The sequence below is a fragment of the Paroedura picta genome, chromosome 1 (genome assembly GCF_049243985.1).
Source record: "Paroedura picta isolate Pp20150507F chromosome 1, Ppicta_v3.0, whole genome shotgun sequence".
Lineage (NCBI taxonomy): Eukaryota > Metazoa > Chordata > Lepidosauria > Squamata > Gekkonidae > Paroedura > Paroedura picta.
Window position 1 is genome coordinate 20,720,567 of NC_135369.1, and position 256,869 is coordinate 20,977,435.

Below are 256,869 nucleotides of genomic sequence, written 5' to 3' on the forward strand. Positions count from 1 at the left end.
TGTGCCACCTTCACCTGTAGCCCACCTGCCACTGCCTCATGCTTTCAGCTGCTGGCAGCCAGCGGCCTCTCCCTGCCTCCACCCCTGTAGCTCCTCCTGGCCTCTTCCTGCTGGCTCACGACTGGCATTTGAAGGCCAGCATGGCTGGTCCCGTTCCTGCCGCCCATTGGCAGCAGCATGCCACTTCTGGCTGGGCGAGAGAGATATCTGGCGAGGCAGAGAGAAACACTCTGCCAACACCTGAGCCCTGCAGGACTGCCTGACTGGCCATGGTTTCTGAGTAGGATTGAGCCGATTTGCACTGTCCCATTCCCGCATTTGTTCCAGAATCAGTCTCTGCACCGTGTTCCCCTAAACATATCATGCTAATGAATAAGAGTGATAAATTCTCAAATATTAGTGTTAAAAGCTATCATTCAAAGAATACTCCAAAACTGCAAAACAAAAAGCAGACAGATCGTCCTTTCATTAAGATCCTTGATGAATCTCTAAAATACTGAGAACAGAATTTTCAATGAGAATTGACAGACATTTCATATGTTATCGACTTCTTGTGTTTGCATGATGTGCAAGATATTGGATTTCTTATATACTTGTTACATATTTTTATTCCTATTATAAAGAGTTTTGCATTTCTGGTTTCTCTTCAGATCGTATAAATCTTTTGCATTTTTGGTAGCAAAATATGGAGATTTTTCTCCAGTAGTAAACACGGGCCCAAGGATAAATTAGTTCAGTGTTCCTTCTATTCTATTGCTTAATTCCACGTTGATTAGGAGAATGTCTAAAATTCATTCTGGATATGGAGTGTATGCAGTTTGATTCAGTTTTCCATGAATGGGGGGGAGGAGGGATCTGAAAATTGTGGCAGACTGAGCATGGACCTCATTCTGTAAAAACATGGAAATAAAAAGTAGAGCAATGGGCAATTCCTAATGTGTTGGTTCTACTGCAGCTACAAGACCAAGTCATTCAGAATTCCAAAATCAAGGGAGAAATAAGATTGGAAGCATTCCTTTTCTGCACCTATTACCAAATACCTGCCCACAGGAAGGAAAAAAGGAGGTCCATTCCCACCCCAATCCCATCTTTCTATTGGGAAATAAATCTCAGAAGCTCCCATAGGAGCCTGACTGGGTATTGTAGCCTCTGTTGAAGGGCATGTTACCATCTGTAGGCGTGCAGCATGGCAGGCTGTCAAAGACACATGACTAATGTTTAAAAACCTCCATGCACTTTGGAGTCATAGGCTGAGGGCATCTACTCTGGATTGTCTCATTTGGATTCCCACAAAGATGAATTATTCAGTTACCCTGGTGCCTTATGACGAAAATCGGTTTGTCCTCCTCTTTATCAGAATACTAATTTCGGGTAGAACGCATCTTCAGGACCTGGGAATGGGTGGTATTCTAAACGGATGTGTTGTGGAAAAAAATCTCCAAGCCTTCAAGCAACGGCCAAGTTGCATCGATTTGTTTACCAAGATGTTAAACATGCAGTTCTTTGGGCCCAGGGAAAATGCCAACAGTCAGCGTTGGAACCGTGTTGACATTTTGTCTGAATTCTCTGCGAATAAAGACAGGCCTGTTTGCAGAGAACGGTGCTGTTTGCTGAGCAGAACAATGAGAAATTGTATTTGTTCTTGGGGGCAGGAGGGATGGATAAATCAGAGAAATGTACACTCTGTTTACCAGACCTTGCATACAGTGGGGAAAGATGAGTGTGAGAGAGAGAAAGGGAAAACGGATAGAAAGGAAACCAAGGTGGCAGCTCCCCGCTGAAGGATGAGCATTTCAATGGCTTTCAGAGCTTAGAACATCAACATTGGCCATCATCTAAGTCCTTCAAGATTTCCAAGGCTGATGACATCACCCTGCAATCTTCTCCACGAGGCACGAGTATTGACATAGCCATCAACAATGCAGATGGCCAGAAGGTTGCTCTCTCAGTGAATCTAGACTTGCAGCGGTGGTAGAGGTGACCCCTCTTTTTGACCTATGCAGCAAGGATCACTTCCTACAAGACAGAGGAATGAAGAGCCACGGAGACCCATTCCTAGAACTGTTTTGGATCCTGAGATGAGATGTGACAGGTTTGGTATCGTCCGACATCGACGTTTGTCTTCCTGTCAAGGTTGCTAGAAGAGTTCATCCTCTATGTAGATAAGGTATGGCAATATACTCCTCATTTGTCAGGCTTTGACCCTACCTGTATTTGTCTTGTGGTATGTCATTAATATCAGACTGCTTTGTGGGTTCTAATAAGAGAATCCCCATTTGGAAGAGATACAGATTATCCAAGCCAAGTAAGGCCATGCAGAATTTATTCCAGGTTTTCCAAAGAACTTGGGAGAACTCAAGGAGTAGAATAATGGGATGGTAGTAGATAAGAAGGTATGATTAGGGGGGCAGATGGGTAGTACAAGCTGGGTACAGTACATTTTGCTGGAAAACCACATCAATGCCTATTTGTTTTCTTGCATATCCCTGCCACCACCTCTCTCCACCCTTCTCCCCCAGCTTATAAGCTTCTTGGAGGCCAATGCCTGACTACTTTGGAGAAAACATTCTGGATTTTATGGATTCCTCCTCTGAGCCAGTAGTGTTCTCATTATAAAGGATAGATTCATGCTGGGCAGGTCTATCAGCATCTATTAGCCATGCAAGCTAAGAATGGCTCCTCCATGTTCAGAGGCAGTCTGCCTCAGAATAGCAGATAATGGGGGCAGACAACAGAAGCTGTGGCCTTCTTGCGGGCTCTGTGGAGCCCCAGAGCTCGCAGGGGCCACCCCCTGGCGCCACCTGGGCTTGCGGAGGGGGCCTGGCCCCCCACTCCCTCCCCGGGCCATCCAAATCCCTCCCCCGCGCCAGCTTACCTTCTGGCCCCGGTGTTCAGCGAGCACATGCTACGCCGGGGCAGCCCAGCGTGCATACACGGGGAACGGCGGGGCATCCAGGTCTGCCATAACGGGATGGCCGCTGTACGCAGTAGCTGCCGCCGTGCATAAGAGGCCACAGAGACACTACCATGTATAGAAGCCCATAACTGGACTCTGAGCAGGTTGGTACACACAGAAGGGGCTGACTATGGAGTCAGTAGGGCCTCTCAACAAACCTAGGAAGCCAGGCCCGGCCAGGTCTCCATCTTGCTTTGGCTTCATGAGATTTCTTGCTCTTTCCTAGAAAACCCAGGCCAGATTTCCATCTGGTTTGAGCTGGACCTTATCTTCCATTTCCTGCTTGCCCAACTGACTGAGCAAAATGTGCACATTATCACAATCATCCCCCTCCTCCAGCCAAAGACCATTAGACTATCTACAGGAAAGGAATATCCCTTCCAAGTACTAACTGCAACTTCTTTTGTCTCTTTTTGTCCAGGGCAATTTCTGCCTAGCAGCATCTCTTATCCCCAAATGTCTCCCATTGGACTTCCAAAGTCCTTCCTGATTAAACAAGGCAGGGCCATTTAACAACGCATTACACCCAGCCCAGGTATTGTTCTCTTGATGAGATTACTCCACACCTCCCACTCTAGTGACCTCACAGTTCAAACTCACTTATCAGGTACTCATAATATCAGATACCAGACATCAATCACGGACCTCCTAGTGGGCAGTCCCTGGGGCTGGCCCGGGAATTTCAAACATTATATCAAGCCTTGCGTACAGCCCAACTGTGTGTGTTTGTGTGTTGTGCTGATCCCTCCACACCCGGCATCCTGTCCACCTCTTGATGTCATCAATCTTGTTGTTTGGCTACTTGGATCCAAGAAAGGTGCAGTATCTTGAACTTGTAGAACTTAGTGTATGTATGCTTTTACTTGTGTGTGTGTTTTGAATGTACCCTGATATTTCACCAAATAAGTCCCCTGAGTGTAAGCTTAATTATCCTCTCATTTGAGAAGGGTTTCTTCCAGGGAACGGACCCCGTAAAAATTGGTAGTAAAGACTCTACATTACTTAGCCTCTTGCTATTCCCCAGCAATTTGGGTAACAACGGCAGGGCAAGCAGCTTGGCCGGGGGGGGGGGGTGCCATCCACACAATAGCCTTGCAGGGAGATTGATATTGAGATTGAGCGTTCGTCTGTTTGGACGCTTGAACTGAGGCAGAAGTGAACTGAGAAACCCCGGGGGGGGGGGGAACAATTTATAACCAGTCATGAACAATGGATCTTCACACTATTGGTGAGTTTCAATTTAATTTCTGTGAAAGAACCCTTGCCTAATTTTATGGTTGGGGGTCACCACAACACAAGGAACTGTATTAAAGGGTCACGGCATTAGGAAGGCTGAGAACCAGTGCTTCAGGCTTTGTTGTACAACCTGGAGGTTTTGAAAGTGAGAAACAAGGAAGGCCGGTGGAAGGGAAGCAGGAATTTCCAGGATCTATGCACTTTAGCATTGAGAGGAGCAAAGCATCTCTGCTCATCTCTTGGCTTGAAAACCCCATGAGGGTTTGCAATGAGCCAATGGCAACTTGACGGCACTGTATTATTATACCTTTATACAACATCGTCATATTTAACATGAATTTAACAAATGTAACATGTAAAACGTATGCTCAGGTGAAATATGGGCTAGAATTCTGGGGAAGGGTCAAGTATTTTGGCATGTCTGTGTGCATGTGTGCTTGGTAGGATTCTTGCAGATTGCCATGGCTTTAAAGAGATGCCCTTCTTATCCTAGGCCGGTCCGTCCTCTAGCATCAAAGCATGCACCATCTGCTGGTCTTGGCCTTCTTTTGTCTTGCCTCTCTTCCTGGGAGTTCAGCAATTTACCAAAGGCCAACACACCCAGGTATGGAGAGCTCCTAATGTGCTGTACAATCTGATCCAAATAGTAAAAAGCACTGGGATGTGCCTCACATCTGCCAACAGGGGTTCCAGGGGAAAGGCCTGCTACAAACTGCTGGTCTCTGATGATTGTGGCCTGATGAGGGAAGGGATACCTTACTTGAAGATCTCGTCTAAAAGCAATGCTCCTGGCCTTCTTTTTAAAAGGAGAATTTGGAAATGGGCCCAAACATGTGATTCTTGTAATGTATGCATACCCTGCATGCTGCTGCAACCCATCTGGGCAAAGCAGATGTGCTGATTAAAACAAACTAAAGATTAATTACTTGGCTCTTCTGGCCATCTCTAGCCTTATGCAGGGGGTTGGACTAGATGACCCTGGAGGTCCCTTCCAACTCTATGGATTCTAGGATTAAACTTTACAGAGCCCCAAACAATGATGAAAACTGGGAGAGAGGACCACCACCACCAAATGTGCATCCTTTATGAATTCTTCTGTGGATGGGGAAAGGGTGGAGGGGAGACTAGCTAGTATAATAATAATAATAATAATAATAATAATAATAATAATAATAATAATAATAATAAGAATGAATGAATGAATGAATGAATGAATGAATGAATGAATTAGACCAGTCTGTCATGGAGTGCAAGCCAGGAAGGATCTGCCCAGTTGCATCTGGCAAAATCCTAGCAAAGCATCTGTCCCAAGGTGCCAGTAAAAACGTAACAATCATGCAGCACCGAATATCCAACCTAAGGAATGCTTGCCGTTTCAAATTTCCCTTCTCTCCAAGAAAGACTGTGTGATTGGCCAAGACAACTTGCCTAATCAGTCCCACTCTCAGAGCTATCATTGGCTGGAAGAAATGCTGTTTACTGGGGAATGCTCTCACATACTGTGGTTCTAGGGGGGACCGAACGACCCGCTTTAATTTTCACCTCAGCCACATTTTGCAGGAAGCATAACACAATAAAACCTTTGTGTGACTTACATTTTTGCACTCCGCAAATGTTCTTTTGGGACAGCACATTTTGCGTCTGGTTGCCTTTTTAAATAAAGCACTGAAATGCTTTAACCTTGGTGAATTTTAAGGGGGGCAGCATTAACCGTGCCCTTCTAAGCAGAATCATGCCTAAGTCTATGGACTTAGAAGGGGACAATTCTTTTTAGGAGGGCATCATAAACATTATCACATTTAATATTTTTACAAAATATTCTCTGCATGCTAAAAAAAATGCCCAACAAGCCGAAATTCTTAATAAGTTTGAGGCAAGGAGGAAATAAATTAGTTTTTCCATGAAATTTTGTAATTAATTACATTTCTTTTTTATATACCCTTTCCCCCAATAAGCCCTGGCCTGGATAGCCCAGGAAAGCCTGATCTTGCCCAATTTTGGAAGAAAACAGGGCCGACCCTGGCTAGTATTTGGATAGGAGACCTGCAAAAATTTGGGTGGTAGTTCCTCCAAGGAGCACTAGGGGTCATGATGCGGGCATCTCTTGCCTGGCTACCAGACAGTCCTTGGCTCTCCTAGCTGCACCATGCACGTCATACAATAAGGGCCTTTTCGCACAGGGATCTTTGTTGCAAATTGTTTGCGGAATGAAAAATCGCCATTTAAAATAGTGGAATTCGTCGTTATGCATACCTGCCTTTGTAGTGGAATCAGTTGCGTTTTTTAGCGTTTCCCACAGGCTTCCGGTCTCGGCAGAAATCGCTAGAAAGGAAGCGCTATTGCCAAGCTCGTCCCGCCCCTGGCCGTCAAGCAGCCAATGGGCAGCCGTTAGCATGCTCCCAAACAGCCCCTTTCCCTTTAAGAAAGGTTTAAAAAAAAAAAAAACGACCCATAGCAACGAATCTAGGTAGATTCGTTGCTACGGAGAGACCCATCCAGCTGCCTAATGTGAGCTGTCGTTTGATTGTATGATCGTTTGCACGCTGCCTCGAGTGATAAAAAAAAAAATCCCCCCCCCCCCTCTCACGGTCCCGATTTTCGGCTGAATTTATTTGTAAAAAATAAAGGGACTTTATTTCAGCAAACGGGCTTTTCAGTGGTTTGTGCTTAGTGACTAAAGGTGAAGGACTGAAGCCAGGGAAGCCTCTAAACAGAAAGAGGCTCGCCGGTGCGTTTATCCCCGCTCGCTCGGAGAAAAAAAAATGGCGATCGCTTCGCCGGAAGTTTGGAGGAGAGAGCCAGGGGGAGGGACTTTGAAGAACCAGCAACAATGGTAACGCACAGGTCTTTAGCGCTACTGTTGCAGATTGGTTGCAGGAGTGTATCGCTATCCGGAGGGTGAATCCACTTTTCTGGATTCCCCTGAAAGCGCCACAACGAAGCGCTTTTTGCTGATTGGTTTCAGGATTGTTGCAGATTGTCTACGACGTCGTGGGTTATGGCAAATTAGTAGCGTTTCCAAATAGCAACCATTCTGCTACTTTGAAGCCGTGCGAAATGGCCCTAAGTAAAATAAATCCCCCAACAGAGACACAAAGTAGCTTACATCATTATCCTCCATTTTATCCTGCCAACGGTGCTGTGAGATAGGCCAGACTGAGAGCATCTGACTGGTCCAAGGTCACCCAGCAAGCTTCCACGACAAATTGGGGATTTGAACCTGGGATTCCCAGATCCTATGCCTGGGAATTCTGCACTGCCCAGTTCATTTCAGTTCTAACGATTCCCTTTTTCATGGCCCTTCTGGCTTCTCTTCTCAGCAACCCCGCCACCTCTCCAACACTTGCTGGACCCGCTGAACAAGATTGTGCACACCCAGAGAGGGGCTACCGCCACCTTGCCCTGTGTTCTGAGGGCACCACTCCCCCCAAATTATAAGGTGAGGTGGAGCAAGGTGGAGCCAGCAGAATACATGGAGGTCGTCATCCTGATCACCAACGGGGCCCACCATAAGACCTACGGCCCGCTGGGCAGCCGGGTTCGCCTGAGGCGCAGCCACCGCTACGATGCCTCCCTGACCATCTCCAATGTGGCGCTGGAGGACGAAGGCCGCTACCGCTGCCAGCTGATCAACGGCCTGGAAGATGAGAGTTTGTCTCTGGTGCTGCAGTTAGATGGTAAGGTCTGGCCTAGCCTGTTGCTGTAGGGATAACTGCCACGTTTCTCCTGGGGAGAGACCATTGCTGGACCATTGCTAGAAAGCTTCATAGAATCATAGAATCATAGAAACATAGAATCCTAGAGTTGGCAGGGATAGAATCATAGAATCATAGAGTTGGAAGGGGCCATACAGGCCATGTAGTCCAACCCCCTGCTCTACGCAGGATCATTAACATTCCACTGAAATCTGCCCTCCTGTATTTTAAGCCATATGGTCATATGGAGTGGCAGAGGGCAAGCTTTTGCCCACTTCTGTGTGACGGCAGTCTAAAGTAGATACCGACCTGTCCTCCTCAGATTTCTCCAAACCCAGCATACAAATTCCTTCCACCTTTCCTCCCAGGACTGTTTTTCAGCCCCCTCACTATCTCTGTGGGACTCCTATGAACCTGTTTCAGTTAAATTTCAGGGTTATTGAGGAAGGCAAGGCATCTCAGTAATGATCGTCCATATGATTGTTCAGCTTGTGTTCAGTTTTGGGCACCACAGTTGAAGAGGGATGTAGACAAACTGGAGCATGTCCAGAGGAGGGCAACAAAGATGGTGAGGGGTTTGGAGACCAAGACGTATGAGGAAAAGTTGGGGGAACTTGGTCTGTTTAGTCTGGAGAGGAGAGGACTAAGAAGGGGGTCTGATAACCATCTTCAAGTTTTTAAAAGGGTGCCATATAGATGATGGAACAGAGTTGTTCTCTCTTGCCCCGGAGGGACAGACCAGAACCAATGGAATGGAATTAATGCAAAAGAAATCCCATCTAAACATCCGGAAGAAGTTCCTGACAGTTAGAGCGGTTTCTCAGTGGAACAGGCTTCCTCGGGAGGTGGTGGGTTCTCCAACTTTGGAGATTTTTGAACAGAGGCTGGATATCCATCTGAAGGAGAGGCTGATTCTGTGAAGGTTCAAGGGGGTGGCAGGTTACAGTGGATGAGCGATTGGGTTGTGAGTGGCCTGCATAGTGTAGGGGGTTGGACTAGATGACCCAGGAGGTCCCTTCCACTCTATGATTCTATGAGGTGGTTGGCAGAGATGCCCCAATCCCCATTTCCTTCCTGCAGCACATCGCTTCCCGCAGAAGGTTCAAATCCTCTCCCTTCCCTACAGGTGTTGTCTTTCCGTACCAGACCAGCCATGGGCGCTACCAATTCAACTATTTTGAGGCCAAGCAAGCATGTCATGGGCAGGACTCCAGGCTGGCCACGTATGGGCAGCTTTACAAAGGTAACAAACCCACTGATTCCCTCTCTGTGGCCCTGACCCTCACACTCACTTCAGTGGCCAGGAATTGGACTTAAATGATAACCTCAAAGTTTGGCTCGTTAGTTCAAAATTATCAAGATGTGATCTTATAAAGTCTGAATATTTTAGTTCTGTCTTTAAATGATAGGATTTTAATTTTGTGCATTTAAATTTTAATGTGCTTTCATCATGTTTGTTTTTTAAAAATATATTGTTTTGGACAGATACGTTTTATTTCCTTACACCTTCATTACCCTTACAACTCTGCATTGTTGACCGTCTAAGATCCGAGGAGATGTGACAAACATTTTTTTAAAGTAGAATTTCATCTCAAGTTTGCTTCTTTTCTGCCCCCAATGGCTCCAGCTTTCTGTGAGATGTCTACCCACGTACTGGACTATGGCCAGGGAGATCCATGTTCAAATCCCCATTCTTCCGCTGTCACCCAGCAGAATTTACCTCACAAAATTGTTGTGAAGGTAAAATGGAGGAAGAACCCTGATCTCCTTGGAGATAGGGACCAATAAAACACGAGGGAACTCCAGAAAGCACAAGAAACAGAGCAGCAGAGGAGGGTGGGGTGAATTAGGGACTATCCTGAATACCAAGTTTAGCTCCATGGGGTGTTCAAACATCTCTGGTCACAGAACACTTTCACTGTGACCTCTTTCTCTCCTAGCATGGACTGAAGGGCTGGACTGGTGCAATGCAGGCTGGGTCATCGAAGGGACTGTACATTACCCCATAATTAACTCCCGTGAGCCCTGTGGGGGGCGTCTCCTTCTCCCTGGTGTCCGAAGCTACGGGTCCAAGGACAAATCAAAGGATCGGTTTGATGCCTTCTGCTTCTCTTCCGCGGTGAAAGGTATGTGGACAGGCAAGAGTTGAATGCTGTTTAAGATTATATACCAAGTCACTGGCTAGTCCTCACTCTTAAGAACGAACTGTTTCCAACCCTGTTTCCTAGGCTGTTACATATTCTCAAATGACTAAGGGCTTCGTTTTCTTTGTTGTCCCTGGTATTTATATATTTTGTTAAAGTATTGGCATGTGTTTGCAAGATTGACATCTTCCAGGGTTCATCATCCACCAAGTCTCTAGAGCAGGGGTAGTCAAACTGCGGCCCTCCAGATGTCCATGGACCACAATTCCCAGAAGCCCCTGCCAGCGAATGCTGGCAGGGGCTTCTGGGAATTGTAGTCCATGGACATCTGGAGGGCCGCAGTTTGACTACCCCTGCTCTAGAGATTAAATTTCTAGCTCAGGAAGGGATGAGCCTTTTCTATAGCACACATTGGTGTTAAGAGAGTTGCTGAAGAACCAAGCTGTCATGTAGCACACAGCCTGTAGGATAATTACGTTTTCTGCTATCTCTTAATCCAAAATCAAGAAGGCCTTTGGTTTAAATCAGAGTAGGACAGAGCCTTTGAGCAGTAAATCTGTAAATATAAACCTGTAAATGGCTTAGAGGGAACAACTTGAAACTAAATCCTGGAAAGACAAAGGTGACGCTGGTTAGGAAGGCAGAGGTGATGAAGGACATCGGGCTCCCCACTTTCATTGGATTTCAGCTTGTTGATTCAGTGAAAAGCTTTGAGATTATGCTGGAACGAGTATTACTACCGGAGAAGAAAGTGAACAGAGCCGGGGAAATTGCTTTCTTCTAACTCTCTCTGGCCTAGAAGATGCCCCCCTACTTTGACACATCTAGCCCGGCCACCCAGCCATCATGGTAACATTGAGATTGCTCTGGCACCCTCTATGTACGTCTCCTTTCAGAGTCAACGTGGGGGTTCCAGTTGTGCAAAATACTGCAGCTCAGTTACGGAGCAGGGAAAAGACAGCAATGCATGGAAAAGAGGAGGGCCCAGTACAGAATAGGTTGACTCCATAAAGCTTTTGCTGGCAGGGGCTCATGGGAATTGTAGTCCATGAATATCTGGAGGACACAGGTTGACTACCCCCTGATCTAGAGAACCAGGTTTGATTTCCCACTCCCCCACACGCATCCAGCTGAGTGATCTTGGGCCAGTCACAGTTCTCACCGAGCTATTCTCAGAGCAGTACTCTTAGAGCTCTCTCAGCCCCACCTACCTCATGAGAGTCTGTTGTGGGCAGAAGAAAGGAAAAGTGTTTGTAAGCTGCTTAGGGGCTTCTTTGGGAAGTGAAAAGCGGGGTATAAAAACATCTCCTCTTCTTCTTTCAACCGACACCCTTCCGCCCCTGGCTGCAGGCCTAACTGGCTCTTTTCTCTTCCCAGGCCATGTTTACTTCATCCGGGGCCACCTGAACTTCAAGGAGGCGGCACAGGCTTGCCAGAAGGATGGTGCCACTGTTGCCAAGGTTGGGCAGCTGTATGCAGCATGGAAGTTCTCCCAGCTGGACCGCTGTGACGGAGGCTGGCTAGCTGATGGCAGCGTGCGCTACCCAATTATCACTCCCCGCACTGGCTGTGGGGGTCTCCCTGACCCTGGGGTCCGCAGTTTTGGCTTCCCCAGCAAGTTGCGGAAGAAGTACGGCGTCTACTGCTTCTCAGCGAAGTAGAGAGGAGGAGACAGAGGCTCAGAAGTGGCCTCCTAACTCAAGGGGACAACTAGGCCCGGATTTGCTCCTTGGGCCTCCCCCACAAAATGGGTCCTCTGTACATAATAGCTTTTTCCCAGGAAGGTGTTGGATGTCCATTGTTTAACAGGGATGGCTAGCAGTTCACCAGTGTCCCTTGCTAGCTCAGACTCTTCCTTTCTCTCTGCTGGGAAGCTAAAGAAGGAACTCGTGTTACAGGCATGTCTGAATCAGCCCAATTTCACAGCTGTTTCACATATTTCAGAAATGGCTCATTCAAGTTGCTCCTGATCTGACTTCTTGTCCCATTAATGCAACACTTTTGCCTTCTCAGGAGAAAAATTAGTACCTTCCCAGGCAGGTACTAACTTCACCGCCCTGCCCTCTGATGCTGCAAAGGAGCTCCTTGCACAAACTTTCCAAACTGCTTTCCAGGCTGTCGATTCTTCCGTCCTTCCTTCTACATAACTACCAGGTGGCTTTGGAGGTCTAAACCAGCTCTCTTATTATAGATTCTTCTCGCTGATCCTCCCCCAAGCATTTAATTTATTTACTTGATTTTCGCTGAAGCCTAAAGTGAATTATATAATGTAAAAACCTACTTTGGTGTCTCTTAAAAAGGATCACCCACTTACATTTCACCGGACAGATGAGCAAGAGCACAGGGAGAAAGCACATGTATGAGCATTGATGCTCCAGTGCAGGGGTAGTCAACCTGTGGTCCTCCAGATGTTCATGGACTACAATTCCCATGAGCCCCTGCCAGCATTTGCTGGCAGGGGCTCATGGGAATTGTAGTCCATGAACATCTGGAGGACCACAGGTTGGCTACCCCTGCTCCAGTGAACTGGTTGGGGGAAGGGAGAGGGAACAGAATGTTGGCCATTATCATGGAAGAGCATTGCTGGAGAAGACATTAGTCAGGTTTAACTCCGTCCCATGTTCGCATCAAGCAGCGATGAAGACTGCGGAGACCTGGACCCCTTTAAGGTGGGCAGGATCAGGAATGAGAACTGGGGCCAGAGAAAAAAATGGCAAGGAATGCAAAGTCTGGGGTGGTTGTGGGAATGAAAGACAACTGGTGGGTTGTCTTTTCCAGTCACTTTGGAACAGTGTACATGTGCACATCCCCCTATCTGCGTGTGAAGTGGTGTTAATCACAACTATGGTGACCCGGCACTGTTTTCAAGGTTAAGTGATTAAGCAAAGGTGGTTGGTATTGCCTTCCTCTGCAGACTCATCCTTCATGGTCTCCCATCTGATTGGACTATACCACTCCATGTCCCCCTTCCTGTCTACAGACCACTTACTCTATGTGTACATGTCAAGTGCCAAAGATTAATAAAATTCACTCACTGATTGATTTTGTAAAATGTTAAACCAAACACCTTTCAATGGAGAACGGAAGTCATGTCCTCTGAATGGCAATTTATACTGTGAACTTTTATAAGTTTCTAAAGGCAGGGGTAGTCAAACTGCGGCCCTCCAGATGTCCATGGACTACCATTCCCAGGAGCCCCTGCCAGCATTCGCTGGCAGGGGCTCCTGGGAATGGTAGTCCATGGACATCTGGAGGGCCGCAGTTTGACTACCCCTGGGCTAAGGGCCTGAAATTGAGATGGATTGACTTGGTAAAGGAAGCCTCACCCTCCAGTTTGTAAGACCTGAGAAAGGCTGTCAAGGATGGGATGTGTTGGAGGTCATTCATTCATAGGACTGCCAAGGGTTGGAAGCATCTGAGTGGCACACAACATGCATCTCTACAACCCAGCCCTAAGAATCTCACAGAGGAAAAACAAGGACAAGGTTCCTAACCACAAAACAAGAGTGGGTTGGGGATGGGTGATCAGTTAGCAGCCTGGATAGCAAAAAATGAAGCCTCCATGTGCCCAAGCAGTATATCTCAACACTGCCAGATGTTGGAGACACAGGAGGGCTACTGTTTCAGGTTCTATTTGGGGGCTTTCTGGATATATCTAATCTAACTGGTTTCTGCTGAGAAAAGGAAGAAGAAAAAGAAGAGTTGGTTCTTATATGCTGCTTTTCTCTACCCGAAGGAATCTCAAAGCGGATTACATTCGCCTTCCCTTTCCTCTCCCCACAACAGACACCCTGTGAGGTGGGTGAGGCTGAGAGAGCCCTGATATTACTGCTCGGCCAGAACAGCTTTATCAGTGCTGTGACTTACTCAAGGTCACCCAGCTGGCCGCATGTGGAAGAATATGGAATCATACCCGGCTTGCCAGATTAGAAGTCTAGGCTCCTAACCTTTACACCAAGCTGGCTCTAAGGACACTAAAGTCAGTGGAACTCTTGTTTGATCCATTATAATGAAAAGTTAGAAGTGTGGGATTTAGTGGCTGAAAGGTATATTCACAAACCATGAGGTCCATGCACATCTAGTTTGAACCAGTTTCCAGAGATCAGAATCCCTGAAGTCCATGAAGAGCAGGTAAGAACCAGCTTCAGTAACCCAGCAATGAGAAACCAGATTGTCTATTCTACTTATGTGGGGGGGGGGGGGGGGACTAAGAAAGCAACGCAATTATTCCAGAGCAATTGTAGACCGAAATGTCCACAAATGGGAAAAGGGCATCTAACAAGTCACTGTAGCCCAATGCTCCCAAACTAGTCCATGTTGGTATACTGATACATTCATATCTGTGTGTTGGTGAGCAAGAACGTATGTATGCATGTTATGTAGCATAGTGGCCATTCACTAGGCCCTGCCCTCCAATTTCTCCTGGGGGGGCTGGCCAGCTGGAGACTGACAATCTTATGCTCAGCAGATGACTGGACAGCAAGAGCACCATTGTGAGTCCATCAGCTCACTGCTCCAAAAAATCTGCTAATAATCTAGCCCCTGAAGTTGGGTGTAGTCTGTTCATCCCTTGCTCCCCAGATGCGATAGCCGGCTGGGGAGGATTGGCCTGCTGCAAGAGCAATGATTTCATCCATCAAAAGGTCATTTGGCCCACCATGACAGTAAATGTGCTCAGCTGGGGGAAGAACTCACAGCAAGTGGGGTGAATCACGGCAAAGGTTGCAGCACATGATCTGCTTGCAAAAAATCTTGCCTTCATTTCCTGCCTTCTCTTGTTAAAGACTCTCTGAGGGAAAGTACTAGGACTCTTGGCTGTATCTTGCCCGTCACAAAACCTTATGGGGGACTTGCATGTGCAAACATCATGCAGCATGAAAACTGCAGTAAGGAGGGGAATCAGGGGGAGACTGTGTGTGTTGGGGGAGAACTGGCTGGATCCAACCCTTTCTCTGCTCAAGAACCTAGAAAAGACACTGCTGGTCAGAGTAGATATCACTGAGCTATTTGGGCCGGTGGTCTGTCTTGGTACATTTGTTCTTGGGGACAGACTATGGCAGGGAATTGGTTTTGTCATATAGAACAGGAGTAGTCAACCTGTGGTCCTCCAGATGTTCATGGACTACAATTCCCATGAGCCCCTGCCAGCAAACGCTGGCAGGGGCTCATGGGAATTGTAGTCCATGAACATCTGGAGGACCACAGGTCCAAAACTCAGCCCCTGTCAGTGACAGGTAGCAGGTGATGTAAGAAACCTTTCAGCATGTGACCAGTGGCCAATCAGAGGTGACAATAACGAACACAAATAGTCTGACTGCAGCAAGCCACTTCCAGTGTTCAAATGTCTTTGGTGTGCGTGAATAACAAAATCCCAGCTGCATTTTCGAGGCTAAAGAATGCTCTGTGCTCAAAGTACAAAGTTATATTTTATCTTGCCGCTGAGGAGGAGTTGTTTTTCTTAAAAGGAAATATTTAGTTATTAGAATTTCTTTATATATACACATAATAAAAAAGAGCAAGGATGTAAGGCACCATTGTCATTTCCTGCTGGCTTGTCCGTACTCCTGATTCAGACTGCAAACTGGGGTTGACGGACCGTCTCAGGTAGCTCTTCACTCCTGGAATTGGCTTATCCCTTTAGAGAGGAAAAAAGGGGTAGGGGGAGACACACACCGACAGATGTGACATTATAATCAAAGTTACTAGCATGAGAAGAAAAGATGGGAGGAAAAAGCCTCAGAATGGGCTATACCTTATGCATCAAACGCTATGGGTTCGGTCTAATTTGGACTGATTTGCATACAGAAAACTATCAGGCTCAGTTGTGGGACCTCTAGCTGAACAGAGAACAGCACCGGGAGAAACCCTTCTCTGCCTCGGAGAGCTCCTGCCTGTTTGAGCAGAATAGCCCTAGACTACATCGGTCCGTGGCCTCACTCAGCATAAAACAACAAAATGTTGCTAGGGGGAGTCCCACATTAAAGGAGCATGAACGCAGAAATTCGACACATCTGTTCATGTTCATTCCCTGCCTCCCCTCCCTTCCTCTGGGGTCTTCCCCAGTATCAATTTTACTCCCGTGGGAGTAGGGACCTGTATATTCTTTTTGTTGGAGGCTGCAGTACCAATGTTTGCCATCAGCAGTGGGGGTGCTGCAGAACCATAGAGATCACAATGGCCTTCATCTGTAAGGAACCTAGGTTTTGCTTCCTAATCGAAGGCCTTTAGCGCCTTATGACAAAATGTTTCTGCAATATCAGTGAAAGAGACCAAAGGAGGTCGAGATTTCCCCATGAACGTGGAAAGACTCACTTGGGACACAGGTGAACTGCGGCTGTTCCCACTGGCCATCCTCTTGACACCTGATGACAGGTGAGTGGTGTTGGGTGAACCCTTCTTGGCACCAGTACCGGATGACAGAATTGATTTCGTAACGTTGCTTTGGTTTGCCGAATATTTGGGCATTCGCCACCTCAGGGGGTGAGCTGCAAGACACTGGGGAGAAGGCATTTAACACTGGTTTGTTTTAAAAAAAAATCTTATTTATCATGTTATAATCCCTTCCCAGTAGTTTAAGGGGAAATCAGCACAATGTTAAAGCCAAGAGTGTGTAAGTACGTCTTAAAAATAAACTACCGATGTAAAAAGACCAAAACTCTGAAATCCCAATTAGAGTTGCTTTTGACAAAATTGCAAGCCAGTTCAGGAAGGGTTAACAGATAATGAGGAACTTATTCCCAACTTAATTATTTTACTTCATTTGTAGCCCATATTTCTCCTCAACAGGAAACCTTTGGGCAGTGAATTCCACAAGGTAATATGCACTACTTAAAGCAGGGGGAGTCAACCTGTGGTTCTCCAGATGTCCATGGACTACAATTCCCATGAGCCCCTGCCAGCTGGCAGGGGTTCATGGGAATTGTAGTCCATGAACATCTGGAGGACCACAGGTTGTCTACCCCTGACTTAAAGGACTTAAGGGGAAACCCCTTTCTTATTGTGAGGCCTGTAAAATCGTTGAATTTCCACAGGCATTTATACCTTCTCACATGCTAATTCAGGACATGCTAATTCTTGAAACTGGAGATGCATCTGCATATTTCAGATACAAAGCACTCTCACATATAAGAGGGATGCACAGGGGAAGGGACATGGCTCAGTGGCAGAGTATCCGCTCAGCATGCAGAAGGTCCCAAGTTCAATCCCCAACATCTCCAGTTAGAAGGACCAGGTGGTAGGTGAGGTGAAGGACGTCTGCCTGGGACCCTGGAGAGCTGCTGCCAGTCTGAATAAGCAATACTGACCTTGACGGACCAAAGATCTGATTCAGTATAAAACAGCTTCATGTGCATGTGATCACATGTGCAAGTGCTATTATCTTGGCTTAATTGCAGTTCATGGTTCCATCCTCACTCAAGGGCAGGGCCAATTTATCCATATAGCACGTACTACAGGCCCTGCACTTCCAGGGGCTCTGGACGGTGCCTTCCCCCATAAGAAAGAGGGCAGTAGCCTCTCTCCTCCCCCTTTTCCTTCTTTAAGGACAGTTGATCTGAAACCACTTTCCACTGTGGGGGACCTCACAGGGTGTCTGTTGTGGGGAGAGGAAAGAGAAGGTGAATGTAAGCCACTCTGAGACTCCTTTGGGTAGAGAAAAACAGCATATAAGAACCAACTCTTCTTCAACCTCACAAGATGCCTCTGATGGGGAGAGGAAAGGGAAGGCGATTGTAAGCCACTCTGAGATTCCTTCAGGTAGAGAAAAGTGGCATGTAAGAACCAAATCTGATTCTTTTTCTTTAAAAGGGGGTGGGGTGAGGGGTTAAAATACACTCAAGAACCTTCATGAAACTTTTTAAAATCGTTCTTTCTCACTTTTTCTTAAATGTTTAAACTCTTTTACGATTACTTTACTCTCTTGTACCTTTGTCAATAGGTTTTCATTGATTCAATGAGTTGCTTTTTGTCTTATTTCTTTAATTTAATCATTTTAGGGGGGTTAACCCCCCAAAAACCCCACCTTGTGCATGACCATGAAGCGGACCAAGGTCCTATGAACAATCTGGCAACAATCTGTGTTTCTGGGCCACTCGTAGCTTGCAGGATTCTGGACATGAACTACAGGTGGGCTGGATAAGCTTTTGCTCTTAGCCCATGATGGCCATCCTTAACCAAGCCCCCAATGGTGCTTAAGCGCCTACCTAGTCCCATTTTGCAGGTGTAGGACAGGTGATAGTTGCAAGGGACATCGCTCCACTTCCCCTCGTCATGCCACACAATCACCACGCAGTTCTCTCCGGAGAGGAAATAGCTGTCGGGCTGTCCGGGATGCCAGTTCTCATAAAGCTGCCAAAGAGAGTGGGGAAAAGGTTGTGTTAATCAAGAGTCTCAGAACTTTCTGTGACCCTGACCTGTGCTGGAGGAAGAAGATGGGGACACAGACTTCCTGATGCAGGTGGCTGTATTAGGCCGTTTTGCCCTTTGGGCAAATCTGTAAACAGGAGTTTCATTCTACTTATTGCTTCATTGCGTTGGCTTCCCTACCCTGTTTGCATCCCTTAAACTCTCCACTGACCCTTGGCCCTCCATGCTATTCTGCTCCAGGAGGTTCTGTGTTTAAATGAAGTGTCTTGGATTTAGGCTTAGATTGGTTTCCAGTCCTTAGTGTGCAAGAGGACCGCTTGCAAATAGCACCTACCACAGGGCTGCCATCTGACCACTGGAAATCCCCTTCAATTGTTCGGTCATTCAGGCCGATCCACTGGTATTCTTTGTACTGATCTGGAATGAAAAATGGGCAATGGTTCAATGAAGAATACAGAAGTTTAAGGAAGCCTAGCAATACATAAACCTGGCAGTTTTCTGGGCTTGGGATGGCTAAAGGAACCCAAATTCTTATCCCCTACCAATCCTAAAGTCAGCTGTTCCACCAACTTTTTCTTCAGCAGTTTCATGCAAACGTGTTTTGCTATGACCTTTCTGGAAAGAATGCAGTCCAAGCTTGACTGCATGCTGACTAGATGAGGAGGTATACATTTTTTTAAAGTCTTCACCTACACTAACACCATTTTCCTTCAGCCTCTCCGACGACATTTTCCCACTGGAAATTAAACAAACAAACCCCAAACCCTGGGAATTTGCAATTGTGCTGTTACACAGTAATATTATAATGATCTATGGTTACAATTTACTGGTGTCTCTAATTTACCAGCTTTCATTTTATAGGAAGGGCACACCTCTAGCCCCCTTTTTATCGCAGATATATAAGAGGAAAGATGCAGGCAGTTTTTGTCCACATCGCCTGAATGAAATGGGAAGCTGCAAGACAGCCGGAGTGGCCGGGGGATTCACTGTTCCACAAATCACAAGGGCAAATGGCTCTGCATTCTCAGCAGGAAGGAAAGCAACACAGATCATCACTGAGTGAGTGCAGTACTGTGTGCAGTTCTGGAGGCCTCACTTCAAGGAGGACGTAGATAAAATTGAAAGGGTACAGAGGAGAGCGACAAAGATGATCTGGGGCCAAGGGACCAAGCCCTATGAAGATAGGTTGAGGGACTTGGGAATATTCAGCCTGGAGAAAAGGAGGTTCAGAGGGGACATGATAGCCCTCTTTAAGTATTTGAAAGGTTGTCACTTGGAGGAGGGCAGGATGCTGTTTCTGTTGGCTGCAGAGGAGAGGACACGCAGTAATGGGTTTAAACTTCAAGTACAACGATATAGGCTAGATATCAGGAAAAAATTTTTCACAGTCAGAGTAGTTCAGCAGTGGAATAGGCTGCCTAAGGAGGTGGTGAGCTTCCCCTCATTGGCAGTCTTCAAGCAAAGGTTGGATACACACTTTTCTTGGATGCTTTAGGGTGCTTAGGGCTGATCCTGCGTTGAGCAGGGGGTTGGACTAGATGGCCTGTATGGCCCCTTCCAACTCTAGGATTCTATGATTCTATGAGTGCAACCTAAGAAATGCTAGCAATTGTGAAATAATAATAATAATATTCAGACAAAGTCTGCAGATGACAAAAGGTTATTTTTGGGATAGAAAATGACAAAGCCCCTTTCCTTAAAACAAAAATCTCCGAAGTATGAAATGAATCTCTTCCTTCCTTGCTGCCTTTCGTTCTTATCTCCTAATTTCCTGCTCAGCATGGTTGCTCTGAGAAGTCAGCATAACAAAAGAACAACCAGATACCCCCAAATTGCAAAAAACAGGCATCACCACTTGTATCTGTTTTTCTATCAAAGTTCCTAAGCAGCTGCAATTTCATCCCTCCACTGCAAAGCCCTCCAATGACCCATTGAAGGTTGAACTAAACCAGCACATGTGTGCAATTAATTTACTTCCCTAAGAAAGTCCAAAGACCTGCAGCATTCACCCTGCTATACCTTACAGCAGGGGTAGTCAAACTGCGGCCCTCCAGATGTCCATGGACTACAATTCCCAGAAGCCCCTGCCTTACAGGGATTCTAGATGGCAGCATGCTCCAGTACATGAACATGACTAGTACTGCTTTGGACACAGCATGTGGAACAATATTCTGTTCCATATGGCTATCAAGATTAATAATAAGTTACTCAACAATCCAACGGAATCATTCCAATAAAGATTTAACATTCCTCCCTTAACGGTTGTACATCTCCTTCACCATTCAAGGTCAAGCCAAGTTGTACGACTCAATATAATAAAGAGGTAAGGAATGACATTGTTATACACTGTTCAGGGATGCATGCAATTTGGCTTTATTACTCTGTGGAGTGTCACGTTCTCCCACCCCTAACCCACCCCCAGGTCTTGCATATTCACAGTAAGGCTGCAAAACATCTTAGACCAGATGCAAATCAGATATGCATCAGAGCACGCACCAACATGCAGGTCATGCTCCCTTGCTTTCAGTGGGATGCACATGTAAACATGCACCAGGATGCCCAACCAAATGCAAATGCTGTCCACCGCTCTCCATGAGAGCTGCATTTAGATATCAAGTACAACGATATAGGCTAGATATCAGGAAAATATTTTTCACAGTCAGAGTAGTTCAGCAGTGGAATAGGCTGCCTAAGGAGGTGGTGAGCTCCCCCCCACTGGCAGTCTTCAAGCAAAGGTTGGATACACACTTTTCTTGGATGCTTTAGGATGCTTAGGGCTAATCCTGCATTGAGCAGGGGGTTGGACTAGATGGCCTCTATGGACCCTTCCAACTCTATGATTCTATGATTCTATGATTCTAAGTCTAACTCACATGCCAGGATGCACAACGGCTTCCTGCCGTTGATAAATCATTCTTTAAGTGAATCAGACTCAATGTAGTCTGCATGAGTCATCTCCATCGGCAAAACTGAAAACCCAACCTGCTGGATTATTGCATTCCCAACACACCCCAGACTGGAGACGGGGGCCTCACATACCATTGAGGAAGCTCTGCTCTTCAGGTGTCATGATATTCGCCAGGTGTCCTCCGTGGCTCCTGCACTGGGTTTCGGCATCTTCCCAGCTCCGCCGAGTGGAGAAGTGCTTGTAGCAAAAGCCTTGGAAGCTGTCCCAGCCAGGCTTGCACTTCTCCAGGTCTGGAAAGAGAAGGAAGAGGACGTAGAAAGGATTCTTCGGCTTTTGTTTTTGTAGAGCAGGGTCTTTTTGATCCTAGAAGTGCACCCCCAGTTTGCAAATTAAAAGGTGTTACCCATTTATGTAGGTCTCAGCTGATTAAATGCATGTGCACTTAGCAATGGCATTCAGTGCCATTCTCTCAGGAGGCTGAGGTTGGTTACTTATTCCTTACCCCTTCCTATAACTTGTTATTTGTGAATTCAACCAACAATGTTGAAAAGAGCTCTTGGAATACCATAAATCAGGGATGACCAAACTGTGACTGTTTACGCACTGGGGACTTCACTACCCCAGCTCTCATGCAGGAGTACAAATTGGGGGTGGATGAGGTGCACCAGGCTAAATGGTCCCCCATGTGGGTGCAGGAAGAGGTGGGACAACCTGCCATGACTAAAACTCCAGCCTGCAGCCTGGCATGAAACCTCCAGTGCAGTGGTCTCCAACCCCCGGTCTGCGGACCGGTGCCGGTCCATAGATCAGTCGGTACCGGGACACGGCTCCTCCTCATCCTGCTCCCCAGGGGCTGGGGCTCCCTCTCGGGGTATCTGGAGAGCCACAGCTTAACCTCCCCTGCCATGAATCATGCACCCTCACATTCAAGGGACTTCCCCCTTTGGAGGATATGCACTGTTTCCTGGTCCAAAAACTGGTTCTTGGCCTTCTGAACCTTTTCAATATTGTTGGTGGAATTCATGAATAAGGAATCAATAACCAACTTCAGCCTCTTCATTCTCTCCCCTATTTTCGATATTTGTATATGTGCATTGATAAAACACTGTAAAAATGCAATCTTGATGTTTTCTGATGTATGATTAGTACCTGTGGGTACATCGACGCAACCATATGTGTTTCATCAGTGCACATGTTTGCATGAGCACTGTACAGGGGAAGAAAGAGACAAATGACCCGATAAAAACTGTGGCAAGTCAGCCAGATCCCTCGGGTGAGTCCTGCTAATTGCAATATTTTCCTCCAACAGCAAGAAAAGCACCACCAATGGCAGAATGGGTCTGCAGAATCCGGCCCAGCAAAATGAGCTGGAAGAAGCAGCTTTCCTAAATTAAGCTAGAAATACATGGAAAGATACCTGTGAAGGAAGGATCTTTCTAAACTTTTCCACTGAAAATTCCGCACCTTGATTTTAAAATCCATCCAAACTAGGTGTCAGCTCTACTCACCGATCTGACAAGCATCCCCTCCATATCCTGGTAGGCAGAGACATACAATGTAGTTTTCCTCTTCCATGCAGGTGCCTCCATTCATACAAGGGTTTGGGATACAGTCGCCTGAAAGCAGACACGGGCAATGAAGTCCAGCCTTATGGTTGGAGCAAGCAGCGCTTGGGAAATGCCAAGACCATTTTGAAAAGCCACAACTATGGGTTGAGAAACCCCTTTAAACCCACAACCTCCTCCATTTAGACCAGTGGTTCTCAACCTTCCTAATGCTGCGGCCCTTTAATGCGACCCTCCTGTTGTGGTGACCCCCAACCCTAAAATTATGCAAGTGTTCTTTCACAGAAATTAAACCAAAACTGACCAATGGCATGAAGATCCATTGTTCGTGATTGTATATAAATGGGTCATAAATTGTATATAAATTGGCAGGCGCCTTCAGGAGGAGCGGCAACAGTGGCGCCCCCCCCTAAAGCTACTTGCCTTGCTGTGTCCCCTGTGAAAGGGTCATTCGACCCCCCAAAGGGGTCCCAACCCCCAGATTGAGAACCACTGATTTAGAGGCAGAGGTTCTAGCTGCCTTGCTCAGGGTATGTAAGGGCTCCTTCAAAGAGCCTGGTTGCAAAAAACTAAATAAAAAGCCAACCAAAATGGGCCATAGCTTGGTGTACCTTCCCTATAGCAAAAGACTGAAGGGTTTGGGGCTTTTCAGTTTCCAGAATAAAAAGGACAATCCAAGAGGGCCATGATATCTTTATTATAAGAGGATGCATGCTGTGGAGACAGACTCCACACCATGTGTCTAAGCCAGGGGTAGTCAAACTGCAGCCCTCCAGATGTTCATGGACTACAATTCCCAGGAGCCCCTGCCAGCGAATGCTGGCAAGGGCTCCTGGGAATTGTAGTCCATGGACATCTGGAGGGCCACAGTTTGACTATCTCTGGTCTAAGCGGTTAGACAGACTCCATCCCACTCCTTTTTTCATAGAATTCATGGAAATTCATAGAATTTATGGAAACTGATGGACAGAACAGCAAAAATTAAAGCACAGAGTGTTCATTGCATGGAATTCATTGCCATAAGATTGGTGTATGAGGGCTAGACAAAGAGTTCAGCATGGGATGCTCTACTGCAGGGGTGCAGATGTCCTCTCCAGGGTACCCATGCAAAGACACTTACGGGAGGCCACCCCAAGCCTTTGAAGTCCTGCAGGGGCTCATGGGAATTTTAATCCATGGACATTGGAGAGCCACCGTTTGGCCACCCCAACCAAGGGTGACAAGGGAAGAGGTGGACAAAGACCATTTGCCATTGCCTGCCACTGTGTAGCAAACCCGGAAATCCTCAGAGGTCTCCCATTCAGGTACCAACCTTGTCCAATTAACTCTCAAGATTTCAGGAGACTGGCTAGCCTGTATCTTTGGCCCAACCATATGAGAGAGAATTCATCACGTGTGCTTTTCACATCACCTTTAAACTTAATCCGCACCCACTACACGGGCAGCTACCAGTGTGATGAAAAGCCACCATATACTAGGCGGAAGTCACACAGGGAGTTCTGCCTAACAAAAGAGCAGGCGGGGGAGAGGGGTGCACCAGGGGGATACCAAATCCAGCAGCAAGGGGCTCTCTAGATTAGCTGTCTAGAAAACAGTTTGATGTGTACATACAGAAACTGCTGTTGAAGACTCAGGGCTGAAACCTGTTGAGCTGAAGAGATGAACAGATTCTGTATATGTTTTTTCACTTCAACAGACAACCCAGGTTGCTAAATGTTAGCCGTACATGGTGCAGCCCAGAGCTCACAGGTAGTGGAGGAACCATTTTTCTTCATGCTGTTCATCCAACTCAAAATTGCTCTTCCAAACTTTTTTTTTTCCATGCAAGGGAAAATGCGATAACACCTGTCCACAGGTTTCCCTGCTCAAGGTGTAACATCAGCCGGGGAGTAATTGTATGTGGCTAGACAGCAGAAAGGAGGTGGGGAAATCGTCCCTATGCGATGTCAGAGCAGTTCCCCAGTGGAACAGGCTTCCTCGGGAGGTGGTGGGTTCTCCTTCTTTGGAAGTCTTTGAGCAGAGGCTAGAGAGTCACCTGACAGAAATGCCGATTCTGTGAATTTAGGTACATTGTAAGTGGGTGGGCAAAAGGGCATCATCTGGGCATGGAATTGAGGCCACTGTGGTAGGCAGGTAGTTGTGAATTTCCTGCATTCTGCAGGGGGCTGGACTAGATGATCCTGGAGAACCCTTCCAATTGTTTGATTCTATGTTTATGATGCTGATTCCAGCCACAAACCATATTTTTAATTGAAGAAATTGATTTGGGGGTAGAACCACACAGTAGGACACCATGGGCTTTCCCACCTTCTCATTTTCCTTCCTTGTAAGTTCCTGTTTCTTGGGGGAGGGGAGGAGCTGGTTCTGCATGTTTTTAGCTCCCTCTAGTGGTCAATTCAACATTACACTGGTTTATATCTGGCATACCTCCTTCCAGATTTAAACTGATTTTTCTGCTGGATATAAGCCACTGTAATACTGAATCAACCACTAGAGAGAGAGAAAAAACACATGTAGAACAGACTCCCCCTCCCTGAACAAACAGGAGCTTACAAGTGAGAAAAATGATGAGAAAAGCTCCAAATTTAGTTTCATGCTAATTTCAAAACAGAGATGAACGATCCCTGGTTTTCTTTTTTATATCTATTTATCTGTATTTGCTGTCAATAGATTCTGTATTGTGATCTTCATGTGAATCTTACAGTCTCATAATCAGTGTAGATTCAATTTGCACAAGGAAGAAGTGAGAATTTTTTTAAAGTGGGTCTGAAACAGGAGGAGTGAGAAGGGATGGCAACAGTATGATCACAGAATGTGCTTGTAAGTTAGGCTTTTCGTTAGTTTAGTTAGCCTTTCTCAACTTTTTTAGCATTGAGAAACCCCGGAAACATTCTTCAGGCTTCGAGAAACCCCAGAAGTGGCACGATGGTGCAGAACCTGGTTGGGAAGCAGAGCTGTGGACATGCCCACCTGAGGCTCCTCCCCTTCCCACTCTCTCCGGGCCCATCATTGACCATTTTGGGAGGGGGAAGGGGTAGGTCGACATAAACATATATGGTCATATCAGCCGATAAATATCATTTTTTTAAATATCAAAAATTAGTTAACTCCCACCCATTTGGGAAACCCTTCCAGTGCCATCAAGAAGCCCCCGGGTTTCACAAAACCCTAGTTGAGAACGCCTGCATTCCTATGTAGGACAAGAAAGGTACGAATTGGGTATGAATTGCCAGTGCACTCACACACATGAAGCTGCCTTCGGTTGAATCAAACCTTTGGTCCATCAAGGGTAGTACTGTCTATTTACACTGGCAGTGGCTCTCTGAAGTCTCAAGGGATCTTTCAATTAACCTACTACCCGGCCTTCAACTGGAGATGTTGGGGATTGTGCCTGGGACTTTCCACATGCCAAGTAGCTGCTTCACCATTGAGCCCCAGCCCCTCCCTGCTTTTGAGGTCTGAGTTCAACAGGGGCATTTGAGGTCTGAGTTCAACAGTGCTACATTAATAAAATGTATTTCACGTGAAATTGAAGCTTACGGGCAAAAATGCAATTACCATTTTGGGATGTGTTTGAGTTCTGCCATCCAATGCAGAATAGGCTGCTTCTGGAACTCTCCTCTGAATTTTTCTCCCCGTTTAAGATCTCTCTATTTTCCATTTGCATGGATTTCAAGTTTTGTGCACCCAGAGCTTGCTGCTCCTTGCACTCCCTTCAGTTCATTTGTGCCCCCTGTCCCATATTACCACTGCTTAGGCCTGATAAAACATTGCGCAAAAAAAAAGCATCTTGATGCAACTGTACATGTTTATATATTGAACATGATTTTGTACCAACACATACAGGAATGCAGGTGAACATCAGTAAGACAAGGTACAAAAATAATTTTGTTGCATTTATGTGTACAGTTGCATCAAGACTTAAAAAAAATGTTTGGGCAACATTTGCTTATCTGTAAGGCCACATAGGAAAAAGATTCAAACGATCTCACAAAACTGAAAGCTGCAGTAAATTTTATATGCTATCATGCTAGAATTAACCTTACAGTTCCCCTAGTCTAGCCATAGTATGGAGGCCCACAAGTCCAAATTGACTTGGTATGGTGGACCAAGCACTAGACCAAGGTTGGGTTTTTTTAAAGTGCTTAGGTCAACCTTTTCCAACCGTTTGAGTAACCCCTGAAATATTCTTCAGGCTTTGAGTAACCCCAAAAGTGATGCCAGCTGTCCATGCCTCCCGGAAGTCATGTTTACAGTGTTCATGACATCATCACTAATAAAATAAAATGCTTCTTAAATAAGAAGTTAGTTTCGTTTTTGTGTGTGCAGTACCTTGCCTGAGCAAAACAAGGGTGCATCCATCTCAGCTGACAGAAAGCCCACCATGCAAAGCAGCAATTCTCCTCAGGGAAAATGATCTATGTGGGGATCACTTGGGAGGGCCCCTGGCAGAATATCTGAATCTAGTGATGATCAGGTCACGTTTTACTTGATCAACATGTACATGCAGTGAAGGAAAAGAATACCAAATAATGTATGACATGGAAGATACTGTTTCCAGGGTCAGAGCTTAGTTTCCAGAATACAAAAAGGGTGAAGGGAAAGGGCAGAGGTGGCTCACGACCCACCTCTGAAGAGGTGAAGGGCATGAAGGAGGGCTGGCCCACAACCCACTTGTAGAGGTTTCATGGCCCAATTTTGGGTCTTGACCAACAGGTTGGAAATACTGCCAATACTCATAATACTAGGTTATCAATCTATCAATCAATGCTTAACTTGTGCCTTGGCACATCAGCAGAAATGTAAACTTTCTGTGACTGAAGCTTATTCACCTAGTCCTATTCTGCACATAAAAGATAATGCACTTTCAACGCACTTTAGAAGTAGATTTTCCTGTTCCGCACAGGAAAATCCAGCTGCCAAAGCACATTGAAAGTGCATTATGCCATGCGTGCGGAATGGGCCCTAAATGCACTGCACCTCTGCTGTTGTCCTTGGATCTTATTTTGCAAAACAATTCCCCCACTGATTCTGCCCGTGCACTAGTAACAAGCCCCCCTCCCAAAGAGCTGCCGAATGGCTATTTCAGATGTTCAACGGGTAGTTATGTTAGTCTGAAGTAGCACAACAAAAGCAGAGTCCAATGGCACCTTTAAGACCAACCAAGAATGCTTGCACTCGAAAGCTCACACCTTGAATAAATCTTGGTTGGTCTTAAAGATGCCATGGGACTCTATTTTTATTTCAGATGTTGTTCACTTCTGCATGTTATTCACTAATGGCTTTTAGACCTTTTAAGCCATCCAAGTCTTTATCCCTTTCTCTTAGTGTGAGGCATGCCTGATGGCTTGTGGAGCAAACTGTTACCCTATGAAGAGGAGGGTTACTGTGGTGTCGTTGTAATGGTACCCAGAAAACTAGCATGTCAGAGAAATGGGTGGATGCACCACTGGCAAGAAGGCGGCCCCCAAAGATCTGTGCAGAGCTGGACATGAATTGTGATCGTAGGTAGCATTAGAGATATCTGTTTGTTACGGGAGGGGAGGACAGACTAGAACACGAGGGAAAGCGAAGACAACTGGAGACACACACAGAGTGGGAAGCACACATCCAGCCCAGTGGTTTTCTTCTAGAAATCTTTTAATTCTTTCTTTTTATTTAGTCTCCTCATTACAGTGATTTGTGAGCAGCGCTGTTCTCGCCAACAGGTTCGTTGGTTTTTGTTTTTTTTCTTCATGAAAACGGTTGTTAAAACACTTCACAGAAGTAGGAGAGGTAAAAAAAAGAACATGCACTCTCTCGGAACTAATTTTTGTTTGTCTGTCTGTTTGTCTGACAAAACGTGTGCTTCTCCGGTTCCTTTGCCTTCCCCGATCCAGGTGACGAGGAAGGAGGAAAAAGAGAGAAAGAGAAAGACATGTACAAACAAGAAAGCACGGCTCGGGAAGGACGGCGTTAGTGGTGGGAAAGGGTTTTAGTGAGAGAGTTCAGCCAGAATGGCTGCCATGACAGCCAAGGCAGTACAGCCAAAGGGGTTACCTGAAATGTTCGCACCTGCTCCCAGGCTGGCGCTTTCGGTGGGCAGGATGGGCAGAGGGTGAGCCGTGGTCAAGGACGGCTCAGTCAAGGGACCGCCCATAAATGACGAGCCTGAAATGTCTTCGGAGATGTCCTGGGTGAGTGAGGTGGCCACCTCCTCGTGCCCATTATGTTCTTCCCTTCCTCTAGTAGGGAAAGAGTTCTCCGTGACCTCAGTGACTGCTTCAGGGGTTTCCGTTTCCTCGTCCGATTCATCCACTGTCTTAGTGCTTACGTCATACATCTCTGTGGTCTCATCGGTCTCGTGCTCCTCCCAAGGAAGATGGAAGTCAATTGGGTGTCCCAGGTCAAAGCTGGACGTTGGCTCCTCAGGACTGGAAGGAGCAATAGTGGGTGAAAGCCACACTGACCCAGAATGCTCCTCGCTGTCTTCTTGCAGACTGGGGGGCACAGTACTGGGGGGTACGGGTAACGATGCCGCACCCGTTAGTGTCATCTCCACTGGTATGGCTGTTCCCAGAGGCACAGCACCTGAAAATTCGGCATCGCCTGATTCACCTGGATGATCAGGGGAGTGGGTGTTTGCTAGTCCAGAAATCAGCCCATGTTGAGGGGTCAGAGGGGACTGTGCATCCTTTGGGGTGGCGGTGGTCTCAGGGACGTCATGCAGCCCTGAATCTTCAGACCGATGGGGAAACCCAGATTCTTCCAGATCGCTGTAACTGACATTGCGATCCACTTGCTCCAGAGGGAGTTCCTTTTCTTTAGCCACAGCCTCGGAAGTGGAAGATGACGGAGCTTTGTGCACCCCGTCAGAAGATCCCGCCCCACTACTTGCATCATGAGCATCTAAATTATCGGACGATCCGGTTTCTGTGGTGCTTTCCCTTCCGTGTTGCTGAGATGGGACCGGATCTGCGGGACTGTGGAAGCTATGGGACTTCTTCTGGTCCTTAGAGTTGCTGAGCTCTGGAGAGGTTTTGGGCCAAGCCTGAGGCTGTTGTCCAATAACGGCATCTTCTGCGTCTTCCTCAGCCTTCCCAGGAGTGGCTTCTGAAGAAGCAGGTGCATTTTGTTCTGTGTCAGGTTCTTCTTCCACCTGCAGGCCTGGATCCAGCAACTGATCATCTTCAGCACTTAAGGTTTCTTCTGAGTCAGGCTGAGGGGCTTCACCTGCAAAATTTTAAAAGAACAAGTGTGAAGAGCTGGCTCTTTTCCCCTTACAAGAGGCAAATCTCTTCCCCCCACCTTTATCTAGAAAGGACAACCTGCAGAACAAGCACTTGCTGATCTAACCACAGAGGACGTCTGTGCATGACCCATTTCATTTAAAACGTTGGAATGGAACCCGCAGTAAATTACTGTTAATGGAAGGATTGCAATTTTCACCACTCTCCCTGTTGCAGATATCCAATTCATCTTCATGCTGTTCTGGGTGAGGGGGGGTGTTCCCTGTAGCCCATGAACAGCATTCCAGGGTGCAATTCGGGATGAAGCAGGAGGCAATGAAATCCTGGCCCGCTGAAGGAACCCATCTCATCAGCAAGAGATCTTCTCCTGGATCTAAGGCATTGACACAAGGCAGACCCCCACCCTCCGTCAAAACCAGAAAAATATACATGACCATGGGGGGAGGGGGCAAGTCAAACAGCAAAAATTAAAATTCTGAATTCATCTCTTAGATGGCCAAACTGGATGCAATGCAGGACAAACTTAATTAGTCTCCCAAAGGGGTTTCTTTTATTATTTTTCAGCACCAATGAAGGATTATCTAAAGCAGATTAGTGTGTGTGTTTGTGTAGTGTGTGTGTGTGTGTGTGTGTGTGTGTGTGTGTGTGTGTGTGTGTTAGGGGGGTGCTTAGACTTTTTCCATGGGCCATTTGCATGCCAAAAACTGTCCACCTCTCAGCTGGATTTTTTCTTTGCAAGAAAGAAAAAATATGTGGTTCTGATAACCCAAACCACTGTTACCTGCCCAAGCCAGCAAGCTAACTGCATCTGTATTAGTGGGAAAAAAATGGTCGAAAACCTGGAGGGAAATATTGACAAGTAGACCGTTTCTGCATGGAGGGGTAAAAGGTGCATGGCCTCCTGCTTGCAAATGCGGGATGGTAAACCTCGCATTTGCATCCCTCCTCACGGGAGACCCCTCCTGCATTTTCCCTCTGTCCCATTGCGGCCTTTTTCCTCCCGACGAGGCTGCAAGGGAAAACAAGCCAAACGTCTCCCCACCCCACCCCCGCTCCTTGGCTTGTCAATCACAGCAAGCCACCAATCACAGCACAGCAATTCTCTTATGGACTAAGCTTTCTTGCCCCTTGAGCCCCGAAATCTTTTTTAACGGCACTTTTGTGTTGCTACACAGTAATGCCATAACACGGATGCATTTTTAATTTAAAAAGTAACACTTCCGCGTTGCTATGGAGAAATGCCAGAACAATACAGCATTCTCTCTCCCCCTTTTGGGGATTCGTGTTCTTTTGGACTTTATGCCCGAGCAGATTTCTGAGAAACTGGACATGGTAACTGAAACCCAAAAAGTCATTTTTTTGTAAACAGTTGGCTTAAAAACAAAGAGCTCAGACCTCTGCATGATTGGGAGAAGACTGCTTGACCCTCCCCGCTTGTCAACTCATTTCCCACCTCCAGAAAACACAAACAGGACTGTGTTTTGCCTGCCTGATCTCAAAAAGGCCATGGATACTTTGCAGATTTTATTTTACCTTTGACAATGTACCTTTGCAGTAATGCTGCAGTGCAGACTGCATCATTAAAAATAATTACTCAGAGCAGGAAATGGAGAGGGGAGGGCAGGTGTGAGGGCAGGACACTGCTACAGAGACTATCGTGGCTTTCCCCTACCATACAGGCTTGCCCCTGGTTGCTCACTGATGCGATGTGAGATAAAAAGTGGCAAATCCACTTTTTGCAATTTCCCTCATCTCAAGGCAAATTTGGGCAAAACACAAGCCAGCCCCTGGACAGCCTCGAGATGCAGTTGACATCATGTGGAGTGGGCTTCTAAACCCGCCAGTAATCAGGGGTTGTCCAGGGGTAGATTCTTCATGCGGAAATGATTGGACTTTTCAACAATTCATAAATCCTATATCAAGTTTATTTCAGATCTTGGAGGATGTTTCCAGGTGATAAAATGAATAAATGAAAATGATAGTCTGCAATTTCACATTGACTAAATGCTATTGGTATGTCCACTGACAGCCACCATCAAATGCTAAGGCATTCTTGAAATGTCAGGGCCAAATATCTGTGAGTCCGGAGCTCCAGGATTAAGATAGCCAGCAGTTTTTGTTGGCTTGTTTGCACTAATTGCTAATCACCCATTAAAGGTCAGGTATATGGCTCTGATATAAATGATTTTTTCCCTTTAAAAAGCCTCTTTCCTCTTGTGATGTTTCCTTAGGTTTATAACAAACCTGGAGGGAAAATGCAGTCTTGATGGCCATTTAATGTATGGGGTGGGTGGGGGTGGGGGGAAGCCTTTTAAACAGATTTCAAAATGACCCATAACATAATTTCCTCTTCATACACACATTTGGGCAATCTCTGAGGGCTAAACCAGATAAGATGTCAGGAAATGTGTGTGAACACAAAAGCTCACACCTCGAACCAAATGTTCTTAGACTCAAAATTGTTCACAGTTCTGGCCAATTAATTTTTTTAAGTCGGGTACTGGGTGGGGGGACAGATGTTAACCTCAAAAGGAGTTAGTGGGCGAGAGAAACTGATCCATCTCTTCCTGCACGCACCATCAGCCCAGGTCCCCACCCCCCCAATCCAATTTTCTTCCAGTAATGAAGCTGGAATGAGGAGAGAAAGGATGATGGATCACTAGCATTTCAGGCAAGGGAAGGAAGATAGTTTAGTTCCTTTCTGCTAAGCACTCCTTGGGATGTTAAAACTGGATCCTCCCGCTTTGTATGTGTGTGAATAAATTAGCATGGCTGACATCATCATCTCCACATTGGTGCAGCTGAGGTAAATAATCTTAGGTTCTCTAGTGTTATAAGGTAGGTGAATCTAAGAGAGTCACAGCGTTCCAGCTGTTTTACAGAGCAGACTATAGTCTCAGCTTCCAGGCTTCCAATCCCTGACTTGAGGGAGCACATCATAAGCTCTCTGGTACACTAAGGATATCCAGTCAATCCGTGCTCCGGGGCCAGATTGACAGGTTAGCGTGTAACTATAACTGCATTATACTTGATTATTTCTATTATATTTAATTCTTATAATTTGTATGATGTAAACCTCCCTGAGCCCTTGGGAAGGGTGGTACAAAGATTTAATTCATAAACATGGTGTAAAGCAGGGGAAGTCAACCTGTGGGCCTCCAGATGTCCATGGACTACAATTCTCATGAACTCCTGCCAGTGTTTTCTGGCAGGGGCTCATGGGAATTGTAGTCCATGAACATCTGGAGGACCACAGGTTGACTACCCCTGGTGTAAGGGACAGAGCCTTTTCAGTAGCAGCATCCATTCTGGGGGACAGACCCTTCCTAAGGGATGCTCGACTATGCACTTTGGAAGGACTATAAAGGTCTGTTTTTCATTGAGGCGGTCACTGTCTCAGGGCTGTACCACTTCACTGCACTGGTAAGCTTAGGGCTGCCCGTTGTAAGGGCTAGAAATTACATGAATGAATGAATGAATGAATGAATGAATGAATGAATGAATTAATTAATTAATTAATTAATTAATTAATAATAGTAAGTGGTACAGGACAGTGCGGGATGTTACTCCAATAGCATAATGTTACTTCTGGCAGGGACCCAAAAGTGACAGAATTTCTTCCGGAGATGCTCTAGGATTCTGAAACTCTATGGCTTTAGCAGGATTTCAGTGGGATCGACACACTGAAAACACTTCCTGGCTCCCCTCAAAAGTGACACTATGCAGTTGGACTGATGACAACCCCCCCATATCCCCCCAGACATCCTACCAAGCTTTTTTTCAGCTAGACTTGGAACCCATTTCTAGTGTTGCTGACAGCCTGCAGAGAATTTTCCTGACCCTTTAACACAGGCTTAATTATGATGCTATTTACTAGGTGATGTTATTTGGCTCCATGACACAAAAAGTTTCATCTGCCCATTTATACACATTAAAACTCTGTTACAGGAACAGGGCGTTTTATCCCCAAGTTGTACCCAGCCCTACCCTGACATGCTAGATTTCTAGGAGCGATGATTTTTAATTGTTTGGGCACATGCAGTCATGAGAGCCCTCACCTGCACTCCTGAAGAGAACAGATCTGTAATTTAGGTTTGTATCCCACTTTATTAGGGGTATTTTTTAAAACCAAAAGGCAAGGGAGAAATATTTTAATTAATAAATACCACTTCCATGGCAACTAGGCCAAGTCTTCCAGTGTACAGCCACTGACCTGATTTCATATTTTTATCACAGGAGTAGGAGTTGTTTTGCCCTACTTCTTAAAATTTATGCTTTATTCACCACTTGGTGTGTTATGCTTTTTTGAGGGCTTGAGCAAACTATGTGGCAGAATAGCCATTTAAATATAAATTGACTTCTGTGTAATTACTTTTACTGCAGAGCAAATTTGAAAAAGGTGATCACTTGGTCTTTGGCTTAAAAATGAAAAACAGACATCTAAATCACCACAGTCTGTACAGGAGGATGGCACAGTTAGAAAAGGGAAAATGTTATGTGTGAAGGCCTGGCCCAGCATCAGCACAAGACTGGAGGAAGTACATGGGGGTGGTCCTCAGCAACAGCATGACATCACTTCCAGGGTCAAGTCTCACATAATCACTAGTTTTACCACAAAGTTTCCAGTGATTTTTAAAAAGCCATGTCATCATTAGAGTTGGCTGTGTATAGCTAGTTTTCCAGGGGTAGTCAACCTGTGGTCCTCCAGATGTCCACGGACTACAATTCCCATGAGCCCCTGCCAGCAATTGGCCCTCAGCCCCCCCCACCCCCGCCACTAATCTGCCTAACACACTGGGTCCCAGTAAGAGTTGAGCTGAGGCTCCTTGCAGTTCTATCATATTATTATTGTTATCATGTTGGGGTTATTGTTGTTGTACTGTTATTACTGTAACCACATGAGTTACCTCATGTTGTCTGTACCTGTTTCTTGTTCCCTGTAAACCGCCCTGAGCCTTCGGGGGAGGGCGGTATATAAATAATAAAATAAAATAATAAAATAAATAAAATAAAATAATAAACAAGGATTTGTATGCCTGGAACAAATCACAGTTTGTGACTCTTATTCACAAAAGCAGTAACAAGTATAGCTCAGCTATTTGGATGTAATGGTTCGCTGTGTAATTGTATTCTTTATTCATTCGAAGCCTTTCTCATGCCACCTCTGCACCTATCAGGGTCCCTCTGATTATAACTCATGGGGGTGGGGGAGGACAGTGTACAGTTCAGAGGACGCCCCCTGGCTCATTCACATTGCAGCAAACCTTGACTGAACCATTAAGGATCAAAGCAGACCAAAAGCTGGAAGATCTGTCACCACATCTTTCCAGTGATCCTAAAAAGTAGATTTCAGGATTTTGCTATCTGATTTGGCCCAGGGCAGGGGTAGCAGAGGGGGTTTAATCCTTCTTCCCATGCACTGCTGCCCATTCCAATGAGATGGGGAGAGAAAATAAAGAGACAGAGATGAATGACCATTCCCCTCCCCCACCCCCGTCCTCTCTTCATACCGATCAGCTGAGAGGTTTCATAGAATAGAAACATGTGAGGCGAAGGAATCAACTCTCCTTCTGCCATGACTCCAATCCAAATAGGGGCTGCACACACCAGAAGTTGACTCTTGAAAGCCACTGGTCTTGGACTTTCTTGCGACAGGAACACAATTATTCGGTTTGCTCACCCGTCAAGAGACTGAGCTGGCTTAGTGAACGACATTTTTCGATCATCCAAGGGAACCAACCCTCTCCAGTTATTAAGGCAGGTTTGGGAAAGCACTCCTCGTTTAACTGCACCCCCCCATCGAGATACAACCCTTAGGTGCTCCAGGGAGGAGACGTTCTCCACCTACCATTCCTGTGTCTCTCTGCGCAACTTCCGTCTCTCTCTCTTCCCCCTTCCCGGTCTCTCTGGCCTGGTCTTACATCACAGCTAGCGGGACCTGCCCCGGGCCCTGGTGGGGCCTCGGGGGTGAGCACAGCCTCTTCAGGGGCACCGCTCGGCTGTTGAGCCTCAAGGATGTCCTGCACAACGGGCATGGAGAAAATGGCGCCTCTGGATTCCTTGGCCACCTCATGCTCCGCTTTGGGCAGCCGCAGCTCTTCCATCTTTTCTGTCACGGCCACAATCACCTTGCTGCCCTCTGCCTCGGAGACTGGCGACTCAGAGAAAGGGTTTGTGTCTTCTGTGGGCAGAAAAAAAGTAGGATGTTACTGTCTCTGGGGTCCTCAGAAAGAGCGTGGGACAGCTGTCTGTGGCCAGAACCTCACTCTGGGAGAAATTAGTTGTGACGGGTGCCTTATTCGTGTCTTTCTACTCCATTCTCCTCTAAATGAGGTCTGGTTTTAATAACAAAACGGGTGAAGGGAACTGAATGCACCCTCTCCCATGGCTAGACTACTTCCCCCTGTCCATGGTCCTGCTCATTTCCAGGACTGGAGCTGGACATCTGAAATGCAGAACTTGAGGAAGCAAGGTAGAGAGGCACCCAAGGTTCTTCTCCCTTGTTTCCATGTAAGATCAGACCCACACCCTGCTTGCTTTACACATAACGAGGGCAGAGAATAAACTAGGGATGCTTCTAAAATCCTCCTCTTCCAAATGCATCCCCAGATTTGGAGATCTGAATTTCAGGGTCTTGCTTCTACACTGGAACGGATGTGTTGGGATCCTACATTGTTCCATGCTTTATTTTCGGATGTTGCACTGGAGATTGTGTGCATCGATTACAATGCTTCTTGGATTTCCGTCAGCTGGTCTGTGCACTCCCTTCTCCCTGCATTCCTGATGCTCATGTATTCATTGATAAAACACCATAAAACAGCCCCCAAAAATCTTCCTTCTTGATGGGATATAGTTCTGTCAAGGTTATTTTTGTGGAGTGTTTTACCATTGAACTGGAGCACAGATACAATCAGTTCAGCAGTGGAATAGGCTGCCTAAGGAGGTGGTGAGCTCCCCCTCGCTGGCAGTCTTCAAGCAAAGGTTGGATACATACTTTTCTTGGATGCTTTAGGATGCTTTGGGCTGACCCTGCGTTGAGCAGGGGGTTGGACTAGATGGCCTATATGGCCCCTTCCAACTCTATGATTCTGTGATTCTGTGATACATCACCTCCCACATTTCTATATTGCCACTGCACATGTGATTGTATGAACAAATGCAACAAGGTGCGGTGGGGCGTTTTACTGTTACATATTGTTTAAATGCTGCCCAATCAGAATTTTCTTGGAAGTGTAGACAAGATCACATAAAGATTGCTCTTTTGCAGTATTTCATAATGGGGGGGGGGGAGATGCAAATGAAGAGAAGCAACAGAAACTAGCAGCAAACTACACACAATCTGATTCTGGGATTCATTTTAGAAATTCTCCTAATTAAATGGGAATGAATGAGAAATGCAATTCAGAAAAATTTCAGGACAATAAAGAATGGAATGGTGGATATCACAATGGAGATATTTTAAATAAACATCTGTCTTCCTCTAAGCAGCAATACATCTGATGCCATTCTATCTTGTTGATTAGCTGGTCCTGAATCTTAGAAATCTCATATAATAAAATACAGGACATAAAGCATCCTACTAAAGTATATCCCAAAGATATGTGAAGGTAAGAGACAGATTAAATGTGAGGCCTCCAGGTGACTGCTGCCTGGCTTAGAATTTCACAGCCTCCGTGGATTTCATGGAAAGAAGAGACAGCCCTTGCACCATCTCACCCTGGATGAACATTTGCACATAGTTTTGTGCCTGTTACAGATGTGTGTCTATCATCTGGTGACTCAGGGAACGAGCTGTCAGCCAAATATCAGAAGCTAGCTTGGTAAGTGTGCAGGGCAGGATCTTATTTGAAGTCAGCACCAAACCTGTACAATACCTTTCCTAAAAAAAAAAAAACATGCTTGGCTCAGGTCACTTTAAGAAGTTAAACACATTCTTTTTTTCCTCCAACAGAGTATTAATTGTTTTTTAACTTCTCACCAGCATTTACATGCTACTTTTATGATCAGTATGTTTTCATAATCCAGGGCCATTCCGCACAAAGAAAAAGCAGCGAAATTCTTACCTTCCGCAGACGCTTTTTTGGTAGTTTTAAACAACGCCGTCAGCCTCCCGCCTCCTCCCAGTGCTGATCTCGCTACATCTTCCGATTTGCAGCGAGATTAGTGTAATCCCAGAAAGTGGATTCCCCTTGGAAAATCCCATCAGCTGCTGCCAGCAGCCAGTCAAGGGAGAGTCAGGAGGCGAGGGCAGTAGTCATCATGTGAGATGTCCTGCCCTCGCTTCCACCCCCTTCATCTCTGGGAGCAGTGTTTCCTGATTTTAAAAAAATGGCAAAGCCACAGGAGCAAGGAATAGGCATTTGCAAGGCTGCAAGATAGTTTAAAAACATGTCCCAACCAACGCATATGTGAATAAACGGATTCTCGTTTCATTGCATAATTAATATATTTTTTAAAAGAATTAGTGGTGAGCCACGGAGGTTTAAAGTGCCATGTTGCAAGGTGTTTGGTTGTCGGGAGTGATTTATGGATGCAAGCTGGGGGAGGCGCTGGAAGCTCATAGCATGTTCTTCACTCCTTGGAAGGAGGTGAGGAACGCTGCAAACACTATGATCGCAGAAAGAAAAGCAGGGAGGGCTATCTGGTGTAAAATGAAGGTAGGATGCTACAAAATGTCACGCTGGCCCATGCAGCGCCGATCATGTTACTTTTCCCTTTGTGCGGAATGGCACCCAGACTGAGAAAAGCTACACAAGAGTTAAAATTTTGCTCTTCTGTGCAACCAGGGCCACCCACACCCTTTTGCATGTGAGACTTCAAAAAGAAATGGGAAGAAATCAATTGTTTTGCCCAAACCTCTCTAACAAGATTCTTGTGAGGATAAAGTGGAGGAGAGGAACATAAGGCAAGCTGCTTTGGTCCCTATTGAGGAGGAAGGCGGGGGTTTAATGAAACAAATAAACAAACAACAGAGACTTCTATAGCACCGTCTCTCCCCCCAAGTGTTCTGCATGTAAATGGCTAGCATCTTGCAATATGGTAATTTGAACAACCCTTTTGAAGTTTAGATCTTTTTATCTACTCTTAAAGGACACTTTCCTTAACAGATTATGACTTCCATGAAGTTATCTTTCATGCTCTTTAAGTTCCCAGCAATGCTCACATTATGTACATGTACAGTCAAGTTGCACCCAATTTACAGGGAGCCTAGCACCGGGCTTTCAAGGCAAGTGAAAAGCAGAGGCTATGGGACACGGCCTTCCTCTGCAGAGCCTTCCTTGGTAGTCCACCGGTCAAGTACTGACCCTGCTTAAATGTCAATCACCCCAGGACCTGGGAGAGTTGGAGCTCAGGGAGGGGAGGAACTTCACGGGTCTAATACCACTGAGTCAAGCTTGCAAGGCCACCATTTTCTCAAGGGAATCTGGTTTCTGCAATCTAGTGATCAACTGTAATTCTGGGGAGATTGCCAGGCCCGGCTCACAGGCCGGCGATTCTAGTTGACAAGAGCAGGAAACGGCTCCCGAGTCCCCCCACTGAACGTTTAACCATCCCAGATGGCGGATAAACTCACCTCTAAAACAATACACATCGTGTCTGCTGTGGGGATCGGGGAATCCAGTCTGATTGCGGAAGAGGAAGATAGTTTTGACCCCGGGCATGTTCCCCCCACACTTCTCTCGTGGGGTCACTATTGGATAGCGCACGCTCCCGTCAGCCAGCCAGCCAGGGTTACAGTGGTCCAGCCCCTCGTTCCACGCAGCGTACAGCTGGCCTGTGGTTGCCATCTCTGCTCCCTGAGATTGACACTCAGCTTTGGCCTCTTCGAAAGTGAATTTCTCTTGAGAGCTCGCCACAAACAGCTCCCCTGCAAGCAGAGGTGTGCCCACCCGTCATTTCCGAAAACAAAGCAAAGGAAGCCAAAGTCCAATTTCTCCCTCCCCAAGAACCCGGCCCTCGTGAATCCTCCGGAAGAAGCGTTGCCCACTCCTAGGTCCCAAAAAGCTTCCTGCCAATGAGCATGCCCGATTTGTTTTCCCAGCGATATAATTACCATACAGTTCTTCGGCGTAGCAATAGACATCGTACATATCTTCTGGGTCTACGACACCGTAGTTACGGACACCAGGGAACCCATCCATGTCCCCATAGCAAGCTTCACGAGGGGTGTGAATAGGGTACCTAGGGATAAGGACAGAGCTTGGGTTTGGTTGGCTTATCATGCACATCTGGCCAGTTTGGTGTAGAGAGCCAGTTTGGTGTAGTGGTTAGGAGTGCGGACTTCTAATCTGGGATGTCAGGTTCCATTCTGCACTCCCCCACAGGCAGCCAACTGGGTGACATTGGGCTCTTCACGGCACTGGGAAAACTGTTCTGACCGAGCAGTGATATCAGCGCTCTCTCAGCCTCACCCACCCCACAGGGTGTCTGTTGTGGGGAGAGGAAAGGGAAGGCTAATTTAAGCTGCTTTGAGACTCCTTTGGGTAGAGAAAAGCGGCATATAAGAACCAATTCTTCTTCTTCTTCTTCTTCTTCTTCTTCTTCTTCTTCTTCTTCTTCTTCTTCTTCTTCTTCTTCTTCTTCTTCTTCTTCTTCTTCTTCTTCTTCTTCTTCTTCTTCTTCTTCTTCTTCTTCTTCTTCTTCTTCTTCTTCTTCTTCTTCTTCTTCTTCTTCTTCTTCTTCTTCTTCTTCTTCTTCTTCTTCTTCTTCTTCTTCTTCTTCTACTACTACTACTACTACTACTACTACTACTACACAACAACAACCCAAGGCTAGTTATGACTGCAATCCAAAGGCATTATTACAACGAAGTTTGAGATTAGGAGATACAAATAATTCAGTTTCAAAACTCCTCCTTGAGCCCATTAGGCATGAATAGGGATGCCAGCTTGAGATTGAGGAACAACTGGAGATTTTTGGGGTGGAGCCTGAGGATGGAGGGGATTGGGGAGGGACTTCAGAAGAAGAAGAAAAGTTGGTTCTTATATGCTGCTTTTCTCCTCTTGAAGGAGTCTCAAAGTGGCTTACAATTGCCTTCCCTTTCCTCTCCCCACAACAGACACCCTGTGAGGTGGGTGGGGCTGAGAGAGCCCTGATATCACTGCTCGGTCAGAACAGCTTTATCAGGGCTGTGGCTAGCCCAAGGTCACCCAGCTGCTTGCACGTGGGGGAGTGGGGAATCAAACCCGGCACTCTCCTACCCACTACACCAAGCTGGCTCTCTTCAGTGGGATATAATGCCATGGAGTCCACCTTCTGTAGCAGCCATTTTTGCCAGGCAAAGTGATCTCTATTGCTTGGCAATCAGTTGCAATTCCTGGAGAGCTCCAGCCACCATTCAGAGCAGGGGTTCTCAACCTTCCTAACGCTGCGACCCTTTAATACAGTTCCTCATGTTGTGTTGACCCCCAACAATAAAATTATGTAAGTGTTCTTTCACAGAATTCTGGCGGTTTTTGGTGTGTGTGTGCATGTGTAGGATCATCTGGGCATGAAGTTGGGGTCACTGTGGGTAGGCAGGTAGTTGCAAGTGTCCTACATTGTGCAGGGGGTTGGACTTCAGCGGTAGTCAAACTGCGGCCCTCCAGATGTCCATGGACTACAATTCCCAGGAGCCCCTGCCATCGAATGCTGGCAGGGGCTCCTGGGAATTGTAGTCCATGGACATCTGGAGGGCCGCAGTTTGACTACCCCTGGACTAGATGATCCTGGAGGTCCCTTCCAACTCTATGGTTCTATGTTTCTGTTATAGAATGTAAAATACAATCAAGAATAACTCATGGAAGTAAGACCAGATGCATTTCGACCCTAAGGGTCTTTCTCAGTGGTCAAATAATTAAAAATGCACTTATGCAATAAGATAACATCAGGGCTTGCTGGGTGGTAAAACATCAAGGAAGTGATGCTCCAACTAATATGCGTTGTATGAATGTTGTCTAATATGGAGCCCACCCTCTGAAATAGTATTCAAAAGACCCCCATGCTCAGTATTGCCTGGCCCTCATGCAAAAGTGCCTCCTCAAGAGTCAGGCAGGAAAAAGTGTTGTACTTTGGCCTACTCAGCCACAGAGGCTCTCAGTGGATCAGGCCCTTAACTACGCTCGATCCATCCACTCACTATTGACATTGCTGACACCTCTGTAAAAGGAAATATCCTGTTTGCATAACTCGTCCATCTAGAATTTCTCTCCATGCCAAATGGATCTTCTTTCCTCATCTTGCTTGGTTAGGTGGGCTCCTATTAAGAATTAGCAGTGTTTCTTGACGGTTTCCTCTATGCTTTAACTGTGTGTGTGTCTGTTTTCACCCAAGGCAGCCTGGGACAGGCTGTATCTAAGCGGAGGAACTGACCTACTTTTTTTTAATTCACGGAAGAAAATTATAGGAAGATGCAGTTTGTTTGTGTGTAGTAGACCAGTGGTCCCCAACCCCCAGTCCGGGGACCGGGACCGGTCCATGGATTAGTCGGTACTGGGCTGCAGTTCCTTCTCATCCTCCTCCCCGGCTGCTGCCTCAGGGGCTGCCCTGCCACTCTGCCGCTGGCTCACCTTTGGTGCTCTCTGGCGGCCGCCATGGCTGGGGCTCCCCCTTGGCATGCCACTGCACAGCTGCTGCTGGCAGCGCCCCCCAGCGGGTGGCTGGAAGTCAGGGGTGCTGGCGGGAAGGCAAGTGGAGCAGGGGCTCAGGCGGCAACAGCGATGTCCCTTGGCAAAAGACTACCCCCCCCCTTGGGGCTCAGTAAAATTGTCAAGCGTTGACCGGTTCCCGGTGATAAAAAGGTTGGGGACCACTGTAGTAGACTTTGAACAGGAACATTTCCTAAGAAGAAAGGCTGAAGGAGTCTCCTCTCTCTGCACAGTTCCTCAAAGGCAGCCTGCTGCTTTAAGTTCTTTTACAAAAATGCCATCCGTCTCACCTACCTGACAGTCTGGTCAGCTATCCAGCCTGCATCGCACTGCTCATAACCACTGAGGTAAGCAGCGTACAGCTGTTCCGGGGTTGCAATCTCAGCATCTATCCTGGCACAAGCCTCCTGGGCCTTGGCAAAGGTGTACATGTAGCGGGAAGAGCCCTCTCGGTACAGAAATACAACTCCTAGAAGTCAAGAGAAGATTATTAATAAAGATGAGTTTTGACAGCGGGCCAGGGGAAGGCCCTTTTGTTCAATGCACACGTGGTAGTCAGTTTTGATTCATGGCAAGCAAAGTGCAATATATTAGTTCTCAGACTTGGGGAAGAAGAATCTGAAGCAAGCTACAGTTTCCCCACCCTATAAAAAACCCTGCCTCCTGCATATCATTGGCCATTCCCACATGATTCCCTGTACACAAGGATCACATTTTAGGGTTGACAACGAGCATGAGATGGGGGAGGTAGAAACGGATTTCCAGCACAACCCAGAAATGACAGTGTTGTGTCAGGGCGATGCTCTAGCTCTTGACCCCAAAACTCAATGGTTTGCAGAGTGTTGCCTTCAGTAGGGTGCTGTCATCGCCTGGAGATCTTTTGCCATAAGTAGAGAAATGGTAAGCCTACAGGAGATGGTAGGAATGCCAATTCCTGGAGATTTGGAGGTGAAGTCTGGGGAGGACAGGAGTTCTCCTTCCAGAGCAGCTGTCTGCTCCAATGGAACAAAGATCAGCTGTAACTCCAGGCCCCTCTTGAGGGTTAATAACCCTACTTAATAGAGTCATATGTGAGTTGCAGATCCTCCTCAATTCCTCCATCTGCAGTGCATTACTTGTCTCAGGACCATGTTATGTGTAGAGGTCTTCAGCCTTTCTCCCTGTGCCTTTGTCCCAATCTAAAATAGTCCAGGGGGTCCTATTTGTACTTTTGCAAGACCCCCCATGGGTCTCTCAGGGAACATATGGTTTTCTCCATACAGCAACCCCCCTCAGAACTGTTTCAGGCTAGGATAATGGAAAGCACCTTTCTCTATGTGCAATGTGGTCCTGATCCAAATTGGGTACCATGACAGCAGGTATTGAGAAGAACTGACTTCTGTAATGTGATGGCATTAACACACACTAGACCAGTGGTTCTCAACCTTCCTAATGCTGCAACCCTTTAATACAGTTCCTCATGTTGTGGTGACCCCCAACCATAACATTATGCAAGTGTTCATTCACAGAAATTAAACCGAAACTGACCAATGGTGTGAAGATCTGTTGTTCATGATTGTATATAAATTGTTTTTCCCAGGGTTCCTCAGTTCAGTTCTGCCTCTTGTCCCACCACGCCAATCTCGCTCTTTTCTGCTGCTCCAGAAAGATGAACGCTCGATCTACCCCACAAGGAGGTTATGTGGATAGCGCCCCCCCGGCCCTTCTGCGACTCCCCTGAAAGGGTCGTTCGGCCCTCAAAAGGGTCCTGACCCCCAGATTGAGAACCACGGCACCAGACCCATGTACTCCGACATGTGCTAATCGGCCTGTTATTGTCATGTGTTAGATGTTATAGAGGAAATGTGAGTTTGCCAACCTGTATGGCCCTTCACCAGTCATGGTAGATATCTGTGTGTGAGGATTTCCTCCCTTGCAAGTGGTGCTTTCTGCAAGGTGTCTCGGAAACAGGAAGTCAGTCCTTTCTTGTAACCTACCTTCACTCTAACAGCAGAAATAGACTTTTTTCCTGCTTTCCCCTTCTCCAGCCCCTCTTTCGATACCCTCAAAGGCATTGCTGGTAGAAGGAGTCACCTCACAGACAAAATTTATGCAGTCTGGAGGTTGTTTCAGAGGGTTGCGGTAAGGAGGTAAATGAAATCACCCCTCCTCCCCTTCAGTCAGTGTCATGGTGGGATGGAACTGCCTAAGTGGGGGGAGCAGCCTCGGGCATGGTGTTTGAAAGGGGGAATTTGTAAATGCATAAAGGTAAAGGTAAAGGTATCCCCTGTGCAAGCACCGGGTCATGTCTGACCCTTGGGGTGACACCCTCCAGCGTTTTCATGGCAGACTCAATATGGGGGGTTTGCCAGTGCCTTCCCCAGTCATTACCGTTTACCTCCCAGCAAGCTGGGTACTCATTTTACCGACCTCGGGAGGATGGAAGGCTGAGTCAACCTTGAGCCGGCTGCTGGGATCGAACTCCCAACCTCATGGGCAGACAGCTTCAGACTGCATGTCGCTGCCTTACCACTCTGTGCCACAAGAGGCTCTTTTTTTGTGAATGCATAGGGAGGAAGCTAATGGCCCCTTCCTTCCATGGATCTTCCCCAGTAAATACTCCTGGATAAGGAACGTACGTCTACAGAGAAATCACCTAGGTCCGGCTTTACAGTTCACATCTTGATAGGGGACCTGTTGTGTATGTAGACCTTTGTGTATGTAGACCTGGTCTTTGACTAACATTCCCCAGTACCTTTGAGCCAATGGCCTATTGATATTAAAACACTAATATAAGGAAAGGCTGTAGGATTTTTCCACTATTGTTACAACAAACTTATATTGGAGGACTCAACCACTGATGAAGTAATTGAAAATGAAAATTAACTAGAAACTGTTATAGTTGATTCTTCATGTATATAAAAGCAATTGTATTGGAATTGAATATATATATTATTACAAGAATATTGCCTTGGAAAGGTTCCTTGTTTTTCTGTTGATATTCTATTGTGAACATTCCTTTTTTCGTGTTGTACACCTGCCAAGGACCTGAGCTTCAGGACCCAGGCAGGATCATAATCCTGCAATTGGCATTGGTCAACACGTGGCTGGATTCCAATTGCTGGATCCAATCAGTTCAAAATGAAACTGTCCAATAGCACACACTAGTGGGAATCTCCTATTGCTCTCTGCTGTGTATACATTGGTGTTTCGGGGGCGTTAGCTAGTTCAGTTTTGGTTCTCTTGTACCTATGAGTTGGGGTCAATAAAGATCTGAAATGAACTCACGGTGTCCTTCCTTCTTGAACCCATGGGTTTAACCGGGCCTTCATTCTGTCCCTCTCATCCAGACTTCAGAGAGTGAACAATGTTACCTTTCACCTTCACCTCCAGAAGGTCATGGCCATCCTCAATCCCATGTTGCACATCACAGCGGTAGACCCCGGAATCGTTCGATCGCAGTTCACTCAAGAGCAAGGTGCCGTCTGTCGGTGAATCCGGATAGAAGGGAAGGGAGACTCGGTCGCGGTAGGCTTCGTTTACCTTCACTTTCAGGCCCCGAGCTACCAGGATCTCAGCTTCTCGGCCTTCTGTGATGAAGGTCCATTTCACACGAGGTGCCCCTTGGACAGCCCGGCGTCCTGCAGTTCCAGAAGTGGGCAGAGGGCGCAGATAGGTAATGTGGCAGGGGATGGTGAGACTGCCGGAGAGCACAGCTCGTACTGGTGGATGTCTAGGGATGGACACTTGCAATGCTTTAAGGTCATCTGTAGGGGAGAAGCAAAGACATACATTTGCTACAAGGCATGACTTGCTTAGGTTTCTACCCTCACTTGATGGCTGCTCAACATTTCTTTAAGTGGAACAACCCTTAACAGCTCTAGCACCTGAAAGACAAGGACAGATGAGCATTCCACCCTTCGAATACCAACAAGCTGGTTGTCCCTGGCCCAAGGGAAGTCCGCCTAGCTTCGACCAGGGCCAAGGCCCTTACAGTCCTGGCCCTTACCTGGTGGAATGAGCTCCTGGAAGATCTCAGGGCCTTTGCGGAGCTGGCTCAGTTCCACAGGTCCTGAAAGACAAGGCTCTTCCACCAGGCGGTTGGTTGAGGCCTGGTCATGGAAGCAAAAGTCACCTTGGGCCGCTCTGCTAAGCCAAGCCACCCCTCTGCTGGTCGGTTGAGAGTGGGTACCTATTCATTTTTAATTCTGTAGACCAGTTGTCCCTAACCCCCGGTCCAGGGACCGGTAACGGTTCGTAGATCAGTCGGTACCGGGCCACGGCTCCTCCTTGTCCTCCTCCCTGGCTGCTGCCCTTGGGGGCTGCCCTGCCGTGACTGGGGCTCCCCCTTGGCGTGGCACTGTGCAGCTGCTGCTGGCAGCACCCCCCAGCGGGCGGGCAGGAAAGCAAGTGGAGCAGGGGCTCAGGCAGTAGTGACATCCCTCGGCAAAAGACTACCCCCCCCCCTTGGGCCTCAGCAAAATTGCAAAGTGTTGACCGGTCCCCGGTGATAAAAAGGTTGGGGACCACTGCTGTAGACGATGCTGTTATCAAGGCTGTTTTTAAATTTTGTTGTATGGTTTTAACGTCGGTATATTATGCGAATTGTTGTGAGCTGCCACAGGCTGGCGATGCCGGGAGTGGTGGGATAAAATTCAAAAGTACAAACAAGGAAGCGAGCAAATAAATAATATAAAGGAAATAGTGACACCAATGATGACACAGAATGCTTTTAAATGTCGCCTTTAAATGTTGTTCTGTTAGCACAGAAACACTGAGGTCTGGTGGTGCAAGTCGAGAGATTCTGAAGTAAGATAAATCAAAGCAAGAGGTTGTATCTGAGGAAGTGTGCCTGCACACCAAAGCTCACACCTTGAATAAAACTTTGTTGGTCTGACAGGTGCCCTTGGACACAAACCTTGTTCTGAAGTAAGAGGTATCAGCTACAAATTCTGAAAAAGAGCTTAGCCATGCTAAAAAAGAAAGTCTTATGGAGAAGGTCTATGATGAGTGCATGGCCACCAAAGCCTTCCCATAAGGCTGCCAGCCTCCAAGTGGGACCTGGAGATCTCCCAGAATCACGGTTCATCTTCTGCCTACAGTTCCCCTTGGAAAACAGCTGCTTTGGAGGGTGAACTGTATGGGCCATTTTGACCTGTTGAGCTCCCTCCCCTCCCCTAACCCTGCTCTCCCCATTCTCCACCCCCCTCCCCCCATTCTTCAGCAATTTCTCAGCACAGAAGGTTGAAGCCGGTCTTAGTGATCTCAATGGACTTATAAGGGGACTTTCCTTTAATTGCTTTTTTAAAATGAAAGGCAAACATCCAGAGAGGGGACCTGAGAGGGTCAGGAGCTATAATACTATCACAGCTTTATAATGCTGCTTTTTTTGCTCCCCTGCATTCCCTCTCATATTATGATGTGAATTAGACTAAGACATGTGAGAGAATTACAGCTGATCTCCAGACTACAGAGATGTTCTCCCCCAAAATGGCTGCTTTAGAGGGTGGAGCCTATAGCATTATCGACTCCTGAGTTCCTCTCTTATCCATACTCCTTTCTCTCCAGGCTCCGTCCCAAATCTCTAGGGATTTCTCAACTCTGAGTTGTCACCCTAGGTACCGCACCCAAGAACAGAATAACCCAATGGCCTGCTGGTTGCACGGACCAATCCCTAGAGTAGGGTTACCTGTGCTTTCTCTGGAGAAGGGGAACGTGCTCACAGAAACCACCTGGGCAAACGCAGAGAATATCAACAGGATGTAAGCCATTCTGATTTCTGCAAGAGAGAGGACAAAAGGAACTCAATCAGAGAGAGAAAGAAACTGCAAAGTTCCAAGCAACACAATTCCAAAATGCTGCCAGGTGCCCTGAAAGAAAGCAGAGACTAGATCCAGAAAGATAAAAGACCTAGCCTATTTGCAAAACTCCTGGCAATAAATAAATAAATAAGATTTCATTCTATTTACAATGCGCTGGAGAAAACAGGGGAAAGACTATGGCCCATTCCGCACAAGGATCAATGTGGCAAATTGCTTGCAGAAAGAAATAACGGGATTTTAAATAGTGGAATTCGGCGTAACGCATACCTGCCTTTGTAGTGAAATCCAGTAGCGTTTCAATCGTTTCCCACAGGTTTCCGGTCTCGCCAGAAATCGCTAGAAAGGAAGCTATTTTTTCCGTGCTTTGTCCCGCCCCTGGCCGTCAATCAAATGAGCAGCCAATGGGCGGTTGTTACCATGCTCTGGAAAAGCCCCTTTCCCTTTAAGAACAGTTAAAAAAAAAGAAAAAGAAAAAAGAAAAACACATGTTGCAATGAATATGCCTTGATTCCTTGATTCCTTGCTTCCTCCTAACGTAGAGACCCATCTAGCTGGCAGCTCGCATGTGAGTTGCTGATTCATCGTCGCCACGCTCCCCCGAGTGAAAAAAAAATCCCGCCCCGTGCACGGGCACGATTTTCGGCCGAAAATAAAGGGAACTTGCAAACGGGGCTGTGTTGTGCTTGGTGACGAGGGGAGCTTTAAAGCAGCTCTGTGGAGGGACTGCAGCTGGAGACGCCTCGCTGGGTGAATGAAGGCTCGCCGGCTTGTTGCTCTCCGCTCGCTCCGAGAAAAAAAAATGCCGGAAGTTCAGAGGAGAGAGCCAGGGGGAGGGACTTTGCTGAAACCGCAACAATGGGAACTCACAGAACTTTTTCAAAACTGTTGCAGATTGTTTGGAAGAGTGTAGAGCTTTCCAGAGGGTGAATTCACTTTTGGGGATTTCCCTGGAAGCGCTACAACAAAGCGCTTTTCGCGGGTCTGTTTCAGGAGTGTGGCAGATTGTGTGCAGCATCATGCGCAACTGCAAATTAGTAGCATTTACAATTTGCCACACTCCTGCTACATTTAACTTGTACGGAATGGGCCTATGTCTTTGTCATGTGGATATAGCCTAACTTACTCTCGTTTCCGAGGTAGAACAAATGTATTAGGAATCCTCAATTTTTCTGTTCTTTCCTTCTGAATTTGGTATGGAGCACTCTGAATATTACTGTAGGCTTAATTACTGCAACTCGCTTTACATTGGCCTTCCTTTGAGCCTGCTACAGAAGTTACAGCTGGTCCAGAATGCAGCTGCTTGGATTCTCACATAAATACCATAGAGATCCCACATAAGACCAGTCTTGCAGCAGCTGCACTGGCTCCCAATTGAGCTCTGGATACGGTTCAAGATTCTGGTGATAACCTTTAATTCCATACGAGGTCCAGGCCCCGCTTATCTGAGGGACTGCCTTTCTGAATATGTTCTCCAAAGAGCACTATGGTCAGCCAACACCAAGAGGCTGAGGGTCCTTGGCCCCAAGGAAGTATTGTTGGCCTCAACCGGAGTCAGGGCCTTTTCAGCCTTGGCTCCCATCCGGTGGAATGAGCTCCGCTGAGCCTGCAAGATGGAGCCTGCAAGATGGAGCCCTACAACTGAGACCAGTGGAAAGTACACCGAAAACAGCTGATTGGGTCTCCCTCTCCCCCCCAACATCTCCTCATATTATTGTACCATCAACTGACCAAAATCTAATATCTATTCATGCTGATATGTTATGTTTTTACATGTCGATGCTAAGCTTTTAATATTAATATATTTTACTGCTTTATCTCTGTAACCAGTGTTTCATATCCATGTTGCACACCACCTTGGGATATCTAGTCTTAGAGAGGTGGTGTAAAAGCCTGGGTGGGTACGTAAGCAACAATAGTTTACAGCAGTAATCTATTCCTTCAATTCATTTAAACCACCTCATTTATACCACTTCAATTCATTTATACCACCAATGGTGCATGCACAGATTAAAACACTATTAAATGTTGATGGTATGAGCAGCTCTATTAAGATCATTTTCCTGCAGTGTTTTACCAAAATTACAACTGCATACGTGTGCATTAGTACAAATATCATCCGCAAATATCATCATGAGCCGCCTCCTATGGCACCCACCATAACTCTGCCCAACCTACTGGGCTATCAGTATGAGTTAACTTAATATTTCCAACATTTTTTCTACTGTTGCTTGTTTTCACTTCATTCATTATTGTTAGTCTAAGTTATCTGTATGGTTTCTGTTCTATTTTATGTGAACCGCCCTAAGCCTTCAGGGAGGGCAGTATATAAATATAATAAATAAATAAAGGATTAAGAATGAACTGAGATGTCCGGCAAGCTATGCATGCTCCAAATCCAGAATTTCACTTTATTCCAGAACTAGAAAGATAGCCCGCTGTAAGAGGGATACAGTGGGAGCTAGGAACTCACCCAGCAGCGACGGCTGTCTCCGGCGGCTCCGTGCGCCGGGGGCGGCTGTCCGCGGCGGCGGAGGCAGGGAGGCGGCGGCAGCGGCGGCAGGGAGGGCCGCGGCGGCGGCGGAGGCAGCGGCAGCGGCGGCAGGGAGGGCCGTGGCGGCGGCGGCAGGGAGGCCCCGGCAGCAGGGAGGGCCGCGGCGGTGGTGGAGGCAGGGAGGCGCCGGCAGCCGCGCTCTGTGCGGCTACCGGGAGCTCCCTCAGGTAGCATCCTGATGCGGTGAGAGGCGCTTTGCGCCTCTCGCCGCATCAGGCTGGGAGCAACTGCGAGCCGCGCTGCGCGCGGCTCGCAGTTGCTGGGGCTGGGAATCAGAGGGACCAATCGGCAGGCGCGAAGTGCCTGCCGATTGGTCCCTCTGATTGTCTGTCCAGAGGAAGGGTCCAATCCTCATCACGGACAGATCCTGCCTCATTACCCCTTAGCGAATTATTTAGTCCGCGGCGCCCGCGGCGCCACGGGCGGTGTTTAGATGAAGAATGCAGCAAGATTATAGAAGAATGATTAGAATAGATAAAATCCATTCATCTCTCATAGGAAGGAACAGCCTGTCATCTAAGCCTTCATCTGCATTCCAAAGTCTATAACTGTACTTATTCAGTGGTCAGGACAGTACACTTCTTATGCTCAGGAGAACCCTTTTCTTCATTTTCCTTCTCATGTACCCAAAGATTAAGCGATGGAGAAATAATGGACTTGAAGGTCCATATGGAAATTTCAGCCATCTTGGCTCCAGAAGATGTCAGTAACATCAGCTTAATTGTTTATTTAAAACATTTTAACGTTGCTTTTCCATCCAAATAATTGGTAAGGTGCTGCCTTTCCAGGTCCAGCTGCTGTTTACACAGGAATGTGCAAACTTTCTTGAGTAAAGTTTTTTGTGGTTGGTTTTAGGGGACACTGGATTTTTAGATGCATTTTTGTGTTCTTATAGTAAACCGCCCTGAGCAGGCTGGGCCGAGAGTGGCGGTATATGTCCAATTAATAAATAATAAAATAAATAAAATCCAGACATTGACAAATTGCAAAAGGTTCCTAGTTAATTGATTCTGCTTCAGAAATAATGCCAGGTAATTTGGAACAGAATCTGGATGAACATTTAGAAGCATCCCTTCTCAAGGTTACCTTTACCACTAGATAACTGCCTGGTTTGCTTTTGGAATTCCTACACCTCTACCTATTCATTCCTCAGTGTTCCAAACTGCACCAAGCCCAAGGGGAGTCTGATTCTACTCTGCCCCGCTCCCCACAGCTTCCCCTCTATCTCTGGCCAGGCTCTCCCTTCTAAATCCCTGGAGTTGGCAGTCCTATAGCCCTCTGCCCATCGACCTTTCCCAGTCCTGCTGCTGCCTGGCGATGTTTGCAATTGATTCTTGAATCATAGAGTCAGAAGGGACCTCCAGGGTCATCTAGTCCAACCCCCTGCACAACACAGGAAGCTCACAACTACCTGCCCACCCACAGTGTCCCCAGTTCCATGCTCAGGTGATGCCTACCCCTCAACCCATAGAAAACCGGAATTCCTGGCTAGTTTGGCCTGGAGGAAATTTGCCTCTGGACCCCAAAGTGGCAATCGGCATTTCCCTGGGCCTGCAAGAAAGGGCCACAGGAGCCAAGCACCAACATATCTTTTCCCACGCACCTACTACTCCCTGTGGCCCTTGCCCACATCTCCTTTGCTCCGAATTTATCCCCTTTTGTTTGCTTTGTTTTGGTTTCACCCGTGGTCCTTGATAAGAGAAACCAACATTCTTGGCCTCGTAGCCAAGTTTCCTATTGGTGCAAGGCAGTAAGCTGCCAATGGGCCACTGAAGCCTTGCTTGCAAATCAAGAGCTGTCAAAGAAAATGTCAGCCAGTAAAAGACATTTCCCTGGCACACTTTGTCCCCTCCTTGCTCCTCTGTCTGGACAAGCTTCTTCTCAAGGGCAGAGCGTGTTCTGTTTTGGTGACCTTTCTTCCATGACTGTCTGGAGAGTTTCTGCATGATGGAACTGGTTTTCCTTGCTTCATTTAACAGTATTTCCTAGATACTTTTCAAAGGCTTGGCTCAGAACATTCAGAACCTTTGGCATTTGCAAAAAAAAAAAAAACAACCTTGTTTTATTCCAGAGTCCTGACATGTGTTATCAAGCAGGCAGGCACACACAGACCTGATCTGAAATGCACTTAGATTTTTTATTTCTCGTGTTGATTCTCAAGTTCTGAAGTTATGCATAGCTAGAGTTATCACTGGGTTTTGCCTCAAACTTTTGAGGAGGATATATAAGTTCCTAAATGTCCCCCATTCAAGAGAGATAGCCAAGATAGTTTGCTGCCGCAGACAGAGAAAAGCATGCTGTAGCATCTTAAAGACCTTCTAAATTATTGTCATTTAACTCTTTGTTAACTCTGGCCTGCTAATGCTTATGCCACCACTAACCAAGTAGCTATTAAAAGAATTCCAGGATTGGCCAAATTGTAGCTCTCCAGATGTCCATGGACTACAATTACTATTAGCCCCTGCCAGCATGCTGTTTACTTGGAGAACCAAAAGTCAAACTACACATTATATCGGCAACTGACTGACTGATTTATAGTGTGTGTTCTCACTGAGACTCCTGACAAAGGAGATCTGTAGTCAAAGAATCATAGAATTGCAGAGTTGGAAGGCACCTCCTGGGTCATCTAGTCCAACCCCCTGCACAACGCAGGACACTCACTACCCTATCACTCCTCCACTGTAACCTGTCACCCCCTTGAGCCTTCACAGAATCAGCCCCTCTGAGGTCCCTTAGCAGTCGACTTAGGTCACAGCTACTGAAGAATCAAAACTCCCTCCCTCATTGCGGATAGGGCTGCCAACTGGCCAATTTCCCACAAACATGACCATCCCCCCCCTCCCCACACACACACACTTTTGGCCAGTTGTGAGGTGAGTTTCTCCACCACCCACATAATGAAACAAATAGGAGTGAGGCCAATTTTTAACTGTTTAGGGCCTTTTAAAGGGATCACTTGGGCATGAAATTGGGGTCACCGTGGGTGGGCAAGTAGCTGTGAGGTCCTGCATTGTGCAGGGGGTTGGACTAGATGACCCTGTAGGTCTCTTCCAGCTCTATGATTCTATGAATTTCATGTGCTGTGCTGCTCCCTTACGGCCTTTCCAGCACTAGGCTTCTTGCCAGTTTTAACTTCCATAGTCAGCCCTGTCTTTTCTGGTTGTCATAAGCAGCTTCTCTGAAAACACTGTGGTGGCCTTTGACTGCTTTTCCTGCTCTTCTTTCCCTCCTGATGGTTCCTCAGCCAGAGAAAGGGAGCATGCTGAACACCCTGGATGAATTAGTATTTTCTGCTGCTTCTGCCCACTGACTCTCAACTTGGTCCCTGACTTCACTGAGTTTCACGTCTTCAATCCACTGGTCCCACAGAGAGGGTTAGGAAGACCAGGTCTGCCATGGTCCTGGCATGGATGCCCTTCATTGCCACTAGGGTGGCCAGCAAGGGCTGAAAACCAAAGGAGATTCACTGCAGAGGGCTTGTTTGGGATATAACTATTTCATTGGCAACATGAAATAATTTCCAGCATGAACTGGAAGTGCTGTCAGTGATGGCATGACCTGGGATAACCTGGAAGTGATGTCACATCTCTCTAGTAATTTCCAGAAGCTCTATGGTATAAATCAAAAGGAAAACCTCGAAGGAACTACAGTAACCTCTAGGAATTGCCCCCAAATCTATCCCATACATCCGGGCATTTCATAGAGAGGTGTGATGTCACTTTCACGTTTTCCCAGGAGTGACATCACCCCCCCTCCCCCGACTCCCTACAACAGCGTCACTTTCAGGTTCACAGGTGATTTGATGTTACACATTGGTATGACACTGAAGATCTTGTCCTATCCCCTGAATTCTCGCACTTGGGTGCCAGTTACTGGGTCCCTGATTGCTTCCCTTCCTTTGCCAGATTTTGTACCTTCCAAGAATTAGTAACCATTCCTGGGGAAGCTACTGTATTTGGCTTTATCATGGAGTTTCCAGCAGTTCCTTGAGAGGCATGACATCACTTCCTCCAATGCAGGAAAAATAGGCAGGAAATACAGGGCGGAGGAAATAGCTCCCCTCATATTCGCCTGCCTTTTTAGGAAACAGTTAAAATCAACCATTCCTGTCTCGCTGCTAAGGCCCTGACCCCATTTGCCCCACAATTACTGTTTAAGATCAAAGTATACATTGGGGAAGAGGATCCCATGAAGGACCGCCAAATATAACACATACTTTGGCCCTGAAACTTCAAGTCAGATGCGGAGAGTTGGCAGCCCAACACACAAGCTCAGCAACTTAAGTTCAAAAACGGAAATTCCGAGGGAGATCCCTAATAAAAAAGTGGCCAGCTTTGTACTCTGTGGTCCCACGGAGCTTTTTAATCTTGTCTTTTTCATCTGCAGAAAATGGCTCCATTCGGGCGGCGGCTACCACCGCCGTGGCTGAAGCCTGGTGTCTGAGTGATAAACCTGCTTTCCCTAGATTAGTCACAGAGCTGAGTCTTTAAGATTCCATTCAGGCTCTGAGTCTCTCACTCTTTCCCCTGTGAATGCCGGAGCCTGCCCAAAGAACCTTTTATTTCCTCCCTTGTTTCTGAATACCCCTGGCACAAAAGAGAGTGCCCCCACTCTCAGCACCCTTTTCTCCTCCAGAGAATAAATCTTAGCAGGTTCTGAGGCAGTTAACACTGGCCTGGCCATACTTCCCTGCACTGGCTCATTGCTAGGTATCTTTCTGGTATTGTTTGTCTCCTCTGGTTAAAATTCACCACAAACGGAGTTGGACACGGCCGAAAGACCACCTGGGTACAGGGTTTATTTCGGGGTAACGGCCACTTTGATTTAATTTAGTTCGCGTTTTAATTTTCTCCCGCAAATCAAGACCCAAGGAGGTCTACAACAGAGTCATACTAAATATTTATGGCACACCAACGAGAAGTACTAAAACCTGACTCGCTCTCAATTTCAAGGCCGATAGTCTTCCAACCTGAATGTTTGATTGTGTCCTTGTTCACTGGTGAGTTTCAGCTTAACTGGGAAGTTTTCTCAATAAGGTTGGTATGACGTGAGTAAGCCTTTATAATTGGCAAGACAAAGGGGGGGAAAATTACCACCTGTGTGGTGTCACTTTTGGGGAAACCTGGAAGTGCCTCACAAGGAACTGCTGGAAACTCTATGGTAAAACCAAACAATTGCCAGCAATTCCTAGAGCAGCAGTTCTCAGCCTTGGGGGCGTGACCCAAATGGGGTCACTTGGCCCCTTACCCGGGGTCGCCAGGTTGTCCAGTGCCACAGCTGCGGCGGCAGCTGGGGGCAGTGGGTGGCAGTGGGCGGCAGCGTGTGGAGGCGGGTGGTGGCAGCGGCGGGTAGAGGCCGGCGGAGGTGGCGAAGCCATGGCAATGGCCGCCTCCACACGCCTCAATTGTTGTGCGCATGTGCACGCTGCCACACCAGCCGCTGCCGAGAGACCACTGTCCTAAAGAGATCCAATGTCACTTCCAGGGAAAACTTGGAAATTTTTAAACAGAGGCTAGATAGCCATCGGCCGGAGAGGCTGATTCTGTGAAGGCAAAGGGGTGCTAGTTTACAGTAGATGAGCAATTGGGATGTGAGTGTCCTGCATAGTGCAGGGGGTTGGACTAGATGACCCAGGAGGTCCCTTCCAACTCTATGATTCTATGATGTCAGTCCTATTTAGTAATCAGTCCTGTTTAGCTTTTACCATAGAGTTTCCAGCCAATCCTAGAGAGAGATGTGAAAGTCAGTTATGAGTGTCTCCGAAAGTGATGCCACGTAGTCACGGATGGTCACACCCACATCCTTACCCCACCTGGCCTATCACTGGTGGTTGGGGTAGGCCAAACAACCCTTCCCAGTAGTATGACTGGGAATAAGTTGCCCGCTACAAGCTGAGTTCATTTAATCAAAGTGATTTTCAAGTCAAGCCTATTTCTTTTACAAGTTAATTGACCCAAATTTTCTGAATACACTGTTTTGATTTCAAAATTCCAGAGGTTTTCTTGCCACAGCTTACCACTGCTTTCCTGGCCATACCCATGGAGTTAGATAGATGCATTTTAAGTGGCTACCAATTTTTGCAGCAGTTGCATCAAAATGAGGAATAATATAGGTGTGACATGTAACACTAGGTACAAAAAAATGGCACTAAACAAATCAGGACCACCAGCGGTTAAAAATGGACAAACTAAAAGGTTCAAACCAATAATATACAAGACCAAAAAGAAGCAAAAGGTCCTTATTTGTATAAAGGTAAAGGAATCCCGTGTGCAAGCACGAGTCATGTCTGACCCTCGGGGTGACACCCTCCAGCGTTTTCATGGCAGACTCAATACGGGGTGGTTTGCCAGTGCCTTCCCCAGTCATTACCTTATTTGTATATCCCTAAATTAATTGTCATTCTGTTATGCCAGGGGTGGCCAAACTGTGGCTCTCCAGATGTCTACAGACTACAATTCCCATGAGCCCTTGCCAGCATGAATAAGCAACAGCTCAATGGCATGCCTTACCTTACTTTATATGGGCTTTAGCACTGCAGCACAGACACAAAAAAATTTATGCAATCAAACATGCATTAATAGATTTATAGAGTAGGAAGGGATCTCCTGGGTCATCTAGTCCAGCCTCCTGCAGAATGCAGGAAACTCAAAACTACATGCCCATGGACAGTGACTCCAAGTTCATGACCAGATGATGCTTCCCATATCAATACTGCTTTTAAAAATGTTTTACCAAAGCACAGCTACGATGGTAAGAAGAAGAAGAGTTGGTTCTCATATCCCGCTTTTCTCTACCCAAAGGAGAGAAGTGGCTTACAGTCGCCTTCCCTTTCCTCTCTCCACAACGGACACCCTGTGAGGTGGGTGAGGCTGAGAGAGCCCTGATATTACTGCTCAACCAGGACAGTTTTATCAGTGCTGTCACGAGCCCAAGGTCACCCAGCTGGTTGCATGTGGGGGAGCGGAGAATCAAACTCGGCTTGCCAGATTAGAAGTCTGCGCTCCTAACCACTACACCAAGCTGGCTCTCAGAGGGACTCAAACAAATCACAGAGCTGAAGGAACTGCAACCAACTATGTGTTACATTGCTTTTAAAAACTGCTGCGGTCCGCGTGCACCCGCTGTCACTCCACCCCCAATCCACCAGAATGCCTCCCACACCCCACCCACCCATCCCCTAGCGTCCACTTTATTTTAACTAAAGTGGGCTTAAAAGCCAGTGATGATTATAAATCAAATACTGTATACACAACATTTTATGCGAAATACGGACATTGGCAAAACTTAAATGACCCCCAATGCTTTGATTCTACTTCATAAGCAATGCCAAGTAATTTGGAACAGAATTTGGATAAGAATTTAGAAGCATCCCTCTCAAGGTCATCACCCTTACCACTAGATACCTGTCTGGTTTGCTTCTTGTATTCCTACGTTATTCAGTCCCCACCGTTCTGAACTGGACCAAGCCCAAGGAAGGGTGTCTGATTCTAGTCTTCCCTCAAGGACCAGGTTATTCCCTTTGGGATTGTGTCTGTGTGTGTATGGGGGGAGGGAAAGTGAGTGGCAGGAAGAATTCCTATTTATTCACTATTCAGAACAGCTCCCTTGGCCAGCTCAGCTCACAAAGCTGCCCCGTCAGCATGCAGGGATGGGAGACAGTCTATGTCAAGCCATTCACAGAAGCCGTTCCCCAGGATTTTCGCGGCTGCAGAGTGAATCAGCAGCATTGCGTCCAAGCTCTGGCCTCAGTCCAAAGAGCATCAGATGAAGGGATGGTGGAAAGCATTCTTCCCGAGAGACCACCATTGCCTTCTCTTTCAGCTGCAAGGATATGCTCAAGAGTGTGCTCCTGCGGCCCAAAGCCAGTTTGACCTCTGCACATAGGTTCAGGATGCACAGGTCCCTCCTGTACCAATTCATGCAATATTGCATGTGACCTTGCCAGGGCAGTTCAGCAACAGGAGCTGCAAATCCCAGGGGTCGCATTCAGCAATAGACCAAAGTGAGAAGCATCTGCATGAAAAAGCACAGGATCATTTCTTAGGCTGTTTTCATGCACCCACTGGATAATGCACTTTAGAAACAGATTTTCCTGCTTGGCACAAGAAAATCCAGCTGCAAAAGCAGAATGAGTCGCATATCAAATAGTTTGCTTTCAACGCACATCAAATAGTTCACTTCCAATGGTTTGCAAGTGGATTTTCCTTTTTCATACAGGATAATCCATTTTAAAAAGATTGCTAAAGTGCATTGAGAACGTACGGAAAGTGCATTATCCAACGTTGCTAGGTTTCTTCTACCACAGAAGCTGAGGCTCCATATAAAGGATTCCAGGAAGGTCTTACATCTAGGCCCTCAAAAATTTTAGCTGGTTGAGGGAGACAAGAAACACTGCAAGGAATTGTGGTGATTGAAGGTGGTAGGAAAGAGGAAAGATTCTCTCTCTCGCCTCAGATAAGTAGGGTCCTGTTATGGATGAAAACTTGGTTTAACAACCGGAAGCCAAGAGTAGGAATAAAAGGATAGTCCTTTCCCACGACAACTGGTATGAATCACAGAATCACAGAATCATAGAGTTGGAAGGGGCCATACAGGCCATCTAGTCCAACTCCCTGCTCAACACAGGATCAGCCCAAAGCATCCTAGAATCATAGAATGATGCCTGTTTTTTGCAATTTGGGGGTATCTGGTTGTTCTTTTGTTATGCTGACTTCTCAGAACAACCATCCTGAGCAGGAAATTAGGAGATAAGAACGAAAGGCAGCAAGGAAGGAAGAGTTTCATTTCATACTTCAGAGATTTTTGTTTTAAGGAAAGGGGCTTTGTCATTTTCTATCCCAAAAATAACCTTTTGTCATCTGCAGACTTTGTCTGAATATTATTATTATTATTTCACAATTGCTAGCATTTCTTAGGTTGCACTCATAGAATCATAGAGTTGGAAGGGGCCCTACAGGCCATCTAGTCCAACCTTCTGCTCAATGCAGGATCAGCCCTAAGCATCCTAAAGCATCCAAGAAAAGTGTGTATCCAACCTTTGCTTGAAGACTGCCAGTGAGGGGGAGCTCACCACCTCCTTAGGCAGCCTATTCCACTGCTGAACTACTCTGACTGTGAAAAATTTTTTCCTAATATCTAGCCTATATCATTGTACTTGAAGTTTAAACCCATTACTGCGTGCCCTCTCCTCTGCAGCCAACAGAAACAGCATCCTGCCCTCCTCCAAGTGACAACCTTTCAAATACTTAAAGAGGGCTATCATGTCCCCTCTCAACCTCCTTTTCTCCAGGCTGAACATTCCCAATTCCCTCAACCTATCTTCATAGGGCTTTACAATCCACAAGTACCCCAATGTTTCATTCACACACAGTGTTACCTAGAAGCGTATCCCCCATCCAGTAGGCATGCTTTTCATTTTTCTGACCCAGATGCAGAACTTTACACTTATCTTTATTAAATTGCATCTTGTTCTCATTTGCCCATTTTTCCATTGTGTTCAGATTTTGTTGAACTCTGTCTCTATCTTCTGGAGTATTTGCCAGTCCTCCCAATTTGGTGTTGTCTGAAAACTTGATGAGTAGTCAATTGCTGGCAGGGGCTCCTGGGAATTGTAGTCCATGGACATCTGGAGGGCCGCAGTTTGACTACTCCTGCAATATACTGAAGACCCTTATACTGTAAATAAGCAGCTCACCTGGCTGCCTGCCCAAGCAGCCTGCTCTACCTTTGGGTGCCAAAAGATCTCATGTTCAGTTCCTGAAATCTCCATTGAAAAATGTTCTTGGGTAGCAGGTGCTGGGAAAGACTGTGAGCCCCTGGACAGCTGCTGTCAATCACAGTGGACAACAGAGGGCAAGATGGAACCAGTACAAGTTATAGGGTTCCCTACCTCCAGGTGGAGGCCTGCAGTTCTTCCCAAATTACAACTGATCTCCAGACTAGAATCATCAGTTCCTCCAGAGAAAATTGCAGCTTCAGAGGGGAGAAAGTAAGACTCAGAGTGATATTACATTGCTCCATCTGCTTCCCAAATTTTTCTCCCTCCAGGCACCACCTGTAAATCTTCAGGAATTTCCAAAGCCAGCATTGGCAATCCTAATAAGGTAGTTTCACGTGTCAGAAGAATCCTGGAGAGCTGAGGCTAGCACACTGCACTAGCTGGGGGAACTCTTCTTCCCACCTAGTGCTAATTTCCAGCAACGCTAGAGGTGCCTCTATTAGCAGGAGAAATCATTGCCCCCCTTCCTGTGCCTGATAATCTCTTTAGCCCAGGGGTAGTCAACCTGTGGTCCTCCAGATGTCCATGGACTACAATTCCCATGATCCCCTGCCAGCAAATGCTAGCAGGGGCTCATGGGAATTGTAGTCCATGGACATCTGGAGGACACAGGTTGACTACCCTTGCTTTAGCCATCTCCATGGATGGCTGTGGTCTCTATTCCATCCCCTCCAATATTTCATACAGAGAAACAGGGACGTACTTGTAACCCCTCAGTTTTTTGTATCAAAGATTACTGCCTAAACTCTCTCCCTTCACAATGCAGGAATCTCCACTCTGCTGCATTCATTTTTTCAACATGAAAAAAGGGAGGTTCACAATGGAAAATCAACAGAAGAACAAGGAACTTTTCCAAGGCAATATACTTGAGATAATGTATATATTGAATTCCAATACAATTTCTTTTATATACAAGAAGAAACAACCATAATGATTTCTAGATAATTTCTGTTTTCAGGGACTTCTTCAGTGGTTGTGTCCTCCAATCCTCCAATATCAGTTTATTGTAGCAAAAGTAGAAAAATCCTATCGCCTTTCCTTATATTACTTTGATTAACATTTCCCGGTACCTTTGAGCCTATTGCCTATTGATACTAAAACAGTAATATAAGCAAAGGCAGTAGGATTTTTCCTTGGAAATGTTCCTTGTTTTTCTGTTGCATTCATTTTTTCAGCAGTCACTGTGTCCTGCACCTTTAAAAGCCAAAATGGTTTAGGGAGTTTAGGTTAAAGAAATGCTAAGGAAAATAAAAGCAGTGTAGAATACACTTCAGCAGGTGTCACCATGTATGAAATGGCAGGCAAACAATGCAGAGTGCCTTTGTGTTTATGCACATGTATTTGCATGAATGCAGCTGAGACACAAGATGCATCCACCTGCCCAGGGCAGAGTTTTAATGTGCAGAAATGGCAATGAAGAAGCTGAATCTTGAAGAATGACCAGCAATGCATAGTAGGCGCATTTCTGCAAGCCACACAGAAAATAAGAATTCCCACTTGGTAAACTGGAACAGATGGTTCATATGGTAATCAATAAATAGATTTTACGTGCATGTGCATATATTCTAGAGTTCTAGAAACCCATTAAATGCAAAATTCCCCAGTCTTAGAACTTAGAACCTGTGCAAGACAAATATCAGAAAACATTGTGCCTGCAATAAGTATATTTCCTATTCCTCTACTTAGTAGCGTGTGTACAAATTTGCATGAGTCTACATATTTATTTATATTCTTTGCTTCAGATCACAATTTTCTTTCTACCGAAACATGAAAGTAAGTAATGGGGGCCTTTAACATTCCTCCTCACAGTTGTACTTCTCTCATATGACTCCAGAAGTTGGCAGGCTGGCAAAGGAAACCGACGGGACGCCATGCCTCGTGGTCAGACACCAAAGTACCCACTGAACACCTCAGCCTGACAACAAAGCAACTCCACTTATAAATCTTTTCACTGGGAGAGCAGGCGATAGAATGTTCCTGAGCTGGCTCTAAGGAAAGGAGGTGGACCAGAGAGGGGACAGCCCCTGAAATACCCAGGAAATGTAGCAGCAGGAGGAAGGAGAACTTGGCAGAACCCTCAAGGGCGGATGTGAGCGATTCTTTTGTGTTTGCCGGTAGAAGACTGACGTATGGAGTTCTGAGCCTCGTCCTGGTAGCTGGGGAAAGGTCTCTACGTTCCAGCTGTTGGGTACATACTGGTAGCCCCGAAGCTATGTTTCCAGATTCCTTCTCCTTGTTCCTATTATTCTCTGTGCTTGAAGCCACACACGTGTACTTCCTTTCTTCTGCCCGCTGCCACTGAGCAAACAGGCGGCTGAACTGCATTCTGAAGCACGAGAATGCTCATGAATACAGCCCTGCTGCAATTGCGTTGGGTTGGCTGCATCAGCCCGACACGGAAGCAGAGTTAACCAAGTGTGCATGTGTGGGAGTCAATTCTATATATTATGCCTGCCCCTATTTGTTTGTTTATGTGATTTATATCCCACCACTCCCATTCCAATGGCTCGCTGCAGGTTACAAAGTCTTCAATAAAAACCCATTAACTTTGAATCCTGGAATCATAGAGCTGGATGGGACGTCTAGGGTCATCTAGTCCAACCTACTGCAGAATGGAGGAAATTCACAACCACCTGCCCACTCACAGTGAACCCAATTCCAGGCCCCGGTGATGCCCCCATCAGCATCATTCGGAGGACAGGTTATTAAAAAAAATAGAGTGAGCTTTGTCATCCTTCAGGGTTCTCCTTCCTCCCTAGAGCCTCTGGAAGCTAAATTTCTGAGCTTGGGGCAGAGGTGGTTTGTTGTTGTTGTTGTTAGGTACCAAGTCGTGTCCGACCCATCGCGACCCCATGGACAATGATCCTCCAGGCCTTCCTGTCCTCTAAGATTCCCCGGAGTTCATTTAAATTTGCACCGACTGCTTCAGTGACTCCATCCAGCCACCTCATTCTCTGTTGTCCCCTTCTTCTTTTGCCCTCCATCGCTCCCAGCATTAGGCTCTTCTCCAGGGAGTCCTTCCTTCTCATGAGGTGGCCAAAGTATTTGAGTTTCATCTTCAAGAGGTGGTTTAATGCACATCAATTCTAGTGCCTACACATGGTGCATTTATTTCACTCCCTGCAGGTGCATATTTAGAATAGTTGATAATTCAGGACAAATTTTTAAGTAGAGTATTTTAGTAAAGAGGACCAGTTATTGTCAACTATATTAACACAGCACACCACAATCAAAGGTCTTTCATCACTGTAACAATGTGTAACAGTGGAAGGGAATGAGGCATACAAAACGATCTTTCAGAATCTTTTTATCATCATTTTGGTCAATTAATTGATATTCTTTAATTACTGAATGCTATTTTATTCTCTATATAAGCTGATTTACGTGCTTTTTAAAGCGGAGGCTGTAAATTTTAACAATAAAGTAAATAAGGGATAAGAAGGCAGCTATTCAGATCACATCATCCACATGAGGCAGCTGGAGTGGAGAGGTGCCCTGAGCTTTACAGAAGCGTGGGGTGGTGGTAGTATCTTCATGAAGGTCTTCACTGGCAGTGTTCAAGCAAAGGTTGGATACACACTTTTCTTGGATGCTTTAGGATGCTTAGGGCTGATCCTGCGTAGAGCAGGGGGTTGGACTAGATGGCCTGTATGGCCCCTTCTATGATTCTATGATTCTATGATTCTATGATTCTATGATTCTATGATTCTATGATTCTATGATTCTATGATTCTATGATTCTATGATTCTATGAAGGTGGGATTGCATTACGACTTTCATTTTGAAATTTAGAGGGAAGTCTAGGAAGAACCTCCTGGAGCTACCCTGCAAGTTTGGAGGCTGTACCTCAAACCCCACCCCCCTTAGGCCCTGGGAAATGCGGAGACACCGACGTGGCGCCATCAACTATGGCGCCATTGACTTCTATGGGCTCTGAAGCCGAAGCGGCCGAATCCAGCCAACCACATCCCCCTGAGAACTTCACAAGCAGGGCAAAAAAGGGATGAATCCTTCCCCTTTTGCTTGTCCCTTGCTAATTCGGGGGTATACTGCCCCTGAATCTGGAGGTTCTGTTTAGCTATGTTGCCTAATAGTCATTGAAAGGAAAGGGATTTCTTCTTGCTGACATCTTTGGGGCAGCTTAATTGGACCGAGCCATGAATGAGCTCATTTTCCTGTCTTCCGTCCTGCTCCCCCCCTCCCCCAGCTGCTTGGCATGTTCCAAACCCTTTGTGGATTGAAATGTCCCCACGATGGAGGAGGAAGGGAGTCTGGCCAAAAGCTGGCTCCCTGAAGGCAGGTTGGTATGAAAAAGCAGCTCTTTGTTAAATGATGCTCCATCTCCTGAATGCATTTGGTCTCTTTTGAGCTGGCACTGACATTCTCCCACACTGTGGAGATTTGCAAATCCTTGCAGGCTCTTTTTGTTCACTGTATGCTGAGCCCACAAGATGGTTTCGCATGGGCTAGTGTAGCCTTAACATGCTGGTCATCCTAAAAGCTGAAAAAGGTCATGAAAAGGTCCTGGGGCTTCAATCAGAACATACCATACTTTAAACCATACTTTGTCCCAGATTATATTAGAATCATAGAATCACAGAGTTGGAAGGGGCCATACAGGCCATCTAGTCCAACCCCCTGCTCAACGCAGGATCAGCCCAAAGCATCCTAAAACAATGCAGGATGGTATCTGATTCAAAGCAGATATTTATGCACAGGAAAAGGGGAAGACCAGGAAATAGTCACCTCTGAGAGCACAAAACAAACTCACACTTGCAAAGTTGTCTTGCCAGGGCCCATTATGCACACTCTCAATGTGCTTTTGCAGCTCGATTTCTCCGTGCAGAACAGAATAATCTACTTTTAAAGTGCATTGAAAGTGCATTAGCTAACGAGTACATAATGGCCCCCAGTTGACCACTATGGTGGGTCCCTTCCCACTTTGAACCTTGAGCTCCTAATGGGAAGCAGACAGCATCACACAATGCTGCAAAAGTGACATCACAGTGTTGCATGACGCTTTAGGAATTCTCCCAAATCTCTATGGTTAAAAACTATAGAGATTTGCAAAATCGCTAGAGCACTGCCTGATGCCATGATGTCACTTCCGGGTATACACCTGGAAGTGCTTTCATGGTTGCATGTAATGCCACATTCACGAGTCCGCCCCCCCCCAAAAAAAGGGTCACCAGGTAGCCTAAAAGGAGAAAGAAAAAATGGCATAGGCTGCTCCTGTAGCAGCAGTTTTACATGAAGGAATCCTCTGATGACACTTTTTGGAGTATGCAAAAAGCCCCCTTGTTTGCTAGTCTCAATAAGTCAGGCTGAGGGTAAACCTGCAGAAAAAGGGCCTAGTAAAAAAGAAACCATCTTGGCAATTCTACCATCAAATTAATCAGGGATCAGCAACTGGCAGCCCCCAAGACCTAATAATTTGAGTTGCCATCTCCGGGTTTAGAAATATCTGGAGATTTGGGGAGTGGATTCTGGGGAAGGCAGAGTCTCAGGGAGGGAAGGGGCTTCAGTAGAATATAATTCTTGGATGCTTTAGGATGCTTTGGGCTGATCCTGCGTTGAGCAGGGGGTTGGACTAGCTGGCCTGTATGGCCCCTTCCAACTCTATGATTCTATGATTCTTATATGATGTCAGTCTTCACCTTCCAAAGTGGTCAATTTCTCAGTTGTACTCCCATGAGTTCTCCAGACACCACCGAGAGGCTGCTAACCCTCCTTATCCTGGTCCTTTGAATCATGATGCAGAGAAAGAGTGATATACAGAGGAGGAAGCAGATGCAGCAATAGGGCTTGACACAAGGGTACAATTAAAGCTGACAACACTGGCTGCAGTTCCAGGGGCACAGGAGGCTGGAGATCAGTTATAATTCTGGGAACCCATATCTTGTATTAAATCTTGTATTAAAAGATCAGCCTGGCATCCCTGTAGACAATAGCCCCCAATTTAAAGCCTAGTAGGGAGGAGGAATAAATTTAATACAATTTTATTTCTACATGATACATGTGATTTTAGGTTACGGCCGCCTTTCTTAACTTTTTTTACCATTGAGAAACTCCTGAAACATTCTTCAGGCTTTGAGAAAGCCCAGAAGTGGTGCAATTGTGCAGAATATGGTTGGGAAACACAACTGTGTACACGCCCACCCAAGACCCCTCCCCTGCCCACCCCCTCCAGGCCCACCATTGGACATTTTGGGAGAGGTGTTGACATATCCATATACGGTCAATATCACTCAATAAACACATTTAAAAAAAAACATAAAAATTAATTAACTCTTCCAGGGCTGCCAAGAAACCCCAGGGTTTCATGAAATGCCAGCAGATAAATTCCTGGGTTAGAGGGATGACAGTCACCGTACTATCTAAGGAACATTCAAAGGGCTTTAGAAGTCAGGTGCATTTTAGAACACAAAAGAGATAAAGTTGCTTCAAGTACTGCCTTAGTGATTAGGCGCTGGTTTAAGTTTGCACAAGAAAAGATTTACAGCAGTTAGCTGTAATCCTCCTACTTTGGTCTTAGAACAAATGAACATACGAATTCTAGACAGTTTAGAGCAAATACAGGAGTTTCATTAAAAGTTCAGTCTTGAAGCATTTGCTAGGGAGGAGGAGGAAGTGCTATAAATCTTGACTTCTGCTTCTGTCTTACAGATAACATAAACCGTGTGGTGACGCTCCTGCTTTGTTTAACACTAAGATGTAAAAAGTGAAGAGGAACTAAAGAGCCTGTTGATGCGGGTGAAGGAGGAGAGTGCAAAGGTTGGCTTGAAACTCAACATCAAGAAAACAAAGATCATGGCATCCGGCCCTCTCAATTCCTGGCATATAGATGGGGAAGAAATGGAGATAGTGACAGATTTTATTTTCCTGGGCTCTAAGATCACTGCAGATGGGGACAGCAGCAAAGAAATTAAAAGACGCTTGCTCCTGGGGAGGAAAGCTATGGCAAATCTAGACAGCATCCTAAAAAGCAGAGACATCACCCTGCCAACAAAAGTGCGTTTAGTCAAGGCTATGGTCTTCCCAGTTGCAATGTATGGCTGCGAAAGTTGGACCATAAGGAAGGCCGAGCGTCGAAGAATTGAGGCTTTTGAACTCTGGTGCTGGAGAAGACTCTTGCGAGTCCCTTGGACTGCAAGGCGAACAAACCGGTCAGTCCTAGAGGAGATCAACCCTGACTGCTCTTTAGAAGGCCAGATCCTGAAGATGAAACTCAAATACTTTGGCCACCTCATGAGAAGGAAGGACTCCCTGGAGAAGAGCCTAATGCTGGGAGCGATCGAGGGCAAAAGAAGAAGGGGACGACAGAGAATGAGATGGCTGGATGGAGTCACTGAAGCAGTAGGTGCAAACTTAAATGGACTCCGGGGAATGGTAGAGGACAGGAAGGCCTGGAGGATCATTGTCCATGGGGTCGCGATGGGTCGGACACGACTTCGCACATAACAACAACAACAACAAGATGTAAAAATGGGAGAACAAAGTCTTTGGTATATGAACTTGTGAACGTCAATTCTCATTATAGCAGTAAAACATTTACCTGCTACCCTCATACTGGCACCCCCCCCCCCATCCGGCATCCCCACTAGTACAGTGTTTAAGAGAAGTGGCTTCTAATTTGGAGAGCTGAGTCTGATTCCGCACTCCTCCACAGGCAGCCAGTTACAACGAGCCCCGTATACCTTTCTTTCGTTCCAATTAAATGATCACTGTTCTGTCAATAAAACAACCGCTTCAGTAGCATAACTCTCATGGTAGATCACATCCATAAGTTAATTACACCTGGTATGAAGCAGAACCTTTTTCCCCCCAGCCAATCCATTAGCCAAACCAGTCTTGGGATGGCACAGGTTCAAATCCATGACCGGGTGATTCAAATCCTAGAGGTTCCTGTCCCCTTGTTGTTGGTCAGCGACTCAGCAGACTAGAGTGTGCCCAGAGGAGGGCAACAAAGATGGTGAGGGGTTTGGAGACCAAGACGTCTCCAAACAGTTCCACACTTACACAGCTGTGGTGTTTTATAAATAAAGCAGTAAGGGTGGCTGAGGTAGACCCAGTCTGGGATGAGGAAAGGAGCTCATTGGCCCTTGGTCCAGGACTGACAATAGGGGGGCCAATCGGGAGGCGCGAAGTGAAGAACCTCCCAATTGCCCCGCCCCCCGATTGTCAGTCCTGGACCAAAGGGCCAATTGGCTCCTTTCCTCATCCCAGACTGGGCCTACCCCAACCCCCCTTACTGCTTTATTGGTCCCCTGAGCCCCGGACTGCCCGCCCAGCCCAGGACTGACAATCGGGGGGGGGGCAATCGGGAGGCGTGAAGCACCTTCTGATTGGCCCCTCCGATTGTCAGCCCTGGCCCTCTGAGCCCCAGACTGCGGGGGAGAGGGCTTTAGGGACGGGGAAGGAGCTGGGCGCACCGGCCCAGCTCCTTCCCCTGCGACGAAGCAGGGAGCGACAAGGATCAGGGGCGACGGGGTGCGGGGGGGGCCTTGGAAGGGCTGCAAGGATGCTGGGCCCAGGACACACAATACTAGCACCCATTGTATTTCCACATACAATGAGCTTTAAATCTAGTATTAAATCATATATTAAGATGAAAACATTCAGACATTTTTTTTTATAACTTACAGTAGCCCCTGACTAATTTGAGCTGGGGGACGATTTGAGATAACAGAATCATAGAATTATAGAGTTAGAAGGGGCCTCCAGGGTCATCCAGTCCAACCCCCTGCACAATGCAGGAAGTCGGAGGGCAGATCTTCCTCTGTTTGAACTTCTTGATGGTCTATTTGGGTCTTAACCATCGGCCTGGAGGAACAGCCCTGTCTTGTAGGCTCCATGGAACTGTTAAAGTCCCACAGGGCCCTTATCTCTTTTGGCAGAGCATTCCACCAGCCTGGGATCAAGGCCAAGAAGGCCCTGGCCCAGGTTGAGGCCAATTTCCCTTCCTTTGGCCCAGGGATCCTGAGCAGATTTTGGCCAGACACTCTCGGGGGGAGGGGCATAGTTTTCTAGACATCTTTCCAGCAAACCTAGATGCCAACCAAGGGATGCTAAACCACGTGGCTTTCCCAAGGAAAATAGCACTGGTGTTTGTTGGGCATACTTATATGTAGCTTTATAATGGCTATTTCCCCACGTGTGAACAGAGGCTGTAGCACTTCTAATGCTCAACTCAATGTTAATGCCTCGTGACGAGAACCAGCATGGTGCAGTGCTTACAAGTAGCAGACTTTATCCGGAGAACTGGGTTTGATTCCTCACTCCTCCTCCACATGAAATCTGGCAGGTGATCTTGGGACAGTCACAGTTCTCCCCGAACTCTCTCAGCCAAGCCTACCCCACAAGGTTTTTGTGGGAGGGAGAGGAAGGGAAGGTGATGATTAACTGCTTTGAGACTCCTTTGGGGAGAGAGAAAAACCTACTCTTCTTCATTTCATCTAGTCCTTGATGAGTTTTTGCCATTATTCAAGTGAGCAGTCAGGTGAAGGGTCACCAAAGTCCATCAGTCTGCTAGCGGAATTACATGACTGCTTAACCGCAAAGATGAATTACAGATTCTGTAACTCCAGGGGTAATATTAATGCGACTAAATTGGATTATGGGTTTCACCACAAGTTGACCCTGTAAGGGTTCCTTGCTGAATTTATGCAGTAAGAAATTATACAGCCAAAAGCCTGGATTTGAAACATCAGAAAAGCCCTGATGGATGAGGCTTAAATGGTCCATATAATCCAGCATCTCATTTCACACAAAATTATTCTGGAGGGCCAGCAAACAAGAAATGAAGATCAAGTCCTTGCCCTCATGTTGGACCTGAAGTTGTGTGATAATTCTCAAATAATTTATTCTAATTTATCCCCCCATGACATTCTTTATAACAGATTCAGGGCTTTCCGTGAGAAAAATAATAATAAGATTTTGATATGATTTATGGATCACCCACTGAATCCCATTGACTGCGCTGGGGGAAAATCAAGCATGTGATAACTAAGTAGAACCTCCATGTTCAGAGGCAGTATAACTCAGAATATCAGTGATACCTGGGGTAATTCTTATGGGATTGCTCAAACTCTTCCCCTATATTACACACAAAGAGGCAAAGAGGGAGAGAGAGAGAGAGTTGGACAGGGGAGAGAAAGGGAGGAGAAAGGGCGACTGGAACCCAAGACAACTGACTTCAAACTTGCATGATGGATTCATACTCCTACCCCACACAAGAAAAAGACATGGAAATAATCCTAAAATGAAGGTTATGCCCTTGCGGAAAACACATGATCAGCAAGCAACCAAAGCTGCAGCCACAGAACTTCCAGATATTCTGTTATAGTGACATGATCATTTGATTCTGGAAAAATATTATTATCATCACCTCCTAGCATGGAGGCATAGGTCTCATTTTATGCTCAATTCCCATGAGAACTCTAGCCCTTGCATTTTTGACTGACTGAGGAATTGTAATAAATATATGCACCTTTAAAATCAAGGCGGTTGAGATGAGGCTTTAAAAAATGTTTTTTGGCAGAGCAGTGAATTCTTGCACAAGATTTAGTAAGCCCTAATAATTTGGTGGTGTTACTTGCTGAGCCCCCCTCCCCACCTTGCTCTACGATTCCATAAAGAAACCCGATAGCCCCAGAGCATCATTTTGTAATAAATGAAAAGAGAGTCTAATTTCATCACTCACGGCTCTTTCTGGAGGCAAGGAAGATGCAGAGATGCAGGAATCTTCCGTTACTGCAAAGCGAGCTGCTCGCGCTGGGCTCTCGGGTGACACTGAGAACTTTTTCCTCTTGGAGTGAAGAAGGATGGGTCCTGCAGTGGGGCAATGCAGAGCGGAACTGCAGCTATTCCAAATGAAAGAAAGGAGAGAATAAGCAGGCAGCCAAGAACAGCGTGCAGGACAATCGCTCCCTGATGCAGAAAGAGAGGGGGGAAATACACTCTTTCTCTCTCTCTTCCCCTCCCACTGGTCCCCCTCCCTCTTAAAGGAAAAGAAATTACACTGCTTGGCCAGTCTATTTCTAACTCAGGGGGCAACTGCATACATACATTCATGTATGTATGGGAAGACATACATACCGTATCTCAAAAAAGGGGTGTGTAAGGGGGGGAGGGACGACAGCAGAACACTGGAATAGAGAGGTGATTTTATTCATTGCACCAAACTTGGTTCTCGGAGAGGTCTGTTCTTTTATTGGCTGCCTTTGTTACAAGGGATGTTTGTTAATGTCCAAATATTGCTGTCCCATTTTTAAAAATGGCCAATAAAAAACTAAACCTAGGTAATGGAAATAAATGGATCAAATTCTTTAAAAGTATGTACAGTGAAGACAGTCGGCATGGTTTAGTAATTATCGTATTTGGATAGGGCTGTTAAACTCTGGTTCTGGTTGCACCGTGCCAGGAAGTTCACCGGGTGACCTTGACCAAATCACAAGGCTGTTGGGCTATGAGAGAGATGACAACCTGCCCTGAGCTCCTGAAAGAAAAGGTCAGGTACGCATCTAATAAGTGACACGCAAGCCAAGAGTGGGAGGGTGGTATGGTGTAGCCCAATTTTGTCAGATCTCAGAAGCTGAGCAGGGTTGGTGCTTGGATGGCAGACCATCAAGAAGGTCTCTGCAGAGAAAGGCGAGGGCAAACCACCCCAGCTCCTCACTTGCCTTGAAAGCCTGGGATCATCGTCAATCAGCTGGGACTTGACGGCACTTAACGTATATAACTCAAACCCGGTAGAGTTTACTTCTACGGACTTGGAAGTAAAACTCAGTGAATTCAGCACGGCTTACTTCAAAAGAAATGTACTCAGGGCCAGAATCCACGTTAAAATTGAAAGGGAGGTTTTGCACTTTGGGGAAGTGGCCAGATTTGCAAACTGGCAGGTGTTCAAGGAACAGAAGAATATAGATTATACTATTCTGTAGACCAGGATCCCTCTTCAGAGGTACTTTTAGGAATGGGGGGTTCTTAAGCAGATTTTCTTGACTCGCCTCTTCTGGCAAAAGCATGAGTCTATATAAATAGTGGAAATCTCCAGAAAATACTTGATAAATTTCCAAGTGTAGCTTGGCTATGTTTCGTAGATCCAGCCACACTCCTCAGCAGAGCTTGAATCTCTCCTCCATTCTAAGGAATCATAGAATCTTAAAATAACAGTGTTGGAAGGAGCTCCTGGGTCATCTAGTCTAACCCCACACACAATGCAGGACATGAAAGCTAGTCCAATCTTGTCAGACCTCTGAAGCAATAATAGAATAGAACCAGGACAATCCGAGAATAACCAAAAAGAATAAAGACCTGTCCAACCAGCTTTTACAGTAAAGAATGTTCCAAAACATACAATGTGTTTATTCCAATGGACTCAGCCAAAATGGTACCCAGATAAAGCTCTATTTTCAAACATAAATTTTCATCAGTGGCAAGTCCTTATTATTCAATTTCCCTGTGTATACAAAGGGAATAGGCTCAAGCTGGTAGGTACGGGGATCAGATCATTACAGACTAGGATCCCCGTACCTGCTTGAGGTTTATCTGGATACCATTTTGGCCGCGTCCACTGGAATAAACACAGACATCAAGAAATGACATTGTATGTTTTGGAAATCTTCTTTTATTGTAAAAGCCGGGGGAGGGGCAGGTCTTTATTCCTCTTTTTAGACCTCTGAAGCTAAGCAGGGTCAGCCACGGAACAATGTTTGAGTCCAGTGGCAATTTTAAAACCAACAAAACTTTTGTGCACATGCACACTTTATCAAGGTCTGCCATGTTAGTATTTGGGTGGGAATCCACCAAGGGATACCAGGGTCACTATGTAAAGGCAAGCAATGGCGAACCTCTGAAAGTCTCTTGTCTTCAAAACCCTATGGGGAGTCAGCCCAAGTTGCCTACAAATTAAAAAAGGGGGGTGGGTGGGAGACTTCTTCCAATTTAAATGGCTCTTCTGCTGAGCTATTTAAGTTGAAGGGGAGTAGCTTAGGCTTGAGGTCTGATTCTGATTTTGCTGAGCAGTTTGATCCGCTGGACTGAATTCAGCAGGGCTTTCTTCTGAGTAGTCTCCCTCATAGCCTAGCTTAGACCAAGCCCATAAGCACTGGGAAGCTAACCAGGGTCAGCTATAATCAGTACTTGGCTGGGAGACAGCCAAGGAGCACTGGGGATGCTGCAGGGTGGAAAGTTATGGCAAATCCACCTCTGCTTGTCTCTTGCCTGAAATGCCTCATGGATGGGGTTGTGTCTGGAGGGTACGCGCATCCCTCCACTTCTGCAAAGGATCTGCAAAGGATCAGATCACTGCTAGGGTCTTTTTGCACGGCTTCAAAATCGCACAATGGTTGCCAATTGGAAACGCTATTGATTTGGCTTAACGCACGACGTCGTAGACAATCTGCCACACACCTGAAACCAATCTGCAAAAAGCGCTTCGTTGTAGCGCTTTCAGGGGAATCCCAAATAGTGGATTCACCCTCCGGAAAGCGATACAGTCCTGCAACCAATCTGCAACACTAGCGAAAAAGACCTGTGCGTTAACATTGTTGCGGTTTCTTCAAAGTCCCTCCTCCTGAGCCTGCCCTCCAAACCTCCGGCGAAGCGATCGCCATTTTTTTTCTCCGAGCGAGCGGGGATAAACGCACCAGCGAGCCTCTTTCAGTTTAGAGGCTTCCCCGGCTTCAGTCCCTCCCCTTCAGTCACTAAGCACACACATTTCACACAGTCATTCAGCCGAAAATCGGGCCCGTGAGGGGGGGGGGATTTTTTTTTTCACTCGGAGGCAGCGTGTTAACGATCAAACGATCAAACGACAGCTCAAACACCCCAGGCAGCTGGATGGGTCTCTCCGTTGCAACGAATCTACACAGATTCGTTACAATGGGTGTGTGTTTTTTTTTTTTTTAAAAGCTTTCTTAAAGGGAAAGGGGCTGTTTGGGAGCATGCTAACGGCTGCCCATTGGCTGCTTGACGGCCAGGGGCGGGATGAGCTCGGCAATAGCGCTTCCTTTCTAGCGATTTCTGCCGAGACCGGAAGCCTGTGGGAAACGCTACAAAACGCAACTGGATTCCACTACAAAGGCAGGTATGCATAACGACGAATTCCACTATTTTAAATGGCGATTTTTTATTCAGTGACCAATTTGCAACAAAGATCCCCGTGCGTAAAGGCCCCTAGAATGTTAGTATGTGGAATTTTCAAAGACATTTTCAAACCTTGCAAATGTTCTTACAAAGAAAAAAAATTGAATTGATATCAGCATCCTTGTCCAAATTTCTCTCACAACAGGTATTGTTGATTTAATGAATTTGAGAATAACATGGTATAAGAATATTGCACTGAGTTTAAAAAGGTGATGCTTCAGGCTTGCATAAAAATTAACACTGAGCCAATGTTTTAAAAACATTCAATGTGTTGTAAATGTAGAGCATTTTGGGGCTCAGGGATACAAATTCTATTTTATCAGGAGAATTTGAGCCATTTCAATAATTAAAAAAAAATCAAGACTAAGTTGCGGGATCTTGGGCAAATTTCAGATTTGGGAAGCATTCCATTATGGCTGTAGAGCTCTATAGCTTGAAGGTAGAAAATTATTGAAGTAATGTTAGGCTTCCCATTAACTGACCCCTGCTCCACTCCCAAATGCCCCAAGCAACTGAGGAGCAGAAGAAAATATTGACCTTCACATAGTGAAGGGTCCAGAACTTTACCCTAGTCTCTTCGGTAAAGTGGAGGTAGTCTAGGGCAGCTGTCCCCAACCCCCTGTCCAGAGACTGGGACCTGTCCGTGGATCAGTCGGTACCAGGTCACGGCTCCACCTCGTCCTCCTCCCTGGCTGCTGCCTCGGGGGCTGCCCTGCCACTCTGCCACCAGCTCACCTTTGGTATTCCCCAGTGGCTGCCATGGCTGGGGCTCCCCCTCAGCATGGAACTGTGCAGCTGCTGCTGGCAGCGCCCCCTAGCGGGCAGCGGGAAGTCAGGGGTGCCGGCGGGAAAGCAAGTGGAGCAGGGGCTCAGACAGTGGGGGTGACATCCCTTGGCAAAAGACTATCCCCCCCCCCGGGTCTCAGTAAAATTGTCAAGTGTTGACTGGTCCCCAGTGATAAAAAGGTTGGGGACCACTGGTCTAGGCCAGGGCATCACATGGTAGAGGCAAAACAAAACATCCTTTTCAAATTCCACCGCTGAAGAAAATTACAGTTTCCCCCAAGTAAAATGGCAGTTTTGATGGGTGGAAACAGAACCCTAAAGTTATACCCCATTCCCACAGAGTTCCCTGCTCTCCCCACACCACCCTTACCAAGTTTCACTTACAAATCTCCAGGAATTTTCCAAGCTGGCAAACTTAGTTGAATTCTGAAACCATTATGGGGGAGAAAAAACACATTTTCTCAGTTCAATTTATTTGTAAGATCTATCTACTCTATAGTCTTATCTATGTCTTTATTTTATACATGTTTCTTTGGAATTAATTCCGAGTACCCAGCTTGCTGGGGGGTAAACGGTAATGACTGGGGAAGGCACTGGCAAACCACCCTGTATTGAGTCTGCCATGAAAACGCTAGAGGGCATCACCCCAAGGGTCAGACATGACCCGGTGCTTGCACAGGGGATACCTTTACCTTTAATATGTGAGGCATGAACCGAATATGGAAGAGTAAGGATATCAGCCTTAATACAAAGTGTTTTCCCCGTAACAACCTATGGATCCGAAAACTGGACCCTGAAGAAGGAAGACGGGAGAAGAATAGATGCTTTCGAATTATGGTGTTGAAGACGAATGCTGCAGATACTGTGGACAGCCAAAGTTGCCAACAAGATAATTTTAGAGAGGAGCAAACCAACTATATCATTAGAAGGCAAGATATTATGGCTACAGCTCACTTACTTTGGACACATCATGCTATCAAACTCGCTAGAAAATCATTAATGCTCGGCATGGTCAGCAGCAAAAGGAAACATGGTTGCCACAAAGGACCCACTGGCTCGACACGATCAAAGCTGACACAGGGATGACCATGAATCAGTTAAAAGAAGCAGTCAGAGACAGGGGCCCATGGCAAAATCTTTCCTATAGAATCGCCGAGGGTCAGACATGACTGAACAGATAACATCATCGTCATCATGTAAGAGATGCATTCTCCTAGGCAACCTATTCTTTCAGTGTTCCAGATAGGACCGGATTTCAGTCTAGGGGTGCCCTGGTATATGGCCAGATTTCAGCCAGATTCATTGAATTTATATCCACTTTCTTTCACAATGGCAACACAGACACATCATTCTCTTCTCCTCTAATTTATCCCCGTTAGGCTGAGAGAGTGTGACTGGCCTAAGGTCACCCCAGGGAGAGTTCTAATTCCAGATCTCCAGGCACAATTCTAGAGGCTAACATTAAACAACATGAGAAGTTCTTCATAGTTTTATGTATTGTTGTTTGTTCTTAAGTAAACCGCCCTGAGCCTCCAGGGAGGGCGGTATATAAATATAATAAATAAATAGTCTTTGATATCATCAAAACAAGGCTAGACACCCAGGTAACATCTAGTTTCGTTGTGAGATTTCTTCAGTTTTGTAATAATGATTGCAGGCAACCAAAATCATTCAAACAGGGCACAAGGTTTCTTGGGAACAGGCTAGAAATCGACCTGGGAATCTAGTCATGTTTTCATGATATTAAAGTTTCTGAAGATAAGAACTTCTCTTCGAGTTTAATGTTAACCTCTAATAAGAAGGAATTCCTCTGTTAACTATAAGATTTATTGAGCCACACGTTCTTTCCCCCTTTCTTGTATACATCCTCCCGTTTGTATTTCCACTTTGTTATCCTGATTTCCCCTCTAGAGGCTGGCAATCCTAGACAGAGGTAAGATTCACCTCAGGGATGTGATAAATTTTATTCAGCTTGGAGAATTTGATGCTGCTAGCAGTTCTGTATGATAAGTCTTGCCAGGAAAAGAGAAAAAAAAAGTTTAAATGTGTGTGTTACATGCTGTTATAGCGCCCTATGAATTAACAACCTTCAAATGTACCACACACCTTTTGATGAACTAAGTATGATTTGACGCCATGGGTGGGAGTACAGGCGTCAGAGAACTGTCTCGCCTTTGACACCCCCAAAAGCAAGAAGAGGGGCAGTGGGGGTTGTTCACCACTTCTTGGCAAAGCGTCAACAATTGGTCCCTGAAGGAAGCTGTTCCTTTTGTCATGTAAATCAACTCCTCTTTGTGCGGGCCTGTGGAAATACAGTACATGTTCACCAGTGGTCAATCCCAGCACTAAAGAAATGTTTGAAGTCCTGTTTTAGGTTTAACTTGCTGGTTTCCTCTCAAGCTGCCTTTTAGAGAAGTTTTTAAAAAAAATTTAATAGGCCGCTGTGGTTTTTCACCGCACTGGCCTGCTGCTTGATGAATATTTAGTCCTGGAAGGGTGGGAGAGAGAGAGAGAGAGAGAGAAAGGAGCAAAAATCCATTTGGCTCTTGCCAAATACAGGGGATTTCGGCAGCCATGAGTGAAGGGCCGTAACTGCGTAGAATGCTAAGTAAGCTTCATCCCTCACCAAGCCTCTTCAGAACAGCTCCCTCCCTGGCCTCACAAGCCATAGGGCAGAATGTATACTTGCAATCTCACTTTTTGCTGCTCTATAAAATGGGCATTTTAACACAGTAGGAATGACACCACTAGCTATGTGGTTTCCTATGGGTAGGGCTGAGCCAAAAGAGGGCAAAACTTTTTGCAAAAATTTGGGGCAGTGCTGAAAAGTATCACCTTTCAGCGATTTTGGAGCGGGGGTGTGTGTGTGGCAAAATTTGGAAGAAAACACATTCATCTACGAAGAGGAAGGTTTGATCCCATTAGCTCACAGTCAAGGAAACCTTATCTAGTCTCAGAGTCCACTTTGTGCTCACTGACACTACAATGTAGTCAGATTTGATTGGCTATGTGACATGGTCTTTTCTGATTGTTTGGGATCAGTCTGCCTAGAAGACAGGATTTTAAATTTATTTCACCCCATTTATACCTCACCTTTCTCTCCAGTGGGGACCCAAAGTGGATTGCTTCATTCTACTGTCCTCCATTTTATCTGCCCAATAACCCTGTGAGGTAGGTTAGGCTGAGAGTGTGTGTCTGGCCCAAGTTCACTCAGCAAGCTTTCGTGGCCGAGCATGGTGATTTGAACCTAGGGCTCTCAGATCCTAGTCTGATGCTCTAACCCAGGGGTAGTCAACCTGTGGTCCTCCAGATGTCCATGGACTACAATTCCCATGGGAATTGAAGTCCATAGACATCTGGAGGACCACAGGTTGACTACCCCTGCTCTAACCACTGCACCATACTGGCTCTGTACTTAGCCATACAGGGTGCTTTAATGAACCACTGCAAAAGGTTCAGGAAAAGATAATTATTAGCAGAAGGGTTGCCTCTCTGGGTTGGGAAATACCTGGAGACTTTGGCTTGGAAGCTGGGAGTGAACAGGATTTGAGGCAGGGAGGGATCTCAGTAAAATATGATACTATGGAATCCACCCTCCAACGCAGCCATTTTCTCCCGGGGAACTGATCTCTGTCGCTTGGAGATGAGCTGTAGAACTGGAGGATCCCCACCTGGGGATTGGCATCCCTAACTAGCAGCACTTTCAGGTCATTTGTCATTCCCTACCCACACACAACAGTTTATATGCACAAAAATTGAAACAGGGCCATTTTAAGGGCCATTTCGCACGGCTTCAAAATAGCACAATGGTTGCTAATTGGAAACGCTACTAATTTGCCATAACCCACGACGTCGTAGACAATCTGCAACAATCCTGAAACCGACCCGCCAAAAGCGCTTCGTTGTGGCGCTTTCAGGGGAATCCAGAAAAGTGGATTCACCCTCCGGATAGCGATACACTCCTGCAACCAATCTGCAACACTAGCGCTAAAGACCTGTGCGTTACCATTGTTGCTGGTTCTTCAAAGTCCCTCCCCCTGGCTCTCTCCTCCAAACTTCCGGCGAAGCGATCGCCATTTTTTTTTCTCCGAGCGAGCGGGGATAAACGCACCGGCGAGCCTCTTTCTGTTTAGAGGCTTCCCTGGCTTCAGTCCTTCACCTTTAGTCACTAAGCACAAACCACTTAAAAGCCCGTTTGCTGAAATAAAGTCCCTTTATTTTTTACACATAAATTCAGCCGAAAATCGAGCCCGTGAGAAGGGAGGGGGGGAATTTTTTTTTATCACTCGAGGCAGCGTGCAAACGATCATACAATCAAACGACAGCTCACATTAGGCAGCTGGATGGGTCTCTCCGTAGCAACGAATCTACCTAGATTCGTTGCTATGGGTCTGTTTTATTTTTTAAAAAAGCTTTCTTAAAGGGAAAGGGGCTGTTTGGGAGCATGCTAACGGCTGCCCATTGGCTGCTTGACGGCCAGGGGCGGGACGAGCTTGGCAATAGCGCTTCCTTTCTAGCGATTTCTGCCGAGACCGGAAGCCTGTGGGAAACGCTAAAAAACGCAACTGATTCCACTACAAAGCCAGGTGTGCAAAACGACGAATTCCACTATTTTAAATGGCGATTTTTCATTCAGTGACCAATTTGCAACAAAGATCCCCGTGCGAAATGGCCCTAAGTATCGCCTTTGAAATCTGCATTTACCCGGAGGAGCATATGTGGTTACCCTTCCAAATCCCCATAGCACAGCAGTAGGACATGTATTTGGGCATGCTGCGTGTCCTAGACTGAACCCCCAGGGCTCTAGTTAAAAGGACATTAGGCAGCCTGTGATGGAAAGGTCCTTGAAAAGTTACAGCTAGGCTTGGCTGGCCAGTGTTCTGACTCAGAATCAAGCCGCTTCAATTGATCTTAATGATCCATTTTACTGTAATTCATGCCTAATTCTCCCCCAGTCTTTTTTTAGCATGGCAGAAGTGACTTAATTCTATTCGCAATCCTCAAATGCAATAAAAAAAGAATGCGGTTTAGACGTGTTCCCAGATCTCTCCAATTCCACAAAGTCCCTTTTGGCAGCTTTCCTCCTATGCCCAGCATAAGGCACTCTTTCCAGCAAGAAGAATTAAAAGCTCGGCTTCATCATTCATCCGGAAACAGCTGGCTGCATCTGGAGTTGATTATGCCACATCACAGCTTGTTTCTTGAAGGCAGGGCTTCCACTTGCAAGAGGGCAATAAAATTGGGTAGAAATTAGTGTTCTCGTCCAATCAGGATTCATCTCATTGAAGAAGAATAACTTTTTTTTTTAAGTGCTAGAAAATGTTCCTAACTTTATTAAAGTTCTTTATGATGCCCAAGTGGTTGGGTTTGCACAGGTGACCAACCTATCAGGAGATGTGCCTGGGGGCTAGCAATCAGCACTGTTTGCCCTTAGTGATTTCTCCAAATTAGGTTGGCTACACAACACTGTGACATCCAAAATCACCAATTATGATTCTTTTTGTGTTCGTTTTGCTTTCGCACATTGTCATAATTATCAGTTTCATCTCACTCACTAGTGATGCCCTCTGGCTGCCCCCACCCAGGATCTCACCCAGGATCAGGTCCAGGGGTTTTCATCTCCCTATTATAGAGCGGCTAGCTCCTCCTGGCAACAGGCAAGGATAACTCACCAGGAGCTGGAGCAAGGCCTAATTCTCATTGCCAGTGATGTGGTAATGGGAAGTGACACCATTGTGTTGCTGCCATCTTGGCGATGCTCTGATATTTGGGCAAAATTTCTTTGGTAGAGGTGGCTTTCAGTACCCTGCTGGTAAGCTCCCCTGCCAAACAGCCGATAGAATGTAGGGGGTGGGGCCCAGCAGCTGACAACCCTAATTCAACACCAAGTCCGTCCCATGCCTCTCTTTCTACCTCCCTTCTTGCAGACCCTACCTGTCTGTGCATCCTTCTCATGCTCACAAGCCCTCCCACCATCCATGCTAAGTTGCATGCACCATGTACACACCCATTCACTTATCTCACTGGCCAGTGCTTGCAGCTGGGAGTGCTGCTGCCATGGCAACCAGCCGCATCACTTCAGTGCAACTATACGCCTTTCTCCAATGACTCTGGGCAGTTGTGAGCAGGGGTGGCAAAGGACTTCAAGCAAACTGACAGGGACAAGTGGAAGCAGAGGTGCATGGATGGGGGAGAGCAGCAATGGGCCCCACCAGAAGTCCTGGACCTTGTAACTGTCCCACCTCAGGATGTGCTGATGCTGGCTCTGTGCCACCCATGCTGTTTCAACATTGAGCTAACTCCCCTCCCCCTCAGTCTCCAGAAGTCCTTAAATAAAGCATGACAAGCTGCACATGCCCGGTAAAGCTCTCCAAAGACTTACAAGATTGTTTGCCTTCCAAATCAGTCGCTTGAGGCCGTAGCTTCATTTCACCTTATTAGACAGCTGCCCTTGGCCTCATTTTCATTGCTGTTTCCTGATAACTCATTTTATTTATTTGTTAGATTTATGTCCTTTGCATGCAGTTTTCACACAATTAGTATACCACCGATATTAAGTTTATGTACAAATATGTTGGATATGCAAGATCTTTAGTGTGCATGAGTCAATAGTATAAGAAGAATTTCTGTGTGTATTTAGCATAGTTAGTGTTATGTATGTATGTATGTACAGCATACCAAAAAAAAATCATTCTCATTGTTGGTCAAGAATTGCCTGGGATCAGTATGGAAATAATAAAGATGACATAGCCAGAGCTCTCCCCACCAGCATCAAAACATTGGAAGATTGGGGAAAAGTAACTACTAAAAGGTTGACTCAGCCTTCCATCCTTCCGAGGTCGGTAAAATGAGTACCCAGCTTGCTGGGGGGTAAATGGTAATGACTGGGGAAGGCACTGGCAAACCACCCCATATTGAGTCTGCCATGAAAACGCTGGAGGGCGTCACCCCAAGGGTCAGACATGACTCGGTGCTTGCACAGGGGATACATTTACCTTTACCTTTAACTATTAAAAGTATTTTGAGGTAAATTTTCTGTATCTCTCATTCTAGCAAGAACTGCCAAAATCAGAATGAAATTTCTCTTTTGGCAAAACTTACTAGCTACTTTGGAGGGTGTGAAGCCCCCCTGAGAAATTTTGCTTGTTTATTCTTATATGTTCAAAAGTCTCTGCAACATTTCTCTGATATTTCTCCTGCCTAAAGGTAAAGGATGCTAACAAGTCACAATCAACTCATGGTGACCCCATGAAGTTCCACTTCAGGAGCTTTTCAAGACAAGAGACAAGCAGAGGTGATTCGCCATTGCCTCAGCCCCTGTCTGTCTTGCTGGTCTCCCATCCAAGTACTGACCCTGCTTAGCTTCCAATCTATAGTAAGATCAGGCTAGACTAGGCTGATATCTCTTCCAAATTCACCTCAACTTATTTTGAGCAAACTTCAGAATTAATGTAACTCCCTTGACCATTCAAAACATGTCACCTACATCAGTGGTCCCCAACCCCCGGTCCAGGGACCAGTCAGTACCAAGCCGTGGCTCCTCCTCGTCCTCCTCCCCGGATGCTGCCTCAGGGGCTACCCTGACACGCTGCCACCTTTGGTGCTCTCTAGCGGCCGCCATGGCTGGGGCTCCCCCTCGGCGTTGCACTGCGTAGCTGCTGCTGGCATCGCCCCCCAGCGGGTGGCGGAAAGTCAGGGGCACTGGCGGGAAAGCAAGTGGAGCAGGGGCTCAGGCGGCGGTAATGTCCCTCAGCAAAAGACTACCCTCCCCCCAGGCCTCAGTAAAATTGTCAAGCGTTGACCGGTCCCCAGTGATAAAAAAGTTTGGGGACCACTGACCTACATTACCTTGCTGAAAACTTACAGTACCCATGCAGATCCCTACAGATTGGGAGGGGGGGGTAAGGAGGGAGAGAGAGAAATTGTGATTGGCCTTCTCGGTGAGTTCATAACAGAGAACATATCTGAATTCCAGCTTGCCAGATTCATAGCCCAGTGTGTTCACCATTAGATTACACCAGTAATTCATAACTCGTTTCATGTGATCCTTCAGATGTGCCTTATGCAAGGGGAAATTTGATAGCAAATTTAACCAGAAGGAACAGTAAATTATCAAGGGCAGACTATCCTGACATTGTAACCCCTTCCAGCCATTAGCCCAATACAGCAGTTCTTAACCATCAATCGAACTATCCCCAAAAGACACATTATCATTAATTTTCCCAAACCACAAGTTAAAAATTTAAAGCATCCACTTGTTTCCCATCAGCTGTCTTCATTGTCCAATTTTTACACAGATAATAATGGGGAATACTGTTGTAAGAAGTACATAATCCTGGTCTCAAGCCTATTGCATATTATGGAAAAAGAATCCACCCTGACAAGTATACGCAGATTGCATTCAGTTAGAAAGAACAAAACAAGTGTCAAACTTCTAGACTGTTTCTGCACCAGCAATATCATTTGCATTTGCATTTTGCAAGGGTCAACTTTTGATCTATCCTCAGACCCATTCCTTTTCCCCATCCTCAATATCAGAGCGGCAGTATAATACCAGACTGTCCAAATTCCCTAAACTACCAGTTTATTTATTTATTATATTTATATACCGCCCTCCCCGGAGGCTCAGGTCAGTTTCCATTGGCCCCCAAGCCTCTCTCCTACGATGACTACTACAAACCCACCCAACCCACTGGGCCTCAGCATGAATTGAGCTGATGCTCTTTGCAGTTTCCTCCGTACTTGAATGTTATTGTTGTTATTACGTTAATGTTATTGTTGTTATCACCTTGTTATTATTACTATAAATGGAGTTACATGTATCGTTTCATGTAAACCGCCCTGAGCCTTCGGGGAGGGTGGCATATAAACAAACAAACAAAAACAAACACTTCCTGTTTTAGCAAGCTATCTTAGATGTGGAAAGCGTCTTTCTATCCACTTTCCCCACATTACACACAATTTTATAACTGTCAGTTACCTGCTTCATGATTTGGAATCACCTTTGAAATCAATCAAAAGCTCTTTTTTTACTGATGTATCAGACTTTTTCTTGCCTAAGGTTCTCCTAATATCACCCTATTATTATTGCTTTTGTTAACAAAGAATAACAGTCCTAATGATTTTATTTATTTAAAATAAAGGTGCCCATCTGGGATGCCTTCCAGGGGCAGGGAGAACACCATACCTGGAGCCCATGGTATCTTGAAAGCAGCAGTTCAGCTGTTACTTTGTTGTACCAGTATCTTTATGCCAAGCTGATCATTCCAAACACCTGAAGATGTGAGTAACTTTACTCACTGCAACAACTCATGACAATGAAGAAGAGTTGCAATGCTGCAACCTCTCTCTTTACCAAGGGATTTTCCTCTCCCTGGCTTCACCTTCTTCCTCCTTTCTGGAGGCCTGGTTTCCCATTTCTACCTCTCCTCCTAGGCCTCCAGCTACCTGCCCTTTCACTCTATTGATAGCTCTGCCCTCTTCTTTTCTGTTCCCTGCTCCTTAGCTAGCTCCTCCTCTCCATAATCACACGCTGACTGAAGCCACCTGGGCTTAGAGAGCCTAAGCCTTCTTAGTCTCCCTACAGTGGCCAGCTCTGCATTGAGGGATGCCCGAAGATGTTGGGGGTGGAGCTAGGGGAGGGCAGGTTTCAGAGAGGGAGGGGCTTTGGTGGGGTATAATATGGCAGCATTCACCTTCTAAAATAGCCATTTTTCCCCAAGGGAACAGGTCCTTGTAACCAGGAGTCTAGTTGTAATTCTAGGAGCTCTCCTGCCACCACCTGGAGATTGTCCGCTCTGTCAGGAACTTTCATGATGCACTCTTACTCTGCAGCTCTATTTCCATGGAGGAACTCAGGACCAATCAAGTCCAGAAGTCCCAACAGACTGAACCTGTTTTCCCCCTTCTCCACCCAGGTGAGCATTGCTGCTGGGCCCAGGGATGTGTCCTGCCCTGCCAGGTGAGGTATTGTCAGGTAGCCTGCCTTTCTCTTGGCATCTCAGGACCAAAACAGTTAACAACAATTTTGAAACAATATTAGTAATATAATAAAGCAGAATGTTAAAGCAACTGATTAAAAAGTAGAACTGAAACCATTTATGCCCTAGCCTGTAGGTATTCTCCCTTTATCCAGGCTTAGGCTGTCCCAAACTCTGTTTTGCATTCTTACTGGAAATCCAAACTGACAGGAGATCCCCTGACCTCTTTTCCAGGCACTGGGGAGTAACCACTGAAGCCCGAGCCTGAAACACACCTTGGACAACAGGGAAACTTATAGCAGGAATTGTTGGAATGTTTTATTTTGCTATGATTTTTTTATTGTTGCTTTTACATGCCACTTTGTGGGCCCATGCAGGTCAAAGATATGAGGGCATAAGTATTTTAAAATAGAATTTTGCAAGAAAGGGCACCCCTGTCCTTCAGAGCATGTAGATTGTTAAAAATCCAGAACCAAGATAATATTGGGAGGGTCATAAAGACGTGGCAGCATCCTGCTCTCAACAGACCACTGTGCCTTCCCTGAAGTCAACTCACTAGCAAACCTGGATGGTTCCCAACCCAATTCTGACCTAGCCAGACTCTTGTGCTTAGCACATGAGATCACTCCGGGGAGGGGAGGCTGTCCTTGTGGCGAGACGCTTGAAGCTGGGAAGGGAGTGAGAAAGCCAAAATGCAGGCTCAGCAAGGAACACTAAAAAACCCACAATTAGTACCAAATGTTCATTGCTTGGACTGCTGGCATCTGGAATTCCTGCTCAGAGTGGAATTGGTCATTGTTGCCACAATGATATGAGCACCGCTGACCTTTACAATAAGCCTCCAAGAGCCTCCATGTTTAGAGGTGGCGTGGCTCTGTATGTGAATTCGGTGTGGTTCTGGAGACCTCACTTCAAAAAGGACGTGGACAAAATTGAGAAGGTGCAGAGGTGAACAATGAGGATGATTCAGGGCCTGGAGATCAAGCCCTCTGAGGAAAGGCTGAAGGACTTGGGAATGTTCCGCCTTGACAGCCTTTCAAATAGTTCAAGGGACCAATCATGTTCCCTCTCTCTGGACAAGAAGGTGAGAGGGGACATGATTGGTCCCTTGAACTATTTGAAAGGTGGTCACTTTAGAGGAGGGCAGGAAACAGTTCCTGTTGGCAGCGGAGGATAAGACCAGAAGTAATGGGTTTAGACTATGTGTAGAAGAGCATTGGGTAGATATTGTGGGGGGCAGGGGGGAGTCGTAGTACTTCAGCAGTGAAAAAGGCTGCCCAAGGAGGTGGTGAGCTCCCCTTCAAGCTGGGCCAATACTTGTCCTGGATGCTTTAGGTCAGTGGTTCTCAACTTTCCTAAGGTTGCAACCCTTTAATACAGTTCCTCCTGTTGTGGTGACCCCCAACCATAACATTCTGCAAGTGTTATTTCACAGAAATTAAACAGAAACTGATCAATGGTGTGAAGATCCACTGTTCATGATTGTATATAAATTGGTTTTTTTCCAGGGTTTCTCAGTTCAGTTCTGCCTCTTGTCCCACCATGCTGATCTTGCTCTTTTCCGCTGCTCCAGAAAGGTGAACGCTCTATCTCAGTCAAAAGCCTGGCTGAAGAGCTCTGTCTTGCAGGCCCTGCGGAACGCTGACAATTCCCGCAGGGCCTGCAGCTCTTCCGGGAGCTCATTCCACTAGGTTAGGGCCAGGACCGAAAAGGCCCTGGCCCTGGTCAAGGCCAGGCAAGCTTCCTTGGGACCGGGAATGACCAATAGGTTAGCCCTCGCAGAGCATAAGGCCCTGCGGGGGACATAGGGCGATAGGCAGTCCCTCATATACCCTGGGCCCAGACCATGGATGACCTTGAAGGTCAAAACCAAAACCTTGAACCTGATCCAGAAGATAACCGGTAGCCAATGCAGCTGCCTCAGGACTGGCTGGATACGTGCCCTCCAAGCTGTAGCTGTGAGGATTATGATTCTAATTGCTAGAGGAAGGGAGTTTATGTAGCTTCTCAGACCAGTCTGGTAGACTCCTGTGGGAAGCAGCTTGTTCTCAAAGAAAGGCATTTGACCTGAGTTATCAGAGTTTTTCTTATGGACAAGGAGAGTGGATACAGTAGGATGCCAGTACAGTTGCCCAGCTGAGCCAGGCAGGTGGCAGGAAAGAGGGCTGTGTCACAAGTGTAATGAGGCCATCTCTGGCTACAACCCAGAGATGGCTATGGGTATTTCTAGAAACTGCCATAGAGTTTCTGGCAATTTGTGACATCATGCCTCTTTAGGAATCTCTGGAAACTAGAACTTCTGGTGATTCCTAGAAGAGGCATGGCATTGCTTCTGGATTTTCTCCAGAAGTGATGTAACACTGTCACACCCACAGCAATTTTTGACTTTAATTTTCTCCTGCCAGCAGCAGTGGGCAGCAGGGGTTGCTGGCAGGGGGGTCTTCTTTCGCAGCGGGAAATGTGGCAACACTTGAAGAAGAGAAATCTGGATTTTCAGATACTTAAGTGGATAGGGAATTGGTTAGAGAACCGCACTCAAAGAGTTGTTATCAATGATGTTTCATCAGACTGGAGGGAGGTGAGTAGCGGGGTACCTCAGGGCTCGGGGCTCGGCCCGGTACTTGTTAACATGTTTATTAATGATCTAGATGAGGGGGTGGAGGGACTACTCATCAAGTTTGCAGATGACACCAAATTGGGAGGACTGGCAAATACTCCAGAAGATAGAGACAGAGTTCAACGAGATCTGAACACAATGGAAAAATGGGCAAATGAGAACAAGATGCAATTTAATAAAGATAAGTGTAACATTCTGCATCTGGGTCAGAAAAATGAAAAGCATGCCTACTGGATGTGGGATACGCTTCTAGGTAACACTGTGTGTGAACGAGACCTTGGGGTACTTGTGGATTGTAAACTAAACATGAGCAGGCACTGTGATGCAGCGGTAAAAAAGGTGAATGCCATTTTGGGCTGTATGAACAGGGGCATCACATCAAAATCACAAGATGTCATAGTCCCATTGTATACGGCACTGGTCAGACTACACCTGGAGTACTGTGTGCAGTTCTGGAGGTCTCACTTCAAGAAGGACGTCGATAAAATTGAAAGGGTACAGAGGAGAGCAACGAAGATGATCTGGGGCCAAGGGATCAGGCCCTATGAAGATAGGTTGAGGGACTTGGGAATGTTCAGCCTGGAGAAAGGGAGGTTGAGAGGGGACATGATAGCCCTCTTTAAGTATTTGAAAGGTTGTCATTTGGAGGAGGGCAGGATGCAGTTATCATTGGCTGCAGAGGAAAGGACACGCAGTAATGGATTTAAACGATATAGGCTAGATATCAGGAAAAAAATGTTCACAGTCAGAGTAGTTCAGCAGTGGAATAGGCTGCCTAAGGAGGTGGTGAGCTCCCCCTCACTGGCAGTCTTCAAGCAAAGGTTGGATACCCACTTTTCTTGGATGCTTTAGGATGCTTTGTGCTGATCCTGTGTTGAGCAGGGGGTTGGACTAGATGGCCTGTATGGCCCTTCCAACTCTATGATTCTATGATTTTATCAATTTTTTTTATATCTTGCGTTTTACTATCCAAAGGAATTCCAGAACACTTTTCCTTTCCTCTCCCCACAACAGATACCATATGAGGTAAGTGGCACGGAGAGAGCTTAGATCACTATGAGAACAGCCCTAAGAGAGCTGTGACTAGCCCAAGGTTACCCAGCTGGCTGCAGGCAAAGGAGTAGGGAATCAAACCTGGTTCTCCAGATTAGAGGGCACACTAAACCACCGCCAGGACACAGAAATGCTCAGAAGATGCCAGCTCTCCACAGCAGGGGTTCCCAACCTCATTGGACCTGTGGTCACTTCCTGGAATTTTGAGAATAACTGGTGCCACCACAAAATGGCTGCCATGGGAGATGGGCCAAGCACAAAATGCCAGGAAATTCCTTTTCTAATGGAGGCAGGTGTTTTCAAATTGGCGTGCCCTGAAGATCCTAAGGCCAGCTTTCTCAACCAAGGTTTAATCAAACCCTGAGATTTCTCGATGACCCTGGAAGGCTTTCCCAAATGGGTGGCCATATATGGTCATGTTGACCTCCCCCCCCCCCCAGTGGCCAATGATGGGCCAGGAAGGAAGGGGATGGGCTCCAGGTAGCCAGGTGCTTCCCAACCATATTCTGCACAATCATGCCACTTCTGGGGTTTCTCAAAGCCTGAAGACTGTTTCAGGGGGTTCTCAATGGCTGTCTTAAGGTGATGCCTCCTGGGTTCTTCTGAAGTGCCTCCTACTCAAGTGAGGTGGAGGAAAGCCAGAACTTAGGTGGAGGAAAGCTGCTGTCATGGCCCCGTCTCCAGAAGGTGTCTCTGCACCACTGCCTGAGCTCATTCTGCCAGCTCCCTCGGAGGAAGAAGTGGAGGAGCTGGAGCAAAGCAGCAGGGTGCTGCTTAGAGAGGCAAGTCCCGATAGGGAGCCACAACCAGGTCCCAGCCAGACAAGCACCCTGCCCTCTGCACCAGCATTGCCTCAGCCTGCAGCAACACCCCTGAACAGCCCAGACTCATCTCCAGAGCGCAGGAGGAAATGCAGGAGGACATGCAGGAGGACAACTTTGGCAACACGCAGGAAAAGTGATTGGCTTAGACTACAGCAACAGGCTAGGTTGGGCTCAGGCGGAGCTCATTCATCGGAGGAAGGCTGAGTGCCAGGTGCAGCCACTTGGTGTGACAGCTCAGCTTGTTCTTAAGCACAGCCGAAGTGCTTCTCAGTGTGGCTACAACCTTGTGCACATGTCCACCCGTTGCCTTGGCTGGTTTCCTGCTCCCTGATGCTTCGGCGAAGCTCTGTTTGACTGACTCCCGGCTTGACCCTGCTTCACCCGACTAGAGTACGCTTTGATTGAATGCCCCACAGATTCCCAGCTTGACCCTGGTAAAGATAAATGACAACTCTTTCGGTTCTCCTTTGGGCTTCATCCACTAGCAATTCCTGATAAGACCTGGACTGGACTTTTGACTACTCTCTGGTACGTGCTTTGAACTTGCTTGACTTTGTAACTGTGCTTGCCCTTGCACTAACCCTGCGTGTGCCAGGCTAGGGCAGCACACCTGCAGTTTGAGGATGCAGAGACTGGATGATTAGGATTATGCCATCACTTGTTGATTTTTATTGCTGACCAATTGGTTATTAATTACTGCTTAATTTTATTGTTCATTGCTATGGATTTTAGGGGATGGGGTTTTTATGTGAGCCGCCTCAAGCCTTCGGGGGAGGTGGGATACAAATAATAATAATAATAATAATAATAATAATAATAATAATAATACAAGGCAGTTTGGCACCGGGAAACACATCAAAAGACACTTGGGCACCGTTGGGTACCATATAGAGCAGTGGTCCCCAAACTTTTTATCACCGGGGACCTGTCAATGCTTGACAATTTCACTGAGGCCCGGCGGGGGGGGGGTAGTCTTTTGCCGAGGGACATCACCACCTCCACCTGAGCCCCTGCCCCACTTGCTTTCCCTCCGGCACCCCTGACTTCCTGCCACCACTGGGGGGCGCTGCCAGCATCAGCTGCGCAGTGCCACACCGAAGGGGAGCCCCAGTCATGGTGGCCACTGGAAAGCACCAAAGGTGAGCTGGCAGTGGAATGGCAGGGCAGCCCCCAGGCAGCAGCCAGGGAGGAGGACAAGGAGGAGCTGTGGCCCGGTACCAACTGATCCACGGACCGGTCCCGGTCTCCAGACTGGGGGTTGGGGACCACAGATATAGAGGATCAGTACCCTGCTGGAAGGGCCATGTAAACTGGCCCTTGAAATAAGCTAAAAATGGAATAAAGTGAAGCTAACCAAGCAATAGAGTGGGGGGAGAGTTCTTGTGCTCATGCCAGAGAAGACATCATTTTTATCCATTCTCTGAGTTTATCTTTCATCTTAATATGAAACATAGACAGGGTTTATTGAGTTGGTGTCTCTGTTCTCTGGACTGGAACAAATGCCAAGGAGAATCAAAGGGCACTTAACTGAGGAGACCTCTTTTTTTTCCACCCAAGGAAGAGCATAAGCACATTCACACAACATCAGGTCAGCCAAGCATTATGATTTTGACTGTGATCATTTCAGGACCCTTGGAAAGGTTTATAACACCACTTCTGTGGGCACTCAGCAATTTAGACAATGGATCCCGGAATGCACAAGACCATGGCTGCATCCTCTTCTGTTTCCTGTACAGCCTCAAGCAAAACTGTGCAAAGCGCCCTACTAAGCAAGCCACAGGTCTCTTTCCTGTCTCAGCTTCCTGTTCAGTGACATATATGACCACATGTGGGTAGAAGAACTTTCCACAGAGGTGTACAATCCACTAACAGAGATCGTTGGTCACCACCTTTAATTTTGCATCTATTTAAGGCTCTTTTGGGTGCTCAGAGTTTCCTCTCCAAAGTCTTCACAGCAGCCACATAAGGCAGAGTCAGTGCTAAAATTATCTGCAATAGTCAATGTGTGCCCGAGACTATAACTGGGTTGATTTTAAAATGTGCATTCTGCCTTCTAATAAGAAGACTTTAAGTTACTCGGTCCATTTTATTTGCTGCTTTATGACTGTTTTGCTTGATGCTTTACTTATATATTGAAGTGCTTACACCCCTTCTTTCTCACTGTCCTAGGATGATGCTGGGGTATAATGCCATAGAATCTACATCCCAAAGTGGCCATTTCCTCCAGGTGAACTGGTCTCTGTCGCCTGGAGATCTGTTGTAATCCCAGATCTTCAACCACTGCCTGGCGGTTGGCAATTTGGGATGCAACATTACATTTCTCTGATTGCAAAGTGAGTGGCATTCTACTGATTAGTAAGAAAGTAGCATGGGACCAATCAGAATAGTGTGCCCAGAAGAATCGCCACCCAAAGACTGTTTTCCCCCTCTACTGTGAAAACAGGACAACTCCTCCAAATTAGGGAGATGGAAGACTATTCTTGAATTCTGGCAGCAAAGGAAAGCATCACACAAGGGTAAGCCATCCCTGTCTGTCACTCAAGGCCTTTTACAGGTGAATGAGCACATAGGAGAAAAGCAGAGTGGGTCTGATTCATCTCCCAGTGCAAGAGCCAATTCAGATTAATAGATACGCGTTTGGCGTAACCCAAGAGGAATATGGGCTTTAAAAATCACTTCGAAGCCACTGAGCCTGGGTGTAGGGAAAGAACAGGTATTCCTCTTGGAACAGGAAAAGAAAAATGACCCAGGACTAGGTTATGAATTTCCTGACCGTATGAAAGAAGTTTCTTCCTGGGAGCTCTCTCATACCTGAGCTTCCAAACATGGCACCCATAAACACACATTGCTGATCAAAGGGGAGAATGGCTACAGCATGAAACCAAAGCAAGGGAAGCTTTATGAATACTTGCAACCCCAAGAATCAATAGTGTATCCTGATTTTCCCATCATTTAGTACAGGAGTGGCCAAACTTGAGATCTCCAGATGTCCATGGCAGGGACTCAGGGTAATTGTAGTTCATGGACATGAGCTGTTCATTTAGAATATATGAGAGTTGGGGTCAGCAATCTGTGAATACGTTGCTTTTTATTTGGACTTCTGCTCTGTCAGTTGTGTATCTACTCCATATTGGTGTGTTTATTTCCCTTTAAGTTTCTTTATACCAGCTTTCCGCAGGGCCTGCAAAACAGAGCTCTTCCGCCAGGCTTTTGGTTGAGGCCAGCACCTCCATAGTAGATCAGACCCCCCCCCTCCTTTCCCTCTTAGGGTTATGATTACGGTGATTCTTACTCCCTCCTTAGGTTATGAGCTGGGTGGTATAATGTCGCCGCCACCTGGATTGGTTGGGTTAGGTTGGGTTGTTCAGCTTTTTTAGAAGATTTTATTGTATATGGGGGTTTTATTGTTGTGACCCACCATGAGCCTTGTGGGAGTGGCAGGCTATAAGTCCAATTAATAATAATAATAATAATAATAATAATAATAATAATAATAATATATTTTGAGCACTGGTAAGCTGAACCCACTTAAGGCCCGCTCAGTCATGCTTATCAAGGAGGAGAAAGCAAACGTAGCTGCAGGTGTTCCCTTTGTTCCTCCAGAATTCACTAGTCCCCACAAAAGCAAAAAAGGAGCTGCAGTCATGGAGTAGAGCATTTAAATGGCAATCGTGAAGAATGATTCAAGTAAGTAGCCGCGTTGTTCTGAAGCAGCAGAACAAATTTTGAGTCTATTGGCACCTTTAAGATCAACAAAATTTTATTCGTGTGTACACATGGTATCTGATGAAGAGTGCATGCTCACAAAATCCCATACCCTGAATAAAACTTTGGTCTTAAAGGTGCCCATGAACTCAACAGTAAAGAATGCTACAGTATTAGTCCTTTAGCAGGAAATGCGCTTTAAGATTGGTGGGTGGCTGTTGTCTGCAGTCTTCCGCTGTTGAACAGTTCCAGAGGCAAGCAGGGAGGAAGTGTGCTCACAAAGAAGGAAGTCTCCTGTTGAGTCAATGAGGATGCTGGAGAAGATAATTTGAAACTCATCTGGAAGTGCCTGTCCTATATATGCCTAATATACATCTCCTCTGATGCCCCCTGCAGGACACCCTTTATATCCTTCTCAATTATACACACTGCAGTGCAGATCTTGCATATTCCAACACTTTCAAGTAGGCAGAAAATGGAGTCTCATGAAACCTTCCCTTCAAGTTCACCTTAGTGACTGTGTCCCTCCTGCCAAAACTGCAGGTGGATTGAGTCCACACGGTGTCCTGAAAAGCCCTTCTTCCAAGTGTCTGCTGTTAGGGAGGCCACAGGTGGGGAGGAGGGAAGAAACAGCCTGGCAGTCTTCTAGTATACCTGGAAAAGCTCCAGCCAGAAATCCCTTCCTAAGTAAAATGGGGACTTGAATATCTGTCATTTGCATCGGAGCCAGTTATAATAACCCGCATGCCGCTGGTCTTCATGCCAGAGCTCCAGTGATGGAGCATTAATATTTAGGGCTTTCAACGATCAGCTGAATGGATATTCTGAAGCTGGGACACTTTAGGCTTTATTTATTTCCAAAACTCAAAGCAGAAAACAAACTTGCGAAACAAGTTTCTCAAGGGAGAGCTGGGGGCCCCCTTCTACGAGTGGCACTAGCGAATGCCAACAGCGCCCTCTTTCTCCCTCCCTTCTAGTATCGTTTTTTTACCACCACATCTTTGTATTTTGGAATTTGTATTGTGTTTGTAATATGTATAGGGTTTTTATTGGGGTTTTTAATATTGTAACTCGCCTCGAGCCTTCGGGGAGAGGCGAGTAAGAAATGTAATTAATAATAATAATAATAATAATAATAATAATAATAATAATAATAGGAATAGGATTGTTGTTTTTCGGTGGCATATGTTGACTCTGCACCTGGTTTCCGCCTAAAGGTAAAGGTAAAGGTATCCCCTGTGCAAGCACTGAGTCATGTCTGACCCTTGGGGTGACGCCCTCTAGCGTTTTCATGGCAGACTCAATACGGGGTGGTTTGCCAGTGCCTTCCCCAGTCATGACCGTTTACCCCCCAGCAGCAAGCTGGGTACTCATTTTACCGACCTCGGAAGGATGGAAGGCTGAGTCAACCTTGAGCCGGCTGCTGGGATTGAACTCCCAGCCTCATGGGCAAAGCTTTCAGACGGCTGCCTTACCACTCTGCGCCACAAGAGGCTCTTAGTTTCCGCCTGCAGCGTGCATAATTGGTGATTTTAGCCGCCGCCATTCCGCCCCGCATGCGGACCTTCCACTCCGTGTCTAATGCGTGCCGAAGCCGAATCAGTCTAGATCAGGCCCCTGGTGCACAAGCCTATCATGAAGTATGCTTCAAAGGCGGAAGAGACATACAATACATGATCCATGCTAGGTGATACATACAATTAACTGTGCAACAGACAAACATAAGAACCTGTCAACTAATCAGTACCCAGTGGTGCAATAGCAGAATAGAAGTAATATGTATATTCAGCCTAGTTGCCGATAGCAATCAAGTAAGATTCTGAATGTAAAATCAAAGGAAAGGCCATTAAACCAGTTTTTGAAAATCTCAAGTATAGCCAGACTTGGAAGAAATAGTTTGCAAAGGTTTATTCAGTCTTCTGAATCAGCAAAGATGTGGCCCCAGTTCTAAAGTTTCCGTGTTGCTAGAATTATAACTCTCTCTGGCAAAATGTACAATTGAAACTGGAAAAATCGTACTTGGGGCTAAAAGGACAGAGCGTTATCGGAGCTGAATGGGCCTTTCAAAGACCAGCGATAAGAAGACTTGGAGGATGTGAGAGGGAAGGCCTGATGGGAATTAGGGCAGCTCAGTTGAAGCTCCTTCACCTTCTGCTCCTACCAGATGCCCCACTCTCCCCACATCTTCCCCGGGTCCCTTTTTGTTTGTTGGCAGAAAAAAACTTCATATAAACAACAAACACATTGACAAGCACTTTCACAGCAATCAGTGCTGCAGTGGTAACACCCATAAGCACATATGAAGGCTGCGTACTCGTGGAGTCCACAGGGGCACCTGTAAAAGGGAAAGAATACAAAGTGAGTGACTGAATTGATGACTGGCTTGCTAGATATGTTTCTGAAAGGGGCTCTGTGGTGAGGTTTGCCTTCAGATTTGTTGCATAGCCCTTCTTGATTAAAAAAGATTATGCCTTAATACATCTCAGTACAACATATATTGCATTTAGACCAATTGAGCTGAGAAATGGAAACCTAACAAGGAATAAAGCGTTGATACTATTAGAAGGGGAAGAGATACCTTACTGGCCTACTGCGTTTCGCTCTCTCTAGCTATTAAAGAGCCTCTGCAAGGAAAGAGTGGGTTATTACCTTCACAGGTCTGCTTGACAGAGACAGTCTTGGAGGCTTTGCTGACAGGATTCTCTGCTGTGCAGGTGTAGTTCATGTCACCATCTTGAAAAGGGCTCTGGACAACTGGAGAGGAGATCTTTCCACCCTTGCTTGTTGAGGTCCAGGTGTAATTCACTCCATCCTCCCACTCCCCTGCAGAGCAGTTCAGCTGTGCTGTGCAATTCCCATCCCTGCAGGTATAGTTTTCACACCGAACTTTCAGGTCGCTCTCCAACAGATTTTCTGGATGGGGGTAGGTAATAGGGAGCAGACATACAATAATATCTAAGAACACTTTCCCAGGAGTGAGCCCCACTGAATTGACCTGAGTCATTTTCTGAGTAGGCATCCTTAGGGTTGCTCTCATACTATACAGATGAACATTAATACTCTTAAAGGCCATTGGAGAGATGATAAAAATCTGAAAAATGAGGGAGAACAGCAGATCCAAACAGAACTTAGTGCTTAGGCCTTGGACATGGAGAACTGGCGAGGCCTCCTACAGGAAATTGTGGATATTTATAATCCTACGCGTAAAATGCCTGGGTGGTGGTGGTGGTGGTGGTGGTGGTGGTATTTCTCAGATAAAACCCTTTTTCATTTCTCTCTCTTGTATTTTTCCTCTCCCACCAGCTACAACCAGTTTTAGCAAATTATTGTGAGGGCTGAAAGTGGCGTGGTCATGCAGTCCAGTGGGCATGCTTAGATCAAACATGTGGGTTTCTGTAATGCTGTGAAAGTAGTTGGTGCCATGGAAAACCGCCTTTCTCATGCTAGAAGAGACCTGGCAAACTTGAAAATGTGATCTGCACACTGCATGGCCACCATTGCAGGACTAAACTACGCACCATACCCTGTATCTTCTGCATCGCATAAAATTTATCTCCAGCAAAACTCTAATCTGTTCTATGTTTACCACTTTCAGTAGTTTGTAATCTTAAAATGTGACATAAATTGCTTTCAGAGTGGTCATTAGCGGCTGATCAGCTCAGAAATGTATACAGCAAAACAAGACGCCCTTTGCTTGGATAGAAAGGGTCTGCCTCTGTGTGTGTGTGTGTGTGTGTGTGTGTGTGTGTATCGAGGGGAAGCACATGCAGGCCTCCCTGTGCACAGAAACACTCTGCATCTCAGGGTGAGATCTCTCAGGACAGAAAGGCCACTCAGTATCACGGTGGATGGATCCTTTCTACAATCTTGTTCCTCAGGGCTGTATTTTAATATGGGACAAGGTAAAAGTGGTCTGCAGAGAAAGGTCCTCCACCCAAGAGCTCACCCAAAGTCTCAATTATTCTGACTGTTCTCTGTCCATCAGCACCAGTTGCCAACTCACAGCTCCCTGAAAAAGAGGGAGATGGAAAAAGGAGCCACCAAGCTCCCAGCATCAAGCACTCAAACTAAAGAGTTTGGCCCAAGCAGGACAGCATCTTCCTAACTCACACCCTGCCTAAAGGGACAGAGCCTATCCTGTTTAGATATCCGTAGGCTAAGAAGCAAGTGTAGAGCAGCAAACGGGGTCTGCATCTTTCCTCCTCTTTTTGCTCCCTTGCTCAGCCTGAAATGAGCGCACAGAACACTTCTTAAACTTTCTTGTATTTTAAATGTTGGGCACAGATGGCTACAGACGTGTAACTAGGAAAATAATGGGTGTGCAAAAACAGGATTATGTTTGAATGTTGTCCTCCAAATTCTCCCACGCAGCACAGGAGTATAAATCACAACCTCCAAAGCTGGGGATAGATGAACGGGAAGATTTAGGGCCAGATGAACATGTTCCTTTTAAGCAATCTTGGTGATACAACTTTAGACTTGGGGGGTCCAGGACTAGGTCAGCAGGAGACTCTTAATCTAATGCTTGTCATCAGCAGGAGTCCTGTGCCCTGGGGGAGTTCCCCAGTCGCTCTTCTTGGGCCCTGAACATTCCTCGGATGGCACAAGGGTGACCAATAAGCCTGCAGAACCAGAAGTGGCTTAAGGGTTTGTGGGGCCCCTAGCACCAGAGCCAGTTTCAGGGTCCGTGGGGCCCAAGCAGAGTACCCTTGCAGTGGAAGCAGCCCGACTAGGGGCAAAGGGGCTCTCCACAGTAGAAAAGGGTGTCACTCCAACTGTCCTTAAAGTAGGAAAAGAGGGGAGGAGAGAGGCCATGGCCCTGATCCATGAGGGGGGAGGCACCACGTGGGGGCCCTGAAAGTGTGGGGCCCCTAGCACATGCTACATGTGCTACATAGATAAGCCAGCCCTGCATGGAATGGGTCCAATTTCAGGAGAAGGAGCAGAACTAAAAACTGGTAGAGTCCTCACCAGCCAACCATCTCTGTGGGTGATGATCCAGCACTCAGGGGACCCCTGACACCAGATGGTTGCTAATGCTATGGGATTTTGGAATTGTTGCCACCACAGGGGTGTTTTTAATGGGTGTTTTAATGGGATAATATTGCATGTTTTAATTCAGGGTTTTATCTGTGACCTGCCGTGAGCCAGCTTGCTGGGGGTGCTGGGACATCAATGGAAAAAGAAATAAATAAAATAAATAAAGGAGAGGGGAAATTTTCCAACAGAAAAGCTCTGTGCATCACAGAAATGAGCAAGTGAAGAGAATAAAATAATCACCAGGTCCTCTTTTTAGAAAGATCCCCAGGCAGGAGGAGAGGTGACACTGCATTACTTGTGGCAGTTTTTATTTCACGGGGCCACAAAGGAAGGAGGGGAACCCTCAGGACAATGACAAACGACAAGGCAGCTGCTCAGTACTTACTATAAACCTCCAGCATGAAGTTCTCTGAATATTCCCCAATTTGAGCTGTGTATTCTCCATAGTCATCTGGATGCAGATCCGTGATTTGTAAATCCCTGCAGTCTCCAGAGACATCCAGTCGCCCCTCCAGTTTTGGGAAGACAACTTGGGTGCCACAGGGTGGACTGGCTTGCATTGTAGCAATATGAATGCTTATGGTGCCCCTCAGTCGAAGCCAGGTAATTGGGTCAGATCGTTCTGACGTCTTCAGATGGAAAGTTACCGATTCTCCTAGAATACCAATAATTTTCCCAACATTCTGTTCTTCTTCAAACGCTTCTATAAAAAAGAGAGCAGTCTCAGGTGTGAATCTGGTCCCCTTATGCAAGATCAAAACCAAAACCCTAAAATAAGTCACCCTCATATTCCCATACATCAGGAATGGGCTCTACTGGCACACAAATGGTTTAGATGATCCTCTCCTTACTCATTCTTCCGCACTGCCTACATATCTGCTTATAGCATTCCCCGGAACCATCTGCACCTGACTGATGTTTTTCCATCCTTTTCTTATATATTCTTGATCCAGTTTGCAATTTCCTGTGTGGTATAATATGCAGTCATGTCTTTCAATAGATTGTTTCATTGGTATCAGCAATACCATGGAGTCTGTATTTTCCTACTGACAGTTAGGTATCCACCAGGGTGAGAACCCAAAACTCAATAGAAGCAGAGTTCATTCTTATATGCTGGCAGACTTTTACATTTTGCACATTGTTTGAAACAACGTCTTGGGACTACCTGACCGTCCCTTGTTGGGAACAAAAGCTGGTCTGAAAAACCACCGGCTTGATCCACCACAGCTCTTTTTATGCTCAAAATGCAGGTGATTTTCTTGAATACTCCAAAGAGAAATGTGTGTGAAAGCTGTTAGTGGAGCTGGCAAAGGCTGTGTCTCACACACAGCTTCCCTTCTGCTCCCTCAGACAGAAAATGACCAACCTCTGAGATCTTTTCTCCTCTTGAGCTCTCCAGTTACTTATCCTCAGCAAAACCTTCCACTTTTCTCCATCCAAGTCTTTGCCCTCACCTCTGATATCATCAACACTCTGTTCACTCGCAGTCTCTCTCCCGCCACATGGGACAATATTGCATGTTTTTATTCAGGGTTTTTATCTGTGACTCGCCGTGAGGCAGCTTGCTAGGGGTGCTGGGACATCAATTGAAAAATAAATCAATAAAATAAATAAAGGAGAGGGGGAATTTTCCAACAGAAAAGCCCTGTGCATCACAGAAATGAGCAAGTGAAGAGAATAAAATAATCACCAGGTCCTCTTTTTAGAAAGATCCCCAGGCAGGAGGAGAGGTGACACTGCATTACTTGTGGCAGTTTTTATTTCACGGGGCCACAAAGGAAGGAGGGGAACCCTTAGGACAATGACAAACAACAAGGCAGCTGCTCAGTACTTACTATAAACCTCCAGCATGAATTTCTCTAAATATTCCCCCATTTGAGCTGTGTATTGTCCAGAGTCATCTGGATGCAGATCCGTGATTTGTAAATCCCTGCAGTCTCCAGAGACATCCAGTCGCCCCTTCATTTTTGGGAAGAAAACCCTGACTTCACAGGGCTGAGTGTCTTCCACTGTAGCAATATGAGTGGTCTCGGTGCCCCTCAGTCGAAACCAGGAAATTGGGGCAGATAGTTCTGACGTCTTCAGATGGAAAGTTACCGATTCTCCTAGAATACCAATAATTTTCACAGCCGTCTTTTCTTCTTCAAACGATTCTATAAAAAAGAGCAGTCTCAGGTGTGAATCTGGTCCCCTTATGCAAGATCAAAACCAAAACCCTAAAAGTAGCTCACCCTAATATTCCTCTACATCAGGAATGGGCTCTACTGGCACACAAATGGTTTAGAGTTATCCTCTCCTTACTCATCCTTCCGCACTGCCTACATCTCTGCTTATAGTATCCCCTGGAACCATCTGCATCTGACTGATGTTTTTACATTCTTTTCTTTTCTTATCTATTCCTGATCCAGTTTGCAGTTTGCTTGTGTAGTATAATATGCCGTCATGTCTTTCAATAGATTGTTTCATTAGCAACACCGTGGAGTCTGCATTTTCCTACTGACATTTAAGTATCCACCAGGGTGAGAACCCCAAGCTCAATAGAAGCCTCTTGCTTTAGAAGAAGAAGGTTTGGTTCTTCTATGCTGCTTTTCTCTAACCGAAGGAGTCTCAAAGCCGCTTACATTCGCCTTCCCTTTCCTCTCCCCTCGTAAGGGGTCTGAATCAGTATCCGAGACTAACCACATTGTATTACCCCTGCAATGATGTATGTCAACTGCCCTGAGCCAAATAGGAGGGTGGTTTAGAAATCTAATACATACATACATACATAACTTAATTTGAATGACACTTCATTTACATTTTGACATTTGAATGATTCTTTATTTACTTGTGCTTCATCTCTGCCTAAGTGACTGTTTATACTATTTCTTGTAACCGTCTGCATCTTCCTGATCGTTTTGTATCCACACCCTTCCCATGTATTCCTGTATCATGCATCTGATTCAATTTGCCATTTGCTTTCGTAGTGCATTATGCAGTAATGTCTTCCTAGAGACGAAACAGTTGAGAGGAGATTTCAAGGGGGAAATGAGACAAATGCATAGAAGATAGATCCTTCAATAGGCATGGGGAACCTCCATGTTGAGAAACATCATAACTGAATTCCAACCACAGGGATGAAACTACACGGACAGACTTTTACATTTTGCGCATTGTTTGAAACAACGTCTTGGGACTACCTGACCGGCCCTTGTTGGGAACAAAAGCTGGTCTGCATGAACCACCGGCTTGATCCACTACAGCTCTTTTTATGCTCAAAATGCAGGTGATTTTCTTGAATACTCCAAAGAGAAATATGTGTGAAAGCTGTTAGTGGAGCTGGCAAAGGCTGTGTCTCACACACAGCTTCCCTTCTGCTCCCTCTCCCAGAAAATGACCAACCTCTGAGATCTTTTCTCCTCTTGATCTCTCCAGTTACTTATCCTCAACAAAACCTTCCACTTTCTCCATCCAAGTCTTTGCCCTCACCTCTGATATCATCAAAACTCTGTTCACTCCGAGTCTCTCTCCCGCAACCTTCCCTTCCTCTTCCAGCGCTCTGCCTTCCTCCATCTCCCCCAACAAGTGATGGCTGCACACATTCAGAAACTCTTGGTTATGAATGAAGATTTGGCACACTTGGAATGCCTGTTTGTACTATCAATCAGCCAGCCTTGCCTCAATAATTCCTCTCTTGGATTACAACAGGGGCCAATTCATAGGTTAAAGGTAAAGGTAAAGGTATCCCCTGTGCAAGCACCGAGTCATGTCTGACCCTTGGGGTGACGCCCTCTAGCGTTTTCATGGCAGACTCAATACGGGGTGGTTTGCCAGTGCCTTCCCCAGTCATTACCGTTTACCCCCCAGCAAGCTGGGTACTCATTTTACCGACCTCGGAAGGATGGAAGGCTGAGTCAACCTTGAGCCGGCTGCTGGGATTGAACTCCCAGCCTCATGGGCAGAGCTTTCAGACGGCTGCCTTACCACTCTGCGCCACAAGAGGCTCTTAATTCATAGGTTATTCCTGGCCATTGTGAGGACTTTGCCTCAGACATGCAATGGGCGGTTTGTGCCTGCCATGATCACGCTGGCCTAATTCTGATCACGATCTCTCCACACACGGAGAAGGGGCTTCCGCTTTCCCCTAGGCAGGTTTTGTGACCTGAAATGGCCATGGAGTTTCTATTTGCAAGACAGGACGCACCGAAAGCCCAGGGGACCCGTCTTCTTGGTGTTGCTCTAGTGCTATATGACTATAGAAGAAGAAGCAGAGTTGGTTCTTATATGCCACTTTTCTCCACCAGGAGGAGTCTCAAATCCCCTTCCCTTTCCTCTCCCCACAACAGACACCCTGTGAGGTGGGTGAGGCTGAGAGAGCCCTGATATTCCTGTTCCATCAGAACAGCTTTATTAGTGCTGTGGTCAGCCCAAGGTCACCCAGCCGGCTGCAAGGGGGGGAGCAGGGAATCAAACCTGGCTCACCAGATTAGAAGTCCATACGCCTTGCCCATACTACTCCAATTTCAACAAACAAATAAACAAAACTAATATTTTAGCACACTGTTATACAGGGTAGCAGGTACACATAACTGCTCTCTGCGTGAACCAGTAATAAAAGGTAAAGGTATCCCCTGTGCAAGCACCGAGTCATGTCTGACCCTTGGGGTGACGCCCTCCAGCGTTTTCATGGCAGACTCAATACGGGGTGGTTTGCCAGTGCCTTCCCCAGTCATTACCGTTTACCCCCCAGCAAGCTGGGTACTCATTTTACCGACCTCAGAAGGATGGAAGGCTGAGTCAACCTTGAGCCGGCTGCTTAAGCATTGTCAGTTTGGAAAGCCAGTACCTTCATTCTACAGCTAACATTAAAAAGAAAGATCAGGTGTTTTTTTTTTAAAGCATACCTGCAGGTAGAGAAACAACAAAGAAGAGACACCATAAGTTTCTCATCTTCATGTCCTCGGTTCCCCAGCGTGTTTTATTTTAAGATTTACACGCCTTAAGAGGAAGTTGCAAAAAAAAAAAAAAAAAAGTGTCAGGGTTTCTTGGGGAAGGTGTTAGCACCCATCACGTGGGGGTAATCTCTCCTGTTTTCTGCCAAAAGCTACACCGCGGCATCTCTTGGCAGTCCTGATAAGAACGTTGGTGCAGTCCTTCCCCAAGCAGTGAGGGTCTGATCTCTGATTAGAAGCTTGAATTTCTTCTGAGGAAATGCTTTCTTTCTTAATCAAAGAAGAAGAGCCCTGCTGGATCAACCTCTAAACCAGTGGTCCCCAACCTTTTTATCACCGGGACAGGTCAACACTTGGCAATTTTACAGAGGCCCGGGGGGGGGGGTAGTCTTTTGCCAAGGGACATCACTGCCGCCACCTGAGTCCCTGCTCTGTTTGCTTTCCCTCCGGCACCCCTGACCTCCCACCACCCGCGGGGGGGCACTGCCTGCAACAGCTGCACAGTGCCATGCCGAGGGGGATCCCCAGCCAGGGCGGCTGCTGGAGAGCACCAAAGGTGAGCAAGCGGCAGAGTGGCAGTGCAGCCCCCGAGGCAGCAGCCAGGGAGGAGGAGAAGGAGGAGCCGCAGCCCGGTACAGACTGATCCATGGACCAGTACCGGTCTCCGGACCGGGGGTTGGGGACTGCTGCTCTAGACTAGTGATCCCCAACCTGTGGGCTGCAGACCACATGTGGTCCGTTGACTAATTGGAGGTGGGAATCAAATCGGCCTCTCCATAGAACTGTATGGCTGAATTGCGGTCATCCGATTTGGCGCTTCAGAGGCGTCCTTTGACACTTTAAAGGGACAGGGAGACCAGGAAACTGCTTCTTCCTTTCCCACTCTCTTTTTCCCTGCCTTTGCTCTTCCCGCATTCCCAGGGCAAAGGGGAGGAGGGGGAGAGGCAGACCAATGTTATTGCAATGAGGTCTTGCAGCATGAAAAGCTTTTTGCATGCCTAAGCCAAGATACGACAGGGGGGAAAGAAGGAGTGGGGGGAGGTTCTAGTCAAGAGGAAAGCAGGTTTTTTGGGGGGAAACACCTAAAATGACAGAAGGTTGTTCTTTTTGAAAATGTTCTGTGCATGGCCAGTGAGGCTGTAAGAAGCGGGGGAGGGGGGCTGGATGGTGGTGTGGTTTTGTTGGGAGGATCAGGGATAGGCCTGTTGATCCCAAGGTCCCACCCGGAGGGTGGCATCCCTGGGACTCAGCTCCCCCCCCCCCCTTTCACAACTCTCCAGGGGAACTGATGTCTGGTGTTGAGATGAGCTGTAATTGTTGGTGATCTCAAGGTCCCACCTGGAGGATGGCATCCCTATTCTAGTCCTCTTGGTTGCTTGGTTTTTCTTTGTGTGGTGTGTTAGATTTCCTTTCTTATTTTGTTAAAGTTCCCATTTCTGTCTTCTCCATGGTTGGGGGGGGGGATTCAGTGTAGCTGTAGGAGCCTCTCCTCAGAAGAGTCCCCAAGTTTCAACAAGTTTGGACATGAGGGAAGGAGTCCAATTCTAGGATCACCCAAAGAGGGTGCCCCCATCCAACCACCATTATTTCTTATTGTGGGGGGAAAAGATATTCTCTGCTCTTGTTTTGCCATTTAAATTGCCCCCCTGTCCAAACTCAATGGTGCCATTGACTTTAATGGTACTAAATTGATTTGGATTCAGCCAAGCCCAACACCAAATCAGCTGATTCAGAAGGATCAAACTCAGGCCGATCCGAAGAAGTCTGGATATTTTTTAATTTGCACATGCCTAGACTGGAAAGCTGTTAATTATGGTTTTAAGTGTTTTAGTGATTAATGTGATGTTACAGTATTTTAATGAGATTAATTTTAGTATAAAATATTTTTGTACTGTGAAATACTATGTTGTACATCTCACTGAGGTATCTGGGAGGGAGGTATGTAAATTGAATTATTATTATTAGCGGTAATAGTACAATAACAATAACAATAACAATAACAATAACAGAGTTTGCCTTTTTTACTGCTTCTGCACACTGGGCTGGCACTTTCATCGAGCTATCCATAACAATACCAAAATCTTTTCTCATCTCAGCCTCAGCAAGTTCCAACCACATTAGCCTGTACTTGAAGGTCTGCACCACCTAGCACTGGACTAGATGGCCTGTGTGGCCCCTTTCTACTCTATGATTCTATGCTGGATGTTCTATCTCAGCTTTGGTTAATGGAAGAGTGCCAAGTCCTGAACAGCATCTAGCCAAATAGGGAAGATGAAAAAGAAAAAGGGAACAAAAACCCAGCTAGAGAAAAGCCAGGAACCCGAAGGTTGAGCAACAAAATAGACTAAAATTAAAATACAAATGCTTCTTATAAAGTGCTCATTAGGATGAGTCAAAACAACATTAAACCCAAAGAGCCAGTCTGTGCAAAATTGCACGTACAGTCTCAGTGGTCGCACATGGTATGACCATAGACCAGGCTTTCTCAACCAGGGTTTCACGAAACCGTGGGGTTTCTTGAGGACCGTGGAAGGGTTTCCCAAATGGATGGGCATAAATTAATTCTTAACATGTATATTTTTTATTTTGTTAAACATGCATTGGGTAATATAGCCATATATGGTCATGTTGACCTTGATCCCATGGCCAATGATGAGCCTAGAAGGGGTGGGAAGGGGAGGGGACCTGGGTGAGCATGTATGCAGCTATGCCTCCCACCCATACTCTGAACAATCACACCATTTCCTAGTAGGGTTGTGTGCTCCGGCACACTTTGGCGAGCACCAAAGGCCAAGGTGGCCAGCACTGCAGCGTAAGGAGAGGGGCAGCACTGCCAGCGGTGCACCAGCCAGCGCCTTGGCATAGAGGTGAGGGGTGTTCACCGAAGCGCACTGGAACACACAACCCTACTTCCAAGGTTTCTCAAAGCCTGAAGAATGTTTCAAGGGTTTCTCAATGGTAAAAAAGTTGAGGAAGGCTGACTTACAAATGTGTTTGGTCCTCCTCAGTGATCAAATAAAATATATGCACACATATAATGATACAATTACAATATTACAATAAGACCTGGCTAGTGGCATAAGAATCATAACATGTGAAGCTCCTCACAATATAAAGGTAAAGGTATCCCCTGTGCAAGCACTGGGTCATGTCTGACCCTTGGGGTGACGCCCTCCAGCGTTTTCATGGCAGACTCAATACGGGGTGGTTTGCCAGTGCCTTCCCCAGTCATTACCGTTTACCCCCCAGCAAGCAAGCTGGGTACTCATTTTACCCACCTCGGAAGGATGGAAGGCTGAGTCAACCTTGAGCCGGCTGCTGGGATCGAACTCCCAGCCTCATGGGCAGAGCTTCAGACAGCATGTCGGCTGCCTTACCACCCTGCGCCACAAGAGACTCTTTCCTCACAATAGATATAATAATAATTCCAGACATGGAGCTCACAATTAAAAATCAAAATTGTCAAGAACCACCACTCTGTCCAAGATTCAATCCTGAGTGTGCATCCTCATGTGTATACCAGAATCACTTCCTTTTGGTTTGTACATGAGGATTTTAAATTGTGAGCTCCATGTCCAGAGCTCATTTCTGGTCCACAATTGCTTGCGTGGCCCACCTCAGGGTATGTCGTTGCCAGCCCTGACTCCAAGCCTCAGAGGGAAGTGGAAGGAGGAGGGGATGGTCAGGGGTGGGGGACAAAAGGCAATTGGCTGACTGCTGGACAGACAGGCAAGCTGGTTGGAGGAGGAGGCACTCAGGGGTGGGACAGCCGTCCTGATTGGGTGTTAAGCGCTGAGTGGCATTTAAGCCATGAGACACGCTCCTCCTCCAAGCCCTTACCAGAAATATGTTATGTGGAGCATATAAACTCAGTTGAACCCTCAGTGTGTGGACAAAAAGCATCTTTTAAGATTATACAGGTCAGTTTATTCCACATCCTCAAGCACAGGAGCACCCAACGTTTTGAGCCTGCAGACTCAAATTGGAATTTTGGAATTTTGGAATTTTGAACACGGGGGGCAGGCAGAACTGCAAAAGAGCTGCCGCCCCCAAATGTCAAGCAGTGTGGTCATGCATAACTCTAACAGTCACTCTTCAACATTTCAGGCACAAGCTTGCTTTAGCAGGATGCCCTTTCAAATGAACCTATTGTTTAAAAATACTTTCTTCCAAGCATACAGTTTGCTTTCAGGCAAGCAGTGAAGATCCTGTGTTGTCAGAGGCTGCCAAAGCAATTTTTACAAATCTGCCCAGTCAATCTGAAGTCCTGCTGGGCCCAAGGCTGCTTGCTTTCTAGAATGATTTGCAGGCTCCAGGAAAGGTTTCTGTAGACACTATGTTAGTACCCTGGGAAGAGCCCCATAACAGAAGGCACCTTAGTTTGTGACAGAAGAAGAGGAGGAAGAAGAGTTGGTTTTTATATGCCACTTTTCTCTACCCGAAGGAGTCTCAAAGCGGCTTACAATCCCCTTTCCTCTCCCCACAACACACACCCTGTGAGGTAGAAGAAGAGTTGGTTCTTATATGCCACCATTCTCTACCCAAAGGAGTCTCAAAGCAGCTTATAGTCACCTTCCCTTCCCTCTCCCCACAACAGACACCCTATGAGGTAGAAGAAGAAGAGTTGGTTCTTATATGCCACTTTTCTCTACCCGAAGGAGTCTCAAAGCAGCTTACAATCCCCTTCCCTTTCCTTTCCCCACAACGGACACCCTGTGAGGTAGAAGAAGAGTTGGTTCTTATATGCCACCTTTCTCTACCCAAAGGAGTCTCAAAGCAGTTTATCGTCACCTTCCTTTTCCTCTCCCCACAACAGACACCCTATGAGGTAGAAGAAGAAGAGTTGGTTCTTACATGCCACTTTTCTCTACCCAAAGAAGTCTCAAAGAGGCTTACAGTCGCCTTCCCTTTCCTCTCCCCACAACAGACACCCTGTGAGGGAGGTGAGGCTGAGAGAGCCCTGATATTACTGAAGAAGAAGAAGAGTTGGTTCTTATACGCCACCTTTCTCTACCAGAGTCTCAAAGTGGCTTCCAGTCCCCTTCCTGAAACTACAGCTTTCTCAGTGCTGTGGCGAGCAACCACTGATGAAGACAGGCAAAAAGCGGGTAACTTAACCTAGGATCCCGTTCTGGTTGACTCTTGAATGTGAGCTAATATTGAACATACAAGTGGATATTACTGCACAACATAGCCTTGGTGATTCCTGTTTGTGCTTTTCTGATTTCATATTGAGGAATCCACAGTTCTTGTAACAGATGTGCTTCCCAGCAGATGCTGTACAGTGACAAGAAGGCCACAGTGACAGAGAAGACGGCTTCGATCTAGCCCTGCTTCTTTTAGGTGTATAATGCTCTGGCCGGTATCCATTTTCATAATGTCTAACTTCTGTGTTCTTTCAAGTGGGTAGCCGTGTTGGACTGAAGGAGCACAACAAAAATTGAGTCCAATAGCATCTTTAAGACCAACAAAGATTTATTCAAGGCGTGAGCTTCTGAGTGCATGCACTCTTCCTCAGACTAAATAGAACAAGGATCATAAACGTACAGATATAAGGCAAAGGTAGATTGTGGCAAATTAGTAAACTGTGTCATAATATCCAAATTAAGCCATATTATGGCATGTGATAATTCTTTGTTAAAACAGCTGATCAGTCCTTTTGAGTTCAGTGTAGTTCACAAAAACATTGGAGGAATAAAACTGTCCACGTTAGTAATTAATGGCAGACACTTTCCCAGTTGTGAAAAGAAATATTTAAAAGAGGCTAGTTGCTGGCCCCCTCCGTCTCCACCCAAGCGTGGAAGCTGCAAGGGACATGCAAGGGACCCTGCAAGGGACATGCTGTGCTGGCAAGTTATCTTGTCCTGAGACTAGAGAGTTAAATTCAATATTACATGACATATTATTAACGTCACATCACATTCCAGCCACATTGTCCTATCTTTATACCCCCTCCCCCTTTGGGAGGAATAAAGGAGTAAGGGCAAGTGGGGAGGAGTTAGGGCGGGCCATGTCCGGGATAAAAACTCGGAGGGCCCAATCAGGAGCCGCGAAGCGACTCCTGATTGGGCCCTCCGAGTGTCACTCGAGGGCCAAGCAGCCAATGGGGAGCCACGCAAAGCACGGCTCCCCATTGGCTGGTTGGCCCAGCCTCGCCTGGGCTGGCCAGGCAGTCACGGCTCAGAGGAAGAAGCCTTCCCCAGTGGTAAGTCCTCCAGCCGGCTTCCCCTCACTCAGGGAGCCTTCTGCCGGGCCCTGTGGCAGGCTCCCCTGCCCTTGGGCCCGGCAGAAGGCCACAAAGCCCACTCCCGCCGTCCCGAGCCTTCTGCCGGGCCCTGGGGCAGCCGAGCCTGCTCCTGGGCCCGGCAGTAGGTCGCAGAGGCCACTGCCCCCATCCAGAGCCTTCTGCCGGGCCCTGCGGCAGCCAAGCCTGCCCCTGGGCCCAGCAGAAGGTCCCAAGGCCACCTACCTTACTCTGTTCCTCCCTTCCTCCCAGCATTCCCTTTATCCTTCCCTTCCTCCCAGCATTCCCCTTGTCCTTCCCTTCCTCCCTTCCTCCCTCTCTTCCATCTGCCTCTTTCTGGCTACCTGTTTCTCTCCCTCTTCTTCTGTCTCTATCTTCCTCCCTTTCTTTCTGTCTTTCTGTCTCTCTTTCTCCTTTTCCTCCTTCCTTCGCCCCATCCCTCCACCCACCCACCCACCATGCTAGGGCCCGCTGTATTTTGGCCACAGCGGGCTTAATATCTAGTATGAAATAAAATTAAAAGAAGTGGAGATTGTAAGGAATGTGGATAATTCTGTGTTCTTTGCCAGCTTGGTTTTCTTTTGTGATAGACCAATCCAAGTTTAATGGCTCTCTCCATTGAGTTGGTTCGCATGATATGGCCAATGCCAATGAGCCGGAGTCTTGTGATTTTGCCTTCCAGTGATATATGAGGCTTTATGCGTTCTGGCATTTCCTTGTTTGTGACTTGCTACCCATGGAATTCACAGAACCAGAGTTTAAACAAATCAATTCTTCTCTTGTCCAATTTCTTCAACGTCCAAGAGAGCAAATAAATGAATGCACTCATTCCTAGACTGTAGAACAGCCTTTCTCAACTTTTTACCATTGAGAAAATCCTAAAACATTCTTCAGGTTTCAAGAAACCTGAATCCATACCAGTCTGGCTTCCGCCCTGGTCATGGGGTGGAGACTGTGTTGGTCTCCTTGTTGGATGACCTCCGTCGCCAGCTTGACCGAGGTGGCTCTGCTGTGCTAGTTCTTTTAGATCTGTCGGCCGCGTTTGACGTGGTCGATCACGAGCTGCTAGCGAGCCGCCTTGCCGGTACGGGGATAAGAGGTACAGCGTTACGCTGGATACGCTCCTTCCTCCAAAACCGGACACAGAGGGTAGCCGTGGGAGAGGAAGTATCGGGCCCTTACCGGCTCCCTTGTGGGGTCCCACAGGGCTCGGTGCTCTCTCCTACATTATTTAACATCTTTATGCACCCTCTGGCTCAACTGGTACGGAGCTATGGGCTGGATTGCCACCAGTACGCTGATGACACCCAGCTCTTTCTCCTCATGGATGGCCACCTGGACTCCCCCCAGATCCATTTGCCAGATGTTTGGAAGCCGTAGCTGGATGGCTCAAGCAGAGTTGCCTGAAACTCAACCCCTCCAAGACGGAGGTTCTGTGGTTGGGCCGTAGGGGGGCAGATCAGGAAGCGCGCTTACCCTTTCTGGCCGGGACGCAACTTAATATCGCATCTCAGGCCAGGAATTTAGGGGTGACCATTGATGCCTCACTAACACTCGAGGCACAGGTTAAACAGGTAGCTAGCCGGGCATTTTTCTATCTTCGCCAGGCTCGGCTACTAGCGCCCTATCTGTCCTCCGAACACCTGGCCACAGTGATCCATGCGACGGTCACCTCTAGACTAGATTTCTGTAACTCGCTCTACACCGGCCTGCCTCTGGGCTTGATCCGGAAACTGCAACTCGTCCAAAATGCGGCTGCTAGAGTCCTCACAGCTACACCATGGAGGGCTCACATCCAGCCAGTTCTGAGGCAGCTGCATTGGTTACCGGTCGCCTTCCGGATAAGGTTCAAGGTTTTGGTTTTGACCTTCAAGACCATCCGTGGTCTAGGCCCAGCATATATGAGGGACCGCCTTTTGCCCTATATCCCCCGCAGGGCTTTACGCTCTGCGGGGGCTAACCTACTGGTCGTTCCCGGCCCTAAGGAAGCCCGCCTGGCCTCGACTAGGGCCAGGGCCTTTTCGGTCCTGGCCCCAACCTGGTGGAATGAGCTCCCGGAAGAGCTGAGGGCCCTGCGGGAATTACCAGCATTCCGCAGGGCCTGTAAGACGGAGCTCTTCCGCCAGGCTTATAACTGAGGCCGGGCGGAAAGAAGATCAGCCCCCCCCCTCACAAACTGGCGGTAGAGAGCGTCACCCCCCTGCCGTAGATGAGGATGCGGAGAGCAAATGAGTAGGCTACGCCATCGCTGTTACAATTATTGTAAATCATTGGTTTTTATTGTCATTTTATGGTTTTAGGGGACGGGTTTCTGTAAGCTGCCTCGAGCCTTCGGGGGGAGGCGGGGTATAAATATAAATATAATAATAATAATAATAATAATAATAATAATAATAATAATAATAATAATAATAATAATAATAATAATAATAATAATAAACCCCCAAAATGATGCGATCGTGTAGAATATGGTTCGGAAGCATAGCTGTGGACATGCCCCTTTTAGGGCTGTCAAGAATCCCCAGGGTTTCACAAAACCTTGGTTGAGAAAGCCTGCTGTAGGTGGGGGTGAAAAGACGTCCCTGCATAGGCTCCTGGCCCAGACCTGGACCCCCACTTTACTTGGGTCAAAGCAGATAGGATTGCCAACTACAGGTTGCGAAATTCCTGGAGATTTTTTTTTGGGGGGGGGGGAGCCTGAAAACGGGAGAGGAAGGAACCTGTGCAGAGTATAATGCCATAAACCCCATCCTCCGAAGCAGCCATTTTCTCCAGGGAAACTGATCTCTGTCATCTGAAGAGCAGGCGTAATTCATGGAGATCTCCAGGTGCCACCTGGAAGATTGTTACCTTAGTCCAGCATTTTTAGGGTCTGGCTTTGGGCTGGTCCAATGTTTTAGGGTAGCCGCAGCAAGGCCGACTGAGCCACTCTCCCTCCTGCCCTTACACTAGAAGTGGGAAAGCGGCTACCTCCTTGCTCAGCCCCCCCCCCCATCACACTGCAGAAAGGCAGGAAGCTGCCCTACTCACCCAGTCAGCAGCTTCTCAGTCTTCTGTGGAGTTCAGGTTGGCAGGATATACCGAAGAATTTAAAAAGCACTGTCCTTTGGCTTCTTTTCAACTACGGTTCCCTCTGTAACCCATAACTTTTTGCATTTCTGCAAATATTACTTCAGAGGCTCTCCACACCTTGATCTGAAGAGCTCCTTTCTTCATTTTGTAATTATTTTGGAAGAAATATCTCAAAAAATAACCTATAAAATTCAAACTTTTTATAAAGGTAGTAAAGAGCCTGTTGTTGCGGGTGAAGGAGGAGAGTGCAAAAGTTGGCTTGAAACTCAACATCAAGAAAACAAAGATCATGGCATCCGGTCCTCTCAATTCCTGGCAAATAGATGGGGAAGAAATGGAGATAGTGACAGATTTTATTTTCCTGGGCTCCAAGATCACTGCAGATGGGGACTGCAGCAAAGAAATTAAAAGACGCTTACTCCTGGGGAGGAAAGCTATGGCAAATCTAGACAGCATCCTAAAAAGCAGAGACATCACCCTGCCAACGAAAGTGCATCTAGTCAAGGCTACGGTATTCCCAGTTGCAATGTATGGCTGTGAAAGTTGGACCATAAGGAAGGCCGAGCGTCAAAGAATTGAGGCTTTTGAACTCTGGTGCTGGAGAAGACTCTTGCGAGTCCCTTGGACTGCAAGGTGAACAAACCGGTCAGTCCTAGAGGAGATCAGCCCTGCCTGCTCCTTAGAAGGCCAGATCCTGAAGATGAAACTCAAATACTTTGGCCACCTCGTGAGAAAGAAGGACTCCCTGGAGAAGAGCCTAATGCTGGGAGAGATCGAGGGCAAAAGAAGAAGGGGATGACAGAGAATGAGGTGGTTGGATGGAGTCACTGAAGCAGTCGGTGTGAGCTTAAATGGACTGGTAGAGGACAGGAAGGCCTGGAGGATCATTGTCCATGGGGTCGCGATGGGTCAGACACAACTTCGCACCTAACAACAAACATTTTGGATGCATATTTCCATGCTGCCAGTAGAGGGAGCTGCATGACAACGTTTCCATTTTAGCAGCATCTTCGTTTCATTTTTTGTTTGTTTCATTCGCAGTCAGTGTCGTGGCTAGGCTTGAGTGAGCACTCACTGATCAAGGAGAGTTGCTACTTCTTGCCAGTGAAGAAGGGAGTCTGGAGGAATCAGTGAAGACAGAAGAGGGGTGGCCTCGTTCCCAAGTCCTCTCTACCCTTCCCGGCCACCTCCCCCCCAACTCTCTCCTTGCAGTCTGTTGTCCACACACAGGGCCATTGCGCATAACCGCCAATGTAGCTAAATCTGAGCGCTATCGAAAAGCGCTGCAATTAATAGCAGCAGGTCTTGGTAACGCACACAGCCGTTTCTATCGGGAAAAAGACTCTCCCACTAGCACTGTTCGTAACACACAAGTTTCCGGTCTCGCCGGAATCACAACAAAGGAGGCGATATTTTTCCATGCTTCCTCCTGCCCCTGGCCATCAATCAAACAGAACAATCAATGAACTGTTGTGTTCGTGCTTCCCTTTAAAAACTGTTTTTAAAAAACCCGAAAACCCAGTAGCAGCGCATATTTGTTAATTCGATGTATCAGAAAGACCTTTCTCACTAGTGTAGGAGCCGGTGCTTAATTGTTTACATGCTCTTAAAGTTAACACCTCCCCCCCCCCATGGGTACAATTTCTGGCCGTAATTACGGGCAGTGTCTAACAGGGGGCTGTATTGGGCTTGGAAACTTTAAAGACAATTACGGAAGGGAGCTTTGTTATACTGTTAAGCACTTCTGATTTGCTTATGGAGGGATTTCAGCCGCAGAAGCCTCGCTTATTCGTTGCTTTTGCCGGTTTAAGGGGGGGAAATGACGATCACGATGCTGGAAGCTCAGGTGCGAGAGCTTAGGGAAGGATATTCTTGCTACCACTACATTGAGAACGCACATGTCTTTTTCAGATGTGTTCCAGGTTCTCAGGAGTCAAGCAGTTTTTTTTAGGGAGAATCCACTTTTGTGTCTGTTGTGGGGAGAGGAAAGGGAAGGCGACTGTAAGCCGCTTTGAGACTCCTTTGGGTAGAGAAAAGCAGCATATAAGTACCAACTCTTCTCCTTCTTCAGTAATATCAGGGCTCTCTCATCCTCACCTCCCTCACAGGGTGTTTGTTATGGGGAGAGGAAAGGGAAAAGGTGATTATAAGCCACTTTGAGACTCCTTCGGGTAGAGAAAAGTGGCATATAAGAACCAACTCTTCTTCTTCTTCATTAATCTCAGGGCTCTCTCAGCCTCACCTCCCTCACAGGATGTCTGTTGTGGGGAGAGGAAGGGAAGGTGAATGTAAGCCGCTTTGAGACTCCTTCAGTAGAGAAAAGCGGCATAGAAGAACCAACTCATCTTCTCCTTCTTCTTCTTCTTCTTAATATGAAGGTCTGATCCAGCAAGCCTCTTCCTCTGCTACTTCCTCAAAAGAAATGCAAACTTCTTATCACAGAGCTCAAGCCTTACTGGCCGGGGGAGATAAAACCAATGTTTTGGTTTTTGATAAAACCCAGTGTAAGGCCCCCAGAGGAGTTGCTGCAGTGCCGGTTTGAGGAGAAAATAGAAGAGCACATTTATATGTATCGTAGAATTGAAACCGTGTGACGTGTGCACCATTTCCATTTGATGGGTGCCCACAGATCCTGACGCCTTTTTTAACTTCCTCTTAAGACAAGGCATTGCAGTGTGAAACTTAAAAAGTAAGAAAACGCTCCGAGGAACCGAAAACGTGAAGATGAGACATTTCTGGTGGCTGCTCATGGCTGTTTCCCTGCCTACAGGTATGCCTTTTTTTTTTAGAAAAATTGAAGACTGGTCATTCTTTGTAATGATAAATGCAGGATGAAGGGCATGGCTTTCAAATTGACAATGCTTAAGGTCCCCTTCCGGGCCAACCTCTCTTCCTAAAGAGCTCCTGTCTGTCAGTCCCTGAAACCCTCGTTCACTGCAAGGCTATTTTTGACTGTAGTGGTTAGCCTAGGGCTTAGAAGACGCCACAATCACATCCCCACTCTGCCACGTTGTCTGTCAGGGATGTTTTTGGGAGGCTAGAACAGAGAGGGGAGAGCCATAGGTAATGCCTTGAGATCCTTGCAGGAAGGGCTTCATTTCATTTATTCCTTTATAGCTCAACTTCCTGTCCAAAGGGGCCCCCCAAGACAACCGAACTGGAGAAAGGAAGGGGGAAACGTTTCAATGTAGAGCAGATCTTCCTTCTCCTTTCTGTCAAGATCTGGCTACCAAGTCTAGGCTTTGACCCACAGGCTAAAAGCTGAAGGGCAAGAGGGCTTTGGCTCACACCTTAGCTATGCCCAGGCCTTATGTACTTGCCCAGAAGAGATACAAACCCTGAACCCAGATGTTTCAGGTTGGTGGCCATCTTCTTACATCTCGCCTTCCTGCTGACAGAAGGCTGGGTTAAAATTATAAGGTACCTTGCGTCTCAGGGGGAAAGGCAGACTGCAAATGGAGTATGATTCAAGTGGGCAGCCGTGTTGGTCTGAAGCAGCAGGACAAATTTAGAGTCCAGGGGCGCCTTTAAGACCAATAAATTGTTATTCAAGGTATGAGCTTTCGTGGGCATGCACCCTTATTGTATGTGAAAAAGTGTGCATGCCCATGAAAGCTCATACCTTGAATAAAACTTGGTTGGTCTTAAATATAGCACTGGACTCTAAATTTGTTCAATAAATGGAGGAAATAAACCAATATTATTTACAAGTGATATTTATTTACATACTTCATTTTCAAGTCACTTTTCTTGCTGAAATTCAAGGCAGGTGACATTGTTGTATGTATAATACATAGAGGCCACAAGATCAGATAATTGGGCACTACAAATCTATTAAAATACAGCTAATAAAGGAAGTTTATAAGACTGGAGAAGGATGCAGCAAACAATTACCTGCAATAAGTAGAGCGGTAAAGCGGGTACACAAAATAATGCAAAAGAAAACCCCAACATAATATGCATAATGAAGACAAATTTCAGCCACTAATTGCAGCCCTAATGCACTTTTTAAAAATGCCTTCCTGAAGACAGATCAATTAATTTTTATTGGTCAGTATTACTGGCTCACGCAGAAAGCAGCTAGGTATACCTGTTCTCCTGTGTACACAGAAATAGTGTCCTAAATTGTTTGTTAAATGTTTGTTTATTCAGGTTGTTCTTTATTCATATAGCACTGCCAGGGGTACCTTGTACTTTACAGAGTTCTGTCGCAGGCATTCAGAGCATCAAAAGAGCCCTGGTGGATCAAACCAGTGATCCATGCAATCCAATAAGGGCCGGTCAGGGAGTCCCAAGAAGTTTACACGCAGTACGCAAAAAGTGAAGGTTTGCCCTGGTCATTTCATCCCAGCAACTGGTATTTAGTTACACCGTTTCTTAATATGAAGGTTCCACCAGGCACCCATGGCTTTTGACTGACCGATCATCTATGAATTTGTTTCATTCCCCCATTTAATGCAATTTTAACTAGTGGTAGAAAAGAGTCCTATGCGCAGTGTCTCACAAAAGCTTCTCTCCTGCCACAAATTTAGTTAGTCTTTAAGGCAGGGGTAGTCAACCTGTGGTCCTCCAGATGTCCATGGACTACAATTCCCATGAGCCCCTGTCAGCGTTTGCTGGCAGAGGCTCATGGGAATTGTAGTCCATGATCATCTGGAGGACCACAGGTTGACTACCCCTACTTTAAGGTGCTCCTGGGCTCCTGCACTTTTCTACTGCTAACAGGGTTACCCATCTTGGTCTATTTCAACTTGTGGTCATGGCTACCTCCTGCAGGAGAGCATTCTGTAAGCTGAATGGTTGCATGAAGCAATAGTTTATATTTCCTGAATCTACTACCTACAAGTTCCATCAGGTGCCCTCAAGTTCTCATTGTAATGAAAGTAGGCCAGAATGATTCTCCCTGCTTTGTGATTGCTGAAGGAGACCCGTTGAGCTCATAGCAGAGGCCAAATGGGCAGGTCTTGCCTTCTCAGCAGCCTGGCTCTGGGGGAAATGTGTCCTGGGGAGCCCCGGATGCAGTATTATGTTCCACCCCGACACATGCTTACTACAGCTGCTGGGCTTCCTCCCCTCATTCGCCACTCCCCCTCCAGTCGCTGCTCAAATGAAGGTGGGAGTGAAAAGACTGGGGGAGGGCATTGCTCAAGGCTTTGATATCCTTTTCCGTTAACAACCCGGAAATGCCGTAACCACAGTATTAAGTCTGTGGGTTCAGTGATCACAGACTCCCAATTCTTCAGAACAGCTCTTTTTATTTGGCAATTCCAGCAACAGACTACAACTACTGAACAGAGAAAAACAGGCAAACTGGTGCACTTTTATAGCTTTCAGGCAGCCCGCTGCTGCCTCTGATTGGCCCTAAGCAGAGCAATCCGATTGGCCCTAAGCAGAGCAATCAGGTTCCTTTGATTGGTTAATTCCTTGAGTGGCAGAAGCCCTCATTTGCATCAGTGGCCAAATGCTTTAAATAAGTTTTTGTTCAAGCTAAGCGCCTGAAATACGTCTTTGTTCAACTCTCCAAAGACCTGCATTCGCAAAGTCACAATAAAATTGTCAATGATAAAATGCACCATAAAAGTAAATACAAATTACACAGCCTATAACAATATCCCCAAACAGCCTGCAGGTTAGAAATAGGTCATAAAAGAGGATGAAAAGATGGAAGACGGTAAAGAGAAGTGTCTTGGACAGGCATCAAAAGGAAAGCATGACAGGCACCAGGTGAGCTCCAAGAGGGTGGGCCTTCCTAACGCAAGGGGCCAACACAGAAAAAGCCCTGCCTCAGTTTTGCACAGAAACCAGGAAGAGAGTCTTGACTGGCAGGTTGGACAGTATAGGAGGAGGAGATGGTTCAAGTATCCCGGTCCGAAGCTGTAGGTGCGTAAACAGAAATCCATCAATTAAACAGCATTCTGTCATTACAGTGCCTATTAATCCTGATCATCACATGTAAACAACATATCCACCCATCTGAGATCAGGGCCAGAGCAACGTTATCAGTGTACTTCAGCCAAATTTCAGACAGATCTGCTGTAAAATGGCCACAGTAACAGCAACTGAGTAAAAAAATAAAAACCTAAACCCTCAATATTTGAAAATATCTTTGCACAAAGAAAGAGAGCCAGCATGGTGTAGTAGTTAAGAGCAGTGACTTCTAATCTGGAGAGCCAGGTTTGATTCCTCACTCCTCCACTTGCAGCCATCTGGGTGACCTTGGGCCACTCACAGCCCTGCTAGTGCTGGTCTCACAGAGCAGTTCTGCCAGGGATCTCTCAGCCCCAACTACCTCCCAGGGTGTCTGTTGTGGGGAGAGGAAGGGAAGGAGATTGTAAGCCGCTTTGAGACTCCTTCCGGTACTGAAAAGCAGGATATAAAAACCAACACTTCTTCTTCAAGCATATTTTAAGGGAGTGTGACAGCGGCCAAGCAAGACCAGGGCAGAGTCTGCACTTACTTTGTTTATTCCATTGTCAATCCTGTTGAATTCAGATCGCTTTGAATTCGAGTCTTCCTTCCCCCCCCCCCATTGAAACAGGAAAGTCTTCTGCACGTGGTTAGGGAGGCTCTGAAGAGGGGGGGAGGCAAATGGAGACTCTTTTTTTGTTTTCTTGAGGGGGGGAGGATCGAAGAAGTCAGAGGAGGGAGGGAAAAAATCCTTTCTTTTCTTGAAGGGGGGGGAGAAGATCGAAGAAGGCAGAAAAAAATCCAAGACAGAAAGAAGTTGAGAGAAATTAGGGGCTTCTCCTTTAAGGCAGATTTGTCACATGACCACATGTAGCCAATCACGGGTCCTCTACCACGGAGGAGAGCCCCGATTCAAAACAATGCAATTTTATAATATATTCAGGATTAAAAGCACTCTAAGATATGGCACAATAAAGGTAGGGTCACTCCGGATCAATCCTTCTTGCTGCAGAAGGAAAATTTAAATCTCCCCAAATCCAAACGGGAATCGCATTCTGTGTAGACGGCAGGGACTGAATCGACCTGAATAAAAGCTCCGTGCAGTTTACGCCCAGGAAGTCAGCAAAGTAAAATGTGCATCTGCTGCAATATAAGAGAGACAGAAGTGAAAACTGTCTCCTGCACCTAACCCTTCCCTCTCCTAACACTTTGTGCAGCATTATTCTGTGCAGGGATAGATATAGGCTAGATATCAGGCAAAAAAATTCACAGTCAGAGTAGTTCAGCAGTGGAATAGGCTGCCTAAGGAGGTGGTGAGCTCCCCCTCACTGGTGGTCTTCAAGCAGCAGCTGAAGAGATACCTGGATGCTTTAGGCCAACCTTTTGATCACGGAGGAACCCCCTGAAATAAATGTTCAGACTTCAAGGACCTCGGAAGTGCCCGAGCCACCTGAGCCGTGACACCCGAGCTGCCGACTTGGGCAGCACCCCCCATTTAAGAAGTGCTTGGGGAGAGGAAGGGAGGGCAGGAATCCAAGGCAAGTGCGGAAGAGGAAGGGGAAGGGCTGAGCGGCAGGCGGGCGGACCAGCCGGGTGGGGGGGGGGTGGAGAAGAGGAACAGAAGGGACAGGAGTGTGACACACGAGAGGAGGGAGGGAAGGAGTCACTTGGGCAGTGAAGTGGCAGCAGCAGAGCTTACTTAGGACCACTAGAGCGAACCTTAATGGTGGTTGAACTGCTGCAGGGCTGGGAATCTGCCTCCCTTGCCGGGCAGGAAATGGAGAGATGTGCCAGCATCGAGGGTGGGACAAAGCTGCTGAGACTATCACACATTTCCCCCTCCATAAGGTTTTTTCCCTGGTTGATCACTGGTTGCTCACCAGCGGCTCGTGCATTTTAGGGTGGTAAATTCACTTTCCTGGATTTACGGCATCGCAATTTAAAAATGGTGAAATTGCAAGCTGCCTCCTGGACAGTCTCGGGATGTTGGTGACGTCATTTGGAGGGGGCTCCATAAGCTGCCAGCATTCAGAGTCTGTGCCGCTAAATATTCCTTGTGCAGAAAGGGTAGAAGTCTTCCAATATGGGTCAGACATGACTCAGTGCTTGCACAGGGGATACCTTTACCTTTACCTTTACTAATGAGAAAAAACAGATCACCAAGATGTTTTTCTCCCTTTTTTTTTTTTTTTTTTGGTGGGTGCTGCTTGTTGGTCTCTGTTCACTGGTCCGTTTCAGGCAGGAGGTGCCTTTTGAAACTGTAAGGAGAGATTCTTAAAGCTGCTTTCACTTATAGGTAATCATTAGGATTGTGCGCTCAGGCACACTTCAGCCGCATCGGTGAGCACCGACACCCGAGGTGGCCAATGCCACAGCATGGAGGGGAAGGGCGGCGACAGCATGTTAGCCAGTGCCCACTCACAGGTGCAGAGCTCTGCAGGTGCGTGCAGGTGTTGGCTGGTGTGCCGCTGCCTCCCTTCCTCTCCGTGCCAGACACCAGGCACTAGATCAGAGTTGGTTTAATCGAAGGAACATGCAGGAACAGGTTTCAGTGGAAGTACATCACAATAGGGAAATTGATGAAGACCATTTGAACATACGGGCTAGGCAGGAAACAAGGTTCTCAGGAGAAAAGAGGTGCGAATACTGGTGCCTGCTAGGCTGGGTTATTTCCCCACCTGGCTGACTCCTTCTAGCCACTACAAGGGTTGTTTAACATTTCAAAGAGGAACACAGGCAGGCAGAGCTAAGCATAACAGGAAAGAACCTGGAAGGGAGGGGTGAGGTGGAGGATCCCACCTCCAGCCCTGGAAAACCCACTGAGATTGTCATGGACACAATAAGCCCTCCTTAAGTCTTCTGAGAATCAGGATCCACTGATGAGTCTTTCTTGTCTATAGCCCTCCCCCATACTCTCCCCCCCCCCCAGGTGTGCAAGAGAGGGTTGAGAAATGCTCACCAGGGCTACTCCCTGCCACTTTTCCCCATTTCCCCTCCCATCTGTCAATTTCTCTTTTTTTAAATTAAGGGAACCCTGTACAATTCTGTACAATTTTTAATGCATGAATCTAACAAGCATTGTATTTTTTTTCTTTTTTAAACACCCATCAAAGCAAAACAAAACTAAACTCTGTGGGGAAAAATAATTACCCATGGGTAGATTTAAACTCACAATATTGTAATTTTCAGACTGGCATCTTACTAATTGAGCTATATGAAATACACTGGAGTTTGAACCATGTAATCCAATATACAAAGGTTTCTCTGATGTGTTTTTTTAAAGGAAAAAAATGCAATGCTTCGTTCGATTAGCTTTTTTTTTTTTAATTATCAAATTGTACTGTGTTCCTTCGCTTTAAAGAAAGAAAGAAACTGACAAGATGGAGGGGGAAAGGCAGTGGACAGCCCTGGGGAGTGCTTCTCAACAAACATACCCCACTGTATGATGCACACATTGGGAGGAAGATGGGGAGAAAAGCTCATCTTTAATTCTGACATGTGTAACAATTTAGAATCAGTATCATTTTTACTTCCTTGCCACTTAATAATATCAATTTGGATTTCCAAAAATGTGCTGGAGGGAATCATGGTCACAGCCTACGCATTAGTCCTCCAAAGCAACTTACATTCGCCTTCCCTTCCTCTCCCCACAACAGAAACCCTGTGAGGTAGATGAGGCAGAGGGAGCTCTGAGAGAACTGCTCTGTGAGAATAGCACTAGCACGGCTGTGACTGGGCCAGGGTCACCCAGCTGAAGCTGCTGCTCTTAACCACAACGCCAAGCTGGCTATCTTAAAGAAGCAGGAGCATCAGGAAGATGCATCTGAAAGCCAGTGAACTTTAATCTCTCTCCTGTGCCTGTAGCAGGTTCTTCTTAGTATAGTTCAAATGTCAAAATGAGTCAGTGCAATAGCACAATGTGATTGGTCTCTGATACTGATTTAGACCCCTTAAGAGGGGAGAGGAAAGGGAAATGCGAATGTAAGCTGCTTTGAGACTCCTTCAGATAGAGAAAAGCAGCATAGAAGAGCAAACTCTTCTTCTTAAGCAAGAGGTTTCTATTGAGCTTTGGGTTCTCACCCTGGTGGATACTTAAATGTCCGTAGGAAAATGCAGACTTCTAAGTATTACTGATACTATTGAAAGACATGACTGCATATTATACTACACAAGCAAATTGCAAACTGGATCAGGAATAGATAAGAAAAGAAAAGGATGGAAAAACATCAGTCAGATGCAGATGGTTCCAGGGGATACTATAAGCAGAGATGTAGGCAGTGCGGAAGGATGAGTAAGGAGAGGATCATCTAAACCATTTGTGTGCCAGTAGAGCCCATTCCTGATGTAGAGGAATATGAGGGTGACTAATTTTAGGGTTTTGGTTTTGATCTTGCATAAGGGGACCAGATTCACACCTGAGACTGCTCTTTTTTATAGAATCGTTTGAAGAAGAAAAGACGGCTGTGAAAATTATTGGTATTCTAGGAGAATCGGTAACTTTCCATCTGAAGACGTCAGAACGATCTGAGCAAATTTCCTGGCTTCGACTGAGGGGCACCGAGACCACTCATATTGCTACAGTGGAAGACACTCAGCCCTGTGAAGTCAGGGTTTTCTTCCCAAAAATGAAGGGGCGACTGGATGTCTCTGGAGACTGCAGGGATTTACAAATCACGGATCTGCATCCAGATGACTCTGGACAATACACAGCTCAAATGGGGGAATATTCAGAGAAATTCATGCTGGAGGTTTATAGTAAGTATTGAGCAGCTGCCTTGTTGTTTGTCATTGTCTTGAGGGTTCCCCTCCTTCCTTTGGGGCCCCGTGAAATAAAAACTGCCACAAGTAATGCAGTGCCATCTCTCCTCCTGCCTGGGGACCTGATGATTATTTTATTCTCTTCACTTGCTTATTTCTGTGATGCACAGAGCATTTCTGTTGGAAAATTTCCCCTCTCCTTTATTTATTTTATTTATTTCTTTTTCAATTGATGTCCCAGCACCCCCAGCAAGCTGGCTCACGGCAGGTCACAGATAAAACCCTGAATTAAAGCATGCAATATTATCCCATTAAAACACCCATTAAAAACACCCCTGTGGTGGCAACAATTCCAAAATCCCATAGCATTAGCGATCATCTGGTGTCAGGGGGCCCCGAGTGCTGCCTCATCACCCACAGCGATGGTTGGCTGGTGAGGACTCTACCAGTTTTTAGTTCTGCTCTTTCTCCCATTCCATGCAGGGCTGGTTTATCTATGTAGCACATGTAGCACGTGATAGAGGCCCCACACTTTCAGGGGCCCCGCATGGTGCCTCCCCCCTTATGGATCAGGGCCATGGCCGCTCTCCTACCCCCTTTTCCTACATTAAGGACAGTTGGAGTGACACCCTTTTCTACTGTGGAGAGCCCCTTTGCCCCTAGTCTGGCTGCTTCCACTGCAAGGGTACTCTGCTTGGGCCCCACGGACCCTGAAACTGGCTCTGGTGCTAGGGGCCCCACAAACCCCTAAACCACTCCTGGTTCTGCAGGCTTTTTGGTCACCCTTGTGCCATCCGAGGAATGTTCAGGGCCCAAGAAGAGCGACTGGGGAACTCCCCCAGAGCACAGGACTCCTGCTGATGACAAGCATTAGATTAAGAGTCTTCTGCTGACCTAGTCCTGGACCCCCCAAGTCTCAAGTTGTATCACCAAGATTGCTTAAAAGGAGCCTGTTCATCTGGCCCCAAATCTTCCCATTCATCTATCCCCAGCTTTGGAGGTTGTGATTTTATACTCCTGTGCTGCGTGGGAGAATTTGGAGGACAACATTCAAACATAACCCTGTTTTTGCACACCCATTACTTTCCTAGTTACACATATCTAGCCATCTGTGCCCAGCATCTGTAACCATTAGTGGCTCTTAATATTTTGAAAGAGCCACTGGGAGGAGCAGTGTCCGGGCCCTGTCTGGCCCACGTCCGGGTGTCTGGACACTGTTTCCGTCTCCACGGGCCAATCCGTACACACTCAGAAAAGCTGGGCACACCCAGATTGGGCCAGCCCCTGGAGCGCCCGCCCCCCAGAAGCTGGCCACAAGACACACATGCAGCCTCGTGGCCCATGCTCCCTGGCCACCAAGGAGGGCACTCCCACAATGCCCTGGCCAGCCTACTGCTCAGCCCAGCTGCCAGCTCATGTGGCAGGCCAGCTAGCTGTGGGGATGTAACCCAAGCCGCCAGCAGAACGCACAGGTAGGGTGGACGCAGCACCATCGGCGGTGGGTGCCACTAGCACTGGTTGCATTCCTGGGTGCAATGGGGCTTTCGGGTTAGTTTAAAATATAAGAAAGTTTAAGAAATGTTCTGTGCACTCATTTCAGGCTGAGCAAGGAAACAAAAAGAGAGGAGGGAAGATGCAGACCCCTTTCGCTGCCTTACACTTGGTTCTTAGCCTACGGATATTTAAATAGGATAGGTTCTGTCCCTTTTAGCAGGGTGTGAGAAGAAGAAGAAGAGTTGGTTCTTATATGCTGCTTTTCTCTATCCGAAGGAGTCTCAAAGCAGCTTACATTCGCCTTCCCATTCCTCTCCCCACAACAGACACCCTGTGAGGTGGGTGAGGCTGAGAGAGCCCTGATATTCCTGCTTAGTGAGGTTTTATCAGTGCTGTGGGGAGCCCAAGGTCACCCAGCTGGTTGCATGTGGGGGAGGAGTGGGGAATCAAACCTGGCTCACCAGATTAGAAGTCCGCACTCCTAGACAATACACCAATATGGCTCTCAGCATCTGAGGTAGGAAGCTGCTGTCCTGCTTGGGCCAAACTCTTTCGCATAGTCAAGAGTTTGAGTGCCCGATGCTGGGAGCCTGGTGGCTCCTTTCTCCAGCCCCCTCTTTTTCGGCAGCTGTGAGTTGGCAACTGGTGCTGATGGACAGAGAACAGTCAGAATAACTGAGACTTTGGGTGGAGGACCTTTCTCTGCAGACCACTTTCACCTTGTCCCATATTACAAATACAGCAGTGAGGAACAAGATTGTAGAAAGGATCCATCCACCGTGATACTCAGTGGCCTTTCTCTCCTGAGAGATCTCGCCCTGAGATGCAGAGTGTTTCTGTGCACAGGGAGGCCTGCATGTGCTTCCCCTCGATACACACACACACACACACACACACACACACACAGGCAGACCCTTTCTATCCAAGCAAAGGGCGTCTCGTTTTGCTGTATACATTTCTGAGTTGATTTGCTGCTGCAGACAGCTCTCAAAGCCATTTATGTCACATTTTTAAGATTACAAACCACTGAAAGTAGTAAACGTAGAATAGATTAGACTTTTGCTGGAGATAAATTGTATGTGATCCAGAAGATACAGAGTGAGCAGTTTAGTCCTGTAATGGTTGAAATACAGTGTGCAGATCACATTTTCAAGTTTCCCAGGTCTCTTCTAGCATGAGGAAGGCACTGTTTCCCATGGCACTGACTACTTTCACATAACTACAGAAACCTGCCATACCTGTTTGACCTAAGACTTTGCAGCATGCCCACTGGACTGCATGACTACGCCACTTTCAGCCCTCACAATAATTTGCTAAAACTGGTTGTAGCTGGTGGGAGAGGAAACATGCAAGAGAGAGACATGAAAAAGGCTTTTTATCTCAAAAATACTACCACCACCACCACCACCACCCAAGCATTTTATGCGTAGGATAAAAAATATCCACAATTTTCTGTTCTACAGGAGGCCCCACCAGTACTCCATGTCCCAGGCCAAAACACAAAGTTATGTTTGGATCTGCTGTTTTCCTTCATTTTTCAGATTTTTATCATCTCTTAAAGAGATGATAATGTTCATCTGTATATTATGAGAGCAACCCTAAGGATGCCTAACCAGTATCTGACTCTAGTCAATTCAATGGGGCTTACTCCTGGAAAAGTGTTCTTAGACTGGTGTTCTATGTCTCCTTCCAATCTCCTATTTCTCCCCCCCCCACCCCCTCCCCCAGAAAATCTGTCGGAGAGTGACCTGAAAGTTCGGTGTGAAAACTATACCTGCAGGGATGGGAATTGCACAGCACAGCTGACCTGCTCTGCAGGGGAGTGGGAGGATGGAGTGAATTACACCTGGACCTCAACAAGCATGGGTGGAAAGATCTCCTCTCCAGTTGTCCAGAGCCCTTTTCAAGACGGTGACATGAACTACACCTGCACAGCAGAGAATCCTGTCAGCAAAGCCTCCAAGACTGTCTCTGTCAAGCAGACCTGTGAAGGTAATAACCCACTCTTTCCTTGCAGAGTTATTCAGTATTATTACAGAACTATTGCATACCTGTTTTTGATTTTGTCTAATGATATATAATTATGAATGTTCAAAGGGGGATGTACATTTATTTCCTAATGAATGGGCGGGGGGAGTTAGAACAAACACAGAGATGGTTTTGTACATTTACTTTGTTCCTAGCACTCTAGTCAGAAAGTTTAAGGGGGTCACAAGAACTAGGAAAGAGGTTTAACTGACACTGAAGCTTTCCCATCAACGAAGCCAAACAAATACAAGGGGATTTCCGCACCCTTTAAAATTAGTGAGATACTTACCTTTCGTTATCATTATATTCTGGCCCCTCCGCATGATGTCGCCAACATGCAGTGTCTGAGCAGTAAACAGCCAGCTACATCATCCATTTTAAAGCGCTAGTTGGTGAATCCACATATGTAGCACTACCTACTGGAAAGCAACCAGCAGGCCACCAGCAAAAAAAATGTATGGAGGCAAAGAATCGCTATATCCACCTCCAATGTCTTGCCCTTGCACCTGTCTCCCCCTCCCTTCTCTCGGGGATAGAAGTTTTTGGGATTTTTTAGTGAACTGCCTGGAGCAACAAATAGGCGTTCTGTCATGCAGGCAAAGGCAAAAAAATGTCCCCCATAAGCAGTGATTCCATAACTAGTGTCAATAAAGAAGCACTATGCATCTATGATTAGATACATAGGCATTTCAGTGAACTATTGATTTAAAAACATTAGCGGGCATTGCAGGCCCTTTAAAGCATGGAGAAAGGAGATTGGCTGCCTGGCTTGATTGACAGGGGGAAGAGAGTCGCGTATAAATTGCGTTGCTCTCTTCCGCCATTACCAGCAGCACTTGTGGAGGGTGAGAAGCGCAAAATGGCGCCAGAGAAGAGCGAGAGAGCAAAAAAGGGGGGTGGGAGACGTGATTATATGTAGCATTACACCACTCAGCTAGCATAACACTATTTTTAACAATGTGCGGAAATGCACTAATTATTCCTTTAGATCTGTCTGTGCTTCTGCAAATCTTTATTGAGTCAGTGACCCACAGAGCCCTTTTTAGATTATGTAGTCATATATTGTTGAGTTTCAAGCCAGCTTTTGCACTCTCCTCCTTCACCCGCATCAGGAGGCTCTTTAGTTCCTCTTCGCTTTCTGCCATTAGAGTGGTATCATCTGAATATCTAAGGTTCTTAATATTTCTCCCTGCACAAACCCAATTTGTGACTCATCTAACCTCACCTTTCTCATGATGAGCTCCACATACAAGTTAAATAAACTCAACATCAAGAAAACAAAGATCATGGCATCGGGCCCTCTCAATTCCTGGCAAATAGATGGGGAAGAAATGGAGATAGTGACAGATTTTATTTTCCTGGGCTCCAAGATGGGGACTGCAGCAAAGAATTTAAAATACGCTTGCTCCTGGGGAAGAAAGCTATGGTAAATCTAGACAGCATCCTAAAAAGCAGAGACATCACCCTGCCAATGAAAGTGTGTTTAGTCAAGCCTATGGTCTTCCCAGTTGCAATGTACGGCTGTGAAAGTTGGACCATAACGAAGGCCAAGTGTCAAAGAATTGAAGCTTTTGAACTCTGGTGCTGGAGAAGACTCTTGCGAGTCCCTTGGACTGCAAGGCGAACAAACCGGTCAGTCCTAAAGGAGATCAACCCTGACTGCTCTTTAGAAGGCCAGATCCTGAAGATGACACTCAAATACTTTGACCACCTCACAAGAAGGAAGGACTCCCTGGAGAAGAGCCTAATGCTGGGAGCGATTGAGGGCAAAAGAAGAAGGGGACAACAGAGAATGAGGTGGCTGGATGGAGTCACTGAAGCAGTCGGTGCAAACTTAAATGGATTCCGGGGAATGGTAGACAGGAAGGCCTGGAGGATCATTGTCCATGGGGTTGAGATGAGTCGGACATGACAACAAGTCATATATTTGGGAGTGGAAAGTGCTGTTAAATCACAACCAACTTATAGCCACTCCATAGGGTTTTCAAGGCAAACAGAGGTGGTTGACTATTCTCTGCCTTTGTATACCAACCCTGGTCTTCCTTGAGAGCCTTCATTCCAAGTATTAACCAGAGCTGACCTTGCTTAACTTCCAATATCTGACAAGATCAGGATAGCCTGAACCATTTATGTCAGGGTGTTATACAGTTAAGGCATGTTTATTTTTAAAGTTAGAGGGGTTTGCTTTCTGCTGTGCAATTATTTAGCATAACAGCACAGCTACATTCAGTTGTAAAGAAACCTGTTTCCCACTGACGTCAATATAATACTGTGATAAAATAAGGGTGGATTCTGTCCCATTTTCCTCCATTTAATAATTTGAGAGCCAGTTTGGTGTAGTGATTAGGAGTGTGGACTTCGAATCTGGTGAGCCGGGTTCAATTCTGCACTCCCCACCAGCTGGGTGACCATGGGCTTGCCACAGCACTGATAAAACTGCTCTGACCGAGCAGTGATATCAGGGCTCTCTCAGCCTTATCCACTTCACAGGGTGTCTGTTGTGGGGAGAGGAATGGGAAGGTGACTGTAAGCCACTTTGAGCCTCCTTTGGCTAGAGAAAAGTGGCATATAAGAACCAACTCTTCTTCTTCTAAATATGTATGTAAAGATTATGAATTAATTTAATTTAATTATTTGTCAGTTTCTTAGTCCGACCCTCCCTACAAGCTGGCCTGCATCGGTTCCCAACACACATGTTAAACCACATTACAAAATCAAAATTACAACCATACTACGACTTTAAAAGCTCTGATTTTATCTGCTGCACAATCCACTTTTTCCAATGATGTTAACAGCGGGAATGAGATTTTTGGTGGGGGGATGATTTGGCCACGAAAGTAGGGTCAGTGAGGGTGGGCTGATAGTTGTGAATTTCCTGCATTCTGCAGGGGGCTGGACCAGATGACCCTGGAGGTTCCTTCCAACTCTATGATTCTATGACCCAGAGGTGAATGTAGGGAGGCCACTAGATTTCACTGGCTGTGCATGTCCTGGCCTCAATGAAATGACTGGTGAAAGAACGCTGTTTTGCAGGCCCTGCAGAACTTAAATAGTTCTGTCAGGGCTCGAGTCCTGGTCGATAGCTTGTTTCACCAGGCTTGGGCCACAGCTGATCGATGCCAGACACACTTCTTTCAGGAAGAGGACCCCTAATATTAGCAACTGATGATGTTAACATCCTTCTGGGAGCATACTGGGTGAGACGGTCCCTTAGATATGCAGGGCCCAGACTTCTTATGCCTTGAAGGTTAAAACCAAAACCTTAAATCTGATCCAGAATGCGACTGGCATCCAATGCAGCTGTTGGAGGGTAAGACCTGGGCAGCTACATTCTATACCAGCTGCAGTTTCCAGGTCAGGGCTGAACGTAGACCCGCATAGACTGAGTTCCAGTAATCTAGTCTGGCGGTGACTGTCGCATGGATACCTGTGGCTAGGTTTTCCAGCATGTTACATTCATGATCTGAGCCTCCATCGTAAGGGAGGCATCAAAGATCACTCCCAGGCTCCTGACAGAGTTCCTGATTTTGTAGAATGGGAGAGAAATGAGATTTGATGCCTATATGATGGAACTGCCTGAAAACTGAAACTCCCTTTCATCCATTTGGTTTGGAATTGGGAAATCAATTTATTAATTATAGATTGGTATCACGGGCTGGTGCCATGTCCCTTTCTTCTCAAGGCATTGAATAAAGAGTGACTAGTGCAATTCTAAGAACACTTTCCTAGGAGTAAGCTCAGTTAGCATTGCGTGCTCCAACTTGCTTCGGCTGCTCCGGAGAGCACCGAAGCCCGAGGTGGCAGCGCCGTGGCATGGAGGAGAGGGGCAGCGGTGGTGTGCCAGCCAGTGCCCACAAGCAGGTGCAGAGCTCTGAGCCTACTTGCGGGCACTAGCGGGTATGCTTCCGCCACCCCTCCCCTCCAACCCTAACACCAGTAGAGTTCTAAGTAGGCCTGCTTAGGAATGCATTAATAACTGAGGACAATAATGCAGAATTTTAATTGTATAAACAATGACCTCCTTCATAAATTGAAATACGTTGTCTCAGTACTGTTATCACATTTCCTTGTTTGACGGGAAAGGGTTGCTTTTTTTTTTAAGTCAAAGGTCATAAAAATGAATAGTTGTAACCACAAAGTCTATCTAAGCCTTTGCAAAATGGCACGCCCCTCATTACGACAAGGAACTGGCTGAAGGGACAGAGTAGGCCTGAAGATGGTAGAACATCCTGGATGGCTTGCCAAATAGGAAGTTGCGTCTGGAAAGGAGTTTCCACTCCTGTAGCATAAGAAATCCTGTACTAGCACCAGCTGAGCTCAGTAACTGATATAAATTACGCACATTAAACGTAATTCATTGCCTACGTTAACATCCTTTCTGTTGCTAATTCCAAGAGGGAGCCATGCCTTGTACTGAAATTGTAATCCCCTGAGCATCAGAATTTTTACTCAGTCCTGTGGCTGATTTCTAAGATTCCAAAAGGTACCTACAATTGTCCTGTTAAGGACTAGTAACTTGTATTTAAGGGGGGTAAAGGAAGAGTCACTCAAGATACTAGATACAGCCACTGTCCAAAGGTCCAGTGAAGTGTATATATCAGACTTTCTCACCCAGGGTTTTGTGAAACCCTGGGGTTTCTTGATGACCCTGGAAGGGTTTCCCAAATGGGTGGGAGTTAATTATTTTTATATACATATTTTAGATTTGTTAAACCTTTATTGAGTGATATGACCATATATGGTCAAGCCGAACCCCCTCAAATGGCCAGTAATGGGCCTGCAGGGGGCGGGAGGAGGTGGGGCCCCGGGTGGGCGTGTCCACAGCTATGCTGCCCAACTGTATTCTACACAAACACGGCACTTCTGGGGTTTCTCAAAGCCTGAAGAATGTGTCGAGGGTTTCTCAATGGAAAAAAAGCTGAGAAAGTCTGGTATATATTATCACAGGGTTCATTATGACACCTGGGCAGATGGCAAGTCCAAGAACTTGGTCTTGCTTTGGTGCTTCTTACAGTCCCCCGAATATATAAAAATCAACAGGTGGAAATGGTTCTTGCACACATGGGAATCAAGAGGATCCCTTGCGAAAGTCAGAACTGCAGCCGAAATACCAGTCCCCCCTCGGCAGAACCCCTGTTGAGGACTATACTGGGAGCCCCTTTCTGCACATAGGTTTTATCTAGGAAGCAAATCATCCCAGCTCAACAGAGGTTGCTACAGGAGGTCTTGTGTACATACTGGATTCACAATCTGCACTGGGGTGCTTCCAAAATGTTTGTGTTTTCATGTCTCCTCAGATTTCATAGTTTTGAATTTGCTGTCTTCGTTGGCCAAGTGAAAGTGATACATTAGGAATCGCCAGCTGTTCTGCTTTCTGGGTCTCAGTTTCGCACAGGGAAGGCACAGTTTGCCAGAGTTTTCTGTCCCTTCAGGGATCCTGGGTGCGGAGCAGTGCTATAGGGGGACTGGAGGGGAGTAGCTGTGACTTTCCTGGATTGTATAGGGCAGGGGTAGTCAAACTGCAGCCCTCCAGATGTCCTTGGACATTCGCTGGCAGGGGCTCCTGAGAATTGTAGTCCATGGACATCTGGAGGGCCGCAGTTTGACTACCCCTGGTGTAGGGGGTTGGACTGGATGACTGAACCTCCCAGCTCTGTTACTAGGTCCCTTTTTCGAACTCATTTGTGTCTTTTTCACATGCATGCCCATACCAGTCAAGGCAATCTGGGCTCCAAGGCAGGGTCTCAGGCTCCGCAGGGAAAGGAGGCCGGTCCTGGCTGAGGAGGGGAGACGCCTCAGAAAGAGGCCCAACCAGGGAGCCAGCCTGCCTCCAGCCGTCCACTCCCTCTGCTCGGCTTGGGCTCGCTGAAGGGAAGGATCTGAAGGCCGGGCACTCCCCCCTCCCCACTGTCCTTTCCCTCCCCTCAAGCAGAGGTGGTGGGTGGCTGGAGGCAGGCTGGTTCCCCAGCCCCAACCAATATTCTAGGGTCAGAATCTTATATGGATTTTCTTTGGGGGGGTGCTGGCAGCTTGTTCACCTTTGGGACGCATGATAGAGGGTAGTAAATCCACTTTCCTGGATTTACCACGTAGTGATTTAAAAATGGCCGCACCGTGAAACAGCCTCGGGAGGTTGGTGACATCATTTGGAGAATGACGTCACCCAATAAGCCGCCAGAATTCAGAGGCTGTGTCGCCAAATATCCCTTGTGTGGAAGTTGTGATATAATTTTTGCTTCAGCTGGGTCGCTAGGTTTTATTCCTGAACACAAAGCAACATAGGGGAGGGGGAAAGATACAGAAGGGCTGAAATGATGTCTGCTCTGATTCCAGAATTAATTTTAGAAACGCTCCAAAGGGGATAAAGGAACTGTGGAACGAAGGCCAGAGTGAATCAACAGAACAATAATAGAATGGATGGGGGGGGGGGATCCACTTGTGACTAGCTAGAAGAATATGCAAGTCAGAGTCTACTAAACAGCTCTGAGCATTTTTTTTTAACCAGTGGTATTACATTTCCTGATCTCTGTTTCTTTCTAATCTGCCTTCTCACACTTGCTGTGCAAGCACCGATTTCAACGACAGGACCTGCGACTCCCACGCAGACTGGTGAGCTCCGCTCCCCCCCCCACTCCCCGTTATGTGCTGTTTGTACCCCTTTGCCGAATCCTTGGAGATTCCCAGTGCCTTGTGCTACCAAGGGGAGGGGGTGACTCCAAGAACAAGAAGGGCGATCATACCATAGAGAAGTCCCTGCTTTGTCAATCACCCCACCTGACTTGAAAGAAACCACCTACTAAGCAGAAGCAGGGAATAGATTTGAGATTCCCAGCCAATGTGACAGGTGGAAGCAAATTCTTTCTCCAAACCAATCATGCATTTGTGGCATGGGTTCAAAATTCCACCAGCATAGTCATCCCACAATGACTATTGTCCCAGCAGCATAATTTTCAGGTTAACTCCAGCTTGTCTGTCATTTTCATCTCTTCTGAAGGCACGAAGGAGAAACAGAATCATGAGATGAGGAGGGAGGGGTGGGAAGGGAACTAGACTCAGACTCGCAAGATAATTAGTCTACCCAAACTTGCCCAATGCTGCCATAAACCCATCAACTTCTGGTGTTCCAAAGGACCTTCCTTGTTCCTATTTAAGGGTGAAATGCTGAAAGGTAGATTTGGGTCAGTGTCAAACCTCCCAACATTTCACAAAACGGAAACCATGGACACAACCGCTATTCTTACAGCAGCAATTACTGAAACACACACACAGTTCCCATCAGTAAAGGCTGCAGTTTGTCTGTCCTGCAGAGCAGGGGTAGTCAACCTGTGGTCCTCCAGATGTTCATGGACTACAATTTGCGGTTGCTGGCAGGGGCTCACGGGAATTGTAGTCCATGAACATCTGGAGGACCACAGGTTGACTACCCCTGCTACAGAGCACTCAATTACAAGGGACTGTCCTAGTGGATTTAAAAGCCAAGGGGAGTTGAAATTGTTGGGGGGGAGGGCAAAGATACACCCATGTTTTGTTTTTTTAAGGCCTCTGGGGACCTGACAGAGCAAAATTCTGGATGGTGAAAAATGCTAATTCGGTCGGCTAGACATGGAAGCCTGGTTCTATATAAATTATTCACATTCACAATCCTCTATATAGCCATAAGACTATTAATCTTTCTGTACTGAAGATTTGGGCTTTGTATTAGCTCATGAAGTCTCTAGGGCTGCTGTCTGTCATGCTCATTAAAAAGCTGCCTTGCACAGAATCCATCTAGCTTAATGTATATATATATATATACACTATATATATATACTCCCTGAAGATGCCTAGTTTTAAAAATACGGGGACCCCATTCAGTATAAATAAACCCCCTTTATTTCAGTCTTGGGCCGGTCCTGGTTAGAGCAGCTGGTTCATTTGAAGGGACGTGTTGTAGGCCAAACAGGATAGAGACAACCCACCACCACCACCACTGAGATGGTTTGCAGCTGGCCAGATGTTCCCCGAATATTACTGAGTTTGACTGGCATTGAGCTCTGGAGAGCAGAGAATAGTTTCCACTGAGATATTGTAGGTAGAGATGTCAGGGACTGAACTGGAACTGCAGGGCCACAAAACATAGGTTCAAAGTGAGAGCCGGAGTTTGCCCTTTACAGCAGGGGTAGTCAACCTGTGGTCCTCCAGACGTCCATGGATTACAATTCCCATGAGCCCTTGCCAGCAAACTCTGGCAGAGGCTCATGGGAGCTGTAGTCCATGGACATCTGGGGGACCGCAGGTTGACTACCCCTGCTTTACAGGACAGCTGTGTCTTGAACTGGGCTGTAAGAGCACTCCACAACAACTAAGCAAGGCTGCTCTACAAACCTTCCATAGGGAACCTGATGCCACCTCTTTCTCCATTCATGCCCCAAAACCTCCATGTGCCTTTTGAAGCAAGTTGATCAATGCTGAAGTGGGGGGATAAGCTATGCACAGGCAAGAAGAGCTCAGAGACAAGCTTCCATTCCCCCCCCCATACCTCCAGATAGGGTTGCCAGCCTCCAGGGAGTTGCTTGAGATCTCTTGCTACTACAATTGATCTCTGGCACTGTACCCTATTGAAGTCTCTCCCCTCCTCAGAACCCACCATCCTCAGGCTCCACCCCCAACATCTCCAAGTATTTCCCAGCCCAAACCTGGCAATTGTACCCCCAGAGCATACCTAAGAGGCCAGTAAAGGTCAGTGTTGGAGTTGTAACTAGAATGGGGCTAGAAGGGGTACTGCTCCAATTGGACCCCGGTTCATCCCATCAAAGAACTGGGGAGAAAACCAAACTTTTATATTTGTCTTGACAGCTCCTTTAAACAAAAAAAAAGAAGAAGGGGGGATCCCAGATGGTAGTGTGCAAAATTTCATCCAATTGACCCGCCTAGGACTCAGCCCACTCAAAATTTCCATTGGCTCCTGATGGATTTTTTCAAGGTCGCTTTTAATCTTATGATATTTTGATCATCTTGGAAAAAAATCCCCTTTTAGATGATATGACTATGAGTCAGGAAAGAGGCTTAGAAGGGGAGAAACTGAAGGAAATTCCTGTTTCTTTAAGAAATGTGTTCACTACAAGAATTTAAAGGTGCCCATAGCTAGAATTCCAACAGGTTGGGAGTCCCTGGCCCCAAGGAAGTACGTCTGGCCTCAACCAGTTCTGCAGGGCCTGTAAGACAGAGCTCTTCCGCCAAGCTTTTGGTTAGGGCCAGTGAACCTCTAACATCAGTTTGACCTCCCCTGGATAACCCTGCCAAAGAGAACTACTTTTGGCAATTTACATCAGACAGAAATTGTGATGTTTGCACTGAGATGTTTGTAGTTTTAATTTTATGATATATTTTATTGATGTTTTCATTAATGTTTATGTTTTATTGTTGTTAATGAAGTGTTGTCCACCCCCCTGAGCCACTAGAGAGGGCGGTATATAAATAAAAATAACAATAATAACAATGACAATACTAATATATAGCTTTGAGATCCCAGGACCCCATAGAGATATGAAAGGCATAAATATAACAGGCTTGCAGCATTCTCTTCTGCTGCCTTTTATCCTCACCACAACCCTGTGGAGGTTAGTCTGATTGCGTCTGAGTGGCAAAAGGTTGCTCAGCAAGCTTCCAGGTCAGACAGGGGACTCAGCCCTTGGGGTGGGGGTGGATCGTAAATCCTAGCTTGCTTTCACGCATTTGCAGTTGAGTTTTCCAGTGTGGAACAGGGGTTGGAAGGGTCCTCCAGGGTCATCTACTCCAACTACCTACAGAATGCAGAAAATTCACAATGTTTGCTAAAATGCATTGAAAGTGAATTATTCAACATGGATGGAAGCAGCCTGGCCGGACTCTGTAACCACATTGGGCAACATTTGTGTTGCTTACAAAGAAATCACCAGTTTAGGGAATTGTGTTAGCCACCCCCACCCAGGTCATTTAGTCCAGCATTCTGCTTCAACAATAGCCAATCAGATGCCACAGGGAAGTAAATAAGCATGGCCCACTGCTAGGGTTGCCTGCCTCCAGGTGGTAGCTGGAGATCTCCTGGGATTACAGTGATCTTCACTGACAGAGATCAGTTCCCCTGGAGAAAATGGCTGCTTTGGAAAATGAACCCTAGGGCAGGGGTAGTCAACCTGTGGTCCTCCAGATTGTAGTCCATGAACATCTGGAGGACCACAGGTTGACTACCCCTGCCCTAGAGCATTCTACCCCTTTGAAGTCCTTCCTTGCCCCAAATCAGCCTTCCTAAGGCTTCACTCTCCATATCTCCAGGTATTTCCCAACCTGGAGTTAGCAAACAGACTGAGTGACAACAGATCCCTCTAACATGGGGCCACTGGAGGTGGTCTTCTTCTGAAATCAGGGGCCCCGTTTGGCTACCATGGCTAAAAGCCAAGAGCAGTCGCCTCAGCCCTCAGCAGCCCCCTTGTCAAGGAAGAGACCCGTGGGTGGGAGCCACAGGGTGCATCTCAGTTGCCCAAGACTGAAAGGCTGTGGGCTTGAGGAAGACCCAAGTGGGAGTCTGACCGTGTGACCTACTGTCTTATGCTGAATGCTCACGGCAGTCATCTGACCATTCCAAGCCCGGCATTTGTCAACCCGCTCTAAAAACGCAGACATGCTGATGGTGCTCAAGGCTAAAAATAGACCCTCCACTCTGTTTTCTTTCTGCATGTTAAAATTCTCACTTCCTATCCTGTGAAGAAGTGATACCTAAGGTGTCCACACTCCAGATCTCAGTGAAAATGAACCCAAGATAATCTCAACTATGTCCTCTTTTCTTATTTACTTCTTTATGGTCACCACCTGCAACTGGGCTTTCTTGATGAGACTCCAGGCAGGTTGCAAAAGGTACCACAAATTCAGAGACACAGAGCAGGAGGACCAGGACTACCGAACTGGGAAAGAACGCAAGCCAACAAAATAAACCTAGCCAAGGAGTGACATATCTTAACACAGGCCTAACACAGGGTTGTCAATTTTGGGTTGGGAAATGCTTGGAAGTTTGGGGAGGCGGGATTTGGGGAAGGGACCTCAGCATGGCGTCATGCCATGAAGCCAATCTTCCAAAGCAGCCATTTTCTCTGGGGGAGCTGATTTCTGTCTTCTGGAGATCCGTTGTAATTCTGAGAGGTCTCCAAGGCCCGCCTAGAGGATGGCAACCCCACCTACAGAGGCAGAAGACGATACAGTAGAATGAAGGTGATGCCTGCAATAAACCATGTGACAGACTGCAATCCCGTTCCCTTAGAAAAGCGACTTTCTGAGCTGTTATTAACTGTACAACAGTTCTAATCCTTTTATAAAAACGCCCTCCTAGACATTCGGTGTCGTGCACATTCTGCAAAATTATACAAGCAGGGAGGTCTTCCTGGCATGCTCAGACAGGCTGCTCCACAAGGTAGGAGCCATCATAGAGTATGTGTATGAATGGACTTCTGGAGCTACCTTATAGCTAAATTCGACCTTTGGTCCATCAAAGGCAGTCCTGTCTGCTCAGGCTGGCAGTGGCTCTCAGGGACCCCGGCAGAGATCCTTTCCCGTAGAGATGCCAAGGAGAGAGCCTGGGACCTTCTGCATGCCAAACAGATGCTCTGCCACTGAGCTGTGGCAGTTGCCAGTCCACCCCATGTGCAGGGTAGCATCTCCTGAAAGGCTTTGCTCCAATGGCTGATGCTCCCCAGGGGGATATGGATCTGCCAATTTCAGAGGAAGGGTTGTCGCTCTGGTAGCTCACTACGTGTCAAACTGCTGGCTCTGGCAGGGAGGGCTTTGCCTGTTAAGTTGGAGTGCACATCAGGCAGCTGCTAAATGCTCAGGGCCCTTGGCTAGGGTTGCCAGCTGTAATGGAGGGAACGTCCTCTCTTGCAAGAAATAGCACCACCTGGTAAACAATATTAAGCCTCTACTAATATCAAGCCTCTAATATTAAGCCAGACTCCTTCTATTAGAGGCTTAATATTAGTAGAGGCTTAATATAGTTTACCAGGTGGTGCTGTTTGTCTCCAGGCCTGGGAAAGTTTCATTTCCACACATGGAGCTTCTATTAAAGGGAAAGGACATAGTTCTCCAGGTTTGCCTTACTCATAATTTTTTGGCAATCTGTTCAAAAATTCAAAGCAGGACAGCCACAGTGATCAATCAACAAAGGCTGCCATGGGGAATCCTCTATACTTTTTGAATTTTGCATTAAAATGTCACAAGCCTCTGATTCCTCAGGGACTTTTATTGACATTGTTTACACACATACACACCCCTGCCACGTCATTGTGTAGCTCTGTGTGTGTGAGTCCCAGCAGACCGAGGTTTCACTTCATGCATCAGACAAAGTGGGCTGTAGCCCATTAAAGCTTAAGCTAAAATTTATCTGTTCCTCTTTGAGGCTCCGCTAGAATTCCCGATGACATGAGGAAGCTAAAGCAAAGAAGATGACTGTCAACTTTGTATGGGTTTAATTCATGTGCATGCAAAGCACATGATATTTTTGCTGAGCTTGCTTGCACATGTTAAAGAGAGCCCTTCTCTCACTGTTGGAAGTATGTGGGGAGGGGGGAGTTCTAAATGTATTTATATGCCAGGTTTTTGAACTCATGACTTTGCAAGACTCTGCATCTTTCTTTGCTTTCCATTGCATGTGTGTATTGCTTCAGGATCAACAGATTTGCATCTTCATTATTTCTGTGCTCCTTGTACATTCCAAGTTAGGTACACCTGTATGATGTAGGGGTGGCCAAACTGTGGCTCTCCAAATACCCATGGACTACAATTCCCACAAGCCCCTGTCACGCTGGCAGGGCCTCATGGGAATTGTAGTCCATGAACATCTGGAGAGCTAAAGTTTGGCCACCCCTAGAGTGTAGGGATGCTGGCACATCTGTGTTCAAATCCCTGTTTATACCATGGAACCTTGCTGGGTGACCTTGGGCTCATCTCAAACTCGCATGGGCCTACCTCACAGGGTTGTTACATGAGAAGGGAAGAGGGAGGGGGACAACGTTGTGCTTTGAGTCCCAGCTGGGGAGGAAAGCAGGACATAAGTAGTTAAAAGCAAAAATGCATCCACCACCCCCCCCCCACTCCCCTTACATAGTCTTCTTGCAAGACCTTAGTTCTGCAATTGATGGCAGCTCAGGTTTAGCAGAGTTACATAGAGCCATGTGATTGGATTAATGGGCTGTGGATGGGCTAAAAGAGGGGTCCCACCAGTGTTTTTCTGGCACCTGCCATGTTTTCTAGGAAGTGGGCAAGTCCAGGTGGGTCTTTGGCCCAGCCAGGTTTCTGACTGGCCAGTGGCAGTTTGAATGGCTGTGCAAATTTTAGAAGACGTTGCTTAGGCACAAGCTGCCTTTATAACATGAGGCTCTTCAGTGTGTGACTGAAGCTAAGCTGTGGAAACCATTGTGTGTCTGGCTCTGCCTCCTGCAACCTTTGTGGCTACACCTGCCACGGTGTTTGAGGATCCCAAAGGTGCCCAGAGCTCAAAAAGGTGGGGAGGGACCCCTGGGCTAGAAGAACAAGCTTATGCAGGAAACGTGGCACAATCCTCGTTTTAATCACGATCCTGCAGTTCCTGCTGCAATGACTAACGCAATGATGTTGCTCTTTTCAAGCACCTTTGCACAAATCGAATTACGCACTGATTTCTGTGTCGATCATCCTGGCAACTGTCGTAATATTAGCTGTCAGCGTTGGATTTTTTCTGCGGAAGAGGCAAAAAGGAGGTACAGGGCAACACTGTAAAAATTCTTGATGAAAATGGGTCAAATGAGGGAAATTCTCCCCCCCCCTTTCCCCTCCTCATTAGAATGGGTAATGGGATGCTGGGCTTTTGGTGGGATCCAGCAGGGTGCTTTTCTTATTACAAGCAGAGAGCCTAGGGTTGCCAACTCTGGGTTGGGAAAGCCCTGGAGATTTGGGGGTGGAGCCTGAGGAGGATGGGGTTCAGGGAAGGGGAGGATCTGAGTGCAGTATAACCCCATGCAGCCCACCCTCCAGAGCAGTCATTTTCTCCAGGGGGACGTGATCTCCCTTGTCTGATTAGTTGTAATTCTGGGAGAAATCCAGGCTCCACCTGGAGACTGGCAACCCATGTGGGAGGGAGTTCCAGGAAGAGGTGACAGCTAGGAAGAAAGGGGAGTGTCATTTAAAAGAGAAAGTGTAGGAGAAAGACATTAAAAATGACCGGGTCTAGTCCCATCCACGTATTCTGCTTAGCTTCTGAACAGTTACGAGATCAGGCTTACCTGGGCCATCCAGGCCAGGGTCAACCTGATCTACAGCCTTCTAGAAATAAAATAGAAATTTCTCCTTCATGGTGAGTCTGAATGTGTCGAATGAGAGTATGATGCAGGGCTCTCCTTCCAGGTTTAAATGAGCCCTTGCTTCTGATGATCGGCCCCTGAGCCGTGAACAGCAGACGTTGAAAGACACGAGAACAGATTAGGCCAGCTCTGGGTTGGGAAATACCTAGAGAGTTGTTGGGCCAGGAGTCGGCAGGAATTGGGGAGGGGAGAGACCTCAATGCAGTATAATGGATCTACCCTTCAAAGTGGGGTCCACTTTCTCCAGGTAAAATGATCTCTGTTGCCTAGAGACGAACTGTAATTCCAGGGGATCCCCAGGTCCCACCTAGGGGTTGGCATTCCTAGGTTTGATTTTCCCAGTTTGTTGGCAACCCCCTCTGATTTCTTCTTCCACCTCCCACCCCCAGCACTATATCATTTTAGGTTGGGTTGCCAACAACTGGGGGGGGGGGGTGTCTGGTCCCTATAATAAAGGCTTAATGTGAGGAAACGTTCACTTGAAGCTTTTCACAATAGGATGGTAAATAACATCACTCCATTAAGCCTCTAAAACCTACGTTCAAAAGAAACAACTGTCAGGTTTTTGCCTCTGTTTGGTCTGCTCATTTCCTGTTGCTTGGTTTCCTCTTTCCACAGCTGCACACAGCATGCCTGCGGATCCTCCTGCCTGCAAAGGTAACTAAGTCCCCCAAGATGTTTTTTACAGTTTCTACTGAGTTGGGAAGAGCAGCAGGTGCAGACGAGGGCAGCTGGGCTCTTGTGCAGAGAACGTTTCAGGTGGGGCAGCTCTAATCTTCCCAGCAAGGAGGGGAGGGGGCTGCCTTCACAGCCTCCTGCTGGGTCCTGGATGTCCCCTGTTGGAAACAGATGACTGGGCTACACAGACCTTTGGCCTGATCCTGCAGGGCTGTTCTGACAATTCTCTGTTCAACTCACAAAGGCTGCGTTTTGCAAGCATACAAAGACATGAGACTCATGGAACTTAATGGGATGTATTTCCAAGCTAGGATTAGGATGCCTAGCGAACCGCTAGTCCAACGTCACTGTGCAGATGACCCGATAAATCCGACAATGGATGGATATTGAGTGATGAAGCCCGTTTTATGGATCTGCAATATCCCAAAAAGTTAGTAGAGTGTTTAATTAAGCTACTATGTGTGGCTGGCCACTGAGGGCAGGTAGGCCAGAAAACAGCAAATAAAGAAAGCACAGTCTGGTTGTGCTATTAAACCAGCCTTGCTCAACATTTTAACCTTTGAGAAACACCTGAAATATTCTTCAGGCTTCAAGAAGCCCCAGAAGTGGCACAATCATGCAGCGTATGGTTGAGAAGCAGAGTTGTGTACATGCCCACCCAGACCCCTCCCCTTCCCATCCCGTCCAGACCCATCATTAGCCAGTTCAGGAGTGGAGGGTCAGTATATGATCAAATCACACAATAGACCTGTATTGAACTAATGTAACAACTATTTCTTGGAGAATTCCATTCTAGACAGGAAAGGTAAGAAAACAGGTCCTAATGTAATCTAGCTAGTTGAATGGGGAGAGATACAGGAGGCATCTCTATGGCAGGTCACCCTGAATCTTCCCGCTCCTGCACAGGGGGGTAATTTGGCCCGGTGCACCTTGTCCACCCTAGATTTATGCTTCAGCACGAGAACCAGGACAGTGAGGTTCCTAAGTGCGGAAACGGTCAAAGATTTCTGAACAAGCAGGAAACAGGAAGTTTGGTGGCACAGGAGGTGAGGCAAGCAAAATTCAGCAGAATCCATACAGTAGTCTCTCATTTGTCATAGCAAATGACTTGACATTTATAGCAGGAATGAGAGTTCCATGGAGGCTGGATACCACCTCGGAGGAACTGACTGTATACCACAAAAGCAGTTCAGCCTGGGATGCTGACGTCCTTGATGGAGATGGGCTTCACCATTCACTCGTTTGATCTCTCAACTCTCCTGTATGCTTGTTCCCCCAGGAGCTGGGTTGCATGAATGATAAGCGCCTGTGTAGGCCACCCAGATGTGCCCCAAAGAAAATAACAATAATTTAAGAGATTTCCTTTCCTTCAAGTTGTACCTAATACTAGGCTCTCGTTTCAGGATGAAACTCTCCAGCTTTTCCGTGCACTTGACTTACTCCTGATTTTTTTTGGCAGTCAGTCCACAAGCTTTGGAATCACTTTGAGGACAGGTCTTCCTCACCTACACCCTCTCCCTGCATTTGCCCAGTTGTGGAATTGGTATATTTTTGTCTGTGCATACCTTAAAAATCATTAAGATTTTGAAGGGAGGATTTTGGTGGCATCTCAGCAATCCCCCCCTTTTATTTTTTTTTATGCATGCATATATCACTTGGGCATGAAACTGGGGTCACTTTGATAGACAGGTAGTTGTCAGTTCCTGCATTGTGTTGGGCATGGGTAGTCAAACTGCGGCCCTCCAGATGTCCATGGACTACAATTCCCATGAGCCCCCTGCCAGCATTCGCTGGCAGGGGGATCTTGGGAATTGTAGTCCATGGACATCTGGAGGGCCGCAGTTTGACTACCCCTGGTGTAGGGGTTTGGATTAGATGACCCCGGAAGTCCATTCCAACTCTGTGATTCTATGATTCTATGCTGCCAAGATAGGTTTAGCATGTTCTCCAAATTCCCAGCTTTAAAAAAAATGTAAGTCTTTATCCTCTTCCCTCATACTAATATATGGGAAAAGGCATATCTCTACAATGGAGGAGACTAGAGACATACTTTTAAAAAATGAAAATGGGAAATACAGAGAACCTGCTAAAGCTATTGCTGCAACACTATATTGATATTTCAGTGCCTTTTTTTAAAAAAAAAATAGAAAACCCCTTGCCTTCAGAGCAGGGGGAGGAGAAGGAGTGGTTTCAACAGTCCAGTGTTCAAAAATGGGCTAGATGTGGTTGGTGATGGGCAGAAAACTGACAGAAACATTATGCACAACGGAAAAGGCTTTCAGGGGGAAAAAATCAAGGTAAAAGCAGTCTCAAAAGAACTGGGGAGAAACCCAGTGGGAAAAGCTCAACAAAAAAAGAAGGCACAAAGATGCATGCAGAAGTAAGGGGATCAGCTGCAGAGCCAAAACTGACACAAAAATAGCTGGTTGGGTGTTTAATGGTAAAAGAGTAACACCTGTGAAAGGGAAAGGAGCTTCTTAGAAGTCAGTGCCCATTTTCCTTTTAACCCTGGAAGGTTTGGAGTACTGATATGACTTGAACTTGTTTCGGATGTGTTTATGAGGCCCTTTTGAAGCCATTTTGCTGTATTTTACTATGGTAAGAGGGCGTTTCAGATCAGTGTTTGCAAAGTCAATGACAAACCTTAATGAGTTTATGTTCTCTTCTAACCGTTAATGGCACCTTCTTACTCCTTTGTTTTTAAATAATCTCTGAAACAACTTTCTAAACCCTGGCTGCTCCTCCCCACTTTGTTGCTTTTTACCTAACTCGTTTTTCACTTCTGACTAGAACTAAGTTACAGCTAGAGGACTGCCATTTTAGGGCAAAATCATGCCACACAGGATATGAGAAATAAGCAAAGGGTCTTGTGAAAGAGTGGAGAGGAATACGCTTTGGAAAGAAGCTTACTTCTTTAAATAAAACAAGCCCTTGGGACACTTCGGTAAACTTTGCACAGATCAGACAAAGCAGGAGTGTAGCGAGGAACATCCTTTCGCAACTCTGGTGACGCTACGGATATTGTCCAATGCGCCCTTACGATCCCCGATTCACCATAACAGGAGAGCTGTTTTTGTTTGCTTCTGGTTTGTCCTCCTGTTCACTCCCTCATAGAGATGTTTTGTTGTTGTTGTTGTTGTTGTTCCTTAGTGTGTTGCACTGGCTAAAAGATGCCTAGGAATGGACAGGAATCCACCATTCTGCACGATAGGAACCAGAAAGGAATCTCGATATGAGGGTGGGAAGCTGAAGACACCAACCAAGAATACAGCCAAAGGAAGTGACATCCCCGTGGACAGGAAGAATGGGCAGAGTGGGTGGATAATGTGAATGCAAAATAGTTGTACAAAAAAAAAAAAGCGAGAGAATTACCTTGTCGTATGAAATGCAGAAAATCTCTACATTATGTGGCTGAGTGTTGTGTATTTTATATCAAAAACTGGATAAGATTTAAGGCCACAGAACTTTCAGCAGCTCTCTCTCTCTCTCTTGCTTAAAATTTATGACAATAAACCACTGACCATAGCATAGACCACCCCCTGAGCATAAAGTTGTGTCTGGAACAGAATAACAGAAATTAAAATGTGTTTTCCTCCAAGGAAACCCTAGAAATTGTAATTTCGGAAGGCACAAACAATTCTTGTTTATAGATGGAGCTTGTACAGGAGTGCCATTCCCGCATTTCCGTCAGTATTGTATTTTCCCCAATGGGGAATTTTTTATCTCTCTTTCCTCCTTTTCTTTAATAAAATGTGATTGAAAGACTGTGATTGAAAACTTATTGATTGGCTCTTTTCCATTAATGTTTCGAAATGTCTGCTTCTTAATTTTCCCCCTTTGCTATCTTTAATCCAAGCCTCCTGATTCTGTTAACCCGACAAGTAATCATTAACCCAAGGAGTATCAATTCGGCAATCAATGTAATCAATATCCTGTACTAACCGGGATTCATTAGGAAGTCTTCCAGAAGCACAAAGATAAATAGGGAAATTATCTTGGAATTGATCTGTCCACTCCCCTGTCTTAATTTGGAGGCCTGAATAACCTTGTGGTTGTGGTTAAGAGAGGGTTAGGGTTGAGACTCCTTCGGGTATAAGGAATATATATTCTTCTTCTTCGACGTGGAATGCTGCTTCTGCCAAGACAATGATTGCAATAAATGGAATTTATGATTAGGGAGGTACTCTTGCTTATGGAACTCAGTAAATGTCGTGTATTACATACTTAAGATGTCCTAATGATAACAGGGTCCCTGGATGGGGTTGAGACCCATTTGGGTAATACCCATGGTTTTTCTTTCCAGCGCCTGATGAATCCAGCAAGACCATTTATGCCCAAATTGATTGCCTTCCTCCTGAGGTGAGTTCTGAAGAGCCCTCTGTGTGTGTGTCTCTCTCTCTATGTCTCTCTCTCAAATAGATTAACCCAACAAATGACTTGCCCATTTGTTTATTTTGGTTCTTAAAATCCTCCAAGGTGACTCAGAATTGTTTTTAAAATAATTATAAGCTTTAAAAGTGCACAACATAGCAAAAATGTACTCCAGTGCCAAAATAAATCCAGAATATCAGCAGCTTGGCCAAACTAACCAAAATGAGCTACAAACCAACAAATGTCTACAAAAGCCTTTCTAGAATAAAATAATCTTTGCCTGGCATCTGGAATCCAAAAAGGAAAGACATAACAGACTTCCCTGGGAAGATGGCCTTCGATAACTTTGGGGCCACTGCACAGAAGTCCCTGCTTTGTGACAGGTCACTCTGTTTCAAATGTAGGGCAAGCTGCCCTCTACCCAGCACCACAGCATTTCACTGCTTCTTTCCTTTCTGCACTGTCTATTGCTGCTTCACTGGAGAAGCAACCTCTGGAGGGGCACCTGGTGGCTCAAACATGGCTGTTTAGTGGGCTGTTTCCTCCCACTGTTGCCTGGCTCTGCTGCCTGCAGGAGATGGGCCAAATATCAGCAGTTGCTCTCTGCCAGGCTGTGGGCCACGTCTGATGTCTTTCCTGCAAATTCAGAAATGAGAATAGACCTGGAAAAGCCAAAGAGAATAGCATATCCAGATATAAGAATACCTGTAAAGTATCCTTTATTTATTAGGGGTTTATATACTGCCCCTCTCAGACATACTGTTTTTTCCTTTGCTGACCATACCAAATGCCCTAAAGGCCATCCCAGACTGGGAAGGCTTGCAGTACTTTGGAGAAATATTCAGGCTTAGAGGCTGGTCAGTCTAGTCTTTGCAACATTTGAAAGATGAAAATGAAAACCTGCTTGTAATATCCAGTTCTCAGAACAAGGATCGTTTTGGACACTCTCTCCACTAAATGCACGTGGCTCAATTTCCTACTCTCCACTGGCCGGATGTTACATGGATTTCCTGTGCAGTGCTCTGTCCTCTACTGATTTAAAAGAATTTCTCCTAATGTTGTATCCTAGCACTGGGCTTCAGGGGTTTACTGCCCTGGAATATAGAGGCTCCCTTAACTCATCATGGTTATTATGGTTATCCAAGGGACCAAGCCCTATGAAGATAGGTTGAGGGACTTGGGAATGTTCAGCCTGGAGAAAAGGAGGTTGAGAGGGGACATAAGAGGGGCCCTCTTTAAGTATTTGAAAGGTTGTCACTTGGAGGAGGGCAGGATGCTGTTTCAGTTGGCTGCAGAGGAGAGGACACGCAGTAATGGGTTTAAACTTTAAGTACAACGATATAGGCTAGATATCAGGAAAAAAATTTTCACAGTCAGAGTAGTTCAGCAGTGGAATAGGCTGCCTAAGGAGGTGGTGAGCTCCCCTCACTGGCAGTCTTCAAGCAAAGGTTGGATACACACTTTTCTTGGATGCTTTAGGATGCTTTGGGCTGATCATGCGTTGAGCAGGGGGTTGGACTAGATGGCCTGTATGGCCCCTTCCAACTCTATGATTGTATGATTATTTGTTTGTTTACTGTACTTTGAGGTTGCCAGCTCTGGCTTAGGACATCTCTAGAGATATGATGGATCCTGAGGCTGGATTCTGAAGATTTTTGGTGGGAGGGATCAGTTAGCCATGAAATTGGGGGTCCCCGTGGGTGGGCAGTTAGTTGTGAGTTTCTGCATTGTGAAGGGGGTTGGACTAGATTACCCTGGAGGACCCTTCCAGCTCTATGATTTTATGTTTCTGAGGAGGGTGGGATGCGATGAAGGGAGGGACCTCCTCCAGGTCCGCGCTCCAAAGCAGCCATCTTCAGGGCAACTGATCTCTGTCGTCAAGAGATCAGCTGTAATTCCAGGAGATCTCCTGTCCCTGCCTGGGTGTTAGCAACCTCACCCACCTTTCTCCCCATGCCTAGCCCAAGATCACCCAGGAAGTATCCATGGCAGAGTCAGGATTCTAACTTGGGTCTCCAGACCCTACCGCAGCACTCTTAACCACGACATCATGCTGGCTTTCAAATGACTAGTAACCACTTCGGGACCTTTATGAGTCCTTAGTACCAAACTTCACCTCATAGGGCCTTAGTGGTCATACACAGGCCCTCATTGATATACGCTGTACACACGAGGCCTCCATTTTGACTTCTAGAAATCCCAGCAAGGAGCTGAACTCTGAAAGAAAGAGAACACTAGAAACTCATCAAAGCATTTCTCCCAAAGGCAAAAGCATGGACAAAGTGTGTGTTTTATGTGCCCACAAAGTTGCTTCCAGCTTGCGGCGGCCCTGTGAATTAATCACATCCCAAACAGCCTATCGTGAACCGTCTTGCAAGCTGAAGGTCGTGGCTTCCTTGATGGAGTCGATCCATCTCCTGTTGGGCCTTCCTTTTCTCCTGCTGCCTTCACCTTTTCCTGGCACTATTGTCTTTTCCAGTGAGTCCTGTCTTCTTACTCCAAGTACAATTGCCTCTGTTTAGTCATAGGGACGAAGTAGTGTCAGTGATTTACAGGTTTTGACAAAAAAAAGGAGAGGGGAGACTGGCCTTGTCAAATAGGGCAGTCTATGTAAATTGTCCATGGCAGGAAGTGCCATAAACGGATGGAGGGAGGGTGGGCAGACAACATGTACCCGGCAGTTTCTGGTTCTGGTTCACCTCCCACATCTTTGAGAGGACTTGCATGATCACTCACAGAGTCCGTAGAGGAAATGGTGGGAAGGCGTGTTTGCCAGAGGCGCTGAAACGTGTTAACTTTCCACCTAGCCCCAATTACACTTTTTCTTTTAATGTAATTTTATTTTTCCCCACCCACACGTATGAGGTCCTGAACGTTAGGTGTACCTGCCAATCGGTTTGCCTGAAAACCTTCGGAGGGTTTTCTGTAACACCCCAGCAATATCAAATTTTGAATTTCCAAAGCTCAATAAGTGTTTCACTCAGCCCTCCTAAGTAATGAGGCCCTCCATTGACTTCAGAGGACCTAGAAAGATGGAGCTCTGCAGTTCTCCAGAATTGCAGAAACAAAACAGGAAATGGGTGCCCCTTTTGAGTCGCTCTGGCCCACTTCCTTTAGAGCAGGGGTAGTCAACCTGTGGCCCTCCAGATGTTCATGGCCTACAATTCCCATGAGTCCCTGCCAGCAAACACTGGCTGGGGCTTATGGGAATTGTAGTCTATGGACATCTGGAGGACCACAGGTTGACTACCCCTGCTTTAGAGGACTGGAAGTGTTCAGTTGATAGGGGCAAATTGTTTAATTGGTTTACTTAGTATTTTAAAATACTCGTTAAAATCAATCATTTTAAACAGCCAGAAGGCAGAAGTAATCAAATGCCATCCTGAATAAAGTGGTCTTCAGCTTCCTCCTAAAGATGAGACCGAGGGAGCCAGGCACAGCTCCCTGGAGAGATGGTTCCGTAATCATGGGGCTGCTGCTGAAAAGGCCCTGCCTCGTATACCCACCAAACAAGCTTCTTTTGTCCAGAGGGCCTCTTCCTGTGATCTTAGTTCCTGGGCAGGAATGTACTAGAGAAGATGGTCCTTCAGATACATCTTAGAGAAGATGGTCTTTCAGATGACTTGTGCCCAAGCCATGTAGGGCCGTGGTCCCCAATCTTTTTATCTCCGGGGACCAGTCAATGCTTGACAATTTTACTGAGGCCGGGGGGGGGGTAGTCTTTTGCCGAGGGACGTCGCCACCGCCGCCTGAGCCCCTGCTCCACTTGCTTTCCTGCCGGCACCCCTGACTTTCTGCCGCCCACTGGGGGGTGCTGCCAGCAGCAGCTGCACAGTGCCACGCTGAGGGGGAGCCCCAGCCATGGCGGCTGCCGGAGAGCACCAAAGGTGAGCTGGCGTCAAAGTGGCAGGGCAGCCCCTGAGGCAGCAGCCAGGGAGGAGGACGAGGAGGAGCTGCGGCCTGGTACTGACTGATCCATGGACCGCTACCGGTCCCCGGACTGGAGGCTGGGGGCCACTGATGTAGGGCTTTAAAGCTCAAAATCAGCACGTTAAATTGTACTCAGGAGTGGCTCAGAAACCAGTGTGATTGCTGTAGGACTGAGCTCCTAGGATCCCAATAACTGACCTCGACCAGCAGTCTGGCCACTGCATTCTTCACTCACTGCAGCCCCCAAACATTCTTCAAGTCTAGGCCCGACTAGATCACACTGCAACAGTCCAGTCCAGTTTTGGTCCTATATGAATAGTGATGAAATCATTAACAACGCCAAGAACCAAGCTGGAACCTATATTGTTTTTTTCTAGCCTAGAATAGCTCAAAGAATCACACATCAATAAATGTTGTGACTTTCGTTCTCTTTTTTATAGACTCAGCAAACGGGTAATAAGAAAACTCAACCGCGGAGAAAACCGAACGCTCAGGAGGGACTCCATACAATCTATGCGAGCGTTGTCCAGCCCAAACTGGTAAGGAGTTGCTAAATTGTAAACAGTTTATATTACACTAGGTTTATATTACACTAGGCTTCAAAGCCCGTCCATAAGGACAGGCTTTGAAGGGGGCGGGGCACCCCCCACCTGCCCCCCTCCCCGGCGGTTCCCCAGCTTCCGCATGGGTCTCAGATTGGCCCCTCTGCTGTCAATCCGGAGGCAAGGGGCCCGAATGGCCCCTGTTTCCTATCCCAGACTCGGCCCACCCCCCTGAGCCTTAGGCTTTTATTTATACCGCTCCCCGAGTGGTGTACAGATAAGTGGAAGGTGAAATTGGGAATAACCGTCTGAGGGGCTCTGGTCAGGGACCAGTAGTGGATCTGAGAACAATTTTGAGCTGCTTGCAGGTCATGTAAAACAGTGTTCCCCAACCTTTTTATCACCGGGGACCACTCAACACCGGGGATCACTCACCGGGGACCACTCAACGCCTTTTACTGAGGCCCAGTGGGGGAGGGGGGGTAGTTTACTCCTCTGCTCTCAACCACTGCCCTAACACTCTCTGATCGCTATGGTAATCTTTAAACATCCCTTCAAAATAAGATACAGGCACACCACAACAATGAACATAAGGAACATTTTATTTTCATGGAAATTTTAACTCATGACAATGACAAATCAATGGGAACCCTGAGCTTGTTTCTCTGCAACAAGACAATGACACCCGAAGTGTGTTGTAAAGGGCTGGTGGGGATGAAGTAAAGGGCCGGGGGGGGGGGGGGAGAAGGCGTCCTTTGGGGCCCACCTCTAATTAGTCAAAGGACCACATGTGGTCCACAGCCCACAGGTTGGGGATCGCTAATGTAAAAGACCTCGGCCAGAGATCCTGGAGAGACACTGCCACTCTGAGTGGACAATACTGATCTCGGTCTGTCTGTCTTCTTGTGTACATTCCGGCACAGCACCACACCTCCTTTATGTGATCCATTTCTTGTTAATTTGATGTATAAGCTAATTTCTGACCTCTGTTCTCGAACTGGAGCAGCATGTGAAGCTAACAGCTCCTTTCAGTTATTTCAAAACATTGCAATCTTTCTTCCTGTGTTCATTGTCCATGCAAAAAGGTACACCAAAAAAGCTTCCAAACACATCAAGGTTACTTTTTGGCAGAGTGATATCTATGAGTTCTAAAAAAAAAAAAAAAAGGAAAACCCAAGAATTAAATTGTGCTGGAAATATTAGAAGGAATACCATGTGATTCAAAGTGAATTTTAACACATAGGCCATTTATTACATACTCAGTTTCTGCAGCAAGTCCTGCAGTCTTAAACACTATCTATTCCTCTTGGTTAAATAGGAGGTAATTTACAGTTGCCTGGTCTTTAAAACTGACAGGATCTCCTAGTAATATTTCAATTCATTTCCCCCTCTATACAGTATAGATATTCCAATATATGGCAGACCTTTTCCGTCTGTTTTACCTCCCCCATTTTGCCATAAAATGTAAAATAATACAATTTTCCAACATTTGGGTCAATAAATCAGCAATATAGCTTGGTGTAGAGGTTAGAAGTGCAGACCTCTAATCTGGGGAGCCAGGTTTGAATCCATGCTCCCCCACATGCAGCCAGCTGGGTGACCTTGGGCTCACCACAGCACTGATAAAGCTGTTCTGACTGGGCAGTGATATCAGGACTCCCTCAGCCTCACCTACTTCCTCACAGTGTCTGTTGTAGGGAGAGGAAAGGGAAGGTGAATGTAGAGAAAAGCGGCATATAAGAACCAACTCTTCTTCTTCTATATATGTTAGGCTTGTAAGTGACATGTGATGTGTGTGTACTTACTGTGGAAAGACAGTGCAGATAGATCTGTTGAACAGACCATCACAACTGGAAAACACAAAGGCTTGACAAAAATATAATGTATGAGTAATGAAACAGGGAACAGTTACTCATCCCTGTACCTCAAATGCACATTGAGTGGGATAAAGGGATTTTCTGTTCTTGTCCTTTAAGAGTAGTCATCGCTTGGAAAGTCTGAGCCCCAAAGGTTCCTATGCAGGGCGGGAGATATTTGATCACAGTAAGCAATTTTGGGGGTTTTCTTGTTTTTTTATAAGATAGATAGCAGCTCAAAAAGAGAATAAAGAGTTCAGAAAGATGGTGGTGGGCGTCCTCTTGACCTGAAGCACAGGCAGTGAAGGATCCGGGGAAAGAAAGAAAACTCCCCAAGAATTGGCCCCAGGAACTTCTACAATGAGCCTCTTGTGGCGCAGAGTGGTAAGGCAGCTGCCTGAAAGCTTTGCCCATGAGGTTGGGAGTTCGATCCCAGCAGCCGGCTCAAGGTTGACTCAGCCTTCCATCCTTCCGAGGTCGGTAAAATGAGTACCTAGCTTGCTGGGGGGTAAACGGTCATGACTGGGGAAGGCACTGGCAAACCACCCCGTATTGAGTCTGCCATGAAAACGCTAGAGGGTGTCACCCCAAGGGTCAGACATGACTCGGTGCTTGCACAGGGGATACCTTTACCTTTACCTTTAACTTCTACAAGCTTCCTTGGGTAGAAAGTGGTGGAAGTTAGCATGCCTCATCCCCTTCTATCGACTGTAGCCGCAAATCGACCCCTGCCTGGCTCCAGAGTGCACTAAAAGTGGATTCTTCAAAATTCCATCTTGCCCTGCCTTCAGCACAATAAGCAATTTTGAAAACAGGCTTTGCTTTGTTGAAACGAAGATTACCACAAAGAGAAGCACAAAATGACTCCAAAATGACTCCATCACTTAATTAGAGAAATGTGCCTGGAATTTAGCCTTAATCGCTCTCTGATGGCCTGGTCCCAACATTTCTTGGTTCCTGGATTGTGTTGTGCTTTGTTAACAAGAGATTTCTCCAGTATAGTATTGCCCATTTTGAGCAGCATCGGGTAATGCATAGACAACAACACAAGGTGGCCTAAATTCCCACTCTTTGTCCTAAAATATAGGTTTTTTGCATTTGCTCAATGCTGTTTCCAGTCTTATGAATCTAATAAATAAACAAATTTTATATTGTTAATTTTATTGGTTTTATTGTGACTTTTATTGGTTTTACTGTGACTGTGTAAACTGCCTGGGATGGTGTCTGAGAGGGGCGGTATATAAATCCCTAAATAACAAAATAACAAATAATATCCTGGTTCCATTTAGTGCTGGACTCAGCTCTTAATTGGTGTAAGCCGAATTGCCCTTCTCATTCCTTCTTTTCCCCAGACGACTTTGCAAACAGATGACCAGAAGATGGAGGATTATGAAACTTCAGAGAAGAGTGGAAAAAACACCTACTCTACTGTCACCAACTTACAAGAGGCATGTGGCTTTTTTTTAAGTTTCTCTTTCTCTGCAACAGGTGAGACTGATTCCAGTGTAGCTGGAAGCAGACCAGGCGCTGTTGAAAATCGCCATTCAGGGCTTCTGGTGCAGGAAGAGTATATTTAGTGAGAGCATTCAAAAACCAGTGGGGAAAGCCTCAGGTGTGACCAATAGACATCCTGTGAATTGGGTCAGTGCACCTTATTCAAGGCAAGATCTGAGCCACCACAGCTCAGGTTGTGATAAGCCATTTCCTGCAAGGCTCTCTGCTTTGGCTTTGGCTTTTTAAGAAGGGGCTTGTTTCTAGCTCTTAAACCATTCAGTTTTTGGCAAAATACATGGATTTTTATAACCTGCTCTTTCCTTGGTACCTCAGGATGGGTGACAACAGGTACTGGTGGGCAATGGGACACCTGACACCCATGCAGGAAACCTGGCATCCCTAGCTGCAACTTGAGTTAAAGATGAGGGAAAGAGGATCAGTTAGAAAGAAGCAAGTGTGAATAGATTTGTCTGAAAGATCCACTTAGCTGCAGGGGTGGAAGAAGAAGAAGAGTTTTCACTGCCCGAAGAAGACTCAAAGCAGCTTACAATCGGCTTCCCTTTCCTCTCCCCACAACAGACACCCTGTGAGCTAGGTAGGGCTGAAAGAGCTCTGAGAGGACTGCTCAGTGAGAACACACTATCAGGGCTGTGACTAGCCCAAGGTCACCCGGCTGTTGCATGTGGAAAAGCAGGGAATCAAACCCAGCTCACCAGATTAGAAGCCACCACTCTTAACCACTACACCATACTGGCTCTCTTGAAGGAAGAGGCTATGACTTAAGAACATAAGAAGAGCCCTGTTAGATCAGACAAGGGGTCCCCCTGCACTGGAAATAACTGGATCTCCTAGGAATAGCTCAATTCATTTTCCCATGCATACAGTACAGATATTCCAGTATATAAGGACAGACATTCTCAATCTGTTTTAACTCCCAAATCCCCATTTTGCCCATCTGCCAGACAATCCTAGGGCCATTCCGCACAACCGCCAATGTAGCTAAATGTAAGCGCTATCGTAAAGCGCTACAATTAATAGCAGCAGGTCTTTTTTTATATATATATATATACAAGTTTTTTTTATTTTCATAAAGATAGAAATATAGGATGCAATACGAGTTATTAATACAAAGAACAGTAAAATATAAAATATAATCATCATTTGAAAATGTACGACCCCACATTAACTACACAATGATATAAGCTTTTGCCCAAAACTGAGTCTAAGAGTCATCCACATTTCCACATTTCCACTATATTTTTAAAAAAGGCCTATTTAGATATACAAAAGAGAAGTTGTTAATAATCAACCTACTTGAGAGATCGTAGACCTCACATTAACTGCTTGATACAATCTAAGAGCTGTCCTGACAGATATTTCTAGGTTTAAGTTAGATGCTTAACATTAAACATTTCTTGTAGAACAGTATGAGTTTTGGCCCTGTATCGATACTCTAATGAAGGGAAAAGAAAGTAGGGCTTTGCCTTAAAGATGTACAAAAAAAAAAAAATTACAAGAGGATTTCATAGCTTCTCCTTATCCTTAATACAGATACATCTACAAAACAATTTATACTTGACCCATTCTAAGAGCCATCCTGACAGGTATATTTTCAAATTTAACTTGAGAGCTTAACATTAAACGTTTTCTACAGATCAGTGTGAGCTTTGACCCTATAACAATACACTAATAAAGAAAAAATAAGGGGGGAAAACCCCGTTTTATATTTCCAACACTAACGATTATATTACCTATATGCCTACAAAAGAAAAGAAACAAGAGAGAAAAAAACACTGCTTCCCCTTTTTCATAAAAATAGAAATATAGAATACAGTATATGTTATTAATACAGAGAATAGTAAGTTTCCAGGTTTAGATTAAATGCTTAACATTAAACATAGAACAATATGAGCTTTCGGTCTTCTTAAGGGGGTCTCATCTCGAGGCTTGCTTGTCGTTCCCGTAACTTATATTCTGTCCCATCGGCCTTTGACGTAGAAAGTGCAGTTGTACTCTTTCCCGCAGAATATGCATCGATAAATCTTGAGGCCGTTGCACCTCCTGGACTCCAGTATCAATACAATTTTTTTCCCAGCAGCAGGTCTTGATAACGCACACAGCCGTTTCTAGCGGAAAGAAGGCTCTCCACTAGCACTGTTTTCATTACCCACAAGTTTCCGGTCTTGCCTGAATCGCTACAAACAAGACATAATTTGTGGCATTTCTGCCGGCCTCTGGCCATCAATCAAACTGAAGAGACAATGAAATCGATATCCTAGTGCCACCAAAAAAAAAAAACCCTTAAATTAAAAAAACAAACGAAAATACAAGTGGCAATGAATATGTGTTTACTCATTGCTCCACAGAGAGCCATCTTTCAGTTTCTCTTCCCAAAACATTCCTTTATCGGACAAAACATGCTGCACTCACGTGTATTTGTTGACCCACGTTTCCATTAAAAAAAAAAAAATTCCGAGCAATGACTGTGGATGACGGCGCTTGGAAAGTTTGAATACATTTGAAGAAGGGTGCTTTCTGTTTGGCACTGCTGCGTAAGTTGTCCAGGAACTTTGGTTAAAAAAGCCGTGTGCTCGCGTGTTCGTTGCTATCGGCAGCTTGAAGAAAAAAATTAAGCCTTCCCCGTCTCCCAGAAGCTTGGGGTGGGAGCAAAGGAAGAACCTTCTTCCTACCGCTATATTGAGAACACACATGTCTTTTTTGGATGTGTTGCAGGTTTTTCTCAGGAGTCAAGCGTTTTTTTTAGGGGAGATCCACTTTTTACGATTATCTAAAAAGCGCTTTTTGCAGGAGTGTTGCAGGAGTGTTGCAGACTGTGTACGATGTCATGCATAATGTTTAAAAAATAGCGTTTCGCAACAGCAACATTAGCGCTGTGCAGAATGGCCCCTAGATTCTCCTGGCTACACCTCACATGCCATGCAATACATAAGTACAAATTTTTAAAACCCTGTAAGATAGAGGCCACCACCACTGCATTAAATGACTGTGAGTTCCATAAAATGCCCTCTGCTGGTCATCACAATCTGGTCATCACAATCTGGCCATCACAATCCCAATGGGATTGAAAATGTATGTGTAGATGAGAAGAGAGCAGATCCAAAGGAGGCATTTGATGTAAGCGACCAGGCTCTGCTTGAAAAAGAGACATCAACAGTTGCTAAGGAGTTGGAGGCACGGCTGTAAGGAGGTGGAGCTGCAGGGCCACACATAGCTCTCTAGAATCATAGAATCACAGAATCATAGAGTTGGAAGGGGCCATATAGGCCATCTAGTCCAACCCCCTGCTCAACGCAGGATCGGCCCAAAGCATCCTAAAGCATCCAAGAAAAGTGTGTATCCAGCCTTTGCTTGGAGACTGCCACTGAGGGGGAGCTCACCACCTCCTTAGGCAGCCTATTCCACTGCTGAACTACTCTGACTGTGAAAATTGTTTTCCTGATATCTAGCCTATATCGTTGTACTTGTAGTTTAAACCCATTACTGCATGTCCTTTCCTCTGCAGCCAATTTCTCTAGCCTTCCTCCTGACTAGCAGAGCCAATTTCGGAAAGAGAATTTCAAACTTCTCATGCTTCCTGGGTCCACAATGCCCTATTTTTGCCTTATGTCGTTTCCATTGTAAGCCAAGAAAGGACGGGAGGTAGATATTTTAAATAATAAAAGCCACTTTTTGTAATCCGGGCCAGCATCAACTTGCTCAAAGACACAATAAATCAAGTATAACCAGTTATTAATTAATCAAAGATACTCCTCACACAATTTCCAGATTTAGATTTCACATAGTAATTCAAGTATAGCTAGTTATTAATGAATCAAAGATAATCTTCACGCAGTTTTCAGATTTAGATTTCCCATAGTAATTCAAGTACAACTAGTCATTAATGAATCAAAGATAATCTCCGTGCAGTTTTCAGATTTAGATTTCCCATAGTAATTCAAGCACAACTAGTTATTAATGGATCAAAGATATCGTCACACTGCTTTTCAGATTTAGACTGAGCCATGGGTTATCACACTGCCCAAAGTATACCCACTTGTCTCTACAACAGTGACTTAATTGCTTTAGGATGCTTAGGGCTGATCCTGAGTAGAGCAGGGGGTTGGACTAGATGGCCTGTATGGCCCCTTCCAACTCTATGATTCTATGATTCTATGATTCTAATTGGGGTTGGATGCCTCTCTCTTTGCAGACTGATGACCCCAGTATCAAAACAGTCTACGATACGGTCAATGCTCCAAGGTGGCCTGAAGGATCAGAATTCCGGAAACTTCTCTAACAACCTCTAGACTGGACTTCTGCAACTCGCTCTATGCATGCCTACCCTTATCCTTGATCCAGAAACTGCAATTGGTGCAGAACGCCACGGCCAGGATTCTCACCAATACACCGTGGAGATCTCACCTCACATCTGCTGAAACACCTCCATCATCAATACCTCAGAAAGGCTATCTGATGAGCAGTTTGCAGTTGGTCTGAAGCACGCCTATACCTGTTCATAAAGGCAGGGTATCAATACCAAGTACATTCAAAAGATCCAAGTGAAAATGTGAGACTCTTAGATGTTTCTGCTTCCTGGCACACTGGTATGGCACATTGGAGGCGACGATCAGCCCAAGCCGATGTGTAGTTTGTACAATATGGTTACAGAGTCATAGTTAGGCGCAATGATTTATAGGAGGCGTCTAGTTGCACCTTATTCCAGCTTAAGCTTGCCTGAATCAGACTTCACTTGATTAGATGCCTGGGAATTTATTTATTCTTGGAGCTCAAGTGACGGAAAATTACGAATAGGATTGGATGGGAGAGGACTTACAAGCAGAGACCTACGTAAAACAAGAGCCAGTCAAAGAGTCGTGGATGTTGGATATTTTTATTAATAGCTGCCAGCAAGGTAACCCCATAACTGTCGGGGTTTAAAGTCAAGAGATAACCAGAAGTGGTTTGCCATTGCCATCTGCTGCATAGCAATCTTGGAGGTCTCCCATCCAAGTATTAACTGTAGCTGACCCTGCTTAGAATCATAGAATCATAGAATAATAGTGTTGGAAGGGACCTCATGGGTCATCTAGTCCAACCCCCTGCACTATGCAGGACACTCATATCCCTATTGCTCATCTACTGTAACCTGCCACCCCTTTGCCTTCACAGAATCAGCCAATCTGTCAGATGGCTATCTAGCCCCTGATTTAAAATTTCCAAAGATGGAGAACCCACCACCTCCCGAGGAAGCCTGTTCCACTGAGAAACCGCTCTAACTGTCAGGAACTTCTTCCGGATGTTTAGAATTTCTTTTGAATTAATTTCATCCCATTCGTTCTGGTCTGTCCCTCTGGGGGAAGAAAGAACAATTCTGGAGCTTTTCCACAGTAGAGACTTACTTCTTAAAATCTTCACTTGGGATCTCTGTGGGATGCAGCATATTGGTGGTAGTTGTTCCACAATAGGACTGTCTCCCTGACTTTATCCAGCAAGGAGCCCGTCGGATGTGTTCCACAGTTAAATCCAATACAACCTTGTTTCTTTTTCTCATTCTCATTGATCTCCTTCAGCCCTCCTTTGCATATGCATATGAATGAATGAATGAATGAATGAAAAGCTATATGCACAAAACCACCGGACCCCACAGAACCACTTATGGCTTCTCAAACCATTGGCCACCTCAGGTTTCAGTACAGCATCTTGTCTCACATTTTTGCCAGCCAGTTGCCCTGGAGGTCTAACAAACCAGGCATAAAGACTGAGCCCTTTCCTAGCCCCCCTCCCCTGCTTCCAAATAAGGGCATGAGACAACAGGCTGGCCTTAACTGGATAATTTAAATGGCTGATCCATCTCCTATATTATAAAAATACTAGGGGCAAAGCCTGTTGTATCCAAGAATACAAAGGGCGCTAGAGCTTGGCAGTGGGAAGAGGAAGGGGAGGAGTTGTCCAGTCTGTAAGGGCATGGGGTTGAATGTATGTGTTGTGTGGGAGGTTGTGGTGGCGTGTGGGCAAAAGAAGGCATGGGTGTGGAGATATGGGTGTCAAGAACCTGTGGTTTGGAATGTTCGTTAAGTGTGGGAGAGGACTGACCTTTGGGAATTGTGGCATAGTAGTTACAGATGAGCTTTCCAGAGCCATGTCTTCAGATATGTGAAGGGAAAATCAGACTGGAGACTCTTCTTAGGGGAAGATTACATGACAACTAATTCCTCCCAGTTCTGCGTCATTTCCCTTCTTGTGTGAATTAGGCCACAGAAAACAAAATGTTCCCCTGCCCTAATACACATGGGGTAGTCACAGTACACAAGTGTCCATTTTTTCACTGTTGATAAAATGTTATGTGCCCACATGCCTTTTTCATGGTTGCTCCTTAGAAGAAAAACTGGATTTTTGTACTCTGTTGTTTACTACCCAAAGGAGTCTCAAAGCAGTTTACAAACACCTTTTCCTTTCATCTCCCCACAATAGACAACCTGTGAGGGATGTGGGGCTGTGAGAGGTCTGAGAGAACTGGGAATGGGCCGCAGTGACCCAGCAGGCCTCAGGTGTCTCAAAGCATTTTCCAATCATCTTCCCTTCCTCTCCCCATAGCAGACTCCCCATGAGGGAGGTGGGGTAGAGAGCCTCACATGAAAGCTGACAACCCTAAGAGGAAGTCTCTCTGTGTACAGCAGTCTTGACCTTAGTAAGGTTTTTTATACTGTTTTCTTATTTGCCAGGTGTTAGGTGCCCAAGGTTCAAAAAAGTCACTTCAGTTCCCATGTCTCTCCAGCCATTTACTTGTTCACTATTTACAATTTCAGGCTGTAAATATTTATTTAATCTTCCCGCACTTTCCAGACTCACAGGACTGATGCTGCTCTGTCTGTCTGCACCCCAGAATACAAACAGTTGCTGGTAAGGTCTGGACATAGCCCATAGCCCAGGAGGGACACACCTGTACCATTCCCTCCCAACTGCAGGGAAAAAGTGGCTCCTTCGGAGGCTGGACTCTGAAGCATTGTACAATTTTGAAGTCCCACCTCCAAACATCCAGGAATATTTCCAACCCAGGGGTAGCCAACCTCCAGATGGTACCAGGAGAGCTCCTGGAATTACAGCTCATTTGCAGAATATAAAGATCAGCTCCCCAGGCAGAAAGGGCTACTTTGGACAGGGTTGTGGTAGAGAAGAAACATTTAAGGCCTCCCACACAGGTTGTGGTTGTATTGAAAGACTTGAGGTCTACTGCACAGGGTTGTTGTGCAGATGAAACAGGAGACAAAAGAACCTCTGCAACAGCATCCAGTTTCATCTGCAGAATGACACTGTGAAGTGGCCTCAAATCTTCAGAGAGTTGCAAAGAAGAAATACACATGGCTTGGCTGTGTTTAACCCCCGGCCAGAGCAGTATTTTAAGTGAGAAGGGGCTTTTCGGTGGCCTCCCTGTCAGCCAACTGTTTGGCAGAAGAGGAAAGTTCCCCCTCCCTCAAAAGGAAGGCCCACACCTATGCCCTCAGGCTCCCCTGCATTGCTCTTGGAAATACCTCCCTCCCCTCAGTCAGGGCTGTTAAAGGCTCCTTCCCAGCAGGCCTGAATGGAGGGAGGGGGGAGGGAGCACACTCAACAGCCTCCTGGTAGCTCTGTCAGGGTTCTGAGGCAAAGTTACAGTCGGACATAACAGTTAGGACAGCCTTGGGGAGAAAAGGGCTGGCACAGCCTGTCCAAGTCTCCATTCTCATCCCCCTTAGCAGCCCTACTGACCTCCTCTCCCTGCTGTCGTCAGGGGCAGACTGGTAGCGATATCTCCAAATTGCCCCTGGCTGGGCTGGGTGGGCGGGCCCTGTCAGAACTTTAGCCCTGTCAGAACTTTGACTTCGCGCCTCCCGACTGGCTAGAACTCTTTTCTGTCCTGGTAAGGGCCCAATTGGGCCCTCACCCGGACTGGCCCCGCCCACTGTCCGCCCACTTAGGCCTTAGCCTTTTATGTTTATACAACAACAGCTGTATAAAGAAGAAGTAGAAGAGTTGGTTCTTATATGCCGTTTTTCCCTACCCGAAGGAGGCTCAAAGCGGCTTATAGTCGCCTTCCCATTCCTCTCCCCACAACAGACACCCTGTGGGGTGGGTGAGGCTGAGAGAGCGCTGATATCACTGCCCGGTCAGAACAGTTTTATCAGTGCCATGGCGAGCCCAAGGTCACCCAGCTGGTTGCATGTGGGGGAGCACAGAATCAAACCTGGCATGCCAGATTAGAAGTCCGCACTCCTAACCACTACACCAAACTGGCCAACGCATTAAAAGGACCACGGGCAACCCGCCAATGGCTACCTTTGTTGGGAAAACCTGGATATTTTGGAAGTGAATCCTGCAGAGGCACAGTTTGGGGGGGGGAGGGACTTCTGTGGGGTAAAATGCCATCCAGTGAACCTCCAAAGCAGCCATCTTGTACAAGGGAACTGATCTCTGTTGCCTGGAAATAAACTATAATTCTGGGGAATCCCCCAGTCTCACTTGGAGGCTAGCATCCCTGCCCAGCCATACAAGATGCAATGGGCTATCCAAGACATGACCATCCATCACACCCAGTTGTTACCAGTGCAACCATACCTCGGAATTATACCAGACCCTGGATTTTAACCAGTGACAACCAGACCCTCTGGACTGTATTCTAAAGGGCTAGAAACCCTGAATCAGCACCTATAACAACAGACCTCATTGTGGGACGAGAATAGTATCTGTGTGCTCTTCAAGCAAGACTCTGACCTCTGGACTTTGGACATTTGCTCTGGCCTAGACATGAGGCAAAAGTCAGGCTAACCTGTCTTTGCAAAGCATCAGTGGAGCTTGGCATAACTGACTAACCTCGTGAACCCTGCATGCACAGCGCTGCATGCACAGCAACTTCGAAGTCCTTCCTGACTTCCCCCCCCCTCACCCCAATTAAACTTGCAGATCTCAGAAGAAACTTCTTACCTTTGAAACTCCCTTCCAATCCACCCAACCTAACTCCTGCTTGCCAAGAGCTGTATTGCTCTCTATAGTCATCCAGTTCAAACCAGGTTCCAAGTTTCCCATATCATTCTGTTTGATCCCTTTTATCCTAGACATCCTGGATCAATCAACCTTTTGGCACACATCAAAAGGAAGCATCTGCACCCTTTTGTCCCAAGTCCACTTTTTGCCTACGTGACTTTTACCATGTATCTGGCTAAGGAAAGGGTATAAAAACTCTTCCTTGGGGTCCCCAGGGCGCTCACTTCCCTCTGGTGATGCCCAACATGGATGCAGGTTTCATTCGCATTGCTGACTCCCTCCTTCAAAGCATCCAACTTCTCCATGTGAGCAATTATATCAGGGGTAGTCAAACTGCGGCCCTCCAGATGTCCATGGACTACAATTCCCAGGAGCCCCTGCCAGCAAATGCTGGCAGGAGCTCCTGGGAATTGTAGTCCATGGACATCTGGAGGGCCGCAGTTTGACTACCCCTGAATTATATAATTGCTAGCAAGAAAGCCCATTGCAAGCAGGAACGCAATGGGCACTAGGACCCAGGGGACACCGGGAGGTGCAGATCTCTGTGTGTGTGTCTCTCTCTCCCTCGTCTCTGTGTGCCTCAGAGGCATAGCAGGTAATGAGGGCTGGTTTGTAGAAGGGAAGAAGGGTTAGTATGCAGTTTGGGGCAGTTCTCTCTGTCTCTCTTTCCCTCTGTCGCAGTAGGGACGGTTCTCTCTGTGTCTCTGTCAGCAGCTTGGGGCAGCTCTGTCTGTGTCTCTCTCTGCCTCCCTCACAGCAGGAGAGAAAGGAGGGAATGAGGACTCGTGTTCGGTCTGTCAGGGCTCTGTGTGTCTCTCTCTGTCTCTCACACAGCTGAGAGGAATGTGGCTAGTGTCCTGGGAGGGAGGGCGGTAGCTGTAGCCTTCCCTTCCTCTCCCCACAACAGACACCCAGTGAGGTAGGTGGGGCTGAGAAATCTCTGACAGAACTGCCCCACAAGAACAACTCTATCAGGACTGTGACTATCCCCTGATCACCGAGCTGGCTGCATGTGGAGGAGCAGGGAATCAAACCAGACTTGCCGGATTAGAAACTGCCACTCTTAGCCACCACACCATGGCTCCATTGCTCTTTTTTGTGATGTTCTTAAAAGAGGAAGCTGGTTCAGGAAGGGGGAAAGCACTTGTGTTTTCTTCAGCCCGTAAGACCTTACAGATCTGTTGCACTGAAGAGACCAAAAATTTGACTAAATAGGTACTGAAGAACCATGCTGTGGCTTTGGACCGTGGTACAGTGTCTTCCCCTGGGTGAGTTCAGAAGGGTAACTTTTCATGAGGTAGGAGAGATTTTTCTCCAAAGATTTTCTCACATGCTACTTGTCGTCTGACCAAAGAGCACATTGCTACAGAGGAAACAGAGAACATGAAGGGAACATCCATCTCATAGATGGAACGAGGGATGCAGCAGGATTTACTCTGGGGATGGCAGTAATATTTGGAATAAGAGTGTACTTTTTGGGTTCTGTTCCCCAAACAGAGGGGAAGTAGAAGCCACGGGTTACAGTAAATCAAAAGATTGGGAACCGGAGTCCTTGGTTTCTCTTCTCAGCTTCTTGGAAGGAAGTGATTGTCTCAACAGAAAGTCCAGAAAATACAGCCATGTTGTGGGAAGAGGGTTGTTCACATCATGAGAGGAACGTGAGACCTCACTGATATGCAATGAGAATTCATAATGAGCAGCACAGAGGGCTGATTGCGGAAAGTGAAACAGTAACTAAAATTAATTTAGATAAGAGTTCCCAAACTGGACTGGGGGGAGGAACTGCCCCCCAATTTTCTCAGTTTCTGTCTGCTTGTTTTAAAAGTCCACTATTAATTTATTTAACTTTTGCACCTAAAAAAGAAAGCAATACAAGGAGTTTAGTAATCTGCTGACTTTGCATTATTATTTTATACTGGTCTCTTGAGTTTCCTTTTAGGTTTTAAGTGTGTTGAATTTTTATCGTATTGCTGAGAAGTTTTATTCGCTTATTTTTTAAAAATTAATTTATAACTGCATTTCTGTACTGCTGCCCTCTCCCACTCACCATCTCAGGGCAGTGAACATCAGTTTGATCGTATGCTGCCTTGGTCAGAGATATCCGTGAAAAGGCAGTTGCTCTGTTTGAAATACCCTACAAAGAAAGATTTCAGGTTTTTAAAGCACGCTTTAAAGTCAGATTGCTAAAATCTCAAGTGGTTGAAAGTCAACTTTGTTTCAGATTTGTGCAGAATTCCATTCCTGATCCAACTATCAGCCTGGTTGTCTTTAGTGAACGGATTGTGGTGAAGAAGTTAGAAGAGAACAGCTGGAGATCAACATTCTAGTATTTTGGGAGGGGGGGGGGAGCCCTTTGTCAGCTCTCTCCATCCCATGCATAATTTTGATAAACCTCTATTATGTCATCCTCTGGATTTCAACCTTTTGTCATGTCTCCTAATCATCTTGGTTACCTTCTTTTTTAATGCTGGTGAACAAGCTTTTATTGAAGTTTACATAGAAAAGATAGAACAGGAAAAAAAAATACATGATACATAGTTTACAATTACGCTTTGCCGTTTTCTAATACATTCATTAACTAACCACCTAAATAATCGATGTAATAGCTCCAGAGTCTTGGTTACCTTCTCCTCCACCCCTTGCATCTCCTTTCTGGGAAGTTTTTCACGGAGTGGCTGCCTCAGAGGCCTCCACACAACTGTCAAGGGGCCGATGCCAAACAGATCGTGATTCTTGGACAGCCATTCCTGAGGAGCTATCTGAAGCCGAGACCTACATAATCTGTCCAGCTGCTTCGAGGAATTATTCCCATTGAGTTATTTCCATTACGTGCCAAAGCCCAAGAATGACACGAAATCATTTTCCAGTGCAGAAATACAGCCTGTTTCCTTAAGAGATTCAAAGAGAAAGAAAAATACATAAGGAACCGAGGGCAGGGCAAACCCTCCAAACAGAGAAGAAGCAGAATGGAGAAAATCCGCTTATCTTTCAGGCTCTTGGCTTCCCTCTGGGGTTGGCAGTTGAAGAGCGGAGGCAGACGGGGCACCCACGGGACTGAGGGAGCCTGCCCGCTGCTGATTGCTAGACAGGAGGGAGCAAAGATTAGCCTCTCGCTCAGCACATCCTGTCTCTGGCCTCCTTCATAGCCTGATGCAGCCACAATGAAACAGCAAAACGTCTAACGGTTCCTGTTCTCGCATGCTGCCGTTGGATTCTTTCGAGAACTAAATAAACTTCACTGTTACGAACCGAAGACGCACTTCCAAAGGAAGCAAAACAAACTGAGGCATTTCTTGCAGAAATCCAAAAGCTGTTTATTAAAGTCCACAGAGAACACTACAGATCACTTCGTGACAGCAAAACGTTGCTAAGAACAAGTTGCTAAGACAAATCTAGGGTTTGTATAAACCAAAATCCTTTCCCACAGAACACAGTTTCTTATCTTTAAAAATAATGGTGCTAATGATCTAGTAAGGCCATTTGGCCTTCAGTCAAAACAGAAGAGCGGATACACTACAGGGGATAGAGTAGCAGAACACCCTGGGCGGGCGGGGAGGGAGGATGGCTGAGAGCCTCCGGAAGACCAAAGTACAGGTCCCCAGAAGGAGGGAGGGACTACATGTCATTCACGAAACTTAAGCAAGCAGAGCTCTGCTCAGCAGGTTTTGGGGAGTGTGAATGAGGTAACCGGAAGGCCCCCAAATTCTCCAGTGCCAATTGATGCCATGAAAGGGTTGCTAACTTCCAGGTGCTAATCTCCAAGTCTGGAAATCTCCTGCTGTTTCAACTGGTCTCCAGGGCCTATTCTGCACACAGTAGATAATACACTTTCAATGCACTTTAGAAGTAGATTTTCCTGTTCCGCACAGGAAAACCCAGCTGTCAAAGCAAATTGAAAGTGCATTATCCTATGTGTGCGGAATGGGCCCAGGTGAAAGAGATCTGCCTACCTGGAAAGAAAACTGGTGCTTTGGAAGGTGGACTTTAAGGCCACCCCTTCAGGTATATACATCCTCAGTTTGCCACAGGGCCCTGTAGGGAAGGAGAAGAGCGTTAACCTTTTAGCCTTTACCATTCTTGCTACTTGAAACAGCTTCACACCACCCTAGACTTCTAAAGTTCCCAAAGAAAGGACAGAATATAAACCGCTTAATTAATAAACACATGCTCCTTGGAAGCACTAATAACAAAACCTGGAGCTTGGTTCTCTGCTCATTTAAACCATGTTTTTAAACATTTTTTCCCTTTGAAAATAACATTTGGGCAAACACCGCTATGAAAGTATGCATGTCAAAGTAATGTTTTAAAACCATAGCCAAGAAAGAGAAGGAAGAAAAAAGGAGGCGAGACCATTGAAGAAAGCATGCTGACGGGCAGCAGTCCTTGTGAATTCCCTTGGCATATTTTGAGGTCACTCGAAGAGCACAGAATTATCTCTAGCTGCCACATGGCAGGGAAGGGGCAGACCTTGCAAGAGGAGAGACAGGATTTGAGGAAGGGCAGCCAATCCCAAGTTGGTCTCGTAATCCCGGGGAGCGCTGCACAAAGCGGCTATGCGAGTAGAAGTTAATGAGCAAAGAAAGGCCTTTTGTTATCTGCCTTGTGAATAGGGTGGCTGTTATTCATGGCAGCCCTTGCTGATTGGCATTTTTTGTTTTGTGTTTTTGGCATGCCTTCATTGATAGAAATACAGGAGGAGGAGGAGGAAATGGAGTCCATTTCCCTTAAAAGCATTTTGGTATTTCCTGTCTTTGGGAAACAACAGAAGTTGGCACATTTACTTGTTTTGTTTTGTTTGTTTTGTTTGTTTTGTTTGTTTTGTTTGTTTTGTTTGTTTTGTTTGTTTTGTTTGTTTTGTTTGTTTTGTTTGTTTTGTTTGTTTTGTTTGTTTTGTTTGTTTTGTTTGTTTTGTTTGTTTGTTTTGTTTATATGCTGCCCTCTTCGAAGGCTCAGGGCCGTTTACATAAAATGGGAACAATACAAATAACTCCGTTTATAATGATACAATAATTAAAAGAATCAGGTGATGGGGAAGGCCCCAACTTGGCACCCTGGAGAGCTGCTGCCAGTTTGAGTAGGCAACACTGACCTTGAAGGATCAATGATCTGATTCAGGGTAAGGCAGCTTCATCTCAATATGCATGCACTCACATACGCAGGGATAACTGCTGCAGGGCCAATCCCCATAAATCTTCCTAATATTATAAAAAAATTAATTGGAGATAAAAGCATCAACAAATAACATTCACAAGTTGCACTAAGGCAGCAGAGAAAAACCCTCATTATTTGGAACTTCTAGCCCCTGGAAAGTCCCTTATTTCTGGTCTTATTCTATGGTGTATCATGATGATTCAAACATTACAAAGACCTCGAGTCCCCCAAATAGCTGCCATGGACCCTGCTGGTCAGATCTCCACAGGGGTTTCTGTGCTTGGTGTCATATCCACCAAGAGCCAGGAGAGTTGAGCTAGAAGCTTATTGAGCTCCAGCACCACCCCTTTACTCTTTGAAACTTCCCTGGCCTTTTGGCCAAACCTTATGCCTCAGGGAGGCTCTCCCTCCTCTGCCACCAGAGTTCTGAGAACCATCTTAAGGGCAGACTGTTATGGTATGAGAGCATCCCTGACTCACATGCTGCCACACTGTACTCCACAACCCGTAGTACACCATAACCATCTAGGCTTGGGAGCAAGCCAGACACAGGAACACACTGAAACACTCTGACAAGACACACTGCTAGGGCAGAACCCATCTTGGAAACCAGGACATGCCTCGGCTTGTCCTTTACTACAGGTTGGAATTTCAGGTGCCTCTGAACACTGATTAACACACACACACACCAGTTTAGCTGAAAGCGTGGTCTGGCCAGAACTGGTTTGGTCAGGGGCTCTTGGCCAATTTCTTTGTCTTTGCATTTCACTCATTCTTGGCCCTTCTGCCTGGGGAAATCTCTTCCCCAAACCCTACAGCCAGACCCATTGAGATATGATGGCTCTCTTCCCCAGACTCATTAACGCCTTTGTCTAAGGCCATCAACAGCCATCTCCTGCTTGGTCCACACTTTTCTTGGATGCTTTAGGATGCTTTGGGCTGATCCTGCGTTGAGCAGGGGGTTGGACTAGATGGCCTGTGTGGCCCCTTCCAACTCTATGATTCTATGATTCTATGATTTTATGATTCTATGATAACCTGAGCCTCATGGGAAGGCAGTATGTAAATTAAATAAATGAATAATAATACTTCCATTCCAGGACATTGTATTTGAGGAAGTGGCCATTCACACGAAAGCTCATATCTTGAATAAAACTTTGTTGGTCTTAAAGGTGCCGCTGGGCTCTCAATTTGTTTAATTTATTTGCCAGGTTTATACCCCTTATTTCTTCCTTCATCAGGCAGAATGAGCCGGGTGCATTCTAAAATTGGTCTCTCTTATTTCCTGCCAATTTCCATCAAGTGCTTTTTGATCAAGCCACTGGTTTATTCCTTTCACCCTATCCCATGTTTTTCCAGCCCTTGGAGAAGAGGAGCTGAGCAACCTCCCCGGACAAACCAAAGAGCTCCATGAAGTTCAAGAGGAGCTTGACCATACCACGTTAAAGGGAAATGAGGCAGAGAGGATGTGGGTGACCGACAGCAGGAGCACCCCCTCAAACTGGAGCTGGGAAGTGAGTGCTACCCCCTCTGGGGTCACTGTAAACAGCCACTCTGCTTCTGAAGGTAAGGCATGAAGTAGCGACAGACATAAAGCTTGCTTCTCTCAGTGCTCAGGTCTTTCTCTCCTCTTTGCTGAGCACCTTGCTTTTATTCAGTTTACAGATTAATAGAACCTTTACAAAGAGCCTCTTGTGGCGCAGAGTGGTAAGGCAGCAGACATGCAGTCTGAAAGCTCTGCCCATGAGGTTGGGAGTTCAATCCCAGCAGCCGGCTCAAGGTTGACTCAGCCTTCCATCCTTCCGAGGTGGGTAAAATGAGTACCCAGCTTGCTGGGGGGTAAACGGTAATGACTGGGGAAGGCAGTGGCAAACCACCCCGTATTGAGTCTGCCATGAAAACGCTAGAGGGCATCACCCCAAGGGTCAGACATGACCCAGTGCTTGCACAGGGGATACCTTTACCTTTAGAACCTTTACCACCCATGTTGAAGTACATAGAAGTTTGCCAAAGCTTATAGCTATGTACACATTCCATTGCTATCAGATTTTAAGATGCTGTGTAGTAAAGGACCTTTTCATGGAATTTCCCTTGAGATCATCTTATTGTAGAAAAACATGGTTTTCTGGTGATTTTCCAGAGACCTGAGACTGACCTTTCTGCTCTGCTCATCATCTGGGTATGCCCAATAGCGAAGAGCAGAGACCGAATTTGGCGAATATTCTCTACAAAGGCAGTATGTTTCAGGAGGGGGGAAGGGAAGGTGGGTGTTTGCACTAAAGCTATGAATCCCAGTGCTAGGAAGCATCACCAGTGGAAAGCATCTATGCCTTGCTATTGGCTCTCCAACAACCTGATTGCCCTCATGTGAGACCAGGTGCTGGTTCAGATGTACCACTGATTTGATCCAGCCAGGTTCTTACGTTTTTAGAAGAGTTGAATAGTAAGTTTTTATGCCATGCTTTTATCTGCCCTGAGGAATCTCAAGGCAGCTTGAGGCTGTCATTCCCTCCTCTTTCCACCCTAACTCTGTGAGGCAGGTGGGGCTGAGAGAGTTCTGAGAGAACTGTGTCAAACCCAAGGTCCCCCGAGCGGGCTTCATGCAGAGGAGGAGTGGGGCACCAAGCCCTGTTCTCCAGATTAGAGTCTGCCACTTTTAGCTAGTACACCACACTGGTTCTTACCATGCTGCCCTTAACCACAAGGCTGTTTGTGCACCACAGAATTCACACATCAGTAAAATAATTCCAGTTTTGTCAGTCAGTTCTTTTTTTTAATTAGATGTAAGATGGAAAATGACAAAACATTTTTTCCATTCCCCTTTTCTGGCACTTTTTAAAATGTATTTTATTACAATTGATGCCGCATCAGCTAGGGGGGGGGGGAATCTCCAATTGGCAGACAGTCTTACTGATTGTACTAGTTTTTAAAAGCACTCTATTTTCTATGTTGCCTGTTGAAACCATGGGGCATACTTGTCTGCTAGCATTTTACCCTTCCCCTTGCTCTCTTGAAGTATTTGAAAGGCTGTCAATTAAGCTGTTGACAGTAGAGGACTCCCAAGAATGGATTTTAACTACAGGCAAAAAAGACCAGCTGGAGATTAAGAGGGGGAGGATTTTTTCACAGCCAGAGTAGTTCAGTAGTGGAACCGGCTGCCTCAGGAGGTGGTGAGCTCCCCCTCACTGGCAGTCTTCAAGCACTGGCTGGACATATCCTTATCCTGGATGCTTTGGGCTAATCCTGCACTGAGCAGGGAGCTGGACTAGATGCCTGGCATGCAGGAGCATATTTACAGATAATAGCAGCTATGGTAAGCAACCCCTGATGACCCCAATGTCCCAATGTCATTTCAAGGTGACATCAGTGCATCAGATTACATTCTAGAGTCTTTCTGGCTTGGGGGATGCTCAAGTCAAACTTGTTAATCTTTTAATTAAACAATTTTGGCATGGAGGGGAAAAAAAGAACATTCTTTTTTCACTATCTGAGGAAGTGTTCAGGACCACCGGCAATCAAGTTGTGTCCAGGCATGCGTCATACCTGACATACCGTAGAAACGCCACTGCCTGTAGGACCCTTTCTAGTTCCAGGTTTCTAAATTTCTACATCAGGTATGACATGGGGTAGCTCTAGGAATCAAACACTGGAAACTCTATGGCTTCACCACAGAATTTCCAATGATTCCTAGAGGGACCTACATTGCATCTGGTTTCTTCCCAGACATAACATGGCACAGCAACCAGCATGGCATCCTCCATACCATTCCCACATCCATCCCATGGGTTGTTGGGCACTGCCTGGCATTCCTAGCTCATAGGGCTGTTTTCCTCATTTAAGAAACTCACTCTCTTCCTTTTCCCCTCAAGAAAGACTGCCAAAGGCAACCGTCACCATCAGCTCTGTGAACGGGACCTGCAACGTCACTTTGTACTGCTCCAACACAGGAGGAGGAGGAGAGAATGTGACTTACGCCTGGTCATTCTCCCATGACAATGTGGTACTTTCTGTGGAGCAAACCCTACGTATCACCCAAAAACCTGAAGATGGCTCTTTGAACTACACCTGCACTGTACGGAACATGGACAGCGAAAACTCCAGCACAGTTTCCCTGATTGGTCACTGTCATGGTGAGTCCATTGCATGTGCTGACTATGCTTATAAGGCATACGCATGGTCCACATTATAATGAGCAATGAAGGCTGCTTCCACCTTGTCAACTACATGTAAATGCTACGGTTCTATGTTCAAAGGTTTTTCTTTAACTTCACGCAGTGCTGGACTGGTAGAAATATAAGGGTGAGCTTCAGGACCTTCCCACAACCAGCAGTCTAAAGGGAGGAATTCTGAAAAATGAAGGGAAACACCAGAGGGAACGATGAGGATCTCATACCTTTGCTTCTGCAGGTGCAAAGCAGTCTGGGAGGCTCGGGAAACTTATTAGCTTGGCATCCGTGCTCTGTGTTTTAAATCTTTACTGGGAACATATAATCATCAGGGTCCAGTTACCGTGATTACATTAGATCAGATTATTTATTTATGGTCACTGACCAGCATCAAAGTATAAATAAAGCCACATACATTGTTACAGCATTTTAACAGCCATTTTGACAGCGTTTTAATGGCCAGCCTATCACAAATGTACCTGAAATTAAGAGAATTATAAGAATCCCAAAAAGAGATCAAATGGAATGTTTCATTGTTGTGGCATGATCCCGCAGCAACGCGGAAGTGAACATTTAAAAAACAAATGTTTGGGTGTTGTGGTATTTCCCCATAGCAATGTGGAAATGTGGTTTCCAATCGCTCATTTCCAAACAGGAGAGGGAGCGTGCTTTACACCTCTGTGCAGAATCAGTCCTGATATTGAACAATAAACCCCTCGGTTTAGCATGACACTTATTCACTGATATGAACAGGTGGTGTAGTGAAAATGTAAAGAAGGCAAAAGCAGTCTTGGACTGTATCAACAGGGGCATCACGTCAAAATCACAACATGTCGGAGTCCCACTGAATACCACATTGGTCAGACCCCACCTGGAGTCCTGTGTGCAGTTCTGGAGGCCTCACTTCAAAAAGGACGTGGACAAAATTGAGAGGGTGCAGAGGAGAGCGATGAGGATGAGCCAGGGCCTGGGGACCAAGCCCTGTGAGGGAAGGCTGAGAGACTTGTGAATGTTTAGCTTGGAGAAGAGGAGGCTGAGAGGGAACATGATTGCTGTCCCTTAGAGGAGGGCAGGGAAGGTTTCCTATCAGCAGCAGAGGATTGGACCCACAGTAATGGATTCAAACTATGTATAGAATGATATTGGCTAGATATTGGGTGGGGGAGGGGAATTCACAGTCATAGTTCAGTAGTGGAACTGACTGCCTAAGGAGGTGGTGAATTCCCCCTCATTGGATACTTATTCTGGATATTTTAGGCTGATCCTGCATTGAGCAGGGGGGATGGATTAGATCACTGGTCCCCAACCTTTTTATCACCGGGGACCGGTCAACACTTGACAATTTTACTAAGGCCCGGCAGGGGGGGGGGTAGTCTTTTGCCAAGGGACATCCCTGCCGCCGCCTGAGCCCCTGCTCCACTTGCTTTCCCGCCGGCGCCCCTGACTTCCCGCCGCCCACTGGGGGGCGCTGCCAGCAGCAGCTGCGCAGTGCCATGCCGAGGGGGAGCCCCAGCCATGGCGGCCACTGGAAAGCACCAAAGGTGAGCCGGCAGCAGAGTGGCAGGGCAGCCCCTGAGGCAGCAGCTGGGGAGGAGGACGAGGAGGAGCCGCGGGCCGGTACCGACTGATCCACGGACCGCTACTGGTCCCCGGAACGGGGGTTGGGAACCACTGTATCAGATGGCCTGTATGGCCCCTTCCAATTCAAGGATTCTATGATACCATTCTGCTAACAAAAAAAATGTCAGGTGCAAAATATAACCCTTTGGAAGTCTGGCCAATTCATTATTTTTTGTTCCATCCTAGATGCTCTTCTTCCAAGTCAACAGTTCTCAGCATCCATTTATGCTAAATATTGGGTCCCACCATTAATTGTTCTAGTGCTGCTGCTTATTCTGTTCCTCATGTACAGACGAAAGAAGGGAAGAGGTGAGAAACAAAATTTTACTATTACTTAGTATCACCCAGCTTTCCGGCATCCCTTGTGATGTGAAAAGGCCATAGACAGGGCAGAGACTTTCCACGCAGAAGGTGTATGCTTTAGTTAAAAGGAATTCAGATAGAATCCTGGCGAGTGATATGATGTCAGTTCAAGAGTACTTTCCATGAGCATTGATCACTGCCAACATTAACTTCCTTGTATTGCATGGTACAAATGATTTTTAAACATTCCCAGAACTCTAGAGGTTTCTTATAAGTCACTGCAAGCTTGCTAAAGGAAGTTGTAGAAACCATTATTTTGAAGTAGAACCATTGCTATGTAGATGACTATTTAGTCCCCATATTTCCCCCAGACAATTTGAAATCTGAACTTTATAGCCAGCCGGCATTGGGAGATACAGCAAACTACCCTGGAATTGTTGGAATGGATTCCTGATATGTTCGGGTACCAACTCAACATGTCATGGTAGCTCTTATAAATGATCAACTATGTCACTTGAAAACAGAAATTGCCCTGTGATGCGTGTAACTAATAGTCCTGACCCGAGTTCCTTGAGAAGAGTTGCTTGTTAGAGGAGACAGAACTGGGTCAAATGGGCCACCATTCTGGATCAGATGAGATACACTGACACTAACGGGAGGAGCTCATGGTTAACATTAAAGCACATGCTGAAGGTCCCAACTCTAACATCTCCAGCTTAAAAGGCTCAGGGGTGGCAGGGCTAGGAAAAATCCCTCCTGCCTGAGACAATGGAGAACCACAAGTAGTCAAAATCATAGAATCATAGAATCATAGAGTTGGAAGGGGCCATACAGGCCATCTAGTCCAACCCCCTGCTCAACGCAGGATCAGCCCTAAGCATCCTAAAGCATCCAAGAAAAGTGTGCATCTTCAACCTTTGCTTGAAGACTGCAAATATAGTGCTACTTTAGATAGACCATTGGTAGCAAGGTACTTCAGAGTTTCTCAGAAGTAAATCTGTACCCACAAAAAAGAGAAAAGAGATTCATGTTGTGCCTTGTATACAATGGTTCCTAAGGCTAATGAGGAGTGAAAGAGGATCTTGAATGGGCTTCTTATTGATTCCAGCCTCTTCAACTAGAGGCAGATTATTATTATTATTATTATTATTATTATTATTATTATTATTATTATTAGATTTATAGCCCGCCACTCCCTTGCGGCTCGTGGCGGGTAACAATATCACAAATCCCCATGTCCTCCATGGAGATGTCCTCCATTTTATCTTCACAATGAGCGTGCAAGGTAGGATAGGCTGGGAGTCTTTAGATCTCCAGACTAGAAACATTGCTGTTATTGGAAAATGTACAGATACATAAAGGGGGTTTATTCTTCATGTTGCTGTAAATTAATGCTCCCCCCTCTTTTCTTGGACACAGAGAGCCTCAGCAGGACGGTATCCATAAATGAATCTTCAGGTACGCAGAAACACAAGTGATAAACAGTCCGATGTCTAGACAGCAACGAATAGAGATCCGTGTTCAAACAGGGCTTCACCAGACTTCCTTTCAAGGTTGGACTCCAGGGGTTGCCAGCCTCCATGTGGGGCCTGCAGATCTCCTAGTATTACAACTGACCTGCAGACAAGAGAGAATAGTTCCCCTGGAGAAAATGGTAGCTTTGGCATGCAAACTCTTTGGCATCATACCTTGTCAAGTTCCTCCTCTTCCTCAAACGCTGTCCTCCCCAGGTTCCAACTCCTCCCCTCGTTCCAGTCATTTCACAATCCAAAGTTGCTGACCATATTTGACTCCTGTATTTCCAGTTGAGGCTTCAGAGAAAGGCGCTGAGAGTCAATGGGTTTCCCCACACAGACACAATGAAAAATAACTTTTAGTGCAGGGGTCCCCAACCTTTTTTGACCCTGCAGGCACGTTTGGAAATCTGACCAAAAAAAAACCTGTTTGGGGAAATTTTAGCTGGGGGGAAGGATCTGAAAAATTATAAACGTTTAAAGATTTTTAACTATATGTTTTCAATATTGTTACCTGCTCTGAATGATAGGGTGGTATATAGGGTGGAAGGGTGGGATATAAATTATTATTATTATTATTAGCATTATCATTATTAGTAGTAGTAGTAGTATTTTTGATGATGATGATGAGTACAACTACAAAATGGCAACCACAAAATGGCTGCCACAGGAAGTGAAGCCATCCTCAAAAATGGTTGCCTCAGCTTAGCTTCAGTCACATAGTATAGATCCTTATGCTGTGGTGGCAGCTGCAGCCAATCAAATCTCCAATAGTCAATCAGAAGACCTGCTGGGCAAATGCCCTATCTGGCTGTACCAATTCCATAAAAACACTTGGTGGATGCCAGAAGAGGGGATGATGGACGCCATGGCACCCATAGGTACCACAGTTGTACCTATGTTCTAGAGACCTCTTATCGAGGGCTTTTCCACACAGCAACAGTGTCCAGATCAGCCTTTCCCAACCTTTTTACCATTGAGAAACCCCTGAAACATTCTTCAGGCTTTGAGAAACCCCAGAAGTGGTGGGTTCCATGCAGAATATGGTTGGGAATCATAGCTGTGTGCATGCCCACCCAGGGCCCCTCCTCTTCCCACCCCCTCCAGGCCCATCAGTGGCCATTTTGGGAGGTAGAGACAGGTCAACATGACCATATGTGGCCATATCACCCCATAAATGTTTAACATTTTTTTTAATATATAAAAAATTAATTAACTCCCAACCATTCAGGAACCCCTGTCAAGAAACCTCAGGGTTTCAGGAAACCCTGGTCCAGAGGAAGGCCAGGGCCCATAACCCATGAGGAGAGCAGAGCCTACCCGTGAGGTCTGTGAATTGACAGCCTCAGAAATTACAAGCTGGGTAAGAACAGTTAATTTTTAAGTTCAGTTTGGCCCTGTTATGATCACCCTTCTTCAATAACTTCCTGAAGTGTGACCCTTTCCGCATGCAGAGAGCTCTGGGTAAAGGGCGACTGGTTTGAGATTCATTTAAGATTCAAGGCAGTGTCTGATCTTGGGAAATCCATCTTGAGCCATTGATGGCTGAAGCTTGGCGCTGGAGAGACATTTCCTAACAATAATATTTTAAGCCAAAAGATTTCCTAGTCAAAGCTCTTATTATTGACTTAGAAACTGTCAGAAAACAAATTGAAATGCCCTGGGGTGGGGGAAGATCAGCATTCTGGGAGAGTGTACTGCCCCCCTCCCCTCCCCCCCCCCAGTGTACCCAGCATTCAGCACTACCAAGCATCTACAGGGGTAGTCAAACTGCGGCCCTCCAGATGTCCGTGAACTACAATTCCCAGGAGCCCCTGCCAGCGAATGCTGGCAGGGGCTCCTGGGAATTGTAGTCCACGGACATCTGGAGAGCCGCAGTTTGACTACCCCCAATTACATTCAAAAATTTTCAAATGATTGCACGTCAATTCTCTCAGTAATATATACACCACATTTTATAAAGTGCGTCCCCTATATTGACTGGAATATGCTCAGTGTATGAATTGGTTACAGATTATTAACAAGCTTGAAATCTGATTTGTAGACTCAGATACGGAAGACTCCCCTGATACAGAGCAGGCAGCCCAAATGGACCCTCTGCCCCAGGTAATTTGAGTTTACCCACTTTTGTACTTAAATGGTCACGGTGTGTAGAAGAGGGGAACAGGAGAGAGAAGGAAGTGGGGAGAAAGAAAAAGGATGGCGGAATATTGTAGCCCACCTCACATGGCTGTTGCAAGGATTACATCAAAACATGGTATGCAGAAAGCTTTATACAAAAGTGGTGATGATGATGATGATAAAGACAGACATTCCCTGCTTTCTGATACGAATCATAGTTCCTTTTCTTTTAACCTGTTGATGAAGTGTTGGAGATACCTTTTTGAAAATGTTCTGTCTCAAACACGTCAAGTTGCCTAATATCAAGTAGATTAGACCAGCAGGGCTGCAGTAAGGCTAATGCCTCCTGCCCTGTTATGTCGCCATTTAACACCTCTGATGTCTCTGCAGCGCTTGGTCACAAAGCTCTTGGCTGACACCCAGTGGATCACTTGTGTTCACACTTGACTACTGAGCTCGAGATTTGGTGGGAAGAACTTTTGGACTGATTGAATTGCCTTTTTGGTTCCTGCAGGCCTGGAAACCGGAGGACAGCCCGCAAACAACAGGAGCAGCAGCTGAAGAGGACGATGACTTGACATTGGGTGCCCAGGACCAGCCCCTGAACCAAGCACAATTGTAGTTTTAATCTCTTGCTTCGGACCTGAGCTGAAAGAATCTCTTGGGAACGGAAGGATGTTAAACTAGTCCTGGAGCAAGCAGAGTCAAGCGCTCCCTGGCATGCTTCCATCCCCACAGAGGCCACATCATGGCTCTGCTTGCTCTGGCCTGCCGGTGGTGCTCCCCCACAAAAGCCCATCAAGAACCCTCTGGGAGGGAAAGCCCATTCTCTGCCTAAGACCCCAGAGACCTATTATGCACGACAGCGGCTGCGCTGGGATGCCACTGGTCTCTGCTTGCCACTTCTTGTGTATGAACGGGGGAACATTTCCCCCACCGGACACTGCCTGCCCTGGATTTCAACATGTACATACACCAGTTGCAGTGGAAAGGTTTCACGGCATTTCTGTCACAACGCAGCTCTGCAGCCATGCAAAGTGCTACGGAGCCAAAGTGCTACGGAGTGTTTTCTGCCCCCGCTGGGACACCATAGGTGGGAGAGGAGTCGGACCTGGAAGGCCCAACTCTTCCCTGTGTGCACGGGCCTGGCCTGGCTTGGCCACTGATGGTGCCTATAGTGAAAAAGGGAAGGCGGAAACTTAACGCACGGCACCAGAGGCCCTTATTCAAGCTGGGCCCAGAAAGGGGCCAGGCTGGCAGAGATGTCATGCATAAGTGGGGATTAGCCTCGTTGCCATGCAAGCACTAGCCCGGCCTCCCCCTCGACCCGTGCATAATTGATCAGAGTGGTGCTTCCATTCAAAACATAATTACAAGTGGGAACCTACAAGGACATTTACCCTTCTTCACCATTTCTTCTTTTCCTGAAAGCCCCCATAGTCTCCCTCCCCCCACTTTTCCTGCTTCCTTCCCACCCAAAAGCCAAAGGACATTTATCTGCCCCTTGACCTTCAGGTTCCCCTCTCCACTCAGCAGATAGAAATATACTTAGATCCAGCTGACTTTGCTACTAGAATATCTGATACAATAGGCTAAATGGGACAAATATTTAATTCTGTAGAAGCTCATTCCTTAAATATATCTTAACCTTTTTATTATTTAAGACCTTGCATTGGAAGGTCCAGCCCTAAAATAATTACGCTTGTCTCGTCTCAGTATGGCAGTTGAAACGTTTTCCTTTTGGGTTCTATTAAGGACATAAAGAGGCTGCACTAGTCCTCTTAATTCAAAAAGGTTGCCACAATCTTCTAGCCCTTTTTTGATTTACCACTGTCCCGAGTCGCGGTACATTTGGCTTCTATTGTTTCGGCCACAGTCTTGGGAAGGTTGTTTCATTGTCGAGTAGAAAGCGAAAGCCTCATTCACTGAGTAACTCAAAAGACGAAAAACGAAAAGCAACCCACGGGTGCAAGATAGTTTGTTGAGTTTTTTTAAGTCCCTTAAAATCAACAGATTTTTTTAAAACCCTCACAAATCCAGGGTGTATTCTTTTTGATGAGTGGTCCACTCCATAGACCTTTAACATAAGAGATTTAAAATTTTTTTAATTACTTAGGAAACGTCTTTCTTAATTAAGTCTCTCAGATGCTGGGGCTTTTACTGTATATACTTGAGTATAAGCCAACTTTTTCAGCACATTTTTATGCTGAAAAAGCCCCCCTAGGCATATAGTCGAGTGAGGGTCCCATTGACATGTTGTTGTTGATATTGTGGTAAAATTAGGTGCCTTGGCTAAAATTCAGGTTATTTTATGCTCGAGTATATGTGGGTAATCTTAAAGTTGCCATGTGGAGTCACAGAGTCTGATGACACAGAAATTCTCAGGGACTTTTCAGGATATGGGATTGAGAAGGGACACTTAGGAGGTGGTTGGCCATTCCCTGCCTCTGCCTCATGACCCCTAATGTTCCTTGGGGGAACTACCACCCAAATCCTTGGAGACCTCCCATCCAAATACTAGGCATAGTCGGCCCTGCTTTGCTTACTGAAATCTGACAGGATCGAGCTTGCCCAGGCTAACAGGTACAGGAGAATGAGGCCTACATGACACCATTGCTGAAGGGGGATGCAAGGGCACCCAATGAGGGCAGGGATAGAAATTCACATCCCTGGAATGGCTAAAGTTGTCTCCCACTCCTCCAGATAACCTGGGGACATCAAATATAGGTGTGACAGCGCATATGCAGTTGAGGCTGAGATCATGGAACTATTGTCATCTGCTCTGGGTCCAAATCACACAGGACCTGACCTAACAGTAAACCAGTTTCTATTTCCCCATCCAAGATCGAAACTGGAGGGGATCCTGTACCCAGGGATGGAGTCTAAGCTTTTCCTGAAGGAATGGAGTAGGTTCAGAAGGGCACAATGCTGAGATACAGCTGAGTGTGTTTTTGGTCTTTGCCTTCTCAACTGGTGGCCTGATGAGCCAGAGAGAAGCGCAACCCTGATTTGGACCCATTGTGATGTGGATCTGGGAGGTGGAACCGATCTTGTTGATTCTGAGGAATCACCAATGGGTAATTTTTCCAGGGCCGATTTGGACGATGGCTCTGGAGCTTTGAGGATCTTCTCGTACAATGTGGCCTTAAGTTTTGACGTCCTAAGCCCTTGAGCTTTGGGGATGAAGCAGCGGCAGGCTGCACATTGGGTGACGTTGTGCACTAAACCCAAACAAAAAAGCCATAAGGCATGTTCATCTGTTTGGGTCATCTTCACCCCACCATGGGTACACTTGTTGAAAAGAGATTTCTGAGTCATTTTAACTCAGAAGCCAAAACTAGCCCGGCAAACCAGGGAAACAATTCTTCACAAACCCGAACCACTTGGAGGCTTCCACGAAAATGACCTTCTTCTTTTGCAGCAAAAGAGGAACTGAGGGCAGGGATGTTACTGCACCGGTGCACATATTCCATGTAGGAACACGCACACAGCGCCCCCTGAAGGCTTTAACCTGTAAGACCCTCTCCAATGGGAGACATGCCATCAATGTCTCAAAATTGTCTGGTTTTACTCTCCATTCCCCTGTAATCTCTTTTTCAGTTTACTAGCCTGACTTTAAAAAGTATTTTTTGTAAAGGGTCAATGTTGTTCATCTTGCACTGTGAATCCTGATCCATCTATTACCAGCATTCTGCAGGGCCTGTAAGACGGAGCACTTCCGCCAGGCTTATGGTTGAGGCTGGGCGGTATCAGCCCCCCCCCCCTCACAAACTGGTGGTAGTCAGCTTCCCTCCACCTCCCTGCAGCTGAGGATACGGAGACTGGATGTTTAGGATTATGCCATCACTTTTTGTTTTATTGATGACCAATTGGTTATTAATCACTGTAATTTTACTGTTCATTGCTATGGATTTTAGGGGATGGGGTTTTATGTGAGCCGCCTCGAGCCTTCAGGGGGAGGCGGGATATAAATATAATAATAATAATAATAATAATAATAATAATAATAATAATAATAATAATAATAATAATATTCTCCCTCCCTTATTCATCTATTTTGTTTTCGCTTTAAAAGTGTCACACAAAATGGCATACCCTTTGTCCATATTAGAAGAGTTGTTTTTTATACCCTGTTTTTCTCTACCCAAAGGATTCTCTACTCAAAGGAGTCTCAAAGTGGCTTACAATCACCTTCCCTTCCTCTCCCCACAACAGACAACCCCAACAGGTGGGGTTGAGAGAGCTCTAACAGAACTGCTGAGAACAGTACTAGGAGAAGTGTGGAAGAGTGGGGCATCAACCCCATTTCTCCAGATTACAGTCCTCCGCTCTTTTGCACTGTGTTGGTTCTACATTAAGTATATGAACTTGAGTTCTGTTGCTACTTCCTCCCAGTTAGCGAAGGATTTCAAGGGGAAATGCGCCTAATCTTATCAGCAATGTAGAATGCATAACTGAATTTCTGCAATTGCATTCAGCCACTGTCGCATATGGGGAGGAAGTGTATAATATGGCCCTGTCCCTCCCGCACGGATTGCAGCCTCAGCTAGTAACATCCAGTATTAAATATCAGGCTGTTAGACGAATTCATAGAGCACCCAAGCAGCAAATGCTTATTTCTGAATGTACAGCAATCTTGTGTTTGACTGCATCTGATTAACTTTAACACTTTATATTTGGGATGCTGGAACCCCATTTAAACAATCTCCAACAAAAACACAGCATTTTGCTCCAGGTCAGGAAGTGACAGCCAAGCAGTGGCAAGAAGCCAGTTCCATGTGATGCTACCACAGCGCTGCGGAGAAATGTGCTCAGTGGCGCGGTCCCTCTCTTGATTGCTTTTCTGCCCCAGCGCCTCATCACAGACACGCACCCTGCCCGTAATGGAGTTTAATTAACCAGCTAATGTATCGCAGTCAGTCAGGGCTAAATGGGAAAGAGGCAGCCGGAGAAAACCTTCATAGAAGCAGAGTCCTTGTCTGCTACTGGGAGAGAACACTTCTTCTATACTTTCTAGAAGCGTTAACTTCTGGTGGTGTGGCAGGAAGACGCGGCCTGCTGACATCACTTCCAGGGTTTCTCGAAGCCTGCAAGGTTGAGAAAGGTTGTGCTAGGCAAAATCGACCCTGTTAGGCCGCAGGGCTTTCAAGATGGTGCTCACCAACCCATCTCAAAATTCCAAAAATGCTCAGATAGGTTGGGGACCCCAAACTCTAAGGGGCATAGAACAGGGGTAGTCAAACTGCGGCCCCTCCAGATGTCCATGGACTACAATTCCCAGGAGCCCCTGCCAGCTTTTGATTTTGCTGGCAGGGGCTCCTGGGAATTGTAGTCCATGGACATCTGTAGGGCCACAGTTTGACTACCCCTGGCATAGAATGTTGCGTATCAGAGGAGGAAACCTCAGAGGAACAGGGAAAGTCACCTTCAACCCATGAGAATGACCCTCTTGAAGTGAGTAATTCTGGGTTGTATTCCCAAAGTTTCAATGGGAAATCAACAGAGTCATTTGAAAACGTCTTTACCTCACACTTCTGCAAATATCACACGTACTCCAGGAAAGAAAGAGAATGGAAAAGTTCCAAAGATGTTTAATTTTTTTTTAGAAAAAAATGTACAGTTTTAGTTCCTATATTCATGGAAAAAAACCCTAACATGGCCATAATGCTTAGATTCACTGCAAACTGTAAAAAGAAATTTTATATATTAAAAAACAATTTTACATTTTACAATTTTCTACATGCATGCACAAGGTTTATCAACTCTGTCTTTGAAAAAAAATGAATAGAAATTCTTTTCTAAATTCAGTGTGTGCGTGCGTTTGTGTGTGTGTGTGAGATTTGTAGGGGGGGGGGTGTCTACATTTCATTCTACATTGTTATCTTGGAAAATCACTCTGGTGATAAAGCCAGCCGTACTTGATTTGTGACACTGTGGAACAGGAGTGGTACATAAATATCCTGGGAAAATCAAAATAGGTGACACACAGATTTACAGATGTGCTTGAGTGGGCAAGCAGAGAAAAAGGAACCGGCAATAAAGATTTTAAAACATCCACCTTGAATTCAGACAATTTCCATGTTCTCTTGGTAACTGTGGGTATTTCATGATCGCTGGACCATTCAGGACTTAGACTGTATAATGGCCTAGTCATCACTGGGAGACCACTGCAACCAATGAACCAAAATGCCATACAACCACTGTATTACTGCCACACAGAAAGGATCAACTGATACTGATTCTAAGTACGAAAATCACTTCAACTCCTTAGATGCACTTTGCTGCTGGACGGACTTTCACAGAGAAATGTGGCTCTGGTGTAAGTCACAGACAACTACCTCCAACAAGTTATGAGCAGCCACTGGGGGAGAGGCCTGATTATAGATTATCACCTCTGCATTCATGGGGCTAAGATGTGGCTTCGGTCAACCATTTCCGCTGTGGCTGAAGCATTCAGGTCCAGTTAACCAACATTAATCTCGGTGCCACATGAGTGGAGATATGTGTAACTGGTGCTCAGCTGCATAAGACTTGCCTGACCGCTGCTGAGGCAAGGGAAGAGACACTGCCATAATTGTACACGGAGATGGAAGCCAAACAAACATGACAATCCAGGAAACTGGCCGGAAGGCGGGGAATTTTGATGGCTAGAGAACAGGAGTGTCAGCGAGAGGAAAGCAGGAAGTTTGCGTCCTGAGCCACATCGAAAACAAATCAGGGAAAACCCACTCTGATGCAGATTAATGCTATTGGTAAATGCCTACAGGTGACTTGAAACATTACACAGGAACAAGCCCACATATGTCAATCTGTTCTTCAAGGAGGGATACAGCCACTCTTGGACCTCTGGCAAGTTGAGCTGCAAGTTTCACATCTTCACATTACGAAACATGATGTGCTGAAGAGACTCTCGCTCCAGCCTCCCCTGGATGTTCCGTGATATAGATGGGATTTTACGGCCAGGGTGGTGGTGAGGAAGAAGAGAGACAAAGACTTTTGATACAGAACACAGACCTGTCAAGGAAATATACCTCTTTTTACACTTCTTTAATGTTCCGGTCAAGGTGCAGCAAATTCAGTCCTGTGGATTTCACTAGGAAAGGGGGACTACTGGCAGCCATGTTGGTCCACAACAAAAATCCAAAAGCCACACGTTGCATGGCTGCGCAAGACCAACCAAGATTAACACAAGACACAAACTTCTGAGTTTTCCAAAACAGGCTGGGAGGAAGATGTCTTCCTGCATCCTTTCTAGAATGCCAGGTGGGGCAGAGGCAAGCATGTTCTCTTGTAGGAAATCTAAAGCTCCACCAACAGAGAGCAGGACAAGTAAACTTTGCTCTGAGTCAGATCACTGATTTGTTCCTCTCAACACTTGCTACACTGGTGAGAGTCTTGGGCAGAGAACGGTCCTTCCCAACGCCTACCTTGGAACTGGGGATGAGACCAAATGTGGGGGCATTTGAATGGCAGCTTTAGAACGCAAATCGGGGCTGTTATCGCAGCAATATAAAATCCCCCTTGATGAAAATGACCCCTTCCCTGCAGATGTGTTCACCTGACTTACAGCAAGCTCATAGGATTTTCAAGGAGAGAGATGTTCAGAAGTGGCTTCCCATTGCCTGCCTCTGGGCCGCATCCTTGGGGTTCCTTGGAAGCCTCCCATCCAAAGAGTAGCCAGGGGCAACTCTGCTCATCTTCTGAGATCTGATAAGATGAGGCTAGCCTGAGCGATCCTAGTCCAGATATCAGACAAAACTGGTCCAGATATCAGACAAAACATTTACATTGGCCCTCTAGCCATGGTTCAGTGGTAGAGCACCTCTTTGTGTGAGGAAGTTCACAAGTTTCGTGTTTCTGGACTGGAATCTTGGTCTTCTACATCAGGCCAAAATCATGACCCACCTGAAACTATTTCCCTCTGAAAGATCTGGGAACACTGAGAAGTCCAGTTTTAAAAATATGCCAGTTTGGGGTAGCGATTAAGAGCGGCGGCTTCTAATCTGGAGGACCGGGTGCCGTTCCCCAAGTCTCCTCCGCATGCAGCCAGCTGCATGACCTTGGGCTAGTCACAGTCTTGTTAGAGCAATCTCTCTTGGAACTCTCTCAGCTCCACCTCCCTCACAGGGTGTCTGCTGTGGGGAGAGGAAGGGAAGGCGATTGGAAGCTGCTTTGAGACTCCTTAGGGTAGTGAAAAACAGGGTATAAAAACCAAATCTTCTTCTATGCCTTTGAGCACCATGGACCTCAGAAATAACCAGGCATGAATTTAAAAAAACCACTTTATTTCTTCCCTCATAACTGCATAGGTTTTACCCTGGAGAACAGCACCAATTCATCTAGCTCAGGGTTAACCTACTTTAACCAGCAATGATCCTTCAACAGGGAAAGGTGTTTCCTAAAGGCTACCAAGACGCCATCAACTACCGATGTGGCAGACTGAGCTGGGGGCCTTCTCTGTGCAAATCTGATGCTCTACCACTAAGCAACAGCAGCCCCCCTACCTAAAATCAGTAGGCATTTTATAAAAAGGCTTCACATTAGCTGGATCATGCCCCCATTATTTTAAAAACGGTATTAAAAAAGTCACAGTGATTGAATACAAGATGTCTCCCGCAACGGCCTCACCTTCAGCCTTTGGAGCAAAACAACCCACCCCACGGACAATGCCCAACAATTCCCAACACCAACAAGCACCAATGCAGCAATCACTTTCAAAGCGACCCTAACTCCGAAAAAAAAAAAATCCTGAGCTATGTGTAACAAAAAGGTTTCCTTCCAGAGAAGTAAGTGAATAAAAACAACCCCATGTTCAGGACTGGAATATGAACAGGTTTACAGCTGCTGTGATGTCATCATTCCTGGACAATAATGGCAGCCAATAAGAATCTTGGATTGCTCTAAAGAGCCGCTGAGGGAGTTTGTGGACACCTATAGCTCTGACTAGAAGGTGTATAGAAGGCCAAGGTGGGGAAATGACCAGCTTGCAGACCTCTTGCAACTTGTTTGGTGACTTTCCTAGCTCAAGGACAAAGCTTCAGTTTCAGCCAACAGGAGTTCAGCAAGATTATTAGACATATGGATTATTCTAGTTGACATTATTAAACATATGGAACATGCATGTAGCAGAGATGGGGCGAAGCCAGCTGCCTGTTTGAGGGACAAAAACATACTAGGCTAACACTGGACACATTTCTGCTCCAATGTGGCTGGTATAAGAGAACACCATACCTGAAGGTCCTGAGATACGAGGGCCACCAAACCAAGAAGTTTGGATGCCCCACAACCAGGTAATCCATGGCTGTTGCTAGGAGTTCCAATAGCCAAGGATATAATCCAAGGGGATACTTTTCCTGTACAAACTTTGTTCGGATAAACAGGAATGGCTCATGAACATTTGTGCTCGGATAACTTCAAAAGAGCGTGGATCCTGCTCAAAAAGAGCAACATCTCAATTCAGAAGAAGAAGAGTTGGTTCTTATATGCCGCTTTTCTCTGCCCGAAGGAGTCTCAAAGCGGCTTACGTTCACCTTCCCTTTCCTCTCCACACAACAGACACTCTGCCCTTTGACATTTCTGTGGCAGCAGCCCTGGCTGTTCCAGATCCAGGACACTACTGAGATGCATCTGTATGACGGGAAGTCATGTGACACCGAAGATGTGACAGGAAGAAAGGGAAGAAGTTATCGCAAGGTGATGACTGTGGGCTGCAGACCAGGGGACAGGGCATGCAAACTGGACACCTGCAAGGGTCTCACAGTGAGGAACAAGCCAAAGGTCAACGTCACTCCATCCCACTTTGTCTTGCCATCCTGCCACCCTTTTCAGTGTGCGTGCAAAAAGAGGCGCCAGTGCACTAGCAGCAGGTCCTTGTGAATGGGAGCGAGAGAACGGCATGGATTTCGGACGCAGCAGGCAGGGGTTAGTGACACCCCCTCACACTGGGCACCAACCCACGGCCCAACGACCACTGATCTATTGCACTGAGAGTTAAAGAGTAGAACAGCAATTCAATTTGTGACTAGAAGTATCGAGGAAGGATGCAATACTGTACCCCCCCTACAAAATTTCACACCACACAGCCGCCTCTGTGTGAATGAGGGGCCAACCACAGGGAAATCGAGGCGCGGCACACACAACTATGGTTCAGGTGACCCTAACGGAAGTCAGTTATTTACAACACACAGGATTTCTTTTAAAAGCACAGCGATCAGCATCATTTCTTTTAGAAAAACAAAACAAAAAAAACACCTCACCCTTTTAAAACATTACCAAACCCCGACCCACCTACCCCCCCCTCCCCACAAACGTCTCTTTTATTTTGTTCTGAAAAAAAGTTGCGCTGGAAAAACAAACAAACAAAAAAAAAACAGCAGAGGAAAAGTGAAATGGGAAGTTTGTGTACCGGAATTGCAATCAACCATGAGGGGCCAGCTGGGTTCATCCTCCACTTGCCCACGGAGGGGACGGAAGATGAAAATAGCAGCCACAACCACCTGACATAGGGTGGGCTCCCTTCCGAGAAGTTCCACCAAGTCCTGTGCGAGAGAAGCCACAGCTCAGAGATGGAGAGATGCCGACGACAGAATCGGGTGGATGTTTCAAAGGCTAGAGCAGTGAGGTTAGTTGGTTGCTGTTTTTACTTTTAAAAAAAACACAGACATTCAAGAAATTTCCTCAGACCCAACTGCGTTCGGAGATGCTGGTGAAGACAGTGAACGGAATTAGCCCTTAAAATTTGGCACCGGACTTTCAGTTGCGTCTTTTTGCGGGGAGGTGGGTAGGGGGGGAAATTGTGCCATCCTTCGCATCTATGCACCTTCTGGGGCTTGCTGCGAGCACAACTGGGATTGGAGAGGATGGGAAGAGGGAGGGGCAGAAATAAGCTGCCCTCCGTCTCCTGTCCCCTCCCCTCAATCGGCGTCCGCAAAGAACCTCTGGAGGGAAAGGAAACTGAGCGGTTTATGTTGGCGTCAGAAGACGCAGAGATGTAGCAGATGCAGACGCCTACGCCGAGAAGGCTTTCGACCGATTGAATGGCCTCTTCCAAATCCCAGCGGGAGCAGAACAGAAAGGTGTTGTGCACCTGGCTGCTCCCCCGTCACAGAAGGTCATTCCCAGGCCCTTGAGCCCTTGGCCCCGGTTGCAGTTCACACCGAGGTCTCAGACTGAAGCCGCATCACAAACTTGTGCGATTTGGGGTCCACAAACTCCTCCGAGAGTTTGAAGAAAGGGATCTTTTTGGTGCTCACCACCAGGCTGAAGTCGTGGCGCTTGAGGACAAAGACCACCCCGTCCTTCAGGCCATTGGTCACTGGTTCCTCACTGACCAGAGTCCACTGCTTAGCGAGCCAGCGGTCTTTGTGGTACTGGATGGTGGGCCCAGCAGTCAGGTAACGCTCGAGGAACGCCTGCAAGAACAGAGGAAGAGATGATGGACTTCGGGATGCCTTTATTCAGGTAGGACAGGGTTTTATCCCGCCTGTCCTCTAAGGAACTTGGGGCAATGTACATATTATTAATATATATATATATATTTGTATAACGCCCTCCCTGAAGGCTCAGGGCGGTTTACAGGAAACAAGAAAAAGATACAGATAACACATGGTTAAAGCCTCTTGTGGCGCAGAGTGGTAAGGCAGCAGACATGCAGTCTGAAAGCTCTGCCCATGAGGCTGGGAGTTCAATCCCAGCAGCCGGCTCAAGGTTGACTCAGCCTTCCATCCTTCCGAGGTCGGTAAAATGAGTACCCAGCTTCCTGGGGGGTAAACGGTCATGACTGGGGAAGGCACTGGCAAACCACCCCGTATTGAGTCTGCCATTAAAACGATAGAGGGGGTCACCCCAAGGGTCAGGCATGACCCGGTGCTTGCACAGGGGATACCTTTACCTTTACCTTTTAACACAAGGTAACAACATGTGATAACAGCAATAACATTATAACCACAATAACCTTAACATGATAACTATAATAACATTAGTGAATGATGAAACTGCAAAAAACCCTCAGCTCAACTCTTACTGGGACCCAGTGGGTTAGGCAGATTAGTGGCAGTCGTAGTAGGGGGGGGCTTCGGGAGCCAACTGAAAACGATGGTTTGGGTCGACCTCAACCAAATGCCTGGTGGAGGAGCTCCCTTTTGCAGGCCCCGCAGAACTGTTTAAGCTCCGTCAGGGCCATGATCTCCTCTGGTAGTGGTCCCTTCTCTCATTTTACCCCTACGGCCACCCCAGGTCACCCAACGAGCTTCATGGTAGATGAGGGCCTGTAAAAGCCCTGCACTGGGGTATCTTAAGGACCGCTTGCTCTCAGATTAATTTCCCTGGCAGTAACAACACAGTAAGCAGCATGACTCCCAAGCCCCACCACTAACACTGAAGGTTTTCGATGCAATTTATAGCCTGACAAGAAACTCAGAGTGTCTAGCCCTGGGTTTCAACAGGAGACCCCTCACCTTGGGCGTCATGTCGTGGGTGATGCAGAACTCCAAGTGCTGCAGGATGCTCTCCATCGTGTGGTAGGGCTGCTGCTTGGTGGTGCGCAAGTATTTCTGCATGGCCCGGGCCATGGAGGCGAAGATAGCTTGGGCTGCCTCTCGCGGGTCCATGATCTCCCGCGGGTTCTTCTGATCCTCCTCCTGAAGCCGTTTGATGTGCGTGAAGGCCTCTTCTACAGCCACCACTAGCCTGTGGAGACAAGGGAAAGGCCCCGCGATAGTACACCATAAAGCTGTGCATTCCATCCCTGCTCCTTCCTCAGCGAGATGAGACGAAGGGACAGAGAAGAGGAAAAACAGAGCATCTACGCCATGCACTAAGCTGTTGCTGACAACACGGAATGTTCCCAATCATTCAAACTGCTCAGGGAACAAGAACTGGAAGAGTGTCTGCAGTCCAATTTCTGTGAGGAAACAGGAAGCTATCCATTTGGAGCCAGACTAAAACCTTAGCAATTCAAGCAGGTTTGAAGGGCTGGATTAGACTGAGCAGGTATACTGGCAAGTAAAAAATAGGAATGTAAAGGGAAGAAGAGTAGGAAGGAGGAAGCCTGAAGAAAAAGAGAAGACAGAGCCTTGGAGCAGTTTCACGAACTGACTTGAAGTAGCACATTAAAATCGGAGCCCAGTAGCACCTTTAAGACCAACAAAGATTTATTCAAGGCGTGAGCTTTTGAGTGCAAGCACTCTTCGTCAGACTATGATCTTCTTGCATGGTCTGAGGAAGAGTGCTTGCACTCGAAAGCTCACGCCTTGAATAAATCTTTGTTGGTCTTAAAGGTGCTACTGGGCTCTGATTTTACTGTGCTACTTCAGACCAACACGGCTACTCATTTGAATCTATCCGACTTGACGTAGGTCATTCTTTTGCGTTAGGCTCACAGCAAATGAGGACTGCCATCACGCCCTCTAATTTCTCCCTGTGACTCCCTGTGACTGCAGAATACCATAACAAGACTTTCCAAACAACATTGGGAGAAAATGCATATTCGAATGCTTATAAATCAGGGAGGGGGGTGACACGCAACTCCTTGTACGCAGAAAGCCAGCAAATCAAGATGGCAATGCTCCACGCCCTCTCTTTGGCATGTTCTTCCTTTCATTAATGATGCTTCACATTTCATTACTGACTCCTTATTTTAAAAGCCTGATTCCCTGCAAGGGAGTGGCAGGTTACAGTGGATGAGTGATAGGATTAGAATCATAGAATCATAGAATCATAGAGTTGGAAGGGGCCATACAGGCCATCTAGTCCAACCCCCTGCTCAACGCAGGATCAGCCCTAAGAGTGTCCTGCACAGTGCAGGGGGTTGGACTAGATGACCCAGGAGGTCCCTTCCAATTGTGTTATTCTATGATTCTATGATCTTCTAGTGTAGTGATCCAAAGGTCCCCCTCCAGCCACGCTCTGCCCACCTACAGAGAGCCCCCACCCAGGGGGGATTTTGGCTTGAGAGCTAAACGTCTCCTAATGAGACTAAGCTGTCCTCTGTGGATAGACTTTGGTTATGCGAGGCAGTGTGAGAAAGGGGCGTAAACAACCATCAGTTTCTAATGGCGTTAGTTAAAAGTTGGCTCATCTGGAATGCTTCTCATTCTCATAGATGCAAGCTAGCTATTCAAGAACGTAAGAGGATGAGATGAGATTGGTTGTTTTCCAACCTTTCTTAAGCCAACATTAAAATGAGGACATGACTCCATTTACATTATTTGAGAGTGTCACAAGCAGACCCCTGTCCCAAAGGAACTTGCAATGTATATTGTTGTGGTGGTTAAGAGCGGCAGCTTCTAATCTGGCGAGCCAAGTTTGATTCCCCGCTCTTCTACCTGCAGCCAGCTGGGTGACCTGATAAAGCTGTTCTGGCCAAGCAGGAATACCCAGGGCTCTCTCAGGCTCACCTCCCTCACAGGGTGTCTGTTGTGGGGAGAAGAAGGAAAGGCGAATGTAAGCTGCTTTGATACTCTTTCTGGTAGAGAAAAACGGAGCATAAAAACCAACTCTTCTTCTTCTAGCATGTCACTGAGTGCTGTCATGCTAGGCAAATAGCCGCAGGGCTATCAAAACGCCGCTCACCAACCAATCTCAAAATTTTAGACTCCTTTGGGCAGTGAAAAATAGGGTATAAAAACCCACTATTATTATCATTATTATTTCAAAGGAGACAATACAGAGGACAGTCTTCAAGCAAACGTTGGATGCACACTTTTCTTGGATGCTTTAGGATGCTTAGGGCTGATCCTGCGTTGAGCAGGGGGTTGGACTAGATGGCCTGTGTGGCCCCTTCCAACTCTATGATTCTGTGATTCTATGATTCTACAAGGAGCAAGACAACCTCGGTTTCTTCCTTGCTGCAAGCTGGCAGACGCCCCCTTTCCCCCTGCCACCTTCGATCGCTGTACCTGGCCCGTCGTTTCCGCACCCTGCGCTCGTGCTCCGCCTCCTCGTAGTAATACTCGTTGTGGCTGTTGTCCCGCCTCCGGGCAGCTGCGGCGATGACAGCCCGCGATTGGCTCGTTGAGTTGTTGGTTGTGTTTTCTGGAAGAGGGGGCAAAAAGGAAGTGAAAGGGCCAGGATCGTCTTTCATGTCCTGAGATTCTTGCCCCTTCTGAGGTACAGCATCTGAGCCACCTAGAGCAGGGGTAGTCAACCTGTGGTCCTCCAGATGTTCATGGACTACAATTCCCATGAGCCCCTGCCAGCGTTTGCTGGCAGGGGCTCATGGGAATTGTAATCCATGAACATCTGGAGGACCACAGGTTGACTACCCCTGACCTAGAGCACCACTCTGACCTGGTTTTTGCACCCAGATTCTTGTTGCGATTTAGTCTCAAAACTGACACAAAGGGGGCAGACCTGAACTGAACCATCATGTCTGAACTGGGAGGCAGGGTCCAGGCTGCAATAAGATAACTGGAAACCAAGAGTCAGCTGCTCTACCTGTGCAACCCTCTTGGTCTAAAAACCCACCACCACAACTCTTCTGCCCTGGGAGTGTTTTTCTCTCAGCTACCAGCGCACTCCCACCATTGGATAGAAGGCCACGGTTCAGTGCCAGAGCGCCTGCTTGGCATGCAGGGGGTCCCTGGCTCAAGCTCCAGGATCTTCAGCTAATGGGATCTCAGGCAGCAGGTGCTGGAGATGGTCTTTCTCTGCCTGAGAGCAGCTGGCAGTCAAAGGAGACAAGAGCAACCAACAGACTGGTTCAGCAGAAGGCTCCGTTTCATGTTCTTTGGCCAAGTTGTTGCCACTGGCATTAGATCAGTGATACCCCCCCCCCACTTCGTAGCACCTGATTGTATTTCCTGGCTCCCACTTGCTTCTTCCCCACAGCAAAGAGCCGATCCCTGCTTTGCACCTCCTCTCTGCACTAGGAGCTTCAGAAAAACCCAGAAGGCACCACCTTTTATCTGCAGGGAGCACCCATTCAGGAGCAACTGCTGCCATTGGCTTGGAACTTTCCAACGCTTTGTGGACCTCCTACCATTTGGATTTGGCCCTAGCCTGTTGTCCTCCTGGCAGCCATTTTGTGGTCCCCATTCCCGGTGCTTAGAATTCTAAAAGCTCCCACAGATTTGGATGGGCAAGAACCAGCTCGCAAATGTGCATTTGTGACGAATTCTGGACGGTTCACATTTCATGAACTTCCATGAATTTTAAGGCTGTTTATGGTGGTTCGTGAACGGAAAGCAGGGGTCTAAATGGCTTGAAGCTATTTATAACCCTGCCTCCTGCTCTTCACAAAACGAACTGAGTGACATGGAGCCGCTGTGCCAGTTAAACTCTATTTCTGCTCCCCACCGCTTTTTGCAGAGGAACCCCTCATTTCTGCTCCCTGTGAAAAACGGCAGAGAGCAGAAAGCAGGGGCCACAACTAAAACAAACGGGTTCAGTCCAGGACCTCCTGCTTCGTATCAATTCGTGATTCGGTTATAATTGTTCAGCCACAAATCGAAATGAACTACAACAATGAAGTTCATGCCCATCCCTACTCAAAGGTTTAACCAAGCTGGGGAAGCCCTTGATTTGGTACTAGGGCAGCCAGGAAAGTCCCAAGGAAAAATTGGTGGAAGGGGAGCTGAGAGGGTGGGCAAAAAAGTACAGAAGATGCCTTCCTGCTGGGCCCAGTTCTTATGGCCACATCAGGTAAGGTGACCAGATTGTCCCACTTTTGGAGGGACATCTGGGGGCACCTGGCAAATTGTACTTATGTTGAAATTAAAAATATATATATTACAATACTAGTTTTGCGTTCAATGCGTTCTATTAAACTTTTTGTTGCTCCATAGAGACCAAATTTTTAATCAAGAACCCCCCCCCCCGGGTTTCATGAAACGCTGGTTGAAAAAGCCTGGACTAGGGTCTGGGAGACCCAGGTGCGAAGTACCACTCAGCCAGAGAAGCTTGAACTAGTAATATTTTCTCTGCCTTACCTAGCCACACAAGATTGTTGCAGTGAGGATAAAAGGGAGAGAAGGTTGACAGTGTATGCTGTTTTAGATCTCCATTCTGGGTATAAATATCTAAATCAGCCCTTCTCAACCTTTTTACCATTAAGAACCCCCTAAAACATTCCCCAGGCTTCGAGAAACCCCAGAAGTAGCAAGAGACTGCAGCATATGGTTGGGAAGCGCAGCTGTGGACACGCCCACCCAGGGCCCCTCCCCTTTCCACCCCCTCCAGGCCCAAAACTGGCTGTTGGAGGGGATCGACATGACCAGATAGGGTCATATCTCCCAATAAAGGCTTAACAAATAAAATATATATATATTAAAAATTAATCAATTCCCACCCATTCAGAAAACCCTTCCAGGGCTGTCAAGAAACCCCAGGGTTTTACGAAACCCTGGTTGAGAAAGCCTGATCCAAATAGACAGATACAAACACTCATATCAGAGATGGAGAGGTGGAAAAAAACGAATTAAAAGAGCAGCACAGAGACAGGGCAGAATCCACATTCAGTTTCCCAAAGAACTGGAAAATCCCAGTTTCCCAGATCGTATTGTTCCAGGCTAAGTCTGAAAACATGTGGGTAAATCCCGGCCAAAAAAAACAAACCCTAATTCATAGCTCCTCTTGGCTCCGAATCCGGGTAGGTCGGTTTGTTTTTAGCACAGAGTGAAAACACACAGGCTTGCTTATAATTGCTAATTTGAGCAATTAATGTAATCACGCACAATCGGTGTGGGAGGGAGGGCGGTCCGGGGAAGGCGGCAGAAAATAAGGGTGAAGACAGACTGTCAAACAGAGGGGGGAAACAGAGGCGGAGAGGAAGTCCCAGGGAGGGACGGCAACTCAGGAGGCAGAGTACGTGCTTTGCATACAAAAAGACCAGGGTTCAAATAAGAGACACGGGCAGTAGGAGATAGTAAAGGCAGAGGGACCTTAAAACAGTTCCACGGGAACTGGGGAGCTCTGAATGAGGCAGGGCAAGCCAGGTGCATCCTTTGTCTTCTAAAGGTCCTCGGTTCAGTCACGGCCATCTCCAAATAAAAAGATCTCAGGCAGTGGAGGCTGAGAAATACTTTTGCTTTCCCCTCATTTCAGGCAGCAGAGGGCAGGCCTCCCTCTGCCTGAGACCTTGAAGCATTGACTCCAATCATGGATGGATCAGTGGCTCAAGGCAGATCCTCACATGAAGCTTACGCCTAATGCTCAATCAGGCCCTTGGCCTCTCATGGTCGCTCCCCTCTGCCTAAGCAGTGGTCCTCCAGGTTCTTTCACATCACCTCCTTCCTGATCCTTTTAACCGGAGATGCCGGGGAATGAACTGGGCCCTTCTGTATGCCAAGCAGAGGCTCCACCACTGAGCCACATCCTCTTCCCGCCCCCCCCCCCGCCCCCCTGTGGAAGGGCAGCTTCATATGTTCACCCAGCACATCAGCTTAAAATGCCAGGGGCATCTACTTGGTAGGCAGAAGGAACCTGGTTCAATCCTCATAGGATTCCAAGCAGCTGAAGTCACAAAGACTTCAGCAAATCATAGCTGACACTTGTGTACAGGAGTTCCCAACCTTTTAAATTCTGTGGGCAACTTTGGGATTCTAAAAAAGGGCAGTGGGCACCAATGGTTGACCCAGGAAGTAGTGCCAGTTACAAACTGGGTGCTACAGCAGGAAGAACCAACCACAAAATGTTAGGAATTGAGGTTGTGTTGAACTCTAATAGTAACTCTTCAAAGTTTTGGGCAGAAGCGCTGCATAATGGGATACCTTTTAATCTGCACAGCCAATCAGAAGTCCTGCTGGGACAAAGCTCCGCCTGGCCCTATCCACTTTCAAAAAGCCCCTGGCAGGCACCAGGAAAGGGGTTGGTGGAGGCCATTGGGGACCTCTGCCTTAAGCCCTGGCTCAGAGACAGAGCACCTGTTCTACAAGCAGAAGGTCCCAGGTTCAATCCCCAACATGTCCAGTTAAAAGGATCTCAGAAGAAATGTAACGATCTTTCTGTTTGACATTTTAGAAGAAGAAGAAGAAATATATAATAAATAAATAAGAAGAGTTGGTTCTTATATGCCAACACATTTTTAAAAATAGAGACATTCTGCTCCAAGACTACATACTAAATACCAGGCTAGACAACGAAATGACTCAGTGCACCTCATGCATTCAAGCAACACCAAACTGCTTACCTTCTCCAAGTGAGTACACTTTGAACCCAGACATTTTCTTGGACAGCACTGACTTTGGCAGGTTGAGGAGGGCAGGGTTGTAAACTGGAAAGTCATGGTAGTAATTCTCAAGGATCCACACTGCAACTCGCTGGATGCTGCAGAGAGAGGCCAGGGAAGACATGAGGCTTGGGGTGAGCAAGAGCTTCAGCTTCATTTAAAGAGGGAAGAAGACGTTTCATCCAATGCGATCTGCAAGGAATGCTGACATGCTCCAAGAAACGTGGCTAAATTTGGCCAGCAGGGGGCAGCAGCAAGACTTATTGGTATTAGCCATGCATGGAAGCCACAGAGTTTTCCCACATTCCTCTCTGTTACCGTAGTCCGTTCTCACCCCCAGAAAGATCATTCTTGGGAGGGGGAACATAATCTGTATGGAAGGGCTGCTGTATAGGTGAGTGAGCTGTTGTGAAAAGGAACCAGGGGAAGAAACTGGCTCATTTCCTCAGCTGAGCTGTGTGTGAGGGCCACTTTAGTGTAGTGGGACTAATACCAGGAAGAGCCAGGTTCAAATCTCCACGTGGCATGGAAGCTCACTGGAGGACCTTGGGCCACTCACACTCCCCCTAACCCAGTCCACAAGGTTGTCCTCAGGATCAAATGGAGGGGAGCAGAACGATGTAGAATCACAGAATCACAGAGTTGGAAGGGGCCATACAGGCCATCTAGTCCAACCCCCTGCTCAACGCAGGATCAGCCCAAAGCATGCTAAAGCAGGATGTAAGCCACCTTGTTAATGCATTGGCCAGAAAGGCGGGATACAAATGAATTAGAAAATAAATAAGTAAATTGTAGGAAAGGACGGTTACTCTCACACTGCAATCTCTCAACCTGTGCAGTTATTCCTCTATGTCAGCCTTTCCCAACTTCTTTACTGTTAACCCCTGAAACATTCTTCAAGATTCAAGAAATTCCAGAAGTGGTGTGATCGTGCAGAATATGGTTGGGAAGCAGAGCTGTGTACAAAGCCACGGGGGGCAGCTCCCCTTCCCAGCCCCTCCAGGCCCATGACTGTCCATTTTGGAGGGGGGGGGGCAGATCAATATGACTGTATATGGTCATATCACCCAATAACACATTTTAAAAATATATAAAGAGCCTCCTACCCATTGAGGAAACCCTTCAAGGGCCTTCAAGAAACCCCAGGGTTTTACAAAACTCTGGTTGAGAAATCCTGGTCTATATAGGTCCCCTAAGAAATGATCCTTTTTGGGGTGTTGTAAGGGGATGAAAAAGCGGAAGAACATGGGAAACAAGACACTTTGTGCACAGACTGGCAGGGTATATGCTGCCATCTTTTCTCTTAGTTACACACACAGAAACACATTTATTTACTATTTAGAATATTTCTATGCCACCCCTCCAGACCCACAACAAAAACCTCTAGTGAAAACAACAGACAACCCCCTCCCCCCGCCTCCACCGGGTGATCATAACATTCCTTACCTTAGATGGCCGACATTATAAAACCGGCTGGCCCCGTCGGTCGAGCGCACCACCTTGAGAGTGAAGTGGGGCTGGAGTTGCCGCAGCTCGAGAAGAACCACGGCCAGGTAGTGGACGAAGAGGAGGGCGTCCACGAGGGAGACAGCGTACTGCACAATGCCCTGGTAGTTGGTGTCCCGCGAGTCCAGGATGCGGACACCGTAGAAGAGCCAGTAAGAGACCACCAGGAGAAAAACCAGCACCATGAGCAAGGCCCGGAAGACAAAGATGCGCGGAAAGAAGGCCTTGGGACGGCGGAAGAAAAGGGCCCAGCTGCCCAGGAGGAGGATAAGGAGCTTGAAGGCCACTGAAATGAAGAGTCCCTCGCAAGGTGTCCCGCAGGGCTCCAGTTTCTCTCCCCACAGCAGCTGGGGCAGGAGCATGAAGGCCAAGGGGGTGAGGAAGGAGAGGAGGGCCAAGGCCCCGCCCAGTGAGACGCCCAGGTGCCGTGAACAGTCCAAGTGGGCGCTGTCCTCCATGTCCTTTGTGATACGTGTGATGTCATCGTGAGAGATGCTGTGCTCTGACGTCCCTGTCACCACTGTGGTGGTCTCCCCCCAGTTGTCATCCTGCCAGGAAGGGAAGATGCAAAAGTGGAGGTCAGCCAGGCCAGTGACCCGTAAGCCACACTCCTTTCCCAAAATTCTTTACCAGTCCAGTGCCCTTTCCAAGTGTAAGGGACTCCAGTCCGTTTTCCATTAACCAGGGGGTGAAACGCCAACAAATATATATATATGCTTGTATATGCTTCCATGCAGTACTCATACCATGACAATTCATTCTTGATACAGGACTTGGCTTATTACTACACCTGTGCTTATTTCATTTCATCTCAGTAAGCTAATAAATCGGTTTCTGGACAGTACCACTTCAGACCACGGTTGTGGTATTACATGACTGGCTGTTCGTCAACGAGGGGAGGGGGCCCCATACATGCATAGAAAACTAGAACATCATAGAAATGGCAAGACTAGTCTTCTTCTCTACTTAACACTCCTCTTTGTACAGCCAGAAAAACAGGGGAGGTGGGGGGTATGAGCACCTCCTCCCCACCCAGCGTAGTAGTCCTGACCAGAACTGAGCCCTGTAGCACTATTAAAAGAACTTTGGTGACGGGAATTCGCTCTGCAAAATGGAGGTGCATCTTAGGGGTGAACAACCAATATCTTACCTGTGAAGGGTCCTTCTCCCCAGAGGGACAGGAAGACATCTTCATCCCTCCCTAGAAGTTGCCTTATCCTGATCTTTTCTTAGGCTGTTTAAGTTTCTTTAAGTTATTGCAGCCCAAGAGTTATAATATATTTATGCTTTTTCCCCTCACAGGACTGCTTCTTGTTTTTAATACCTGTTATAGAGTTCGTATTTAGTTTTTAAGCAGAATTCAAGGATTCCCAGTCTCGAACTGGAGCAAGAAGTCACGCCCTCAACCAGAACAGGAAGGGGGAAAAGCAAACCCGCCTCCCTAAAGAGAGGGGTGAAAAAACACCCAAACATGTCTTCCGCTTCTGGGGGAGAACTCACAGATGCCATGAATACATGCCATATCTGTCATTTCTACACCATGTTTAAAGTTTCTCAAATGCTACTACATGTATGGCACACCAGTACTGTCCCCACATTGCAAACTGGGGCGGGGTGAGGGGGAAGATGCTAAAGCTGAGAAAGAATGAATGTTTGGGGAGGGGGTACCTAAGGTGACCCAAGGAATTCATGGTATCAGCAAGACTCGGATCAGAACCACTCACCCTGTCTCACTCTTCACTTGCCAACCCAGTACAAAAAAAAATTATTGTTTTTTTAAGAAGAAGAAGAAGAAGAAGAGTTGGTTCTTATGTGCCACTATTCTCTACCGGAAGGAGTCTCAAAGCAGCTTACAGCCGCCTTCCCTTTCCTCTCCCCACAACAGACACCCTGTGAGGTGGGTGAGGCTGAGATAGCCCTGATATTCCTGCTCAGTCAGAGCAGTTTTCTCAGTGCTGTGGTGAGCCCAAGGTCACCCAGCTGGCTGCATGTGGGGGAGGAGTGGACAATCAAACCCCGCTCACCATATTAGAAGTCCGCACTCCTAACCACTACACCAAGCTGGCTCTTGTGCACAATAAAGGTCAGATAATTTTCTAATTAATTAATGATGTTATAAAAACATTCAACCTTTTAAGGCCCTGGCTGACTTTGGTTGGGTTTTTGTGTTTCTAAACCCACTGCAAAGCTATGACGGCACCAGGCCTTACTTGAAGCTGCCATACTTTCAAAAGGCGCATAAACAGAGTGTAACTTCCTAGTTTTCATCACAGGTACACAAGTCCCATTCACAAATATAATGCAGTGGAACTACCAGCCCACACCCCCAGAAATACCACCCATGCTTTGGGAGTTGTGCTCTGGAAGGCTGGCCAGGAAAAGGAAGGGAGTTGCCACAGAGTCTGTGGGCCCTCCCAGCTCTTCCGCAGACGCATTCCTCTGGCCACTCACTCTTTCGTCTCCTCGGGTCGACTCGTTGTCCAGCAAAGGCTCCCCGGGGGCCTGGATGGTCACTGACTTGTCTCCTCGGCTCCCATCTCGGCTTTTGGAGCGGTGCCGCTCCCGCCGATCTCTGTGTTGAGGGAACAGAGAAAGAAAGAAGCACATGCCGGAAGTTACAGGCTGGATAGCTCCCGATTCTGCACTCAGATGCTCACTTCAGGTAAGCAGAAGATCCTAATCAGCCACATAGCCACCATCCTGCCTCAATCCTAGTGCTAGAATCCTGGACCATTCTGCTGTTTTTCATGGCTTACAGAAAAAGAACCCCCACCCACCCACCCACCCACCCTCCAATCCTCTATCCCAGCCTTTCTCAACTTTTTTACCATTGAGAAACCCGAAACATTCTTCAGGCTTCAAGAAACCCCAGAGGTGGTGCAATCATGCAGAATATGGTTGGGAAGCACAGCTGTGTACATACCCACAAGGGGCCTCTCCCCTTCCCACCCCTTCACTGACCATTTTGGGAAGAACGGCAGGTCAACATGACTATATATGGTCATATCTCCTGATAAACATTTAACTAATTTAAAAAAGATATTAAAAATTAATTAACTCCCACCCATTCAGGAAACCCTTCCAGGGCCATCAAGAAACCCCAGGGTTTCATGAAACCCTGGCTGAGACAGCCTGCTCTGTCCCCTCTCAATTTTGAGGCAAGCCTCTGGCAATAATAGATAAATCTAAAACCAATCATTAAATAATTTTTGAAGCATTCGGTAAACACTGAAGGCTGCTGTTCCCATTTTCACCATTGTAAATGATAAATAAATAAATAAACATGCCTTTATGAGATGCCTTCAGCTGTCTGAGGAAGGCAAGATAAAAAAAATATTATTTATATTGGACTGTCAAAGACCCTGATTAGAAAACTCTAACAAAGATGAAAGCGAAGGAAACGAAAATTCAGAAATCCATTTTCAAAGCAGAAGGGTGAGACACCCCCTACTTGAAGAGGAATCTCTGCACATCCACCCTGGCCTCGTGCTCACCTGTGCTTCCGGGAGCTGCGCGAATGACCCGACTTGTAGGAATACCCCGAGTATTGCGACTCATTGTCCATGTTGTCGGAACGCCGAGCCTTGTAGCGGTCCACGTTGACGGACTTCGGTCTCCCAGGCCCCGGGACAGCTGCCAAGGCAGCCGCTGCCTCCTTCAGAGTCGGCTTCTTCAGGCCGAGGGGCACCTTCAGGAAGTCAACTTTCACCTTGAGGGACTCTATTTTGATCGGCTGGCTGGGCTCGTCTCAGAAGAAAAAAGGGGCACCTACATGCGGAGACGGGAAACGTTTATTCAAACTCACTGTACACCGTAAATTAAGCCAGCCCCCATCACTCCAAACCAGGGACCGTACTGTTATGAAATGCACCAGGGGAGAGATGCCATGTTTGATGGACCTATCACATCTGAAAACCATCCTGTATGCAGAAAACAACATAGGAAGTGGCTTTATACTGAGTCAGACCATCAGTACATCTAGCTTGGATCTTTTTCCTCTGAAAAGTGGCAGCAACAGTTCTCCAAGGACTGTGGCACACAAAACAACTTTTCCCAACATCTGTTACCAGGGGTGCTGTGACCAGAGATGTGAACGACCTTGTAAATGCAAAGCAGGCATTGAGCCCCCCCTGCCCCCCACTCCCCAGAGCATTCAAGCTAAGCTCAGCTGAGTTACGAGTCCTCTCCTTGACACGGTGACTCTCCACCTACAAGGAATGGTATGTTTGTTTGGGGTGGGGCTATTCATTCAAACAATTCCACACACAGGCACACTGGCATGTGGAAATGGCCCAGTGCAAAGATGGTGTAAAGAACGACGATCAAATTCGTCGTGATTTTAATACACAAATCAAATAAGAAAAAAAAAGCTTACTTGGTTATAAAACAGCGCATGTTTGATTCATCAACCCCCTTCCCCTTTTTGGCACAGGAGGTCATTCCTCTCTGAAGATGGAAGTGTGTGGTCTACAAAAAGCAACTAAATACTTCCAAAAAGCCACTAAATTGAAAGGTGTTTTTAGTCAATTTGTGTGATTCTTAATGGGGTTTTATTGGGGGTTTTTACCATGGACGATTGAAACCCACCATGAGCTAGTCTCAGGAGTGATGGGAAATAAATGTAGGTAGGTAGGTAGGTAGGTAGGTAGGTAGGTAGGTAGATAGGTAGATAGGTAGATAGGTAGATAGGTAGATAGGTAGATAGGTAGATAGGTAGATAGATAGATAGATAGATAGATAGATAGATAGATAGATAGATAGATAGATAGATAGATAGATAGATAGATAGATAGATAGATAGATAGATAGATAGATAGATAGATAGATAGATAGATAGATAGAGATAATGATGATGATGATCACGATGATGATCATGATCATGATGATCATGATAAAATGGAGATAGTCAATTTTCCTTCAGTTTAACCCTTCTCACAGAGTAGTTGCGGGAATAAAGAGAACCACGTGCACCACATTCAGCAAGATGGAAACATGATACCAATATATCTGATTCTCAAAATGGCCGATCTGTGGATACTTAAATCCAGGGTTTGAAGACAAGCCTTTCTGCAAACATGAAAAAATACCCCAGGGATGTGCGTGTGTGTTGTGGTGAGTTAAGAGGGCGGTGGAAAGGAAGAATAGTTGTTTTTTATACCCTGCTTTTCACTACCAGAAGGAGCCCCAAAGCAGCTGACCATCGCCTTCCTTTCCTCTCCCCACAACAGACACCCTGTGAGGGAGGTGGGGCTGAGAGAGCTCTGGCAGGACTACTCGGTCAGAACAGCACTACCAGGACTGAGACTAGCCCACAGTCACCCGTAGTTGGCTGCATGTGAAGGAGCAGGGAATCAAACCCCGGCTCTCAAGACCGCTGCTCCTAATCACTACAACCAAGGAGAAGGGGAAGCCGGAAAAGAGAAGCTACAGGGACTTCCAGGGGAGGGAAAGAGGAAATAGTGAGGGAGGAGGAAATGAATTCTTTCCCAGAAGTCCTTGCGGATCCTCCACGTATATAGACCCATTACCTAGGATTGGTAGCCCTGGAGTCAATGGGTTACATTGTTCAGAACCACCCCGTTTCCAGAGGCTCAAAAATGCAGCTTACCAAGTTACCTATTCTCCAGACACAAGTGAACTCCCACATCTAGATGCAGAATACAGAAAGACCACTCAACACAACGCACGTTCAATCGAGGTTTTTAATGGGGGGGACACACTCGCATTTTTAAAATTTTCCTCTTTGAACGTGAGAGCTTCCCCCTGTCCCCATGAAAGCAGAGATGACGGGATCCAGTTTCCAGCCAGGCCGTTCCTTTGCTCGGCGAGATGTGGCTATGCAGAGCATAAAGCTCACATGCACAGACAGATGGGAGCAAACAGGGGTGCGGGGAGAATTAGATTAAATCCTGACTGACTGGCACGGGAGAGGAGCTTGTGTCAATGCGGCTGTCTTCCCTCAAACGGAAAACAAAGCACCAAAAAGTACTTTGTGTGGCTTTTTCATCCGAGACTCAGCCCCACGCCCGGCTGCCGGAATTCGCATCCCCCCCTCCTCCCTGTTTTCTTTTTTTATATATATCCCATGCTCCAAAATTAAACGTTTCACATGATTTATGTTTTCATTAACGTTACGCTCCACATATTAATTGCCTCAAAGAAAGCCCGAGGTGCGAGCCAGCGCAGAAATGAATTATTCAGGGGAAAACGCCGGCTCGGTGCCCGCTGCAGGGCTTCGGGTTTCTGTCGGAACAGGTTTTGAAACACAGGGCTCCGGGAGGAATCTAAGCCGACAAACGCTGAGCTCTCGTTTCCCAGCAAAGGGAACCTTTCAACAGACTCCCAGATCCGGTTCCTTCCCCTTTCCTGGGGCTGGAGGAGGTGTGGGGGGGGGGAGTTTGTAGAGGGCACAGCACTTGCTTGGCATGCAGGTTCAAATCCTGGCTTCTGCAGATCTCAGGAGGCAGGAATTGGATAGCTCTGCGCTTTCAGACCTTGGAGAATCAACAGCGGTCAATACGAGGCTGGAGGAAACAAGGAGCCGTTAGTATAAAGCGCGAAAATCCTGGGAAGATTCCGCAGCTGAACGATGGAGCTCCTGTTTTGCTCACAGACTGAATCCCAGTTCGGATGACTTATGACTGCAGGGATGCATTCTGAACGATAATGGTTTAATAGAGTCTGACAGACCTATCCTGCTATGAATATAAAGGAGTCTTGCTGGATCACATCTAGCTTGTTCTCAAGAGCAGCCTGATGAGAAATGCCATGTGCAGGATACTGAATCAACTGCTGATTCTCTACCACCTGATATCCGGGGCAGACTGCTTCTGAAGAGGCAGGACAGCAATTCTAGGCGGACCCACCATGGGGAGGCAGAATCTACCTAGCTGACAGCACTTCAAGTTACTAGTCCTCAACCAGAAGTTCAGCTCTCCAGTCTGATTTTACGCCCCCTGCCACAACAGAATTATTAGAAAACGCATATGCTGCTTCTCCAGAGAACCTGCTTGAGGCAGTTAAAAAAAATTAAATATGATTTATGCAAACAGAAAAGAAGAGAAAAAGGAACACACACCGGAGTTGCCCTCTACTGCCTCTGTTATTTATTTTAGCAATGGAATTTTTAGCCATGAAGAAGGAGGAGGAGAAGAAGGAGCAGTTGGTACTCTTTAAGTATTTGAAAGGTTAAATACTCTTTAAGTATTTGAAAGGTTGTCATTTGGAGGAGGGCAGGATGCTGTTTCTGTTGGCTGCAGAGGAGAGGACATGCAGTAATGGGTTTAAATTACAAGTACAACGATATAGGCTAGATATCAGGGAAAAAAGTTCACAGTCAGAGTTGTTCAGCAGTGGAATAGGCTGCCTAAGGAGGTGGTGAGCTCCCCCTCACTGGCAGTCTTCAAGCAAAGGTTGGATACACACTTTTCTTGGATGCTTTAGGATGCTTAGGGCTGATCCTACGTTGAGCAGGGGGTTGGACTTGATGGCCTGTATGGCCCCTTCCAACTCTATGATTCTATGATTCTATGATTGGTTCCTATGTGCCGCTTTTCTCTACCCGAATGAATCTCAAAGCAGCTTACATTTGCCTTCCCTTTCCTCTCCCCACAACAGACAATCAGTGAAGTGGGTGAGGCTGAGAGAGCCCAGATATCACTGCTCGGTCAGAACAGCTTCATCAGGGCTGTGGCGAGCCCAAGGTCACCCAGCTGGCTGCATGTGGAGGAGGAGCAGGGAATCAAACCCAGCTCATCAGATTAGAAGTCTGCACTCCTAACCACTACGCCAAACTGGTTAGATGAGATACAAGAATTAAAGAGATAAAGGTGAACGGCACAATAATTAAAGATAATTATATTTTCCTTTGCTCCATGGTTCGGAAATACTTGTTCAGCTAAACCTTTCCCTTTCTTTCTCTAGCCAATGATTCCAATTCCAAGTCAAGGAAAAAACAATTGTTGTTGTTGTTGTTGTTGTCGTTAGTTGCGATGTCGTCTCCAACCCATCGTGACCCCATGGACAATGATCCTCCAGGCCTTATATTTATATTCTGCTTTTCTCCCCAAAGCCCCAAAAGTCTTACCGTCTCACTCACCTTTCTTCCATTTTATCATCACAATGACTGCATATCTGAGGAAGTGAGCCTGCACAGCTTCACCCAGACTACAACTTCATTGGTCTTAAAGGTGCTGCAGGACTCTAAATTTATTCTGCTGCTTCAGCCCAACAAGACCCACCTGATCCTGTGAGATAGGTTAGGCTGAGGGGCAATGACTGGCCTATTTCACCCAGTGAACTTCCATGGCAGAGTGGGAGTTTTAAATGGGTGTCCTAGACCCTCGTTCAGAGATTCCCAGCCAGGGGTCCCACCCTGGGGTTCCATGTGAGCTCTAGCTAGAGTTCACTGCCTTTCTTTTCCTGCCTTAATGGACTCAGCCACAACCAAGGGAACCGGTCCCTCCCATTGTTCCCCTCTTCTCTCGTGGTTTCTGCACCTGGGAGGGGGCGGAGCCTGGATGCCTACTCCTCCCTTAAACTGCCTCCTGTCTCCCCCACCCACCCTTAGTTCTTCTCCAGCCAGACTCTTAGCACCAGTGGTGACATCATTTCCAGAGACGTGTTTCATCCATGGCCTGAGACTACCAAACCCAACAACATACATAGATCCCCCTCAGACATCCATGCCCTGAACCAGCCTGACCTCTCTGGGGCCTAAGTTATCGTTCCCGTTATATTATTGCTGTTTAAAATTCAGAACCACTGTTGGATTATTGCTGATGTTATTTTTGACTATATGTTAGATCATTCCATGTATCCCCCTGCGACATTATATGTAAACCGCGCTGAGCTGTATGGAAGGGCGGTCATTAAATCTAATAAAATAAATAAACAAATTATAATTGTTGTATACCAACCTAAGTCTGTTAACTCATAGATTATTCTGAACTAAAATGGAGGGGGGGGGGTAAATCACACAATGCTGTGATGTCACTTCTGGTTACAGTACCCAAAAGCAATGCCATGGCCTTGCTCACCGCTCTAGGCATTTAAAAATATCTGTAGTTAAAACCATAATTATTTCCTCAGCTCATAAGCAATCTGCTCAGTTGACTGACAACCCCCCATCTCAAGTCCCATTGTCACTAAACTGACAAAATTCCCCCCAAGTCACCCACCTTCTGCCCTTGGCCATCTTGTTTCTCAGCTGAAAACCTACAGATACTCCTGTCCTATTCAACCTACCCTCAAGGAAATTCAAAATGGGTAAACGGGTGCTTCATAACCACAAAGGATAATGCGAGCGACCAAACGGATCGCCCCAGGGAACAACAGAAGCTTCCCGGGTGCCGTTAGAAGGCGTGGGGATGGGAAACACCCAAGAAATCCTGTAATTCCAGGGGCAGAAACAAATCTTTCTCAACCGGATGCTGGGCTTTTCTTGTACAGGACTAAGCACAGCTGGGGGCAGGTGACCCAGACTTTGGGAGCATGGTAGCTTAATTATCCTTTCAACAACGGCAACAAAGACTGCAGCTGAACAGGGCAAACAAACTGGAGTTTTTCTCACACCCTCCCTTTCTCCTTCCCTCTCCCGCAGACTTCCTGGTTTAGAATGTCTTGGATATAATCTGTTTTGAGTGGTGGTATAGACACCCAGTGTGTCTAAGTGTCAGGCTAGGATCAGAGAGAGCCACCTTCCCGTCTCCAGTCTGCCACGAAAATTTGCTGGCTGAGTCTCACTCCCTCTCATCCTAACCTAACCTTTTGTGAGGATTTTTTTTATTTATTATAATTATACCCGGCCCTTCCCGGGGCGGCTTACAAAGCATTCAAAAATACATTCGGAAGTTTAAAATTAAGAGGCGTAGATATTTTAAATTAAATCTTCCGGTTTAAAATTTTTAAAATAATCATCAAATATTAATAACTAGACCAGTGCGTCCCAGCTTCCTCCTTCTCCTCCTCCAAATAAAAAAGAGGGAGGGGAATACGGTGTTTGCTCAGGTGGATTTCACCTGGATGGGTTGTAGGCAGGGAGGTCAGCAACTATAAAAGCCTCCTCCCCCAGCCTTAACTATAGGCCTGGCAGAATATTTCTTATTTACCCATCGAATTTATATACTACCCTCCCAGCTGACCAGCTCAGGGCGATGTGTATCACACTATCCACATATCAACAAAGTTAAAGCAGTTCATTTAAAAAATCAATTAAAAAATTTAAATTTGAATGGCCGTTTTGTTGTTGTTGTTATGTGCGAAGTCGTGTCCGACCAATCGCGACCCCATGGACAATGATCCTCCAGGCCTTCCTGTCCTCTACCATTCCCTGGAGTCCATTTAAGTTTGCACCTACTGCTTCAGTGACTCCATCCAGCCACCTCATTCTCTGTCGTCCCCTTCTTCTTTTGCCCTCGATTGCTCCCAGCATTAGGCTCTTCTCCAGGGAGTCCTTCCTTCTCATGAGGTGGCCAAAATATTTGAGTTTCATCTTCAGGATCTGGCCTTCTAAAGAGCAGTCAGGGCTGATCTCCTCTAGGACTGACTGGTTTGTTCGCCTTGCAGTCCAAGGGACTCGCAAGAGTCTTCTCCAGCACCAGAGTTCAAAAGCCTCAATTCTTTGACGCTCGGCCTTCCTTATGGTCCAACTTTCGCAGCCATACATTGCAACTGGGAAGACCATAGCCTTGACTAAACGCACTTTTGTTGGCAGGGTGATGTCTCTGCTTTTTAGGATGCTGTCTAGATTTGCCATAGCTTTCCTCCCCAGGAGCAAGCGTCTTTTAATTTCTTTGCTGCAGTCCCCATCTGCAGTGATCTTGGAGCCCAGGAAAATAAAATCTGTCACTATCTCCATTTCTTCCCCTTCTATTTGCCAGGAATTGAGAGGGCCGGATGCCATGATCTTTGTTTTCTTGATGTTGAGTTTCAAGCCAACTTTTGCACTCTCCTCCTTCACCTGCATCAACAGGCTCTTTAGTTCCTCTTCACTTTCTGCCATTAGAGTGGTATCATCTGCATATCTGAGGTTGTTGATATTTCTCCCTGCAATCTTGATCCCAATTTGTGACTCCTCTAATCCCGCATTTCTCATGATGTGCTCTGCATACAAGTTAAATAGGCAAGGCGACAGTATACAGCCTTGCCGAACTCCTTTCTCAATTTTGAACCAGTCAGTGATTCCATGTTCAGTTCTCACTGTTGCTTCTTGACCTGCATATAAATTTCTCAAGAGACAAATAAGATGCTCTGGTATTCCCATCTCTTTAAGAACTTGCCACAATTTGTTGTGTTCCACACAATCAAAGGCTTTAGCATAGTCAATGAAGCAGAAGTAGACGTTCTTCTGGTACTCCCTAGCTTTCTCCATGATCCAGCGTATGTTGGCAATTTGATCTCTAGTTCCTCTGCCTCTTCGAAATCCTGCCTGTACTTCTGGAAGTTCTCGGTCCACATATTGCTGGAGCCTAGCTTGTAGGATTTTGAGCATAACTTTGCTAGCATGAGAAATTAGTGCAATGGTGCGGTAGTTTGAACATTCTTTGGCATTGCCCTTCTTTGGAATTGGAATGTAAACTGACCTTTTCCAATCCTGTGGCCATTGTTGAGTTTTCCAAATTTGCTGGCATATTGAGTGTAGCACTTTTACTGCATCATCCTTTAAGATTTTGAATAGTTCAACTGGAATGCTGTCACCACCACTAGCTTTATTGTTACTCAGACTTCCTAAGGCCCATTTGACTTCACATTCCAGGATGTCTGGCTCCAGGTCAGTCACTACCCCATTGTGGTCATCAGGGATGTTCAGCTCGCTCTTGTATAGTTCTTCTGTATAATTTTGCCACCTTTGTTTAATCTCTTCTGCTTCTGTGAGGTCCCTACCATTTTGGTCCCTTATCATACCCATCTTTGCATGAAACGTTCTCTTCATATCTCCAATTTTCTTGAAAAGATCTCTGGTCCTCCCGATTCTATTGTTTTGTTCTATTTGTTTGCACTGTTCATTTAAGAAGGCATTCTTATCTCTTCTAGCTTTTCTCTGGAATTCTGCATTCAGTTGGGTGTATCTTTCTCTTTCTCCCTTGCCTTTCACTTCCCTTCTCTCCTTAGCTATTTGTAAAGCTTCCTCAGACAGCCATTTTGATTTCTTGCATTTCTTTTTCTTTGGGATGGTTTTAGTTGCTACCTCTTGTACAATGTTGCGAACCTCCGTCCATAGTTCTTCAGGCACTCTGTCTATCAGATCTAATTCCTTAAATCTATTTGTCACCTCCACTGTGTATTCGTCGGGGATATGATTTAGTTCATACCTGAGTGGCCTAGTGCTTTTCCCTACTTTCTTCAATTTAAGCCTAAATTTTGCAACAAGAAGCTCATGATCTGAACCACAATCAGCTCCTGGTCTTGTTTTTATTGACTGGATAGAACTTTTCCATCTTTGGCTGCAGAGCACATAGTCAATCTGATTTCTGTGTTGACCGTCTGGTGATGTCCATGTGTAGAGTCGTCTCTTGGGTTGCTGGAAAAGAGTGTTTGCTATGACCATTGTATTCTCTTGACAAAATTCTACCAGCCTGTGCCCTGCTTCATTTTGTACTCCAAGGCCAAACTTGCCTGTTATCCCGGTTATCTTTTGGCTTCCTACTTTAGCATTCCAGTCCCCCATGATGATAAGCACATCATTTTTGGGCGTTGCTTCTAGAAGGTGTTGTAGGGCTTCATAGAACTGATCAACTTCATCCTCTTCAGCAGCAGTGGTTGGGGCGTAGACCTGGATCACTGTGATGTTGAATGGTTTGCCTTGGATTCGAACTGAGATCATTCTGTCATTTTGGGGATTGTATCCCAAGACTGCTTTTCCTACTCGCTTATTGATTATGAAGGCTACTCCATTTCTTCTGCGAGATTCTTGTCCACAGTAGTATACCTGATGGTCATCTGAATTAAATTCACCCATTCCTGTCCATTTTAGTTCACTGATTCCTAAAATGTCGATGTTCAGTCTTGTCATTTCTTGTTTAACCACGTCCAGCTTGCCTTGATTCATGGATCTGACGTTCCAGGTTCCTATGGAATAAAAATCTTTACAGCATCGGACTGTCTTTTCGCCACCAGTTACTTCCACAACTGAGCGTCCTTTCGGCTTTGGCCCAGCCGCTTCATTCATTCTGGCGCTACTCGTACTAGCCGTCTGCTCATCCCCAGTAGCATATTGGACACCTTCCGACCTGAGGGGCTCATCTTCCAGCGTCATATCGTTATGCCTATTGGAACTGTACATAGAGTTTTCATGGCAAAGATACTGGAGTGGTTTGCCATTTCCTTCTCCAGTGGATCACCTTTTGTCAGAGCTCTCAGCTATGACCTGTCCGTCTTGGGTGGCCCTGCACGGCATAGCTCATAGCTTCACTGAACTACGCAAGCCCCCTTGCCACAACAAGGCAGCGATCCTTGAAGGGGGGAATGGCCGTTTACCGTAATTCAAATCTCAGGTGTCAAATATCAGAATGGCAGCATAAACAATCCTTTGGATGAGGTTAGTTTGACTTCCTTGGGGCCAAGGAACCTGAGCAGATTTTGTTTACTAGAAAGTAACGCTCTTTGGGGGACACAGTAGAAGAGGTGGTCCTGTAGATACGAAGGTCCCAGACAGTTTAAAGCAGGGATAGTCAAACTGCGGCCCTCCAGATATCCATGGACCGCAAATGCTGGCAGGGGCTTCTGGGAATTGTAGTCCATGGACATCTGGAGGGCCGCAGTTTGACTACCCCTGGTTTAGAGATTTAAAGGTGAGAACCAAAACCTTGAATAAGGGATAAAGTGGAAGAAGAAGAAGAGCTGGTTCTTATATGCCACTTTTCTCTGTCTGAAGGAGTCTCAAAGCAGCTTATAGTTGCCTTCCCTTTCCTCTCCCCACAACAGACCCTCTGTGAGGTGGGTGAGGCTGAGAGAGCTCTGACAGGACTGCTTGATCAAGAACAGTTTTATCAGTGCTGTGCTGAGCCCAGGGTCACCCAGCTGGCTGCATGTGGAGGACCACGGAATCAAACCTGACTCACCAGATTAGGAGTCCACACTCCTAACCACTACACCAAGCTGGTTGCAGGTACCCTACTGAAGAAAAAAGCTGGATACAAATATCAGAATGTATATCTGACATCTGAATTAGGCATTCTGGTGGATTTGTTTGTTTCTCGCCTATAATCCAAGATTCCTTTTGGTTTAGAATCCTGGTTTGAGACTTTAAAATATCGAACCACCTGAATTCTGACATCTGTCCACAAATTAAGGTTAGATCACTGATTTCCAAAATCAGGAAGTCGTCGTTCTCATCTCCGTGGGCGAAAGGAAGAATGGGGGATCTTGAGAATAATCTATGCTCGGTCCCATTGCAAATGAACTTTCAGTTGGTTAACGGGATCTGCATACAGGCATGTGAAACAAATGAAAGCTAGGGTCAACACCTGCCAGCACCTTTCATAGAATCATAGAATCATAGAACCATAGAGTTGGAAGGGGCCATACAGGCCATCTAGTCCAACCCCTTGCTCAGTGTAGAATCAAGAGAGATAGAATCATAGAATCATAGAATCATAGAGTTGGAAGGGGCCACACAGGCCATCTAGTCCAACCCCCTGCTCAACGCAGGATCATCCCTAAGCATCCTAAAGCATCCAAGAAAAGTGTGTATCCAACCTTTGCTTGAAGACTGCCAGTCCTGGCACCCACAAGTGTTTTTGGAAATAGGGAGGAGCTTGACTAGGTAGAGCTGATTGGTTGTGATTAAAAGGCATGCTGTTAAAGAGTTTGATGTGGGCTTCCTGCGGCAGCCATTTTGCGTTTGCACCCACCGCCATGTGTCAGAATTCCAAAGGTTAGTGCCCAGTTCTGTAGCCCGAGTTATTCTTAACATTAAAAAGCTTCAAGAAGCTTAAAGAAATCAGTCATGGGCTCACGTCAGCAGTTTTAAAATTGTGGATTGAGACTCCAAAACGGGCAGATGTTCTCCTGCAGGTGTGTCAGATGGCCAGAACAGAAGGGAGGGGAATAAAGTGGTCTGGGAAAGATTACTCTGGTGGCTCAATAGCCAAGCTGAATTTCCGTCCACATAACGTGTAAAATTGCCTCTTATGGCTTGCTGCAAATGCGGAAACCTGGGGAAATGAAAAAAAATGTTCAGTGTGTGTTTATGTGAGATTCCTGCATTTCATGTTGAGGAGGGTAATGAATGCTTTCACGACTGAGCACAGGAAAGTACTGAGGATCATGGCTGATACGAATACATGCAGATCTACTGATCTGAGTGGGTAAATTCATCATCTTTTCTGTTGGGGATAAATGATGCATACAAATCATACATTCAAATGATGAGACAGCCTGCGAATGCAAGCATTCAAAATGTCAACAAATGCAAAGGAAGGCGTCAAAGCACAACGAGGCCCCAGAAGCTAGAGATGTGCGCTGACGTGGAATAGCAACAAGCCATGTTCCTTGTGCTTGGGGAGGGGCTGTGGCTCAGTGGTACAGCATCACCTTGGAAGGTAGAAGGTCCCAGGTTCAATCCCTGGAGTCACCAGGTAAAAGGATAAGGTTGTAGGTGGTGTTCAACCATGGAAAGCCACTGCCAGGTGGAACAGACAGGACTGACAGATGGACCAAGGGTATGATGCAGTATTAAGCAGGTTCATGTGTTCAGTGACTCTCAGATGGAGAAGGAAGGGTGTGTGTGTGTGTGTGTGTGTGTGTGTGTGTGTGTGTGTGTGTGTGTGAGAGAGAGAGAGAGAGAGAGAGAGAGAGAGAATGAGAGAGAAAATGAGAATTTTGGAAAGGGAAGAGGAAGCAAAGGAACAGACTTCAAATGCAAGATGCTCAAAATTTCTGCATCAGTGCAAATTCCAAGCTCAAAAATGTAGCAGGTGAGCAAAGACGGTACAGAACAGAAACCGGTTCATAGCTTAGAATTTCCCAGTATGATCCACAGTGACCTCATGGGTCATCTAGTCCAACCCCCTGCACTATGCAGGACACTCACAACCCTATCGCTCATCCACTGTAACCTGCCACCCCCTCGAGCCTTCACAGAATCAGCCTCTCGTCAGACGGCTATCCAGCCTCTGCTTAAAAATCTCCAAAGATGGAGAACCCACCACCTCCCAAGGAAGCCTGTTCCACTGAGAAACCGCTCAGATTGAAGGATCTCTGGTGGCAAGTACTGGAAAAGACCTTTCTCTGGTAGCCTCTGCTAGAGCAGGCAACCTTGGGCTAAATATCAGATTCAGCATTAAAGCTGTTCCATGTTCCAAAAGGAATGAAAAGCACCCAAAGTGACAGTGGTGACGGAAACTGCTATCAAGTCACAGCCAACTTATGGCAACCCCTTAGGGCTTTTTCACAACTAGTTTGCCACTGTCTGCCTCTGTAGAACAACCATGCACTTCCCTGGTGGTCCCCCATCTGAATGCTAGTAGGGCCAACCCTGCTTAGTTCCTGGGATTTCACAAGGTCCGGTGAAGCCTGGGCTCTCCCTACTACCTGAGCCTTTTAACCGGGGTCTGAACCTGTGACCTGCAGCACACAACAGCCCACCTGAGTTCCACTTCCCAGGTTTTGATGGTGCCCAGCTGCTGTTTGAGTGCCACGATCTCTCTCTCTCTCTCTCTCTCTCTCTCTCTCTCTCTCTCTTTCTCTCTCTCTCTCTCTCTCTCTCTCTCCCTCCCCCACCCCTGAGGCTTTCTGAATCAGATCACAGCATCTCCAGCAGCTGCTTTCAGTGGGTAACAAGCTGGCCTGTGGGTGGGAGGGAAGGAGGAGGTTGCAGAAGCATCTAGTGCTGCCCAGGGGAGGGTCCAAAGGGAGATCTACATGCCTGACGTCTCTTCCCTCGAAGCATGGAGCACATGCTCCAGGTGCTCCTCCACCCAAGCCCCCTCCTGCCATCCAGAACTCAGGAGACCACCCTGCTACATTTGCAATTCAATTCTCCCCATGAGCTCCTCCATTCAAAGCCTGCCAAACCGAGGAGGGAATTGTTATGCACTTTGCATAATGCCAGGAGGTAAGCAGAACTCAATTCACCTGCAGCGGGGGAAGGCCTACAGCCCATCCTGTCTTTTGATCATGCAACTCCTAAACACACACAGAGACACACTCCCTGGCATACAAAAAAGACCAGTTCAAAGAGAGGGTCTTGCCACGTGACAAGGCAGTGCAAAAAAAGAAAAAAAATTGCATTAATTGGGAAGAAAAGAATACAGAGCCAGCAGCCCTGCCAATGTCCTGCCATGGATTCGGCGACAGGCCTTGAGAAAGTATTTGCTTTCTAGGCAGATCTGCACAGACAGATCTGCAGTAAAAAAAATAAATAAAAATGCCCAGCTCTACTGCCTCTCAGAATGTGAGAATGTCATGCTCGGATGCTCTCCTTTTGGGACGAAACATTCTTGTGCACCAAGGAGAAAGTGGTGCTACCATGTTTCTCCCTGAGAAGCTAGATTTTCTACATGCAAGGGGAGCTTGATAGCATCCGCCCATGCGATATCCCGACAGTTGGCTGCCCGAACTGACAATCCCGATTTATCAGCAAACTGATCCTGGGCCTTCCTTGTAAAATGGGAATGGCAAAGTCCTGTCTCCAAGCCTCCTCTGCAGATTAAGAACTGCAAGCGTGAACAATGAGTAATACTACTTTAAAAAAAAAACCCACCACAGTTGAGCAGAAAGCTCAGTGCTGCATCGAGTCGACAGAACGCTTCCTCTCTGCCCCCCGTCTTCCCCTTCTGCAAAGCGGACCTCTGTCCCTCCAGCCGGCAGCTCCTTCGCAAGCAAAGAAAACAAAAACCCACAGCAACTCGGCCCAGTGAAAGGAAGCCAACACAAAGGACGAGAGGCCCATCAAACAGCGGGACGGCAACAGACTTCTGCAGAACTCCACGCTCTCTCTTGCAAAAGCCCCTGAATGTGCAGGTTACAAGGCCTTCTTGGCAGCGTTTTAGAGGAAATCTTGGGGGAGGAGGGGAATAAGCGGCGAACGGACGGGCTCACGGTGGCCTCAATGTGCAATCAGCCATGAGGCTCAGGAAAAACATGGTACCACTGCCTTGGGTTTAAGGCAGCCAGGGGGCGAGGGCCAGGAGAGGGTTTATAGAAATGTAAAACTGCCCTAAACCGAAGCTCAGGCTGTTCTCTAACTGGCAGCAGCTCCCTCAGCCTGAATCCTTCCCAGAGATCCTTGTAAAGGGACATGTTTGGGGTTGGGATGGAGTCTCAAAACCCAGCACGGAAGACCTCTGTTCTGCCACTAAGCCATTTGGTCCCATCTCCTACCAGGTGCCTTATATCGTGTCAAATGTCAGAATATTTCTCTAGTCAACTCCAGGTTGGGTTACGGTTAAGATTTGGGGACGAAGCCTGGGGGAGGATATAATGCCATGTAGTCCGCCCCTCAAAGCAGCCATTTTCTCCAAGGGAACGTCTCTATAGATCAACTGCAATTTCAGGATACCTCCAGGGTCGCTAATTTTTACATTAGGATTGTCAGTTCTTAGGGTGTTTACTGCTGTTAACTGGACTAACCCTGGATGCTTTCCACCAGGCATACAATAACTTCCACCCCACGATCAACCTGACAACCAATCTACACAAGAAATACATTTTCTGGACACTACTGTAAAAATAATACTTTGTAAAATAATAATACTCAAATACTTTGGCCACCTCATGAGAAGGAAGGACTCCTTGGAGAAGTACCTAATGCTGGGAGCGACTGAGGGCAAAAGAAGAAGGGGACGACAGAGAATGAGGTGGCTGGATGGAGTCACTGAAGCAGTCGGTGCAAACTTAAATGGACTCTGGGGAATGGTAGAGGACAGGAAGGCCTGGAGGATCATTGTCCATGGGGTTGTGATGGGTCAGACATGACTTCGCACCTAACAACAACAACTATAAAAATAAACAATGGATGCCTAGAGACCGCCTTATACTGTAAACCTACTGACCGACAAACATATCTGCATGCTGCTGCATTGTATACAGACAGGCTCTATGTTACAACCGCATCTGCTCCAATCCCACAGAAAGAGATTCTCACCTGACGGATCTACAACAAACCTTCTTGGAAAGTGTCTGGCATTAATCACTAAACTTGACATTTTTATTGCCCCAATGTTTTTGCGAGCGACAACTGAACCCAAAGTACTGATTTGTTTTTCTAGCAAAGAATTACCATACTGCATATTTTGGATGTTACGATGCCTTTTACTAATTTGCTAGTAATTTACTTTCTCCTTATATCTGTACTTTTATGATCCCTGTTCCATTGTCTGAGGAAGTGTGCATGCACACAAAAGCTCACACCTTGAATAAATCTTTGTTGGTCTTAAAGGTACTATCGTACTCAAAAATTTGAGGACTAACTCTGTCAGTCACATTTTAATTCTACCTTTCTTCCAAGGAGTGTGGTGAAGCACAAGCAATACTCCCATGCCCACTGCAATCCTACAGCATGGGGCAGGCTGGCATGACGATTGACCAAAGGTCACCAGGAAGATTGTCAGCAGAGTGGGCCTTGGAATCTGCATCTCTCCGCACACAGTTGAGTACTCTAACCGCCATGCCACATGAACACCGAGATCATGTTGTGGGATCTGCTGCCTGGAAAGCAGCCACCATACCTGCAAGCTGTGGTCCTTCTCTGATTACATACAAAAGTGCTCCATGCTGAAGTTGGATTCTCGTTCCAACTAGCCCACTGTATGGAGCTTTTATTCTGGAGTGCTGTGTGCAGTTCTGGAGGCCTCACTTCAAGAAGGACGTGGATAAAATTGAAAGGGTACAGAGGAGAGCGACGAAGATGATCTGGGGCCAAGGGACCAAGCCCTATGAAGATAGGTTGAGGGACTTGGGAATGTTCAGCCTGGAGAAAAGGAGGTTGAGAGGGGACATGATAGCCCTCTTTAAGTATCTGAAAGGCTGTCACTTGGGAGGAGGGCAGGATGCTGTTTCCGTTGGCTGCAGAGGAGAGGACACGCAGTAATGGGTTTAAACTACAAGTACAACGATATAGGCTAGATACCAGGAAAAAATGTTTCACAGTCAGAGTAGTTCCGCAGTGGAATAGGCTGCCTAAGGAGGTGGTGAGCTCCCCCTCACTGGCAGTCTTCAAGCAAAGGTTGGATTCTTGGATGCTTTAGGATGCTTAGGGCTGATCCTGTGTTAAGCAGGGGGTTGGACTAGATGGCCTGTATGGCCCCTTCCAACTCTATGATTCTATGATTCTATTCAACATCCCAGGTCTCAGATTCTGTTTATACAAATACTGACCCTGCAAACCATCTGCTCCAGCAGTGACCTAAAGGTATTCCAAAAAGAAAAAGGTGAAAGAATGATCCAAAGTGATTTATAAAAACATAATTATGTATATGTGTGTGTGTGTGTGTAGGGGTCAACCTACTGATTGATGGAGAGTAACAAAATTAAATACTTCTATGCAACGCTGCTGCTTTAACTGACAGGATTAACCACTGCAAGAAATGGTAAAAGCCACTGGTTTGGATCCCTTTGATATTAAAAAAACAAAACAGAGAAGTGCATAGAAGATAGGTCTATTGATGGTTACAAGCTCAATGGAACCTCCACAGACAGTGGTAGCATACCTCAGTTGACCACATGTGCAACCATACAATCTTCAAATCCATGCCTTGCTTGTGACACCTGCAGAATGCTAAATTGGGTAGATCTTTTGGTTAATTCAGTCACCTTGAATCAGCCCTGTTGTACTTTGGAGAAAACACCGAGAGGAGGGAACATAAGGAAGTTTGAATCCAGGGGCACCTTTAAGACCAACAAGGTTTAATTCTTCCTCAGACTCTGACCTTTTGCTTCAGGCCAACACAGCTACCCCCACCTGAATCTATCAGATAGGAGGGAAGTTAATCTCTTTATGCAGGACTCTTCTAAAGTACATGCATTTGAAAGCCCACGCCTTGAATAAATCTTTGTTGGTCTTAAAGGTGCCACTGGACTCAATTTTAGTTGTGCTACTTCAGACCGACACGGCTGCTCACTTGAATCTATCTTCTAAACACCAATCAACAATATGAGACCCATGTAATTTTTCATTAGAGGTCTTCTGTAAGGGGAAGTTATGCCTTGTTAGCCTTTTTGCGTTCTTTCAGAAAGTTAACAATAAGTGTGATCTAGCAGACACTGATACCTTTGGACTTCCAACGGGATTCGGATTTTGGCTGCGAAAGATGGACCATAAGGAAGGCCGAGCGTCAAAGAATTGAGGCTTTTGAACTCTGGTGCTGGAGAAGACTCTTGCGAGTCCCTTGGACTGCAAGGCGAACAAACCGGTCAGTCCTAGAGGAGATCAGCCCAGACTGCTCCTTAGAAGGCCAGATCCTGAAGATGAAAGTCAAATACTTTGGCCACCTCATGAGAAGGAAGGACTCCCTGGAGAAGAGCCTAATGCTGGGAGCGACTGAGGGCAAAAGAAGAAGGGGACGACAGAGAATGAGGTGGCTGGATGGAGTCACTGAAGCAGTGGGTGCAAACTTAAATGGACTCCGGGGAATGGTAGAGGACAGGAAGGCCTGGAGGATCATTGTCCATGGGGTTGCGATGGGTCGGACACGACTTCGCACCTAACAACAACAACCTAACCAAAGACTTCAGGATACGCTTAGCAGCGATGGGAATAACAGGCCAGATCCTCGTATGGATTACAAATAGGTTAAACGACAGAAAGCGGAGAATCTCTCAAAGGAGGGAAGAGAACAACAGAGTTCCCCACCAGGACTGGTACAGGGACCTGTGCAATTTAATTTGCTCATAAATTATTTGGCATTCAGGGCACCAAATGTGCAGATATAACAGCAAATAATTCAGGATGGGGAGAACCTAGGCCAACTGTGAAGAGCTCCAGAAAGATCTACCAAAATTGGGTTCAGTGAAAATGCTGACTCGGTATACAGCAGTAGTGAAAAAACAAAACGTGCTGAGGATTATCGGGGGGAGGGGGAGGGGGAACCTGAAAATAAAATGGCCAATATTGTAATGCCTTTGTATATTGTACACCCTTATTTGGATGACCATGTACATTTCTGGTTGCTTATCTCAAAAAGAAGAGCTGTTTTTTTGTATCTCCCTTTTTACTACCTGAAGGAGTCCCTAAGCGACTTGCAATCACCTACCCTTTGTCTCGCCACAACAGCTACCCTGTGAGGCTGAGAGAGCTCTGAGAGAACTGTGACTGGCCCAAGGGCACCCAGCTGCATGTGGAAGAGTGGGGAATCAAACCAATTAGAGGCTATCCCTCTTAACCACGATCCCAAGCTTGCATAACTAGAAAAAGAGTCAGCAAGATGATTTAAGGGGTCAAAACACTTTTCTTATGAAGAAAGGCAACTTTTCAAGTTAGAAAAGATAAATAAGGGCGAACATAATAGCTTATAAAATTATGCATGTGCTGGAGAAGATGAACAGAGAGAACTTTTACTCCCTTTCCCATAATACCAGAACTTGAGGAGAGCCACTGGAATTGACTGTCAATAGATTCAGGACAGACAAAAGGAAATACTTCTTTACTCAATAAAATCAGAGTCCGGTAGTACCTTTAAGACCAACAGAGATTTATTTTGTTGGTCTTAAAGGTGCTACTTGACTCTGATTTTATTGTGCTACTTCAGACCAACACGGCTACTCATTTGAATCCTTCTTTACTCAGTGAGTAATTTAATTGTAGGATAGTGCTGGCGGTGAGATAGCAGATAGCTTTAGTGGGATTTGTGGAGCAATCTTTCCCCTTCTCTTAAAACCTGTGGTGGCACCACGCGCATGGCCTTTCATAAGTCAAGATTAACATATATGCTGCCTTATACCAAGTCAAGCCACGTACCTTCATAATGTCCACACTGACTGGCAGTGGTTCTCCACTGATTGGGGAAAGGCCTCCTTCCTCAGACCTTTAAACTGGAGATACTCAAGACCGAAGTCGAGCTATTTCCCAGCAGAACTGGAGCTCCCCCACCCTATATGGCTGTTCAGCCATATAAATGACACAATGCAGTTGTTTTACAACAACCTTGCAACGTAGCTTGGACTGAGTCACAGGGGCTCTCCCAATGGCGCCCCCCTGGTGAGGACTGAGGTCAAGATAGGAACTGAACCCAAGAGGTCCCGTCCCAAGCCCTATACAGTCTGTCACTTCCACACTGCAGACCATACAACCCCCTTCAAAAAATGCAATCAAGTTTAACTAAGCGGCCCCTCTTTTCTAGAAAAGAATGTCACCGCGCTTCAGCATTCCTTGCCGCATTTAACAAGACTGCCGCTTGTACAAAGGAAGTCAACGCTATGAATCTTGTTCATTGATTTACATCTGCCCAGATCTGAAAATGAATAACCATTCTGAGGAAAAAGATATTTCATTGATGTAAGGAGGGGGGGGGGCGGAATAGGAAAGCAGGCATCAGTTCAGAAGAAGCTTTCCACTCTGTGAGACAGCACAGAGGCCCTAACACATGAAGGTGGGGAAAGGAATGTATGTATTTATTCAGTGAATTAATTACATTTGTATACTGCCCTCCCCGAAGGCTCAGGGCAGTTCACATAGAACGTAAACAGAACAATGCATCAAACTCAGTGGTTATAGTGAATGAAAGAATCATAGAATCATAGAGTTGGAAGGGACCTCATGGGTCATCTAGTCCAACCCCCCTGCACTATGCAGGACACTCACAACCCTATCGCTCATCTACTGTAACCTGCCACCCCTTTGCAGGTAACAGTAATAACAGCAATAAACAGAGAAAATAACATTCCAACATAGGGAGCAGACCCATGGGAATACTTTGGTTGTGTAAAGCAGTGGTCCCCAACCTTTTTATCACCGGGGACCACTACTCTCAACCACTGTCCTAACGCTCTCTGATCGCTATGGTAATGTTTAAACATCCCTTCAAAATAAGATACAGACACGCCACAACAATGAACATAAGGAACATTTTATTTTCATGGAAATTTTAACTCATGACAATGACAAATCAATGGGAACCCTGAGCTTGTTTCTCTGCAACGAGATAGTCCAATCTGGGAGTGATGGAAGACAAAAACACCCGAAGTGTGTTGTAAAGGGCCAGGGGGGATGAAGTAAAGGGCTGGGGGGGGGAGGGAAGAAGGTGTCCTACGCAGCCCATCTCCAATTAGCCGACGGACCACATGTGGCCCGCGGCCCACAGGTTGGGGATTGCTAGTGTAAAGTACAGTGGAGTTGCAGCCAGCTCCCACAGGGTTTCAAGACAGGAGACCAAATAGAGGCCCTGGGAACGGAGACAGGGCCAGCTTGTTTGTCAAGGCTGATTCCATCGTATTATCTTTTTAAAATATGTCAGAAATAACACAGAAAACGTCTTTTGTCACTCTTTTGAAACTGTATGTGAAATGGAGTCTGGGTGAAGAGATCCCTGTCAGACATTGGTGTGGACCCCAGAGAAATGATGGAGACTGTGAAAAGACCCTCTCCCTGAGTCCTGAAGGAGTCGCTGACGGAGTACACAGCTCTGGGAGAGCTGGACCAATGGTCTGAAAATCTAAAGTGGTTCTCCCCCATTATACCCTTACAACAGCCCTGCAATATAGGTTAAGATGAGGGAACGTGACCAGCCCAGGCTCGCCCAGCAGACTGTATGGAAGTGTGAGGATTTGAATCCAGGTCTCTCAAATCCAAGCCCCCCACTCTAATTACATGTGTCATTACATGTTATGGCAGGCGACGCCTTAGAAGAGGCATTCCCAGTTCAAAGGACCAATGTTTCTTTTAAAACAGCTCCTGCCACCATCCAATTTTAATGAGTGCTAATGCTAAAAACAATTTTAGGATTTGGAAAAAAAATGTACTGCCCAGTTAAAGGGGAGGCATCTTTCTAAGCGGACTGCAAAATCTTTTTGCTCACTGACTTAATCGACTCAATGCCGTAGCCCTAAAAACGTAACCCTTCTGATTTTCCCTGCTATGTTACAAAAAAACAAACAAAAAAAGATCAGCGGGACACAGAGGCTGTCCCTCACTGTTTTACGGTATTTCACATGTACACAATGAATGCGAGCAAAGACAATCCTACCAGGGCTGGGAAAAGTGTCAAGGGAAGAGCTTGTAAAGGAAAGCCCAGTTCACTTTTTAAAAACCAAAACCTAAAATATACTGGGGGGGAGGGGCTTGTCCAAACTCTGGGGAGAAGGAGGGTGGGGAGGGAGGAATATGGGGAGGCGCAGGCTTTTGTGCAAGACACATGAGGTTTGTGCACATTTATCACAGGCAAGACACAAAAGGTCTCCCCTCACACATGCACACCCAGGTTGCCTAGGTAATGGCAACCAGGCCTGAGAGCTCGCAGGCCAGCATCCACAGTAAGCCAAAGCAGGGGGAGGAAAATTTGGAAGTGGGGAGGGGAGGGAACCCGAGGTGGGGGGAAACTGCCTTACCCACCCCACCCCCTGGACCCTGCCCTGGGCTTTGTTTGGAAAGAAGGTTTCTGGGGAAACAATACCACACAGAGAAAACAAGGACGGGAGGATGAAAAATGTAACACGGGGCAAAGATGTGGGGCCCCTTTGCAAGGGGAAAGGGGGGGATTAGCTCAGGTTGCACTTTGTCAAGCCTTATTCAGTGGTGACTTTGGGAGATTTATGGGGACGGGATCAGGAAAATGGGGTGAGTAGAAGTAGTGCAGGGAGATATAAAGCATGGAAGGGGCAAACGATCCTCCCCCTTCTGTTCCCAACACCCAGCTGGGATAGATAAAATGAGGGCGGTCATTCCTAAATTAAAGCCTCTCCAAATATCCACTCCTAAAGGAGGATGCCCACTGTATCTCTGAAAGACTGTTCTATCCATGCCGCCTTCTGACTGGCAATTCTGCCTGTTTGGCAGCAGTTATGCAGTGTTATAACGCAGCACTGTTATGACGTTGTAACACTATATCATCATAACACTACTGTGTAAGACTGGAAGACTTTTTTTACAAATTAGAAACAGAGTTGTAACATAATCACCCTTTTTTTTTAAGGCAGATTTTTTGGAAGGGAGAAGGGAGGGAGGATGGTGACGAGGAGTCCCAAACAACTCAAAATTGTAGACACAGGGAAAAACCCAATTGCATGCATTTCCACATTGCGCAGCCCCAAATTACACCCCATTAGACCCCGCTTTAAAAAATGAGAACTGGTTTTGCTGCGGGACATGTGAGGGGGCAATTTGGGACTGTGCCTGAAGAGGCAAATTTCAGTGCGAAAGCGGACAAAATAGTCGAACCCTTAAAATTGCAAATCTGACCGATATCCCAGGTGCTGAACCAGCCTAAGAGAAGCTCACATTGGAATAAATGTTGTTACTCTTTAAGGCATCCCTGAACTCCTGTTTAATTTTGCTGCCACGGACTAACATAACTACCCCTCTGGATTTCTCTGCAGCATTAAGTATAAAAAACGATTATTATTTTTTTTAAATAAAAGCTTACATAGATAATGTTAGGGATCCACAACACACAACAGAGTACTTATTCGCCAGAGCAAACCCATGTGCATGCAGGATTTCCATATAGTCTAAGATCCTAATGCCATGAACACATTGCCCCATTTTGTTCCACTAACTGATTGTTTTCCTGGTTTGAACTGATTAACAATTCAACGAAGAGAATCATACCGCCAGCACTGTTGATGACAAAAATCCCCTCCTTCAGTACATAAGACCTGAGATCGCTCTTGGCACACAACCACTACATATGAAGCAAGCATCAGAAACAAGATGTTTACCAAAGCACATGGACAAAGCAGACAACATTGCAATGTGTTTGGGGAAAGCCAACTATGATGGTTCAGGGATCTGGGAATCGCCTTATGAAGAAAGGTTGAACGAACTGGAGCATTTTGACTGGGGGAAGACAATTTCTCCAAAGTGCCTCAATTTCTCCAAAGCAGAGTTATATAGAAGAGGTCAAATCCTTGTTCTTTAACAGTTCCAGAAAGCTAGATTATACCTAAAGGGCTTAAGCTGCCGGGGGAAAGGGGGGTTGATGAAAATTCAATTGAATATTAGGAAAATCTTCCTAATAGCAACAGCAGTTCAACAATGTAAACAATTAACAGCACGCTGCTGGCAGGGGCTCATGGGAAATGTAGTCCATGAACATCTGGAGAGCCACAGTTTGGCCACCCCTGCCCTAGGGGGTGTATCCCAAGCAGTAAACTCCTCCACCACCACTACATGTGGGGAAAAAAAACACTCACCAACTTCGTGGCACGCCACAGGATAGCCAGACGGACGGAGAAGTCTTCTTCCCCACTCTGTTCAAGCCTGCAAACGTCTGTGCATGATGAGGCCTCCAAAGCACTCAGCATCTGGACCGAGAGCCCCGTTAGTGTTCCAGCCGGTGGGGCAAGCTGAGGATTGTGGCATCTACAACAGTTGTGGCACCAGGATCTCAGAAGCAATCTGTGCAAAGAAACAACAACAAAAACCCAAAGTTGGAAGAAGAGTTCAGCCTGTAGACCTGGCACAGTATCCCAGACTTAACTATGACTCAAGTCTTGCTCAGCAACCAGGTTTTACCCATCAGTCACAAAATGACATCTCCAGTGATTGTTACCATATATTGCTGCTGCGTGGACATGGACATAGCTGCTCAGGTGTTCCCATTCTATCAGAGATATGTCTATCCAACAGCAGATCAAGAGTGAAGGTTTCCAGCTCACCTGAGAGTCCAATAGCATCTTTAAGACCAGCAAAAATTTATTCAAGGTGTGAGCTTTCAAGTGCAAGCAGTGCTTGCACTCGAAAGCTCACACCTTGAATAAATCTTTGTTGGTCTTAAAGGTGCTACTGGACTATGATTTTATTGTGCTACTTCAGACCAACACGGCTACCCATTTGAATCAGCTCACCTGTGGGAATCTAGGGTTGCACTTTACTAAAGTGTGCTACAGCAATGTTTAAAAATTAACATCTGTGTTGTAGATTTGCTCCATTCCTTTGAAATTCTCTCGGCAAGACAGTCAGAATCTACTTGGCCTGCTCTCTGGGGGCTTCCGAGCAAAGCAGAATCATCATTTCATATCCGGAATTTAGTTGTCCCGTGTTCATATTTGCGTAAACACTGTTAGTGATAAATATTGATGGCAATCGTTTAAAATTTAATTGCTTCATTTCATACTGGACTAAGGGGAGTTTATAATTAGCTTGTCCACCTCCTTCATTACAGTTCTGCTCAACCATCACTTTAAACACTCCATGGGTCTCTACAGGTGGGGGTCCCACAAGACTCGCAAAGGGGGAAGGGGGAATCCCATCCTTCCTTCCCCAACTCAATCACCACCTCTTGCCAGCCCTGCTGGATCAGACCAGTGGTCTATCTAGTCCAGCAACCAACCAGTTCCTCTGGAGGAATGGGAAGGCGACTGTAAGCCGCTTTGAGCCTCCTTTGGGTAGGGAAAAGCGGCATATAAGAACCAACTCTTCTTCTTCTTCTTCTTCTTCTTCTTCTTCTTCTTCTTCTTCAAGGCTCACACCTTGAATAATTTATGGTCATGTCGACCCACCTACCTCTCCCAAAATGGCCAATGATGAGCCTGGAGGGGGTGGGAAGGGGAGGATCTGGTGTGTGTGTGTGAGTGTGTGTACACAGCTATGCTTCCTAATCGTATTCTGCAATCTGCACTATCATGCCACTCCTGGGGTTTCTAAAAGTTTGACGAATGTTTCTGGGGTTTCTCGATGGTAAAAAAGTAGAGAAAGGCTTCCCCAAGCAACAGAACAAAGTTGAGTCTGACGGCGCTTTTAAGGCCAACAAGGTTTAAGCTTCCATGTCAGAAGAAGTGTGCCTATATACACCAGAATGATACTTGGAATCAAATTTTGTTATAGGGGCCACTGGACTCAAATTTTGTTCTCCTTAGGAAAGCACAAGAAGGACAAAAAGCCACTCAAGGCAGAAGCCCAGAGATCCTCTATGGGCCTTTGCATATCCTTAGAACCTGTGCAAAGCATCTCCATCAAATCTAGTCCTACGCAGAGGCAGTCAACCCTGCCTCCAAAATAAGCATCATAACTAAATGAGAGAGCACACAATTAACAAAGAAAACTGTCCTGTACACATTTCTGCCTTATTAGCAATGGCACGAGAGAGACATGTGCAGCTGATGTCAACTTTCCATCACTCAGGAACAAACCCAGAGAGCTGAGAGAAAGTTATGCCGTCAGAAAGCAGCAGAAGAACCTTACTCTAGAGTAGCTCAGCTGGCAGCCACATTTCACAAACACTCCTGACTGGGGCAAGGATTCCACTGTCTATCTGGGCAGCGTGGCTTCAGCCATCCTTTCCACATAGGCCACATCTCCTAGCAGTTCATGACACACAGAGACACTCAAAATAAGCCAGGCGTGTAAGTAAATCTGCTAAGAGCAAATTAATTTCTCACCAACTTGCCTTCAAGAAAGCAACCTACAAGGCTATGGCCAGCCCCACTGAAACTGGCAGCACCATGAGGAAGAGATAAGGTATAAATGGAAATAAGCAATAAAGAGAAAGCAGAAATGAGGCAAGAAAGCTGAAAGCACCTAAACGCCATCTGCATTTGGCAGGCAGGAAAGTCCAGGAGGGGAACACCTGGTCTCTTCCTACCAGGGAACATAAATCCCCTCAAAATTTACTGATCCTCATCAAAGAATAGGACAGGGAGATAATATCTTCCGCTTCAGAACTGATCTAGATACTGTCCACATCCATTACATCCCGGGTCTTTTGGGGAGATAACTTTTTGATTTTTATCCTACTTTTCCTGTAAGGTGCCCAGAAGTGCCATTCCTAATTCTTCCTCTGCCATCACTTCATCCTAACAGCAGTCCTTTGGGGTGGCTTGCACTGAGAGAGTGACTAAAGTATTTTGGTGAGCATTCTGGCCAGATTGCTGCTCCAGAATCTCACCAGTCAAAATTCAAGGACAGGATTATTTTAGAAACTCCTAAATCCCCAAATTCATCTCGGCCCCAGCTCTCATTACATTCGATTAGATCTAGTGCTCCACCCTGAACAAGAAGGGATTACGAGAGATTATGGTCGCCATTGTGATTGTTACTTTAATGGGGATTTTATGGGGTTTTATTGTTTTAGAATTGTATGTGTAAACTGCCGCAAGGCTACGGCAAGCGGCGGTATAGAAATCAATCAATCGATCGAATGAATGAATTGGACTTGGAATTGGCTTGTGGTCTGATTTGGTATAAGACCCTCCCAACTGTCCTGTCAATCAAAGCTCATTTGGTTACACAAGAGAGGCCTTTTCAGTGGCAGCCCCACGATTCTGGAGCAACCTTCTCAGAGACTGTGCCTTTGATCATTAAAAGGCGTCTGAAGACGGTTTTATTTAGGACCGCATTTTGTTATGTTAACCAGCAATCCTGAGTTGTGATTTTAAATGTTGGGCTTTTACATTTTAGTGCACTTTATTTTATGTGTTTTATTTATTTACTAGTAATCAAGCCCGCTGTACGTAAAATACAGCGGGCGCTAGGCATGGGAGCCCCCGGCAGTCGCGCACCGTTGGTCGGTGGCTTTGCGCCTCTCTCCGCATCAGGCCACGGGGCAGGGAGCCTCCGGCAGCCGCGCTTGGGCAGCTCCCTTGGGCAGCGGCCTGACGCGGCGAGAGGCGCAAAGCGGCGAGAGGCGCAAAGGCTACTGGCAAAGGAGCAACTGTGAGCTGCGCTGTGCGGGGACTCAGAGGGACCAATCGGCACCCTTCCTCATCACGGCCACATCCCGCCTCCCAAGCCATTAACGCAGGGGTAGTCAAACTGCGGCCCTCCAGATGTCCATGGACTACAATTCCCAGGAGCCCCCTGCCAGCATTCGCTGGCAGGGGGCTCCTGGGAATTGTAGTCCATGGACATCTGGAGGGCCGCAGTTTGACTACCCCTGCATTAACGAATTATTTAGTCTGCGGTGCCTGCAGCACCGCAGGCTATGTTAAGATTTTGAGATTCTTACACCACGCCCTCATGAATGGTCATCTCGGGGCCATTCACAAAAAGAAACTCACAAAAATACACCCTTTCAATAATCACTAAAAGTTAAAACATTTTTAAAAAATGGTTAAAATCCTAGTTTTATCTATGCTGTTAAGCCACCTGGAGCTTTGTAAGGAAGAAAGGTAGCCAATAATGTTTTAGGTATTTGATTTTAAATACAAAAAATAAAATATAACTCCCTTACACCATAACAGATATAAAAGGGAGGGGAAGCCATGGTGCTATTATTGTAATCACCGACACCCAAACAACTGGGTGTAGACTCGACCCAGTGTATAATAGTGATAGCAAATGGAATTTTCCCCCCACTAGAAACTCTTAGGAAAGGGACGGAGGTATATTATATTTATTAATTTACACTCCACCTTTATACTCCATCAGGAGCCAAAATGTTTACATTTTACACCTTCTCCATTTTATCTTCACCACCACCCTGTGTGGTAGGTTAGGCTGAGTGTGAATGGCAACCTTATATGTAAGTATTGGCACTTTTCGTTTTTACTATATAAAAAAAAATAGCATTGGAGAGGTCCATCAACACAGTTCCAATATATGGCACTAGCGATTAAATTTAAAAGTCTAGTTTTTGAAATGCTGAATCCTTGAAAGTACCATTTTGGCCATCTGAGAGGTAAGAATAAATATAAAACACATTTGCAGTAAACAAAAGAGTTGTATTTGTGCAGAACAGCGATTGCGATTCTAAAACCCCTTTCACTGATCACTGAGAGTCCAGAGTGGATCAGTGGAATAAGCACTGGGTTTGAATGGAAGGTAAAGGTAAAGGTATCCCCTGTGCAAGCACCAGGTCATGTCTGACCCTTGGGGTGACGCCCTCCAGCGTTTTCTTGGCAGACTCAATACGGGGTGGTTGGCCAGTGCCTTCCCCAGTCATTACCGTTTACCCCCCAGCAAGCTGGGTACTCATTTCACCGACCTCAGAAGGATGGAAGGCTGAGTCGACCTTGAGCCGGCTGCTGGGATCGAACTCCCAGCCTCATGGGCGGAGCTTTCAGACTGCATGTCTGCTGCCTTACCACTCTGCGCCACAAGAGGCTCTTTGAATGGAAGACCCACCATTAAAAAAACAACAACAACAACAAAACCACAATGTGAAGAGAGGCAAGGAAAAGAGAGATGGCACCCCAGTGGCCCAATATGGATAGCCTTCTAACCAGCAATTTTTTATCACGTCCTGAGACTTCAGACAAATTCACATGGGGAAGGGCAATAACTGAGTATCTGCACAAAAGGATACATTCAGTGCTTTTTCAAGGGTACAGATAAGCCGTCATTCAGTGGCAGAGCACACACTGTGCATGCACAAATTCACCCAAGAGCAGGGCTGGGAAAGACATGTCAGGGACATGTTTTTATGATTTTAAAGGATAGTTTCTCCATGTGCTCTCTGGAAGCTAAAAAATCTGTTTTGTTTTTTTTTTACTTTAAGCTGGTTTTATCCCTGGGATGCATGATGCTACTTTCAGATTGAATCACAACACAGTTTATCAAAGACGATATGATTTGCATGTGCATTTGATGCAAAATGAAATTAAGAACCGCCACAGAAGATTGGAAGATGTGCAGATGTTAAAGCTGGAAGTTCAAGTGGTTGGCCACTGCGGACAGCAGAATCCAGTCACTTATTATAACAATATGCACTCCAATACATTCATATAGTTTTTAAGCTGTTTCTCAATCTAAATTTGTCTCCTGCTTACACGATAAACACTGCAACTCTCTTCAAATTTTGAAACTGGTCTGTTTCTCAAATAGGTGGGTTAATTTGGGCATTACTGCATAGTCGGCAAGTTTATTTTCCCATTCTCCTAAGCTTGAACAAATACCTGATTTCCATTTTGCTGCACAGATCATTCTAGCCACTATCTCCATGTATTCAAATATCGCTTCCAAAAGTTTTGATAATTTATTAGTCAATATTCCTAAAACCATATTCTTAACTTCCATAGGAAATTGAAATTAATATATTTTCCCAAGTCTTTCCTTCCAATATCTTTTCACCTTTTGACAAATCCACCACATATTCTATCTACAGCATGACATTTCCAACATTTTTCTGTATAACTTTTATCTATTTTCTCAATATCTTTTGGAGTAATATACGATCTGAAGAATATTTTATACCAACTTGTGAACTGTGAACTTTTCCATTGGTGCGTAAATATTTGCTCTCTAAAATTCTGCATCCATTTAATCAAACATGTTTACTTCTTTTGCATCAAACTGTAGTAATAGCTTGTATATCCACCATACTAAATGATGTTTTTGTTTTGTAATCAGCTGCTCAGTCATCTCTCTTGAAGCTCCACCTTCTATGTTGATGATCTGCTTTAGTCTTGCAACTGATTGATAATATCAGGGATAGTCAACCTGTGGTCCTCCAGATGTTCATGGACTACAATCCCCCTGCTAATATAGTAGCCACTGAATGCTGATTCCTTCATTTCTAATATCCTGCCAGAACTTGAGTTTCTCCTGGGCATTTACCACATTGCTGCACATTTTAAAAAACACTTTTATTTCTCATATTTCTTATTATAACAAGCTTATTTTGGAAGACTGGCAGTCTTCAAGCAAAGATTGGATACACACTTTTCTTGGATGCTTTAGGACGCTTTGGGCTGATCCTGCATTGAGCAGGGGGTTGGACTAGATGGCTTCTATGGCCCCTTCCAATTCTATGATTCTATGAAACATAAGCAGAGGATATGGTTCCATGTGAACCAGAAGTCACAGAATCATGGCTAAGAGTGGTGGACTCTAATCAGGAGAGCCGAGTCTGATTCCCTGCTCTTCCTCCACATGAAGCCTACTGGGTGACCTTGGCCCAGCCACAGTTCTCTTAGAAATCTCCCAATCCCACTGACCTCACAAGGTGCCTGCTGTTGGAGGAGGAATTTTATTTATAATTACACTTGCATTCCCCCCTTCCCTGGGGGCTCTGGGCAGATCACATCAAATTTAAATACAGATAAATTAAGTATACCGAATAAACATGTAAACGTATAACTTAAAGCTTAAAACCACTTAAAAGCTGCTGCCGCTACCCAGAATTAAAAGTTTGCTGAGGAGAGGGGTGACCAGTTCTTGGGAGGGTTTTGTTTGTTGGGTGGATTTCAGACAGGGAGGCCAGCATTATCTTGATGCTCTTTCCGGGCCTCAACCAGAAGCCTGGCACAGTCTTTCTCAACTTTTTTACCATCAAGAGACCTCTGAAACATCCTTCAGGCTTCTCGAAGCCCCAGAAGTGGCACAATAGTGCAGAATATGGCTGGGGAAGCATCGCTGCGGACACACCCACCTGGGGCCCCTGTGTCCATGCTCACCCAGGGTCCCTCCCCTTCCCACCTCCTCCAGGCCTATCATTTGACATGGGGGGGGGGGGCAGGCTGATGACCACATATGGTCAACTGACCTATAAACGTTAACAGATTCTAAAAATATATTAAAATTAATTAACTCCCACCCATCTGGCAAATCCTTCTAGGGCCCTCAAGAAACCCCTGGCCTGGCTGAACCACTCTGTCTTGCAGGCCCTGCAGAATAGCTTAAGGCAGGGGTAGTCAAACTGCGGCCCTCCAGATGTCCATGGACTACAATTCCCATGAGCCCCTGCCAGCATTTGACTACACCTGGCTTATGGTCCCGTAGGGGCTGAGTGTTCCACCAAGCCAAGGCCACAGTCGAAAAGGCCCTGACCCTGGTTGAGGCCAGTTTTACTGGTGCTTTGAGAAGACTTTAAGCCTTAAGATGGAGAAAAGCAGGGTATAAAAATCAACTCTTCTTCTTTGTAAGAAAGAAACCACAGGGTGCATAGCTATATCCCTTGGACAACAACCACTGCCGTTCAGAAAAGAATGCTGGGAGCTAGATGGTGGCCTGATCTGGAAAGCCGGGTCTGATTCCCCACTCCTCCACATGCAGCGAGCTGGGTGACCTTGGGCTAGTCACAGTTATCTCACAGTTCTCTCAGCCCCACCTAGCGACCTTGGGCTAGTCACAGTTATCTCACAGTTCTCTCAGCCCCACCTAGCTCACAGGGTGTCTGTTGTGGGGAGAGGAAAATTGTTTGTAAGCTGCCTTGGGATGCCTTTGGGTTGTGAAAAACAGGTTATAAAAAACCATCTTCAGCTCTTCTTAACATCAAGAGGCAGATTCATCCCCAGCTCAGCAGATGACGATCCGCTCTGCATTTCCCCAAATGGATCCCCGAAAGCCGAACTGGTGCAGGGTTGAATCTCTGGAAATGTATGCATCTTGGACAGCTGGAAGATCTTATCCTGAAACCATGGAGAGTGTTTGCCAGTCGGCACCACAAGTGCTGGACGAACTGTGCAATCTGGAGCCAAGTTGACTTAGTCTAAACTAGGGGTAATCAAAATGCGGCCCTCCAGATGTCCATGGACTACAGTTCCCATGAACCCCTGCCAGCATTCGAATTGTAGTCCATGGACATCTGGAGGGCCACAGTTTGAGTACCCCTGGTCTAAACTCACTGGGAAGAAACTGCCTAAGACTGCACTGTTAGTCTACCAATGAAAGGGGCAGAACTTGGAAACAAAATCAGACTGCTAGCCCAGGCACAAGCAAGACACCAGCCTCTTCCGCCATGCAAGCTGCCTGTCCAGAAATGAAGCTGCTGCCTCTTTCTTCTTTGCACATGCTTCCACCCCCACCCACCTACCCACCCCCCTTTTGCATATTGGTAATAACAGCAACAGGAAAATCTCCAAATTGGTCGTTCGTTGGATAAGTGGGTGGACAGCAGCCTACACTGCTCTGCAAACCCCAACGACCATCGATGACAAGACCAAGAAACTGCTCCGTCACGTCCCCTCTGGGCCTCCAAGGAAGGCCATCTGGAGCCACCAGGCAGGGCTGGTCGATGGAGCTTGCAAGCAGGATTTTCTACGGCTTAAAACAAATGAGCATGCCTAGCTGGGTTTGCACAATGCGGCACGTCCGCCTGACGGCCACTGCATCACAGCCACCTCCACCACCTGCGGAGAGTGTGAGAAACACTCCAACCAGAGGCAAGGATGCCTTCAGACCAGCAGCGAGACCAGCAGAGGGGGAGGAGAGAGCCCACGGCCTGCCTAGGTCCTGTAGGCAGCAAATGTCCTTCCTTCTGCTTCCTTTAAACCCTCCTGTATAACACGCTCCTGAGCCACTGCAAGGGTACTCAACTGGTACAGCTGCCTCTCTTCTCTCTGCAAAGAAACCACAGGGTGCCCATCTTAAATGTGTCAGTGGACCCAGTCAACACATCTGTGGATCTTCTAAGACAGGGGTAGTCAACCTGTGGTCCTCCAGATGTTCATGGACTACAATTCCCATGAGCCCCCTGCCAGCATTTGCTGGCAGGGGGCTCATGGGAATTGTAGTCCATGAACCTCTGGAGGACCACAAGTTGACTACTCCTGTTCTAAGAAATGTAAAGGCTGGAGGGGTGAAATTGACCCAGGGGTAGTCAAACTGCGGCCCTCCAGATGTCCACGGACTACAATTCCCATGAGCCCATGCCAGCGAATGCTGGCAGGGGCTCATGGGAATTGTAGTCCATGGACATCTGGAGGGCCGCAGTTTGACTACCCCTAGACTAGACCATTGGCAAGCCAGTCAATTTCACCACTCTTGGTCAAAGCAGCACCTTTTTATTTTCTTTTAAGTGAAGGGTCAGAAATGTACAGTACCTGCTGGGAGGGAAGCAGACTAGACAGCAGGAAAGAAGGTCTGATCAATTTCAGCACTTTTGGTCAAAGCAGCTTCAAAAACAAAACAAATGTTTTTAAAGGGGTAACCAAGTCTTCTACATGTCTTTCTATTTCCCTTTTGCTTGTATCCTTATCCAATCAGAGCTACCATTCTCCGGGAAGTCCTCTCCCAGTGCCCGACCGAAATTGTTTTGTGCCCCAGATCCCCAAAGGTCATTCGGCTACCCCAAAGATTCTGAGGCTTTTAAAGACATGGGAGGATCCCAACAAAAGCTTAGAAAGGCAAAACAGTCTAAGTGGGTCTGTGGGTCCATCGACTGCATTATCCTGCCCTTTCCCCAGAGCACTTAGGGTGACACACAATTCTCCTCTCTTCACTTTTTCCTGACAACCATCCTGGAAAGCAGGTTATTCGTTCCAGAGAGACTGCAAAAAGGCCCATAGATCCCACAGGGCAAACCCCATGGCTCAGCGACTGAGCATCTGCTTTGCACTTTTACAATCTCACGTTTGATCCCTGGAATTTCCAGTTAAAAGAGTAGGAAGCAGATGATAGGAAAGACCCAAGGCCCTGGGGAGCGGCAACCAGCTAGGTCAGCGATACTGACCTTTATAGACTGATGGTCTCTGTCATAGATGCAGCGGCTAAAAATAGGATCGGGACAGCAACACGGTATTAAGACGGCACCACGCTAAATGTACGGCGGGACCTTTAAAACTCAGGATTGGGCACTGTGGTTTCACTTGGCTAACAGTTGGGCTTTCACAAGAAGCCCTCCCCTGGCACAATAAGCCCGCCTCTTTTATCCAGGATGGGGAGGGGGGAATGCCCAAAACGGATCCACATGATCCAAGCCTCCCAGTGGGTAGAGGCATAAACACTTGCAGGCTTTGCTCGATTCGTCTTGTGCGCCAGTCCACAAAAGCTTCTTGAACAAATAAAATCCCTCCAAGGTGCCCCCAAGACTCTTTGTTGTAATTACAACAGCAAATTATGCAGATTAGCATGAAGTCAAGGGCTTTAGATCACCCTCCCCCCCACCAAAATAAAGGCCCACATTCTCCAGGTCACAGAACTGAAAGCTATTTGGGGTCCTCCCCCCCTCCTCTTCCCTTTCCTTTAAAGACAGGTGGAATTCCTCACTCCCTGACAACCATTATCTCAGTTTCCAAAAAGAAAACACAGAACGGTTTGCCAGTGAAGGGGATCAGTCACCTCCCCCCCCCCCTTCTGCCTCACGGTCATTTGTAGGCTGATCAGCGCCGACAGGCCATCTGCAGCTCCAAGGTCTCCCACACAGTGGCCCACAACCCCCTCCCCACACATACACACACACACACACCATCCCTCCCTCCCTCCTACAGACTGTTCTGGTAAACCAAAACACTTGACCGAGGGGCTGCCGACAGCCACCTCATTATCTTCAGATCATCCAACCAGGAAGGGAAAAAAGCACACATGCACACACACAAAAACATAAAACGGAAGGCCTGGAAACCAGCCTAACAGACTCCCCGCTAGACTGGCAGCTGTATTTATACTGATATCATCACCCAATTGAAAAAGGCCTGCCCACAGAAACCATTTCTAAGATGCGGTCCCTTCTGAGGTGGGGCCGCCCCACATCAGACGGCAGGTGTGGGACGATCTGACAAGCACACCCACAAATCCACACAAAAAGAACTCGGCTGTGTTTATTCCCGTGCCAACCAACGCAACTGCTGCAGTCATCTTCTAAGGTCATTTTAGGTGTCCGTGTTTTGGGGTTTAAGCAGGCAGCAAGCAGAGAAAGGGCCTTCTCAGGCGTGGCACCAAAATTATGGACCTCTCTCCTCAGGGATGTTCATCTGTCCCTTTCTCCCATGGCCTTCCACAGGCAGGTGTAAACTTGCCATTCTCTCAGGCAGGGGTAGTCAACTTGTGGTCCTCCAGATGTTCATAAACTACAATTCCCATGAGCCCCTGCCAGCATTTGTAGTCCATGAACATCTGGAGAACCACAGGTTGACTACCCCTGCTCTCAGGGACTTCCACTTCCTACCCTGTCTTTTAACGGCTGTGTCTTTTGTTTTATAGCCGTTATTTTAGTTTTGGCTTTAAGCAGCACTTTTTATGAGGCTCTGTTTTTAACCACCTCCAGAAAGCTGAATTCTGTGAATAAGTAATAATACATGACACGGGTTAGAGCCAATGTGGTGTATGGGAAACACTATCAATCTAGAATCTGGAAGACCCAGGTCTGAATGCTCACCTTTGCTATGGAAGCGCGCTCAGTGACCTTATGCCAGTCACTCAGCCTAACCTACCTCACAGGGTTGTTGTGAGGATAAAATGGAAAGGAGAATTATGTAAGCCACTTAGGGTCCCCAATGGGGGGAAAGCCAAGGGTATAACTGAATCGAAAAAGAAAAAAAGGTTAGTTTTCCCTGTGCAGGTCAGCCTCCTCTGTGAGAACCAGGGCCTACATTTTCTTATCTCCTTATGAACTGCACAGTTGACGGATTCCAAATTGCTTTAGGAGAGCCAGCCAGAATAGTTCCCAACCCATCCAGTCAGACATGATCTGCCAGCTCTAGTACCATCACCTGCCAGGTGGAAAACTGAAAAAAGTGTTTGGCACATGGTGCCCCATCATCCTGGATTAAATCCTACAGGCAGCCCCTGGCATCTGCTGATAAAAGATCTCAGTTGGATGGGAAAGAGATTCTGACGGAAGACACTATCAGGGGCCACAGCAGATTGCATTTACTAAAAACAATTGCAGAGGGAGTCACGGTGGATCAAGCCTCTGATTTGGCCCAAGACGGCTGTAACCGCTCCATAAAACTCAGCAAAATCAGGTTCATTATAGAACGTCCTTTCCAGACCTTTTCAGTAAAAGAATAATAGAATAATAGAATAATAGAATTAGAAGGGACCTCATGGGTTCAAGCTTGGTGTACCTCAGTGGGGAACCAGTGTTACCATTTGGGAAAACACTTGCCCAATCCAGTGGCTGCTGGAACTAAAGCACCATAAAATCATAAAGTTGGAAGGGGCCAGAGAGGCCGTCTAGTGCAGGAAAGCATCCAGGATAGGCATCTGTCCAGCTGCTCCTTAAAGACCACCAGTGAGGGGGAGCTCACCTCCTCCCTAGGCAGCCAATTGCACTGCTGAACTATTCTGACTCTGAAAACATTTTTCCCTGGTATCTAGCCGGTACCATGTAGTTTAAGCCCATCTCTGCAGGTCCGATCCTTTGCTTCCAACAGGAACCACTCCCTGCCCTTCTCCAAGTGACAACCTTTCAAATACCTAAAGAGAGCCATCATGTCCCCTCTCAGCCTCCTCCTCTCCAGGCTGAACATTCTCAAGTCCCTCAGCCTTTCCTCAGAGGGCTTGGTGGCCACTGGTCATCTTCATTGCTCCCCTCTCAATTTTATCCACATCCTTTTCGACCTTCAGAACTGCACACAGTACTCCAAGTGCAGTCAGACTAATGCGACATACCTTGCAATTTTGATATGCCTCTTTTGAGACAGCCCAAGACTACATTTGCCTTCTTTGTCCCTGCATCACACTGCCAGCTCATATGTAGCTTACAGTCTACCAGTATCCTAACGTTTTGTTCAGACACGGCTACCCAGAAGTATACTTCCCATCCAGCAGGCATTCTTCTCATTTTTGTGACTCAGACGTGGAACTCCGCCCTTATTCTTATTGAACTGCATCTTGTTCTCATTTGCTCACTTTTCCAGCATGTTCACATCTCGTTGAACTTCATCTTCCATCCCAAAATATTCCACACTAGCAACAGCAAGAAAGCATCTATGGGAAAAGGCGCTTGCTTGAATGACTTACTGCCACAAGATGCCAGAATGGCCTCACTGGTTTTTAAAATATAGGCTAGATATCAGGGAAAAAAATTTCACAGTCAGAGTAGTTCAGCAGTGGAACAGGCTGCCTAAGGAGGTGGTGAGCCCCCCCTCACATCAAGCAAAGGTTGGATACACACTTTTCTTGGATGCTTTAGGATGCTCTGGGCTGATCCTGCGTTGAGCAGGGGGTTGGACTAGATGGCCTGTGTGGCCCCTTCCAACTCTATGATTCCAAAAGGTCCTGATACCTTCAGAGAATAGGTCAGGGCATAGTTGCTGGCATCATGGCTAAATCAAACCGCCATATTCACAAGTAGTCTACCCCAGCTGACAGGGGGAAACAAGAGGAAAGGCTACCTGTCTTCCAGCCTTCCCTTACTGGGAATATCAGTATGGACATTACAAGAAACAAGATTCTTTGGTCTGAAACAGTAAACTTATGTACCCCCACCTCAATCCCTGAGCCCAGCCACCTAGGAAGTTTTCACAGAAGCTAAGCAGTAATTTGCACTGTAATGACTGGGGAAGGCACTGGCAAACCACCCCGTATTGAGTCTGCCATGAAAATGCTGGAGGGCGTCACCCCAGGGGTCAGACATGACTCGGTGCTTGCACAGGGGATACCTTTTTATATTTGGTCACTTGGGGAGGACAGGGACTTCACTGAAGATTTCACTGGCAGTCTTCAAGCAAAGGTTGGATACACACTTTTCTTGGATGCTTTAGGATGCTTAGGGCTGATCCTGCGTTGAGTAGGGGGTTGGACTAGATGGCCTGTATGGCCCCTTCCAACTCTATGATTCTATAGTGCAATACCATAGAGTCCACCGTACAGAGTAGCCATTTTCTCCAAGGGAACTGATCTCTGTAGTCTGGAGATGAGTTGTAATTCTGTGGGATCGCCAGATTCCACCTGGAGGCTAGCATTCCTATGTGTCAGAGGTCATCTTTGGGCTGTGTCCAATGCCTAACAGATCCAAAACCCGTGAAGCGGTAGAGACAGGGCCGCCTCTTGAGCACGTGTAGTGCCCCACCCCTCTCCGATAAAAAAGGCAAACGTCTAAGACTCTGAGATGATGAGGAGACTTCCCACGAGGGCTTCTCTTTTCAGCATATGTCTTTCAACACCCACGGAGAAAGTGTTAGCGTAGAGACCGCACCTCCTCTGGTGGCAATCCAAATTAAACGATCCAGACAGGCCTGGAACAAATCACCTCTCTAGAGTGAAGTCATCCCTTAATTAAAACTCAAGACAGCGAGATCCTGGGCTGGCACGCACACACACACAAAGGCAGAGGTAGGCTTGTAGAAGGGGACGCCAAGAAAAAGGAAATCAGAAGGATCGGGCCCCAGAGCTGGGAAGAATCCCAGTCCAACTCAGCAAACATTTGTGATTAAGCAATTCTCCCCTCCTCCTCCTCCTCCTCCTCCTCCTCCTCCTCCACAATTACTACACATGCCTGAAGGGGAACATGAATAAAAATGTTTCCACGTGTTTTCAGAAGACATTTTATTTCCCATCCCAGAAAGGGAACGTGGAACAATGCAGAGACAATTTAAGGTTGCGCTTTGCATACAGATCAGAACAACAAAACCCTCTGAAAGGGCAAAGAAAAATGCAAGGAAGGAGCTCGGATCAAGAGGCAACTCCCGTTTTTTATACACCATCCAGAAATATTCAACCGGTACAGCTTTTGATGGGGGGGGGGGAGTGGACACAAAGGTTTGGGCAGTGGTTCAGTAAACCTTCAAACAGAGCAGATGCCCGCAGCAGGTTCCTAAACAAGGTTAGTCCTTCCAGACTCCACACACTATCAACCTGTGGAACTCACTGCTACAAGGCCCTGAGACACGGCAGCTGCGCCCATCAGCTTTTTGACAGAGAAGGCGCTTGGTTACCCAAGGGACAGGTGGCTTCTAGCCAGGCGGCCCAAAATCTGGAGGAGGGGACCCACAACAGGCGATTTGGCCACCAGCCCCAGGCCATTTGGCCGCCCAGGCCGCTGATCCAAACAGACCCTCCCGCCCAAACAGGCGCGACCCAGATGGGGAGAAATGGGGCACCTTCCCTGCCCCGAAGCGCCTTCCTCCGGCCCTCCGTCGCCAGGCACACAAAGAGACCAGCCTCGCACACCCCCCGCCCGGAAGCTCCCTCGGAAGGAGGCTCCTCGCCCTGCCCGGCTCCCCAGCGCCAGCCCCCGGCCCTCCCCAGCCCCACCTCTGGCTGCCAAGGCCACCGGGTCCAACGGCCCCGGGCAGGCACGACGCCAAGGCAGCCATCTTCCCTGTCGACGCGACACCTGGGGAGGCCGGCGCGGCAAGAGACCCCCCCCCCCACTAGCAGCCCCCCTCCCAGCCTTGCGGGGCTGCACAGAGCCGGCGGCGCACGGGGAGCACATTTGCACAAGCGATGCACAAGCGATGCGCACGCGGGTCCCCCTCCAGCCACCCACCCGTGCAAGGTGTCCTCGAGCCGGCATTCCGGAATCCGCCGCCGCCCCCTTTCCCCTCCCGCCCGCGAAACCCGGCAATCAAAGCCCAGCCCCGGGAAGAAACGCCACCGTGCCACTCGGGGCTCCCGCCGGACGGCCCGTCGCGTTGCTGGCCCGCACAAAAGGGGGCGCCCGGCACGGGGAACGTCGCCCACCTGTCCGCCCCGCACCGAACGCGCCCCGGGGCTTGGCCAAGTGCGGCCGAGAGGGCGAAAGGCGCAGGCATCCCTTCCACGCCTTCTGGCTCGCTCGCCCTTCCTCCCTTCGCAGAGGTGGGCCATTATAGTGCAGCCACCAACCAGCCTTCCCCCCCCCCCGCGCCTCCCTTCCCAGCCTGACCCCCCCCCCCCAGCCACACACCCACCCACCCACCCCCGCGATCGCTTTGCACCGCGATCGCCACCTAATCCGTCCCTGGCCAGGTTTCACAAGCAAATCCCAGGCTTTCCAGCGGCCCTGCCCTCGGAGTGCGGTGGGAGGGGGGGCGACGATTCAGTAGCCCACCCCCCTCCCCTTGAAATCGCACCCCTCTGGCCAAGCAGCGCCTCTCGTACGGGCTCCCCCACCCAGCGAGGGGACCCCGCAGGAAGGAAGCGCCCCCCTGGTTCGCCAAACTCTGACTCGATCCGACTCCTGCACGCCCGCAGAAAGAAACAAAAGAGCAAGCGAAAACGCTCTCGCTCCGAATTACCATTGCAGCCTGCCAGCAGCGGCCCCGATCCCCTTGCTTTCCGGCTCGCGAGGAGAATGCAGCAGTAGGCGCTCCCTTTTATTTCCCCTCCGCTGGCTTTTGTTCCTTTCTGGCCTTCTTCTCCCCAGCCACCGAACTGCCTGCAAAATTCCAGTTTTCTCTCTCTCGGGCGGCTCCTTCCGCTTTCCATGCAATTGCAAGAAGGAAACGCACACACACTCCCTAAAAAAAAAAAAATTCAAATCCCAAACGGGGGAAAACCGCAGAAAATAACTAAGTCTTTGATTCCGCGCTTGGGAGCGGGCGAGAGGCCGTTGCGAAAAGCCACGCCAACCCCCTGGACAGCTCCGGATCCACTCCCTTCCAGCCACTCCCAGCGTGTGGACAGCGGCGGATTCGAACCGGCAGACGCTCCACGGCTATTCCCGGGCCCGCGCGCACCTCCCTCCGACGCTTCCATTGTCTCCGTCGCGAAGTTCCCAGCGCCTCCGCTCTTCCCTCTTTCCCCCCGCCTCCTCCTGGTCAATTAGTTTTACGGTTCACTGTTCGAGGGAAAGGGAAGGCGAAAGAACGACGCGGGCGGGGAGGAAAACCCTTTTCTTTTTCGGACAACGCAGGAGCGCGAGTCTGTGCCAAACTTTTATTTTTAAGGACTTGACGTCTTTAAAAAAGAAATCGTTTGTGGGGGAGGGAGGCAGGAGCCAGAGTTCAAATCCTTTCAAAGAAACCCTTCAGTGTCTCCTTCTGCTGCACTTTTAATTCTAGAAAGCTGACTCTGTTTCCCAATTTCCAAGCCTCTTTAGGGCTGCCAGGTCCAGACTCAGAAATTCCTGGAGTTGGAGCCTGGGGGGAGGGGGGGATGGAGGATCTCAGTGGGGCACAACACTATAGGGATGCCAGTCCCCAGGTGGGACCTGGGGAACCCCTAGTCTTACAGCTCATCTCCAGGCCCTCGAGAAAATGGCTGCCCTGGTGGGTGGACTCCATTACAGCATTACATTCTGGTGAGGTCCCTCCCCGTCCCAAATCCCACTCACTCCCGGCTCCACCTCCAACATCTCCAGGAATTTCCCAACCCAAAGTTGGCAACCCTACAATACAGTTCACTGTCCAAAACATTATCCAGGGAAAAATATCTCGTACTCTGGAGATGAGCTGTAATTCCAGGGGATCCCCAGGTCTCACCTGGAGGCTGGCATCCCTGTCAGACATCCCCATAGAATAACAGAGTTGGAAGAGACCTCTTGGGTCATCTAGTCCAACCCCCTGCAGTATATAGGACACTCACAACCCTATCGTTCATCCACTCTAACCTGCCACCCCCTTGAACCTTCACAGAATCAGCCTCTCTGTCAGATGGCTATCCATCCTCTGTTTAAAAATCTCCAAAGATGGAGAATCCACCACCTCCCGAGGAAGCCTGTTCCACTGAGAAACCGCTCTAACTGTCAGGAACTTCTTCCAGATGTTTAGACGGAATTTCCTTTGAATTAATTTCATCCCGTTGGTTCTGGTCCATCCTTCTGGGGCAAGAGAGAACAACTCTCTGCTCCATCCTATATATGGCACTCTTTAAATATTTGAGGATAGTTATCGGATTCAATGAAAACAACTGAAATTACCGAGTCTGAATAAAGGCCAACCATTCCTTACTCTGAGGACATTGTATCTGAGGAAGTGGGCGTACACACGAAAGCTCATGCCTTGAATAAAATTTTGTTGGTCTTTAAGGTGCTACTGGACTCAAAATTTGTCCTGCTGCATACTACCCACTTGACTCATTCCTTACACGTCACTATGAGTGGGAAATACTTTAACAAAACTGTGCTGGGGATGGTCAGTGCCCTCATACATTTCAGTTTTCCGTAGAAATATCACTGCCTATATCTCTTGGATTTCGTAAACTTTGTTCAGATTGTTTTTTCTGTTGCCCTGTAAGCAATGATAGTTTACAAACGAAAGTTAAAGCCATTGAAATTACAGTAGAACAGCAAATATAAAAATAAGAAGACCAGACTATAGCTAAAGAAAAAAAGCAAAGCAGTTTTTTTTAAAAAATGCAAAAAACATAGAACAAAAATCATAAAAACAATATACAAATCTAGAGCAATTTTAGAATAAAATGGCAGCAGTAAAATAATAACAAAATGGATATACTCATGGGGGCAAGGGATAATGATAAGAATAGAGTTACCAACAGTGGGCTGGGAGATTCCTGGAGATTTGAGGATGAAGCTTAGAAACTGAATAGAATCATAGTTGGAAGGGTCAATAGAGGCCATCTAGTCCAACCCCCTGCTCAACGCAGGATCAGCCCTAACCATCCTAAAGCATCAAAGAAAAGTGTGTATCCAACCTTTGCTTGAAGACTGCCAGTGAGGGGGAGCTCACCACCTCCTTAGGCAGCCTATTTCACTGCTGAACTACTCTTCAAAAAATTTTTTCCTGATATCTAGCCTATATCGTTGTACTTGAAGTTTAAACCCATTACTGCGCGTCCTCTCCTCTGCAGCCAACTGGAACAGCATCCTGCCCTCCTCCAAGTGGCACCCTTTCAAATACTTAAAGAGGGCTATCATGTCCCCTCTCAGCCTCCTTTTCTCCAGGCTGAACATTCCCAAGTCCCTCAACCTATCTTCATAGGGCTTGGTCCCCAAACTGGTGGGGTTTGGAGCGGATAGGGATTTCAGTGGAATTTAATGCCATAGCATTCGCCCTCAAAAGCAGTCATATTCTTTAGAGGAACTAATCTCTGTCTCCTGGAGATCAGTTGTAACCCCAAAATATTGCCAAGGCCCACCTGGAGATTGGCAAAACTATTAAAGCTCCATAATCAAGCAAAGTCTTATAAAATAGGTCAAACAAGGATACTTGAAACATGTCCAGTTTTGCACTTCTGTGGCCAGAGAGAGATCTTTCACTCACTCCCTCCCAGATCCACTGGAGATGCTGGGGATTGAGGCTGGGACCTTCCGCCTGCCAAGTAGATGTTCTACCACTAGAGAGGTCAGTCCCCAGGTGAGATCTGGGAATCCCTGGAATTACAGCTGATCTCCAGACTAAAGAAATCTGGGGGAAATGGCTGCTTTGGAGGGTGGACTCCATAGCATTATATCCCACTGAGGTCTCTCCCTGCCCCAGACCCTGCTCACTTCCAGCTCTACCCCCAAACCCCTCAGCCACAGCCCCTCCAACCTAAATGCTGGTGCATGAATTCCAAATGCTCAGCAGAGCAGCTTGCTACTTCACACCCTGCAACTACAAAGAGAGATTTGAAACAGCTGTTGACATATTAAAGCTTAATTAGGTTTTCCAAGGATATATTTAACCAAAGGAATTATCCCCTTCTTTAGCAACGATTGTTGCAGAGAAGCTTTCAAAGGGCTCCCAGACGCTATTGTGTTTCATTCCGCACAACAGCCCCATAAGGTAGGAAGATTCACCCCCATCTTGCAGCTGGAGGAAAGGACTGTAGTTAAATAGCTCCCTTGGATGTGATCACAGCCTCTTTGAAGTTCCAACTTCAGACTGATTCATACTTTCTGAGTCACTAAAGCTTGTACCGATAAATGTACAGAAGACACACAATGGGAGTCAAACGGTGGAAGGCCTTCCAGAAGGAAGACAGGAATTTGCTCAGCAATGAGGATACGGGCAATACAAGCAGTCATCTGTGAAATATTATGAGGAGGAGATTTCTCGTTTTTCTCTCCCCCCAGGGACGTTTCGACTCCCTCAGAAACCTCTGGCAGATAGCTGGCTGCAAAAATCAGCTCCCCCACCGCCTCACAGACCTTCGTCCTCAGGCCAAGATGGTTCCCAATTTGCTCCATTTCACCCAACCTTCTTGTTGTTTTTGACTAATCCCCTCAGAAACTTGCCCCCCTCTCCTCCCCCCCTGGAAAGGGACACAGGGGTGACTGATCCTCGCCTCAGGGAAGGAGGGTAGGTAATGAGAGATGGCAGTTCTAGGCCGCCGGGCTTGACCAGGAGTGCCGCCATGACCGCAGACCTTAACCTGGCTATTATCTCATTGGGCTGTGTGAGGCGAGGAGACAGCCGGCATTTCGGAGAGCGAGGCGTAAATTCAGCCTTGATTGCAATAATGAGGCAAATGCAGGGGAGGGGGGGGGAGCACATTTCCACTCCAGATAATGACTCAGCTTTCAAGAGAGCTTGGGTGGTGGGTCAATTGCTCCGGAGGCTTCCAAGCCCCACACCCGCGAGAATGGTATTATCAAGTCAGTATGCAAAAGAAGAAGAGGAGTTTGTTCTTATGTGCCGCTTTTCTCTACCTGAAGGAGGCTCAAAGCGGCTTACAGTCGCCTTCCCTTTCCTCTCCCCACCACAGACGCCCTGTGAGGTGGGTGAGGCTGAGAGAGCCCTGATATCACTGCTCGGTCAGAATAGTTTTATCCATGCCGCGGCAAGCCCAAGGTCACCCAACTGGCTGCAAGTGGAGGAGGAGTGGGGAATCAAACCCGGCTCGCCAAAGTAGAAGTCCGTACTCCTAACCACTACACCAAACTGGCTTCTCTTTGTCCCTAACTTCAATATTGCTACTCTGAAGTGGGGGACCGGAGCCTGCTACAAAGCCTTGCGTCTTTCTGGATTTATTTATCTAGATATTTATACTCCACTGCTTAGAAGGTCCCATTCCTCCATTTTATCTTCACGACAACCCTGCAAGGGAGGTCAGGCTGACAGAGTGATAGGATGACTGGCAGTCACCCAGCAAGCTTCCACAGCAGAGAGGAGAGTCGAACCTGCGTCCCCCAGATCCTAACCCATCACATCTCGTGCTGCACCAGGCTTTTTCAACCAAGGTTTTGTGAAACTGGGGTTTCTCGATAGCCTTGGAAGGGTTTCCTTAATGAGTGGGAGTTAATTAATTTTAATATATATATATTTTAATTTGTTAAACATCTATCGGATGATATGGCCATATATGGTTGTGTTGACCCACCCACCCCTCCCAAAATGGCCAGTGACAGGCCTGGAGGGGGGGTGGGAAGGGGAGGGGCCCTGGGTGAGCATGTACACAGCTATGCTTCCCAACCATATTCTGCATGATCGTGCAAGTTCAGGAGTTTATCAAAGCCAGAAGAATATTTCAGGGGTATCTCAATGGTAAAAATGTTGAGAAAGGCTGTGCTAGGTCACGCTGGCACGGAAATGAAGGAAGGTCAGGATAATTTTTTTAATGTTTTTTTTTTCTAGCCAATGTTGGTTTTACATTCAAATAAGACATAGATAGTGCAAAGAATTCGAGATTGGGACATTAAAAGAAACTAAAATGACAACATAGAGCCTAGGGTTGGCTGGTGAGATCCCGAGTCAGACCAGTGAGGGTCCATCTAGTCCAGTGGTTCTCAACCTGGGGGCCGGGACCCCTTTGGGGGTCAAATGACCCTTTCACGGGGGTCGCAGCAGGGCAAGCAGCTTGGCCGGGGGTGGGGGGGGACACCATCCACACAACAGCCTTGCAGGGTAGATCAAGATAGAGCGTTCGTCTGTCTGAAGAAAAGACCAAGATTGGTATGGTGGGACAAGAGGCAGAGCTGAACTGAGAAACCCCGGGGAAAAAACCCAGTTTATATACAATCCTGAACAATGGATCTTCAGGCCTCTGCTCAGTTTCAGTTTAATTTCCGTGAAAAGAACACTTGCATAATTTTATGGTTGGGGGTCACCACAACATGAGGAACCGTATTACAGGGTCCATTAGGAGGGTTGAGAACCACTGCTCTATTTCACACAGTGGCCAACAGGTTGCTTTAAAGGGCCAGGGCAGAAAGGCTAAGGCCTGAACCTAAGGTTGTCTCCTCATATTGGCATTCAGAGGTATCCTGCCTCTGCATCTGGAGGCTCCCTTAGTCACAAGGGCTAGTAGCCAATGATGGATCTCTCTCCCTTGAATCTGTCCAGTCTGTTTTTAACACCTCCTATGCTCATGGCCGTAATATCCACTGGCAGCACATTCCACAACTGCTTGAGTGAAGAAAAGCCTGCCTTGAATCAACTTTGTGTGATGCTCTAGGGGTAGTCAACCTGTGGTCCTCCAGATGTCCGTGAACTATAATCCCGATGAGCCCCTGCCAGCATCTGTTCATAAGAATTGTAGTCCATGGACATCTGGAGGACCACAGGTTGACTACCCCTGCTCTACAGTTCTATTATAATGGGAGAGGATGTTCTCACTTTCCACTTTCTCCATCCCTGGGACTAGGACTCCAGCCTTCAGGTGACACCTGGAGATCACCAGGTATTAGAACTGATCAGTTCCACTGGAGAAAATGGTTTGGAGGATGGACAGTATAGCATTAAACCCCATCGAGGTCCCTTTCCTCCCTCAACCTCTCCAGGCTTCACCCCCAAAATCTCCAGGAGTTTCCTAACTTGGCCACCCTACATGGGCCTCACCTCAGCTTGGCTCCTGGCTGTCCGTGAACCCTCCAGACTTGCACCCACCAAGAACGTTATGGTGACGGACACCCCTGCCAGTGGGGAAATCCTCCAGCCTCCCTGATACTCCCAAGCCCTGCGCTAGAGGAAGGGATCTGAGGCCTGCCACAGCCCCTCTCAAACTGCTCTTTGCAGGCTGTGGTGGGAAAATGCTAGTATAGTTCCCTAGCTGAAGTTTCAGGTAGAAAGACAAGCAGGTAACAAGTTTAAAGAAGTATTTGCTAGGCAAATGTGGAGACAGAAACCAGTTTGCAAAGACAAAATCACATCCTGGCAGGGGCTGGTCAATTATACTCTCTGTTTACATAGCATCACGCCCTGGCAGGATTTGGTCATTGGTCATTGTTTCTAGATTCGAAAGCCTCCAGGCACTTCTGCCTATTGGCCATGAAGTTAACTTCGATTCAGCTCCTAGAGACACTCATCAAATAAAAGAAAGAAAGCAGGGAACTTCATTTCCAAGCCTTTGCAAGCTCTGGCTGCATGCTTGAGGGCAGGGCTTGCTCTTCAATTCCATGCAAGCGTCTAGCGCCCGAGTCAGTAAGTGACTCACCAATACGATTAGTATTAGCCATCACTGTCCAATTGATTTGTTAATTAGCTAAAAGGCAGATGAGTCAGCTGCTGAATGGGAACCCTGTTCCCTGTTTCGTTTTTAATAACACTGTTTTCAACGCCGTTTTTAATAACGCTGCCGTATCGATGTCTGAACCGTTCTTGCCTGGTGAGCCTGGGCCAGCCACATGCTCTCCACCTAACCTACTCCACAGGGCTGTTGTAAAGACAAAAATGATATAAGCAGCTTCAAGCAGGCAATGGAGAAGCAGCAGCAGGGCTGTTTTTGCTGCCCCTGCATTTCAGGTGCCTTGGGCAGTTGCCTAGGCATGCTTAATGGATGAGGGAGGAGATCCCAGAGTCAAGGGGCTACAACCAAGAAGTCCCCGTCTCTGGTTGCCACCCTTGTTACCTCCAAAATGGAGACTTTGCCGCCGTCTGTGGATGATACTAGCTGATGGGCAGAGGACCATAAGAGATGCTCCCCTCTTTAAGATCTCAACTCCCCTCTTTAAGATCTCCCAAATGCCTCGTGTCTTTGGTTCATATGCATGTAAATGCTTGCCCATGAACTCTGAAGTGCCCTACAGACTGTGCATATCCTTCTCATTCACACCCTGTAATTAATTTTGAACTGATGATAGAGTTGCCAAATTCCAGGTGGGGTATGGGGAGGGATATCCTACTCTTCCAAGGGATTTTAGGACGACCAAGAACAGTTCCTCTGGGGAAAATGGCTGCTTGGGGGACTCAGTGGCATTATTCACTCCCTCCCCAAACTCTACACCCCCCATAGGCTCCCCAGATTTTTCCCAATCTAGAGCTGTCATCTTTATAAAACGTGTTAGAGAACCATCGTGTTTTTCCAGCACATCTTTAGAGCCAGCTTGGGGCAGTGGTTAAGAGCAGCGGCTTATAATATGGCGAGCCGGGTTTGATTCACTGTTCCCCCACATGCAGCCAGCTGGGTGACCTTCGACTTGCCACGGCACTGATAAAGCTGTTCTGACCAAGCAGTGATATCAGGGCTCTCTCAACCTCACCTCCCTCACAGGGTGTCTGTGGTGGGGAGAGGAAAGGGAAGGCGACTGTAAGCCGCTTTGAGACTCCTTTGGGTAGAGAAAAGCGTCATATAAGAACCAACTCTTCTTCTTCAGTAAGGGCTCTCTCAGCCTCACCTCCCTCACAGAGTGTCTGTTGTGGGGAGAGGAAAGGGAAGCCGCTTTGAGACTCCTTCGGTTAGAGAAAATTGGCATGTAAGAACCAACTCTTCTTCTTCTTTAATCAAAAGAGCCATCTGATCTGACGGTTTATGGCCCACTCGGAGCAGAGCCTTTATTTTTTTGGCTGGGTCTTATTTCCTGAGCACACTTGAAAGGCCGATTAGTCAAATCCACGGAGGAGAGATCTCGCCACGGCTATTGGCCACGAGTAAATGGAGCCCCCATGTTCAGTGGCAGCATACTTTCGAATGTCCACAGTGGAGAGCAGAATGCAAACAAGAGCCGTTGCCTATCTGTGGGCTGTCCCCTGTTGAAAACAAAATGCTGGGTCAGATGGATGGAGAGTGGATCCTGCACCGTTCCTGTTTCCCAGGCGCATTGTCTGGGTCCTGTAAATGAAAACAATTAGCCCATTGTGGTGGTTGTTTTGGCCTTGTGGGAAAACCTGTTGCTCAAGAAAGTTGCTCCAGCTGTTTATTGATCCGGGTGGAGCTCTTTCTCCCAGAGCCCCCTAGATTAGAAAATTGAGAGGTGGGTGGGACGCATCTTGCCTGCAGTGAACAACCATGCAAATGCCTGGGGATCAAGATAGCACATATAGCTCATCTAGTCCAGGGGTAGTCAACCTGTGGTCCTCCAGATGTCCATGGACTACAATTCCCATGAGCCCCTGCCAGCATTCGCTGGCAGGGGCTCATGGGAATTGTAGTCCATGAACATCTGGAGGACCACAGGTTGACTACCCCTGGGAGCCCCTTCTACCCCCAATGTGTTTCAGGGCCTGTCCAAGAGGAATCTCCCTGCCTAGCTTGCCATATCTTCAAGGCCTGTGGAAACTGCACAGAAGAGGGATCTTGGATCAGTCCTCTGTTGAAAGCCATGTCAGTTTGCTGACTCACGATATTTCAAAGAAGAATCTTCGAAGCTAATTGGGGACAGAAAGCTTTAGGAGTAAGACAGCCAGAACTCCTGGGTGGATTCCACATGTTTTCTCCGGGTCGGAATTATCATAGCCATTTGGTTTGTGTTCGTATCTTCAGTGTGCCAGTAAATCCGGCCAGAATTGGTTTTGATTGTTTTTGGACCCTGCCTTGGGGCCCAGATCATTGGACAAGAGAAAGGGCTGTACATATGTTTTAAATAAGTGACATTTTTTAAAAGAAAAAGTTGAACCGATGATGACATATAGAGCTTTTTTAAAAAAGTTAACTGTAACCCAAATAACAAATGTTTTCACGTGAATGTAGAAGAGCCATGTTTCTATTTTCTTATATCTTTACTTACTTAAATGATACGGCCGTAACAGCCAACTGGCCACAAGCAGCTTCCCATTGAATGAGCCATATATTGTCCCCTTTTACATTTAATGATGGTGGCAAAAAGATTGCTACTAATAACATGATCCTGTTATCCATATCTAATATATTTTCTTAGGTTGTGGATCCCATGCATTCATTTTGCTGGTAGAGGCAGAACACAGGGCTTCCACCCGCCAAGTAGATCCCGAAGATTTGGAATAGATCTTCAACTAATACGGTGATCCCTCTGGAAGGATTCCTAAATCGCTTCAAAATAGATTCCTTTTGTCCTTAGTCCTAGGGTTGCCGACTCTGGATTAGGAAATCCCTGGAGATTTGGAGGTTGGGGTAGAGCCTGCACTGTGCAGGACACTCACAACCTTATTGCTTATCCACTGTAACTTGCCACCCCTTTGAACCTTCACAGGATCAGCCTCATTCCATAGACTGTACCTCCAAAGCAGCCAATTTCTGCCAGGCAGCCTTTCTCGACTTTCTTTACCATTGAGAAATCCCTGAAACATCCTTCAGGCTTTGAGGAACCCCAGAAGTGGTGCAATTGTGCAGAATATGGTTGGGAAGCAAAGCTGTGGACACGCCCACCTGAGGCTCCTCCTCTTCCCACCCCTTCCAGGCCCATCATTGGCCATTTTGGGAGGGGTGGGGGGGTCAACATGACCGTGTATGATCATATAACTTGATAAACATTGAACAAATTTTGGAAATATATTAAAAATGAATTAATTTCCACCCATTCGGGAAACCCTTCCAGGGCCGTCAAGAAACCCTGGTTGAGAAAGCCTGCTCCAGCGGAACTAATCTCGGTAGTCTGGAGACCAGCTGTAACTCCAAGAGATCTCCAAGCCTCTCCTGTAGGTTGGCATCCCTACTCTCAGCCCTATCTCCTGCCAGGGAAAAAAAAATTAAGGTTACACATCTAATTGAACATGGTGAGATTTACGTCTTAGCAGACCTGCAGAGGATCCAACTGTAAAGCCAAGCTAGGGAAAAGCATATAGATCAAGATGGGTAGCCCTACTAATCTGTCTGGAGCAGCAGAAAAGAACAAGAATCCAGGATCACCCTAACCAAACATGTGGCGGGGGATGAGCTTTCATGTGTCACCGCTCACTATCTGGAGTAAGCAGTGACTTAGGAAAGTTCCTCCCCTGCCACCAACTTTATTACAAAATTTGAGTCCAATGGCACCTTTTATAACTTCCTTGGTCTTAAAGGTGCTGTTACTCAAACTTTGCTGTGCTACTTCAGACCAACCCACTTGAAACAAACTGTATTAGTCTTTAAGGTACTCCTGGACTCTGGCTCTTTTCTAACGCTTTAAGATGCAGTGGGGGACGTGCCCTGCTTAAAATTGCTTTCTCTCCCCCACCGCCCCCCCCTTTCTCCAACTCCGTTTCACTTTCCCCCCTGAAGACCTTCAGATGGAGGAATGCAGCCCCATCCTGTGTGGACCGACTTGGAAGTCAGCCCCACGGAATTCCACGGCTCCCAGGCCTACGCAGCAGTGTCCAGGCCTGCAGTCCAGAACTCCGTGCTAAAACTGGAGATCTGGCAAACTTTGGTCGCTGGAGACACACACACACACACTCTCACAAAGATGCTTGGCCTGTTTTGTTGTTTCTGAGGTGGGGGGTCTGGCCTGGGGTGCTGGGACGGGGGTGGGGGGAGACGGACGCCTGTTAGAGCTTTCTCTCCCTCTGTTTGAATTCGCAGTGGGAAGACAGCCTCACAAAGGGGTCCTTTTCTAACTCATCCTCTCCTCCCCCTTCCCTATTCATCCGTCAGCCTGAATTAAAGTCGCCTGCTGCCCTCTCCCCCACCCCTCCCCTTCCATTCAAATGGCGAGGGGGGGGGAGCAGGAGAGGGGGCGGAGTCAGCCTTTCCGAGCCACCCAATCAAGCGGCAGAGCAGGCTCCATTGGTGAGATGTGAGGCGCATTACTTTGTTTTGCACTGTCTCTATTAAACAGGGACCGTTCCTAGTTTTGGGTCCTTCTCCTGTAGAAATAGCTGGAAATCTCTGGCCGCCCATTGCTTTTTGAGCGTGCCTTGTGGTTTCGGTGGGATTCCTGCCTTCTTCAGGGTGCCGTTCCTTTCCCAAATAACTAAAAGTTAAACCCAGCAACACTTTGGTTTCTCTTTGTAAAGTACACTGAATTCTAGGGGATCCATTGGCTGTTTTGACAAAGGATTATCATTGGCTGTATCTGGTTGTGACACAGATGTAACAGAACTGATTTTTGCTATATATTCCTTGTCATGTAAGGAGATCATAGTCTGACGAAGGGTGCTTGCACCCGAAAGCTCACACCTTGATTAAATCTTTGTTGGTCTTAAAGGTGCTACTGGACTCTGATTTTATTAAACCCCGAGTGAGGAAGGGATGCATTTTGTCACTAACACACACAAACACAAACACACACACATAGACTGTGTTTGCGCCTGAACGCTGTGAGGTGCAGACGACCTGTTTGCCCCTGCGGCAGCTGTGCCAGATTGCTAGCCCAGGCTTGGGTAATACCTAGAGATTTGGGGAAGGGGGTGGAGCCTGAAGTTGGTGGAATTTGGGGAGGGGAGGAACTTCACTGGGGTACAATGTCTTAAGAGTCCTTCTTCCAAAGCAGCCATCTCTTCCCAGGGGAAGCGAGCTCTACCCATGTACTGAATCCCACACCAGTGGGAATCCCACACCAGTCTTCCCATGGAATCGTTGTTGTATAGTTAGCAAGTCAACTAGAAGTTATACACACTCTTCTCACCAGCTAAAACCACTGTTTACTTGAATTTATGAATTATCTTGTCGTTCTTGTTATAGGTCCTTCCTCTTTGTTCTATGTAAACCGCCCTGAGCCAAAAGGGCGGGCGGTATAGAAATATAAGAAACAAATAAACAGAGATCGATTGTAATTGCAGGAGATTGCCAGCCAGCACCTGGAGGTTGGCAACCTTACAGCTGGGGGAAATTCTGAACTGTGGGGGGAAGCTTTGGCAGGGAAATTAATGCTGGCAGACGCTTACGGGAGTTGAAGTCCATGGGCACCTGGAGAGCCACAGCTTGGGCACCCCTGCATGTGTCTTGGACCCCCCAGTACAATCCCAGTTTATCATTTGAGGTCAGCCTTGGAGTATAATCCAGTGCTGTTGGTCTTGCTGGGAAAGAAGGGATGAAGCAGGGAGAGTTTATTATTCAACACCCATGCAGTGTAGTCTGCTGTGACCTGGATGGCCAAGGCTAGTCAGGTTTCTAGAAGTTAAGTGGGGACAGCCCTGGATAGTCCTTGGATGGGAGGTTATTCTAAGGCCTGAAAGAAGATCTGCAGTTTGAAAGATCTCTCCACCCTCAGGGGCCAACTTGTTGTAGTGGTTAGGAGTGCGGACTTCTAATCTGGCAAGCCAGGTTTGATTCCCTGGTCCTCCTCCACAGGCAGCCAGCTGGCTGACCTTGGGCTCACCACAGCACTGATAAAGCTGTTCTAGGACTTTTTCAGCCCCACCTCCCTCACAGGGTGCCTGTTGTGGGGAGAGGAAAGGGAAGACGACTGTAAGCCACTTTGAGACTCCCTCAGGTAGAGAAAAGCAGCATATAAGAACCAACTTCTTTTGTTTTTGAACATCTGGCCCAGCCTTTTTCAACGTTTTGACCATGAAGGAGCCTCGGAGATAATTCTTCAGATTTCAAGGAGCCCCGGAAGTGATATCAGTTGGCCACACCCACCACCACCACACCCCCAGAAGTGACATCACTACCTGCATCCTCAGCCCACCTCTTGCTCCCTCCTCCTGTCTTTACTACTACTATGATAGCTCTGCCTCATGTAGGCTGGAAAGAAGAGGAGGGAGCTAAGAACACAGCCTGCCCCCCTTACCTCAGAATTCTCAAAGACCCCCAGGGGGGTTGACTAAGGTTGCCAATCTCCAGGTGGTAGCTGGAGAGCCGCTATTACAACTGACTTCCGGGCAATAGAGATCACCAGGAGAACATGGGCTCTTTGAGGGCCAGTGAGGTCATTCAGAGCGGTGGCCGTTCATCTGGAGAACTGAGGGCCATTTCGCACGGCTTCAAAATAGCACAATGGTTGCTAATTGGAAACGCTACTAATTTGCCATAACCCACGACGTCGTAGACAATCTGCAACAATCCTGAAACCGACCCGCAAAAAGCGCTTCGTTGTGGCGCTTTCAGGGGAATCCAGAAAAGTGGATTCACCCTCCGGATAGCGATACACTCCTGCAACCA

General features: G+C 46.7%; 6 protein-coding genes across 16 annotated transcripts; 3 read left to right on the forward strand and 3 right to left on the reverse strand.

The window, feature by feature from the left end:
- Positions 1–1,702: 1,702 nt before the first annotated feature.
- HAPLN2 (hyaluronan and proteoglycan link protein 2) lies at positions 1,703–13,070 on the forward strand. 5 transcript variants are annotated; one of them, XR_013229026.1, is made up of 7 exons: positions 1,703–2,167; positions 4,686–4,796; positions 7,513–7,869; positions 9,014–9,130; positions 9,828–10,013; positions 11,409–12,416; positions 12,526–13,070. XR_013229026.1 is itself a non-coding variant. In XM_077325582.1 (7 exons), exons 3-7 carry the CDS (start codon positions 4,712–4,714, stop codon positions 11,690–11,692), a joined length of 1,029 nt encoding a protein of 342 aa, XP_077181697.1. In that variant the 5' UTR covers positions 1,703–2,167; positions 3,378–3,491; positions 4,686–4,711; the 3' UTR covers positions 11,693–12,487. The 5 variants fall into 5 exon arrangements, 3 of the variants coding, with proteins under 3 accessions (XP_077181697.1, XP_077181672.1, XP_077181684.1); XR_013229029.1 differs by having other exon boundaries at positions 11,409–12,388; positions 12,534–13,070; XM_077325582.1 differs by lacking the exon at positions 12,526–13,070 and adding an exon at positions 3,378–3,491 and having other exon boundaries at positions 11,409–12,487.
- Positions 13,071–15,438: 2,368 nt separating this feature from the next.
- BCAN (brevican) lies at positions 15,439–85,250 on the reverse strand. Of its 3 annotated transcripts, XM_077325599.1 has the most exons (16): positions 84,975–85,248; positions 71,556–71,715; positions 70,091–70,204; positions 48,392–48,481; positions 46,077–46,469; positions 43,018–43,192; positions 40,152–40,279; positions 39,672–39,965; positions 35,946–36,278; positions 28,908–30,080; positions 22,812–22,919; positions 21,435–21,593; positions 18,730–18,812; positions 18,233–18,377; positions 16,344–16,526; positions 15,439–15,666 (listed from the first exon to the last, which is right to left on the reverse strand). In XM_077325599.1, the coding sequence occupies exons 4-16, from the start codon at positions 48,471–48,473 to the stop codon at positions 15,644–15,646; spliced, it is 3,279 nt and encodes a 1,092-aa protein (XP_077181714.1). In that variant the 5' UTR covers positions 48,474–48,481; positions 70,091–70,204; positions 71,556–71,715; positions 84,975–85,248; the 3' UTR covers positions 15,439–15,643. The 3 variants fall into 3 exon arrangements, with proteins under 3 accessions (XP_077181714.1, XP_077181722.1, XP_077181708.1); XM_077325607.1 differs by lacking the exon at positions 70,091–70,204 and having other exon boundaries at positions 28,923–30,080; positions 84,975–85,250; XM_077325593.1 differs by lacking the exon at positions 70,091–70,204.
- Positions 85,251–95,718: 10,468 nt separating this feature from the next.
- On the reverse strand, positions 95,719–103,978 carry LOC143832472 (SLAM family member 9-like). The gene is made up of 5 exons (XM_077327000.1): positions 103,890–103,978; positions 100,842–101,159; positions 99,392–99,709; positions 96,616–96,879; positions 95,719–96,301 (listed from the first exon to the last, which is right to left on the reverse strand). Exons 1-5 carry the CDS (start codon positions 103,939–103,941, stop codon positions 96,111–96,113), a joined length of 1,143 nt encoding a protein of 380 aa, XP_077183115.1. The 5' UTR covers positions 103,942–103,978; the 3' UTR covers positions 95,719–96,110.
- An 11,722-nt stretch (positions 103,979–115,700) lies between these two features.
- On the forward strand, positions 115,701–160,209 carry LOC143831973 (SLAM family member 5-like). 3 transcript variants are annotated; one of them, XM_077325622.1, is made up of 10 exons: positions 115,705–116,023; positions 123,598–123,915; positions 127,141–127,404; positions 134,008–134,049; positions 141,072–141,182; positions 142,401–142,439; positions 146,764–146,819; positions 151,202–151,300; positions 154,512–154,607; positions 158,864–160,209. In XM_077325622.1, exons 1-10 carry the CDS (start codon positions 115,978–115,980, stop codon positions 158,948–158,950), a joined length of 1,158 nt encoding a protein of 385 aa, XP_077181737.1. In that variant the 5' UTR covers positions 115,705–115,977; the 3' UTR covers positions 158,951–160,209. The 3 variants fall into 3 exon arrangements, with proteins under 3 accessions (XP_077181757.1, XP_077181749.1, XP_077181737.1); XM_077325642.1 differs by lacking the exon at positions 141,072–141,182 and having other exon boundaries at positions 115,701–116,023; XM_077325634.1 differs by lacking the exon at positions 134,008–134,049 and having other exon boundaries at positions 115,704–116,023.
- A 3,959-nt stretch (positions 160,210–164,168) lies between these two features.
- On the forward strand, positions 164,169–183,791 carry LOC143831982 (uncharacterized). 2 transcript variants are annotated; one of them, XR_013229045.1, is made up of 7 exons: positions 164,169–164,939; positions 170,182–170,388; positions 172,692–172,952; positions 174,795–174,917; positions 176,331–176,464; positions 178,470–178,531; positions 179,061–179,113. XR_013229045.1 is itself a non-coding variant. In XM_077325656.1 (7 exons), exons 1-7 carry the CDS (start codon positions 164,900–164,902, stop codon positions 179,166–179,168), a joined length of 840 nt encoding a protein of 279 aa, XP_077181771.1. In that variant the 5' UTR covers positions 164,169–164,899; the 3' UTR covers positions 179,169–183,791. The 2 variants fall into 2 exon arrangements, 1 of the variants encoding a protein (XP_077181771.1); XM_077325656.1 differs by having other exon boundaries at positions 176,331–176,369; positions 179,061–183,791.
- Positions 183,792–184,121: 330 nt separating this feature from the next.
- On the reverse strand, positions 184,122–243,521 carry VANGL2 (VANGL planar cell polarity protein 2). Of its 2 annotated transcripts, none has more exons than XM_077325673.1 (9): positions 243,072–243,521; positions 226,503–226,707; positions 202,712–202,985; positions 201,669–201,789; positions 199,158–199,765; positions 197,673–197,809; positions 193,444–193,579; positions 191,002–191,233; positions 184,122–189,957 (listed from the first exon to the last, which is right to left on the reverse strand). In XM_077325673.1, the coding sequence occupies exons 3-9, from the start codon at positions 202,780–202,782 to the stop codon at positions 189,697–189,699; spliced, it is 1,566 nt and encodes a 521-aa protein (XP_077181788.1). In that variant the 5' UTR covers positions 202,783–202,985; positions 226,503–226,707; positions 243,072–243,521; the 3' UTR covers positions 184,122–189,696. The 2 variants fall into 2 exon arrangements, with proteins under 2 accessions (XP_077181788.1, XP_077181797.1); XM_077325682.1 differs by lacking the exon at positions 243,072–243,521 and adding an exon at positions 242,536–242,645.
- Between the last annotated feature and the right edge of the window lie 13,348 nt (positions 243,522–256,869).

Bases quoted from the DNA above. Each gene is read 5' to 3' on its own strand.
- HAPLN2 (XM_077325582.1), top strand. From the start codon at position 4,712: ATGCACCATCTGCTGGTCTTGGCCTTCTTTTGTCTTGCCTCTCTTCCT. The intron at 4,797-7,512 runs GTATGGAGAGCT...TTCTCTTCTCAG, and splicing joins CCAAAGGCCAACACACCCAG to CAACCCCGCCACCTCTCCAA. The intron at 10,014-11,408 runs GTATGTGGACAG...TTCTCTTCCCAG, and splicing joins CTTCTCTTCCGCGGTGAAAG to GCCATGTTTACTTCATCCGG.
- BCAN (XM_077325593.1), bottom strand. From the start codon at position 48,473: ATGGCTTACATCCTGTTGATATTCTCTGCGTTTGCCCAGGTGGTTTCT. The intron at 39,966-40,151 runs GTAATTATATCG...CTCTGCTTGCAG, and splicing joins CTACGCCGAAGAACTGTATG to GGGAGCTGTTTGTGGCGAGC. The intron at 15,667-16,343 runs GTGAGTCTTTCC...TCCTCTCTAAAG, and splicing joins GCAGTTCACCTGTGTCCCAA to GGATAAGCCAATTCCAGGAG.
- LOC143832472 (XM_077327000.1), bottom strand. From the start codon at position 103,941: ATGAAGATGAGAAACTTATGGTGTCTCTTCTTTGTTGTTTCTCTACCT. The intron at 96,880-99,391 runs GTAAGTACTGAG...ACCCCCATCCAG, and splicing joins CTTCATGCTGGAGGTTTATA to AAAATCTGTTGGAGAGCGAC. The intron at 96,302-96,615 runs GTAATAACCCAC...TCCCTTTTACAG, and splicing joins TGTCAAGCAGACCTGTGAAG to GTGCCCCTGTGGACTCCACG.
- LOC143831973 (XM_077325622.1), top strand. From the start codon at position 115,978: ATGAGACATTTCTGGTGGCTGCTCATGGCTGTTTCCCTGCCTACAG. The intron at 127,405-134,007 runs GTAATAACCCAC...TTGCTGTGCAAG, and splicing joins TGTCAAGCAGACCTGTGAAG to CACCGATTTCAACGACAGGA. The intron at 142,440-146,763 runs GTAACTAAGTCC...TTTTCTTTCCAG, and splicing joins GGATCCTCCTGCCTGCAAAG to CGCCTGATGAATCCAGCAAG.
- LOC143831982 (XM_077325656.1), top strand. From the start codon at position 164,900: ATGCTGTGGCTTTGGACCGTGGTACAGTGTCTTCCCCTGG. The intron at 176,370-178,469 runs GTACGCAGAAAC...TCTGATTTGTAG, and splicing joins ATCCATAAATGAATCTTCAG to ACTCAGATACGGAAGACTCC. The intron at 178,532-179,060 runs GTAATTTGAGTT...TGGTTCCTGCAG, and splicing joins AAATGGACCCTCTGCCCCAG to GCCTGGAAACCGGAGGACAG.
- VANGL2 (XM_077325673.1), bottom strand. From the start codon at position 202,782: ATGGACAATGAGTCGCAATACTCGGGGTATTCCTACAAGTCGGGTCAT. The intron at 199,766-201,668 runs GTGAGTGGCCAG...CCTTCCTGGCAG, and splicing joins CGACCCGAGGAGACGAAAGA to GATGACAACTGGGGGGAGAC. The intron at 189,958-191,001 runs GTGAGGGGTCTC...CTGTTCTTGCAG, and splicing joins CCCACGACATGACGCCCAAG to GCGTTCCTCGAGCGTTACCT.